General features: G+C 46.6%; 1 protein-coding gene, 1 non-coding gene and 2 pseudogenes across 5 annotated transcripts; 2 read left to right on the plus strand and 2 right to left on the minus strand.

The window, feature by feature from the left end:
* Nucleotides 1–6,419: 6,419 nt before the first annotated feature.
* Nucleotides 6,420–111,912, plus strand: LOC144096695 (mannan-binding lectin serine protease 1-like). 3 transcript variants are annotated; one of them, XM_077629537.1, is made up of 13 exons: nt 6,420–6,569; nt 30,795–30,886; nt 35,062–35,301; nt 39,269–39,442; nt 40,074–40,280; nt 49,109–49,261; nt 77,833–77,983; nt 92,045–92,259; nt 97,383–97,670; nt 100,234–100,325; nt 105,133–105,372; nt 108,289–108,510; nt 110,585–111,912. In XM_077629537.1, the coding sequence occupies exons 1-13, from the start codon at nt 6,475–6,477 to the stop codon at nt 110,807–110,809; spliced, it is 2,394 nt and encodes a 797-aa protein (XP_077485663.1). In that variant the 5' UTR covers nt 6,420–6,474; the 3' UTR covers nt 110,810–111,912. The 3 variants fall into 3 exon arrangements, with proteins under 3 accessions (XP_077485663.1, XP_077485661.1, XP_077485662.1); XM_077629535.1 differs by having other exon boundaries at nt 34,912–35,301; nt 110,585–110,946; XM_077629536.1 differs by having other exon boundaries at nt 34,963–35,301; nt 110,585–110,946.
* Nucleotides 111,913–196,738: 84,826 nt separating this feature from the next.
* On the minus strand, nt 196,739–199,747 carry LOC144097532 (very long chain fatty acid elongase 7 pseudogene; annotated as a pseudogene). The gene has a single exon (XR_013307046.1). The product of XR_013307046.1 is annotated as a very long chain fatty acid elongase 7 pseudogene (transcript).
* A 12,196-nt stretch (nt 199,748–211,943) lies between these two features.
* On the minus strand, nt 211,944–212,017 carry TRNAL-CAA (transfer RNA leucine (anticodon CAA)). The gene has a single exon. It is a non-coding gene; the product is annotated as a tRNA-Leu (tRNA).
* A 32,588-nt stretch (nt 212,018–244,605) lies between these two features.
* On the plus strand, nt 244,606–244,748 carry LOC144099678 (U2 spliceosomal RNA; annotated as a pseudogene).
* The last annotated feature ends 43,610 nt before the right edge of the window (nt 244,749–288,358 follow it).

Consider the following 288,358-nt stretch of genomic DNA (forward strand, 5'->3'; position numbering starts at 1 on the left):
TTTTTTCATGTTGCGTAATATACTAACTTCGAGAGCTCTAGTTCGAACTCGCTCCAGCACCTTCTCAAAACTTTCCTTCCCGCATCCAATATGCGCACAAGGTCGCCAGCTGCACTACCAACTTGTACAACGATGCATTTTTTCCAAGCCAGCGTCAGACTGGAACCAGATCCCCGCATGCATCATCAGCATCTCATATACTATATCGCTGAAACAGCTTAAGGAACATTTTTTAAATATTTTATAATTGCTAGTCTAGGCAAAGGGAGTATTGAAAAATAGACAAGAAAAAAAGAACGGGTACGACTATGTAACGCGAGATTAAGAGATGGCTGTTTAGGCATTTAGTTTCGGGGATATTTTGAGGTAAAAAGATAGTGACCTCATATCGCACTGTTGCAGTGGTCAAGTGATACGCCCCTGCATTGGCCGGCGGCTGTTACAAACAGAGCCACCCGTAGGCTTAAGCGACCCTGGTTGACCGTGATATAAAGTGAGTGCGTTAATGACCGGCGGATGTGTTAATGACATCCGCCCGGTGGGTGAATGCCATTAACACACACCGGTAAACCCAACAGCGACGACGACGGACGACTACGACGCGCAAGCCATGGACGGGCGCCTAGCAGATATCGCTGTAAAGAATACCGGGGGCACTTGACGAACTTACGGGCAGTAATGCGAAAACATTGCAATTATATATGAGTTGTATTCCAGTTACGTACTAAATGTCTTTTGCAATTCTATTTCGATTGCATTCTAATTATATTATATTCCTTTGTACCTGTTGCAGTTGTAAGTATTGGTACTTAGTATTACTGGCTAACATTTCGTATTTTCCCGCCTGTGGCGAGATCACTTCGTTTCGACCAATCGCGAGTTTTGTAACAACTATTTTTGGAGGACGCCATGTTTCCGTGTCATTGAGCGATCTAATGATTTCGCATCTAAAAATGCATGAAGAGCGCATACGTCCTCTTCCCTCTACAGCGGTGGCGTCGAACAGCGGAACCAATGCGCACTATAAGAGCAGCCCGCTGCTGCTGTGGAGAGAGTTGCCACAAATAGGACCACCTCGACGATGCACTAACACCACTCCGCTCAGGATGTCCTGCAAGCACCGCCAGAGAAAAACATACATGGCTCCATGAAAAGGGAGCTCATTCCCTGTGCGACAGATTAAAAGAAGATGTACACCAGCTGCTCCTCAAATCTCAGGAGGGGAAACTGCGAGAGCTAGAACGTCGTATGTATCATGGGAATCGCATAAATTCTTTGGGAACTCTATTGTCCGAATTATTTCACTGACTACACTACTAGCTGCGCATGATCTTGAGTGCAAATGCACTCAAGATCAAGCGCAGTGGATAAATCCGCAGAGATGGCTAAATCCTCAGCAAAGCTCAAGAACGTTATCTAGTGTGCCGGCTGCTCTAAGGTCCGCTCCTTGGCGTTTTACTCTTCACCGTATCACACTGCTCCCGCACCCCTAGAGCTGCCAGCCACCGATAAGTCACCAACGATAAGATGACCCTTCCGATTGCCTGTCTGAGTTACTTAAGGGCCGAAATGTGATACCACGGTCGCTCAGTATCTCAACCCTCGACAATATACGGCTCGCTGCTATGAGAACAGAAATGCTTGTCATCTCGTATTGTATGCAGTTGTCTCTGCAGATACGGTTCCCTAATTCTTCACTGCACGGATATTGTTCTCAGAACTCCCTTTTTTTTTGGATATCACTGATCACCGATGCACTAGTACCAAACAGTTGTGAGGAATTTTAATCTTTGGTTAATAAATGCACATTTATTTCTTTTTTCCTTCCACACAATCTGCGCTCGCAAGAAGTTACATCTCATATGCCAGTGCAAGCGCTTCTTCGTTTTATTGTAAAGCACTTCTCTATCCGCGTCTAACGATTCACAGTCATGTCGCATGCCCAAGTTTCTGATCCCTCCTCACGTCCAATCTCCTCGGTTCTTCTGGGTTACTGGTCACAAGGCCTTCATATCGATGAAGTTGATGGTTATTTAGTGAAGGCTTCTCTGAGTGGTCCAATCGTTTATATTGTACCGACATTTGCGTACATTACGGCGGGCAAATTTCGTACGAACACTTTAATGCGAGAATTTGCCGCATCAGCGCTCGCTTACTTCTTTACATGACTTTCAGCACCTTCTGCCACTTGTAGGAGTAAAGCTTGGCGATCTCGCACACGTGAAGTCCCGGCAAACTTGGTTTGCTTCGCGTGACTGTGCATAGTGTACCGAAGTTAAATTTCGAGCTTAGGCCTGGCTTTCCGACCTCCCATTTGTATCCATATGGTGCCTAGCCAGAAAACAATAGATCCTTATGCTATCTTTTGTCGCCGCTTCATCTCGTTATGGAGGCGGCTGCTAGAAGTTCCGTTGCCGAAACTAAGTATGCGGCTGTCTTACCTGGTTTTATCCCTTAGCGCTTCTATGCTTCGACGGAGCCATAAAAATTTTTGTTCCTTCATTGAAAAATTTCTTCTCGAATCAAAATGCCTTCCATCATAATTTATCATTTTTCTGCTTCTCTGCTTATTCGGTCTTCTTTTTGTCTAAATCCTATATCTGTTTTTCTGTTCTTTTTTTATTAACTCCCCCAGGTTTAAGCTTATTAGGCCCCTTTACCAGCCCGAACCTTCTCTGGCGCTGAATCGGAGTTTATCTTTTTTACTCATCTCATCTCATTTCTGCCGCATCCGAATACAAAAACTGGTAGCCACCGCCTGGTCATGGTCAATCCCCCTTGTGGATATGCGACAGTACATATCGAGGATAATAACCACAAAAAAGGGCTTAATCAGGATAACGCACTCCATTACGGCTCCTTAGTGGGAGCTCTTTGGGGAGTTCTTTGAGTCTCCAGCTCTAACTAAGCCAATTGCCCGTCACGTCACCGACCTTATAATGCCATGTTTGCTTGCGTATGCTTCAGTCATCGCGTGACTTCCATCAACTCTTGGCCGGCTCGACTTAAGTATGGCGCCGGTGAAGACTGGAGGCTGGTTGTCGGGATCTCTGCGCGCCTAAGAGAGTTTGAGTGTCAGATCACTGCCCACACTTCACAAGGACTTCACCTCGCCACTTCTGGGTAGCAAGGGCATATGTGGCAAAATATACCTGGAAAAATCTTACCACCCAGTTTCTGAGATGCCTTTCGACAGTGCGCAAGGCTGCGCCATTAATGGGGTTGTATTATCTGAAAACAACAATGCCCAGGCATTCCAGAATTCTTAACCGTGTAATTTCTGCATGTGCAGTTCTGTCTAGCGTATATTTAAGCTCCACACCGATGGGCCACACAGTCCCCAACTTTCTTAGCCAGTTTTTACCCACCTGTTTTACCCGCAGTTTTTAACCACCTGAGCACATATGGTCCTTTCAACACGTAGAAAAGCGACGTCGGTGTCAAATCACTATTTTATTGCGCATCGCTTAAGTAGTCCCGGCATATCCCGCGTTCCCGATCGAGTCAACGGATTCATACAGTTTCTAAACCCACCGCGGAGGAGTCTGCAGGAAGTTCTAAAATTACGCGAATTGCGCGAATTGGGCCTATAGTTGACAGTTCACGATGGCAGCAACGCGCTAAAATTTTACAGATAAAACGAAACTAAAACACCACAAAAAGCGCGAACTGTCAACTTATTTTAATGCAGGATTCGTTTCATGAAGAGGGACACAAGTGCCACCTGTTGGAAACAAAACCTGAAGAATGACAACACAATCGGCAAAAGCAGATGCACACGCCGATACACACTCATCGCCATAGCCTCAGCAGTTCCTTTTCCTTCTCTTACAACGGCAACGTCAAGTTGCTGATGAACTACTGAGCTCCGCCATAATTGATTTCGAACGCTTGTACAATTTCCCTCTATAGTTTTTTTTTGTTTAATTGACTGGAACAGGATTGCGGCTCTCTTGGGCAATAGCTTGTATTCTTCGAAATCACACACGGGACAAAGGACCACATGCGCACAGGAGCAAATAAGCGTCTCAAGAAGAGTTAGCAAATACAATTTCGAATACCTTCCAACTAGCCATAGTTTCCGCCTTAATTGTATTCTTCGTAGTGTTGGCAAAGTGTGGGCCTGGTTGAATTACAGAACTCCTGTTGTTGCCATGATAACAACTTTATCGCCTTCGATAGAGGGCCTCTAGCGATATTCCTCTCCGTGGAATATTTACGATGCTGACCTGAAGGCCGCGAGGTCCTTAGGCCGGCAGAGCTGGTGCTATTTACAAATACTGCTTCACACATGCCTTGGGAGATCCACCAACGCGATTGCATCACGGAATCTATGCGCGGAATCCGACAAGCCCACCGCGAAGGCAACGCTGACGCCACTTCTTTCAACCACATTTCAACCACATCGTTGTAATCAATTTTGCCTGGTTGCCCATCGCGATCACGTTCAGTGTCAGTGATTAAGGTGTCACCGGCATCTAGACAGCATTCGAAGACGTTCGACACGTTGCAGGATCAACTCATTTGCTACAGTTGAACAACGCGCCATTAGCCGCGTATTCTCCTCAAAAGTAGCCAGCATGTCATTGGTGCTAAGTTTTAACCAAGTTACATTCCTGTGTTTCAACGTGCCATCAGCTCTGATTTTGTCGGGAGCTCGACTGACCCTTGTCTAAAGTGCCGCACAACTAGTGACGCCTTCAACCTAGGGGAAAAAGAGAGAAGCACCAAAAAAGAAAGGAAATTTGGTAGGTTTAACGGCTCGATTCCCGATCGCTACCTTACGCATGGGGATGAGGACACGGGAAGCGAAAGTGGCGCGGAAGAGGAAGACAGTTTACTTCATTCTGCGGTCCATTCAACGAGACGGACCGTCATACTCGCTTCAGGCGTCCCCATATTAGCCGCGGTCGCTTACTAAAGACGACCATCGGTACTTACCCGCATGTATACCGGCCGTTTTGGCGGGGGCCAAAAGTTTTTTTTTTATTTCCTAGCCGCTCTGTTTCCTTTGCGCAGTTTTCTGTGGCGCTTTCCGACTTAAAACTCCTTCCTACGAAACTCTGGATGCTAATCACTCTAACATAGCGCTCGGTGCGTAGACGCTATAAGCTATTCACCGGCCCCTTTTTGCCAAGGCCCCCCATTCGGATGCTAGAGGAGGAATCAGCATGCTCTTTTTCGGCAGCGTTTCTTGTATGCGCACACAATAATTGGGCCGAAGTCTAGACGCTTTGTTGCGCGCTACACCATGCGCTGCACAAGTTGGCGATCGCTCACGCAACTTCTCCAGACTGCAATGCACTTCCCCTCTTATTACCACTTCCCAGGTCTGTTTCGTAGTCCCGGAAGCAGGCCTCTGTATAAACCGGCCACTCAATGGCTGTGGGGGCTGGGCAGAATCTGTCATCGTTTCGGGGCTTTCAAGTGACAGGCGGACAGCTGAACCTCCGTTGCTATTTTAAGATGGAAGTCCTATTGCGAATGAAATGCGCAGTTCACACTTCTCATAGCCGACAATTCTGGACAAAAGCAGTTTCGAGCGGAAAACATTTTATGAACGGAACTTTCTCATAAAACCGAAGATTTCATATAACAATCGATATATCCGCAGACCACCCGACGGCATGGCAGTCTTGCATTTTTGCTGTCGTCAAAAGCGTTCCCCATTGTTTTTCTATGGCAGTCTTAACTGCTCGATGCCATCGATGGAAAAGAGTTAAAATAAAGATCTTATTACTCATCAGAAGAATAAACCATAAGCTTTAATGTTTGCGCAAGAGCGTTTAACAATTTTTTGATATTCAAAATTTTTGCCGGTGAATGTTGGACATGTCTTTGTCACCTTTCTTTTGACCATCGCCTCCTTGTAGATAGAACTAGCGGAATCAAAGTACTTGCTGTTGCCCTGACTCTTACCGGCCTACCAACTTTGCTTGCGCCACTTCCGCACTGCTGCCAAGCGCACACAGGAATGTAATGTTTTTATTTTTGTTCGGTCGACCTCACCCTCGAGAAAAGCAAGTGAGGAGCCGAGTAATAAGTATGAGATCGCATTAGCGCAACTTGAGTGTCCAAGGTTTGCGAGTCTTCTCTGTCGCCGTCCTCTGCTCCGGTGCGCGGCAGACTTACTCACTGCGAAGAGTTCATCCGGTGGGTTCCCAAAACGCGTTCAGCGATTAATGCTGGCTCCTCGCACCTGTCGTCGCCCTTCGGCGGCAGTTCTTTCGCCCATGGCTGGCTTTACCCACGCTATCCGCAGCAGGAGGAAACTGGTTCTTCGTTCCATGTTTGCGTGCTCGACGTCAGAGCTCGCTGGCGTGCGCAGGGGAGGCGGCGAGGAGGAGACGCTTTTCTCGCGTCACGCGTCGAGGATCTCGTGGCGAGGAGGAACCATGACGAGAGCAGCCCATCGCCGCCGGCCTCGATCGACAACCCCTCGCGGCCCGCGCAAACCGGAGTCGCCGCAGAAACATGCCTGCACCGAGTGCGCTTCGCATGGCGGCGCTGGCGCTGCTTCTTTGGGCCGTCGCGTGCTGCGTCTCTGGATCGGAATACCCTGCCCTCAGGTGGGTCTCCCAACGCGGTTCCTGCACAACTTTGTTCGCCTCACGTCATCGAAGGCTGTCCTTGAGGTTCTTTCGACCAATAATTGTCGGTTACCATACCAGGGTCTCAAAGGTGTCGATAATGCAGAAGCATCTTACAACTGTTGTCTTCGAAATGACGCCGACGGCCTGTCAAAGCTGGGACTGCGCGTGCGCGTGTGTAAGCACGATGACACACAACCGGGCGTTGCAGAACCTTCCCATTCCTGACCCTCGAAATGAAGTAGCTCGTGGCGTTCGAGGGGATGGCACCGGGCAATACTGTAGTTTGAGCCAGTTGGTTGTCATGGGACATAACTGCGCAAACGCCAACTGACGCGAAGGCAGGAGTGCGAACGAGAGCGCCAGTCATGCCTCTGTGTGTTCGTGCTGGTGCCTTCACGCCAGGTCGCGTTTGTGTAATTATGGCATCCGGGTCGCGGCCGCCCTTGCGAATATGCCGGCAGGTTGAGCTGCATTGCCCCATTCGAGACACGAGTGTCGTTGCGGAAGGGGCTGCCGCGACCGGGACGACACCCGGCACTGCTCTGGCTTCCGGGGAAGTCTGTCAACATCGCCGGGAAAGCTTTGTGTTCGTGGTCGAAGCGAAAATAGACGAGGCGTTCTTCTCGCCACAGAACCGCCAAGGCCGCCGCTGGGCTTACCATAAATACGTAGGAGAAAGTGCTGTTTTTATACGCGCGTATTTCACCTCGGAACGTCCATGCAAGCGTTGTGTTGTGTACTGCCTGCCGCGCAAATATTCCGCTCTTAGTCCTTAAACTCCGACAGGGCTTGAAAGCGCAGGTGCGTCTCATGGAACTGAATTAATCTTCGGATTGGAGTTGAGCGCCTGTTCCACCTGTTTAACTATATAAATGCTTCTGAGCACTGAAAGCATCAGCTTAAAGGTTTATTTATTTACACATGACTATTTGCAGCAGCTAAAGAACTTTGAATAACCTTTGCTGAAATGCCACACACATTTCGATTGCGCTTGAAACACCCTCATAACACTTCAACTCACTCACCGAGCTACACGCAATCTCTCAGTCATGGCGCTGCATCGTTCAGCAGCTCCGCCGCCTGCGTCCGCGACCGTTTTGCACGAGCCCTGGAGCTTAAGCGCCCGTTCTCAATAAAAGAAGCTTCGGTGCCCTTTGTAAAAGTTAATGCGTGACACGCGCTGTCACCGTTCAAGTCTGCGATTCAAGCAGCGCAATGTGCCCGCGGAGACGAGCGAAACGAAGCCGAGAAAACAGGCCTATCGGCAACTACGCCTGGAAAAGTCCCAAGGTCGATAAGCGTCCCTTGCAGCGCTTCGCCGACCCTGGCCCCGGATGTCTGATTGCTAGAAATGATCCTGCTGCATCATTTCGCTTCATCGTGTGAACTTCTTGGCGGGCACAGTGCACCATTGAGCGGAGACACGTTACGCAAATTCTGGCACAGAAAGAATTGTGGCAAGGCTTAGCGTCTCAGTTGCCCACAGTGTGGACAAATTGACAGGAAAGCAGCGTTTGTATGGACAGAATTAAACAGCGAGGTAAGTGCTTCGGCGAACACATGCTTTATTTGCTAACAACAGCCATCCTTCTGTTTGCGTTAAGGTTATTTTGAGAAGGATTTGGAATGTACTGCATAGTTTAGTTCTGTGAATTTCCTGTACGCTGGTTTTTTCTGCAACCGCTCACCGTGCACGCACATCGCCATAAAGTCGGGCTCAGTGAAAATGCTGCGTAGAGACTAAAGGCTCGGCGCCTTTGTCAGATGTATCTGATGGGCGAAACGGCTTGGCTTGCGTACTCTGATTCTTGGCGGTGCTGGAGGCATCGTGGGAAACATCAGTCAACGGAAATAAGGCAGTAATCACAAATTTCCAGCGCAGCTTCAGAAGCGCTAGAGACTGCACAGAATGAAGGTAACAGAAAGAAAACTGCCCAATGTTTAAAGTACTTTGTTTAACGTAGGCTTACGGAAAATTATATATTTCGGAGGGCGAATTGAATATCATGGATTGGTGAGCTTGAAGGCCGCAATCAAGGAACTTTTGCTTCCGTAGAATAAATGAATAAGTATTTCACTGTGGAACTGAAAGCTTCGTTATTTTCAGGGGACAGCGGCATCTGCGCCCGAAATATTTGTCGGCTCAGTGCCGTGTTTCCTGCTTCTTAATCTGGCCTGCTTCGTTATCGCTTTGTTCAGATTGCCATGCGTGGTTCCCGAATTGTTTTTCACGTTGAACCATCAAGTAGCGCACTGGTCTTCTCTGTCTACCCTTCATTTCAGTACCACCTGTAAGAACCTGTATCTGTGCGGAAATGTTCTGCTGTACTGACCAAATTCTAGATCCATCATAGCCCGCCGTAAGTAACGAGATGAGAAATCGTTAGCCTGGAAAGGGGTGAGGATAGTACACGATAAGACTTTTCTTCCGGAGAATATACGCCCGCGAAGCCTTGTGCAGTTTGTTGGCTCATGCCCTTTGCTCCAAGACGCAGCCTTATCTTTGTCACGCGAGAGGCGACTAGATTGCTTTGGACTAAATCCAGCCACACGCAAATGGCTTTAGAGGTGACATTGCTTGCTGTACGTAGAAAAACAAGGCATTCGCCTTTTATCGCAGAGACGAATTTACGTCGAACTGTGAATGATATTTGACATTACTTGCGAAACTGAACCGACTGCGTTATCTGCCGATGGGAATATCACGTAATGAACCCGCGACCTTTCACCTGAACGGAAACCTTCTTGGAGAGAGCACTCAGCAGCATTAACCACGAGGACCTGCAATAGCTGCCTGGGCGCGATGTGCAGCCGAGTTCAATGGAGCCCCGGCACTCTCTCAGGAGGAGGGTATACTCACGAGATATAGCACCTCTTTCGACCAATAAAGTATTCATTAACGAAAACAACCGCAAATCGCTGTGAGAACCTGTAAGTTCACGCAGTAACCCCGTTGCGGAAATAATGCCTTTCAAGCGATTCATGCCTATTATTACTATTTTACCCCAACTTAATATTCAAGCAGCTGAACACTTAGGCAATAATTTACAGTGAGTAAGGAAACATAAATACGGCGTCAAAATAAAAGAAATATTTTCACTTGCAGCTGCACGTTCAACAGTTTCTACCCGCCGCGGTGGCTCAGCGATTAAAGTGCACGGCTACTGAAGCTGAGGTTGAATGTTTATTTGCGAATCCACACTAGGTTACAAGAATATACACCGCGAGCTCCCATGGTACAAGACCGCAGGTGGCACCTCCCATAAGAAAAAACTTTAATAGGCAAAAATTCAGGAAAATGCGAAACAACCGATAAAAAGAATATCAGTGTACAGAAATTGTATTGCGAAGCAACACAGACACTAAATAACAAGGTACATAGTGGAGAGTGCAAAACCAACAGATTTAAATACAATAAATAAAATGCATAAGAAAGTACAATACACAGTGTAGGATGCCGCGATACATAGGCTACATAACATTAGTGTAATGAGAATCACACATTAAGAAGGAAATGTTTTAATTCGTACCTAAAGAAAATGCTTTAGTTTGCTTCATGTTCATATTTAAAGAATTACAAAATGGTGTGATAGAAAATTGTACTCATTGTTCCCGTGGTTAGTTCCGACCTTAGGTAGTAGAAAGTTATTACGCAGCGCGAGCTGTGTCACGTTATTGTTTGTGATCATGCCGGGAGGAAAGATGGTCATCGGAAGTTGAGGATGGAGGATCTTAAAGATAGAATACTGATATTATAATCATACATGGCGGAAATGGGTAGACGGGTAGGCCAATCGGATTCCAACCCGGCTTCTGCGGTCGCGGTTCTATGAAGGGGAAATGCGAAAAGGCCCCGTGTGATTTACGATGTCAGCAAATGTTCAAGTACCTCAGCTGGTCCAAATTATTCCGGCGCCCTCCAGTACAGCGCCACTCTTAGGCCGTGAGTCGCTTCGCGACGTTAAACACCAAAACATTTGCGTTTTAAAGAGTTTCTCTTTGTTCTCCTAAATCGCACGTTCACCATCTGTTCCTTGACTGCGTAGATACAACATTCAGCTTCTTTGCTCTCTTCGGAAGTGACTGAAATAAGGTATTGGCCCCTATACAATGTCCCCTTTAACGCTGAAATCATTCGGCGCGCCCTTGTCCCCAGCGTGTGATGGATTGCGGGAAGCCTATACGGTGCGTCGTTTTAACAAATAGAAGTGAGAGCAGTCGTCTGTTATTTATGTTATGAAGCTTAAAGACCCTTGTCTTACAACAGACGACAACAGGAAGATCATATTTCCTTTTCTTGAAAGTAAACAACGCTACATACTTAGACGAATACATAGAAAGACATGACAGGACAGCGCCCATCCTGTCATGTCTTTGTATGTATCCGTCTAGTTTTGCAGTGCTGTTTAGTTTCAAGAAAAGAAAATGCATCAACAGCTAACCCCGCAACGTGGTTTATTAAGCAAGATCACAGCTGCCGTTGTGTACGGGAATAAAAGCAACATTTTAATCGTTTCACCCGAAAAACGCTGGGCATTGAAGGGCTGAGAAAATCCTCAGTCAATATAGCATAACCAAAGTCGGAGCGGGGCGCAAGTGTTCCGGAGTTGTTTCGTGCCTCCAGAGCAGCTTGTGAAGAAAGTGCCAATGAGCAGCTCCTGCTAGGGAAACTCATATGAGGAATGCTGGGCGCAAAAAAGGTCCCATTGTCGGTCACTACTTCTGGACGTCCTGTTTCAGTAAGTGCATAAATAAGCTAAATCAGGCCAGTGCTTGAATAATAATAAATGAGAACTATATAGTTAAGTTCATACCAAGGAAGCTGAATGAAAATAATGAATTAAAGTACGAAGTAATTGCTCTCAACAATACCTACAGCAACACTGACTGCAGTGACAGCGGGAATAGGTTGCCTTGTGGAAGGGTTTTCATGAAAACAAAAATCAAAGGTGGTGCTTCGTTACTTGTGATGCTTCTCATTACGTGATAGTGTATTCCGAAAGGCAGTGATGATAGAAAAGCTCTTAAAAGCGTAGTACCATCACCTCCTCACCACTGAGAACGCTATATATGCGGCCTTGTGGCGCGGATGAGCCTTGTTCACGGAGTCCGTGCAGGGAGCGGTCTTGGAGAAGTAGAGGGCATAGCATGCCGAGCATGGTGGCAACTGCTGCCACTCCGTTTCAAACGGGACGCTCATAACTTTCATCCATACATGGAGGGCAGCACTGTCCCTTCTTCTTCTCGTGAAGGAATCTGAAGAATTTCTTCTGCCTTGCCAATGTGTCCTTCGCTGCGTCTCGAGTGGTGTCCTGCCGCCCTCGCGCAGTTCACCTGTTTTCCTCTGACCGAGCTTCGTTGCGTTCACTCGGGCAAGTTGGCAGAACACATGCGGCAGTAACGTCACCTATGCTTAGCACCGTGAATTCTGGGCCTGGCAAAGCCAAATTGCCAATATCGCTAAACATCAGTCGTCTTTACGTCTACGGTGTTTCTATGCATTTGATGGCTGCGTAAACGAGTAAAGCATGCCTAGCGACTGCTTCTGATGTGCTCAGGCCTCCTTAAACTTGGGGAGAAAATGTCTTCATAGGTATAAGGCATGAAACATTTCACGAAGGCTTTGTCGCTTATTGGTAACAGAGGTAAGGTTCTGAGACACGGTCTGTTCTGCTCTATACACGTTTCATGCGAACTGTTCACTCCGACATTGAAAGATTGTTTTCTGAGACGAAAAGCGTTCCCACAGAGCAATAACAGCCCGATCCTCGATGATTTACGCTTCACGCCGGGATGCATCTTTCTCTTTTATTAAATAACAAACAGTCTAGAATAACCTACGGATGCATAGCAAGAAAAAATAATAATAAACACGCCGAAATAAACAAAACGCGTGTGATGGAGCGCATGTAGCTTCTGCAGCTATAACACCGCACAATCGCATGTGCAGGGATGATGGTGACGAAGCGTTATTGGGAAAAGAAGACCCGCACCCTAGCCGCTTGCGAAGACGGGGTCAGAGATCAGAGTGTCCCGCATTGGATATCACGCGAAGAATACCCGACTTCACAACGAAGGCCCCCGCTAGCCAAACACAGACAAAATGCTTAGTATCTGCAGTAAATGCGCAAATATTAAAATTCGCTCTGTTAAACTAAATGAAGCTGCTGTGGGTGAATAGAGGTCGCACTGAGATCGTTAAAGGCCTACATGAAGCCCCAGCACCCCGTATAACTAGGTACACGTGCGGCCTCTTTTTCTTTGCACGGGAAAGATGCGCATTAGGCATGCCATGCACTGTTCGTGTCTTCGTTTCGATATAGCATACACTGCAGCAGTGTGAAATCTTTATGCTTTTAAGAAGTTATTTAAATGAGGGAAAAGCCCAGCCACCAGCCTCCGCAAACATTCTGTTTTCCTGCGCATTGACAGCACACCTGTGGACGCACACACAGTGCGGGCGTGCCCTGACGAAGGCTCGCTGCAACTCCAACCGCTTCGTAGATATCGCGCACCCGAAAACCTGTTTGTCGTTCTAGGCATGTGTGATATAGGCTTCCTTGCTGACTGTTTCGAGGTTGCCAGCGTCACAGCCGCGCGGGCGTCCACTAGCACACCGCATGCCACAGCATAGCGACCGGCTGTCCCGGCTCGAAGATCAGAGTGGCGCGCTGAAGAATCTCCGGAGTTAATTGGGACAGCGACAGTGGGCGCATCAGTATGCGGGGCTGAGCGGTTTCCTCCTGGGCGTCGCAACGATTCCAGCCCGGGGGCGGCGACGCTGGGAGGGCTGCTCCGAAGGCAGATGCGGCATAGGAAGGACCTTCAACCCTCGGCAGCCGGCCGGGGAAACCCCCGGCTCGTTGCCATCGGCATGCGAGGCACGGCCGTCGATCAGGCAGCCCAGCTGACCTCCGATGGCGATCTGCGACTGCTGCGCGGCTACGCGTGACGTCTCCGGCCGATTGGGTAGCGCGGCGCAAACAGGACACTCGTTGTTTTTCTTGCCGCTTTGTGTCGCGGCGGCTCCGAGAATAGAGGCCACACCGCGGTATGTGCTTTTAATGAGAAGTGGAAACGTTTCCTGCCTCGGCTAACGCGTCTTCCCTTGCGATCGACGGCAAGGCTGAGCAATCTGGGATGTGCGGCAGCCCCGTTGCGAGCCCTTCGCTATGGATTCGAAGTCTGTCGCGTTCAGTTCAGTTCAGTTTTATTCCTTAAAGGCCCCCATTTCAGGGGGTGTTACATAAGGGGTGGGATTACATTTGTAGTGAGGAAAACAAACAGCGATGGTAATTTAACATTGAAGGTGATCTGTTACGCTTTCTTGAAAAGCAGATGTTGAAGCGATGGCGACGATGTCATGGGGTAGGCCGTTCCAGTCCGTGGCTGCTCGAAGAAATAACGAAGCTGAAAACGTAGTAGTGCGTGATAGTGGGCGGGCAACTTGAAAGGGATGACTGGTGCGGTGAGATATGCGTGATGCGGCGGCGATATACGGTGCTTGATTGAGAGAAGAATAAAAGAATTTGTGATAAAGGGTGAGGCTAGCAATGCGACGACGAAAAGAGAGGGGTGGCAGTCCGGATGTAGCTTTCAAGGATGAGACACTGACGTCATATGAGTATGAGGAATGAATGAATCGGGCAGCACGATTCTGCGCAGCTTCCAATGCGGTGATTAGATATGCTTGTTGTGGGCTCCAGATGGGGGATGCATATTCCAATTTGGGTCTTATAAGTGATTTATACGCGAGCAATTTAACATTTGGTGGGGCAAGACGAAGGTGACGTTTTAGAAAACCGAGTGCTTTGTTTGATGCTGAAATGATGTTACCAATATGAACCTGCCATGATAGATTAGAAGAGAGGGTGACTCCTAGATATTTATATGATTGTACTTGCTCAATCTGTGTGTTAGAAATTGAATAATGAAAGAGATATGGATTGTGACGACGAGTGAAGGACATGAGTTTACATTTAGTAGGATTGAGGGACATTAGCCAGTTATCACACCAATTTAGTACGTTGTTAAGCTCTGTCTGAAGAGTGTATTGATCGTGACAGTTATTAATGGTGCGGTAAATAACACAATCATCTGCGAAAATTCGAATACTACAGGAAACATGCAGGGGCAAGTCGTTAATATATATTAAGAATAGGAGGGGACCGAGGACAGAACCTTGTGGGACCCCTGAAGTAACCGGGAGAGATGTAGACAGATGGCCGTTAAGATAGACTGACTGAGAACGGTTAGTTAGGAATTCTTCAATCCATTTGAGAGTATTAGGGGGTAGGTTCAGCTTTGAGAGTTTTAGTAATAGCCGGCGGTGGGGAACCTTGTCAAAAGCTTTGGCGAAATCAAGAAAGAGTGTGTCTGTCTGCATATTACGGTCTAGATTAGTGTGCAAGTCGTGAAGGAAAAGCGCTAGTTGGGTTTCGCAAGAGAGGCCCTTACGAAACCCATGTTGTGAGGGGTGAAAGAAATGGTTTCGGTCCAAGAAGTTTACGATTTGTGAGTAGATGACATGTTCCATGATTTTACAAGGCACACTAGTCAATGAAATGGGGCGGTAATTCAAGGGCGAGTCTCTGTTACCTGATTTGTAGACTGGAACGACCTTCCCCGTTTCCCAATCAAGAGGCAAAATTCCTGAGGAGAGTGACTGTGAGAAAATGAGACATAAATATGATGCACAAATTGATTCCACGTTTTTCAATAGTTTTGAATTAATCAGGTCCATACCATCTGATGATGAAAGTTTCATATTACGAATTATGGATGAAATGCCTTCTTCGACGAACGTGACTGCCGGCATGGGGGTTTCTAAGTTAAAGGGTGGTAATTGTGAAAGTGCGTTGGGTTTCGAAGCAAAAAGAAAACATTGCTCGGCCATGTTGTCGTGAATGTATTTTTGCTGTTCTCGCGCGCAGCTGCAGAGCAAATCTAAGATAGAACTACACCCGCTGAAACGGTTACATGTCGCAAGTAGTCTCGTAGGCACGTTTTTCAATCTATGCTGCTGCGTGTTGTACATTCACTTCACCGCTGAGATTGGTAAAGAGCTCGACCGCTTTTGCAAAGAATTTCTTGACAAAACAAACATCGTCCCGTCAATACCAGACGTATAGGATCCCAAATTTAACATACCTTTTCGCTATTACTGTCTTCCTTTCGTGCCTTTATGACGTTGAAATTTTTGAACAACATCTCAACCGAATCGAAACTTGGTGCAAACGTTGCTTAATGTCTCTCAATAGCTCTGAAACTTGTTTCCTTTCATTCCATCGTAGCAGATGCATGCTTGTTCTAAATGTGCTCTTTTTGGTTCACATGTGTCGTCCGTCTCTTCCTGTAAGTACTTGGACATTACTGCAGCGCAAATCCTAACACGGTTATCTCATATCATGGACATCACTAACGAGGGTAATCGTACCTTATACGGCGCAATCTACGATTTGCCTCCCCATCCATTAAATCATTAGCATACCTAATTTGTCTCGGCCCCGAACTTGAATACGCTTCAGCAATATGGGGATCCTCACCAGTCTAACCGTTCTTTAACTTTACAAAAAGTGCAAAGTCGTGCTATCCGCTTTATTTATCCTGATTATTCATGCTACACTAGTGTGCTTTAAAATCTAGAGCCAACATATACAGTCTATAAACGCGACGAAAAAATTCTCGATTGTGCCTCTTTCATATCTTTTATCATTCATCTCTAGGAGAATCAGTCATATCACCTGCTCATCGCCTCTCCAGCCGTATTAGTCACCATAACGCTGTCTACGTCCCGCCACAAGAACTATCGCTCATTCGCGATCTTTTTTCGCCACCGGGACTGGAATGATCTACCACAGGACGCCCTGTATCATATCAACTGCATCCATTTTAAGAAAGGTATCAAGATCATTGCTGTTTAGCCACCACGCCCATATCTTATGTAATGCCCCACACTATGGATTTTTAAGGTGCGAAATAAAAAATAGCATTTTCCAGCGCATTAATGCTGCCGCGAAGCTTTTGTTTCTTTATGTTCAAAGCCACCGGCACGCTGCTTTAAGCATCACCCGGAGTGCCAGTAGCTTTGAGCGTGACCGAACAAACACGAAGCTTGGCAAGAGGTACTGATATTGAATTCACCAAGCATGGCCACCAGATGCCACGTCGTGGTGAAGGCGGTTCCGGACAAGTCCCCGACAGCCAATGAGAGCCGAAGCTGACGACATGCCCCGTCAGCCTCGGCTCCTGCGCTCGTCTTTTATTTTCTCGAAATTTGCTTTTAATGAATATACCAACCCATGAATGTGATGCGCTTGTGTACTACATGCCGTTGGTCTGCGCACTCTCTACCTTTATCCTCTCTGGTTCATGTATTTCAGTTGTCGGCTGAGGCTCCGATGCTCCGGCAGTCAAAACAGTGCAACCTCATGGGGTCATTTATGTGAAGTAAAAGTTATCTTTACACGGTTACAGGTTGCAGTCCTCATTATGCTTTCGTTGAATTTTTTTCCCGTTTCGTTCAGCGCTCCATTCAAAATAAGCATCCCGTAATTCCTTCAGGACTTTAATGAGAAAGATTAAATATGAAATCCAGCACCTCGTACATAGCAGCCCCTTCCAGCCTCCTGTCCAGCGACAACAGGGCTTGACACTCTTTCCCGTGAGCACAATGGTCTTGAGAATTATTGAAGATATCGTGGGAGCAAACGCTGGTTAATGATATCGTGGTCGAAATCGAGAGGAAGAAATGGGCTTGGGCAGGGCATGTAATGCGAAGGCAAGATAAGCGATGGTCCTTAAGGGTAACGGAGTGGATTCCAAGAAGACATGCGTAGCAGGGGGCGGTAGAAAGTTAGGTGGGCTGATAAGACTAAGAAGTTTGCGGGAATACGGTGGCCCCAGCTGGAAGAGGACAGGGTTCATTAAAGACACATGGGAGAGGCCTGTGGCCTGCCGTGTGCGCAGTCATGATGATGATAAAGGTGGGGAACAGCACCGAGAAACGGGACAACAGTCGAGACGACTGAGGACTTTACTAACAACCAAATGTTTTACTTTGGCTGGCTTTGCCGCCTACATTTAGCACACAAAGCATCAAGAAAAATAAAACAAAGTGATACAGCGTCAATTCTTTAACTCACTATTGGTTAAAGAAGGAGAATTCCTGGGGAAGTAAGGCACCGACCAATGTCTGGCACATTTGTCACCGTACTGATCAACGTAGCGGGCTTCTCAAATTAATATAGCAAGGTTGAATAGATTTCTTGGCAATGACTATGGTGTTTTCTTCAAATTCCACACAGTTGTTGCACTCAATAGAATGAGAAGCTAAATGGTTTTGGCGTGACTGGTTTCTTACGTTGTTTGCGTTCTCGCTTATGCAATTCCTCATGCAACATCCCGTTTTTTAATGTAAAACTGGCGCACGACAGCGGAATCTCGTAAACCTTCCCGCACCGACACTTGGCACAGACAGTTCCATGCCGTGCCAAGGCAAAGCTAGCGTAGCAGGGGGTGGCGTGAGATCAGGCTGGCACTGGACAGGGTTTATTGGAGGTCATTCGGATAGGCCTCTATCCTGCAGTGGGCGCGGAGCCGCGTGATGGTGGGGATGATGATAATGACGAGAAGAGGGCTTAGTAAGGCTGGCTAATTCGTGACCAGTGGACAAGGCAAAAAACAGCTAATTAGCGCTCTGGACTGAGAAAAAATTTGCCTCAAGCATCCCGACATAATTTTTATTGTGCAGGGTTTATGCTCACGCCTTTCTGTATCCTACTGCGCCTTTTGCCGTGAAGTCTGAGTATTTCAAAGACAGTTCCAAATTAAATAATGCGATATGTGCTCCTGACACTGAAGAACCCGGACTAAAATGCCGCGTTGGCAAAACTGCCAGACTTCGTGCGCAGAGAAGCATACATTCGCAAGCATAACAAATCTCCCTAGAAAGGGTGCGGCACCTTTCCAACGCACACGAAGAGTCAGTTCGCTTCCCTGGCACTTCGTGCTGTAGTGCGTGACGCCTGGCTAAGGTTGAAATCCTCGTGCATATGCAGCAGCATGCGAAAGCGAGAAGGAAATTTCCTGACCGGGGAAAACTCAGGTGATCTGATGTCTTTTTGCATAAGTGTGTGCTAAGTAGTAGGGCGTCGCGATTTAATTAGGAACCAGTTATATTTCGCCTGGTGACAAATATTTTCACCTATAGTGGCAATGCTGAAGTAATGTAGCCCATGACACGCTGCTCCGGCTACTGACACATGTAATGAGGGGTGGTTTCGAATAGCCCGATGTGAAATTATGAAGTATTTCCTTAGCTACCGTGCAGTCTTGAGTGCCGGAATGTTCAAACTGGCAGTACTATAATTTCGAACGCCCAGAAGCGATGACAACTGAATGAAAAAAGTTGAAAAATTCTAGTTCTCTCCACTATTCGGGCGCCCTTCACGAGAAGAGACATTTTAATTTATAAATAAACTATATTTTCGACGTTTCACTCGAAGAAAAAGGTAAAATAAAACGTGCTGTGTTTCATGGAATACCCGTGTGCGCCTGAGTCTTCTGAACAGCGCAATATAGCATTATACATCGCCCAGAATGCATTCACACATGATCTGGTTTTCTTCAAGCACATCATGGTGTACGTCGTATCGAATTACTCAAGTACGCTGGTGCCTCAGAATAATTATGCACAAGGAAAATATTTGCATATATAGGATTATCCTTCTGAAACGCGAAGTATAAATTGGGTCGCCGATTTTTATCAGACAGTTTGCATACAATAACTGAGTCCCAAAACAGCTTTGAAAACATCTTTTCCTGCTTTTGTAACTTTTGATGCTGTGTTGGAAAATGTACAATATATGCGTTATTAGGAAATTTCTGAGGCATCGAAGAAATGCTAGCGCCATCTTCGCTCATGTTTATTGGTTGCAGGGTGTCAAGAGCCAATACGAGTACGTGCTTAAAAGTCCCTTGCCGCCAGGTCAAGTGATCGTGAATCCGTTTGCCTCTCTTGACAGCCGCCATAAAACTTGGCGCAATGACTCATTTTTCCCGGTGTAACAAAGGAGGAAGGAGACGATGTGACTTTTAACATACTCAGGTGATAGTAGCATTCTGTGGGTCCTAAATGTAGCTGAAATAGAGGTTTCTTCCACACCAAATCTCTTTGCATAGCTGCTGCCGCTGCGATCAAGCTCCCCGAAGATACTGCACAAATTTTTTTATTGCCGAATCCCTGAAGTATCTATTTCGGAACTGATATGATATAAGTGGTAATAATTCTGCTAAAAAACTTAAAAATAATAGTTTTACATTATATCCTTTCAAGAATGCGGCTCTAGTAAGAGCGAAAAAAGACGAAGGTCAATTTACGGGCAAGCTGGCTTATGCAATTGGATATTATTAGACATTATTTCAAGAAAACTGCAGAAAGACACGGGCATGAGGTGACACGCAACACCACTCTGACTTGTGCGCCTTTCTTCTATGTTTTTTTTTAATCTTTGGGACTTTTTCCTTTTAAACCTATAACCTCCAAGTATCCAGAGCCTCATAAAAAAAAAGGAAAGAAAGAAATCAGCAACAAAAAGAAACGGGATCTCAATTCCCTACGTCCTCAAAGTACGCAAGAACTTTATTTGCGTATTTGGTTCGAGCAAACTAAACGTCACACAGTTTCCGAGGCTCAAACTCGTTCATGCAGTAGGGAATATGAAAGGCAAGTAGCCAAGTGAGGACTTCCTGGAAGTTGTGCGTAGGTCTCCTTGCGATTATTGAGAGCATGTGTATTCCGGAGAAACGGACGATTTTTCAAAATGATTTAGGCAGCACTGGAACGACATGAACCACTAGCGCGTGACAAGAAACTTGCTTGCGGAACATGTGGCATGCGCGGACTAGGGCATCAACTGCACGATGACTGCAAACGAAAAAAAACAAGCGGGCAATGCTTTACATCCAGCATAATTAAATTCAGTCGACGCCGCATACGCCTAATCGCAGCGTCTTCACACGAATATAAGCGAAATTTATGCCCATGCTTTCGTCTTGAACAGTATAGCGGGACCGAAACGTCTTTCAACTTCTAACGAGTGGTGGGCTCTAGATGCACTTCCGCCACAACTTTTTGTGACCAAACCGGTTTTAGTCCAAGCCTGCATTCATCACACTTTGTGTAGATGCTTTGCAGTCACTCCCCGTATGTACCTCCTGCACCCTAGTTAAGCAAGGCTTCTATGAAAGTTGATGTTTCGACTGAATCAACTCAAATTTCGTAATGTGTGAAAGCTATACATAGGAGTTGATTGTATTCTGCGCATTTGTCTAGCCCCGAATATTTGATGCTAATGTGGTCTGTTTTCGAAGGCCAGCCTGGCCTTTCGGTTGATTAGAGTTTAAGATTGCTGTAATTCTTACAGCTGTTACCTTAGTAAACACCTTGTGAGCTTAGAACACTAAGCTTATCGGTCTCTAATTTTTAATGTCCTTTAAATCTCCTTTCTTTTATAATCAGGATTAAGAAAATCGTAAGAAAATTATTATTAACAATATGATTTATCAAAATGAATAATAATTATACAAAACACGATAGCAAAAGAATATTAAAAATTAAAAATACAGTATTTATTAAGACAATATAGGAATAATTAAGGCCATAATATAATAATCATACAATATTAACTAAGGCACTCTACAAGAAAACGATGGACAAATCTGCGCCTCAAGCCGCCGCGAATTGCGTATGCATGATGAGGTAAGTTCCAGCACAATGCCCACACTGTGTTCCAACAGACGTGTAGTTAGTTCATCTTAAACTAACACATTTCTCCTTTGGGTTGCTTGTAAGGCTTTGTTTACTTATTGTTTCGCTGCTGGTCCTCGGCACTGCAGCTGTTGACATTAGCCAGAGGTACGTTTCGTGTACTGTACACATCTGAGTAGAATACCTTGGCTACGCCGACTATCTTTTCCATACTGCAATGGCATTGCCGTGCTTGTCTCCTACAGCGTGCATCTGATTTTCGCCATGCCCAGTTTTCGCTGTGCCAGTTTTACGCCATAATTGTTCTTTAGAGAATATCGACCTTCGTATATTATAATTCCTCGTGTCTCTATCTTATGCTCATTGACTACCGTTAACAATACTGCCAGTTCTGTTCCGTCTGTGGAGTTCGAAGCTTTCATGCTATGACGCTTCTTAATCCTATCTGCCGTCTCTTGAGGCACCCGCCACGGTGGCTCAGTGGCTTTGGCGGTCGGCTGCTGGGCTCAACGCCGCAGGCTTCGATTCGATCCCAGCCGTGGTGGCCGTATTTCTACGGAGGCGAAATACAAAACTCCCCGTGTACTATGCCATGTCAGTGGACGTTAAAGAACCCCAGGTGGTCTAATTTAATCTAATTTACGGCATCCCTCATAGATTATACGGCGGTTCGAGGCATTAAACCCCTCAATTTACCACTTACCAATTTTCATTCATACCCAACTCCGAACTTCTACATTATTCTCCAGGACGACATTGGTAATGTCATCATTCATCACTTGCTCACACATGTCGCCATTCTCCGCTAAAGCACAATATCCGTTCTGGGGCGACATCCTACACCCGGCTACTTGGCTTCTTACCTTATCATCGTGCATCTGCTTCTTCCTGACTAGTATGCGCTGTTCTATATTCTAATATAGGCTCATGTGAGACCTCGCCATCCTATGATCCGTAGATCTAATCTTCCTATAGTCCCCCTACGTACTGCACGCTGCCAGAGTGGCGCACAATACGATTTCAGTTTCATTCATTCAATCAATCAATCAAAGAAACAATCAATCAATCAATAAATCAAATCAGCTTTATTCACACGGCTAGTAAAAAATGCATACGAATCACCCGGGCCCTTAGCCTTCTCGGCGTTATGGTCTCGCCGTTGTGCCCTTCTTCAACTCCCCTCCATGCTGCCCCGTTTGTGGAAGAAGGTATTCATTAATCGTGAACTACTTCGTTCTGCGAACTCCAATAACACCTCCGCCTCACCATTCGTAGAACCTACACCATACTTCCTTACCACCTAGTCGCCGGCGTGCTTATTGCTTCTCACCAGTCCATCCATCAACCTATTGTCAAAGGAGACTGCCTATCGAGACAAGTGATCTTGTCTCACTTATTAAGACCTTTATTCTGTTAAATAAAGAGCTAGCCGCGTTCCTTTTTTGCCCCACCGCATGCCCATTATCCATTCTTCCCCTGCATCTTGTTGTTTTCATTTTCTCATGTAACTCTTCTCACAGGCATCATTCCTTGTTAACTTCTGTATCTTCTAAGCATTTATCGCTTTTATCCGGCCCTTTACACCTCCTCTGACGTTCACTCAGCTGACAGCTTGCCTCGAAACTACTTAATGTGTGTGGGCACCTTTCGAATAAACATCAGTTGTAAGTCAGCGCCTTTGTTGTACGTTCCTCTCCTCGTCCTGTGTTAGCGCTGTTCTCTTCCATGCAATTATTGCCTCTTTTGGCAAAGGAGTCCCCGATCAGTAGAGTGTACTGCGTCTTGAGGCATACAGGTCCTATTCTCGGCAAATTAAGACGAAAATCGATCGAAACCCGCGGCGAACCTCACCAAGAGGGCGAACTTGCGGCTGCATGTGAAATCATGTCTAAGCATTCCGAAAGTTTCCGTCTGAATGGCAACCAGCACAGAAAAAGGTGCAGCTCCGAGCGGAATTCGAACCAGCAGCAGCGCAGACAGAGAAGCTCCGTTTCCAGATGCGTTAGACTACTCAGCCATCGCAGCGGTTTCTCGCACTATGAGTTTTGTAGCGAGAGCTACACTACGCTACCCAGTCGAGCATTTTGCCGCGAGCCTGGGAGGCCGATAGTGTGCATGCGCGAAACCAGAGAAGAGCAACACGTGCGCGGCGAATGACTTCATTTTCCTTCGCTTGCAGCGCGGTTCGGGTGTCCACCGAGATATGTGAGACAGGCGAGACATGCGTAATTTCCTTTCCTTAAAACCAATTTTCATTTCATTTTGCCGAGCACGAAAATTACATGAATTTAGAGCAAAATAAATGTTTTTCCTCCTCCTCCTCCTTTCCTTACGGCCGCGGTTCGGGTGTTGGTCTCCACGGGGTATCAATGCTGTGTAGGCAGTATTGAGACAACTGCGCATTTAATTATTTTATTTTTCATATGTACTTTGTGCGCACTTTTACGGCATTGTATTTTTCTTGCGGTGATGTATCGAGACAACTGCGTGTTACATTACCTATCATCGGGCACTGTTTAAAACAATTGAATAAATAATGTGTTTCACCGATCCTTAGCATTTTAGTCACAACAAAAAGCTCGACAACATGCGTAACCTGGTGGGAACTGCAACGCTCGCTACGTATATCCTGGAATAGCTGAACTAAGCCACTGCCAATTTTTTTATTGATAACCTTTCGTGATATACGTGTTGTACAGCGTCTTCTTCAGCACAGTGTCAATTGGAGAGGCCTTTGTCTTTCAGTGGAGGTAATTAAGCTCCTCCTGATGATGATCGTCATCTTCATCATCTTTCATCCAACCATTGTGCGTCACGACTGTATACGAGCGCCGCTGAAGAGATGATGATGATTGGTTTTTGGAGAAATGAAATGGCGCAGTATTTGTCTCATATATCGTTGGACACCTGAACCGCGCCGTAAGGGATTGGATAAAGGAGGGAGTGAGAGAAGAAATGAAATAGGTGCCGCAGTGGAGGGCTCCGGAATAATTTCGACTACCTGGGGATCTTTAACGTGCACTGAAATCGCACAGCACACGAGCGCCTTAGCGTTTTTCCTCCATAAAAAAAATGCTAAGGCGCCCGTGCTTGCCGAAACGCCCTTGTCGTGGTCGGCTTCGCACCCGGGCTGACTGGCTCAGTAGCCGAGTCAAGCCAGCTCTGTGGCGCTTGTAACCGTGAGAGGGGCCTTGTGAATGCAGCGAAATACGCAAACGCATTGCCCAGTACGACAAAGGAAGCGCTTCAACGCGGCGGCACCTGTAGTGACTCGCTTGAACAGCGCTGACACGTGCCGAAGAAGAGGAAATGACGCCAATAGGTGTTAGAAGAGGTGGCGGTCACGGTCCAGTGCATGACCGAATTTGTTGTAGTTACGTAGACGTAGCGGTCGACGGAGTGGCGACGTAAAGTCGAGGCGAGGGCCCCAGCGTTCTGCGTAGCCACCTCCGCTTTGGAGATGACATTTACTGTCACCTCCCTTTCTTTAGCATGTAGCTGGCGCTGTACACACCAGCTAATGACGCAAGCAGGGTGCGCTCTCCAGTTAAGAAGAGTGGCTGATGATGGAAACTCCGGAAGACTTGAGCACGGCTACCACCATCCATGAGGAATCCTAAAATGCGGTACGCGTTCCCTGCAATGCATTTTAAGTTTACATGCTTTCCGCACACCGAGGTGGTATGCCAATTAATTCTGTACTGAATAAGTGTGTCGCCCGAGAATGGGGCCGTTTCACTTCATTCATTACTCATTCAGCCATCTCGCCATCATGGGTGGATGTTGATGCTTTATACTGTTCCATTTTCAACCTGTTAATTTTCAATATAGTAATTGGCAACTCTTCTAATAACCCATTTCAATTAATAAATGAATCCTGTTTTCAGTCCGCTACTGGGGGTCCATTAAAGCATACAGAAGCTTCGCGCACGTGCCTCCTCACAGGCACCGCGCAGGGCCCGGCGGCACGTGCTTTGGTTAGCCGGTCTGGAGCGGCACGCAGAAAACCCAACTGCGCTAAATGACATCGTCGGCGGATGGCAGTGCGCCAAGGAGCTCTAATTTTCCTGTCGTTCCGCCGCTTTGGGGCAACGTGCCGGCTCCGCTCGTGGTTGCAGTCACGCGTCTCCACCCGAGTGAGCACTTCGCAGTGCGCTCTCCTCAAACGGCGGGAAGCGGGGTACTACGCAGAGTAGCCACTTCGTAACTGCCTTTGAACGTAGCCATTGCGTTCCTGGCTGTAACCCGGTGGGCTTGCGGTTGCGACTGGAGTTCTTCCACAAAAGCGAATTTCGTCCAAGATACTTCCGGGGCACCCATGGGTCTCCGCCAGGGAGAATCTGTAGTGCGAAACGAGCTTGGAGGCAGGACAAGCAGCCGCGGAATAAATGATGTCTCTGCTTACCTGGGGCATTGCGATTGTGCTGAACGCTCCGTTTTCGCAGTGCTTCGTTCACCACCTCCAGTCATTCGGTGACTAATACCCATAGGGCGTGAACACGTCGTTTTCATGTTGAACGGCATTACATCATCATCACAAATATGAAGATTTCGCTCGTAGCGGGGTCTGATCCGTGCCTCAAACAGTCCAACGTTCTTATGGATAAAGGAACCGGCGCCATTCGGTGCAACAGGACGAGGACGTTTGGGATATTTCCCCGTGAGAAACACTTTTCAGAGCCCATGAATACCATTAAGTGCGTCTCTGCTCCTTGTGCTATGCACCGGTGTTTGCGTTCCACTTCGAACGTCACCGCTCTCATTCTGAGTAGCAAGCATTTGCAGTGCACAGTGAGATTCTCCCTCCAGGCAGAGTTGAGTTGAGTTTAGGAGTTGAATGCTACAGGTGGGATTAGCCTTGCTTATTCTGCTGGCAATTGCTCTACCGTAGCGTCACATCTATCTTAACGATGTCCTAAATACTGTCAGATCTACCCCACTATGCGCACAGTCACTTATACTAGCACCAACTCCACTCCCGCAGTCAGCATCTATGCACACATTCACTCCACACACTCCACAAGACAGTCCACTCCAGAAGTCACCATCTATGCACACATATTTAGTCACAGTAGAACATAGTTCATTACAGTGCCACAATGCATGCACACATTCACTCGCAGTATAACATAGTCCACTCCAGAATCCACCATCTACGCACACATTCAATCAAGTACACCATAGTCCGTACCTGCTTTCACCATTTGGAAACAAGATCAGTGGCCTGCAGAAATGATAAAAGAAGGCGTGCAGCCTCCCTTCTGCATGTCTGGTTTCCACTCGGGTAGACAATGTCCTGAACTGTACTGTGAAGGGCTCCTGTCTTATTGAAGGAAGCGAACATCACATACCTTTCCGTGTTGTAGTTGAGTTGAGTTGAGGTGTTGAATGCTACAGGTGGCGTTAGCCTTGCTTTATCTGCCGGCAATTGCTCTACCGTAGCGTCCATTCTATATTAACAATGTCCTAAAGCCTGTCGCATCTACCCCGCTATGTGCACAGTCTCTTATAATAGCACACATTCTCTCCCGCAGTCACCGTCTATGCACACAATCACTCCACACAGTCCACATCACAGTCCACTCCAGAAGTCACCACCTATGCACATATTCAGTCACAGTAGAACATAGGCCATTGTAGTGCCACAATCCATACACACATTCACTCACAGTATAACGTAGTCCACTCCGGAAGGCACCAACTACGCACACATTCAATCACAGTAGGCCATAGTCAGTTCCTGCTGTCACCATTTAGAAACAAGATCCGTGTCCTGGGCAGTGCATAATGTAATGTTCGATATCCCGGCACACACCACATAAAGAACATAGCGGAGACGATGCGATGCCCGTCGTATGCATACAGGCAGGAGTGCCACCAGAGGCCGTGCAAATTTGATGTAGCAGTGTGGTCAGGGATCTTCTCAGTCCCTTGGGCACACATGGCTTGTGGGGCGCGCTCCACAGTGTACTGAAAATATCGAGCACCCTCCAGGATACCTCATTGCTCCTCTGCTGCTGTTTGGAACATTTTCTGGGCCTTCTTATGCGCTACGTCACTTCGAGAGAAAACGGGTCTCTCTTAAAACCAAACTACGGAAAGAGGAGACCAGAGTAGAGGAGCACGCTACGCACCGGACCACTGCGCCGGCTGCGACTGACCCCAGTGCGCTTTTGGTGACAAGAAAAAGATACTTTTCTTGCGACAGTGTGTTTGCTGGCGTGAAGTATTATTTACAAGTACATGTACACACCGGGCTCTCGAAGAAAGTCCAGTAACACCCGGTGGTGTTACCCAAAAATCTATTCTTCCACATCTGGTGGACGGCCTCGGAGCGGTCCACACCAGATCAGGTGTTTCTCCCGGATAGCACGCAAAGAGGGGCAAGTCCGAAGCAAGTGCTTAGTGTCCGCCTCGCAGGCAGGGGCGGGACAGAAGAGGCGTGATACTGTACCGGCCACGACCTGGTTACCGCTGGGGTGAGGGCGACACGGAGGCGAAACTTTCGAAACAAGATCTCTTCCCAGCGCGAAAGACCGCCAGGGGGGTCTGTGCCACATTTTGGGACAAGTGCTCACGTGGTGCGCCGGAGGTTTTCTTTTTCTTGAGAGTATCGTCTCCGGAAAGGTCTGGGCCACTTGAAGGGAACCTGGAGGAACTTGCTCCATCCGATAAAGTTTGTGTGGGGTGGGCATCTCGACGAATCCAACGTACACATACCGTAAGGGAGATTTTTTCAATTATGTCCTGATTTAGTGCCAGTGTGCCAATAACTATTTCTTAAGAACACGCCGCAGACTATGGACGGCGCCTAAGGAGTCTGTGAGGATGTCGAAGGTGTCTTCTAGATGGCAACAGTCGACATAAGATGGTTATGCGTCCGGAATGGCCAGAAACTCTGCCTGAGTCGATGGCCAAGCAGGCGAGCAAGCGTAGGAGCATGTTTAAATTCATGGTAATGATGCAGGAGAAGTGATAGCCGTGGTCACGTGACCTTCGCTCACACTAGCGCCAACATACGCCACGTGTCGCCGTGATGAGGTTTCAAACGTAGACACAACGCCATCCGTCCCGACACTAGACTCACTCAGGTGGCCAACAGATCGTGCGTGTATACCACTCATAGGCCAATTGTATGTAGCTTGATGATAAAGCTACAGCGGACGTAACGGGCAGGAAACGATAGGCAACACAGAGCCATCTACCATATACTTCCATATACTTGCACGCTCAGGTATGGACAACAACAAACAAGCGCCGAGGGCAGCTAATAAACACGCATAACTAGAGGACTTTTTGTGCGAATCGCAAAAGCATACTGAGCAGATGATGAACGTGTTTTACATAGTTTCGTGCGGCACTCGTATGCGGCGCGAACCAAACGAGCGGACTTGCACGAGCCCCCAAGGGAGCCGCCTAACCTGATGAGGCAACTACTTGTGGCACAGTAATTAAGGTGGACAGTACTTGTCGTTCGACTCCGGAACAACGAAAAAAAATAAATCCAGGCTTCGCGTTCCGTTCCGCGGAATCATGCCTGTCGCCGTCAGGTAGTTTGATCGGCAGACGCATAATTGTTCAATGCGCGTACACCGGTTCTGCCTATACTTACGCGGAAAACCGGTGGCAGCGAGAGCGGAAAACCGGCGTGTCAGGCGTTCGTTCAATATGAGGCACAGGCCGTTAAGTCAAAACACTGTATGAGGCAGTAATTGCCGCCCAGTAGAACGGCACCGTCGCTAACGAGGCGAACTAGCGAAAGAGAGCGCTTTGCAGGATCCCAGATTACGTTTGTTGGGCTGTAGGTTGACTCTTCCTTTTGATTTTTATTTAAGATGACGAAACCAGTTGCGGGTAATCCTCGTGCAACCTTTCTGACTCATAAGTTTCTACCTACAACGACGAAACCAGTCGTGGATACGACTGGAAAGAAAGCGCAAGGCTTTACCCTATCGAAATCTCTATAAGAGATGATCGATAATTTTTTAGGGTTTTTTTTTCAGGAAAATCACCAATGAAAGTGAATTGCCATTCAGTGACAAAAGTGATAGGAAGCGAGAATGAATCGTAGTATCAGGGACCTGCTTTCGCCGCAAGGACTGCTTCAAAAAGCGAATTCATTTTTCAATTAAATTCCACTAAGCTTGGAGCCTCTTCTCAGTTCGGATGCAGAGCAGACATGCCTACCGAGCGCTATCAGACTGCACTGAACCTTCTTCTGACAGGACTTGAGGCCCTGAAAAAGGTTTTGAGACTGCATGAGGCATTTTGCTGCCCCTTCTAGTACAGAAGAGAATCGAGCCGTCAGGGGGGGCTTTTATTCTTGAACGCTTAAAGGACACTACAAGGAATTGCAAATAAATATCACAAAGCGTTTTTACAGTTTTTAAGTGACAATGTTAAAAACACATCGAGCATAACTATACATGGCAAAAAATGTTTGATGATAATAATAATAATTGTTTTTTGGGGGGAAAAGGCAGTACCTGTCTCATATATCGTTGAACACCTGAACCGCACCTTAAGGGAAGGGATAAAGGAGGGAGTGAAAGAAAAAAGGGAGAAAAAATGTTTGAACTACGAAGGAATGATGTGAGAGTGCGATGTCTCCGTGCGCTGAAGAGCCCTATATTTGAGGATAACTTCCCTTGCCAATAAGGACAGGATACAGGGGCAGAGCTTTCGTAACCGCGTCATTCCGCCAAGCAGTTCGGCTGCACGACGGTGCGCCTGGCCACCTGGCGCATTGCTCTCTCCACGCTGTCGCAGGTTTAGTTACCGCCGTACATGGAAACTTTTTGTTGCAAGACGTGCCTAGCAAATTCATTATAATCAAGAGAAAATTAATAACTGCAACCGGAGATTGCATTCCGTTGTTTAGGAATAGAGTGTGTCTTTCGAGTCTATAGCTTTCGCTTCACTGCCAGATGTCGCGTAGCGTACCACGTTCAACACGTCCACTATAGAATCAAGGATGGCGCGTTTAAAACATCTAATGCAAAGGGCCCTACCGATTCCAGTGGAGCCCTTTACTCCACTCGAGTTGAGTAAACCAATTTACTTTGGGGGCGCCAAGGTGGCTGAGTGGTTACGGTGCTCAGCTGCTGGCCCGAAAGACGCGGGTTCGATTCCGGCCGCGGCGGTCGAATTTCGATGGAGGCGAAATGCTAGAGGCCCATGTACTGTGCGATGTCAGTGCACGTTAAAGGACCCCAGGTGGTCGAAATTTCCGGAGCCCTTCACTACGTCGTCTCTCATAGCCTGAGTCCCTTTGGGACGTTAAACCCTTATAAACCATGCATCATAAATCTATTTACTTTGGAGTCCTTTGCCATCTCGAGGTTTTACACCACTCATGCTCAGGAATTATTCTGGGCGGTTTGGAACGTACAGAATACGGGAGTGACCAGCTTACAACGCTTGTCGTGCAGGAGAAGCAGGCAGTTCGGCGGCACGCAAAACCACGGATCTTCCCGCGGCGCTGCTGGAAGGAAATACGAGATTGAAGATGGACGGCGAAACTGTGAGTACAATCCAAGGGGGCTGGATCCCCTTCCAAGGAATGTCAGTTTTGGCTGCTGGCACGTCTAAGGACTTCTGGGTTGCCGGTATCCTTAGAAAGATCGGAGACTGGACTGCGCACACTTATTGACCCCACCTCCGCTACGTGCGCATCAGAGGTATTCTGGTATGCATGCGCACGTCTCCGATCTGCTAAATCTCTCTATTGTCACCGGATGGTGTCGGCAGGCAATCTAGATGAATGGAACTAAAACCCGCAAGCTGAATATCTTGGGCTAAACTGTGCCCAGCAAAAAAAAATACCTCGGCGGCAGGTGCGCTCAGTGGACTGTTGAAGATGAGAACTACCGCTGCTGTAGGGCGCGCTCAGTTTAAAGGTGACTGAAACTTTCGACATGGAGGCACGGAAGGCATCTACGACAGTCTACGACGAGAATGCCTACGACGAGGATCTACGACGATAATGCCAGTGTGGCTTAGCGGTAGCGTGTCTGACTCCAACCCAACTGTAAGGAGTCCCATTCCCGAATACTTGCCCCAATTTTCATTTCAGCGCAATTTGTGCACTCTATTTACTTATATGTCCTAATCATGACTGCGTCATGTTGCCACCTTCTAATCACTTTTTATAATGCTTTATTCTCTCTCTTCAAATCCGCCACTTCACGTGTGACCTAACTACTTTTTCGACCAATCCAGATTGGGATGGATGGATGGATGGAAGATAGGCGGGTCCCCTTTGAAACGGGGTGATGGCAGTTGCCACCATGCTCAGCTTTTTTTCCTCTTCCTTTTCGTTGAACTGTGTTGTAGGTTATTTAAATTCGCCACTTTCTTTAAATACGTCTTCCTACGCTTTTATCCTTATATCACCTCGCTCCTTTTCAGACACCAATCTTCCCATCGCTTTTTGATAATTTACACCGCAGATTTATTTACATGACCATTGTTGTCTCTAACCCCTGCGGCCTCAGCAACAGTGACTGTGCCTGCATCGACATCGGGATGGATACCATCATATTAGATTATGATGTGTTCTATTGTTTCTACAGATTTACCACGCGCAGCACATGTGTCATCTTCTTCGATAACTTTCTTTTTGTAGTTGCGCGTTCTAAGACATCCTGACCTGCCTTCAAAGAGTAGGGCACTGCTTCTTCAGTTATCATCAAAGGCTTCCTTCCTCATCTGCTTTTTCCAGTTTGCACTCACAACAACGCCGACGCCCGGTTTTTTGCAGAACGAAAGCGTCATACTGTCGCGTAAAAAAGAAACTACTGCGTCTTACTTCTTTGCCACAGCCTCAGCCCCATGGACCGTGGCCTAAATACCAAGCACTTATCGCACACTGATCGCTTCATTTAACAGCGACAGAGAAAACGACGCTACAACTAGTTTACAAGCCAGCACCGCTTTTGGGGGTTCTCAAGGGCACGATAGCCCCACTGTCTCTGTGAAACTGGGTTAATTTGTTAGCACCGCTCGCGAGTGGACCCAGCGGAAGTATGGACCCAAACGTTTAATCAATTCCGTTTTCTCGGCGTTACAGTACCACAACAGCGGGTTCCTGCCCCGGGCTTATGGCACAGCTTTGCAAACGGTGATTTTTGCTGCCAAACACCTCAGAATAGACACGCCAAGAGAATAACGGTAAAAGGATTGGCATGCTGTTAACGGCTTGCGTAAAACAGAATAGGGGGTAAAGCAACTGTTATCTCATGCACTACAAAACGCAGCATCAGAACATTTCGTCACAGACGTGATGGGAATGAGTGTTCTTAATAGTTCGCTTATCCCTTCTGAGAAAATGTCTCCGGTCTGCTGCTGAGTAGCGCTGCTTAGCCTCTAGCTTTGTGAACATGCCTCTGAGAAAACAGAATTCCCCTTTTTCACAATATGTGCTGCCCTCTATGGAGGAGTGAAAATTCGTCTCCGACTGATTGGAAACAACCGCACGTGTGAGCCGCAGGCGGAATTCGGTTCCACGCGGCGCCAGCTGCGCCCGCGTTGTAGCGAGTGTGTACCTATAGGGTGCCTCCATGTAGCTATGCGCGCGTGATAGCGGCCGCCATCTGTCGCATGCGCCAGAGGCTGACATGAACTGCTCACGCGCTGAGGGAGCCAGTTTGTTTGCTTTTTTTTTAACCAAGGAAGCTGGAAGAAGAGAGGCGCGCATTCGCAGAGCGCCCTTGCGAAAACGGCGGATTTTGCTTCCCGGGCAGTATACCATGCTCGTCGGCAGATAAGGCGCTTCTGCCTTGGCTTGCAGCAGACTTCAGCACGGCGTGCCTCATGGACATTAGAAAAAAAGGAAGACTGCACTTGTACACATAAGAGGAACTCCAAACAAAGAGGGCTACTTGTGGCAGCTTGACAAATCCCATAGACTAGCAGCGCGACAAAGCAAAAAAAAAAAGGGAGCATTTGTAGCTGGCTTTATACTGCGTATTCTCCAACATACTTTCTTTCCTCAAAGATACCTGTCCGGTCCCATAAGTGAATATCTATGGTGCGTGCAAAGGAAAAAGAGTTGTTTTCTGGGTACGTTCTTGAACTACACCTAGCGTTCCTATACATGCATATAGCGTACACATAGCACCTGTATCTTAACTGAAGCGTTCATCATTGCAGAGAGAAAAAATGAACTGCGTGTTACATCTGGCGTGGTTTCGACCTTTAATTCGGCAGTGCTCAGATGGAAAAATTAATTTTCTCTTTTTGGTGAACAGGAATAATTTCTGTGTCCTAAATAGACAGATGTTATCAGCAGTGTCTACAGTTTCGATAGCACTCATGTTTACGCAATCTCATAATCTTGCTCCCCTTAACCATGCAACCGAATATTTAAATGCGAGTGTTGTTGGACACGAATTCGCTTTGAAAGCTAACTTGGTGCACAGTTGAGTGAATGCTTCATTTATTCACGCTCAAGTGACGCAGACAAGCAAAATAACGAGGCTTAAAAAGGACCCAACCACGCTTTTATCGAAGGAGGCACGTCGTACGAGGAGCGCAGGGCCTTTATTTAGAACAGGGGTGATTGTGTGAATGCGCCGTCCGTCAATGCAGCCGTGCTCCGTCCATGACAGGCAGGACGTGTTTCAGCTCGCGTGATCCTTAACTGACGTCCAGAAACGCTAGAGGCTGTCGCGCCCTCGCAATCATCAAAGCTCCAGCATGGCAACTGCCTTGCGGATAAAAAGACTCGCTCTTCATTCAGTACTCGTGGCTCAATTCAGCCACTCGTCCAAAACTTGCCCATGCTGACAGTGCCCTCTGTTTCTTAATGTTGCCATACTCTGCCCCTCCACTCGATAGTATCGCTAGACATCCTGATAATACATAATGAAAGAGTGGACTCTTGGGCTAGTTGGTACTCCGATAACACCTAATTTAACCTAAAGTACATGGCAATAATGAAATTCTTCTGCGGACACGTGGCACAGAGAGTACGCCTAGCTCATTTGGTCCAGTAAAACGGAGAAATTTTTGGCCATTCATCGAACGGTGGGAGAGTTTGATTTACGGGTGTAAAATGGCTGCTTCTGTCGTCACATATCTGCTTCATTGCTTCTAATGGCTCGTAAGACGTTCGTTTTTCAGCACCATCCAGCAGTACGTAAATTTCTTGCTCGAAAGCCGCAGCGTCCGGGGTCAGCTAAGTAGTCTTTGGTGACGCTTGACGAGGTTTCGATTGCAATTCCCTGTGCCCTCTTCAATGTTAGTGAAGATTGATAACTAATTGCATCTTTGAGACGCCCTTCCATTTCCATAAAGAACACCTCTAAAATCACGTATTAATCGATGGAAAAACTAAGCGTAGTGTTCCTGTGGATGAAAGCCCAAGACGCGAAATCAACGCTCAAGGTGTCTGAAAAGACCGCTAATAGCGAGGTAAGGGACCCTAAGCCAAGTTTCTGCTTGCGGCGTTTTTTTTTTTTTCACAACAGGTTGGTGGCACCGCGTTAAACACGGCGAAGCGATGCAACAGGGCGCCCGCGCCGTTCTATTGTGTCTCCCTTGCAGGCGTCTCCCGATGTCCTGGCGAGTCAGTGTCGCCCGTTTCTGAACTCGCAGCGCACGAATCTTTCGGCGGTCCACCGCCGGCGCGCCCGCAGCAGCAGCAGCAGAGGCAGCAGCGCGGTCACTCTCGCGGTGGTTCCTTTCTGGGCGCAGTCGGTTCGCCGGCGGTCATCGGCTCGCGCATGCCACCCTGTCCGGGAGACGTGCAGGACAACAACGGCACCGTGGAGAGCCCGAACTTCCCGGACACGTACCCGCCGAACACAGACTGCTTCACGGTGATCAGGGTCAAGCCCGGCGACGTGGTGGCGCTCAAGTTCGAGACCCTGTTCATGGAGCGGAACCCGCGCTGCTCCTCGGACTACGTGGAGATCTTCGACGGACCCTCATTCAGTACGTGCTGCGCTTGGCGGCTTGTTTCAGGCCGGTCGCAGAGGATTACTGCCAGGAAGCGTTGCGAAGACGGCCGCTTTTGCTGTGTTTCTATGCGCTTAACGTACACCTTTGGAGAAAGAAAAAGATAACTTTAGCGAAGCTGACTCCGTATCATATAGCGAGAATCGTACCTTATATATTGGACGCCAGAACTCCTAGTTGGTTAGTGGAAAGAGCAGCGCTAAAGATGAGGACGAACACAGAAGCTCTTCCTCTTTTCGCGCTGTTCCCTCTAGCCATGAAACAAGACCAACAAGTCCAAGCTACAACCACAAAAAAAATATTGAATGAAAATATGTCCAATTGTTTCAAGTATCGAAGCGTAACAAAAATTAAACGAATGATTCGGGAATGCGATATCAATTGAAGAGCGTTAGCCAAGCTGTTTTCACCTATGCTGTCGACAAACTTTGATAGTGTGTTTGGTACCACACGCATTCCTCTGCGACCACTGGTTCGCCCGCCACAGCCCTCCGAATGTCGCCCCCATTGTGGTTTCGAGGAGCAAAAGTCGTCGGTACGAATCCCTCACACATTCTAGGCTTTAGCCCGACTAACAACTTTGTGTGCCGAATTGTGGAAATTGGTTTTCCACCAATCCACACCGTCTGCCCTAAGCGAGTGGGACACAATTTTGTCACCAATGGCGACCCGATTGGCTCCAGTCTCGGAAGCCGCTCAGACGGTGAGGTGAGGTGTGACATTTTGCTGACCCGAGATTTGCGTACCTGGAATGCTGCAGGTATGATCACGTGATTTAGCCGCCATCTTAAAATCTTAGAGCGGACGGAGAAACAGACGCGGAAGGGGCAAATGTAAGTACCAAGATCTAACGCTCTTAAAACGCTTCTAGAATTGTGGCCTGCTCGCCATTAGCGTTACAGTGTGAACTCTTGAAGCAGAGTCCTGACAGGTCTTTGTTACGTTTTATATTTACTATTCCTCCCTTCGTTTGTGATCAGCATTGTTTATTAGCATTGCTTTGATGAAGGGGAACTGCCGTCTCATCAACTCTTTTAAGAAGCGGAAAAGGAACACCCCCCCCCCCCCCCCCAGCCCCGCCCGCTTCCCTTCGCACGCTCGGCCTGTGCTCTCTTGCAGGTTGTGAATAACGGATTGTTGGACGAGCAAGTCCATGATGCAAGAGAACAACGGCGAAAAACACACAGTACGAGCACATGTCTTTCTTGTGCTGTGTTCCAAGAAACATCGTAGCTTCAGATCTCAGAGTGGTTTTAGGAAGAGATACCTCTCCTGCGTGGGCAACTGAAGGTCTGAGACTGCTTCTTTTCAGACAGCACTCACTCCGAACCCGCGTGCGCACCAGCGTTGTTACGCCAGCCAGTCGGAATGAACAAAATCATCACCCCATTATGCTGACAGTTCGAAACTTAAATGAGCAGGCTTTTCGGCTCTTCTTTTCCTTATTTCACGAAACACTTACATCAGTAATGAACCATTCTGCTGTTCCAATAATCTAAATAATCTAAATCTAAATATCTAAATCACGTACGCCACACACACACACACACACACACACACACACACACACACACACACACACACACACACACACACACACACACACACACGCACGCACGCACGCACGCACGCACACGCACACGCGCGCACACACACACACACACACACACACACACACACACACACAGCTTCTATTCGTCATCATAATCAGAACGATTGCAGGATAATGGCCTATTGCATTGCTCTCCAAATAGCCCTGCCCAGCGCCAGCTGCGGCCACAAAGTTTCTCACAGCTCGGAAAACATAGCGCAAAAATATGAAGTCAAAATAGTTTTCCAAGCAGCACGTATGCTATCAATATTTTGCGCAGTGCTCAACGCACAAAAGACCGACTGGCACAACGCCAGATATAGCCAATGTTGCTCAATGTTGGTCGCCTGCATAGGTCTCTAACCCCACAATCATATTTCATAGTTAACATCAAGCGATATAGTCGATTGCGCAAAGTGACATGCAAGACATGATAGACAAAATGTGTTCAAAATGAAGAGAGATTTCCTCGTCGGGCTCTCTAAGGTAGATTGATAGTCACGGAATTTAAACGAAGCATGATCATTATAGTATGGTAAAGAGAAAAGGGAGGAAGAAACACTTGAGGCATTTTTTATTACGCAGGCGGAGGGCAGCTTATCTGTTTCTGTATGATCTGTAGTGTTTCAACAACCATTTCCCTGTGATGAAGAATTTCTTTGCATTTTATTCTTCTTTCTCTTGCAAATTTTTGTCGTCTTTCTTTCGGCCTTTGTTCTCGCACTGCTTACTTTCAAGTAGCTTGAATAACTGTAGTATTGTTATCATTGTCTGTGCTGTATTTTCTCCCCATTTACCTACTTGCTTACTTCACGGTGTACAAGAAGACAAGCTTGGCGTTTTGTTCGATTACTTGTAACGTGCAGTAGCAGTTACTATGGTTTGTAGTTCATATATTTATTGGAAACGTGTACGACGACAAGAACTTCAATCAGCGCTGTTCTTGTTGGTCTCCCACATTTTGTTGCATTTTTTGCCAACGCGCTGTAGTAAGTGTCACAGACCTTTCTACTTCAATCGGGCTTGAAACTTATGGCGGCATTTAATTCTGGAACAGACACGGCCACAGGCTCCGCCGATCCAAGGGCGGTGAGCGGCAGCCTGCGTGACATGATATGGATTTGGTTCTGCTGCAGACAATTGTATGGACGATCTTTCAGCTGCTCTCGTGAGGAGGAAATCTCTCAGCACGAGGAGCGCCGCGCGCACCCTTCAGGCCGCGTAACAGGGAATATTCGTGGCCAGAAAAAGTTGACTCTTCGGGGGTTTAAAATCTTGAATTATTTTTTTGCACGTATTATGCTCAATGGCAGAATGACTTTTTGTTCTTGCTCCTTATGCGTTCCCGGTGGTGCACGATACGTAAATAGACACTTTTACTTGGGCGTACGCAGTAAGCTTGCGTACGCATCCCTTACTGCATTGCGTACGCTGTAAATAGCGCAAGCACGACACTTTTAGTTGGCCTTGCTGTAGCGCCCCTCACGGACGCGCGTAAACAGTAGCGCCTTCTAGTAACAAGATGTCAAAGCATATCAACCCTCGGTTGAAGAAATTCACCCATGATTACTGATAAGTAGGGTGAGTGCACTGCGAGGCTTTTTTGTTCCAAGAACAAAAAAAAATGCAAACCGTAGAAAATGTAAGAACTAGAAAACTGCTTCGCCAGTCATCGTTCCCACGAGCAAAACACACTGCATTAAGTTAGGCCAAAGAGCTTGAGAATTAAGCGCCGAATTATCTGAAAAACAGGGGCTATTTATCTCTTATACCGCTCCATGTGGGCGAGAGTGTGCGAAGTAAAAGCGAACCGCTACCATTTCAGCGAGCCATTGCGTCGGAGAATCCAGCGGCGACATGTATTTATTCCGAAGTAGGCGAGCAGGGCGCCGCCATCTTGTCAACGCATCCCGTAACGTACCCGTAGCGTGCGCACGTTATGGTTTGTAGCGTGCATAGGCCCGTTAGACGCTGCGAGATACGCAACGTTCTGCGCATGCGTAGTCGTTGCTAGCAGAGTCACTGCGTACGCCTAACTAAAAGTGTCTTATAGGAGCGGACATTCGAGGACATTAAGGTATGCACTTAAATTCGGAACCGGTTCACATTTCTGTATGTCTTTATGTCTCTGTTCTTGGTGGGCCGTGCTGCTACGAGAGAGATCGTCTTGCAGAAGCAATACAAACAACGTAAACGGGTCGTGAAACGTGTTCTTTATTTATACGCCATAGCACCTGTAAAAGTATTTAACTCTAATGTAGAAAGTGCTCACGCCCAAGGTATGTTTACGGCCTGTTCCTATCAATCAGCGCTAATAATGCCGGTATCGTTTCGCTTATCCTCTGCGCGCAGACAGCAAGTCGCTGGGACGCTTCTGCCGGGAAAACCAGAAGAGCTCCCTGGAGCTTCGCTCTACCGGTAACGCGATGGCGGTGCACTTCCACTCGGACGATATCGTCAACCTACAGGGCTTCCGCGCTAGGTACCACGGCTACAACGAGCTCGAGGAGCAGCACGTCGAACCGAGTGAGTAACACGCACTTGTGCGTGTGTTTCCGCTCTCGTAACGGTGCTACCGATTACCGTTGTTTCAGCGCTGTAGGCCTCAGCGACCTCCAGAGGTAGCAGCGTTGGAAATCTCTGGTAGTCCTTATAGCTTGGGTGAAGATATCGTGCCAGAAATGGTCATGACTGCGGGCGTCACCGTTGGTCACTTTCTGCTAATATGTTTAACGGCACAACTCAGACAGCATGACATGTGGCCGCAAAGCGGTTCCGGTTAATGCCAAAATGGCGGGGTATGCAGCCGAAATTTGCAGAAGCCGCTTTTTCGGATCCGAAATCAAGTACATCATGTAAAATCCTTAAAGAGCAACTCCGGGGTTTTCGGAATATTTTGGAATAATCATTGCATCAGGTAGCCAAAATGACTGAATGATCGAATGAACGAATTAATGAGACAGTCAGAAAGTCAATAAATAAAGCAAATAAATAAATAAAATCAATCAATCAAATCACTCAAAAATGAAATCAATGAATGAGTAATTCAGTAAACAAATAAATTGTGGAAAAACTCAAGAAAGCAAGCAAAAGAGCCGGGGCTTCCTCTTTGGTTAGTGAGGGTGTGCACTGATGCTGGTTCCCTTCTTTCGCGCAGGCAACTGCCGCGTGTGGACGGAGGACTCGCGGGGCTTCATCAGCAGCCCGAACTATCCGGAAGCCTACCCGGCCAACTCTTCGTGCCGCGTGCCTCTGGACGCCGGCCCGCAGAACATCATAACTCTGTATTTTGTCGACATCCAGCTGGACCCGTACAAGGACTGCCCGTACGACAAGATTGAAGTCCGGGACGGTGCCAATGAAGGTGAGCAGCTTTTGCATGCCGGAGGGCATCGATGTGTTTCTTTGCACGTGTGGGCGGGGGAAGCCGAGCATTCAAGCCTTACAGGACGAACAGAGCAGTGGTTGCTCCAGCCAGCCAAATAAGGAAAAACAATCCATTAACTTTTATCAACGTAGTGGAGGGCGCCAGGTAATTTCGACCGCCTGGGGTTCTTTAACATCGCACAGTACGCGGGCCTCTAGCGTTTCGCTCCGTTCGGAATGCGACCGCTGCGGCCGGAATCAAACCCGCGTCTTTCGGGCCAGTAGGCGAGCACCATAACCTCTCAGCCACGTGCGCCGGCCCGTGCCACTTCAAGAACCTCATCCCCTATGTAAACTGACTTTCTTCAAACACGTTGTCGTATCTCAAGAACGCCAAAGACACGAAAGAACACCAATCAGAGATATGAAAAACTAAAAACTTGTAGCCTAATGCATATCTGGTAAAAGCCTTCCTGAGAAACTGGTAGTTTTTCATTAATCGGGTACGACTAAAGAAAACGTATATTTTATATATTAAATGAAAAATCAAGACAATAAATAGATCACCATATGCCAACCACATGCAGCGATAAAGCGTGTGATGATCGCGGCGGTTACGGAGGATCGCGCTGCGAACACGTGGAAGAACGATACGCAAATTTCCCAGAATATCCCTGAAGCGACTGCCTGAAGATACTAGCACTACACTCCCGCAAGGGCACCTTGAGTCTCAAGGTGATGGTGCTTGGCGCCACCACGGACCCTAGCTTTCATACCGAAGCTGTCATCCGCACCGTGGCGATAGGTTTTAAGGTGAAGGGTAGAAACCATGAACGGTGGCGGTCGGGGCCATGGTCAAGCCCCGGCCGACGGGCTCCCCATCTGTATACCAGGTGGGGGGCTCCGGGACCTTCTTGTGTCTATAAGGGTGAAGCACAAGTGACAGAATAGGAAACCTTAATCCATACATGCCGCATGGATTCTCAATTTTCCCCCCTCAAGAAAAAAACGATCGGAACCGGAAACGGTACCTCACCGAAGGAATCGCAGTTCCAACTGCAAAATCTACTGAAAATTTCCCAGATTTCCTGATAGTCCACGCTGTTGAGCAAAACGCTCCAGTGGCAGCACTATCAGTGTTTGTAATACAAAAGTGGCTAGTGGCTAACATAAGCGAGGAATATGAAGCAAAAGAACTGTCCTCAGGAGATCTTCTTGTACAAGTGAAATCCAAAAAGCAGAGTGATGCATTACTCAAACAAGAGAAACTTGCCGATCTTGACATTACTGTAACACCCCACAGAAGCCTGAACAGCGTTCAGGGAGTAATTTCTGAGCGCTTGCTAATGACAGAGGATGAAAAAGAGCTCCTCGCGAATTTGCGTGACCAAAACGTGACGTCCCTTCGCCGCATCACAATAAGGCGTAAAGGAGAAGAAAAAACAACACCTCACATCGTTCGAACATTCGGCAGCATTCGTCTGCCCTGGTCTATCCGAGTTGCATTCATCAGGTGCCCAGTGCGCCCGTACATTCCTAACCCTAGGAGATGTTTCAAATGCCAAAGGTATGGCCATGGCAGCAAGACATGCAGAGGCAAGGAGACCTGTGGGAAATGTGCCGAAACCGAACGTGAAACAGACAACTGCCAAGAAACTGAAACGAAATGTGCGAATTGCAAAGGTCCACACGCAGCCTACTCGCGAACCTGTGAAGTTTTCAAGAAAGAAAATCAAATCATAAATCTGAAAGTGCGAGAAAATATATCTTACCCTGAGGCAAGGAAAAAGTTTAAGGAAGAGACAGCCAGGTCATATGTTGACGCCGTGCACCGGGGGGCTGAGCGGCGTCTGGTGACAGCGGGCACACAGTACACCATCGTTGGTGTGTGCCTGCCCCGTCCCCCTTTCGAACGGCACTCCGGTGTCGGCACCATTGACATTCCAGAGGTGCACCTGACGGCGGCCTCTGGCACAACCAAAGTTGGCGGGACTGGTGATACACCACCCCAACTTCAGGCCACTGCCCAGGCAGGGCCATCCACATTTTTGACAGGTGCAGCCAAGGCTGCCCTGTCATCACAAAAGAAAGGCTCGCTGGCCCTTGAGCCGGTAGGCCGCACGGCTTCCCCCCGTAGGGAGAAGCCACAAATCCGTACGCCCGCGGGTTCTCCGCGGAAATCGATCGCCTCGCATGAGGCGATGGATATAAGCAGTAGCCCGCCTCCGCAGCAGCGGTGGCGGAACTTCCTTGAACACAAAAAGGAAGCAAAACTCCAATAACAGACCCCACAAAACCGGGAGCATAGGTTTTTTTAAATATATCACCAAAAGTTATTAGATATGGCGTTCCTAATTTACTGGAACTGTCGAGGCATAATAAAAAACTACAGTGGCGTAACAGACATTCTTGCTTTATATTCCCCGGTTGTTTTGTTTCTCCAGGATACAAACTTGGGATCAAAACATAAAAATATTTTACGTAAATATAAAGTCTTTCGCCACGACCGAGAGCAACCAAATAGGCTCTCTTGAGGTACCGCCATAGTCGTTCAAAGTAAGATGGCCACTCGTGAAGTGAAGCTTCAGACTACATTTGAAGCTGTTGCAGTATCTATAGTACATTCTAAAACAATTACAGTATGTTCCGTATACCTCCAACCACACCTGACAGTAACACTCCATTACTTAGAAGACCTTTTAAAACAATTACCAGCGCCATATCTGTTAGTCGGCGATTTTAATGCTCACTCCAAATTGTGGGGAAGCGCACAAACGGACACTAGAGGCCGTATTTTAGAAGATTTTATTCTGTGCAATAATATTAGCCTGCACAACAGGGGCAAACAGACATATTGTTCTCCACGCTCCGGAAAATGAAGCTGCATAGATTTGTCTCTTACATCAACTTCTGTTTTTACTGCTCTTAAATGAGATGTTTTGGACAACCCGTATGGTAGCGATCATCTACCCGTTGTTATAAGCCTAACATCATCTCCGCTAATCATTCCTACAAAACCACGACGTTGGAAACTCCATTTGGTCAACTGGCCACTGTTTCAAGAAAATGCCAGCTTAGAAAAAATAGATCAAAATAACTAAAGTATAGATGAACTTAATGAAATTATCACAAACTGCATTATCTCCGCTGCGCGCCTGGCTATACCTCAATCTTCTGTAGTGGTGAAACAAAACCATAAAACCTCGTATACAAAAGAATGTAGACTAGCAAAAAAGAAACAGAACACAACATGGGGAAACTTTCGGAGGTACCCCACGCATAAAAATCTCATAAACTTTAAAAGGGCAAGGGTAGAAGCCCGACATATCCGCCGTAATGCTGAAAAAACTTCTTGGCAAAGTTACGTGACATCAATAAATAGCTCATCCACATCAAAAGAAATGTGGGAGAAGGTACGAAAGCTAGATGGTAAATACTCCCCATTCACACTTCCTCTTCTAACAGCTCCTGGTACACAAACATCGAAGAACAGGCAGACATTTTAGGTGAATATTTTTCGGTAGTTACCAGCTCACCACACTACACAGAATCATTTCTAAGATACAAAAACACAGCCGAGAAACAAAGACTCCCTACAACTGGATATACAAATGAACCATATAAAAATTTATTTACAGTTCAAGAAATCAGCACAGTTTTGTCCGCTGCCAAACAGACAGCACCGGGCCCGGATGGAATACACTATCAAATGCGTTCCCACCTCTCCGAACCTGCCGTAGATGCACTTTGAAGTTTTTTTAATAAGGTTTGGGTTTCGGGTAAACTACCAGAAACCTGGAAGAAGTCCATCGTTTCATTTTTCAAACGCGAAAAACCACCAACCTCTCCCGGTAGTTATAGGCCCATAGCCCTCACCAGCTGCCTTGCAAAATCATTTGAAAGTATTGTGAATATTAGATTAACCTTCGTGCTAGAAGCCCGTGAGCTTCTCGATGTCCATCAGTGCGGTTTCAAAAAGGCATGCTCCACAACAGACCACCTAGTTCGCCTTGAAAATACTGTCCGTGAGGCCTTCATACACAAACAACAATGTCTTGCTGTTTTTTTTCGATTTAGAGAAAGCATATGACACAACCTGGAGGTACGGAATTCTTCACGACTTGGCTGAACTTGGCATTCGTGGTAGGATGTTGAACTGCCTAAAAGATTTCCTGTCGAACCGTTCATTCAGTGTACGCCTCGGTTCAAACCTCTCGAGAATTTTCATTCAGGAAAATGGAGTGCCCCAAGGAAGTGTCTTAAGCACGACCCTCTTTGTTGTTAAAATGAATTCTATTAGAAAAATAATTCCAAGGTCTGTTATGTATTCGATCTATGTAGATGATCTGCAGATAGCCTGCACGTCCTCAAACATATCAACATGCGAAAGACAAGTGCAGTTAACAATAAACTTTCAACATCGGCTGACCGAAATGGTTTCGGGTTCTCCCCACAGAAAACAGTGGCCATTCTTTTCTCACTCAAACGTGGCCTACAGACAGATCCTAGACTACACCTGAACGAAACCGAATTACCGATAAAAAGTGAACACAAGTTTCTGGGCATACCGTTTGACAAAAAACTGACCTTCTTGACCAACATAAATAACCTGAAGAAGAAAACTTCTCGATCATTAAATATATTAAAGGTGCTTTCACATAAACACTGGGGTCTGATAGAAACTGTCTTTTGCACATCTACCGCAGCATAGTTCGCTCTTGTCTAGATTATGGGTGCATAGTGTACAACTCAGCTCGACCATCCTACCTTAAGCAATTAGACCCAGTACATAATTCAGCTTTGCGCCTTGCAAGTGGGGCATACAGGACATCACCAATAAACAGCCTATATGTCGAATGTAACGAACCAGCCCTCGCAGATAGAAGAGCCATGCTCACATGTGCATACGTCCTAAAAACCCGTTCACTACCAAAACATCTCTGCTACTCCATAGTTACGAAGTGCCCGTCTAGGCAGCTTTTTAGTAACAAACCGAATGCGACGAGACCCCTTATCCTCCGTTTTGAAGACATTTGCCAGGAATTGGGTATTTTAGACACACTACCTGATGTCGCCCAGAGACCCAAACCACTGCCACCTTGATACACCTTTCCCGCTGTAGGGGACTACACATTGACACAATTTCAGAAAAACCAAACTCCACGTGAACACTTACTACAAGAATTTTTGGCACTAGAGGAAAAGTACAAAGAATACACAGCATTTTATACAGACGGTTCTAAAACACCACTTTACGTCTGAAGTGGTGTGGTGCAAGACAAATGGGAAAAGGTAGTTCGGTTACCTCAGTGCGCGTCAATTTTCTCAGCTGAATGTTATGCCATTTCGGTGGCTGTATCAAAAATAGTCGAAAAGAACATTCAGAACAGCATTATATACACAGACTCGTTGACTGCAATCACAGCACTGATAGCCAGAAACTTAAGGAAATCTTTATTAGGAAATATAATACATGACATAATAACTGCTGGAACACAAGGACATGAAATTAAGCTCTGTTGGATACCAAGTCATCTCGGAATTCGTGGCAACGAGAGAGCTGACACGTGCGCTGCTCAAGCTCGCCATAAGAAAGTCCAGACTGTAAATATACCCTATACAGATTGCATGAAGTTAGTAAAAAATAAACTTACAGAAAAATGGCAGTGCACATGGAATAGTGAAGAAAATAACAAACTACATTTAGTAAAACCTATTCTGGGAGAAAGGAGATCATGCAGGCATCAAGAACGTTTTATAGAAATAATTTTATGCCGCCTGCGCATCGGACACACACGCCTAACACACAACTTTCTACTGACAAAACAAGACAGACCCTTATGTGAGAAATGTGGAGATGAGCTGACAGTTAATCACATTTTATTCTCGTGCTTACAACTTGAACGGCTAAGAAAAAATATTTTACTGTGTTTTACGATGAACGTATTCCCTTTCACCCCAATTTACTTTTAGGAAATAATCCACTTGTAAGGACTTCATCTGTTTTTTAATTTTCTGAAAGACGCGGCCATCTTAAACAAAATATGATATCAAATATCGCAGAACTATTAATTCTAAAAATTTTTACCCCGTGCTATCGCGCATTTTATAACGCACCTCATCCATTTTCTCAGTCCTGAGAAGAAGGCTGAGGCCTGCATTCGATTTGATGGGCTCCCCGGAGTCCTTGTCCGGACAAGGACTTTCGCTGAGGACATCCAGTTTTTGAAATAAATTATACCATGTGTTTGGCGCATGATAGCCTAAGTTGCTTATGCGCCTTAAAACCCAATACAATACAACACAAATACTAGCATTACACTGAGGAGCGACAAAATACAACTCAGAAGGCATGCCACACAGGCAGACGCAATCCCTCCGTGATTACTCTAGCTGTGGCTGCAAGAAGTATTTAGTGTGTCTGATTTGGAACACTTGTAAAGGCTGACGGCAGACGATTCGTCCACCTTTGCTGGCTGACAGTATTGTGGTCTCAACACAGATTAAAAACAGCATATGACTACTGGACGCCAAACTGCACTAGTAAGAACACACTGTAAATTAATAAAAGAGTGCACTAAGGGCTGCACATGCTTAGAAGTTGGGAATGTTCAGAAAAAGAAAACACATGTCTGTGGGCAGCTATGCAACTCAATTCGCCGAAATGCCTGATGGTACAAGGAGACGTGCAGCCTCCGTCCGCTGCTCCATCCATCGACTAAAACATCGCGTATTCCAAAAAGTTACAAAATTCGCGATTGGTCGAAGCGGTGTGACGTCAACGATGGCGGGAAAATACGAAATGTTAACCATTAATAGTACTCGCACTTGCTATCCAGTTTGTTCTTTTTTGCTTTTGTAAATTTGAGATAAGGCGCAGGCCTACAAAGTTGCCTTAGGACTCCTACTAAATGCCCCAACCGAATGACTTATGAGGTTAGGAATACAGGACACCTACAATGAACTGAAAGAAGCCCATTAAATGGCTCAAACAGCGAGATTAGCCAATTCCAGGACTGGCAGGAGTATTCTAACCAGGCTTGGAATTAACTTTCAACCTACGAATAAACACACTAAACTAGCCTTGCCCCGCGACTATAGGACGGCCCTACGAATCAAACCACTTCCCAAAAGCATGCACCCCATACACCATGAAGGTAGAAGACAAGGACCAGCCTTACATTATAAATAGGGACCGTGCGCTGGAACAATTTATGTAGATGCGGCAGAATACAAACATACGAATGCCTTTGGAATTGTTGCTGTGAACTAGAATGGTGACCACATCGTCTCGGCAACGATCAAAACGAAGTCCTCTGAAACGGCAAAAGAGGTGGCTACAGCCCTCGCCCTGGCGCATACCCAAGAGAGCATCATTCTGAGCGACTCCAAAATAGCTATCAGTAATTTCACAAAAGGGCGAATTACAAACACCTCCCTTAGAATCCTAAACGCCACCAAATTCTATCCAAATTATTCCGAACTGATATGGGTCCCGGCCCATTCGGGGAATCTGGGGAACGAGGCAGCCCACAATAAAGCCCGAGGTTTCGTCGACCAGGCAGTGGATGAGTCTGGCTCACTGAATTTCATGAAGGACTCCATGATCACATATCATTATCTCGCCAATCATTTTAAACTGAAGAGGAGAACCTTCCCCTCTCCGGACAAAAGCCTGAATAAAGAACAAGAGGTTACGCGGCGTCGTGTACAGACGAGATCGATACGCACGTCATCACTCCCCGCGCATATTTTTCCGGATCAATACAACCCGAACTGTAAACACTGTGGCCAACGAGCCAACTACGACCACCTTCTGTGGTATTGTAATATAGAGCCACCTCCGGGTGATCTATTTACCGCTCCTTCTCTCGAGCGGGGGGAGCCCATGCTGGCTAGCTCTGACCCCAGAACGCAAGTTCTGGCGGTGGAGTGGGCTGACAAAATTGTGGAGGGCTATCTACTCTCGGCCACTTAACGCGACCTCTTACCAAGTTTTTTTCGGCGATTAAAATGTTTTACAATCAGTCAATACTCGTACTTACAAATGCACCAACTGCAAAAGAATAAACAAAACCCGAATAGAGTTTGAAAAAAAAATTGAAAAAGAATTAGAAGGAAATTTGAAAATCATTGGAATAGATTTTTAATTCTCTCGCGTTACTCGCCCGTAAGTTCCTTAAGTTGCCCCCTCAATCTGATTTCTTTCCATCGAAACGCATCCTGTAAGCTTTTGCTTGGGATACTTCTCTGAAGTTGTGCAACGGAACAATAATTGGTTATAAGACACGAGGAACCGTGAGTAGATCAGGAGCAGATCGGTATTAAGGCACGTCATACTAGGAGGTCTGTGGGACAGGCCTTGTCTTGCAGTGTACATCGTAAGGATGGTGATCATGATGACACATGCAATTATCCAATAGACGCTGCACATCCATGTAATGGCAAAGAAATTGGTAGGAGAATAAGAATGTATTGCACTGGACCCGGCTACGCCTCCGAAAATGCGAGCAGCAGATTATCCTCATCGCTGAAACAAAATACGACTGTGCACAACAAGAGCCGACACTTCTGTCACTTAACGAGTGGCTAGAAATAAGGCTGTAAGAATAGAGCTATCAATGCAAAGGAACACGACAGGCACATGATTAAGTGAGCAAGAGAGGTAGAGCCACGTGCATTTGGGTTCACCTTATTATAGCCGAAATTTCTCTCAAAAATCAGCATGGGCGGGAGATTGTATTCGCAGAACTGGCGAATTGTTGTCTGTCACGTCTTCGTAGTAGTATAGGGGGCACAGCACGACGATGTATCTGTCTGTCGCAGACGCATACCTTCTGGGCCGCTTCTGTGGGGCCCAGGGCGAGCCCGAAGCGGTGTCCTCCACGGGCCGCGAGATGTTCCTCTTCTTCACCAGCGACTCCTACCTGAGCGGCCGGGGCTTCAAGGCCGAGTTCCGCGTCCACAAGAAGCCACTCGGTGAGCACACCCGCGGGCTCTTCGCCTCGGCTGCCGCTGCGCATGTGCGGGCCTTCTGAATAAAGCGTTCTTGCTGTCGCCGCTTTGGAGCAGCATAGAGTGGAAAACTGCTTAATTAAACGCTCAGCTCAGCCGCGCCGGCTTCAAGCTGCAGCATCGCGGAGGTCTTGTATACGTTCAGCTTGACCACCTGCAAACTAGACGCTTTGCTGCAAATGATGCACTACTTAAGTTAAAGGGTCGCCTGCAGCCTCTCGACTGCTCGGTGGAGCGACAAAAAAAAGGAGGGGGGAGGGGTGGAACGCCAGAAGCGAATGTTCTGAGTACTGGAGGGGATGGGGTGGATGATCGAGGGGACGCCGCGGCGGACGGCTTTGGGTTTCTTTCCCGTTTGGGTTTCTTTCGCGTGTACGGACCTGACACTGCATTACGGGAGCTCTTGCATTTCTCCTGCACCAACTGCCATTGCTCTCTGCGTTAGATTCGGCTAACTCCTGCTCAGCAGCCGAAACGCCATACCCAGTGAGAAACCGCGGTGTGTTTCAATAGAGGGGTTGAAACCCCAGTGCCAGCTAGTTTAGTTCTGCTAGCGACTGAAGGCAGTTGATCAGATAGCCCCATGCATTCCGTCTGCTGCTGTAACGTTTCCACTATTCTGCAGGGGTTATAAATAACGCGGATATGGTGATTTAGCACTTCCAAATTTTACGTACAATTCCGGCACGATACCGCCGCCAAGTACGTCACTTCATCGTTGCGACTTCGTAAAACTAGTCGCAGATTCAATATGAGTCGCAGTTGCTGGCCGGATCATCTCGAATGCTCCAGAAGCACTCGTAAATTGGATTTGGTGCGGTCGGAGTGAGACTGCGTGTAGCTACTGCGTGCTGGAAATGTTGAGAACATTTTTATTACGGCTCTTGTTGTGATAATTTTTAGGGCCACTTATGTTCGGTAGTTGTCGCCTTTTGCGTCAGAGTTAACAGAGCGAGAAATGCCTGTCGCAGGCTTGGGTACGTGCCATAGGCAAAACTAACGGGTAGCTCATACGCACTAGATGTACCCAGGAAAGCTGACTAACAAAATGCAATCACAGCATTCGTTTGCGGAGACAACAAATCAGTTTCATATAGCCTTAGCTCAGACTAACGCTTCAAAGTTATCCAGCAGTTCATTAAGTTGCTTTTTTTTGGCTTGTCAGCAGCATCCGTAAAAATGTAAAAAAGCCAGATATAATGCACGCGCAGTTAGTATATATACTAAAGCCATTGGGCTTTGCTATGAGGTTCGCAGGCTACAGTATTGTAATAATTGGTCACCTATTTACGGGCTTACATCCTGCCATTGCTGGCTAAACTGGCCAATTAGTGGAGATCCCCGCTTCACGAGTTGACTTTTTTCTACGCGTGAAACTATGTGGCATTTCTACAGCATTTGCTTTAAAAACTGGGCATCTACAAAATCACACTAGAAAAAAATTACAAATGCGATTCGAAAACGCTAAGATAGCCGTTTTTTTTTAACCCGAGGTCTGCGGTTCCTCAGACAATTCACTACTCACTTTATATTTTGATTATTTTAGAACAGTTTAGAACTGTTGAAAAGCCACATTAAGATAGCGATATATGCACGGTTTGAATATTGTGGAAGGGAAGTTTCAAGCTCCCATTAATCTTATTCACGGACTTGAAGTGATAAGGCACATGTGCGACAGCAGCATCGCTCAAATAAAAGTAATTCCATTCAGTAGAAGTCGAAGACAATTATCCTTGGTGGTAAGAAAAGGCCGAAGTTCACAGCTTGCTTAAACATTTGTTTACTTCCAAGCACCTCTACGCAGTTCAGGGACGCAGCTTAAGCTTTTGAAAGAAGGTTGCCATCCTTGGCAAGAAATCTAGGCCGCCTCCTCTCTTGACAAATCCAGAGCCGAGGAGTGCAGTTTTATGCTGAATTCCAATGGCAGATCCGCATCAAGTTTTTCTGCTGTGTTGGGAGCAATCGTATTCCAAAGGCAAAATGGGAGTGCGAGTTTTCTGTTCCAATGGCAGATCGGGATCAGACGTCGATCCCGGATCGCTCCGTGGAGCAGCGATATTTGCTCCGCCGAAATTGGCAGATTTGGCCGGAACCCCGCGCGACGTTTTACTTTCCCGCGTCTGCTTCCGGTCATGACCGGCTGCATCCGTTCTGTCGCATACGCGGGGGACCTCGGCGCGGAGGGACGGGGAGACGAGGCGAGCTACGTCACCGGCCGGCCAAACCCCTCCCCCGCTCCCAAATTTAGTATTCACACGGGCAGCGGGGAGCCGCCGCGGGGGATCTAGACGCGCGAAGCGGCCGGGTGGCGTGGGAGGGGTTAAAGAAAGGGCCGGACGGCCGGTTTTGCTGTTCTTTGAAGACAGCGAAGGCTAAAAAAAATAATAAAGATTGAAGAGAGATAAGAGGGAAAAGAAACCGAAAAAGGGAAACAAACAGACAGTTCCCAGCACCGGAGCTGAATACACGTCGAACTTTCTGGCGCTAGAGGATCCAGAGCAGGAAATGGACGTCGCAAAAAGGCGCAAGTACGTGTTGTTGGCGGCTCTACTTGAAACCGAGGATGACGACGATCTTTTCAAGAAAAAGCGGCGGTGCTGGGTGAAGCCATGGATGCAAGAAAAGTCCCTTGGTGTGCAGCACAGTCTGTATAACACGCTCCGTGAAGATGACCCGGACGAATACCAGAAACTGCTTCGTGTGGCGCATGAAGTTTTCTTGTGGATGCTGGAACGCATCAGACACCGGATTATTATTATTTTTTTTTTTTTTTACAACAAAAGCCGCCATCTGGGTTTACCATGCTCAAGGAGCGGGGCTGTGCTGATCTGAGGAGGGAAAATGCCGACAGTCGAGGGGGAAAAATTAGACGAAAAAAAAAGAGATGCGTGAAAGATAGAAGAGAAGAAACTCTGAGAAGATGCAGACAAACACAAAGACGACGTATGCCACAAAACGCATCTTGCTCTAACCAGTTCATAAATATTGGACTTCAAAAATGTTTTTATTAGTGCACGCATTCCTCTTCGTCCAAAGTGCGCAAAATCCACAGCAAGAAGTAATACAGCTCCGTCGACAGCGGAGCGCCACTCACAGCGACCCCAACGCGCGCCCTGCCAAGTGCCGCCTAATCTCCCGGGGACGCGGGGACTGAACGTAGCGGCCGAGCGAACGGTCCCCTCCCCCGTCGGCGGCGGCCGCCGGACCAAAACCGGAAACTGCGTCGCCGCGAGCACTCTCGAAGGCGTGACGTGTACGCAGCCGCCGTCAGTTCGGGAGGGATTCCATCCCCCGTGTGAATACCCCTTAAGCGGTGATCCGGGCAACGTACAAGCAGTATTTTTGACATTTTGTAAATTGAATTCTCCCAAATGTAATTATTTTTCGTTTTATTCGCGTCCGCACAAGTTAAAACAAATAATTTTCCTAACAGGATGTCAATTCCATTGCGGTCAATTCTTTGTGACCGCTTTTTAGACCAAAATCGTTGACTTGTTTGAACCTCCCGCGCTTTCTGACGTCAGACGACGCGTACTCTCTAAGCCTAGCAGCTCTGTAAATAAGGAAGAAATCTGAAAATTTGGCGCGTGTCATCACTAGAATTTTGCGGTGCGGGCATCATCACACAAAGCGAAAGCTTCGTGCGCCTTTTGTTGGCCGTGAACGCGAGAGACAGAGTGGCGGCAAGGACGAGTCGCTGGTGAAGCGAGAGGCCGCGCTTCGAAGGGCGCCGCCATGTTGCCTGAACTTTGAGCTATTCTTGCGCTGAAGTGCCCCCGCGGGAGCGCATGCATTCCATTGGCAAAATGGGAGGGAGTGATCTCCGCCTGAACTACGGGCTCCGTTTGTGATCCGGCGGAGCGCTCTCGATCTGCCATTGGAATTCAACATTAGATTCTGACTTAACAGGCACGAACTGTGTACGTTTCTGAAGTGCTATGGACAGTTACAAGCTGGCATGTGCTCTATTTGCCCAATGAGAGGAAATGTCGCATTCCTTCTCAGAATATAGGACAGGCGGGTAAGATATTCAATGAAAGAATGGGGGTCACAAATTCCAGGCGTGAAGGACAAGCAACGAGTGCAGCTGAAACTTGTTGAGACGTGCTGGCATCGCCTTTGATTTGGTTTGAGTTTGTCCGGAGAGGAATTCCATCCTGGCTTTTATACGTGGAACTGCATTAGCACATGCCAGCGTTCGATCTCGTCAGTGCGGAATACGTTTGCCTCGTCTGACGCTAGTTATTTCTTTTTCTGACGGGTGTTCTTTTAGCGAAAATTTAAGCCCTTCAATTGACCGCTTCGTCTTCTGGCTGCACGCGAAATGCGCATCACCCGAGTCTCCCTTTCGCAACGAGGTGGAGATCACCTTCGAGTTACGCTGCGGTCACCTACAGACACTGAATTCTTTATTCACGGAAACTCCTGCGACTAAATTCCATAAAAACGGAAGCCCGTGACAGGCAACAGCTAACCATGGCGCTGTTTGCGCCATCATTATTGGCGTGCTTGGCAGGTCCAACGAGGCAAAGAGTGGGGGCTCATCCATCGAGTGATATGACAACACTCGGAGATCCCAACTCATTGCAAAACACGTTGTGGAGGTGCTCGTGCCGTGTGGAGGAAACAGCACCGTTGGGCACACAGCCAAAATTCACAGGCGTTTCCTTCACGGCCGCAACGGTACGCATTTGTATTACTACCACTGCGAACGTGCAAGCTTCCTTTCTCGCTTCGAGGCAGATGTGTCGTTTGCACTCGGCGGCCTGCAAATAAAGGGAAGTTCATTGCCTACACATTCTCTCATGGAAGGTAAACCTTTATACAGGAGAAATACTTTACCATACGCAATGCGTCGAAGGTAATTGCTTGTACGCTTTACATCGGTATAAGCGAGCTTCGCGCACGGTGAATATCTTTCAATATAGGTCAGTCATTTTCTGGAAGCAGTTTTCCATGATCTTTAAAATGATGCTACGATGAGTAGAGTCGTGCTTACCAAAGACACGTAAATGCTCACCCACATTCTCATTTAGTAAAATTTTCTCACCACCCCTACCCTCATTTTACCCTTTTTCTAGCCCACATTCATCCTCACATTCAAGTTTAGCAATTTTAACGTTGATGTTACTTTTGTGTTGTACTGACATGTGTCAACACGGGAGTGAGGCAAAACACAACATTGATCAAGAAATCAAAAATTTCCTTTTAGCGCTTCAAATTATAAATAAACAAATAGTATTTGTTGCGCTCGTCGTATCACGATCAGGAAATATGAAACGGCCAGCTGAAGCTAAAAACAAAAAAAAATGCGATTTTAGAAACCTCTGATTTGGCTGAAGCGCCGCAGCAAAATAAGGCTGGTGAAAAGGCAAAGTAAGACATCCCACAAAACTTAAAAAAGCATTATTGACCAGTTTTGCAATAAACTCACACGAAGTTGGCTCTGCAAGAAACAACACGATCTCTGTGAGGTGGTTGATATGAAAAACACTCTCTCTACAGGACACAACCTTCCACTTCGTTCAGTCTCACTTTATAATATGACATTATATTGCATTGTAATGGGTTTTATGGCGCATAAGCAACTCAGGCTATCATGCGCCAAACACATGGTATAATTTATTTCGAAAATGTTCAAGAAATTAATATGACATGTATGACATCATACAGCCAACAGTTACAGTAGATACGGGGGCCCCAGCGTAACAGACTGAAATGGAAGCCTCTTGAACATGCTCCAAAGGTAGACGAATCAACTAAACTAAGCAGCAATAAACAGAACTCCATACTGCAAGAGTCAGCAAGAAGAAAAGAACTACGTATTCAGTACACATCAAAACCAATACAGCAAATACCGAAAACAACACATTCAAATTATTCTTCTTAAGGATAGCACACAAAAAGTAATGAACAGTAATCACATATCGAAACGTGAATACCGAACAGCAACAAAAAAAACATTAAAAGAGGAATGCAGTAAACACCGAACGCGACATATTGAAAGAAACTGCCTAAAACTGACGCCGGGAAAGTTAGGATATGTCCTATATAAAAACAATCTAAGTGCATGTCATTAATTAAAAACTTTCATCAATGGTTACCAAATTTCACATATTCAAGCCGTAGCGAGAAGCGTTTGAGGTCGCGCCTAAATGTGTGTAAGGATGATGTCAATTAATGCAGAAGGGTAAGTCGCTCGATTTTCTAGCACAAAATACAGACGTCGCTTCTCTATAGTCACTGGCACTTACAAAGTAAGAAGTTCATCTTAGAAGCAATCCTAATGGAGTTGCGATTTATTAATGAAGTTGTGGCGATTAAATAGCAAGGTATCTGTTTAGTATGTGCTCTCTAAAACAATATTGTCAGGTTACACTAGAACAAGTTTGTGACTGCGAGAATGGAATTGACACGGAGTATTTGCCTGATGTTAAACGGAAGAGGACTGCAAGTAATATTTCAGGACGCGTTGTTTTTTATGAGTTTAAGCGACGATATATGACTGATATTACTGCGAACTATTTCTACCATTACCCGCAACAAACTTGGAAGCTTTACATCCAGCCTATGCGTCCAGCTTGGCTAAGCAATCCTAAATTTCTTGTCTTCTTCGCAACTTCTGTTTTAGATGATGATGATGATGCTAAACTTCTGTTTTAGAGCTACAACTCTCGCTTTTGCGCTTAGTTCATGTCGAATGATGTGCGATAATGATCTATTCGCAGTACGTGAACACTACCCTTTGGCCCTGATTTCTTGCTAAACAAAACAAAGCTTGCTCCATCATCACTACGTGTTGTACAAGCAGCCGTTGTTGTCAGTCAGAAGGAATGCGCCGTTCAGATCCCCAAAGAGATTTGAGCAGCTAGTGCCTTTTGAATGCCATGAATTTCTTCTCGTGTAGAGAGCGTCTATACAAACAAACACTTGGCAGCACTGGTGCTCCTTACTGAACTTCAGAGCTCTCCCCAAATCTCCTTCCTGCCCATCGGCTATAAATCTTGTTTGTTCGGGCCACCCTAGAGTGAGAAAAAATATGTCGACCACTCAAGACCGTGGGAAGCACCATGATGTTCAGTTTTGCCTCACGAGTTGCCCACTAATAAAACGAATTTCTCGAGAGAGCGCGAGAAGTAAAGCTTCTTAATTGTTTCGAAAGTTAAGATGAATACCTAAATTAAATAAATAATTTCCTACTTTATTCAGGACGCTGTTCGATTTGCGCGGCAGAGTTCCCGAAACGGTAGCGCACAGAAATCCCTCCTTTTTTTTACCTATTCTCGTGCACGAATGTTCAATTAGCGATTTTTGTTTGCTGCTTCTAATCAATCAAATCTTCAATTTCCGTTGGATAAGGATGAGGCAGTCGCAAAAAGCTACCGTAAGTAGCAGCTGGTGAGGCGGCTTCCTTTACATCGGTGACAACAGCTGCCATCACACAAAACAAAATATCAGTAAATGTGAAGGAAAAACGACAAACGGCACTTATTAAGCAAGAATACAGGCGTCAGAATAATTACATAGGTAACTGCTCTGTTCAGTGCACAACCATACGCAAATATTATCATTTAACAAAAAAGTACACAACAGTGATCAGTAATAACAGGCATACAATTAAAAGGAATCGCACAAAAGAAAACAGTGCAAGAATATGATCTCACGGAAACTTCCGGCGTATTTCGCATAAGGAAATTGCTCAGAGCAGGAATGATTTAGAAGCGCGAATATGGCGGTAACGCAAAACATTATATTACAAATATAACATCTTAGAACATTCTTTAGAAAGGCGGAAAACATTTATTCAAAAGTTATTCAACTTGATGGACAGAATTGTAAGATCGTATTTTATTGATTACACAGCATAATTATTTTTTGGTGTAGGAGTGTACCACATAATTGTGAATCGGATGGTGTACGTAATAGGGTTAATTTTAGTTTCGGTGATTCCAAACAAAATCAATTATTGTTCTTAATTTCAGTAGGACTGGAGTAATCGATATTGGTACAAATTGCTTACTTTAGTTGTTTTTGTATTCATTCAATGGTCCCTGTGTGTGTGAAGCAAAAGGAGGGATTAACAACTATCCTCACCAGTTTCTTTTTTAAGTCTCATTAATTTGTCAGTATTTGTTTTTGTTGTACCAAACTAAACAGCAATTGGTCAGGTTTAGAAGAAATGCGGCGTTATCGAGTAGGATTGTTAGGCGTTGTGGTAATATATAGCGTGTTTTATTTAAAGCATCACTAACTTTGCATCGCTTCTTATGGATTTCGTTAACGCGGCTTTCTGATCTTAGCATGTTCGAAAATTTAACCCTAAGTACTTTAAATTTATCGTGTAGATTTATATTTGCTGTGGCAAATGATATTTGTAGTGGATATGCTGTTTTCGTTTTGAGCTGGTACAGCACAAATTTTGTCTTAGCACTGTTTATGTAAAGAGAAATTTTATTACTTTACTCAAAGAAACCAGGTAAGAACTGTCGATTTATTCTTTCGATGCCTGCTGTTGTCTTTCCTGCTGGCAAGAAAGCTCTGTCATGGGCCCGTAACTTTCGTTCACTGCAGTTCACTGCTTTTAATAATTATTGATCTCTTCTCTATGGCGTCACATGCGGCGTGCCGCAAGGAAGCGTCCTGAGCTCATTACATTAACGACCTGTCAATAATCTCATCATGTATAGGCATAATTTCTGAGGACTGCATTATTTACCGATTAATCAAAGTACTGATGACTAGCTTTCATTTCAGTGACCCTAACCCCATTAACAACTGATGTAAAACGTAGGTAACGGCTCTGAGCATTTTGAAATCTATCATTTTCTTTTACCCGAAAATCATCTTATTGGCACTTTCTCTACCGCATCAATAACAATGCATTGCCTCGAGCTACCAAGCATAAGTACTTAGGCGTCCACCTCAGACCACATCCTCCTTGGGCTGAACATATAACTACCATTTTAGCAAATGCTTCCAGATCATTAGGATTCCTTCGCTGCAGCCGGCAAAGCACTACCTCTTATGTGCGTAAATGAGCGTACATAACATTTGTCAGGCCGCAGCTAGAGTACGCTTCATCTGTCTGGTCACCGAATTAGAAATACTTAATTGACAAGTTGGAAGCTATCCAGGAAATGGCTTGTCAGTTTATTTCGCAAAATTGCAATTGCCATTTCAGTGTAACGCAGCTAAAGCTCGATATTTCACTCCATGTTTTTAAAATTCGTCGAGACATTGTTCTTTTATGTCTCTCATAAATACGGCCACGCCACTCATTACCACTAGCCTAACTACAACGTCTCTTCTACTTATCATATACATTACGTAATGACTACAGTTATGCTCGCATTTATGGCAGTACACATACATTTAACTTCCCGTCACTCCGTCTCGCCGTCTGTCTCTGCAACAATCTTTCGGACTGCATCGCCCGGCAGCGCAATCGCACCTTTCGCGAACGTCCACTCAAGCAGATCGTTGATAACGCTTAGCGTGCCATTTCTGCACTCATGATTCATATAACTTTCTTTTCAGCTGCTTGAGACTACTTCCTCATTAGTCCTATTTATGCGCACGTGTTCTCATGTATGCCTAAATTTTTTTGGTTCTGTATGATACTTTCTGCATTTCCCCTATTTTTGTCTCATGACGCATAGTTGTCTTGTACATCATATAATTTGTGAATAACGATATCTTCTTATCGGAGGTCACATGTTTATGGCCTCTTTTGCTGCATTTTTCATATGGTTTTGATTTGTAGCTTTAATTTTTGCAAACTTTTCTATTTGATACCCCTTGCATAATGCCTCGCTTGAGGCCTGGAACGTATCTGTAAATAAGTTAATAAACCAGAATAACGTGCGATGGAAACATAAGAATGCTCAAATAGTGCAAGCCATTTGCATATATTGTAGATAATAAGGGCCCTAATATACTTCCTCGAGGCATTCCTGCTGTAATATTCCTATGCTCGAATTAGATATTACCTAGTGATTAGTGATTAGTAATGAAAAAAGTATGATTTCGTGGTTCAAAGAATCAAACATCTTAGACAAATCCACATAAGTTCCTAACGTTAGCATGCTGTCTATGAAGTTTTTCAGAATTTTCTTTTTTTAGCAATGCAGTTTCGCTTGAACAGCCATGTTTGAAATTATTTGGTAAATTAAATAAACACTGCGATAGCCTAGAATGCGGAAAATATTTAAGTAACGTTGTAAAAAAAGCTATAAAATTCCTATTGGCCTATACTTTTCAAGAATTTTATTGTCGCCGTCTCTAAGTACCAAGGTAACTTACGCGGCTTGCATTCGCTTCTGCAATAATGCAGTGTCACGAATAAAGTTATATTGCACATGTCAGAGGCCGCCCTGAAACGTCACGAATCTCGAAGTGACCAGTCTCGTAAGCGTTAAGTTCACTGGCAATGCACATATGCCGGGTAATTTCAGTCAAATATCAAGTAGTTATTAATTGATTTGAATAGTTTTAAAAATTTCGCATTTACCTCAGCCCTGCCATTTTCGTATGACACGCTGGGTTAAATCTCCGAAAGCAACGTGTAAAATATGAAGAACGCCACAGCTAGGGGTTCCGGATTAATATATGTTAGCGGAGGATCATTAATGTGCACTGACAACGCAGAAAACATGTCCTTTTGTAATACCACTCCATTGGGCTCCGCAGCCAAATGCCAAAATAAGCGCTGCGGCTCCGCCATCACTTAGCAGTAGAGTTGAATACGTCTACAAGCTCACTGTTTGCGAGAAAAAAAAATTTAAAGAACGCTCAGTGCGTTCATGCATTGATAAGAACGTATAGATGTAGCAGCAGTGCCGAAACAGACCATATCACTTTGGTTCGTGACTGAGAAGGCACAAAGAAACCACTGCAATTATAGGACTTAAGCTCCTCAGTGTGCCTCTTTTGTTCATCGTTGTACTGCTTCTGATATGACAACGGGAAGGAAAAAAATGGTGACCACTGCTACTGGCAGCAGAAAACGCCCCAAGAAATTAAAACGCACCGATTACAACATTGGGGGGTGCTGCTAAGAAATTAAAACGCACCAATTACAACATTGGGGGTGCTTTTCGCTTCTGGTACATGCTGCGCGAGAACAACCCGTCACATCTGCTAGAATTAAGTACATATAATCTCTCCTGGGCTACAAAATGTTGTTCATCTGTTCAACATTGTATGAATACAATAGGTCACCGCAGAAAGCAATTGCGTTCGCATAGCATTGTGTTTGGCAACATACAACTAAATTTAATTGCAACAGCCTTCGCACCAAAGTTCCAAATCCTTCATTTTCTATAATCTGCACGAACGTATGCACTTTCCTCCACAAGCTTCAACAGGTTTTTAATCTTGTAGCTAACCGATGAAAACAGTACTTCAGGAGTTTTTTTTTGCCAACTAACCACATTTTAAAGCTTTCCTAAGGACTACAAGGGCTCCCGACACAGAGGCGTTCTTATTACCACTAACCAACCTAGCCACTAGGCACTAGCAACCACTAGCTTTGTGCAGTTAGCCACAACAAAGCGGAGCTCAAGAAATTTAGTGTTGTCTGCCGTTCCGCACCTCAGAAAACCACCACAGTCCAACCTTTTCTGGTAACATTGGCGATCGTTTAAATAAACTCATTGTTAAACAGCATAACGTGCACATTTTTGTATTTGGTGATTTCTCTTAACCGACTACTGACTGGCAGAAGCCGCCTGAAGCCAACATAGAAATAATGTTCTTGATGTGTGTCTGAATTGGTAAGTGTCGCACGTGACTCTTCAAATTTCCTTGACCTGATAATAACTTATCACCCTGAAATTTCACCTCTTGCTTTTCTCGGTGGAATTAGTGGTCACTAAATTCCGAAAACTAAAATCATCTTCGCTCCGGAATAGCTCCAAACACAGCATAACACGGTTCGCCTTTAGGAAATTATGATAGGAATTACGGCCGATTGCAGGCGTTTTCAAAACATTCAAATAGGGTTCCATAACGGACTAGCTTTGAAATTTAAAATTATAGAACTAACAAGCCAGCTTATTTTCGCCATTACATTTCATGCCACTCTTTTAAGCCGTGGTTATCCAAATCTTTAGAAATGCTTGAAGACATAAAGCGGCGACTCTTCCGCGCGACAGCGCTGAGCCTGAAAGCATGCGCAGGGAACAAAATACTACGTCGCCGAGGATACGTGCTTGCAGTTCATTCGTAACGCCAAGCACGAATTTTGGAAAGTCACCTGCTGAAGATGCTCACCAACTCGAGAATATTCTGGCAAGTAATAATTCATCATCAGACGCCCATGATCATCCTTGCTAGCGCAGTAAGTGAGGAGGCCAGCGACAGTGAACACGCAAATATATTAGCACCGCATTCGCATCCGTCTTCATAAACGAAACTAACGTGCTACTGTCTGTTACAATTGTCTGTCCGATGTCTCCTATGCTTTCAGTCACATTTTCTAGTAGTCTTAAATCATTGCAGTCTTAAAACCATTATAATCATGATCTGCAAGCTCATATCGAACAAACTCCTAGCCCTTCAAAAATAGTCGGTATATTTCCGGAACATAATTAGCATTACTGTTTACGCAGTCATTTTCCACCAGTCGTATAACCAGCCATTATAAAGTGACGAAGATTGTGGCAGTCTTCAGATTATTATTTATTATTATTAGTAATGACAAATGCTGCGGTCTCAACGAGACCAATCAGGTAACATAATATTTTTTATTTATTTACTATATACTGCAACCTCAGTCTTAGGCATTTCGGAGGAATGGGCGGTGCGGCATTGCGCTTAACTCATGAGCGCAATAAACAGCATAAAAAGCGTTACAAGAATTCAATTTAAGAAGTAATTTAATTGGCCGAAAACTGGAACCACATGGGCAAATGCCGGCCCTACAAAGGACAAGGATGGGACCATCCTTTAGCAATATTGGGCCGATTACCTGTGCTGCTTGGGTAACAGGTAACATAAGGTCACATAACATAACATCTTAACTACGGGCCTACCTCTTTTGACTAGCTTACCATTTAAAACAACGAAACATGTCATTTTTCTCACATAATAAATTTTAATGCCTCTGATCATTTTTTTCCCAATTTTTCTCGAGATGGATTCCGTAAGAGCCTATCCTGCGAAACACCACTGCCCAGTTTCGCCCATGAATTATATGACAATCTTGATTCTAACGTTGGAACTTACGTGGTCTTCCTGGACTTCAGGACAACTTTGGCAAATTACCTACCAAATCCTTGGTGCTGAAACTCTCTCTCTTAATGCGACGTCACAAGAATTTCTCGTGGGTAAGCGACTTTCTGACTAACGTTTCCCACTGCTTTTACGTTAATAACGAAGCCGGTAGGTCGCTTCTGTAACATCAGGCGTGCAGCGAGGGTCAGTCCTTGGCCCTTTCTATTTTCGGTGCATATCAATGGCCTACACGCGCGATTCTCCAGCACAATCCACGTGTTCACCCTTAACATGCATTCTCTCACGCACGGTTGCCCCTCCGATCAACAAGCCCTTAAAATAACTTCATTTTGGAAGGGCGTCAGGCGGGGAGGCATGATCTCGCCAATGCTAATCACCGTCTGTTTACAGGCGCTTTTGCGAGGCCTGGGTTGGCAGCAGTTTGGGATAAGAGTTAATGGAGAATACCTTAATAATCTGCGATTCGCCGATGACATTGCCTTGCTAAGTCACCCGGGAGATGATCTGCAAAGCATGATCAAAGACTTAGACAAGCAGAACAGAACGGTGTATCTAAAAATTAACACGCAGAAAACCAAAGTAACGTTCAACGGTCTCGCGAGGCAACAGCAGTTCACAATTGGTAACGAGGTGCTGAACGAGGTAAGGGAATACGTCAACTAATGGTAGGAGTGACCGCTAAACTGGATCACAATAGGGAAATGACTAAACGGATAAGAATGGGGTGGAGCGCATGTGGCAGGTTCTCTCAGGTCATGAATGGCAGTTTACCAGTATCCCTCAAGAGGAAAGTGTACAACAGCTGTATCTTACCGGTGCTCACCTACGGGCCAGAAGCCTGGAGGCTAACAAAAAGGGTTCAGCTTAAGTTAAGGACAACGCACCGAGTCATGAAAAGAAAAATGATAGGTGTAACGTTAAGAGACCGGAAGCGGGCAAGTGAGTGAGGGTACAAACGCGGGTTAATGACATCCTAATCGAAATCAGGAGCAAGAAATGGGCTTGGGCAGGGCATGTAATGCGGAGGCAAGATGATCGCTGGTCCTTAAGGGTAACGGAGTGGATCTCCAGAAAATGCTAGCGTAGCTGTGGGCGGCAGTCAGGTGGGCGGATGAGATTAATAAGCTTACGGGGATACGGTGGTCGGAGCTGGCAAAGGACAGAGTTAATTGGAAAGACATGGGGAGGCATTCCCTGCAGTGGGCGCAGTCAGCCTGATGATGATGATGATGATGATGATGATATACCACGCTTCTCACTTCATGGGTCGCGCTGTACCGATGCCGCCTCAGGCCCCAGAGAACTTAATTTTCCTTGTTCTGCACATAAATGATGTGCGTGCTCCACCTCGCCTTGAATAAATATTGACCCCAAGTTTCTTGTGTTCTTTTACTGTCCTCACTTAATCTGCACAGGTGCTGTACGTATACTTAAGTGTCTCGTTCTTCCCTGTTATAGCTATATGAGCTGTGTTATTTAATTGTTTATTCATTAAGTAGCAATTTATTTATTTTTTTATTTATTTATTTATTTATTTATTTATTTATTTATTACCTCAATGATCTCGGATATGCGGCATTACATGAGGGATGGGCATGACAGACTACAAGATCATGGCCTTATTGGGTTAAAGCTAATTTGCAAATGACTGCATCATTTTACAATTTTTGGAATTAGTGTAAAGGTCCAACTGATCGCTTAAAGATTCAATCCTGTGTGACTCAATTGCCTGCAAATAGGCTTAGTGTGATGTTGATATATTTTGGCAACTCATTAGTGAATATGAAAAATAAAAGAGGGCCCCATATACTGCCCTGTGTTACTCCTGCTAAACCGGCTTGGAAGTTGATTTACTTTTTTTTACGACATGCTTCTCACGCGAGTGGACGTCGGATGTAAACCAGCGAGTAATATTTGCATTTCTAGATATTTAATTGATTTATAGTGAGAATTTAGGATGGTTTATTTTATGAAACGCTTTGGCGAAGTGCACAAAAGTAAGTCAGTCTGTCTTCGCCTATTTGTTGTTTGTGAAAGATCTTGAACGGTTTCAACAACTTGCGTTATTGTAGACAACCACTTACAAAATCATATCGTGCTGGTGACAATAAATTGTAAACTTCAATATAATTTCAAAGATCTTTAGAAACTACTTGATCAAGCATATAGACTCTGTATGCTATGTGCATATAATCTCTATATGCTTGATCATGTAGTCAAACCTAAAACTGCTGGCGTACACTTCATCATTCCGATATAAGCCAAAATATGGGCATTATGTCTGGGTCTTTAACCAGATATATCTAACAAATGTCTTGCAATCAGTATAGAATCGAGCCACTAGATTCATTCAATTTTTCATTCATTAATTTCTCCATCCATTCATGCAAGTTATTCCTACATTTTCAGGATATCATTGCAAAAATTAAAGTCCGGCATTACAAACATGGCTTCTCGGCGTCAAATCGCCAGCATGTGCTTATTTCCTAAGTTATTTTACAGCTGACTTCGTCAGCCGCCCTACATCAGCCCTCTGGAATGCATTTGACTCCAGCTGCTGATGTCCTTTTAAAGTTCCCCGCTCAGGGGCACACCATACAACGTTTGTTGTACCAACCCTCCCCCGCGAAGCCTTCGACTGTAACTGCCTTCCGCATGACGTCACTGCAATTACCGACCCATCAATGTCCTTTACTCTATAACACCCATACTTGACCGTTAAGGTAGGGGTACATATATTTGTTCCACTTGTGTGCTTAATTTCTTTTACTTATATTGTCCGCCCCAATATTGGGGGCCTTTAAGATATTGAGGTGAAGTGAAAGAGAAAAACGAACAGTGAAAGCGAGAAAGGCCTATGTAGAGCGACCTGTCATATAATTGCGCTGCTAAGATCCTCCATACGCTAGGTTTGAGTGGTGTGGGCGGTTTGCAAGGAACGACGAGAATTACGACTAGTCGGTACTCTATACGTACAGCACTGGCGCTGCTCAGCGTGGGGAGGAGAAATTTTCTGCGGGGAATTTCTTGATATCCCCATATTGAGCTCGGCCTGTGATCGACACCATGCTATTAGGACAAAATGGCAGAATGACCAGGTGCCCTCCAGAATACCTGTCTCCGATGGATCCTTAGTCGTGAACACGACATTTATTAATATCTTTTGTGGGCTGGCCGGGCAATCATCACGGAAAATGCCAGCGCAAAGGAAACGGGGACAGGACCGAAGAAACACGGACATATAACATCGGCGCTTGTCCTGTGTAGGTTTATGTTTCTTCGATCTCGTCCGCGTTTCCTTTGCGCTGCCATTTTCCGTGAGGACATGTATTATTTTCGCACTGCTGTACGCAGATTGCATACCACGTTCTGAACTATCTAAAGTCGTGTTGTTACGCTCCATAGATTTCTGCTGCTGTGCAGCGTTTCTTACTGACATTGGGTAGTGTTGTTTTGCGAGTCCGCACCCTTGCGGGAATTTCTCAGCGCTGCAACGTATGCTATCAATAGGAAGAAAGGCTCAACCGTAGTTAATGAGCCCGCAAAGATTTGAAAGGACGACGAGCTCACGAGGCTGCCGATACTGAAGTGAGGATATGGCTCATGTGCTAGGCTAACTAAATGTTCTCGCGAAAGGTCGTTTTGTTTGTAAGCTGCGCTCACATTTTTCACGGCCTTATGGTTTGCGTAGCGAAATCCAAGCAAGCATTATATTGGGTTAAAAACCACAAAGAACATTGTACCAGGCTCACAGAACATGCGCCCGTTTTTCGTTCGTTTGGGACCGCCGTAACAATATAAAAGCGTCCTTCGATTCAGAATTACTGCTGTGCCTAAACCGCTTTTTGAAATGTGAAGGTTTTCGCATTTCTGTCATGTTGTGGTTTTTACGTAAATGCGTACTCTCCCGCCAAATCCTTCGTTTTATTTTCTAACGAGGCTTTACAAAAAGTTCGTGTTATTCGGAGGCAATATTCGCTAGGGCATGCCTGCTACTCCAAATGCGTGTTCGCCGCACAAAAACAGTTCGATATTGCCACGCGCGCAGTACCTTCGCGTGACTCTATGCAGGGAGACCTAGCGAGAAAGAAAATTCCGACAATTATTTGCACGCGAACGTGCTGGCTAAGCTCTCTGGTTTCGATCACAGCCATAGCAACAAAAAAACAATTGAATCTTCGTTGTTGCTGAAAGCGCGTCCTCATGCGACAATGCCAATGTATGTGATGATTGAAACGCGAATAAAGCGGCGGTCATTGCGGCACACAAGTTGCAAAAGTTTTCCACCTGAGCGCATTTTACTTTAATGTGCCTTCCTAATGCCGCAAGGAATGAAGTCGCGTTAAGGGAATGCCAAACGGTGCTCATACTTTTCGTCTTCGATTCCTAGCGCACTAGGCACTGTTGTGGCTGTCGTTGAGTTAGGATTTATGGCACATAAGAATTTTAACCTATCTTGCGCCAAATACAAGCTCTAGGAAGTACCTCACGCTAGTATTTGCAGCCCTCTTGGCGCAATTTCAATAATATGCGATCACGACACATTACAATGTCTCACAATCCGCCTTTTTCACAAGGCCGCTCTAAAACCCCTTGATAATATGAAAGTTCCGCCAACCATTGAACTTTGCCGCCGCCGCGCGACCTCCTCGCCTTCTCCTCGCCCCTTGCCCGCCCCTTCCCTGAGGGTCGGCTCTCCGCCCGATTTCCTGAGCGACGATTGGTCTCCCTGCCGTTGCCCTTGGAAACGCGCGGGAACGGCGTATTGCTTGTGTTTTAATTTTTCTTCCGCTCCATTTTTCTCCTACGCTCGGCGAGCGAATGTTACAGCGCCTAAAGCCCCTTGATGTTTTGAAAGTAGCGACACTCTCCTCCTTCGCGGCGCATTCCTCCTCGTTTCTCCTCGCCCGCCAGCCGCCCGCGCTGCACACGGCACTCTTTTTCACCCAAGCGCCCGCCGGCCAGCCGCGCCTTTGAACGCTGGCGTGAAAGTGAAAGTAGTGAAAGTAATTCTCATAAACGGTTACCCAAGCGATTAGAATGCTGAGAAAAAATTCTGTGGATTTTTTTTCTTTTTTTAAGGCACTTAATTTCTAAATATTTCCCAGAAGAAAACATTCTTCTGCGGGTGTCATTTACGAAAACCGTCTCTGAAAGGAGATGTGATGTTTTGCGGCGTGTAATCAACTAAGTAGTGCCATCGGCCCGTTGTTTTTTCTTCCGCTTTACTTTAATTTCTTTCTCAATCAAATCATTACAAGACTGATTCAGCTCAATGTAAACTACTATAAACATTACAAACAAAACGTCCCCATGCGTCCACCTTGGAATCGTAGACTGCTCCCTCCTTTCGTTGTACCTAATTAAGGTGATTATACAATACCCGAACGTAGTTCACTGGCTACTTCAGCTCATATCTCGTGATTCCAGATTAAGGAACACTCCTTCCGTAAATTTACTAGAAGAATATTTCTGCATGGATTACACCTCGTCTAGTAAACTTGGGAAAAGCGGGAAAGTGAGAGAGGTGCCTTACCTCGCACACAACGCTGCTTCTTGTCGGCACGAAGTTTTTTCTCCCGATATAATGAAGCCATTGCTTCGTCTTCAAGCGATCCCGCTTTCCTTGAGGTACCATGAAAACTGCATAGCCATCCTCAGGCCGGTTTGAACAGTTATATGCGCAACACTGTGGCATTTGGCGAGCGCGCCGCAAAGAAAAACAACGTGCGCAAGGTCTCCTTTGCTTGAGTGGGTGAAAAATGGCGCGCGAAGAACGAAAAGCTTCACAAAGAATGCAAAAAGCGCGCGTGTAACCATGGCGACCCCGGGGACAGCCAGAGTGACCAATTAGCGCGAAGCGGAACGCGCCGCGCGTCTGCGCGCGGCGTCGCGCAGAGGGTGCCCGCGCGGAGATCTGAATCCGAGTAGGTGGCGAGGAGGTGAGGAGAGGAGGTGATGCGGCGGCGGCAAAGTACAAAGCGTGGCGGTACTTTCTCTTTATCGAGGGACTTTAACAGCGCCGTGCTGTTATCGCAACGTGCAAGCGCTATGGCGTGCTGTTGCGCGTACAACAGCAGCAAGCGGCCTGATGATGGTTATGCGGTATAAATGATACCATATATATTCTCGTTGGGAGATTTTCACGTTGTTGAGGTCGGTGCTTTGTGGTGTCTCCCCTCGTGTCCGTGTTCGTCTTTGCGCTGTGAATGTAAGCATGGAGTATCAACTCGCCCGGCAACTCATTTTAAGGATTAACCACGACGTCATAACGAATGGTTGACGCCGTTGGTTCGAAGGCATCCTTCGAGGGTTGTTTGCTGCTTCGTTTTTAGGTTATTTTGCATGCGAGGCCAGAACGGAACGAAACTCCAAAGCATCCGCGCCTTGCATCTTCTCTCCAAATAGCGACAGGGCTCAAAACGTGCTAGTTCTTACACCTGCAGCGTCGTCTTCTTTAACAACAAATCCGCAATTTTTAACAGACAGTCTTTTAGCCTAAGATTCCATTGTCCAACAACTTTCGCTTGCATGAAACTGCTGCATAGATGTGCAAAGTAACGTTGATTTGAGCTATGACATACACCACTGTTGTATTTCCTTTAGCATGCTTTTCTCAACTATCATCAATACTGCATAGCAAATTTCAACACTAGCGTAGATGCTGAATATCATGTGATACTGCCGTCTGTTACGTGTATCTTGCCAACCAACGTTCTTGTGCGTGCGCCAAACTAAATCATCCTTCGGACCATGTTCTCATTTTCTTTAATGATACACTTTCTGTGATGCCTAATCAAAATACCAGCTTTATATCCCCTTCTACATACTGCAACGAAATTTTGGTGTCAAGTATAATAGTGCATTATCGAGAGGCGTTCATCCTGCCTAGAGATATAGAATGCATTCTCTGAAAGGTACACCGAGTATATTCTTAAGCTTCCTTGGCACCAGTGCCTAATAATGTTCGATGAATGGTTCGATGAATGAATGTTCGATGAATGAGCTTCAAGCAGTCTAGAGGAAGGTGGTAGCGCCCACACCGTGTTGGCTCCCTATATAAGGCGCTGGTCTGCTGAGTGCAATTTGGAGTCGTGACCGCGGCAGTCGTATTTCCATTGAGGCAAAATGTAAAAATGTAAAAACGCCTTTCAGCTGCGTGCAGTTAAAGCACGTTAAAAAACTCAGTTGGTGTATAATAACACACCAAGCACGCGGGAGTCCGTAAATAGCGATACTCGCATTCAGGGTTACCTTTTCATAGCAACCAAATGAAGTAGATGACCCTTCTCAGATTACCGTGACCAGCCAGGGAAAAAAAATGTGGTTTTGCATAGCCAAAGAACGGCGTTCCTTGATTCGCGATACCCGCAGTCATGTTATTACCAAACATAGGAACGACTACGCAGAATACACTGCGCTATACCAATGTGCAGTTCTTTGCACCATGGGTCTGTCGAACTGTCAAGGAACTCAAAAAAAAAATTAAGGTCGCCCTTTATGATGACTAACTGCTTTCTAAAAAACACGCTGCTTTAATTGAAAAATGGAGTCTTTCCGAGCAACAGCGGTAAAAAAATGAAATATAGGTTCGCCACCATCGGCCGTTTTGCGAGCAAACTGCGGTGCATCTTATTTTTCTCGCGGATCCCACAGGTCACGCATCACCACCATTCCTTTCTAGACTGTGATCACGGTGTACTTTTCGGTGTCAACGACACGAGTTTTAATCCAGCGGCGGAAAATTTTTCATGTTGAATACTCTCAGCAGTAAACGCGCCTTTCACTGACATGGAAACTTCAGCATAGCAAGGAAGAGCTCATAAAAAGATTTCTAATTGCAGAACAAATTTGATGGATTTGTCTTCAGCGTCCATTTCACGTTTTAAACCAGAAACGTTGCTGCCAATGGCATCCCGCTGCGATTTCTCTTCGGTATATTCATGAGCCTCGTTAAGAGCCTTCAGTCGATGTTTTTCGAGCTTGTCAGCCTTCGTAACGTGACCGCCCCTTATTTTCATTGCTATCCTAGCATCTACCCTAGACTGTTACTGCACATTATTTGTGTATTTTCCACCGGCACTGTGGCGTCATAATTAATGAATTTTTCTCCCACCACAACAGATTTGGTCATGGCGTTACAGTCTACAAGGCACGCTGGTGCGTCCTGAGGTATATAGAAATATCACGGACGTGTAGTTTTATGTCCCATTCACGATTTTCTGTTAGGCTCAATATAACTCTGAGACGTCTAGAAACAGCACTCTAAGCCAAAGCCCTCTCAGTATCATGGCCTGAGTGCTGCTATTCCTTGCAACCTACAAGGCTAAATGTTTATTTCTCGCCGCACTATGATCTTTTTACGTAGTGCAGAAAGATGTTTATGTGCAGTGGCAGGAGCTTTACGTTTCAGCCAATTTCTTTCTTGATAGAGCTGCATGTTTGGTGAAATTAGCATATTTCACTTTAATAAAATGTGGCCTGCCCGTCTAAACTCAAATCAAAGCGGTTAGTAGTTCGCTCACGTTTCCAACGGCCCTGCCACTGCCGACTGGAGTAGAAGTTACTTGCCTGGGCGAACACAGCATGCTTTGATGAAAAGATCTATATGAACCCATGTCACTCTAAGTTATGGTGAGGCCCAAAGGTCTGTTTTGCAGGATTTGTTATTTTTAGTTATTGTTCGAGGCTGTGAGCGCCGAGTGCTAGCATGTGCTGTTATATACAAGAATGTTCAGAATGATTGGGATCTGACCAGCCTACGGAATGATTTAAATTAAGTTCACCTTTGGTGCATAAAGTAGGGCATCTCATTGAACAGTGCTAATTGTCAGCTCGAGTCATTCACCCTCACTGCAATGTCAGCGCACTGTAAAGAACGGCAGGTGGCCGAAATTTCCGGACCCCTTCGCTACGCAGTGCTGATAGCCTGAGTCGCTTTGGTACGTTAAACCCTCATAAACCATAAACCAATCACGTTTTCCTCTGATATTAGTTGCAATTTGAACGGGCTACCTCTTGAAAAGTTTCAGGATTACAAATATCTTGAGCATATCTATTACTAAACCTAACATGGAACAAGCATATAGAGTATTTGAACTTAAAATCATCTAAAATCATCTAGACGTCATTTTTATAAGGCTTGCCGAAGAGGGAGAGAACAGCTTTAGAGATCAAATGTTCAACCAATACTCGAGTATGCTTGCGTGGCATGAGACCCTCAAACCCATTATGGTATAGAAAAATTTGAACGCATCTGATACCGAACTGCCAGGTTTGTTTTGTGGAAACTATAACTTCTACAACACTATGGCATTAACTGAATAAAGCCTCCGCTGGGAAGCACACTACTGATGGCCGCAAGGTTAGAACCTTATTTCGCGAATTCACGCTGGTATCACAGGGGTAAACAAGAATTCGTGCACTTTACCCCCTGCTCCCCCCCCCCCCCCCCCCCAACCTATCATGTCTAAATGGTGTGGTCACGAGCTGATAGTTCTTGAAACGCGCTGTCGCACTGCTATCACTGCTATCTTTGGAAGCTCACTTTTTCCGCATGTTCTCATGCAATAGAACAGACTACCCAAGGGCATTGTGTAATGTAAAATGTGTTCCGAGTTTCAGACCTTCGTATCATCGAATTTGCAGCAGACTTGTTAAAGCGAGAGCTTTACTAAGCTATGTTGACAAGGTCGTGTCCGCAAAAGCGTCTCCGCAGCAGTTGTAGGGAACTCTGAAGAGGTAGCGTCAAACGAGTGGCTGCAATCGAAAGAGAATGATGTCAGGATGCTGCATAAACAAAAATTTTCGAAATCGGATGAATAGTTAATTAAAAAAAGCCAAAAATGTCCAAACAGTGAATGGGACCAGAACAGAAGTGGCGCCAAATTTAAAAATGCCGGAAGTGTGGGACCACTTGCCCGGAAGTGTGGGCAGAGCCAACACGTGGCGCCAAATCTGAACACCCGAAATGAATAATGAGCTGAAATGAGGGAAAATGCGCAGTTAATCGAAATCCAATAAATTAATTAATGATTAATGAAAAGTGCTAAGCGTAAATTAAGGTGAATTAAGGGTGTTAGTGATGAATTAAGGTTTATTATTGGTGAACTAAGGGGAATTAATGGCGTAACGGTGCGGCGCGGAGCGGTGCCTCGCCAAACCTGAAATCAGTATACGGCCCCATCCGCTTCGACGCCTCGCTCCTACGCCATTGGCAGTTTGCTAAAGAGAGGTCACAATCACGTGAGACACACGGAGCGACGGCGTGCCAAAAAAAAAAAAACTTGAAAAGAGTATACGGCCCCTTCCGCTTCGGCGCGCCGCTTGTACGCCAGTCGTACTTTCAAATCCCTGCCACACTAGCAGAGGCTGGAGTGTGGCCACTGTCCCTTCTTCTTCTCCAACGAGGCCTACATGTAATCGATCGCCTACACCATGCACCTGATGGAAGGGTTCTCCTCACAAGACTGAAATCGAACCTGTCCTCACGAGCTGGGAAGTTATGTATCTCAAATAAAGAGGTCATTGGCCGACCCTCCTGCCCAAGACCACTTCTCCCTCCACCACCTGCTCGGCCTACCGTAACCATCTCAACCGTACTTGACGGGGTCAGAAAAAGACACTCTCCCACTGCTCACATCAAGCAGGCAACCTACGCCCTACTCGAGGAAAAACGGAAGGACAACCTCCTTATTTTCACACACGGCTCTGCTCTTCCAGCTACTGGACAAGCCTCTGCGGCCTGTCTCATTCCCTCCCTTGCCCTTTCACGAACCTGTCGCCTGGACTTCCCAGCCAGCTCCACCGCAGCAGAAATGGCAGCACTGCACCTTGCAGCTGACACACTTGTATCTCACCTCCCGACAACTCCTGTTGCTATTCTATGTGACTCGAAGGCTGCACTTTCAAGCCTGAATAGACCCAAGAACACCCCATTTACAGCCGCAGTCCTTGAACGCAGACTTCTGTCTTTAGAGAATCGGGGTCTCCAACTTTCCCTTCACTGAATTCCATCACACATCGGTATTCCGGGGAATGAAGAAGGGGACACCTTGGCAAAAGCAGCCCATAATGAAGATCCTCCCACATCACGCAACGTTTCTCCCTATGACTATTCCCGCCACATCATAAGAAGAGCCTTAACAAAATTTGATCCAGACAGAAGAATTTCCACTGGTAGCCCATTTAAGCCCCTCCCGAAGCATGGTTTCACCAGGCGTGAACGTTCACTTCTTTTGAGGCTAAGGATCGGCTGCTGCTGGACGGCGTCCAGAAGGTACTCTAAAGGTCTCACCCCATCCCCTGACTGCTCATCCTGTGGTGACATAGAAACTATTGGTCACCTCATTATGGCCTGCCCCACTTATGACACACACAGAATCGCGCTATTGATGCATATATACCGCAACCTGAGTCTACCTGCTGACACAGAAACCCAAATGCTGTATCCTGGCAAACAGCGGATTCAGGCCCTGCAAAGCCTTGTAAATTTCCTTCACACCACGGGCCTGTCCACGTTGCTTTAGGCTGTATCATGCCTTCAGTCTTGTCCCAAATTCTCGTTATCGGTGAGAAAACAGTCAAACTAGCTCAAAAGGATGGCCACTGGGACCTACAGAGCTTGTTCGCATGACGTCTAATCGCAGAGTTGAGCCTGTTGAAAGTTGTCTTCAAGGCTCTGTCGTCCTTGTTGGCAGTCTTGCTGGTGGCTCTCGTCCGAGTAATCCTTTCGAGGCGCTTGCATTGCGCACGCAGAAACATCTCGTGTGCTTGGCAGAGGAATTTGCGGATGCATTTGTAAATTACAGACCAGGCATTCATCCCTGCGCTCTGCCTGCTACGTCTCCGTCAGTTATGAACGCCCCGTTCACACTTCGAGAACTACAGACAGCGCTCCGCAGCCTGCGCCGTCTCTGTTCACCAGGTCCTGACGGCATTACCAATCAAATGTTACAGAACCTGCCTCAGGAACACCGGAAGATGCTCCTAACCTATCTCAATCGAGTGTGGGAGTCTGGTGACGTTCCCCCTTCATGGAAGGTGGCTTGCGTAGTCCCACTGCTGAAGGCCAGCAAAGAGATGACAGACGCGGCCTCGTATCGTCCTGTATCGCTGACGTCGTGTGTGGCTAAGCTCATGGAGAAGATGGCAAGTAAGCGTTTGTCTTGGTGGCTTGAGGATAGAAGGGCACTACCAACTTGCATGACTGGATTCCGCACAGGTTTAAGCGCGCAAGATAGCGTCCTGGACTTGATAAGCCACATTGAACATCAGAGTGCTTTTGGACTTTCAACACTAGCTATTTTCCTAGACGTATCAAAGGCTTATAATAGCGTCCTCCAGAGCTCGATACTGAATAGTCTGCAGGTCATAGGCGTACAGGGCTATCTTCTGCGATTCAATTCACTCATTTCTCAGTGATCGTAAATTTCGAGTGCGGTTAGGCAGTACAATGAGCTCCGAAAGGGCGGTATCGCGAGCGGTACCTCAGGGTAGTGTCCTGTCCCCAACGCTCTTTAATGTTGTCATGGCTGGTCTTCCCGCAAAAGTGCAAAAACATTGTAGGCATGTCCATATGTCGATATATGCAGACGACATTTGTCTTTGGTTAACCGGCTATCAACACAAACGCTTAGCTCTATTAGCGCGACAGGCCGTGCTTTCAGTTAAAAGTTACCTTCAAGGTGTTGGGTTGACTCTCTCGGTGGAAAAATCTGGCTTCGTCCTGTTTTCAGGTAGGGGACGACGGTATGCGCGGCTGAGCATAGACCTTGATCAGTCTTGCCTTCGTCAGGTTAACCACATACGTTTTTTGGGCGTCACTATTGACTCACGTCTACAGTGGCGACGAGCTGTGGACTCGATTGTGGCTTCACTATCTTCGCGTCTCAATATGCTTCGTAGAGTTGCTAGTGAGCAATGGGGAAACCATCCTGCTTCAATCATCAGGCTTCACGATGCCCTGGTGACAAGTCGCATAATGTACCAGTTCCCTTTAATTTCCCCCTCGGTATCGCAGCTGGAACGCCTTGAGGTTTTGCACAGAATGGGACTAAGGAGGGCTCTCGGCGTTCCGCAGGCTGCTCCAAACAATGCAGTACTGTATGAGTCTCAATCGAAACCTCTTCGGCTAGCCGCTTCACAACGACTTTTGCTGAAAATTGGCCGCCTCAGAGAGACTGTTGCCGGGAGAGCGCTTCTACAGCGCCTTCGAAAGAGATCTGAGTCCCGGGCGTACTTGGCTTTAAATACTCTTCGTTCTCTGGGTCTCGACCTTCGAGATCGACCTAAGACGTTGAAGCCACCTTGGTCCTTTCCGAGCCTCGATTGTTCCTTGACAATTCCCCACGTTCGCGCTAAGCGGAATTCTCCTTTAGCGGCAATGCGTTCGCTCGTATTGGAACATCTTGAGACCGAATATGCCAGTCATCTTCAAATTTTTACAGACGGCTCTGTGGACAAGGTCAGAGGATCTAGTGCAGCTGCTTTTCATATTCCGTCTTTGAAGTATGATTGGTCTGTTCGTTTTACTAAAGTCGTGTCCTCCACAATGGCCGAAAGCGTTGCCATTGAGGCAGCTCTAAAGAAGCTACGGCGTTGTACGCCTCAACCTACTGTCATAATTACGGATTCAAAATCTGCCCTTCAAAGGTTAGAGTACGGGTTCCCCACTGATGCCTTGAGTCTTAGATCCCTACGTTTGGTGCAGAATCTACATAGCAAGGGTTTCTCTATACGCTTTCAATGGGTGCCCTCGCACATAGGTGTCTTAGGCAGCGAGATAGCAGACAACCTCGCCCATACAGCTCTCTCCGGGATTCCAGTACATGGAGTCCCTCATGAAGTCAAGCAAATGTTCAGATGTGGTGTTGTGCCACTTCAGTTCTTTGTGGAGCTCTCCTCATCAGCCATGTGTGACCAAGGGTCTCAAAAGGTACCAAGCCACTTTGCTGCACCGCGTTCGCACGGATTCTGCTCGTACGCCGGCGTGGATGTATAAGACTGGCCTAGCGTTGTCACCATTGTGTTCAACGTGTGGTGTGTGGGGTGAAATAGAACATTACCTCTTGTGCTGTACTTTGTACAACGCGGAACGGGCTGTGTTATTCGGATCCCTCAAGAAGGCAGGAGTTCCTCACAGTTCTCTTCAGGACATTGTTTTCACGCGCGGGAGCCAGTCGAGTAGAAGGGATACTTCTCGCCTTCTTCTACTTTACCTGCAGGACACGGATTTGGCCTCCACATGGTGACCTCAGGAGTGACTATTTGGGTTTTTGCGGACAGTGTTTCTGTGATTTCTATTTAAGTGTCGCTACGGTGGAGCAATTGCCGGCAGCAACTGCAAGGCTAATCCCACCGGTAGTTTACAACCACTCAACTCAACTCAACTCACTCTTGCCCCGAGTGGTCCTTGCAAACTTTCAACCCCCTCCCCACCCTTATTCCAAATCCCTCCTCCCGGGTGCTGTGCCGTGTTCCCCTAGAGGGCAGCCAAATACCGCACCCGTAACCCCAATCTTCCAACCAATCAAGCCACCAAGCAGTCGTTCTCTCGCCGTTGCCGTGTGCAGATGCTGTCTTCGCGCGCTGATGCCGTGGTGCTTAATTGCGCGATGTGTGGGCGTGTGACATCATGTTTAAGCCGTCAGTGCCATCGCGTAGTGCAGCTTCAACGTCCAGACCGCATGTAAAGAGGGACAAAGAAAGGTGACGAGTGCTGAGGAGGCGTCAATGCTTTCACATTACTCCAATGCGGGTTGCCGCCGTTATCTCGAATTTTTCGTTTTCAATTTTTTGATCAGCATTGCGCTTCGTGCGATATAGAACATTTTACTTTTACTGTATTGTGAATAATTATACCGTGGCTCCTGTAAGCTTGCTGCCGTCGAGCTGACTTTTAGGTATTGCGCATTTTCCGTTAATTTTTCTTCCTTTTCACAGCTCTGGCTTGCTGCATGGTTTGTTTTGTAACCTTAGGCGCATGTATTTTAGGCGTATGTTTTCCTGCAACGTCCCCCCGCAATGATGCCCTTGTGGTGCTGCAGGTACTTGCATAAATAAATAAATAACACCATTTCTGCATTTAAGGCTGATCATTCACCCCCCCCCCCCCCCGCCCCCCCTGCTACCACGCCGCTTGAATTAAAAATGAACGGAAGGAGTGTACAATGCCGGGTACGTGCAAACATTGCTTTTCCCCCATACAGCCACAAATTTGTATACGTCGTGAAGGGAAGAAGGAAAGGTGCGTCCCGACCTGCATGCGAAGCTGAGCAGGGGGCGTTTTCTTCGCGCAGGCCCCAAGGACCAGACAGGCAAGAGCCGCGGCTTCGACGAAGAGGACCTGCTGGACGTTCGTCAGTCGCCGCGGGACGCCTCGCTGCGCTACCGAGAGTCACACATCTTCCGCTGCGTGCCTGCTCACCCGCAGTACACGTCGACCACATGGTGAGTACCTGGCCACGGAATGTTGAGCGAGCTACGATACAGGTCGTGTAGCTACATTCGAGGAAATGTTAAGCTACCTCAGGGTCTTTTTCTATTAACGCGATAGCGTTTCGGCTGTCGCCTGGCAAAAAAAAAAAAAAAAATCTGCTTTTCTGCCACGAAATTCTCTTAGTGGTCGAAAGGATCATAGAGCCATCAGCACCGCCAGATTTGAAAATTGAAAGGTAGAAAACGTAGCGCAATTGAACCAACAAGCCCAAGTGTCTACCCTTTTGAAAATTCACCTCTAAATTTAGAACTCGGCCCACACCTGAAAATCGAATAAGGTGCATTTGTGCGATTAGTTGGAGGAGTAAGGCAGACTAGTAAGGAGTAGTGGCTGGACTAAGGTAGATTAGTATTAATTAGTGGTCAATTAAGGCGGATGAGTACCGTTTACTGTGTGGATTATCGTGATTTCTGAGGTTGGATTAGTATAATCCCGTATTCAATTGAAGGTAGTTGAACATTCTAGAAGGGGATGACTCATGCATACTATATAAGGATAATTGGACCGGTTCGAACTGGAGTTTTGGCCGGAGAGCCAAAAGAACGCTAAACATTCTTGGTAGACACTAGAGCAGGCAACCTCAATGCTAAGAATATGGCTAAGGCCCCAAAGTTTTTTTTTTTTCACAGTGAAGCAGCCATTGTGACGCTCCTCTGTTTGGCGTACCCACTTTTCGGCATTTTCTCAGCGCTTGGCATGAGCGAGCACCAGGCAAGTACATCCACAACATACCATTGGTAACGCAGCGCCTATCTTTCAACAATAGTTTAGTGTCTGTTTTGCAGTGTTCCCGCTAAACTCTCATTTCTGAGCAATCTGTACCCGGCCATACGCACACCAAGTGGCGGCGCACTTCTCTCGCCTCCCCAAACTTTACGTCCCCCCCCCCCCTTCCCCCAGTAGCCTCCGCCGAACGCTTTGGGGACCAACTCGCAAAGCTCAGTGATACCTCAATGACGCATCTGCGGGTCGCGGCATCAATACACACACGCGCCGAAAAGCTTGATGATTATCGTCGTTTCACACATTACGCAGGGCAGATTAATCGTGATTTTTTTCCCAAATGTATCTGTTGACGAAGAAGAAGGAGCGCCGACCAAAGAAAACAAAAAACAAAAAAACATACGTTTCGGCTCCCGTACGGGAGCCTTGTTCACATTGAAATGAAGCAAGCAGCTCAGTGGCATTACATATGCTTGAAAAGAGGGCGCAGGGAGCGTGCGTAGATTGGGTTAAGATTTCCATCGTTGCGGTTGAGGGTGTGACTAGTAGTTTGGATGATTAATGATTCCAAGTGCAGGCGAGGGTATAGCTTCTTTTCCGTTGAAAGCACGTGTGCCCGACCCCAGTCGATGTCATGGCCTGTAGATACTGCGTGCTCGGCGATAGCATTTGAATCCACTTTTTTGTTGCGTACATCGTTACTATCGTTACTATGTACGCAACAAAAAAGTGGATTCAAATGCTATCGCCGAGCACGCAGTATCTACAGGCCATGACATCGACTGGGGTCGGGCACACGTGCTTTCAACGGAAAAGAAGCTATACCCTCGCCTGCACTTGGAATCATTAATCATCCAAACTACTAGTCACACTCTCAACCGCAACGATGGAAATCTTAACCCAATCTACGCACGCTCCCTGCGCCCTCTTTTCAAGCATATGTAATGCCACTGAGCTGCTTGCTTCATTTCAATCTGAACAAGGCTCCCGTACGGGAGCCGAAACGTATGTTTTTTTGTTTTCTTTGGTCGGCGCTCCTTCTTCTTCGTCAACATGTATGTCCCCGACCAGACGAGTTTTCGTCGAACTCTCGACTTCACCAAATGTATCTGTTTCATCATACCTTTACTGCTGTACTGCGCCTTGAACTTAGTAGAGTACAGCCGGAGCAAACGGCCTCGCTAGGAGAAGTTGGTGCATTTGGTTCTCTTCTGTTTTCACGTAGACGTATCCTCATCCGGCATTCATTTAGTTTGGTTAACAGGGTAGAATATCGATACTTAAAGACAGAGGAGTTAGTTTAAAGGACATCCGTTCGTTCCTCCACAATTCTCTATAGAAATTTGTTGTTAACTTCCCCAAGCTTCAAATCCTTCCCGGTCTGCGAATGCATGAATAAAAGATTCATGGTTTCCACTAATACTCCTCTTTACTTTGCGATATATGCCAGGCCACGTAGTAAAAAAGTTTGTTAACCACACGAGGCGATACAAGTGACACAAATATGTACAACTTCACATCAGGAAGGGGTGCCTAAGCGGAATGTTAAGTTGAAATAGACGGACAGATTGGTGTCTGAAGGATGCAAATGTTATTTTTTACGATAGCGGGTTCACTAAGACAGAAATTTTGATAAAAGCTAAAGACCCTGTGACACCCTACGGAAAGTGCGGCCACTGTCAAAGGCCAAGTTTCGTTGGTTGCATTCACGTGCAGCACTATTCCTACGGGTACCGGAAATAAAGTCGAAATAGCATTGAAGCGAGGCAAGTGCTGTTTATGTACGAGAGTTGGAAGCCTCGCTGACTTGGCATACTGCGGTCTGCGTGAAGCAGCTTCAAAAGCTCCTGAGCTTCTGAAGCAACATCAGAAGCTCCACCCAAGCACCAGCTGCCATGGTCGCTTGCGCTTTCTTTTTGCTTGTGAACGATGAGACCGCCACAAGGGGATTCGCGGCCACAAGAGCATATCAGTGACTTGTGCACTTTGCTTTCTAGATACCCGTATCCTGCCGCGTGCTTACCGAGACTGGGCGCCGCGCAAGCTTCTCGCCATCGTCCCATCATCCCGTCGTATCATCGAACGCCTTACCTGTCCACTGGTGTCTCCGTTGCGTGTCACCGCTGAATGGGACCCGTCCTGTGACGTCACAGACGGAGAGAGCGCCACCTAGAGCAGACTCATCACCAGGGACGCCTATAAAGCCATCCTCCGGCTTCGCACTTCTGGGATTCGCGGCCACAAGAGCATATCAGTGACTTGTGCACTTTGCTTTCTAGATACCCGTATCCTGCCGCGTGCTTACCGAGACTGGGCGCCGCGCAAGCTTCTCGCCATCGTCCCATCATCCCGTCGTATCATCGAACGCCTTACCTGTCCACTGGTGTCTCCGTTGCGTGTCACCGCTGAATGGGACCCGTCCTGTGACGTCACAGACGGAGAGAGCGCCACCTAGAGCAGACTCATCACCAGGGACGCCTATAAAGCCATCCTCCGGCTTCGCACTTCTGGGATTCGCGGCCACAAGAGCATATCAGTGACTTGTGCACTTTGCTTTCTAGGTAGGCCTTTTTACTTATTGATCAATTTTTAGCATATTCCTGTGGCCGCTGATCCCAATTTGCAGTGTTTCAATGGGTGTGGATTTGTGCACGTATCGCGCTCGCATCGGCTCATTTGCTTCCTGTCGCGTACATGTATGTGAACAGAACTATCGATTTAAACCAGGGGCTGGACTAGTCCGTGAACTTTGCCCGAGACCAACTTCATTCCTGCTTTCCGCATGCCTGACCCTACTTTTGCTTTGTGCGGGCGATGTGGAAGCAAACCCCGGACCAAAGATTGATGACGTGCTCGCACTGTTAAAAGAATGCCATGCTGAAACGCCAGAAACACTAGAAGAAATCAAACAGGACTTAAACAACATCCAGGACCGTGTTTCTGTAATAGAGAAGAGTATGTCCGCTGTACTTGATATGAAGAAAAACTTCGACACCGTGTCTTCTTCTGTAGAAGACGTCAAGACAAATATACGCAAAACAAACGATGAACTTACAGGTGTAGTCGAAGACATGAACAACAGAATGAGAAGGAACAACTTGATTATTAAAGGGCTCGCTGAAGAAGAACATGAAGGGTATGCAGAAACAGAAAAAATAGTTAAGGACTTCTTTAGCGATCATCTTAATATACAGTGCGGTGACATCGAACGTGCCCATCGCCTTGGCCAGCCACGTTCTGATCAAGCTCGACCAATTATAGTTAAATTTCTGAACTTTAAATCTAAACTCGAAGCATTTCAGAATGCACATAAACTAAAAGATCTTACGGAACCAAAAGTTCGGCTAGACGAAGACTTCTCCCCGAAGGTTCTCCATGCTCAGAAAAAGCTGCGCGACTTCGCTAAAGCAAATATCAGAGAAAACGAGCGCTATTCTGTGAGATTTGACAAGCTTCACATGAAAAATGGTGTTTACCGGTATGATTCGGCAACAGACAGCGTGAAAAAACTTCCTTCCAGGCATACGCCCCCCGACAATTGACAGTGTTCCGCAAAGAAAGCCAACCGTAACAAAATCAAACGAATCTCCTTGGTCTTGGCAAACTTCCGCAGCATACATAACAAAGTAGACGTACTTAAAGCCATTGCACATTCCTGCTCAGCTGATATCATCGTGGGCACGGAAACGTGGCTGACCGAAGACGTTGCATGTCACGACATCGCGCTTCCATCATCGTTTGTGTTATTTAGGAAAGAAAGGGTTGATTCTCGACGAGGAGGAGGAGTGCTAATTGCGATTAACAAAGACTTTAATACATCTATTATTCCTATCGACTCTCCCTTAGAAATAGTCTGGGTTTCTGCTCAACTTGGTCATATGCTTTGCATTATAGGCGCCTGTTATAGACCACCAAGTAGCCATCCTGAGTTTATTGAACTGTTAAACGACGCTATCGAGCAGATCCTTGCCACGCACCCGAATTGCCTCCTATTTCTAGCTGGTGACTTTAACTTTCCTGCGATTAACTGGACGACGCTAACTGTTGAGTCCGATAGTAACCGACAAGAGAACATTAACTTCCTTCATTTACTTCAATATCACCAGCTCACCCAAATTGTTCACGAGCCCACTCGCGGTAACCATATCCTGGACCTTATCCTAACAACCCATCCTGAACTCTCAGACATCCACGTCTTAGAAGAAATAAGTGACCACAAAGTTGTGCATTGTTCTCTTCTAATTCCACGGACCGACAAAACAAAAACCAAGAAGCTTATCTACAACTACGCACGTGCGGATGTTGAAAAAATGAACCTGTTGCTGGAAACTTTCACAAGCAGTTTTCAGGCCAATTTTTATAACCGCACGACTAATGAAAATTGGAAGTTGTTTCGTGAGAAACTCAGAGAAATTGAAGATTCATGCGTGCCAAAACAAATGATAAGCACACGTACTAACGATCCTTGGTTCACCGCAGATGTCAATAGGGCACTAAATAGGAAGAAAAGAGCATTTAGAAAAGCGGTTCGATCAAAGGAAGCTACAGACTGGGAAAGCTACAAAAACATTTCCAAAATAGCTGAGAAACAAATTTCTGAAGCCAAAGACAAATACTTTAATTTTACACTTCCTAGTTTGATCAGAACTGACCCCAAGAAATTTTGGAACACTGTTAACCCTAAAAGCGCTAGTACGGTTCCTGTTCTTTTGGATGTAAACGGCAGCCCCCTACCTATAGAACAATGTGCAGAGCAATTCAATAGCCACTTTTCACAAGTTTTTACGGACGAATTGCCCATTTACAATCCTCTCCTGCTTCCTGAGGCCCATATCCAGATTCCCTTTCCACCCATTCACATATCTGCGCTTGGCGTGGCTCGTGCAATTGAACGCCTACCTCACCACACTAGCCCAGGACCCGATGGTATCAACGCGAAACTGTTAAAGATAACCTGCCAGCACACAGCTTTCCTGCTATCTCTCATTTTCCAGCAGTCACTCGATACGACATGTGTGCCAGAAGATTGGAGGTCCGCTTATGTAATCCCGGTATTTAAATCTGGAGACAGGTCCGTTCCTAATAATTACAGGCCGATTTCACTAACCTCGATATGTTGCAAGGTACTCGAACACATAATATACACTAACATTATGACTCATCTTAACCAGAACAACTTGCTTCATAACAACCAGCATGGCTTCCGCAAACATTTATCGTGTCAGACACAGTTATTTGAGTTAATAACGGACCTTCATCAAGCAATCGACTCTTCCCTCTACATTGACTCCATCTTCATTGACTTCTCTAAAGCCTTTGATCGCGTGCCTCATAACCGCCTGATGATAAAAATACGAAACCTGCAGCTGGACCAACATACCACGCAGTGGATTAACGCATTTCTAACAAATCACTTTCAGTCAGTTAAGTTAGGGAGCTTCTCATCAAGACGTACAGGTGTTGATTCAGGAGTTCCCCAGGGTACGGTGCTGGGTCCACTGCTTTTCTTAATATATATTAATGACATCACGTCGAACATAACATCCACAATACGATTATTTGCAGACGACTGTGTGATTTACCGAGCAATATCGAGCCCTTGCGACATCGTTGCTCTCCAGACTGATCTTGACGAGCTAACTCATTGGTGCGACAGGTGGCAAATGGTAATTAACGCAGATAAAACTAAACATATTAAGTTTACTTCCATTGCTAGCCCGAGTCCTAATGCCTACACAGTTAATAATACTATCATTGAAACTGCAGCGTCGGTAAAATACCTCGGTATAAATTTTAACTCTAATTTATCCTGGAACACTCATATTGAACTGATCACTGCCAAAGCCTTAAAGAAACTTGGTCTTCTTAAACGCCGACTACACCTAGGCAACCAGGACACAAAACTGAATGCATTCAACATGCTAATCAGGCCTGCGATCGAATACGCTTCAGTGATCTGGAACCCTCATCATACCTATCTTATTAACATGTTGGAATCCATACAAAATAAGGCTGCTCGATTCATCCTTTCCCGTTACTCTAGATACCAAAGTGTAACAGCACTGAAAACATCGCTCCATCTCCCGCCTCTGGTCATGCGCAGAAAATTCAGCCGCTTATCTTTTTTCCACACTCTTTACCACAGCAACACACCATTTGCAAGTTCACATCTTCTCCCGGCACCGCACACATCGGCTCGTGTAGACCATATCAAGAAGACTAAACCCATTTTCGCTCGGACAGAACGATACAAGTACTCACCTTTGGTCCTGGCTATTGAAGAGTGGAATTCGCTTCCGTCTAGCATTGCGAATATCACTGGAACATCATCATTTCAAACAGCTCTTTGGTCATACTTAGAAAATTCCAATGTAGAATGATGTGCGTTTCTAGTGTGTGGTTCATTCTTTTTTTTTTTTCGTTTGCTTCAGTGTGTGCGTGTCGGCCCAAACGTTCCTCGAAATGTTAGATGCCATCCTTTGTAACTTCTGAAGGTGTAATTTTTGTTATTTTGATTTGTGGGATTTGTTACATGTGCATTTTTCCAAGCACCTGTTCATAGCCACTTTTTCCTATTAACTTGTACCCTACTTCTTAACTTGTTTATTTCTGTGTTCAGCCGTTTATGTTTTGTGTTGTATATTTAAGTTTTCCTTGATGAATCCCCCCCTATGTAATGCCCGCATTGGGCCTTTAGGGTATTGAAATAAAAAAAAATAAAAATGTATGGTTTCGCGGCTAACTTTACTGTGGCTGCACGTTTTCACCGGTGGCCGCGATATCGGAGCGGTTTTGGCTGTATTCGTCTTCTCTGAATGCCCGAGATATTCTCGCAATTTTGCCTGATTAGTCGAAGGGATATGATGTCTTGAAAACTCCGACTTCTTGTGTGAATGCAGGCAGAAACCGGAGATTTCATTTTTCATTTCCTTAGTCACACACTTACCGTTTTACACAGTAAAGAAAGAAGTAAATGAAAAAACGCCAGTAATGTCCCCGAAACCTAATTTTATTTTTTTTCCAGCTCGAGTTAATATTTATTTGTCGTAGTTACTTTTAGTCGCCACCATTCGTGCAAAAATTTTCCAAGGACAAAAAAAAGGCGATCGGAGGTAGCAGGTTCCAGAACACGCGACGGACAAACGTAGCTGTGTGCAAAGTTATTAGCCCATGGATGGAGACACTTCTGGAGGTAAAACACGGACACGTCCTATAATCTGTAATATCAAAATGAAGTCATCGCTAGAAAACCAGAAATCAGTATGTCTACATTCATTTTTGCGCATCCTGAAGACTTTTCTCCTCTACGGTACCTGGGGAGGACACGCAATACGTCGAGCAGAGAACAACCAGTGTTCTCTCAGAGAGGCTCTCAGAGCTCAGGATCTCAATGTTCTCTCAGAGTAGTCTGCCGTCAGAGAAGCCCCGGTGGAATTCCAACCAGAGGAAGTTTGCTAAAAAAAAGTGGGGCCTGCATGAGATGACAGCCCGGAACAATGATTATAATTCTATGGCACGCGCTTCTTTCGTTTAGTGAGCCTCAACTGGCTGAAGATGAGGACAGTGACGGTTCAAATTTTCGAGGCGCACTCGCTCTTCACCCGCAGAAAATTCCCGATGAAGCAGTCTAAGCAATGCAGCCGCTTAGCATCGGAACACGGAGGACATGCACCGGCGGCGAGTATCGCCGGAAGTAAACCGCTTTTCCTTTATGAAGAAAGCAACGGACTCAGAGCACCGGCATTGCGATGCAATGGAAGATTGTCAGCTCTGAAAAACTGCTCTAGAAGGTTCCACGAACATGCCCGGCGATTTAGTTTATGGCGCCGTTGGTCGAGTTACCAAAGTTGATAAATTTGTAAACTCCGCTGAACTATCCTACTTTCCTGGATTAAAATAGGAGACCGTTAAAAATAGTAATATAATACGATTATTAACAATATATATCATACAATAATAATACTCATATACGTGTTCTGTGAAAAGAACACGTTGTTTTCATACTGTCTCCCTCTGCGATAATGCCGTCGAGGCGACGCAGGTATTCCGTAAATAAATAAAATAAATATACATCAAATCCCAGCAATTTCAAGGTAACGTCGTCTAGCCCCGTCGATTTCATCAATAGCAAATTCTTAAATAGTGAAAGTAGTATGCGGCGCGCATACCTCACCGCCCCTGTCATCCACTTCATGCTGTAGACTGCCGCGGTGGCTCAGTGGTTATGGCGCTCGACTGCTGACCCGAAAGTCGCGGGTTTGATCCCGGCAGCGGCAGTCGAATGTCGATGGAGGCGAAATTCTAGAGGCCCGGGCACTTTACGATGTCAGTGCACGTTAAAGAACCCCTGGTGGCCGATATTTGCGGAGCCCTTCACTACGGCGTCTCTCATAGCCTGAGTCGCAATGGGAAGTTAAACCCCACTAAACCATAAGCTTCAAGTTCGCGCCCGCCATCGCATACTTCTACGCTTTCTGCTTCTTCCTTTTTCCGAGCAGCTGCACACTGGAACGGCCTACCCTATGACATCGTCGCCATCGCCTAATCATCTGCTTTTAAAGATTGTGTGACCGATCATCTTCAATTATACACCCCTTTCGTAACACCTCCTTTAATGGGGGCTTTTAAGAAATAGAACTGACCTTAGCTTACTCAACGCACAACACAATGTTCATGCACACTGCTGTATTAACCCAGATTTGGAAGCTGGCTATGGTGGCATCAATTCATGAAGCCGGGGAAGCACGTAGCTGTGCTAATTGTAGACTTGTATCTCTACTTCACGGTCATATGCATCTGCTAATAGACGCGCAAGTCGTTTCCTTTTTTAAGGCAATGTTTCATCTACTCTACCTCAGCGTGGATTCTGTCAGTCGTTCTTAAGTGTCACCCAGCTTCTTACGTCTGCTGTACGCCGGGATAACTTTCTGGAAAACTGCAGTAGAAGCTACGACCGCAGTCACCATTTGGACCGTACGCTTGCTGCAGCAGCCGCCTCCCCTCCCATCTCCTCTTGCGGCACCACTCGAATTTGTCCCCGCGTGTGACGACTTACATTTCTACTTATACCCGTATTTTTTGTCAAATTGCTTCTATCTTCATTTGTCGAATCATTCGATAAATTTACGTAATATATGCTCCCATGTCATCATAATCATCAGCCTGACTGCACCCACTGTTGGGCAAAAGCCTCTCTCATGTCTCTCCAACTAACCTCCAATCAGTACCTGGCGTTGTGCCACTGCTCCCATCTAAACAAGGCGTTTGCGGTATTGGACGGTTGTTATAAACTGCCTTTTTTTTTCCCACGTTGCATTTATCAGCGCTAATGATGCTGGTTACTCAGTTTGCATGTTCTGGATTCCGCAACGGCCCGTCATTGGAGCTCTACTATTCCTGAAACAGATAATTGACTTACCTGCAAATCTTTTCCACCATAGTTTGTGTATTTTCTGATGACGGCGCAATGAACAGCAATAGCGCGAAAGATTATGAGGTTATTTCCATTTATGTGAATCACAAGAACGTGCTGTATCGTGTTAAATTTGGCATATGGAGTTTCATACAGAAATGCAAGTCAGCGAGGGATTCCAGATCGAATGCAGCCTTTTTCTTCACAGTATGCATACCGTTACATTGGTGTTCACGTAACTAACAACTTTTGATGAGAACTGTCTGTTGGATATAAAGCGTCTAATGTTAACAGAACTCTAGCTGTCTGCGTAGGCACTTATGTCTTGCTTAATTTTCACTACACTCATTCTTATACTCTACCTAACTGCATTCCGGGCTGTAATAGGCGCCTGTTTAGGACTCAGGCCATTGCACACTAACCTATACGTTATAAGTTGTGCAGAATCTTATAATCGTATGGCATACTTCAATTTTGTTAACTATAATAGGAGGGCTAGTGTCGCAGAAATGAACATTTTTCAGACTACTTACTACTCGCCGAAAACACACCCAGTTCCGCAATGCCTTGCACTGTGATTATATCGGCCCTATTCATTTCTCCTCGTCACTGGCATTTACGAAAAGGTCTCAGTGCCCCATTACAGCATTGTGACATGCTCGTACTGGCATTCCTTCAGCACCTGTAATGTACTGCTTTCCCTAATTGCATCATTAGAGGGCATAAGTTATTCTGATCAGTTAATGAACTTGCTAGCAGGTTTGATCTCGCCATTAGAGCTTGCTCTCGTCCCACTGCTGCAATTTTCGTTGGCTGCGGAGGTGTGTCCTGTGGTAGAATAAAGAATTCCATGCTCACGCAAGTGTTTAAACGACTGCATTGCGTTAATTATTAATGTCAAATTATGTCGGATCTGTGCGTTATTGTGACTCGCTGCCCTTCCCTTCTTAAAAAAGAGTAGATTGTAAATTTCGAAATTTTGAAATTTAAACTACTGAAGCGAGGCATGAACTATGAGGGACGCTGTAGATTAGGGTTCCGGACTAATTTAGACCACCTGGGGTTCTTTAACGCGCGATGACGCCGCACAGCTCACGGGCGTTTCCTCTATTTAGCCCCCATTGAAATGCAGCGGCCAAGAAGGGAGTCAAATCCTCCACCTTATAGGTTCAGTCGCCGAACGTCAAAGCCACTTAGTCACCGCGGCGGAAAAATAAGTTCCAACACTCTTTTAAACCGCTTCTAGTCTCTCGTGACATGGCTTCTCGAAAGTGAACAAAAACAGTCAGAGGAGACGCTTGATTCAATGCAAACTAGAGATTTCACATACTTGCCTCCTTGATACTTGGTGCTAGATGTCTCGTAGATAAAAGCTGTCGAAATGTTCCCATAATACGGCGGCAGAAGGGAATCTTTTCCACCCCCTTTCCTCTCGCACTCAAGTAATAATCTAAGCGTATGTTTCGTTTTAGCGTTATACCTGCGAGCATCTTCTAGGAGATAGCGTCCACTGTTCAGCAGTAGTGCAGCGCAGTACTTCTGATTCTGCGCTCCTAGTTTGTCAAGAGATTGGCCATGATGATCGCATGCTATATGTTGTCTTCGTTGCACTTGCCTTTGTGTTAATGCTGATAAAAGTTTCATATTCATTGCCTGAAGAAGGCTCAGACAGGTTGATGACGTTCTGCAAAATTTGAAGTTTACAGATGAGATAACATGCACTGTTCAGTGCAAGCGAAGCATTTCTGAACGTGATTTGGTGCATTTAAAAGGGCGAGGCCAAGTCGGCCCAGGAACAGGAGGAAGTATCTGCGGTAGCTGTTCAGCTTTTCTTTGCAGCCGCATGGCTGCGCTTGCTTGGATGCTGGTGACGAATTACTCCCTTGTTACAAATCTTCTCCAGCCTGGAAGTTTCCACTAAACATCGGGGAAGAACCTCGGCGTGGTCACACTATTCACTTGCAGAGGCGTAAAATGGTGTGAAAACAAAAAAAATCACACCAACGCTCTATTCCACTGCTTGCATAGCGGAGAATCACCATTTAATAAAAAGTGAAGTCCGCGGAATAAACCTTTAAAATCGCAGGTTGAGGTTAGAGACGTTGCCCCTGGAGCTTTGCGAGAGTATTTTTGCTCACTGTAATCCTATGCTAATCGAGAAGTTTGCGGAGATAGGGTGGCCGCAGCTGTGACAGGACAGGATCAATTGAAGAGATATGCGAGATACATATGCCCTGCTGTGAACATCGCCAGGCTGATGATGATGAATCCAATGCTTCCATTGTTCTCTAATTGCTAGGAGCTCTGACAGTATGCGATGAACGGCTACCCCTTTGTAGCGCGAGACAAAGCACAGCTGCTCCTTCCACTGCTTCCACTCACCCAGTTCTTTCCGTGGCAACCACCGGACGGTTCCTTCATTAACCACTCTCCAGTTACGCGCTACTCACCCTCCACGGTAAACATCCTCCTTCCATGGCCACCTTCCCTTCGGGTGCTTCCAGTTGCAAACCCTCTCTGGTTGCACATTATAACGGTCTCGCCATTCCCCCTCCTTTAATGGTTGCCACCAGGTTCCTTTGGCAGCCACCCTCCTCCTCACACTCGCCATGCCCTCCTCCTTTCATAGTAACCAACCTTCAGTTTTGCGTTCTTTCCCTCCCGCTGTACCACCCTTTTCTTCCATGGTAAATGTCCTCCCCGTCGTTCACATGCAACCATTCGCCGGTTACGTCGACTACCACTGCCGACGCAAAACCCAGGAACACGTGCTAACAGCTGTTGCAGCAAAAAAAAAATCAAGATTACAGGCCGTGACGTCTCGAAGCAACTCATGGGCCATGATTGATTCCGTAGTCGTGGACATGTGATTAATTCAGACCACTGGGAGTTCTTTAACGATCACTGCCATCGCACTGCCTTTTGCGTTTCGAGTGACCGTTGTGGCCTGGACAAACCCCGGGTCGTCCGTCTTAGTACAAGATGAAAACAGCGTACGAAGACCGCAGCCCTAACACGGCGGGACTGGCCTGTGGGTCCTATTCGTGCGCTGGTGTAACTTCAGTCAATAGCACACGTGTTTGGGTTGTGGCGATGAGTTCGTAGGCTTCTCCCTCTTATAGGGATGGCCGCAGAGCTGACTTGAATAGTGACAAGAACGTCTATTTTGCTTGCTGCTGGTTCCTCATTTCAGACATCTTGACAACGCCAGAAAGAAGGACAGGAAACTCGGTAGACTTGCAACTCACTGATCAATAATAAACAGAACTACATATACACGTCATCTTACCGTACTCACGCCGCCTTTTAGTGCGGGACCGACACACATTTTTTGTTAAGCTATTAGCAGACATGGTAAAGGAAATGAGGGGCTTGTTTGACAAACATATTAAGGAAGCCAACAGTTTTTTTTGCTTTCTAAACCTTTTACAAAATTTTGTTTCTCATACGCATTCTTTTGGCTTCGTTTATTGAGTTGCCTAGGTATTTCAAGACTCATTTCCTTTCGTATACGTCGCCGTAAAAGTGTATTTTTTAGCGTTCATCCATGCTGAGTTTAAGTTGCAGTTCCATCGTTGATTTTGGTTTTCATTTTTCTCTCCCCCTTGTACATGTTTCGTGTACCATAACGTCTCCTTCTTGGTGGCCTGTTTTCTTTAGTTACCTTGTGATTTAACTTCTGAGGATAGGACGCACCAGCACGGCCGAACCAATGCGCATGTACAGTTCTGTTCTGTACTGACATGTTATTGGAAGTCCAGCTTGTATCCTCTCGTTCTGCTCCTCACTCCATGTGTTTCTGCGGCGGTGCGAATGCCTCACAAAAAGTAGAGCGCCTCTAGAGCTGCGCTTGAACTACCGCCATGCATCCGTGCAGGTTCAAGGAGGATGAGGAGCTGCGCATCTTCACCCAGGACCCGAACCTCGAGGGCCTCATCCTGGTGGGCAACAACACGCTCTGGGTGCGCGAAATGGACGTCTCCCTGCGCGGCAACTACACCTGCCGCCTGTCCAGCGGGTCGGCCATCCGCGACCTGCACTTCAAGATCAGCTACGCCGGTCCAGCCATCGTCAAGCCACCCTGCGAAATAGGTGAGGCACCCGCTTAAGCTGAGAGGGATGCCTGAGGTCTTCCACGCAGTACAGTAGACGCACTGGCTTGAAATCTCGAGCCATTTTGGCGATGATTAGCCAGCTTCTAAAAGCAAGGACTGTGCAATATTGCTTCGCCGTATAAGGCTGAAAACGGGAGACTTCAAATCCTATGCACATCAGGGACCGAATTATTACTCTGAATGTAACCAAAGCTCTAAACGTTGGCTGTAGGAGGCGGACCGATATGTCTAACCTGCCACTCTAGGAAGACGTAAGCAGTGTTCTCAGGCCTTTTCCTTTCGTTTCGACCAGGCGCATCGCTTTCTTTCTCCTCTAGATGTGTACTATCTTCCGAGCTTCTTCAGCAGAATTTATCTCGCTGTTAACGAGTGCGCAGCGCAAACCGGCTCGGAGACGCCGATGGGAGCCCCGGTAGGACTTTTCTTTTCTCTGTAAGAAGATCGAGTCCCTGGAATGGGTTCACCCCGAGATAAGGACGGTGGCTCCGTAGGGCAGTGCAGCTCTCGCGCTGTCCGGCGCGCTGCCGTCGGCACTTGAAAATCCGAGTGAGGGGGTGTGATTTTCGTGCCGGACCGTACCCATATCCGCAGCAGGTCTCCAAGGTGAACAGCCTCTAGTCTCTAGACCAATGTAGGTAAGGGAAGTCGGCAAAACGGATCCGTAACTTTGGGAAAAGGATTGGCTCTCACGGCTGAGCCGGTCGGGCTGGGGTCCAGAAGCAGCAATGGCACTGCACCGGGACTGGGCGAGGCTCGCCGCCGTCAAAAGCGGCGCGGCTGAGCCCGGACCAGCGTCGGGACCTTCCTGTGGAAAGCCACAGCTGTGCTTGCTCTGGGGGCTTCGTGCCCGAGGTTCTTGCTTCGGCCGGCAAAAACAGCCAACTCAGAACTGCTGTTTTCAAACTCAGCCAAGGGTTTTCCCTTGGCTGCAAAGCAATTGATTGTTTTCTAAAGTGCGACCCTACGCTCACTCTTAACGCGAGCAGTAGTATTGCCCAAAACGCAGTATCACTGCTTTCATAACTGCCTTGGCCAAGTGCACCTAAAGAATTCACTGAGCAGTTACTCTTGAGGTAACGCAAATTTCAATGATAGGTGGCTGACGGAATGATGAGCTGAAATGATGAGACGGCTGATAGTGTTAAACACTGTAGTCAGCGAGCACAAGAAAGCAGTATTGCTTCTTCTACGCGGAGGAGCGGCACATGCGCACTGATGATAACGACAGCAACGAGCTGTCCCTCTTCGTAAGCCTCCAGGTGGCACAGCAGGCGGCTCACCAGAGAACGTGCCTCAGCAGCCGCAGCTCGACTGGGCACTGCGCGGCAAGCCTCTTTTCCTCCTCCTTCGCCAGTGCCCCTCCGTTCCCCCCTAAGCTTCGTGCTTTCGCTGAACTGCTGTCAGTGTCCTCACCTGCTCCGCGCGCGGTTGTTTCCCCCTCATTCCACATCTCGGCGCAGATCTCCTTGACTCTCCGTGTGTGTTTGCGGACCGGAATGCATGCCGGGAATCTCGGAATATGGCATTATCGGCTCTCGCTCTACAAACAATGTCATTTGGGGTCATGTGCTCCAGCAGGTTCTAAGGTTCGTAATGGGCACAGCGCTGTCGGCTATTGTAACGGGGTGAGGCAATGCATTTATGAGCCCTGAGGCGGTTTCATGAGGAAGGCCGAGCGTCTGTACGGCCCGGGCCCGATTCTGCAGCTGGCGAATTCTGTCGCGAGCGCATTGACGGCATTACGTCGGGCGCTAAATGTGTGAGGGGGCCGTGTACTGAGGTTTTAGTACACACTGAAGGACTCCTGGTTGTTGACATTAATCTCGAGCCCATGACTACGGCGTATCCCGCAGCTATCAGCGTGGCTTTAGAACGGGGGATCCCATTCGTTACATAGCCCGTATTGTCTTAATCAGTGTTCGGTACAGTGACATCCAGGCTCCACTGTTAGCAAACTAGATCATTGATTTTAAATCTTTTTCCATGCCTAGTGCTGCTCAATAGGCTGCTTCAAAATACTTGTGCACGAAAAGCTCAAGAACCACGTAGATAAGAATGTGTCTTATTCTTGTCACTGTCATTTTATTTTCATGACACAGTTACGCAAGCAGCAAATCATTGCTTTCAAAACTGTTATAGCATCAGAAATTTCATTCCGACTAGTTGCTCACTGTTCACGCTCGCTGCGCTGCTCGAAACACACGAGTACGATAGATATAGAACGATAGTGATGGGTGGCTGTCCCTGTCGTTCTGTCTCCAAACCTCCCGCGTCTCGCGCCCCGCTTTCAACACCAGCATTCACATGGTGAACAGACATCCAAGCGATATACGTTCCGACGTTTAGTTAGTGCTATGGAAATTTTTGAAAGCCGCGAAAATATTCCGTGCCTTTTATTTTCTGGAGTCACTTGCATTAGTAACTTTAACTTTAAGAAATGTGCAGCTTATACAGTGCGTTTTGCAAACAATTTTGCCTACGAGAAGAAAGAAAAACTTGTCCTCAGTTTAGAGATCTCAGCAAATCAATAATTTGCGGTGACACTAAAACATCCTTACTCACTTGAAAATATACTCCACATAGCTTAATGCAGCTTCTTAAGAACTCTGTGTTTTTAGCGAGTAGGCCATTTTTTACCAGGGGAGCCTTTATTCACAGGTATGCCTAAATACTTGGCTTCGACTTTAGTGAGAGTGCGTGTAATATAGTTTATTAATAGGAGGTAATATGTTTCGTAAAGCCAACTGCAAGCAAAGCTCCTATATGCGACTCTTATTTGGCATTTTGATTTTAGTGCACCCTAGACAGAGCTGCCCTGCATCGTTCGAAGCTTGTTCTCCACGTTGACAGTTCAGATGTCACGCCGTTATCATTTTTTGCGTCACGAGTACAATATCGTCCAGCCGGCTTGAAGAGATCTGAAAGCGTGACGAGATGGTTGGCACAATGTTTTAAAGATACGACCAGCTAGTGCAACAATGGACATAACTTAAATATTTGCATCAGCAGCCTCACCTATCACGACAGTCGTAATCTCTCGGGACCTTTCAGTCTTGGCTGGAGTTCACACGCAAGTCTTAAAGTCGCTAGCTGCAGTGCAAAGATTGTGCTGCGTCGCATCTCCAGCGGCACAGACGGCGAGGAAGTGTGCGTCAGAATTAAGTGGCACCAATGTAGAGCCCAAATTCTTGACCGCCGCACACTGTTCTTCCGAAGACAAAGAAAACAAAGAACTAGCCCGTGGTTAACGCTTTTCGAGTTATCTGAAGAAAATGATAATCAGAAAACGAAAATTTAAGGCCAAAAATCACGTCTCAGGCTTGAGTGAAACTCTCATAATATTGCGCGTTTTTATCGTGAAAACTTTCAAAAATTTCCTCGCCTCAACCGCTCGCTCATTTGCGGTGAAACTGCACACAGACCTTGCGTATTATGGTAACTTTTGTATCGTAGCAACTTTGACAACGGTACTTACTTATTTGAGCCGTGCACAATGCGAAAACGTAATCGTCTACGTACAGATCGGAGAGCCAAAACCCGCAAACGACGTTTCTTCGCTTAACAGCAACAGTGGCGCCATCTCTTTTTCACCAGTGGAAAATGTCACGACAAGGCCGCCGAGGCGAGCGTAGCAAGAAACGCGGGCCCTTTGAATATGCCATTTCGGCCGATTCGTCTGCTTCAACTGAAGCGCTTACAACATTTTCGGCTAATTGAGCGAAAAAAATAGAACAACTGTTTTAACGAGGCTATACCTTCAAAGAATATTGTTTGCAACGCTCGCCTTGGCGGCCTTGTCGCGGCGCTTGCCACTTCCGAAGACGGATAGCGCCACTGCCACCCTTCCGCGAAAAAAGACATCGTCTGCGGGTTTGGGTTCGCCGATCTCTACGTAGACGATTACGTTTTCGCATCATGCACTGCTCAACTAAGTAAGTACCGTATTCAAACTTGCTACGATACAAAAGTTCCCATAATACGGAGGCTCTGTGTGCAGTTTCATCGCAAATGAGGCAGCGGTTGAGGCGGGGAAACTTTTGAAAGTCTTCACGATAAAAACGCACAATAATGTATATTCCATTCCTTTAAAGCTCTGATTGGTTACCGGAGTAATATTGGACCGTATGAACCATAGCCCACACGTCCCTTTCGTCAAGTGCTGTTTCCTTAAATTGTATATCATAGAGTGCCGTTTTTCGCTGCTCCAATATAGTTCCTGTGGTGCTCATAGGTGATTAATATTTAGGAATTTCCTGGATCAGCTGGTAAAGAGCAAAGTGGAAGGCTGCCGCAGATTTTTTAGCGTATGGAAGGAAAGAACGATGGCAAATTCTTTACAATTTCTCTTGTGATTGGGGTCATCATTATTCGTAACGCTCTGGCCAAGAGGCTGCGCAGCTAATTCCTGTTGACGAGTGGCATCCGGTTTCTGCTCAGCAGTGTAGAGACACCGAGAGACTCTGGATGGCTTCCGTTTCTTTTCTAAGGAGCGTTGCATCATATACAGCCCCTTCTAGGACTCTTCTCCTGGCTGAACCACTGGCCTTTCCTCCCTCAAATTTTGCCAATAGTTTCCATTTGTAGGCGCGTTTGGTTTCGGATGGGGTATCCTGTTTGATTCGCCCAGAATGAATGGAAAGTCCATATCGTCTGCAGCTGTGCAAGAAGGGCCGTCTCTCACTCGGAAGAACGAGGGAGAATCGCCCTTCTTTTCATCTCGTCTGCTTTCGTCCTGCAGCTGGCGGCTGAGGCCGCTGTAGGGAATATACTCTTGGGTTCTGGCTCGGCAGTCCTTCTGTTGACGTTCCCCAACCGCCATTTTTCTGATCGTAGTCATGTTCAGCATTATGGGACATCGCTTTTATCTCTGAGGCAGCTGCGGAATATTGCAAGATGCTGTAGCGAACACACTGTTCGTAAAACTTGTTCAGAATTTATCGGCATCATAGAAAGGAACTCGGTCCTTACTACGCCGTTTATGCGTAGAATAAGACCGCGAACAAGCAAGTCGTTTAGCCGCGAGAAGTATTCTGGGAGTGCCTCTGAACGTGTAGCTATCTCGCTGACTACTACGTATGTTTTTTTTTCGCCGGCGTGCAGTGCAGCGGAAGGTGCCCCAGGACACGAGCTTCACGCGCGGGGAGACGGTCATCCTGCCGTGCGAGACGAGCGGTGCGCACGTGGCCACCCACTGGACTCGCAACGGAGCACAGCTGCGCACCGGCGTGGACCGGGTCACCATCCTGCCCATTGGGTTCCTCACCATCAACGACTCGCGGCCCGAGGACAGCGGCGTCTACGCGTGCGTCGCCACCGACGTGGCCAAGAACTGCTCGCGCTCCTTCTCCGCAGCTGTGGCCGTCATGCCCAAGTCGCGCCTCCAAGAAGGTCAGCACCTGAGCCTGCCGCCATCCGCGAACGCCAGCGCCGCCGCTATCCGCCACGGGGCGCCAGAAAAATAAAGCGTACACTCCTCCGCTGTGCAGAGCGGCCCTTCTGAGCCTGTTGCTTGTGAGCACCAGTAGTGGTGCTCGCGCGCGGGGTGAAGAGAACTTGTACGGTCTTCAGGCCACTGTCTTGAGGACCGACGGCGTACTTTAAAGCAGTGCATCAGGACGGGTAAATAGCTAGGGGTGCTGGTGAAAACGCCAGGAAGCTGGCATTGTTGCTGTGCTTTAGTCTTTAGCTTTGGGATTTAGACGAGTCAAGATACACATCAGGAGCCTAATATAATCAACAGCTCAAGAAATTTACAAATTGTCCATGGCCGTTGAACTTGCATTTATGCTAAAGCCGTTAAACTCCATCCGGCACTCAGCTGCCTATGCTTATGAGCTTCGCTGTAACCTCCTCACTCCACTGCCAAATATACGCGCTTTTCTAAATGACTTGCGTCGGGTGCTCTAAAACTTTCAGTCAGCGAATTGAAATATTCTAGCCATTTCACAAATATATGCAGGGTGCACTGCAATCTTCACCGCTTATGGCCCCGCCTGGTGCTTTAATTGCAGCTTGTTGAGTAGCATCTTCCCGGCAGTAGACTGCCGAGCAGGCTTTGCCTTGAGGGCTTGGACAGTTTCATTATGCTTTCACGATTTTGCATATTGTACGCGTTAGTTAGTCATCCCGGCTGAGTCCTTGCGGGGGACTCAACATTGGGTGGATACATGTTTACACTTTCTCTATCAGTATTCCTGCCTTTCCTCTTCTTCCTCCTCTATCAGTGTCGCTAGAACACCATTTTTTGCTGTTGTGGGAAAGTTTTTCGCATCTGTTTGCCGTTAAGAAGGTGAATGCATTTTTTTTTCACTTTTTCCTGCTGTTTTCCTACTTTTTCTTTCATAGCAGAGTTTTCCCAGCAAAAAGGGTGGCTTCCAACTCAGCGTGGTCACGTGCTGCGGTCATAAGAACAGGCGCTGGTGCCAAAAAGATCGGGATGCGGAAGTTGAGCGCTAGCTCTTGATCCCTTCCAAGAACTACCACAGCCAGCAAATTGTCCTTCAATGACTTCGGCATAAGGAAAATCAATACATGATGTGAACAAGACATATTTGCTGGCCAAGCCAGCACTTACTGAGTTGGTGCCTGTTGCTTGTTTGAAGGAGAATTCATATTGAGATTAAACTTTAGGAGCAGTTACTTCATAAACTGCACAATAGAGTACAGATTAGCGCTAAGCCACTAGAAAAATGTCGGCTGTTGCATATGCCTATATAACAAACGCAGTCCATGAAAGGAGTTCTGAGGGGTGTTTCACACAGCCTGAAAGTAACCGCACGTACTTTGTCCTTAGCCGAATGACGACTATTATATTCTCATGCAACTGAGTACGCATGGCCCGTTTGCCAAAAACTGCGTTTACGTTTCGCGTATATTATATAGCGAAAATTGTTAACATAAACGTACCCTGCGCCATGTGCTTCAGCCGAGGATGTCTACTTCCATGACTGCATGGAGGTTATATCTAATTGCCGTATTCTTTTTCTAAAATTTACAAGTTTGGTACTGTTCCTAGTGCCTAAAGAACTCCAGTCACATTTTAACTGCAGCTGAACTGTCAGTAAGCCTTTGTCTCTTACTCCGCGTGCGTTTATTGATTTTGATACTACGAATTATTAGACATCTTCTTTATCCTGAGAAAAATAAAAGGGCTCTAGCATAGAAATTACCGAATAGGGCGAGCACATGTAGAGAAAGTCGAGTGAATTACGTGATCCACTTACATCCACCTAATTAAAAAAAAATATCCGTGAAGCAGCGGATGAACTGTGTGTTTCTGATACTGTGTGACGACTGCCTGGTGTGTCTGTCCGTGCCCAAAAAATGTCGTTTGGGATTCGTGTGCAAAACGCTAGTGCATTTTTCCGAAGAATCCTTTGTGCCAGCCGTTCTCTAGGCAGTTGCAGTGTGTTCTTCAGGCGTTGGTCTTCCTAAAAACTGCTGTCTAAATCTTACGCTCACAGTTAACAAAAACGAATAAGGAGACCAGCGCAAGGAAGCCTAGAAGGGGGAGCTGCTTTTCTTAGGTGGTGCAAACGCAAGCAGCGGACAGCCCATAAGAACGGAGCCTTTCATGGGAAGTGCATAATCCGTACCTTTCGCACAGCTGGCAGGGGGGGGGGGGGGGGGGGGGGGTAGTGACATGAGACAAGAAAAGGGGGCTTCCACACAACGTTCATATACAAAGGAACTTGTCTTCGCCGGTAGATTGCGATGTAGACAAGTCCCCTGGTGAAAAGTAGCGACAGCGGAGCAACGCTTCGCCCTCCGTTTCGATGCGCCCTGGAAGAGGGTGGCGCTCGGTCGTCGGCGTTGAGCCCGTTGTCGTCTCCCAGTGAACAAGGTGTGCATCCGATTCGCGTCCCAGCACATGACATTCCCTGCCAGCCTCCTTCGGCCGCCCTCTGGCCGAACGTGCTCGACTTGCTAACTCTGCGCCTCCGTATCGCAGTGTGCGGCCGCGTGGACCTGGACAAGGCGAACGCGCCCGCTGAGCGGATCTCCGGCGGGCACGACGCGCCCAGAGGAGCCCACCCCTGGCAGGTAGGGTCGGTCTTTTTATCGGCTGGCCGCGACCCTCGCAGCGACGCCGCCGGCGCTGTTGGCGTCCCAACAGGCGGCGCATGTCCCCTCGCTCGTCGCGCCGCTAAAGAAAGCGCTATCTGGGCATCGGACGCCGCTGCGCAGGAAAAAACTGGCCGATACATTTCGCAATGCGCGGTTTTCCTAGGAATCGCCGATGCGTGATTGAGCGCGGCTGCCCGGGTGGTAAACACAGCGTCCTTCGGTTGGTTTTTTGCTTTCCTTTTTACGGCGTATGACCCGCCCCCCGCTGGCGTTCCGAAGCTCAGAAGGCTCACATACCAGCCGGAGGAACGCGATGACCCTTCCCTCCCGTACCGAGTCGATTTATATCTCACGGGCGGAGGGGGGGGGGGGGGGGGGGACGAGCTTGTGCGCACTTGAGTGTAGTTTCCGCTGCCACTGTAGGCACCGGCGCTGAAAGTAATTCCACGCGCACGAAGGTTGTTTGTGTTTTGAGACCGCGACGTGCGAAATCCGACTTACACAAGTGATCTGAGCCCAAATGTTCCTAACGACCGGGAAAAAAATACGCCCCGTTTTCCTTCGCTAACGCAGGTCACGGCTGCTCGCGAACCTTTAGATTCGCCTTGTTCGTGTCAGTGCACAGCTCTATATGCTTTTTTTTTCCTAAACATACGAGCGCAGAGAAAAACCGGAAACCCAAGCACGTTATCTTTTTTTCTCACTCGCCAGGCAAGAATGCATTTGCAGCTGAAACATTATTTCCTTCCTTTCGTTGAACTCTGGACAGCCAGAATGCGAAGTGCCCGTTGATTTCAAAGCACCCCAAAAGACCTGCGCTTAAGTGGCGCCCCTTCGAGGCGGACCGGCCGCAAATTTTCGATCAGCCTCTATTTTCCGCTTCTGCCTCTGTACGCACAACATTTACACAGTGACGAAATCCATGCGTTACGCAAACTTATCGAGATTTTGTGCAAGACGCTAAATTACATATAGAAAACAGGAAATCAGGATGAAGACTTTCCTGTCTGCGGTACGTGAGGGAGTTGCGCAGGTCATCAACACTGGACCATATATTGTCGTGTTTTTCGTATGATTGCAACTATGGAAGTTGAAGTTTGTGGCAGATCTTTCCTTTTCTTTCCTTCTTCCTCTCTCTCTTCCTTCCTTCCTTCCCTTCTTTCAGCCGCCGCGGTGGCTGAGTGGTTATGGCGCTCGGCTGCCGGCCCGAAAGACGCGGGTTCGATCCCGGCCGCGGCGGTCGAATTTCGATGGAGGCGAAATTCTAAAGGCCCGTGTGCTGTGCGATGTCAGTGCACGTAAAAGAACCCCAGGTGGTCGAAATTTCCGGAGCCCTTCACTACGGCGTCCCTCATAGCCTGAGTCGCTTTGGGACGTTAAATCCCCCATAAACCATAAAACCTTCCTTCCTTTCTTTCTTTCTTTCTTTCTTTCTTTCTTTCTTTCTTTCTTTCTTTCTTTCTTTCTTTCTTTCTTGCTGTCCTTCTTCCTGTTCTTTCTTCCTGTTCTTTCTTTCTAGCTTTCCGGCTTTCTTTTTTCCGCTCTTTCTTTGCTTCTTTCTTTCTTTCTTTCTTCCGCTCTTTCTTCGCTCCTTTCTTTCTTCGTTCGCTTCTTTCTTTCTCTGCACGATCATCAACTTTGCACAGCGTGCCTTAGACGTGAGCTGGTTCTTCAATCTGGGAATGCGCTTTCCTTTCCAGAAAGCCCTATGAATTGTAAAAAAACCAAAGAGAAACATTAGGGCTGCCCCGTACCTGATGCTTTTATTCGCAGCACAAACGTAGCAGTGCTCGTGCATCTTCTTTTTTGCGCTCAAAGAACGTGCAGTATTCTCAGGTCGTGTGTTCAGTTCTTTCACCATTTTCCCATTGTTTTCTGGGTTACGAGCCGTCAGTTCTATTTCAGAAGCATAACTATATACCTAATAGACGGTGTTTGTCTTTTTTATTTACCACGCTCTCGTTTTAGTTTTATTTGCTCTTCACTGTTTACTCGATTCCTATTTTCGTCGAAGCAGCGGCGGTGCTTGAGTGGTTAGGAGCTCGGCTGCTGACCCGAAAGACGCGGGTTCGATGAAGTCCACGGCGGTTGCATTTAGATGAAGGCGAATGCTAGAGGCCCGTGTACTATGCGATGTCAGTGCAAGTTAAAGAACCCCAGGTGGTCGAAATTTCCGGAGCCCTTCACTACGGCGTCCCATAGACTGAGTCGCTTTGGGCCGTTAAAACCCATAAAGCAGAACTTGACCAAACCAACCGATTTCTGCATGTTAAATAAATAAACAGTAAATAAGAATAGTCTTCACACGTGTATCAATGGAGTGTTTCCACGATACTCTAGGTTTTAAAGCAAATTTATTCAGTCCCAGATGAACTACTGCAGTCTTAGAGCAAGAAGGCAATGTACAGTCTTGGCCAAAAGTCTTAAGACTTTCCGCTTCAGCTGCATAACAGAGTCATTACGCCTGGATTAAAGACATAATGACCTTGAAATGCTAGCGGAAGGTTTCCTCTTGTGGTAGAGAAGCTTCCTGTTTGGCTTGTGCTTTGAATGATCCGCTACAAGGAGAATTCTACGAACATTCATTTCGCTGGAGCTGGATGCTGTGGCCTTAAGACTTATGACCAAGACTGTACATCAGGATCCGCGTCAAAACCGTTTCGCCGCAACGGTATACCTTGCAGTGCGGAAGGCGCGCAACATCTTCACGCCGGTCTTCGCCACTGTGTAGCCTACTACTGAGTTTCCAAGACGCTACAATGCCTCCATACGCTTTTATCATGCACGTATGTGGCACCTCATTTGTGGTAAATGTGCAAGACAAAGAGGAGCTTTTGTTTTGCTCCTTTGTTACCACAACTAGACACCAAAAGCTGCGAATGCTTCTCTCTAATTAGCTTTAGTTTTCCTTTCAGTGCAGCCATGCAGCAACTTTGTGCGAAGCATTCACAGACTTGCAGTCTCAGCACCATTTGCATTCAGCTAGGTTTTCCTTTCTGCAACTGAAATGCAAGCTTTTCTCGTCTATGTCTACATTGTGTTCTAGCAATGTTTTTGTTTAGACAGTGTTTTTCCTTTTTGTGCCTTTGCTTAAAGTGCTTGATTTTCGAGCGTAGCCCAAATTTCTGACGCATTTCATTCCAAACCTTGCAAGCAGCTCTCGTAATGACGCCGACATCATGGTTGTTGTGGACTCCTGCATGCAGTTGAGCTGTACGGGTGGGCAGAAGAAAAAGCTGCAAATATTTTAGTTTGCAAAAACAGAACATAAAGGAGCCAGTTTGAAAGGCTCCTTAAAACAGAATCCCATGACTTCGGTAGGAAGACAGAGAAACGCACGTCAAGGCTAATTATTCTTTGAATGGTAAGTCACTGGTGTTCCTTAAAATAAGAGGGTTCTTGACCCCAACTGCTAAGTTTACCTCGGTACACCGGTTCCGAGTGTATTTCAGGCATGCATACCTTTTATACTTCGGCATTTAGATATGCCGGCTCGATCGTAGCATTGGCACTATATTTCCATTTACTTCCATTTTTTGTTACCTTAAAAGCCGGAAGGCAGCACACAAATTGAGAGCTAGAACAAAATTAGCCTGCAATGAGAAGAAATTTGTAGGTAGGATTATAAATACACAAATTAATATACAATGACTACAAAAACAAAGTACAAAGATACTAGAAAAGATAAGCGCAGCCAAAAATGCATGACATCAGAAAACAAATGACATTCATTAGCTAATGGGCACAAATTAGGTGAAAGGAATTGGCACTTCGAAAACTGGGCATTTAGTTCATCACGGATATAATTTACGTTAAAGCAAGTTTCGAATCTCTTATGTGTTGATGAATTTAAAAATATTTTATAAGACAGCGGCAGCATGTAATGCGACAAGACAGGAACGATGAGAGGGACGGTTTTATTGCTATGGCGCTTGTTTTTACTGAGTAGTAGGAGGTTACGCATCGGGAGGCGCGATCTTTCAACTACACCTTCAGGGTCACTACAACAACTACAGCGTCAAGGTCAGCGACGGGTTATGATTGTGATGGGCGCCAGCTGGACGTCGCGTGTTGCATTTTTGCCCGAATGAATGTTCTGCCAGTGTGTGTGTTCAGATTCGCAGCTTCCAGGTCACGTTTTAGACAGCCAAACGTGCGTGAGGCACTAGCGCAAATTTGCTGAAAGCGAATTTTTCGTACTCATTTCACGCTCTGCGTCCACATTTGTACATGTGACCTGAATGCTGTCCAATTCCTGTATGCAAGGCGCATTATCCACAAATGTGACCGCTAAATAAATGCTCAATTGTCCATACTCTTCCGTGATACCAGAAACATTCCTTGAAGATGCATTCCTCCGTGATTTCCAGAAGGTCTGGTGCGGCTCCGATGAGCGCGGATTTTATTTTCATGGTGCTGGGAGCATTTGCTTTCTTCAAGTAATGTGACAGGGATAACTGAAATGCAACATGAGCGGGATTAGTAATGGATTGATGCAGCTAGACCAATGACGATGATAACTGGTGCTTTGAAAAGGCTAAAATGTGTTGATTTGTTTAAACAGTGACACCTTATGAGAGGCTTAAGTCAAAAGAAGTACAATAGAGACCCTGAAACGGGAGAACCTTTGCAGAACTCTGCTCCGGTCTCGAACTGTGTGGCGCCGGACCCACACACAGTTCATCTGAGGCAGCACCAGCACTCTGCGAGGCCGTGGTTCATTGCTTGCCAATGCTGTTTCTTTTCAAGGTTTACCTCAATATAGGATACATGTTTCCCGCAGGCACTCCTTCGGTACCGCAGCGGTGACGCCTTCTGCAGCGGCAGCTTGGTGAGCGAACGGTACGTGGTGACCGCTGCGCACTGCGTGGAGAACCTCCGCACTCGCACGGCCCAAATCGAAGTGGCACTGGGGAAGCTGTACGTGGACAAAGTGGAGCCAGAGGAGCTGGTCACCGATGTACGTGACATACGCATCCACCCCAACTACCGCCTGGTCACCGTCGACAGCGACATCGCCCTGGTAACTCCTTATAGGCTTTGCTGCTTGGGCGAGCCGTTTCATTCGTACACCAGAGCAGAACAAAGCGTGCAGCCACCATCTGATGAAACACACAGATAAACGCAAAGTTGAGGCTCACGTTTTGATGCACATTTTTTGTGTGACGGAGGGCACGTGCTGTTTCTTTGGCGCCTTTAGCGTAATCGCTTAAGTAAACCGAGGAACCTCCAATGCACTATCGATTCGACCACACGTCGATGTGTGGCATGGCGCAGCATGGTGTTTGACTATAGTAATCAAGATGGTGGTTACTTAGCTGATGCACGGAAGGAAAGGGGAAAGAATGCGAAGAGAAACGCAATAGCATTAGGTCCCTGTCCTTGATATGGATAACGATGCCCTACGGACGTCACGCAGAAAGGCTAGCACGAGCCCAGCGATGCCTTGCGTCGCCTTGGTCTCCCCTGGTAGATATACCCAGCTTCATTTGTCCGCGTTCCCCTTTCATAGCCTTGTGATATCCATGCCTCCACCATGCATTGAGGCAAAAGATGCTTAAGGAAACGGCATGAAGGATTCCCGGACTGTTAAATAATTTGCGGATATGCAGAAACAGATTATTAGCACATAATCACTCCAATAGTGCACCGGGATCAAGTCTGCATCAATGTGCCAAAGTGCGTGTGATAAGCAAAAATCGCGTTCGAGACCTAGCCGTGTATATCGACAGCATTACTCCCGAGCCTGTAGCCTTTCATCTCTCGTACATGTTGCAAACTGTCTTTGTATTTTTCACGTTATTCCGGCTGCGCAATCGATTATTTCACACTTCCTTCCATCAGCTTTTCCTTAATAGTTTAATGCTTTACCTCGGGTGCTTTGAATTTTGATACCCTTGTTATACTGAATGCAAAGTTTGAATTTAACGCACATTTATTTTTCGCTGTCCTCGTTCAAACATTCCGCAAGTCGCTTAATCGCCCGAGTCAGTGCGTCTATATGATTCACAGCTTATTCGATTCATACTTCAGTCCCGTCTGAAATTTAAGAGGAGTCATAACAGAACAGCTCGAAGTCGCATAATTTTGCACACGCCTTTGCAGATCACCACTGAGCTTTCAATTCAATCGAGTATTCCTTGACGCGCTGGATAAATGGCACTATTCGTAGCAATGTGCGAGGTTGTTGAAGCATAATTTACAATATGCTGCTTACCCTAACAGTGCTGTGGTATTAATATGTATTTGTATTTTAACTAAATAATTTTTTACTCACTGACTCCCATACTGCCATGTTAAAGCAGCTCATAGACAGGGTCGGGTTCATTATGACGCTTTCTTTACGGTTCTCCTATTATCCCTAACGCTGGATTGAAGATTACATTTCACGCACTGAAAGAAAGTGCATTTCAGGCAGCTAGCCACAAGATGTGCCACATGTGAGACTTTAATGCATATGCTGCCTAATTATTGCCCAAGAACACTCTGGCCACCTGAAAAGGCTACTGTGGAGAGTCCACTTCTTGCGGTATTCAGTTTGAACGCCTCGGTGAGATTTCCATCATGTTTTTAATTTTTAGTTTGTGAATGACATACTCTTCTTGATTCAGTGAGCGCACAAGTAAAGTTTACGTGTGCAATAAAGTCGTTCAGCAAATAAATATTCTAAATATTAAATGCTCTGGAATATAAAGAAAACCTCTTTCAAGTGGATCTATGCGAACCGTGTGTATCGCCTGGCATGCGAAAAAAATGCAAATGTTTTTCGTCTGAGATGAATTTCCTGCTATCAAGTGGCACTGAGGAAACTCATATAGAGTGTGTAAGAAGTGGGTAAACTCAATGGGAAAGAAGTCTACGATGAATGCGTATAGAATGGCCAAAACCGAAATCAGGATGGATTCACTTTACAGTGATTCAAAGGGCAATGCCCTATTCTTTGAAGCGGGATCAGGTTGGCTTAGAATGTGCGGATGCACGAAAAATATACCTAGTCGAATGATTCATATAAGACTGAAGTAACAAGCATATGCTGATAGAATGTCGCAGTATCAGTTCTGGTGTTGATGCCGCCAAGATCACCATCTCTCAGGTACTAGGGTTCAGTGTTAACGAAGGTAACATGACTGCGTCCACCGTATAAGGCTGTAAAAGACCGTTGAAAAATTGGTCGTTAAAACACAGGTAAGGGAAATATGGCAGTGCCTTTATGAGTGAAAATCGGTATATCCACAAACCATTTATAAGTTGTACTTAAGAATGGGTAAATTCCATAATACCGTAGTTAAAAAGAGAGTTTAAGAATTAAGTAAACAAATTTGAACCTTTTGGCGCTAAGTTACCGGTACTGACCAACGAGGCAGAAACGTTGAGGCTAACGAAAAGAGCTCAGATTAAGGTAAGGACAACGCAGCGCACTATGGAAAGGAAAATGATAGGCGTAACGTAAAGAGACCAGAAGCTGGCGGAGTGGGAGAGTGAACCAACGCGGCTTAATGACATCCTAGTCGAAATCAAGAGGAAGAAATGGGCTTGGGCAGGGAATGTGATCTATTGCAAGATAACCGCTGGTCCTTGAGAGTAACTGACAGAATTCCAAGACAAGGCAAGCGTACCAGGCGGCAGCAAAAAGTTAGGTGGCGGTTGAGATTAAGAAGTATGCGGGGGTGGGGTGGCCGCAGCTGGCAGAGGACAGTATTAACTGGAAAGATATAGGAGAGACCTTTGTGCTGCAATAGGTATCGTCAGGTTGCTGATGTTGATTATAATGATAGGCACATACCAGAGGGAGGCTCATATCGTCCAGAAATACACTACAGAAATTGTATTTAAGAAACTTAATTCCTCCAAACTACTGTTTAAGCTTTAAGGGCAGGATAACGAAATGTAAAGAAAAAATATCGAGTCCATCTGTCCATACTTATGGATGCCGTCGCAGGTGGAGCTTGCCGAGCATGTGCCCTTCAGCACGCTGATATCGCCCGTGTGTCTCGGGGAGTCCGACCAGATCGAGAAGGAGTTCTTCCTGCGCTCCAAGCAGAAGGCGTTCGTGTCCGGCTGGGGCCGCACCATGAACAACAAGCGCGCCTCGAGCCGCCTGCAGGAAGTGGAGGTGCCCATCCATTCGCCCGACACCTGCCGCCGTTCCACAAACTTCACGGTCAGCCCCGCACTGCTCGAGCGAGGCTTTCGAGTGCGGACGTTTCGCTCAGCGTGTTGCCTCTCTTCGTTACCCAAGCAATAATTCCTTGTGTTCCTGCCGTAGAGCTGTGTGCAGAGAGCACCCGTCTTTGCGGCTGTACTTCGAATGCTTGAGTTCCGTAAGTCCAAGCTGAATGGAGTGAAGTACGCGCCACGCGATGCGAACGATTAATTATATTAGTACTGCCGTGCAGCCGATCGCATTCTAGTTCGTGCGACGAACTTAATAAGAGCATTTGCACTAGCTGCGTAGAGGATTTTAGTGCGAAAGCACTACTTCACGAGGTCCAGTCGGCTCATAGCTTTGTGGGATGCTGGAGCTTGAGGATGACCTTGGGCAAACCATAAATGAATGAAATAAATATTGCCACGACTGGAATCCGAACACGTGGCTGCGTGAACAGACCACCTGCGCTGGCCACTGCGCGAGATCACTAGGCTATCTCCGCAGCCGATCACGCTAGAGTTGCCCTCTAGAGTTGCCTTAAATATAATAAGTAAATATTTAATCCCTAGACTGTCATTACCTCTCTGTGCGGAGGCGCGGAATGTGCTATGGAGCTGCACTGTCAGATTTGTTGGGGAAGAAAGACGTAATGCAGGCTGAATTAAGGTTGAGCATGTAAAAAATACACACAATACCTCAAGTCTGTGCAGTGGAACTCCCCGGAAACGAAACGAATTCTGAAACGGCTCCTGAAACAAATAAAACAGGCGCCAGATAACTCCGTTCGTTAAAACAAGTTCGCGTTTTTTGATCTTGCACTACAACCTTGGGTTCGGTCGTCTATTAGCAATAAATCACTGAGAGCATCACCTGAAATGTCACCAGTTATTCCAGACGGTTGCCCTCAACACTGGTTTATTCCCTATTAGGGAGAGAGATTAGGCCCGGTAATTGTCGTTTGTTTTGGCAGTGCAGACAAACGACCACACGAAAACAATGCAGGACACGGATGAACGGCGGACTGTGTATGCTCGACTAAAAGACGTTACATGTGCCATCTCCACCTATTTTTCCAGAATTTTCCTCACTTTGTGCTAAGCCCATCTGCGCAGTTTTGAAAAAAAAAAACTTCAATTTCATTTTCCTAGTGGGCACGTGTTCAAAGATTACTGATGGATTTGTTACACGATCCAATAAAAGAAAAAACAGTAGGTCCCAAGAAGTGCTTGGCTGGTCTCGCACCCCAGGAGAAGTGCCAAACAAGTCATGTAGACAATTCCAGGATCTAGGCATAACCACTAAAGGTCGGTATGTGTGTTAGACGTACAAGACCAGAGGTGAAAAGGAATTACTCAAAATGAGATTCAGCAAGGATGTGAGGCAAGTTCGCACAAGGCCTGAACAGCTGTGTGAAGCGTGCACGCAAACGGTATTCAGTGCGTTAAATTGGGACGAGCGCAGAAAAATGGTTTTCAGCGAGCGGCTTAGTAACGTCAATTTGGTCATGACATTGTCCTGCAGAGTAACTGCGGGAAGAATTGCAGCGCATGAATCATGACGCAGACAGGTAGAGCAAAGCGGTAAGAGTTAAACTTATGCGCGAAAATGGATTGATATGATATATGGTGAAGTGCAGTGAAAACATATATGCTTAAGATACGTATGACAAAAGGAAAGACAAGAGAAAACAGGAATAATGAATAACAGTAATCATAACAATTTTGGCGACCGAAAGCACAGACACATCCTGAAGGAAATAAATAAACTTGACACAAGGTAAGCAGAGGCGGCCTAAGATTTTGAATGGATGATTAGTTCTTCGCGGAATACTTTGCTGTACTAGGCGATGTTATGAGACAGTCTTTTGCAGATTGACTTGTTGAAAGTTGGAATGTGGCTACTTATGCGGGTTATCGTCTTTCAGGGGGGAGGTCGTCCGGAATGGGTGTCTAAACAGTATCTTTTAACGAGAGTCTACCTTGACATAACTTAACGTTAGACCACATTAGGTAAGCAGTGAGCAACAGGCTTTCGCAGCTGCGGTCACTCCGACTTCGGTTGACGCAGTGCGGCCTGAAATGCGCAGGTGACGGAGAACATGGTGTGTGCTGGCGCCACCACGGGCGGCGTGGCGCGGGACGCCTGCGACGGCGACAGTGGGGGACCCTTGGTTGCTGAGCGTGGCAGCCGCTGGTACCTGCTGGGTATCGTCAGCTGGGGCGACAGCGTGCTGTGCGGCTCCAAGGGCAGCTATGGCTTCTATACTAAAGTGAACAGGTTCCACGGGTGGATAAAGAGCATCATCAGCTGAACGAGCCCTCGCTGCGACGGTCACTGCTCGAGTGACACGCACCAGAACAGTCGACAACCCCAGTCAGTCCGGGGAAGTGCCCGGGTCGAACTGCTCTTCTCAGGACAGAGGACACACCTCGAAACCAAGCACAAACTCACACACGCGCAAGCGCACTCATTACTTACACTCAAAGTGCAAATCGTGGGCCCGACTCAACACTGATGCTCACATGAGCACGCTGTGACTGCTAGTTCCGCTCCGTCGGTAAAGGAGCTGCCATTGGGAGAGAAGGGCGTGTGGCGACCGTCCGGCGATACTTAAGCTAGTCTGTAGGGAGGAACAATGGTCAACATGGACTGGATGCATGGAGTTTGCCATAAAATTGCTTGTCTAGACAACAAGGAGTTCACACAAGCGTCATGCGGCACCGGTCCACTTGCCACCCTAACCGCCTGTTTTTCTCAAGCGTGGACTAACTCACACACACGTCGCCGCCAAAGGCAGACTCAAAAAGTCCGTACACACCAAGTGCCGTACGTTGCATGAACGTATCCTCAATGTAGCCGTCGGGCGCTTACTTCGGCACACAATCGTTTTTTTTTGTGCGTGTTTTATTTAAGGGGTGCATTTTGGAAGCCCGGAGTGGATGTGCGAATTCAGTTGTTTCGGAAGGAAACAGAGTGATATCCGAATCTCTCCCACGACGCCATTGGAATAAAAAGTGCGGCGCACAGTTTATTTAACGCAGCGAACCTCCATGGAAGCCATCTCTATGAACCATTAGGTCTAGCGGGTTTTAGCCTCTGTCTGTTCGACAGACGACGGACCTTTTTCCGGAGGACCTATAGTGTTTATCCTAACAAATCACTTCACGTTTGTGCTAAATCACGCGCTTTCTTGACAGTATATATTTTAAGGGAGTGCCGAAAACAATTGCTTCAAGTATTGAAAAATGTGCTGTGCTTTCTAGTCCTACGCGAGACAGTGAAGCTGGGGATGTCATTTAAATGACTGAGCGCTCAACAGCCTATTTTGCACCGACAGCTGCACAGCCGACGCTTTCCGGTTGTACGACCTCAGTGCCGGCGTTGTGCTATGTAGCAATCAAAAACCTGCGAAAATATCATTAGCTCTGCTATGTGGGGATTCTGTTCCTGACCTACACACGCTGAAAATTTCTTTCATCTTTTGCCCCGTTTATCTCCCTGCCTACGTTTAGGATAACCAACCGGGCGTTGCCTGGTTAAACCCCCCTCGCAGTTTTCAGTTCTCTCTTTTTTCCCGATCCATTCTCTTACCAGCGATATTGCAGCTGTCGAGCGACAATGCTTGGCAGTTGCCGACCCTGACGCCACAGGTAGTGGTTGCCAGTGACGAAATCCCGAAGCAATGCACGGCTACAAAATAGAATCCAAGGGCGGTCGAACGGCCTAGTTGGTAGTTCATATTTGGAAAAAATAGCGTCCGTTAAGGCAAGGTCTGAGGAAGATATAACGATACAGCGCTGTCTCCAACTAAAAGCCACAAATCATGTCTTCTTCGAAATGAAGCAACATAAATAATGAGTCCAGTTTTGTATGTTGCTTCATTTCTAAGAATACATGATTAGTCGCTTTTAGTTGCAGACAGCGCTGTGTCGTTATATCTTCCAGAATGCATGTCTTAAGGTGCTCTGTTTTTTTCCCAATAGGATCCAAGCCAGAAAAGGTAGTGGGTAATCACTGTGCAAACTGTGGTCACGTCCTTGTTGCGCGCCTAAGCAATGGGCGAGCAAAGGGGATTGGGGTGGGGAGAGAGGGGGGGGGGGGGGCTAAGTAAGCGTTCGTTTTTATTCTAAAAAGATTTTTTAAGCATTTGGCCTTGCAAAAAACTCAAGCTGAGCTACATGCCTCGTCCCAAGTGGGCAGCTCAGCCTCACCATAAATGTATTGCGAACGTGTACATTAAGGGAACTCCCTAACAAAGCGGCAGCCACCATCCCAGCAGTTGGAGTAAAACACACGGTGTCCATCGCAGCATATGCTGTGACTGCTTTTGTACAATTTTCAAGGGAGTGTCCTTACATGGCGCACGGCACTGCGGCGTCTTCACTGTGTTCTGTGCGCCCTTCAGGGCGCGTGTATGTGCAATGATCTGTTCAATACTTCGTCGTGTTCAAAACGAATAAATTGGCGAAAAAACTTTGCCTTCTGGACCTTTTTACGTAATGCTGACTTCGCGAAAAATAATTTGCTCATGCGTTATAATTTTCTTATCCACGCAGAGTTCACCTTCTCGGATGATGCGTTTATCGCATACTAAAACTAAGTACTCATGATTATTTAATAATGAATTACCCTCAAAACAAGCACCGCGGGCTAAAAGATATCTCACTCCAGTGTCCCCAATAATCTTAACTGGTTTGACTGGTTCGGTAACGTGCAGTAACATAGCTAGGGCACTGGTTTTCTCCAATTTCCATTTCCTCAAAAATATGGCTTCTGCGAATTAAAAAAAAAATCCGTGAACTTGCTTTCAGCCGCCCAGCGCATAGGCCATCCGGCTGCCGCGGTTCCTTAAAATCAAATCGTCTTTATTTCCTTCAACTCCCCAACACATGGAAGCAGACAGGCAGGAAAACTACCTCAACTCAATTTGACACGTCCTCAGCTTCACATAAAAAGCAGTTTTTAGGCAACTGCACTGAAAGTGCTATAAACATCAAAGGACCAAAGCCCTAAATACTTGCACAAATACACATCGGTTACATGCACGCAAACTGTCCAGAGGCACCATAGTTACGAAGACAAGCACCGTGGTAAATACAACACTTTGGGTAATCTACCAGCGCAGAAGACGGGTACGTGAAAGGAAACAAATAAATTGAGCGCTTGTTTTGTCCCCTTTCACGTCGCCGTCTTTCGCACTGGTAGATTTACCATGACACCATACCAACGTGCCCAAACTTCTATTCTTCTGCAATAGTTTCTGTTAGTGTACTTATTTTAAATTTGCTAGCAGAACAAGTCAATAAATGGAATTTTTAAATGACTCCAATGTCTCCGCTGAGGGTCCTTAAAGGTGCGAACACTCAGCGACGGCTCAACCTCAAGGCTCCCCTGTTACCCGAGGAGCAAAGCTGCAACATTCACAGTTTTCCAAGTGCTCTACGAAGACTTCGGGGAGGTTTGATGTGGTCCACATGTCGCCTCACTGCAGTGTACAGGCGCTTACCAAGTCAGGAACGGCAACAGTACACTCTTCTAGCACTGTTCTTTGTATCTATTCGGGACCTCCCGGCGAATTGGGGCTGGAGCAGTTTCCTCAAGTCGAAATATTAGGTGGTCGTGGTGGTAAGATCGCAGGGGTAGTAGTCGTTGTGGTCACCAAGCAAGAAAATTTTCTGGTCAGAGTATCGCTGAAGAAAATGTAAGGATACAGTAGGTTGAAATGTTGCCTTGATGTGCAGGCAGAGTAGCGTTATAATGACGATTCAGTAAAATCCTCCGCCTTTGGGCCCCAAAAAACGCCACACACACCTACATCTACTACAGCAGACCTGCGCTGTCTAAGAATTCCAAACGGAGCCTTATTACCTCGCACTACTTAATTCGTGGACCTACTGTATTCTTGTGTTAACTATGAAGCGGAGGAGCGTCGTACTGCAATCGCGATGGATGGATGGATGGATGGATGGATGGATGGATGGATGGATGGATGGATGGATGGATGGATGGATGGATGGATGGATGGATGGATGGATGGACGGATGGACGGACGGACGGACGGACGGACGGACAGACGGACGTATGTATGTATGTATGTATGTATGTATGTATGTATGTATGTATGTATGTATGTATGTATGTATGTATGTATGTATGTATGTATGTATGTATGTATGTATGTATGTATGGACGGACGGACGGACGGACGGACGGACGGACGGACGGACGGACGGACGGACGGATGGATGGATGGATGAATGGATGGATGGATATTGTATGGATAGGTGGATAGATGGATGAATGAATGAATGGTGGATGGATGGATGGATGGATGGATGGACGGATGGATGGATGGATGGATGGATGGATGGATGGATGGACGAACGGATGGACGGACGGACGGACGGAAGGACGCATGGACGGATGGATGGATGAATGGATGGATACAGCTGAGCCCTTCAAATCGGGCGGTGGCTCAAAACACCTAGCCATGACTTATGAAATTTTACTCTTCTCTTGATTTTAGCCACCAATCAGATAACCTTCGCTTGGTTACTTCTCCCCGCTTAAAATCTACTTTCCCTTCACTGTCCTTAAACCCCAATGCCTTGGATAAATCAGCCCCGCTGCTTTCCAGTGCAGGGTGAAGCCCTATAGAGAAAAGTATCAAGTGTTCAGCCGTTTCCTCCTCCTCTCCGCACGCAACGCACAAAGTGTCTATCTCGTGGTACCTGACTCTCTATGTCTTAGTCCGTAAAACTCCCGTCCTGGCCTGAAACAACAAAGAGCTTCCCCTACAATTATCATATTTTCTTTGGCAATTTCTTGCTTTAAAATTCTGTATGTCCCCAGTGCTGATTTCGCTAGCATCCCTATTTTCCACGGAGCTCTCTCTGTTTCTTTAACCTTTTTCTTAACCCATAATTGCTGATTTGCCCCCTATTGCTGTCCATATCCTATGGCAGCGATGGCGTAGAGGTAGAACATCCGCCTCGCGTGCAAGAGGACCGGGGTTCAAATCCTGGTGCCGCGCAACTCTCCACCGGGTTAAAAAAAAAATCCGCGTGTCGATGGAATTGCATAACCAGGCCTGGAGTGCGGCCTTATCTCGGTGACCAGAACCGACAACGCACTCTCTCACCAGAGCAGGATTTGGCCACCCTGGTGTAGTACTTGGCCACAACCTTCTATGATCAAACCAATTAACCCTCGGCCCTCAGTCCCCAGCGGCTGCAGAGCAACTGACCACGGCGGCGGTCAGACCTGTGACGCAGCGGAGGGTGCTAAGAATCTCTGGCTCCGGACAGGCCGCCATTGGAATCTGAACCTGGCAACGTTTAACGCTAGAACTTTAGCTAGTGAGGCTAGCCTAGCAGTGCTGTTTGAGGAACTAGCGGGAATTAAATGGGATGTCATAGGGCTTAGCGAAGTTAGGAGGACAGGTGAGGCGTATACAGTACTAAAGGACGGACACATACTGTGCTATCGCGGGTTAGAGGATAGACGAGAACTAGGTGTGGGTTTTCTCATTAATAAGGATATAGCTGGCAACGTAGAGGAGCTCTACAGTATTAACGAGAGGGTAGCAGCTATAGTAATTAGGCTGAATAGGAGGCACAAGCTGAAAGTGGTGCAGGCCTACGCACCCACATCCAGCCATGATGACCAGACCGTTGAAAGCTTCTATGAGGACGTAGAATCAGCAATGAATAAAGCAAAATCGCAGTACACTGTACTGATGGGCGACTTCAATGCGAAGGTGGGCAAGAAGCAGGCTGACGACCACGCGGTAGGTGACTATGGGATAGGCTCTAGAAATAGCAGGGGAGAGTTATTAGTCGAATTCGCGGATAGAAATAATTTACGGATCATGAATACCTTCTTCCGCAAACAAGAAAACAGGAAGTGGACCTGGAAGAGCCCCAATGGTGAGATTAAAAATGAAATCGACTTCATACTATGCGCTAAACCTGGCATCATTCAGGATGTGGCCGTCCTCGGAAGGGTGCGTTGCAGCGACCATAGAATGGTAAGGTCTAAAATTAGCTTAGACTTGAAGAGGGAACGGAAGAAGCTACCGAAGAAGAAGACCATTAACGAGTTAGCTGTAAGAGGGAAAGCACAGGAGTTTAGGATAGCGCTGCAAAACAGATATTCGGCTTTAACTGAGGAAGATGATCTTGATGTTCATTCAATGCACGATAACCGGACATCAATAATTACGGAGTGCGCAGTAGAAGTAGGCGGTAGGACAGTTCGAAAAGATACCGGGAAGCTATCTCAGGTGACGAAAGATCTGATTAAGAAGCGCCAAAGCATGAAGGCATCTAACACTACCGATAGAATAGAATTAACGGAGATATCAAAGTTAATAAATAAGCGCAAGGTAGCCGACATAAGGAAGTTTAATATGGAGAGAATCGAGCATGCTATAAAGAACGGAGGTAGCCTAAAAACAGTGAAGAGGAAACTAGGCATAGGTAAAAACCAGATGTATGCATTAAGAGACAAGCAGGGCAATGTCATTAGCAATATGGATAAGATAGTTAACGTAGCCGAAGAGTTCTACACAGACCTGTACAGTAGCCAATGTAATCAGAGCGCTAATGAGAAAGACAGCAGTGCACAGCAATGCATCATCGCGCCAGTAACGAAAGATGAAGTAAAGAAAGCCTTCGAAGCAATGAAAATGGAAAAAGCAGCTGGGGAGGATCAGGTAACAGCAGATCTGTTGAAGGATGGAGGGGACATCGTGCTAGAAAAACTAGCCACCCTGTATACGCAATGCCTTATGACCTCAACTGTACCAGAAGCTTGGAAGAATGCAAACATTATCTTAATTCATAAGAAGGGAGACGCCAAGGACTTGAAAAATTACAGGCCGATCAGCTTACTATCCGTTGCCTACAAAGTATTTACTAAGGTAATCGCTAATAGAGTCAGGGCAACGTTAGACTTTAATCAACCAAATGATCAGGCAGGCTTTCGTAAAGGATATTCCACAATAGATCATATTCACACTATCAATCAGGTGATAGAGAAATGCACAGAATATAACCAACCTCTATATATAGCTTTCATTGATTACGAGAAAGCATTCGACTCAGTGGAAACCTCAGCAGTCATACAGGCATTGCGTAATCAGGGGGTAGAAGAGCCTTATGTCAAAATACTGGAAGATATATATAGCAACTGCACAGCTACTATAGTCCTCCATAAAGTCAGCAATAAAATTCCAATAAGGAAGGGCGTCAGGCAAGGAGACACGATCTCGCCAATGCTGTTCACTGCATGTTTGCAGGAGGTATTTCGAAGCCTGAATTGGGAACAGTTAGGAATAAGAATAAATGGAGAATACCTAAATAATCTGCGATTTGCTGATGACATTGCCTTGCTGAGTCACTCAGGAGGTGAACTGCAAATCATGATCAACGAGTTAGACAGGCAGAGCAGATCGATGGGTCTAAAAATTAACATGCAGAAAACCAAGGTAATGTTCAACAGCCTAGCAAGGGAACAACAGTTCACAATTGGCAGCGAGAGCCTAGAAATTGTGCCGGAATACGTCTACTTAGGGCAGGTAGTGACAGCTGATCCAGATCATGAGAGGGAGATAACTAGAAGGATAAGAATGGGCTGGAGCGCATATGGCAAATTCTCGCAGATCATGACTGGCAGTTTACCAATTTCCCTCAAGAGGAAAGTGTACAACAGCATAATCTTACCGGTACTCACCTACGGGGCAGAAACGTGGAGGCTAACGAAAAGAGTTCAGCTTAGGTTAAGGACAACGCAGCGAGCCATGGAAAGAAAAATGATAGGTGTAACGTTAAGAGATCGGAAGCGGGCAGAGTGGGTGAGGGAACAAACACGGGTTAATGACATCCTAGTCGAAATCAAGAGAAAGAAATGGGCTTGGGCAGGGCATGTGATGCGAAGGCAAGATAACCGCTGGTCCTTAAGGATAACGGAGTGGGTTCCAAGAGAAAGTAAGCGTAGCAGGGGGCGGCAGAAGGTTAGGTGGGCGGATGAGATTAAGAAGTTTGCAGGCAAAGGGTGGATGCAGCTGGCAAAGGATAGGGTTAATTGGAGAGACATGGGAGAGGCCTTTGCCCTGCAGTGGGTGTAGTAAGGCTGATGATGATGATGATGATGATGCTGTCCATATATTTGCTTGTCAATTTTCTAGTTCTATTTCTCAATTTCGTATCAACATTCCTTGTATACAGATATCGGAAATCTTTAGTAGCCCACTGCTTTTGGATGGATGGATAAATGGATGGATGGATGGATGGATGGATGGATGGATGGATGGATGGATGGATGGATGGATGGATGGATGGATGGATGGATGGATGGATGGATGGATGGATGGATGGACGGACGGACGGACGGACGGACGGACGGACGGACGGATCGGTGGGTGGGTGGATGAATGGATGGATGGATGGACAAGTGGATCATTGGGTGGGTGGGTGGATGGATGGATGGATGCATACGGCTGAACCCTTTAAATCGGGTGGTGGCTCGACACCTAGCCATGACTTATGAAATTTTACTCTACATTTGATTTTAGCCACCTATCAGATAACCTTCGCTTGGTTGCATCTATCCGCTTAAAATCTACTTTTCCTTTCCTGTTCTTAAACCCCAATGCCCTGGATAAATCAGCCCCGCTGCTTTCCACTGTAGGGTGAAACCCTTTACAGAAAAGTATAAAATGCTCAGCCGTTCCCTCCTCCTCTCCGCACGCAACGCACAACGTGTCTATCTCGTGTTACCTGACTCTATATGTCTTAGTCCGTAAAACTCCCGTCCTGACCTCAAACAACAAAGAGCTTCCCCTAAAATTATCATATTTTCTTGGGCAATTTCCTGCTTAAAAATCCTGTATGTTCCCAGTGCTGATTTCGTCAGCATCCTTCTTTTCCACGGAGCTCTCTCTGTTTCTTTAACCTTTTTCTTAACCCATAATTGCTGACTTGCCCTCTACTGCTGTCCAGATATTTGCCTGTCAATTTTCTAGCTCGCTTTCTCCATTTCGTATCAAGATTCCTTATATACAGGTATCTGAAAACTTTCCTAGCCCACTGCTTTTCCTCCATTTTTCTCAACCCCTCCTCAAATGGAATCTTAGTGATAGCTTCCATGCTCTCAAACGACGCCCATCCCATATCACCCTGTACCTCCTAATTTGGTGTATTGCCGTGTGTTCTCAAAGCCAGCCTCCCTACCACAACGTTGTTTAATTTCTAACCTTGCTTGAACATCTGGTCTCATGCGCAGGAGCGCATTACCGAAAGTCAGGCTAGGAACCATCACCCCTTTCCAGATCCCTCGTTCCACTTCATACCTATTGTAATTCCACAGTGCCCTATCTTTCATGACAGCTGCATTTCTGCCAGCTTTATTCATTACATATTTTTCATGCTCTGTCAGATACTGAGCACTGTTACTTATCCACACCCCAAGATACTTGTACTCATCCACTACTTCTAGCGTGAACTCCTGTATTCTATGCTCGGCGACCTCATCATTAAATATTATGACTGCAGATTTTTCCTTACAAAACTTGAAACCTAATCAATCTCCCTCCGTACCACATATGTATCTCAACTTCTCTAAATGTTCCTACTTGTCAGCCATTAGCACTATACCATCGGCGTATATTAGTCCCGGTGATGACTGTTTAATGCATTCTCCTTGCTTGAAAAAAGAAAGGTTGAAGCCTAGTCCGCTCCTCTCTAGCTTCGTCTGCAACCCTTGCAGGCACAACATGAACAACACAGGAGAAAGAGGACATCCTTGCCTAAGCCCCCGCTGTATCTCTACAGGCTCTGATACATTTTTTCCCATTCTATAAGCACTCTGGTACATATATATATATATATATATATATATATATATATATATATATATATATATATATATATATATATATATATATATATATATATATATATATATATATATATATATATATATATATATATATATAAGTACAGTATTAAACAAACGCGACTGTTCGTTTTAAAGGTTTATTGTGCCAACAGTTTCGGGAATGGTATTCCCTTCGTCAGGGCAGGCTTACAATGAAACAGTCTTGTCAATATAAGGACACAATATATATATATATATATAAAGATTATTTACTCCATCTTCCACATCCAATGCACCTAGTATGTCCCACAGATACTCTTGAATAACGTTTTCGTAGGCTCCCTTAATATCCAGAAATGCTAGCCATAGAGGCCTGTGTTCCTTTTCAGCAATCTCTATACACTGCGTGAATGAAAAGAGATTCTCCTCCAACCTTCTTTGTTTCCGGAACCCATTTTGTAGCTCCCCTAGCACCCATTCGTTCACCACCCAAGCCTGCAAACTGTCCTTTATAATCTGCATCACCACCTTGTAAACCACAGATGTCACCGTTATGGGACGGTAGTTACGTCAGCTTTGTCACCCTTTCCCTTATATATCATGTTCATTCTACTTAATCCCCATTCATCGGGAAATTTCCCATCCACTATCAATTTATTCGCTACCTGTATTAATGTTTGCTTGAATTTTGGTCCAAGCTTCTTTATTAACATAATCGGAATACCATCTGGTCCTGTTGATGCGCCACTAGGAACCTTCTTCTCTGCCCTTTCCCACTCTCTCTGCTCAAGTGAAGCAATTGCAGTAGCCTGTCTATCCTGCTTCGACAAATTATGTGCAACATTTCTTCCTTTAAATTTTTGTCATCCTTGTTCCTATGTGTTTCATTGCTTCATCGCCTTCTAGTCTAATACCCTGATCTGTAACAATAAACATTTGTTCTAGCCTAATCTTATTGCTCATTGCATATAGATGTTTTCAAATTTTTTGAGCTGCTTTTCTATCCTTTTTATTTACTTGTGACATCCATTGGCCACCCTTTCTTCTAATTTTCTCATTAATCAAATAGGATGCTTTCCTTCTACACTTTATGAAGGTATCCCATTTTCTGTCTACTTTAACTTCTAGTTCCCCCTCTTCTTGGAATATCTGTGTTCCCTGGATGCTTCCAGACGTTTCTCTATCGCCTTCTTGACTTCCTCATCCCACAAACTCTTGGGTTTGCATCTTTTCCCTTTTAGCTTTACTCGCACCTTAGCTAGCTTTAGCTGCAGTAATCGAGTTAATTTGGTATAAGTCCATTCTGTATCACTATCCCCAAAAAGTACTTTCTCAATTTGTTTTCCTGCTGCTTCCAATTGCTTTTCTGTGTAAAAATTCCCCTCTGATTGTTCATCTCGCTTTAGCCCTACATTCGTTTCTCTTTTGAAACTCAACTTGATACGCTTGTGGTCACTACCTAGACTTCTAGAACCATGTTCATCTATGGTCATTACCCCTAATCTATTATAGAACCTCTGTAACATTAGTGCATAATCTATCGTCGAGTGCAGACTCCCTGCCCCCCATGTTATGAGCCGTTCACACTTCTCGGTACTGTTGCATAACTCTAAATCATGCCTGTCACACATGTCCTGCAGCATGCTTACTGTCGAATCTTTGCACCCATCCAGGTCTTCTATATGTGCGTTCATGTCGCCTAATATAATTATCTCGCCCAGTCCTCCTAGCTCATCAATGTCGCTTGCAATACATTCTAACATTTTCCTGTTTTCCTCTTTGGCATTAGCTCCTGTCCACAGGTATACAAAGCCAAGGAGTGTTTGCTCCCCTGCCACTTTTCCTTTTAGCAAGAAATTTTCCTTGCATCCCAGTTTAGCCCTTTGAAAATTCTTACTTTTATGAATGAATGCCCCAATTCCACCCCCCTTTCTGCGGCAATATTCCCATGCGTAGTCTGGGTTACAGGGTGGTTGCTCCATGTCTCTAAAATACGTTTACACTAAACCGTATACCATTAATTCCTCCTGCCTTAACTGTTCTTCTATTTCCTTCCATTTCAGCTATTCCTGCCACCTTGCATGTTAATGAAACATATCTGAATTAACTTGGACCTGGCGCTTGTGTCTATTTCTTCTCCTATGGTTGCATCGTCCCTTTGATCTTGGTTCTTCCTTCTCTACACTGGCTCGCTCAGAGCTCTGGGTCACCAAAAAAACCTGTTGCCTGACGAACTATCCTACAACCCACCCTTTTTCCAGTAGCACCATCGTAGTGGATGCCATCCTGTGCAAAAGGGTGGGGCCTAACGTCGTACACTTCCGTGTTAACTTCCATTACCCCGTATCTTAGTCGTCGACTCATTAACATAATTACACGGTTATCCTCAACGATCCTCCTTTCCGTTTCGCTAACCTGCCTCTGGACCTCTAGGATTGTGCACATGCACACTCTTAGAGGCCTCTCGAAGTCTACGCATCCCCACTTTTAACTGCTTCTCGAGATTCTGGCTCCTCCCCTTGAGCACATCGTTGAGACCAGCATGGATAACTAGGTGTTCGCCATCTATGCTGCCCCCCACCACCTCCTGGGCTTTGGCCATTGCATCTACCATGCACTTCCCTGACTGGCCTCCACCTGCACCCGGAGGTCCGCCTTCACTGTCATCAAAACGTCTCCCTCAACCCTCGCTACATTCGAGTCACCGACTACCAGAACTCTCCTCCGCTCTAACCGTTCGCTTCCTGAATGCGACTGTTGCCCTCCGGATCGCACTACCTGTCTCTCCCGCTGCCGTACGCTACTGTCGCGAGTTTTTACCTCTCTCTCTTCTCCACTCAAAGTTTGCTGCGCTACAGCATTGTAGGATCGACGAGCCTCGTCCCCCACCTGCCACTGCTCCGAACCGGGGTGCCCAGCCGGCCGCGACCTTAGCGCGTCTACCTGCTCTTCTAGCTGGGCCCGCTTTTCCCGCCCCTCCTACAGCTCGCCCACAATTCGCTCCAACAGGTCGGCATTAGCCTCCTCCCTCTTAAGCGACTTAACGACCTGAGTTTCTAACTTAATCCGTTCCCCGCGTTCCACCTTCAGGTCCCCTTTGAGTTCCTTAATCCTAGCAGCCCATTCTCATTCAACGTCTGAACGGCCTCCTCAAAACGCTTACATATTTTGCACGCGAATCTATCCCCATCAGCCTCGGCTAAGCTTCGGAACATGGTGTCGTCTAAATAGCACCAACGGTCCCACTCCTGGCACTGCACTAACTCCCCGTCCCCGTTCACCTTGACTTTCCTAGCTTGCCGACCCATCGTCCGGCTGACTACGCGACGTAAAATCCCGCCAAAATTCCTGCACAAAAGCCTTCGGCACTACGCAACGTAAAAGTCCGCCAAAATTCCTATACAAAAACCTTCGGCACTACGCAACGTAAGAGTCCGCTAAAGTTCCTACACAAAAACCTTCGGCACTACGCAACGTAAAAGCCCGCCAAAATTCCTACACAAAAACCTTCGGCACTACGCGACGTAAAAGCCCGCCAAAATTCCCACAGAAAAAACCTTGGGCACTACGCAACGTAAAAGCCCGCCAAAATTCCTACACCAAAAACATTCAGCACGACGCAACGTAAAAGCCTGCCAAAATTCCTACACAAAAACCTTCGGCACTCCCACTTCCGGTAGCCTTCTTACTTTTAACTCGGTTTAAAACTACCGCCCGACAGCATGTACAAGCGCGAATAACCAAAAAAGCACTTAGCTTCAGACGTAGTCGCTGGATCTCCGAAAAAAAGAGTCCTCCTCCGACGGCGTCACGAGCCAAAACGAATTAACCAGTCCATGCGACACCTGGCGGCGCACGCAAAAAACGCATAGTGGAGGTCCAATAGCAGACGCTCATAATGAGAACATGTTTGCATAACGCTCATAGAGCCCAAAAAATTGAGAAAAGCAAACAGGGAACCAAATTCGCACCGTTTGATTTGAAGCAGCGCAAGGCCGAAAGCCAAAGAAGAGAGCCGAGAAAGAAACGGACGACAAAGCGCTGAACTAACAACTGAGATTTATTTGGCACGCTGCACGTATAAATACATTCAGGCACCAAAAAGGAAAACAAAGCAAAGAGCTCATTCATGCACTGGGATTCTGCAAGCCAACACAAGCTAAAATGTGCGATTCAGGAAGCGAAGTTCTTTTTGAGATAAAGACACTGATGGAGCGCTTACACATGTGTCACCATACATCGTGATGTTCGAAGCCTCGATTATTTCGCGGCACAGCTTATCTCTGTTCCTATCCACCACTCTGCAAAATTCAAACTGTGGGGTGCACTCGCACTCACGACAGTGCATGCTGAGGTTACGGGACTCTTTATTATCTACATTGTTGCGGTGCTGCCTGAGCCTATCATTTAAGCACTGTCCTGTCTGGCCAATATAAAACCTATTACAAGTCAGTGGAATAGAATACACGACATTTTTTTGACACTTCCCGAATTTGCGCTCATGATTTTTCGCGCAAACGGGGATAGTTTTCCCTGGATTGTTGACACGCATGCACAAACTTGATAACTTAATGGGAGCCGAAAAAAAAAACCACTCCGACTCTTTTACCAACACTTTTCAAATTATGTGATATCTTGTGGATGTAGGGAATAGCTGTTACTGGCTTACTTGTTTGACATTCAGGACTCGGGGAGCATTTCAGTTTCTTCAACAAAACATCGGCCACAGAAGAAAGAACATGAAGCGGATAGCCACAAGCAGTAAGCCTCCCTACTTGGTTGCTAAAGCTGCGTGCGGTTTTATGTCGACAGGATTTTGTAAGTGCACTCCTGAAGCTTGACATGACAATTCCTCTTTTAACAAGCTTCGAGTGCGCGGAACTATAAGGTAGCAACGGTTTATTAGCCCTAGGCTCGAAAGACCAGCACACACTGCAAGGTGAAAACTGCAGGCCCAAGTCTAGAAATCTGATTGTGTCCTCTACAGGAACTTCATGAGTTACTTCCAAAGGGGCAAGAACATCAGAAAATACACCTCGAACTTTGGACACTTCCCTACTAAAGGCTTCGCGCCCACAGGTGAGCAAAACTAGATAGTCATCCACAAAGCGAGAAACAGCTGCAACAGCTGTGCCATTTAAGCGGTCATTTAGTTCTCTGTCATGCATAGCTAAAAAGAAATCACTCAAAATTGGGGCAATGCAGGAACCTATACAAATGCCCTTCTTCTGAATAAAAATTCGACCTTCCCACTCTGTATACGTGGATTCAAGGTAGGCTAATAACAATTCTAAAAAGTTCTCCACCGACATGCCGGCTGCGTTCTGAAAGCGAACGGCACCATAATTGTCAATGACGTCCCTAATGCACAAAAGGAGAGTGTCATGCGGAATGGAGTAGTAAAGGTCCTTTACGTCAATAGAAAAAGCGCACAGTTGCTTGTCATGGTAGTAGTCTAGGGTGCTAATCACGTCGAGGGAATTCTTAACCTGGAAGGGATCGTCAACTGGTAGTTTTGTTAGCTTTTCTTTCAGAAACTGTCCTAAACATTTTTGCCAGGAACCTTTCTCGGAAACAATAACGCGGAACGGCACGTCGGTTTTATGAGTCTTAACAGTAAAAAACACGGACAAGCTAGGCTTTTTACAGTTATTTATAGACGTAAACAGCTTGTCTAAGTTATTCTGCTTACACAACTTTTTCACCTTGCATTTAGACTTCGCAAGACTTGTTTTTCTCCCCTCTTTACATACAGACTGGACGGCATCCATTGCTTTTTCATTGAAACTATCCTTAGACAGAACGACAAAACCCTCCTCCTTATCCGCCGTCAGCAGGACCAAAGAATTGTCACGTAGATAGTCCACAGACTTATTGATGGGTAGCTTCTTAGACTGATTCCTAGGGCGGGAGAGAACATCGACACCTTCTGAGATGCATGTGCTGGCCTCAGGAGCTGGAGCATATCCGGATATATGCCTTACCATAGCAAGAAGCTCTGGTGCACTTTTTCGGGGCTCAACAGCGAACTTTGGGCCAAGATCGAGGACTTGACGCACATGGGCCGGAAGCGGGGCGCCGCTCATGTTGTGAACCTGGCCAACGGACCCACGATGTTTCTTCGGAACGAGGTCACGAAGCGTGGGAAGCTGCTGCTGCCATAAGACGTCTGTGGTGGTGTGGACAAGGCGCGTTAGTTCCCGCCACTGAGTCTTCCAACCAGCTGGCTGATTGTAGAGTTGAAGAACAATCCGTAGGTGATCCTGGCACAACCTGGCCTGTCGTAGCCACTCCGCTCTGTGTCGTCCGTTTCTTTCTCGGCTCTCTTCTTTGGCTTTCGGCCTTGCGCTGCTTCAAATCAAACTATGAATAACCAACTCGCCCATCAGCTTGTGCTTTCAAGCTTCATTTCTAGTACAAAGGGCCCTGTTTTTTCGTCTTGGTTTTCTCAACCACTTCGCCTAGTGCAATTCATCGCTGTGGCTATCTGCAAGTCCAGAATGTTAGGATTCTGCATTCGGAAAAAGTTTCTTCCATCCGAAGTGCTGGCTTTGTTTGGGGGCTTCTTGCCCTCAGTCAGCCATGGCACAAGGATGTGCAAATTTTTGAGAGCGGAGTGGCTACGACAGGCCAGGTTGTGCCAGGATCACCTGCGGATTGTTCTTCAACTCTACAATCAGCCAGCTGGTTGGAAGATTCAGTGGCGGGAACTAACGCGCCTTGTCCACACCACCACAGACGTCTTATGGCAGCAGCAGCTTCCCACGCTTCGTGACCTCGTTCCGAAGAAACATCGTGGGTCCGTTGGCCAGGTTCACAACATGAGCGGCGCCCCGCTTCCGGCCCATGTGCGTCAAGTTCTCGATCTTGGCCCAAAGTTCGCTGTTGAGCCCCGAAAAAGTGCACCAGAGCTTCTTGCTATGGTAAGGCATATATCCGGATATGCTCCAGCTCCTGAGGCCAGCAGATGCATCTCAGAAGGTGTCGATGTTCTCTCCCGCCCTAGTAATCAGTCTAAGAAGCTACCCATCAATAAGTCTGTGGACTATCTACGTGACAATTCTTTGGTCCTGCTGACGGCGGATAAGGAAGGGGGTTTTGTCGTTCTGTCTAAGGATAGTTTCAATGAAAAAGCTATGGATGCCGTCCAGTCTGTATGTAAGGAGGGGAGAAAAACAAGTCTTGCGAAGTCTAAATGCAAGGTGAAAAAGTTGTGTAAGCAGAATAACTTAGACAAGCTGTTTACGTCTATAAATAACTGTAAAAAGCCTAGCTTGTCCATGTTTTTTACTGTTAAGACTCATAAAACCGACGTGCCGTTCCGCGTTATTGTTTCCGAGAAAGGTTCCTGGCAAAAATGTTTAGGACAGTTTCTGAAAGAAAAGCTAACAAAACTACCAGTTGACGATCCCTTCCAGGTTAAGAATTCCCTCGACGTGATTAGCACCCTAGACTACTACCATGACAAGCAACTGTGCGCTTTTTCTATTGACGTAAAGGACCTTTACTACTCCATTCCGCATGACACATTCCTTTTGTGCATTAGGGACGTCATTGACAATTATGGTGCCGTTCGCTTTCAGAACGCAGCCGGCATGTCGGTGGAGAACTTTTTAGAATTGTTATTAGCCTACCTTGAATCCACGTATACAGAGTGGGAAGGTCGAATTTTTATTCAGAAGAAGGGCATTTGTATAGGTTCCTGCATTGCCCCAATTTTGAGTGATTTCTTTTTAGCTATGCATGACAGAGAACTAAATGACCGCTTAAATGGCACAGCTGTTGCAGCTGTTTCTCGCTTTGTGGATGACTATCTAGTTTTGCTCACCTGTGGGCGCGAAGCCTTTAGTAGGGAAGTGTCCAAAGTTCGAGGTGTATTTTCTGATGTTCTTGCCCCTTTGGAAGTAACTCATGAAGTTCCTGTAGAGGACACAATCAGATTTCTAGACTTGGGCCTGCAGTTTTCACCTTGCAGTGTGTGCTGGTCTTTCGAGCCTAGGGCTAATAAACCGTTGCTACCTTATAGTTCCGCGCACTCGAAGCTTGTTAAAAGAGGAATTGTCATGTCAAGCTTCAGGAGTGCACTTACAAAATCCTGTCGACATAAAACCGCACGCAGCTTTAGCAACCAAGTAGGGAGGCTTACTGCTTGTGGCTATCCGCTTCATGTTCTTTCTTCTGTGGCCGATGTTTTGTTGAAGAAACTGAAATGCTCCCCGAGTCCTGAATGTCAAACAAGTAAGCCAGTAGCAGCTATTCCCTACATCCACAAGATATCACATAATTTGAAAAGTGTTGGTAAAAGAGTCGGAGTGGATGTTGTTTTTTCGGCTCCCATTAAGTTATCAAGTTTGTGCATGCGTGTCAACAATCCAGGGAAAACTATCCCCGTTTGCACGAAAAATCATGAGCGCAAATTCGGGAAGTGTCAAAAAAATGTCGTGTATTCTATTCCACTGACTTGTAATAGGTTTTATATTGGCCAGACAGGACAGTGCTTAAATGATAGGCTCAGGCAGCACCGCAACAATGTAGATAATAGAGAGTCCCGTAACCTCAGCATGCACTGTCGTGAGTGCGAGTGCACCCCACAGTTTGAATTTTGCACAGTTGTGGATAGGAACAGAGATAAGCTGTGCCGCGAAATAATCGAGGCTTCGAACATCAAGATGTATGGTGACACATGTGTAAGCGCTCCATCAGTGTCTTTATCTCAAAAAGAACTTCGCTTCCTGAATCGCACATTTTAGCTTGTGTTGGCTTGCAGAATCCCAGTGCATGAATGAGCTCTTTGCTTTGTTTTCCTTTTTGGTGCCTGAATGTATTTATACGTGCAGCGTGCCAAATAAATGTCAGTTGTTAGTTCAGCGCTGTGTCGTCCGTTTCTTTCTCGGCTCTCTTCTTTGGCTTTCGGCCTTGCGCTGCTTCAAATCAAACTATGAATAACCAACTCGCCCATCAGCTTGTGCTTTCAAATTCGCACCGTTCTCCAATCCGTGTCAACGCAGTGACACATTGTTTTATGAATCTTCGTGCTGTAACTATCGGCGCCGGAGCATTGGACGTATTGCGATTCTCCGCGGATCTGAAAAAAGTTCACATCGACAGTACTATTTTCGCTAGGTCTGGTGATACGGTTTTATATTTCCTAGTGTATATAGCTCCTCTTAAGGTTACTAAGGCACAAAACTCCTGTGCAGCTGTTTTGTTCGCACTCGCCTTAGTTATCGCAACGTGGGCAAGCATGAACAACAGCAGCAGACAGGATCAGAGCCCACTAAAAGATCGTGCTGTAAATTAGGGCGGTCACTAAGGGAGGTTCTAGGGGAGCAATCTCTGATTGTCGGCTTTTTTCGCCGCATCTTCTCGCAATGCGCCAAAGACAACGGGCTCAATATTGGACCACGCGCGTTGCTGCGACAAGGGTCAGTTGCGCGGTCGGTCGCCGCTCGCCGGACTGTAAATCCACTTGAAGCATGAACGCCGTATTTGTATTGCGAGAACTGCGAGAGGGCGACGACCGGCCCACACGACAGCCGTTACATAAGTTCTTTTATTCCAAATAAGGTCCGCGAAGGGCGCACGTCTAGGAGCCAAGCTCACACACTGCGGCGGGTAAGCAGAGACGGGCGCTGGAAGGTATGCGTTGGTGGCTCGCACGCAAGTGCCACGATGGCATGGAGGAACTCCTTCTAGATTTGATGTGTGTCCATGTGCATCGTCCACATGCAAGGGAGTTTTAACATCCATACCCAGCGGCACTTGCAGTTTAAACCAGCGAAGCACTCAATAATAAGCCACACACGCTCAGCAGCCAGTTAGCTGAGAAGGCTGTCAGGAATTCCTTTCACTATATATTTGAACGCTGTCGTAACAAGGCACACCTGTTTCCGTGCCCCCTGATAGGCACATACGTACAGCCCATAATGATGCGTGTGTGCCCGACATGCTTCTCTTGATATTGCTTCTTGCATTAGTCTCACTTTTTGAAGCAAAAGGCTTCTACGCCAGCTTTTCGAGCCGTCAGCGGTGCCGCAAATTTCGACTTAAATGTAGCTAAAGGTCAAACCATGAGCATAACTGGTGGCAGTCAAGTTCGACACATGACGTCAGCTACAGCAGCGACAACAGCGGCTGTTACAACAACTATCTCGACTTTGACCTTGACTTTCGATCAAGCGGGAAAGCGTACGCCTACCGGCATCGCACGCACAGGTCATGAAAGGGGGTTCTACATATAACGCCGGTGCACTTTGATGCGTTCAGCGGAACACTAGGTGTGATCGATGCGACGCCTGCCGTGGAGAGCGGTAGATGTGCGCTCCGTCACAGCGTTGCGGAGAGGAGGAAAGGAGGCATCCCAGGTGTGCTGCCTACTCCCACTTTGACGTCGCACACCTTGACCGAGCGGAGCGGGAAAGCGTCTGCTGGCATTGCACGCGCAGGTCATGAAAGTGGGGAAGAACAGGGGAAGAGGAAGACGAAGACGTTGTTCGATCTACTGTCGCCTCAGCTCTGTTTCTTCACTTAATTTTGCCTAATTTACCTAGTTCAATTTGAATATTCGAGGACGGCAGCATCTTCAAGGCGGTACTGTCCCGATGGGAAGGGTACGGCTGCTCCGGCAACGGCAAGCCTAAAGGGACCACGCCAATCAAAGGAGGCTGGCTCGGAAGAGGCGGCCATGGCTTCCCAGGCTGTGGAGCGACCACAAAATGGACACAACCACCCGTCCGGCGAGACCTCACCGCTTTGTGGGGATGAGTCAACGATCGTGGACGGTGACGAGTCAGTGGCCGATATGGCTGACGTGGACAAAGAGGGATTCAAGTTGGTGAGTCATTGCAAGTAACGAACAGTAGGGATTCCGGTAGTGGTTGAGCCCAAAGAAAAAGGGGTTGATTTAAGAGAGAAGAATCCCATTTTACTTTTCGCGGTCATTCAATCACTGCTGGAATCAGCTCCCATTCGTAGTCGGTTCACCATGCACGGGACTCTTCAGCTGGACGTCTCGACGGAAGAGCAGGTTGAGAAGCTCCTGCAGAGCTCTCAGATTTTTGGCATCAAAGTTCACGTGCAGTTGCCCCATTCCTACATGAAGAACACCTGTGTTATTAAGGGTGTACCAAAGTAGTATTCAGAACGGACCTACTTGATTATCTAAAACCACAAGCTGTACTGCACGTGAAACGACTTGTGCGTCGTGTGGAGTCCCCAGGAAAAGAATGGGCTTCGAAACGTACCAACTCTATCGTGTTGACATTCGTTCCCAACTCAGAGCGCCCGGAAAAAATTGATCTGGGAATCACAAAACACGCAGTTGCAGATTTCACTGAGGCTCCTCCACGGTGTTTTAGATGCCGTCGGTTTGGGCACGTGGCCAAGTTTGCACAAAGGATCGACGCTGTAAGCGGTGCGGAGGCGACCACAACTTTAAAACCTGCAAGGCCGATTTGGCTTGCGCCAATTTCGATGGTGATCATCCAGCGAGTTTCGGAGGCTGTCCCTTCCGTGTGAGCGCTCTGCACCGTCGGATATCCTTTATTGCTGGTCCCAAAACCCAACCGACTGAGACGCCTGTCCCAAGATTAGACGAGTTCCCAGTGTTTGAGTCTGATATTGATGCTTTACCCAACAATGTGCCTAAGAGACCTGGGTCCAGTAAGACGCCAAGGTCCAGTGCGCGCGAGTCGGTGGTTCGACCTTCAGCAAAAAGTGTCCAAGTCCCTGAGCGGCCGGATCACAGCCAGACTCCACGGCAATGGGGACCCTCATATGCACAAGTGACGAAAAAACCAGCTACTGCGGCCAAGAGTGTGTCTCCATCGGCATCTTTTGTCGGCGTTGTGAGTGCGTTACGCAAAATAAGGAGCTCAAAAATCAAGGTATGTTTGACCTTCTTCATGTTTTGTTTGGGGCCCTGTGCTCACAAAATCCAGCGATGGCGCCTGGTAACCTGAAGAACTTCCTACAGCTGGTGCTTTCCTTTGAGTCCTTAATTACCACCTTCGCAGCGAACTTCCTTGCGATCTAATATCGATGAGGTTAAACCTCCTGGATCTCTTATGCACCGAAAAGTGCCGTTTATATTGCAGTGGAACTGCGCTGGGATTTTAAGTCGGTTAGCTGAACTAAACCTATTCTTGAAAGACACTTGTGTTCCAGTATTGGCCCTGTCAGAAGCTGGCCTGCCAAGCGGTAGATGTTTGACTAGATATGTCGCCCATAAACACTGCAGCATAAAGTCATTTCCTGCAGCAAGTGCTCCGCTTAACATGAGAAGGGAAATTCCACATGTTTCTCTAAGCGTTGCCGATCTTTGCACGAATGACATTCAGGTAGCGGCTGTGAGAATACAGCTCGGCTCTCGAACCCTTTCTATTGCATCCGTGTACGTGTCCCCGTGGAAGAAGGTTGCATCGGATTTGTTTCTACAGCAGCTCTGCGACAGCTGCCCAGCTCCTCGAATCATCTGCAGTGATTTCAACGCCCATCATGCCGTTTGGGGTGACAGGAACACGGATTCCCGTGGACGCAAACTCGTAGACGTTATTGACAGTTTGGACCTGTGTGTTGCCAATGACAGAAGCCCTACTTTCTTCCGGCCTCCAGCCTCAGCGACAGCTATAGATCTGACACTGCATTCACCTGACGTCCGCGTGAGTTTGTCAACAGCGCCTGACCGCATGGGAAGTGATCACTATCCGATTTTTGTGTTTGCTGCCGACTTTCGTATGCATGGTCCTAAAATTAGCAATGTGGTCAACTGGGACAAGTACACAGAGCACCTAGAACGTGTTTCTGGTGATGTTGTTGACAAAATGATTTCTAGTAAGCTAGCAGCAACTACGGCGGTTTAGTTACCTGATCATTTTCCGGCCCCGGATTTAAAACTCAGGAACCTTTGCGCAGCGAGAAGAAGGGTGGAGCGCCAACTCGTGCGGAAGAAGGACGACACGCAACTGAAGACGACCTTCAGTAGGCTGAATTCTGCCATTAGAAGGCATATGAACAAGCTCTACTGGTCGCAGTGGGCCTCATTCTGAGCTAGTTTGACTTTTTTCTCGCCGATGACGAGAATATGGCGAGGTATTGGCAGACTTGCTAGAGAATCTCACCCTTCGAAGCCTTTTGAAGCTCTTGCTATACGCAAAGAAAAACCCATCACGTGCTTGGCAGAGGAATTTGCAGATGCACTCGTACGCGCTAATTCTGGAATAGATATATATACACCACCTGCTTCCTCCAGGTCTATCATGGACGTCCCCTTCACGCTTCGTGCGCTTCAGACTGCGCTTAGTGGCCTGCGGCGCCGGTGTGCACCAGGTCCCGACGGCATCACCAATAAAATGCTGAATAATCTGCCCTTGCAACTCAGTAAGGAGCTCTTCAACTTCATCAATCGAGTTTGGGAGACTGGCGATGTTCCTCCGTCATGGGAGGTGGCACATGTAGTTCCAGTACTGAAGCCTGGCAAAGGCATGACAGACCTTGCCTCGTATAGCCCTGTGTCATTGACCTCCTGTGTGGCTTAGTTGATGGAGAAGCTGGTAAATGAACGCTTATTGTGGTGGCTTGAGGACAAGGCACTGCCAACGTGTATGACAGGATTACGCCGAGGACTTAGTGCCCAAGATAGCGTCTTAGACTTGGTGAGTCACATTGAACACCAGAGAGCTTTCGGCCTTTCCATCTTAGCCATTTTTATTGACGTTGCGAAAGATTACGACAACGTGCTTCAGGGCGGAATTCTTAACAGTTTGCAAGGCATGGGCATACAGGGCTATATGTTAGGATTCATTTACAAGTTTATAAGTGATCGCGCGGTTCGTGTACGGTTTGGGAGTACGTTAAGCACCGAAAGGGTTCTATCGCGAAGTGTTCTTGAAGGATGTGTTCTTTTCCCCGCGCTCTTTAAAATCGTAATGGCTGGCCTTCCCTATTCGCTGAAAAAAAGTTACAGGCAAGTGCATATGTCAATATATGCTGACGACATCTGTATTTGGATTACTGGCTACCAACACAAGCGATTAGCCCATATAGCTCGACAGGCTCTACTTTCGGCACAAGCTTACCGTCAAGGAGTGGGTTTGTCTCTGTCAGTGGGAAAATCCGGCTTTGTTCTGTTTACAGATGTAGAAAGACGTCAAGTGCGGTTAAAGATAGACCTCGGTCACTCTTGCCTCCGTCAATTCAACCACACGCGTTTCCTAGGGGTCATTATTGACTCCCGTATACAGTGGCGAAAAGCTGTAAACGCGATTGTTTCATCTATATCTTCACGTCTCAATGTTATCCGTAGAATTGCACTAGAGCAATGGGGAAACCATCCTTCTTTAATGGTCAAACTTCATGAAGCGCTTTTGGTCAGTCGCATAATGTATCAGTTACCTTTAATTTCCACCTCGGCATCAGAACTTGAACGTCTCGAAGTTGTCCACAGAAAGGGCCTCAGAATAGCTATTGGAGTTCCCCAGGCGGCTGCGAATAAGGCAGTACTTCAGAGTATGCCCGCGCATCTTCAAATTTTGACGGATGGTTCTGGGGACAAGGTCAAACAAGCTAGCGCAGCGGCTTTTTACATTCCTTCTTTGGACTGTAAGTGGTCCGTACGCTTTACTGCTGTCGTATCCTCCACAACGGCTGAAATTGTTGCTATTGAGGCGGGTTTACGGAAGTTAGGGTCTTGTCCGGCTCAACCTGTTGTCATCCTAACTGATTCAAAATCTGCCCTTCAGAGGTTAGAGCGCGGATTCCCTACAACGCCTTGTCGATAAGCTCTCTGCGCTTGGTGCAGAATCTGCACAGCAGAAGCTTTACTCTACATTTCCAATGGGTGCCTTCTCACACAGAAGTCAACACATACTCTGACATAGGAGTTGGCAGACAATCTCGCCCATAAAGCTCTCTCAAGGATTCCATCAAAAAAGTACCTCAAGATTGAAAAAGTCTCTACAGGAAAACGGTGATCGATCATTTCAGTACCCTGTGGACTGCGTACCACAAGCCATGTGTGAACAAGGGACTGAGAAGATCCCAAGCGACTCTACTACATCGAGTTCGCACGGCCTCTGCTCGGACTCCTGCCTGGATGCATGAGTCGGGCATAGCATCGTCTCCGCTCTGCTCTTTATGTGGTGTGTGCGGGGATATCGAACATTATATTATGTACTGCTTAGAGTACAATGTGGAAAGTTATGTCATGTTCCCTTCCTTCAAGAAGACAGGAACCCGTCACAGTACAGTTCAGGACATTGTCTACCCGAGTGGAAACCAGACATGCAGAAGGTAGGCTGCACGCCTTCTTTTAACATTTCTGCAGGACACGGATCTTGTTTCTAAATGGTGACAGCAGGAACGGACTATGGCCTACTGTGATTGAATGTATGCGTAGATGGTGTCTTCCGTAGTGGACCACGTTATACTGTGAGTGAATGTGTGTATGGATTGTGGCCCTAAAATGGCCTATGTTCTACTGTGACTGAATATGTGCATAGATGGTGACTTCTGGAGTGGACTGTGATGTGGACAGTGTGTATTGATTGTGTGCATAGGTGGTGAATGCTGGGGAGAATGTGTGCTATTATAAGAGAGTGCGCATAGCGAGGTAGAGGTAGGTAGGAAAAACTTTATTGAAAATGCCGGCAACCGACGGTTTGACGCATCGTGACGTTGGCCAAGCGTCGACCCGGGGTTATGCCCTCCTCTGCACTACCCCCGTTCGGCCCGTTTGTGGTGGGTCGTGAGGCTTGTGCTTTTCGAGCGCACCCCGGGCCTGCTGGACGGCCCATAGTTGAATGTCCTTGTCTGCAGACTGCACTGCACTTTGAAGTTCGGGCGGGTATATCCTGGAGGTAGCCTCGGTCGGGAACCTGGCACAGTCCCACATGATGTGCCATTGGTCCGCCGGACCAGCTGCACAAACATTGCACACATCGCTCGGATAGAGTTCTGGGTGAAGTACGTGTAGCACTGCCGGGGCGAGGAGTGACCCGGTCTGTATCTGTCTTAGGATGACGGCCTCCTCCCGACTGAGTGCCGGGTGGGGAGGCGGCATTGTCCGTCGAGCTAGGCGGTAACACATGGTAACTTCGCCATAACTGGTTACGCGGTCCTTGGTTTCGAACCACCACACGGAACGGTCACTCTCGGGGGCGCGGAGGGTAAGCGCTCGCGCCGCCGAATGGGCCGTCTCGTTGTGGTTCGGCGAGGATGCACACTCGCCCGCGTGCGCCGGGAACCACTTGATACGGATGGTGCTGCGGTGGTCTTGGGGCTGGAGCTTGCCGATGATGGCGGCCGCCGGCGCGCTCACTCGCCCCTTGGCAAAGTTGCGCACGGCGTTCCTCGAGTCACTGAGCACGGTGTGACACTCGGCCTCGGAGATCGCCAGAGCGATGGCAACCTCCTCGGCGTCTGTGGCGTCCGTGCACCGCACGCTCGCTGCCGTTGTCGTGGTGCCGGTAGCCGCCGCAACGACCACTGCCGCGAAGCCTTCTCGTTTGTATTCCGCTGCGTCCACGTACCGGGCGTGCGGGTCTTGGGCGTGTTTCTCGATGAGGGCCTGGGCCCGTGCCTGCCGCCGTTCTTGGTTGTATTCGGGGTGCACGTTCTTCTGGATGGGGTCCACATGGATGTGAGCCCGCGCCTCCTCGCTGATCTCGCATGGTTGCCGGCTGGGGGTTCGGGGGTTGTAACCCAGGGATGTCAGAATACTGCGCCCCGTCTTGGTGGTAGAGAGGCGCTCCATTTGCGCGGTGAGCTGCGCCTCGGCTATTTCTTCTAGGGTGTTTTGGACGCCGAGCTGCAGGAGCCGAGCCGTACTCGTGGTCTCCGTTAAGCCCAGCGCCGTCTTGTAAGCCCGTCTGATCAGCGTGTTGATCTTGTTCCTGTCAGTGACCTGACAGTTGAGGTAGGCCGCAACATAGGCGATGTGACTGATCACGAACGACTGGACGAGGCGCACGAGACTGTCTTCACGCATGCCCGCCCGTCGTGTCGAGACTCGGTGTATGAGCCGGATGGCATCCATTGCCTGTGTGGTAAGTTTGTTGATGGTCTCGTCGTTGCGGCCGCTCTTGTTTAGCAGCAGGCCCAGGACTCTGATCTTGGGAACTTCGGGGATGCGTTGCCCCGATGCGGTCATGATCTTGATGTGAAAGCACTCCCGAGGGGGAGCGCGTTTCCGTCCCGGTCGTAATGGTGTGAGGACGAACAGCTCGGATTTGGCGGGCGAGCACACTAGGCCGGTGCCGTCAAGGTGCTGCTCGATGGCGGTAACCGCGGCTTGTAGCTGTTGCTCGATGCTGGCGTCGGTGCCGCCGGCCGCCCACAGGGTAATGTCGTCGGCGTAGATCGTATGCCGGACGCCGGTCCCCGCTACTGCCCTCGCTACCCCGATCATAACGAGGTTGAAGAGCAACGGCGAGATGACCGAACCCTGCGGGGTACCCGTGCTACCGAGCTTGCGTTCGGGGAGTCTGAGGTCTCCGGCGTGCAGTTCCACCGTGCGGTTGGTCAAGAAGTCTTGGATGTAATTGTAGCTCGTTACCCCCATGTTGAGTCGTGATACTGGTGCTAATATGGCTGAGTGTTTGACTTTGTCGAATGCGCTTTGTAGATCGAGCCCCAGAATTACTTTGCTGTCTTGTGTCTTGTTGTCGATGATTTCTTGTTTTAGTTGTAGCATGGCGTCTTGTGTGCTGAGTCTGTGTCGGAAGCCGATCATCGTGTCCGGATAGAGGCCTTCCTTCTCCAGGTATTCCTGCCACCGGTTGGCCACCACGTGCTCCAGCACCTTGCCCACGCAGGATGTAAGCGAGATGGGACGCAGGTTGCCGATGTCCGGTGGTTTGCCCGGTTTCGGGATCAGGATTGTTCTTGCCGTTTTCCACTGTCTGGGGAGCTTGCCCGAACGCCAGCATTCGTTGAAGTAACGGGTTAGTGCCTCGATCGATGCATTGTCGAGGTTTCGTAGCATCTTGTTGGTAACGAGATCGGGGCCGGCTGCTGAGCGGGTGTTGAGCTCGTGCAGCGCTACTCGTACCTCTGACACGGTAATGTCTCGGTCGAGCCACGCGTTGGGCAGCCCCTCCGTACGGCGAGTGGATTTCCGTTGGCGTGTCCGGCAGATACTTGGCTTCCAGGCTCTTGATAACGGCGTCTTTTCCTTGTTGTTGTGTGGTGGTGTGCAGGAGGTGGGCGAGGCGGTCGCACTGGTGTGACTTGGTCTTGGTTTCGTTTAGGAGGTGGCGAAATAGATTCCAGGTGCAACCGCGATGCAGTTGCCTGTCAGCTCGGTTGCAGATTTCGTTACATTGCTGACGGCACAGGACCTTACAGTGGTGTTCAATGGCCCTGTTTAAGTCGGCTACCTTCTTTCTCAATTTGCGATTCCACCGTTGCCGCTTCCAGCGCGCCTGTATCGAACGTTTGGCCTCGAACAGATGGGCCAGGCGGCTATCCATGGCGATGACGTCCTCGTCCGTTTCGATGGTTTTGGTGGCCGAGTGCACAGCATCGCAAAGCTCTTCCGTCCAGATTTCGATGTCTGTGATGTCTTGTGCTGTGGTGGGACGTCCCTTACGGAAGCCGTCCCAGTCCGTCCACTTGTGCATAATGGTGTTGCCCCGGAATTGGTTCGGTATCGTAATTTCGAGGATGTAGTGGTTGCTGCCCAGGTCGACGCCGGTGTTGTGCCACGTTACTTTGCCCGTGTGGTCGTTCTTGATGAACGTAAGGTCTGGTGTGGTGTCTTGTGCTACGGAGTTGCCGATGCGGGTGGGATGAGCGGGGTCCGTGATCAGGGCACAGTTGTGGTCCAGGATATCTTGTAATAGGTCCCGTCCCTTGGCCGTATCCTTCACGTAACCCCACGCTCGATGGGCGGCGTTGAAGTCCCCTCCGATCAGCAACGTGTTGTCTTTGGCTTGGGTGCTGGCTGTGTGTAGTAGGGTCTTGAATTTCTGTGTTTGGTGCTTGGGGTTACTGTAGATGTTGGCGATGAACAGGCTGCCTTTCCGTTGTTTGTTTGGGATGATTTCGGTGAAGGTATATTCCACCCTGCTGCGGCCGTGTTTGAGTTGGTGCTCGATGAACGTGAGCCCTTTGCGGACGAACGTGCAGACGCCCCGTCCCTCCGCCGGGCTAACATGAGCGCGATACCCAGGGAGGGTGGGGGTCACCGTCGCCGTTTCTTGCAGCAGGATGATGTCGGGTTTCTTGGTTACTGTGGTGATGTGTTGTTGCAGCACTGCTCTCTTGCTGTTGTAACTGTTGCAGTTCCACTGCCAGACCGTAAGGCCCGGTAGCGATCCTATTGTGGCTTGGGGCTGGGACATGATTGTGTCGGGGTTGGGGCTTGCGTCTCTTCTTGAAGGTATGGGTGGTTGGAGAATTGCGCCACAAAGGTGGGGCTGCGTACTATGGGCTTAAGGGCCTGTTCAATGAAGGCGAAACGCTCTTGTATGGTGCAGAAGGACGTGGTGATCAGCTCCTCCAGCCGCGCCAGGCGTTGGTCGGTGACGGCAGCCGTGCTGGCGTAGGTGTTGGCGAACGCTTCGATTTTTGCTTCGAGCTGAGTTTCCAATTGGGTCAGGTCCTTGTACTGTCGTGATGAGGTGCGTGCTCGTTTCTTGGGGGTTGGGTCAGTGGTCTGCTCCGGCTGGGGCTCGTCTTGGGTTGTATCCATTGATTGTGTGCCTTGGTGTGATGGCGTGTCGGTTTTCTGCTCGGTGATAACGGCGGGTGTACGTGTCTCGGATGACTGAGCTGGGACAGTGGCTGGCTGGGCTCGCTGTGCTTGGAGGTCTTTCTTGGCCTCGGCTAGTTCTTGGGCGAGCCGGCGCGTGGTTTCTACCAGCGTCGCGTTGGTTGCGCGGAGTTGTTCGAGTTCCTTGTAGTAGGGGCTGGTAATCCACGCCTGCCAGCTGCTTGGCGTGGTTCGGCCACTAGTGGCGCTGCTGGAGCTAGCGCTGCTGCTTTTAACTCCGCCCTTTGCGGCGTCGGCCCAGCTGACTCTGTCACGGGAGCGCGATCGCTGAACGCCGAAGCTGTTCCCGTCAGATGAGTCACGGCCGCGGGATGCGCTGCGCGAGGCATGACGGGAAGCGTGTCGTGAGGCATGGCGCGACGCGCTGCGGGATCCACTACGGGACGCACTGCGCGAGCGGGAGCGTCCGAGGCGTGGAAACGAGCTTGATTCGAGTGCTTGCTTTTGCTCTTCTTCGGCGTTACGGCGTTCCCATCGCCGTCGCCGTACGACGTATGGAACCTTGTATTTGGCTCTGCAGAGGCGATCCCCGGTGGGGTGTTCTTCGCCGCAGAGCTTGCACTTGGGGACACACTTGTGGCCCTCTCTTGGATTAGAAACACCGCAGGCAAGGCAAAAGCGAACGTCCGGTGTGGGGTACACGTCGCGCCTGTGGCCGACCTTGCCGCATACCTTGCAAACTTCTATTTGCTTCCTGCAGAGACTGCACGGGTAGAGCGTGGATCCGTAACGCACATACTTGGGAGCCTTGATACCGTTGAACACTACGATTACTGTCGTCGTGTTTCCGATACGCTTCGCCCCCGCGGCGAGGGGGTTGTACTTGGTAACAATCTGCTGCATTATTTCGGCTTCGCTGTCCTCGAGTGCTATGCCCCTGATCACGCCCTTGACTGTGTCGTGGGCGGTCGTTCCGTACGCGCGCACCTCGTATATTTTGCCTCGGACGTTGATAGCTTGAATTCGAGCATACTTCTCCGCTCGTTCCTCGCTCGGAGTGATGAGCACCATAATGTTCTGCTGGGTATTGGGACACGCCATATCCTCAGCTCGGTCTGCCGTCTCAATTCCCGCTGCCGCCACGATGGCATTAGCCACGCATGCAGCTCCTGCCTTGAAAATATCGAGCCCATCGCGGGGCCGCACGACGATCTTAATTTCTTCTACAGGCATGGCGGGCATGCGAGCCGCCCGAATAACTGCGCTCCTAACGTTCTTGTTGAATTTAGGCTTCTGTCGAGAGCTCGGAGTATCGGCACGAGAAGTCGACTCACCCTGCGTTCCTTGCAGGCGTGTTCGGCTCGTGTGCCCGCCGATGTGCAGCCATCCGGGCGAGCGTCGGAATTCCTCGGGCGTAATTTCTTCTCCTTCTACTTACACGCACATTTGGGAAACCTGGGAACCGTGCGTCAAAGCGGCGGCGGAACCCTCCATGTTGTGGCAGAAGAACAGCTGGCTAGGCCTAGCGAGCCCTGGGTTCGCTTCGGCCTAGCGTCTCCTCTTGGCGGTGAACCAGGAAAAGTCCGATGAATCGATGAAAAACGCACCTTGGATGGAAAGTCGGGTATCGGATGATAGCGGATACCTTCACGAACACAGTGGTAATAAAATCTTCGTAATCCAAACTAATCAGCACTGCCAAAGCGGGCATTAACGACGGAGCCGATATGAGCACGTCTGCTCACCACGGCGAACGCAGCGCCCCCCCCCCCCCCCCCCTAGCGAGGTAGATGCGACAGGCTTTAGGACACTGTTAATATAGAAGGGATGCTACGGTGGAGCAATTGCCGGCAGATAACGCAAGGCTAACCCAACCTATAGCATTCTAGACCTCAACTGAACTGAATTCATGAAAGTGGGTTCTGCATAAAACGCCGGTGCACTTTGATGCGTTCAGTGGAACACTAGATGTGATCGATGCGATGCCTGCCGTGGAGAGCGGCAGATGTGCGCTCCCTCACGGCTTTGCGGAGAGAAGAAAGGAGCCATCCCAGGTGTGCTTCCTGCTCCCTCCGGGACGTCACACACCTTGGCCGAGCGGAGCGGGAAAGCGTCTGCTAGATCTCACCGAAAAACAGCGCGCTTACACGGGACAAAGAAAGAAGACACGCGCAAACACTGCTTCTTGCTCAAACAATAAGGTCAAGCAGCAAGCTGTAAAGAAAGAAGCCCAGCAACTCTGTGATGCCTTCAACATGACAAAAGCTGGGTAGAGCAGTGACGAAAAGCAAAGGACTGTACCTAAGTGCGTTATTCGCGGTGAGGACACATAAGGACAATTGGCCTTTCAGAGTGATCGTGTGAGAAAAAGGCACCTGGCAGCACTCCATGGGCAAGTTTCTACAGGACCCACTGTCTTCGTTAGCCGTAGAAGATCCGTTCCAGGTCAAAAAGCCTGAAGAAGTCTGCTATCCTTCATGGCTCATGCCCAAAAGGAGTGAGTGTTTTTTTTTTCATTGATGTAAAGGTTCTTTACTACTCACTACCGAACCCCTTTCTGTTTGCTGTGGTAAGAGAAGGCTTTGAAGCAATGGGTATCGTGCGGTTTCAGGACGCTCGCGGAATCAGCACAGAGAAGTGCCTTGAAGCTATGGCCTTCTACCTAAGGTCAACGCTTATCAGTTTCAGTGATGAACTGTTCGTACAGAGGCAGGGCGTGTGCATAGGCTCTTGTGTCGCACTACTACTTACCGATCTTCTGCTTGCAAAGGCTTATCGTTGGCTAAAAGAAGCGTTGCTCAACACCAACGTAATAAGGGCTTTTCGTTTTGTCGACGACTTCCTCGTCGTCTACAAAACGTCGGATCAGGACCCAGGCAAGGACGTGGAGGCACTTTTCATGGTTTTTTCTGAAAATCTGGGAGAATTTGAACTGACGAAAGAACTGCCTGACGAAGGCCAAGTTCAGTACCTTGACCTACGGTTGTTCTCGAGTGAGGACCATCCGTGTTGGTGCTATGCTCAGGTCAAAAAAATGCCTTTTGCCATACTCTTCCTCGCATACGAAGCTTGTCAAACGAGCAATAGCTTTGGGCGCCTTGAATAATGCCCTCAAAAGGTCGTTCTATCACCGTCAGCATGCTAGCATAGAATCCCAGCTGAAACGCCCGTGCGAAGCGGGCTTCCCGGATGCCCTCATTTAGGGATCGGCTTCAAGCTCCTAAAAGATATCCGCCAATCTAGCCCCTCGAAGAAGCCGCGGAAAGAAAGAGAGGAGATGGTTGTTATGCCGTATCTGCACGGGATCAGCCACTCGTTGAAGAAGATAGTAGGGCGTGCTGGAGTGAATTTAATCCTAGCTGCACCCAGAAAGCTCAATTTGCTTTGCAGAATGGTGAACGAAGTTGCCCCAAAACGAGCGCGGTGCAGTAAGAAACATTAAAAAATGCTCACTACCTCTGGCCGGGAGGTAATCTACGGGATCCCGCTGTCATGCGGCGCATCTTATGTGGGTAAAAGTGGACGCTGCATAAATGACCGTTTACGAGAGCACGCCAACAACATCCGCACGGGATACGGTAGCATGCTGGCAAAACACGTCTCTGCCTGTCATTGCGCACTTAACCTTGGACGAAGCGAGATTTTGAGGCGGTATAATCACCAGCACAAGCACGAGCTGTATGAAGCATTCATCATTGATAAGAAAGGCGCGCCATGCGTTAGCACGCCATCGATGGCACTGACAAGAAAACAGGTTGAATATCTTGAATAACCATGACGGCATGATGCAACAGAGGGAAATCTTCCTCGCCTTCCTTTGTGTTTTGTTTTTTTTCTTTCCGGTATTGATTGCGAGCAATGCAATAAACCTGCAGTTGTAAGTCAGCACCGTGTTTGTGCGTGCCTTCTGTGTCACGTGCAAGCGCGCCGTTTTTCGGTGAAATCATATACCATACTGGCCCGGCAACTATCCTTAAAATGTCTGCAGGAGTCGCATGCGCAGGGCATCAAATTGGGTTCTGCGTAAAACGCCGGTGCACATTGATGCATTCAGCGGAACACTAGGTGCGATCGATGCGACGCCTGCCGTGGAGAGCGGCAGATCTGCGCTCCGGCACAGCGTTGCGGAGAGGAGGAAAGGAGGCATCTCAGGGGTGCTGCCTACTTCCTCCGTGACGTCGCACACCTTGACCGAGTGGAGCTGGAAAGTGTCTGCTGGAATCGCATGCGCAGGGCATCAAAGTGGGTTCTGCGTAAAACGCCGGTGCACTTTGATGCGTTCAGCGGAACACTAGGTGCGATCGATGCGACGCGTGCCGTGGAGAGCGGCAGATCTGCGCTCCGGCACAGCGTTGCGGAGAGGAGGAAAGGAGGCATCTCAGGGGTGCTGCCTACTTCCTCCGTGACGTCGCACACCTTGACCGAGTGGAGCTGGAAAGTGTCTGCTGGAATCGCATGCGCAGGGCATCAAAGTGGGTTCTGCGTAAAACGCCGGTGCACTTTGATGCGTTCAGCGGAACACTAGGTGCGATCGATGCGACGCGTGCCGTGGAGAGCGGCAAATCTGCGCTCCGTCACGGCGTTGCGGAGAGGAGGAAAGGAGGCATCTCAGGGGTGCTGCCTACTTCCTCCGTGACGTCGCACACCTTGACCGAGTGGAGCTGGAAAGTGTCTGCTGGAATCGCATGCGCAGGGCATCAAAGTGGGTTCTGCGTAAAACGCCGGTGCACTTTGATGCGTTCAGCGGAACACTAGGTGCGATCGATGCGACGCGTGCCGTGGAGAGCGGCAGATCTGCGCTCCGGCACAGCGTTGCGGAGAGGAGGAAAGGAGGCATCTCAGGGGTGCTGCCTACTTCCTCCGTGACGTCGCACACCTTGACCGAGTGGAGCTGGAAAGTGTCTGCTGGAATCGCATGCGCAGGGCATCAAAGTGGGTTCTGCGTAAAACGCCGGTGCACTTTGATGCGTTCAGCGGAACACTAGGTGCGATCGATGCGACGCGTGCCGTGGAGAGCGGCAGATCTGCGCTCCGGCACAGCGTTGCGGAGAGGAGGAAAGGAGGCATCTCAGGGGTGCTGCCTACTTCCTCCGTGACGTCGCACACCTTGACCGAGTGGAGCTGGAAAGTGTCTGCTGGAATCGCATGCGCAGGGCATCAAAGTGGGTTCTGCGTAAAACGCCGGTGCACTTTGATGCGTTCAGCGGAACACTAGGTGCGATCGATGCGACGCGTGCCGTGGAGAGCGGCAGATCTGCGCTCCGGCACAGCGTTGCGGAGAGGAGGAAAGGAGGCATCTCAGGGGTGCTGCCTACTTCCTCCGTGACGTCGCACACCTTGACCGAGTGGAGCTGGAAAGTGTCTGCTGGAATCGCATGCGCAGGGCATCAAAGTGGGTTCTGCGTAAAACGCCGGTGCACTTTGATGCGTTCAGCGGAACACTAGGTGCGATCGATGCGACGCGTGCCGTGGAGAGCGGCAGATCTGCGCTCCGGCACAGCGTTGCGGAGAGGAGGAAAGGAGGCATCTCAGGGGTGCTGCCTACTTCCTCCGTGACGTCGCACACCTTGACCGAGTGGAGCTGGAAAGTGTCTGCTGGAATCGCATGCGCAGGGCATCAAAGTGGGTTCTGCGTAAAACGCCGGTGCACTTTGATGCGTTCAGCGGAACACTAGGTGCGATCGATGCGACGCGTGCCGTGGAGAGCGGCAAATCTGCGCTCCGTCACGGCGTTGCGGAGAGGAGGAAAGGAGGCATCTCAGGGGTGCTGCCTACTTCCTCCGTGACGTCGCACACCTTGACCGAGTGGAGCTGGAAAGTGTCTGCTGGAATCGCATGCGCAGGGCATCAAAGTGGGTTCTGCGTAAAACGCCGGTGCACTTTGATGCATTCAGCGGAACACTAGGTGCGATCGATGCGACGCCTGCCGTGGAGAGCGGCAGATCTGCGCTCCGGCACAGCGTTGCGGAGAGGAGGAAAGGAGGCATCTCAGGGGTGCTGCCTACTTCCTCCGTGACGTCGCACACCTTGACCGAGTGGAGCTGGAAAGTGTCTGCTGGAATCGCATGCGCAGGGCATCAAAGTGGGTTCTGCGTAAAACGCCGGTGCACTTTGATGCGTTCAGCGGAACACTAGGTGCGATCGATGCGACGCGTGCCGTGGAGAGCGGCAAATCTGCGCTCCGTCACGGCGTTGCGGAGAGGAGGAAAGGAGGCATCTCAGGGGTGCTGCCTACTTCCTCCGTGACGTCGCACACCTTGACCGAGTGGAGCTGGAAAGTGTCTGCTGGAATCGCATGCGCAGGGCATCAAAGTGGGTTCTGCGTAAAACGCCGGTGCACTTTGATGCGTTCAGCGGAACACTAGGTGCGATCGATGCGACGCGTGCCGTGGAGAGCGGCAGATCTGCGCTCCGGCACAGCGTTGCGGAGAGGAGGAAAGGAGGCATCTCAGGGGTGCTGCCTACTTCCTCCGTGACGTCGCACACCTTGACCGAGTGGAGCTGGAAAGTGTCTGCTGGAATCGCATGCGCAGGGCATCAAAGTGGGTTCTGCGTAAAACGCCGGTGCACTTTGATGCGTTCAGCGGAACACTAGGTGCGATCGATGCGACGCGTGCCGTGGAGAGCGGCAGATCTGCGCTCCGGCACAGCGTTGCGGAGAGGAGGAAAGGAGGCATCTCAGGGGTGCTGCCTACTTCCTCCGTGACGTCGCACACCTTGACCGAGTGGAGCTGGAAAGTGTCTGCTGGAATCGCATGCGCAGGGCATCAAAGTGGGTTCTGCGTAAAACGCCGGTGCACTTTGATGCGTTCAGCGGAACACTAGGTGCGATCGATGCGACGCGTGCCGTGGAGAGCGGCAGATCTGCGCTCCGGCACAGCGTTGCGGAGAGGAGGAAAGGAGGCATCTCAGGGGTGCTGCCTACTTCCTCCGTGACGTCGCACACCTTGACCGAGCGGAGCTGGAAAGTGTCTTGTGGGGTTGTGCGGAAAGCTCCTTCGTAGGTATTTCGGCCCGTACAAAGTCCTGCGCCGCCTAAACAGCGTCCTCTACGAAATCATTCCTTGCAGAACGGACACCATTGGCTTTCGACATGTGGTGCGCTTAAAGGCGTACTTACCACGTGACTGAGCGCTGCGGTTACGCTGTGCTCCGCGCCCATATACCCTTCCCAAAAGTGCGGACTCGACTTTCCCACCCTCCCAACTAGCACGGATTCTACACTTCACCTGACCCATAATGTTTCTTTTCTTCTACCCTTGTACACAACTCATTTCGCATCGAGCCGGTGCTCTTTCGCGGGGAGGAACAATGCCACGTGCCTAGCACCGCGCGGCCTCCGCGCTTAGTCGAAACGACGGCGAAGCGGCGATTGGCTCGAAAGTCGCGTTCGGCTAAACCTGGCTCTGGGATTAAAAGGACCAGCTTCATTCTTGGGTTCTCCACTACGCCTACCTGCACGGCTCTATTTGGATCGTGACGATATGTTTATGAAAGTTGTGCGGCAGAATTTCGTATGATGTCGATGTCAGCGATACAGGCTGCTAATTCTCGGCGTGCGCATTTTTTGCTGCTTTTCTGCAAAGGTTTTATATCTGCCTTTATCCAGTCATCCGGTAAAGAACCCTCACGAATAGATCTGATGATTACAACTTGCAAATACCTCGCACATAAATCCGTATGGTGCTTTAAGAAGTATTTGGTGCATTATCAGGTCCTGGTTAATTTTTGACATCAAGAATCAAGAGAAAATTAAAAACGCCACTTTCCGAAATAACAAAACTAGTTATCTGAGGCAGCGATATGCAAAAGTTAGGAAGGCAAGCAATGTCATTCTTAAATACCGACAGGAATATTTGTTGAAAGCCTAAAAACCAGTGGTTTCATCGCGTACACTTTTACTGCCTATCAGGAATTCATTCGTGGAAGAAGACTTCAGCACGATCCGGCCTAAAATCTTTCGGGAGTCGTTTTGCATGAAAGAAGGCAGAAGCGTTCCGTTCCATGATATTTTTCTGTGGGAGATTATTTTTTGCTTAAGGTTCGCGTGTTCCGAAATTTCTTCCAAAATCAATTTTAATAACGCATTTGTTGTTTATTTCTTTTAACTCTTTAAGCCATCGCTGCAAACGTAACCCCTCCTGAGAAATCGTTACGTTACGGTGCACAGATTTTAGCGCAATTTGGGAACAAAACGAAGAATACATTCAGAAACAATTCCTTACAGGAAAGCCTCCAGTCATTCACACTACCAGGGCTGCTTCTGAGTTATAAAAGTTTAAATTGAGCCTGTACATAATAAATGCACGAGCATATCAACAATTGGAAAAGAAGTGAGCCCTTTTCTGGCGGTTTGAATACACATTGTATACGCCCTACTACACTGCACTGTGTTCGGAAACATCGCTCGGAACTTCACTGGTTGCCATATTTCGGATGGCACCGTTTAGGAAAATAGATCTGGAATTGATCCGGTGGTTCCTTGCAGTCTAGTGAAAGCATTCACTACTTGCAGCAAGTGAATTCTGTACACAATGTTGAGCATCGTGTTATCAGCAGTATGGGCGGAATGGGATGAAAAAGTGCGCTTCACAGTTTGGTAAGTTAATGTCGCCTGCCATTATTATTCTGCAGTTAACTGTCACACCACCACTGTAGATATTCTCTTATATCTTCAAGGACCGCAGAAGAAGAGCACGGAGACCTATAAAGACATCAAGAACAAAGCGGACGCTCTTGATGTATGGTTTGAAGAAAAAAAAAGCGGCTTCAATGCCTCATGCATAGACAGTCTAATCATTCTAAAAAGTTGTTTTGGGGTTTGATTGAACTGTATACTAATCTACCTGTTTTGTAGCAGTCTCGAACAAAAACATTATAGCCCTTAGGAACAATTTCGCTGACAAATATTTTACTGCTCAACCAGGCCTTCCTGAGCATGGCAACGTTACTGTCGTGCGAGAACAGCATGCCCTCAAGGTCTCCAGCTTTATAGACAGCGCTACGACAAGTTATGTTTAAAATTTGGAAAACCAGACTGCTCTCTTTGTGATATCGGTTTCAGTTCTTCGGAATGTTATGCAGTTTTTTTTTTCATTGTTCGATCCAAACGCGTCCGAGTGAATGTTTATTTTGTCAAAGCCTCGCTGAACTTTAGCACCGTTTCTCTTCGCCTAAGATGCTTCTTATAATTTCTTTCTTCAAGTGAAGTCCTCATTGAACTTAAACTCCTTACTTTTCAATTTCGGGCTTGGCTTCATTATTGAAGTTCTGTCGATAATCATGCAAATTTAGGATGCCGGAGCGCTTCTTTTTTATTTCGCACCTTTTTGATGGCTCCTTTATATGATGTTGATCGTAACTCCTAACTTTGCACAAAATATATAATTTGTTAATTAGTCCGCCAACTCTGCTTCTGTTTCTTTCCTTTCTCCTTTTATACGGTACATGAGTAGGTTGTTCGAACGGCTCTTGTTTGCCAAGTCGTTGGTTTTATTTCATAGGTATGATACACTCACTTCAAGCTTTGTAATGGTTGATTTAAGATCCTCTGTTATTTAAGCTCTGTTGTTTATAAGCTGTTATTTAAGTACTCAGAGTTACTACCTTGTCTTCGAAACTAATAATTCTTTCTGACAAGTTATCGATTTTTCTTCAAAAGTAACCTTCTTTGCAAGAATGCCATTGACAGACGAGCTCAAGGTGTTTTAAACCAAATGAAGCTGCTTGAGCATTTCCTTTTCAGACATGTCAGGGCCTCGCTTTGATTCGATATCGCCACATTCTGAAAGATACTCCTGGAAAGAGAAAACGTGTGCTGGCACATTCCTTACACGCAGTGGCATCGGAAACAAAAATTGGTTGCCACTACGGTGCCAGAAAGCAGTCACTAACCTGCAGCGCAATGAAGCCAAATGGGTTGTGGAGCATTGTGCATCAGGTAGCTGCTGAGCTGACTAGGTCCAAGCGGTGATGGAAACCTTCTTATCAGGCGGCGATGCAGATGTGATGTGGCGTCCCCACGGATGGTGCAGTCGCAGAAGCGGTGACAAAAGGCGTGATGAGGTCGTTGATCACGCAAAGATTATGTCGAGCTAGAAGCTCGAAGCCAACATCACTGGCTTGGTATGAAAGCGATCTGGAGGAACCATGCCCGAACTGTACGACAATTGTGCAGGCAGCAAGATCGTTAAAACCTACGCAGAGAAGCAAAATGGGTTGTTGAGAATTGTTCTTGAGGTCCTGTTCGCACCAGTACTTTGGCAACAGTTTTTGATGCAGCTGCACAGGGTACTTATGTAGGTGATTCGTCCGCAGTATCCGACACTTTGATTGCTTTGGAACTCCTGTCTTTGTGTTCACGCTATGAACACCTGCTTGGGGATCTGAGGAGAACCACAAGAAACGTTTGTCTCGACGACCTCACCAAAAACTGCACCTCTGTGCCGTGTCCGTTTAAAGTTGCTCTTCTGTAGTAGGGCCTCGCAGGTCCGCAGAATTGTCACACGACTGGGCCTACAGAGCGCGTTAAATCTCACATTCCATATTCATTTCATAAGGAGCCACCGCGGTGGCTCAGTGATTATGGCACTCGGCTGCTGACCCGAAAGACGCGGATTCGATCCCGGCCACAGCGGTCGATTTCGATGGAGGCGAAATTCTAGAGGCCCGTGTACTGTGTGATCTCAGTGCAGGTTGAAGTACCGAGCCATTCAATACGGCGTCCCTCATAGCCTGAGTCGCATTGGGGCGTTAAACGAAAATAAACTAAACCAAACCATTTCATAAATGCGCAAGATGTCTACCTTCGTCCTGGTAATTTTCTGCTGTTAACCACACAAAGCATTTTTGGGGCATGTGCGGTTCACAAAGAGCGACATCTGATATGAAGGCTTCCCATTGACAGTTAGCGCTTCATCCTAGAATAGTAGTAGCAGAAAACATTTATTTCAAAAAGGTGGGATAGAGAGGCGAAAATACAGATTTTGGGTGGAGTCCTTATTTCAAGACCCCAATGTCCACCGCAGTTGCTCTTGCTTGGGATATAAGCTTTCGCTGCGCCGCCAAGTCAGAGCTGAACAGGGAAGACTTCCACTGTTCCTCGGAGTGATGTTTGTCTAGTTCGGGGGGCTTGGGACCGGAGTAGCCCCATGTTACATGATATGTTGTTGGAATTCCGCCACACCAGGGGAAGATGCTGTCATATCTGTCGGGGAAGATGATGTGGTATTTGTATAGGTTAGGAAAGGTGTTCGTCTGTAGTTGTCGCCATTCCCTCGCCTCTGCCGCCGTTAGCTTACGGTGTGGCGGCGGATAGACTTGTCTTTGTGTTCGGAGAAGGAGGAGGCGCTCGCCGTACGTAGAGGGGTGAGGTCGGGGAGGTTAGTCGCTGGGTTAGTATATCCTCGAGCTAGACTGCCCGCGGCCTCGTTTCCCTCGAGCCCCTCGTGCACAGTAGTCCAAGTGATTTGGTGCTTGCATGTGGAATTTTGAACTTGTGGGGTCGTCAGAATGTGAGCGACGGAGTATGGAAGTCTGCCAGAGAGGAAGAGGCGACACGCCGACTGAGAGTCGGTACTAATTTTTAGCTCATTTCCCGTGGCATCGCCGTGCTGGATGGCGAGGGCAATTGCAGCAGTTTCTGCTACTGTGGGAGGGCAGTTTCGTAGGGAGGCGCTGGCGATTTCCTTGAAATTGGTGTCCAAGGCGACCGCCACCGCGTTTGTAGAATCGGGGTACATGGCTGCGTCGACGTATACAGCATTTCGCGCCTGTCGATGTGTGCGGCGCAAATAGTTCACTCGCGCCTTTCGTCGTTCCTTTTGTGAGTCCGAGTGCATGTTGTTCGGGAGTGGAGCTACATACACGCGAGTTCGCAGAGTTCAGGGTACCCAGGTAGCACATGACAGCGGGCCAATATTAGAAAGCCACTGGAAAAGCGTGGCCCTAAGTAGGCCCATAGTTGCCAATGAGGATCTGATATTGGCTGTGCCATCAAAAAATCATGGCTATGATGGGCCATGTTAGTCAGAGTTCTCCCATTCTTTGCCAGAATTGGCTAAGCCATTTTCAAAGCCTGGCTATCATGGGCCATGTTAGCCAGCGTTCTCCCACTCTTTGCCAGAATTGGTTAAGCCATTTTCAAAAATTGGCTATCATAGGCCATGTTATCCAGAGTTATCCCACTCTTTGCCAGAATTGGCTAAGCCATTTTCGAACCCTGGTTATATTGGCCTTGGCTTGCCAACCCTTATTCAGTGTTAAAAGTATACTGACAGGTGTTGGTGAACATTGCACCATCCATTATACTGGGTAGAAGATGGATTTTATAATTTATTATTTATAATAGTTTATAACTTTCGAACGCTCTCAAACTAGTTTGAGCTCCTGGGCTGCACTTGGGCGAGTACAAGAATTTGATGTTTTATTAATCTTTTTCTTATCAAACACTTTCGCGGTATATGTGTGGAGTTGGATAAACAACGAATACTTTCCGACTGCGCAGTCGGAGATAGATGCATAGGTACGACGAAAAAACTCAATAAAACCGAATTAAGCGGTCAGCAGATCGCGCCGGCCAGAGGAAGCTCTAGCACAGGAGAAACTAAAGGAGGAGCGTGTCGGCGCCGTCGTGATGCGGCGCGGCGACGTCTGCCGCGGGCTCCGCCGCTGATGAATTGTGTTCTAAGATGCTTCCTAACAATTTCCAAACACGTTCCGAAGCATTCCAAACGCATTCGCTCGCTGTGTGCTGCTGCCATCGACTTTTGTTCGATCCGTTCGCTGATTTTGAGTTGTGCAACGACGTGACGGAGACTTTGGTCGTGGTCAGTCGAGTGTGCATGAATATTCCGCCACAGAGGAAGCGCTCTTTCGCATAAGGCCCGTTTCACATGCTGCAACTAGAACGAAAACAATCGGCCTAGCCGGTGACGCCGCAGTGCGATTATCGGCCAGTGCTTCCACATGCAACTCCGCAGCGAATTCGGTCAATGGGACAGTCAAGGTTTCTTGATGTTTGCAAAGCCAATCCATGATTAAACGCGACAGAAACGCTTCACGAAATGTGTTGATGATGTTATGGCGAGTGTATTTTTAGATGTGGGGCATTATTTTAATGTTTTGATTATAATAAACAGTTTTGCTTCCACCGCGGCAACAGCTCCCACGTGACCCCACGTCGCACGCAGTCTCGGCGCTCCCCATTGTTCAGTCGCTGAGCGAACACACCGAAGCTGCGACTGAATACCAACCGAACGGAACTCGGTCGCAAGCCGTCTGCGACTAGACCGACGGCCCTCCCCAGTCGCAGACCGACGGAGTTCGCAGTGTCGCAGGCGAAAATCGCATGCGTGTGAAACGGGCCTAAGGCCGACAACGACACCACCCAGACAGACAACTATGGATTTGTAGAATTCTATCGTTAATACTGGGAACTAGAAGCGGCTGCAACTAACCACTAAAATTCCTTCGAAAGGTCTGGTAAATTTAGTAAATAATGAATATGCGCTGGTGTGACCCAGTTGTAATGATTCGTGTAACTATACATGGCTTAGCCTCGCCACTAATAAAAAAAAAATACTTTTTTGAGAAGTGCATACAGAGCCTACGCTGTTGCTTTTGTCCGATTTCTGGGCATAATAACCCGCCTATTTGCATGAACTTTATGTATTTTAAAGCGTTTTGCACGCTCTGCTTGCGCGAGTATCTGAAAACCAGCTCAAGATGGCTTCCTTCTAAAAAAAAATCAAATACTTTCATTTCATAATTTTTTTTAAGGAGAAAAGCGCTTTTTTGCTTCACTCTAGAGAATTCACTGCTACACGGCGCAGTGGGTGTCTGCTTAATAAAGATACTAAATCAAACGTAATAACTTAGTGCAGTGCATTCCCTAAGCCGACTTTGTGCGCCATTTTAGCAACGTCCAGAAACGAAGCAGTGGCCTCGTAATTTACAATTATAAGTTGCGCACGCGCGAAACATTAGGCCGCCGCTTCAACACGCGGTAAGCGATTCCTACGCTTCCGTACGTCGTTCCCTGTGATCGCGCCTTGCCCTGTGTTTTCCGATTTGGTTTTTCTTCCTTTTCTGAAGATCGTAATGTTTCAAAATGTCGTTTTTTGTGCATGTTATTGTTTTGTCGCGTAATTTGCATTGAGGGCTATAGCTCTTGCAGACGTCTTTACTTATTTGCTCGCAAATTAATTTTTTTTTCGAATATTATCTTTTTTTATGAAAAGCATCGGAAATAGTTGCGAGCCACAGTTCAACACGATTTTGTTACTTTAAGCTTTTTGTGTGAAATTTCCACACCAACAAAACGTTGGAGGATTCTTCGACGACCAACGAATAAACCTATTGACAAATAGTGTCAGATGCATGTTAACCTAGATTGTTTGCCACATGTCCCGTATGTAATACTATGAAAGAGTGCGAATTTGCTTGCATAATATTTAATTTATTGCTTTATGTTTTTGTTATATCATGATATCATTTAAGCCACCCTGAACTAACACACGGCCCCACAGAGTGCGCGAGTGTCTGAAGTCGTTTTGGCGAAGTCCTCTCGAGCTCCGCATTTTTCGCTTCAAAGTTTTCGGTCGCCGGACATGATCCTTCTCCAGCGACTTTGCAAGAATACTTTGACGAATAATTCTACGTTTTCCACGCCCTTACCTTCACAACTGCTTATGACTCATTCTCGGAGAATTGCAAACCTCTTTCACATGTTTCGGCCTCCCTCCCTTCTCTCTTTTGAAGTCTCCTCCAACTCATCTCCCGGACGTGCCCTTTTCAAGGCAGCGCGCTACCCCCCCCCCCCCCCCTAGCGCTTTTTTTTTACCCAGTTTCTCCTTGCTGTTTATCCCATGCGCAGGTGCGCGCTGCGCTACTCGTTGCCCCCCCCCCCCCCCCCCCCCCCACAAGATTTTCTTTCCTCTACCTTTCAGCTAGAAACTTTTTTTGGGACCACAAAAGCTGTGTAAAAGAAAAGAACTCCCCTCCTTGCTGCCCCTCCCTCCCATCACCGTCTTCTCCCCTGCCATTCGTCACAGCGCGATGCATCCCCACTACTCATTCTTGACCGGACGAGTCTTGGTTTGTCTGGCACAGCGGCGCCCAACCGCGCAACCAACGCGAGGAAAGAGCATGCACACTCGAGCTGGCTCCGTTCGTAGCCTGCGCAAGCGGACCTCCTTCACCCCGCGACGTCACGAAGATGCGGTGGCGCTGATGTTAGCAGCGACTTTCGCATGGTAGGCAAAACAGGTTCCGCTTGCCCGTGCCTACCGCAGCTGCCGCAGCTACCGGCGGCTGCTTCAAGCCTGTGCACTGCAGAAGCAGCATGTATTGACCAGCTGCGTCACTGCTGGATCCGCGCAGTGGCATAAAAATAATAAATTAGCCTCGATAGGTTTCTCGCGCATAAATGCCGCATTCGGAAACTGGCTAACAGACATTGGGCCACGGTAGTAAAGCGCGAAGTCTGGGAGTCGATACGCCCTGCCACTCAATGCACTTAATGGCATGTAAGTTACTGCGTTAATTCACCTGAACTTCAGGATAGTAGGCTGATAATTGCTCAAAGAAAAAAAAGACATATGCAGCTGCACACGTACTTATCACCTTGAGCCGGAGTGCACGGGGCGCCGACAGGTTCACTCACCCCCAAGGAATGCGTTTTTTTTTAATTGTACCCTATGTTTTAATGACGCGTTTTATGACATTTATTATCTATTTGAAACTGTTTCTTGATATGACGACGTAATTATTTCATTCGAGTAAAAGAAGTCTGGTAAGTTGTGTCAATCTTGCGTGGTCGCGTTGGTGTGCTTAGAATAGCGTACCTTAAGTGTGCTAAACGCCGTATGCTTTTTCATTGCATCATGCGTGTGTCATGTTTCATGAGGTAGTACATGATCGCGAAGCTTGTTTGGAAAGAAGCAGCCGCAGGCGTGCTACTAACAGACACGTGGCAAGATTGATAGGGGACGTGGCAATGAAAAGTGTTTTCGTTATTCATGCCTGCGATATGTAACTAAACTTGGTGCAAATATGAAATTCCTACGCTAGTTTCAGTAATTCCTTTTATATATAGCTATACCTGGTGCAGTTCTGGGTAATTTTAATTAACACCGTCGTCAAATCCCCCCAAGGTCTCAAATAATTGAGTAGATAGTGCGGCAGTTTTTTTATGCCAGCATGTACATAAAGCCCTGTTCTGTACGATGACGCGATTAGTTCTTTTTCTATGACAGTACTTATGCATGCATAGTTACATGAAAGCGTTTCTTACAAGAAATAACTAACACAGTACTGCACGTGTAGGGAAAAAAATCGAGATTTATTACGCTTCTCAACGTCTCAGGAATAGTTTGCGACAAATGGAATCATTTGATTTTCATGCGAATTAAGAAGGTCAGTGATCCAGTCGCAGAAAATGTGAGAGGTCACAAAACATACCTTAAAGTTTATGGCATCTTCGCTTTCGCTTTGGTCAAAGAAATGCGGCACTGAAATCAAATAAATTACCTCACAATTTTGGACGACCACACTTCTAAAAAGCGTAATTTATAAATTTGTACTCAATATTTTGCTATATTTTCTCGTCACGAAACTAGACTTCAGGGCTAGGAAAGAAATAATTCTAGAAATAAAAAATTTTCACCAAATCGACCAGCTTAACAAGAGGACAAGTCGGCTGGGCTGGTGCGTGGCCATGCGGCTAAAAACAGCGCTAAGCGAGACAGGAGATCAGAGACACGACGCTGTCCCCACTTTTCGCACAGCGCGACACGCATGCCAACAGATGATGAGCGCACGTCTGCTCCGACGAAACAACGCCAGCACTTTCCCTCACTATTGTCCCGAAGTAAAATCATTCCGTCTAGTGCAGAGTGTCAAAACTTGTTTTATTCAATGGCTAGCGCATAAATAAACGGCAGGAACGCTTTCTACATGTTCACTACTAACCATATATACAATACAGTGGCAAACTATTTCTCTTTATAGGCCGCACGTGGCCAACGCGAGCTCGTGTACTTCAACGAATTACCAAGTTGGAAGCATCGACCATTGCTATGATTCGCAGAAACTGGAAACGCGCCTACAAGCCTTGAAAACCCGCGCTCTCCCCGACCTTTTGCCTACCACGAGCTCGCTAGCGACTGCAGCGCCACCTCGTTTGTTTACAAACATGCAGGAGGTCCATATGAGAGCTAAGACGCGGTTCACTCCTCTGGCCTGCAATACCTTACTTGTAAGTACTATAAATATATTATCTTGAGATACATTCGGAAATCGATGTGATTTTGAGAGTAAGTGTTGCTCTGACTACATGCGGCTTTATTTTTTCCGGCAGGAAAAGAGAACGAGATAAAGCACGAGGACGACTTCTATGTATCTACTCTCATTGCCAAATTTCCGGCTTGACGTCGTGCGCACTGCAGATCTGCCCGAATGGTAAGAATTTTATTTTTTGTCTTTGGTGCAATGAATTCACCAAACATTCACTACTTTGTCGAACAGCGGGCTTGAATTCTTCTGACCTTTCATCTAATTCATTCAGGAATACCTTTGTCATGTACAGCTTATGCAGGATAGGAATCGGAACTGCTTTGTGTTCCACTACAGACCAGTCGGTAAGGATACGTGTACTACTTCTGGGCTCTTTCTCTGTGGTTCACACACTTCCAGGCGCAATGGAAAATCCTCAATTTAAGGCAAAAGCTTTTGCCAAGTTATCTCTCGAAGAAAAAAGGACTGTCAGACGGTTGTTTTGTGTGGTTTTCAAGTCAGTTTCGAATCTGTATTACATGCATTGGAAGCGACTAAGATAAACTGTTGGATTTAAAAAAAAACAAAGCTGTTCTGGGTTTTTTTCGTCCAGCGTATTTATTTTTAACCCCATCCAAAAAAAAACAAGCTTTGTTCAAAACTGCTGTTCTGACGTCTATGTGGAGATGCTACAAACTGTGCGTCTTTAACTGAATAAAAAATGCGCTCTCAATTTAGAGCTACGTAGTTATGATAATAAAACAAAATAAAACATTTATTTGCTTTCAATATTACATTACTTTGTTTTTTTTTCACATTGAATATCTTACTGAAGCTGCGAAATGGCGAAATTAACTAAAATCAACAATTTGGGACAAGGCAAATTAAATTTCACTTCGCGCGAAAAATGCGGTGCTAGTTGTTTCAAATTGTCCTGTAAAATGTGTGTCGGGTGTTATGACGTCGGACGTGCCTCAAAAAATTCAGGGTTATTTAATCATTCTTGTTTTTGTCCTGTGAGGGCCACATTTAGGTTCATCATGACATCATGCCTCTCTTTGCAGGCTCGGCGCATTGTGAGGTCATCGTGCAAGAGCTGGACAAGGAATTTGAGTGCAGTGGAAAAGTCCTTTTGCAAGAGGAGTGCAACGATTACTTCAGATATGACTGATCAGTTCACAGGAGGACAGCTTCGTTAAGCACTTTATGGATCTCTTAGCCGTGCTACAGCAGATTGCCGAGCTGTGTTGTCTAACCTGAATCATCGGCACGCAGAAAACATGAAAATAAATATACCCCACCCCAAGTTCTGCCTAGCACTTCACCACAAGTCCTGCCCAGGGACCCACCACAAGCCCGGCACCCCACTCCAGGTCCTGACCCCTGCCCGAGCCCTGCCTATAGGCACACCACCTAAAGCGCTTACAGCTGCTTTGAATAAAGATCTTCTTTTTAATACTTTTGGTTGGCTCTTTTCTTGCTTACCTTCCTGCGGGCTGGTAGGTGGTATAGTACCATATTTGCGAAAAGTAACCAGGGTGCAAGGTTTGCATCTTCATTGTATAGGGCAGCCCTTCCCTAAAGACGAGTGTTGGATTGTGAGGACATCCTAGGGTTCTTACCCTAAACATATTTGTCACTCCAAGCAAGAAGCCAGCCATGCAGCCTGGTTACTTTCGAAGACTAAATTGAAAATGCTGGTCAGTAACCAGCAGCCGGGTTTGCATGTGCTGGTGTTGGAAAGCTGGATACCATTTCTCGAAAACTGGATGCCACGTACGGTTCGAAAGCTGGATACCATTATTCGAAAGCTGGGTACCAAATGTTTGAAAGTTGGATGCCAGTCCGGAGACCTTTACTGGCCCATGTTGCAGAAAGCTAAATGTCATCGTTCAAAAGCCGGATACCAATGTTCGACGGCTGGATACCAAGGTTAGAAGGCGCGATGAAAATGTTCGAAGCCTGGATGCCGATGTTCGAAAGCTGGATGCCAATCTGAGACCTTTACTGGCCCATGTCGCAGAACGAACGCCAGGCCTACGTTGGCCCCTTGATCGGCCGTACGTTGGCCCTAAATTGGCATGAAAGTAGGGCCAATGTGTCAAAATGGTAGCGTTCAGCGTAAATGCCAGTGTAGGTGCGATGTTCGTGCCAATTTTTGCCAATAATAGCCCAACGTTCGAACAATGTTCTTGTGCTGCCTGGGTAGGTTTCGCTTGTCCTGGACGGCGCGTATGTCAGCCGGGAAACCCACTCTTTCCAAGATTGCGCGCCCAGCTTTGGTGGTGAGGAGGCGTTCCTTTTGCGATGCTAGGACGGCTTCTAGAATTTCTTCTATTGTGTTGGTCAGTCCTAGGTCTTCGAGGTGGCAGCTGGCCGTGTACATCGGGAGGCCTAACGCATGTCTGTAGGCTGTACGAATGATGGCGTCTGCTTTGTCTCGCTCATTCCGCAGAAGTGGTAGGAATGGGCGACCGTATGACAGGCGGCTCATAACTAGAGCCTGTATCAGTCGAATTGTATCCTCCTCTCTCATGCCTTTTCGTTAGCGGGTGATGCGCCGAATCATGCGGGAGATCTGCAGGGCAGTTGTCCTGACACGCTGTAACGTGTGGTTGGCTTTCCTGTCGCTCTGAAGCCAAAGACCCAGGATGCCGATAAGAGGGACTTCCCTTATTCTCGTGCCTTCGAGGTAAACCTCGATGTCGCCGGGAGATTTGTAGGCATAGCCCTGAATGCGGATAATTTCGGATTTGTCGGGTGTGCAGCGGAGGCCGCAATTTGCTCCTTGTCTTTCTACGCAATTGGCTGCCTCTTGTAGGGTGTTTTCTTTGTCGGCAAGGGAACCCCAGGTGGACCAGATGGTAACATCATCGGCGTAGATAGTATAGCCGATGCCTTCAATAGCCTCGAGTGCTTTTGTCATGCCGATCATAGCTATATTGAAGAGGAGAGGAGAGATAATAGAGCCTTGGGGAGTTCCTTTGTTGGGTGTCTGCTCTGTGCCAGAGCGGACATCTCCCATGCCAATCGTGGCCGTGCGGTTGCTGAGAAAGTTTTTGATGTAGTTGAAAGTCCTGGGTCCGCAATCGAGGGCATTGAGCTCTTTCAAGATGGCGTCGTGAGAAACGTTGTCAAAAGCGCCTTTCAGATCATGTGCCATAATTAGGTGTTTGCCGTCTCTCGGGATGTTACTGAGTACTTCCTTGAGAAGGAGGAAAGCGTCTTGCGTTGAAAGACCTTTCCTGAAGCCGATCATAGTGGGTGGAGAGAGGTTGTTGTCCTCTATGTAGTTTTGGAGGCGGGTCTGGATAACGCGCTCGTATAGTTTGCCTAGGCAAGAGGTGAGGGAGATGGGTAGTGATGCTTCCAGGCTTGGTGGTTTGCCTTGTTTTGGGATAGTAACGATTTCGGAGTGTTTCCACTCTGCAGGGAGTTCTCCCGCCTCCCATAGGGTGTAATTTATGTAGGTAGTGAGGACCTCGATCTGTGACTTGCCCAGGTCTCGAATCATGCAATTTGTGATCTTGTCCGCGCCAGCTGCCGCGTTGCATGTGGCAGATCGAGCCGCGGCGTAAACCTCGGCAGTGGTGATGGGGGTGTCCAACCTCTCATTTGGGCCTCCCGTGTACGAGATTGTGCTGGGAGGATGGGGGTGCCGATGTATTTGGTTTTGAGGGCGGTGAGGAGGGCCGCGTCTTCTCCGGGGTACAGATGGGCGATTTTCTTGAGTGTACAGTTAGTGGTTAGGTGATATATAATGAAATGGATCACAAGCTTATGTGATTGCTAAAATGAGACCAGAAGGTCAGGTGGCTATTTCATGTATGAAGCATACAAAAAATCTAAGTTTCATACTCTGTTGTCCCTCAGAGATTCTCACAAACAACTCGTGGGATTGGAGGTAAGAAGGTTGGACACTCTGTTTTGAAACAGCAGATAGTAAATGAAGTAAGCAGATATTTCAGCAAAAAAGGCTTTGGCCAGTGCGTATGTGAAATATTATTAAAAAAAACCAAGAACCATCCGACAACCTGAACCTTCTGGAAAGGCAAGCCTGTATCTGGAAAGCCTCGTGCAGGGAGCGATCAAATCCATGAGAATAGACCCTTATAAAAACGTGATTGCCACTCACGTCAAGGAGCGGAGCGCAATAGAAAGTTTTACCGCCGTCATCATACCCGACAATATCAGAATACTCCCATTTATCCTCCAAGGCGGAGGCACTATATGGCTGGCGTAATTTACAACACTGGCATTGCCATCTGTGAAGCAGATTTTTCTATATGTTTATGGGCAAATGGGCGCCAACCATGGATTGCCGACGCCACGTTAATGGGCAAATCGGTAACCGGCAGCATTTCAATAATCTATGTCCAGTGCCTCAGAAGGCCTAAATGCATCAAGCTGACATTCGAAGGTGACTGTATACCATAATATGTGATGGTTGGGCATTTTCGACACCCTGTTCAACCTTTCATCCCGAAGCCGCTACAGTGCACGAGGAGCATGAGCATCGGTCATGTGGGCGGCGTCTGCAACAACTCCATCCTGTGCTCGAGATGCTCCGAGCCACAGAGCGGCGACATTTACCGAGTGACTGCCTTGAAGTGCGCGAGTTAACACGACTCTTAAGACTCCTGCAGTCTTAAGACTGAATTGGCGGTACTCAAAGAAATAGTGCGAGACCGTTCTACGCTCACAGAGGCCGCAGCAAAGGTGCGTCGAAGTCGTTCGCGTCGCCGGAGGTCTTTATAAAAGGCAACTAACTTAGATGGGAAGGCTCCTGGCGCCAATGCAGCGTGTCCGCCTCGTCCAGCAACCGCACTAAATCAAGGAAGCCCGACGTCTAGTGACGCATGCCCTCCTGCCTCTGATATTATTTGCCCACCACTACCGAAGCCTTGTACGCCTACTGTGCCAGCTACCTTGCCGAAACCGCAGTGTCCAACTCTTAAGACGACTCCAGACAAAAACCATGATCCGGGCTCTGGACAAGATCTACAAGTAATTGAAATGCTCACGTCCTTCATGAATGCCATGCGTGCTTTGCGTTCCAGCCTGCCCATGCCAGCAGCACACAACGCAATGCAAGTACTGGACGCGCTACATCCAGTTCTTGTGGCTCAGCTGAATTCAACTGCCGCCCGCAGGCTGCTGAACTACATACAGGCTGCTTATCTCAAAGGCAGCTTCTTGGCTGCTGAATTCAACGGCAGCCCTCAACGTACTCCAGCCCTTCGAGCTGCAGCTGAGTTCAACAGCCAAGCACCTCCAAATGAATGACTGGGGTTGCCGACAGCCTTTTCCGATCGCGAGACTTGCTCTATTGTGCTCTGGACCATCTGGATACTCGCCCATTAACAGAGGATTACATCCTCTGACCGTGGTTGCAGCAATAGACTGCCCTCAAGGCCTACTACATCATTCGTGATAGCGACTGGCTTGAATGACAAACTTTGACTGTGCTCTTCACCCCTTCTCCATTTCTTCATTCCCTCATTCCTCCTCCTCTGTGCAGGGTAGCCAACCGGGGCACCCTTCTGGTTAACATCTCTGCCTTCCTTCTTCCTCTTTACCTCTATTTACCTACAAAAGAATCCTGTGTTATGCTTGGGCTTGTGTGCTTGTAAAATTCTTGCTTGGGCTAGTTGGTTCATGATTGAAGATGTAATGAAGGTGGCGTGGCGAACAAGTACAAAAGCAGAACACACATCTTCCAAATATCTTGCAAATTATTTATTTATACAAAATACCCGCAAAAGACCTCATTCGAAGGTGTCACATGGGGGGGGGGGGGTGTTAAGTTAGAAGCCCACGGCGCCGATTGGTCCCCCCCCCCCCCCCCCCCATCCCGCACCTGTTCCCAGGAGCGGTCATCCCCGTAGGAAATAGAGGAATTTACTAAGAGGCGCGACGCCCGCGCGTAGGGTGCCTCGATGCCGGCTACCTGCGCTAATCCTTTCGGCTCTGGCACCGACTCATCCCCTGCTGACCAAGAGTGCACGAGGAGTAGAACGGACAGTGCATCGCGCATTCCGGACGCTGCCCAAAGCCGTGGGAAAGCGGGAGAAAGACCCCGAACTGTCTTGTCGCAGGGGGCCGACGTCCTTGTCCCGCTGAAGAAATTCCTTTGCTATCAGCGGAGACGGCAAATCCGATGCGTAGTGCCTGGATGGAATGCACATGCAGCGAGCAGCGTACGCGGAACCACGCGCCCTGCACGTTCCAGGAGGTGCGGGGTCTACTGCGCTCGGAACGGTGAACCCTGGGCTCCGCCCACTTGTACATACGGTGCCATTGCACTGCTATTGGTTCAAATTGAGCGAGAGCTGGTTTACTAAAGCTCCGCCCAATTATCGAAGGGGTTAAAACCCGCAGGAAACAATGACTTTGAGGAGCGCGCCGAGTCTTAATCTCGGCAGCTTTTAAACAGGCTTTTTTAAAACTGCCCTTTTTAAACAGCCCTTTGTTCACCTGCCTTTTTATGTCGACCCGTATTTAATAAATCAGTTTGTTTGCTAACAAATTGGAATTGCTGCCCCAACCGGCAATGTCTCGCCAGACGAGCGGACGAAGACGGGAAGGCCCTTGGTACTGCTAACCGCCGTGTATCGATCACCGGCCAGCGTGCCATCATCCTTCACCGCTCGCGACGAGCAACCGACCAGGACAATCCGGCCATCACATCAGGAAAGGGCAAGAAAGTTAACTGGGGGGAGGGGGGGAGCGGGTACAAGGCATTGGTTAAAGGTTATAATAATGCACTAAAATAAAAAAGAGAAATCATAAATATAAATCAAAAATAGGCATCCAGAAAATAAGTCGGAATAATGCACATAGCAGCAAAATTTTAGTCATAAATAACAGCACCACAAGAAAAAGAACGCCGGAAAAAGTGCGCTGAAGTACAAATGAAAAATAAAAATAAGACAAGGCGGAAGAAAGTACGCTAAAAAAACCCTTTTTAGCTGTCGAAGCATGAGTGAAAAGGTGTAACTTATTTAGGTCACATGCTCTGGCAAAGTGTGATGGTAAAGCGTTCGATTCGGTTATTGTGCGTAGTGAAAAAGAATAAATATAATGGGATGGCTGGCAGTTAATGCGTTTAAATTTGTAAAGATGACCACGACGTAGAAAGATAACTAGCGGTGGTTGAAAGAATTCACCAGGAACCGAAGGATGATGGTAAAGCTAATGGAAAAGTTATAGGCCGCAATTTTTACGGCGCAGTGCTAAGTTTTCTAACTTGGCTTTAGACTTCAATGAGTTGACGCTGGTGTAACATCAATAATAATAAAAAATGAATCACGCAGCACGGTTTTGCAGGGCTTCGATGTTACTGATGATTTAAGTCTGATGAGGATTCCAAATGGCAGACGCGTATTCGGCTTTCGAATGGATTAATTAGGTATACGCTAGTTTTTGTAGATGTGTTGCGGCCTCTTTTAAATTATATCTGAAAGTCCGAAAGTGCGATTAGCGGAGGCAAGAGTGAGATTAATATGATAATTCCATGATTATTTGGACTGAAGGTTAATGCCAAGATACAACTTGTGGTGAATTCTACACTATTGCTATCAAGAGATTAGGGGGTAGGAATACGTGGCTTGTTGATAAAAGGCATGACCTTAGTTTTAGAAAGATTTAACGGCATTAACCAATTAGAACACCATGTACTTATTGCTTCTAGATCAGACTGCAGTAATTGGCTATCAGAGTTACAGGTTATACATCGATAAATCAAACAATCGTCAGCAAATTGTTTGATTCTAGACGTCACGAAAGTGGGTAAATCATTAATAAAAATGAGCTCAGTTGTTAACTGATGTGAACTGGATTTTAGATGAGCGGAATTCTGGTATCCATGCAATATTATTAGGGTGAATGTTCAGTAGTGAAAGTTTAAGTACCAACCTTTCGTGAAGAAAGCGCTCACTCGGCATATATTTCAGCTCACTCGGCATATTTATTTATTTACAATACTCTCAGGGCTATACGGAAATATTGAGGGGAGTGATTATACAAACAAAACAGAAATATGAGCATCAAGTTGCCATCAAGTCGCCTGGCCTAACCTTTAAAGCAGAGAAGTGCCACTTTGCCTATAAAGAGCTGCTGTTTCTAGGCCACATCATTAGCAACGAGGGAGTGCGCCCGGATCCGCAGAAAACAGCTGCTATTAAACACTTTCCACCGCCGGCCGATAAGAAAGCAGTGCGCAGATTTCTCGGACTGTGCGCATATTACCGACGATTTCTGAAAAACTTTCCGCGCATCGCCGAGCACCTGACCCAACTGACGAAGGCAGACGTGCTGTTTAAATGGGAAGCGCCGCAAGCAGAAGCCTTCAAGTAACTTCAGCGTCGTTTACAGTCCCTACCGATACTCGCGCATTTTGATGAAAACGCCGATACTGAAGTTCATACCGACGCAAGCAGCGTGGGCCTAGGCGCCGTCCTCGTTCAAAAAAGCGATGGGCTGGAGAAAGTCATCGCATACGCTAGCCGTTCCCTTTCGAAGGCCGAGGCTGACTATTCGACCACTGAGAAGGAGTGCCTTGCCATCATCTGGGCTACGTCAAAAATTCCGCACCTACCTGTACGGACAACCGTTCAAGGTGGTCATCGGTCACCACACGCTGTGCTGGCTGCCAATCTTAAGGACCCCTCTGGCTGGGTCGCTCGATGGGATCTGCGTCTCAACGAGTTTGACGTCACCGTCGTTTACAAGCCCGGACGCAAGCATTCTGACGCCGATTGCCTCTCACGAGCCCCTGTAGATACACCGCCGCCGGACGACGATGAGAACGCTTTCCTGGGACCCATCAGCCTCAGCTCTTTTGCTCAGCAGCAACGCTCGGACCCCGACTTGAAACGCCTCATCGAGTACCTGGAAGGCAAGGTTTCTTCACCCCCCGCTTCATTCAAACGAGGACTGTCTTCCTTCTGTGTGCAGAATGAGGTCCTTGTGAAGAACTTTGCTGCGAGAAAAACAGCCTACCTCCTGGTTGTACCTGCTTGTCTCCGCGAAGAAGTTCTACACACTTCACACGACGAGCTGACAGCTGGACATCTCGGGTTTACCCGCACCCTCCGCCGCATTCAAGACAAGTATTACTGGCCGAGACTGTCTGCCGATGTCGCACATTATGTGAAAACCTGCCGAGATGGTCAGCGACAAAAGACCCCTCCCACTCGACCAGCAGGATTTCTGAACCCCATTGAACCTCCCTCAAGGCCCTTTCAGCAGATTGGCATGGACTTGCTTGGCCCTTTTCCAATGTCAACGTCTGGAAATAAGTGGATCATCATAGCGACCGACTACCTGACCCCCTACGCCGAGGCGAAAGGCCTATAGAACGGAACAGCAGCAGAAATCGCCAAATTTTTCGTGGAGTGCATTATTCTTCGACACGGCGCCCCCGATGTGCTCATCACGGACAGAGGAACAGCATTCACGGCGGAATTAACGCAAGCCATCCTGCTTTACAGCCAAACCAGCCACCGGAGGACAACTGCATACTATCCGCAGACCAACGAATTGTCCGAACACCCGAAAAAAACCATTCCCGATATGGTCGCCATATATGTCGATGCCGAACACAAAACCTGGGATGTCATTCTGCCTTACGTCGTCCTCGCCTACAACACCGCAGTGCAGGAGACCACCCAGATGATGCCTTTTAGGCTCGTCCATGGCAGGGAGGCCACGAGAACGCTAGACGCCATGCTGCCCAACGTTACACAAGAAGAGAACGTCGACGTTGCCGCCTACCTTCAACGCGCATAAGCAGCTCGAAGACTTGCCCGATTACGGATTAAAGATCAGCAGCAGTCCGACGCCAGACGCTACAACCTACGAATACGCAACGCGGAATACAAGCCAGGAGACCAAGTCTGGGTTTGGATGCCAATTCGCCGCCGAGGATTGAGTGAAAAGCTTTTGCTCCGTTATTTCGGCCCGTACAAGGTTCTCCGTCAGCTAGGTGAACTGGACTATGAAGTCATCCCTGACGCAATGACTGCATCCCAGCGACGCCACGTACGAGCAGAAGTTGTCAATGTATTCAGTCTGAAGCCGTATTATGCGCGCTAAAGGACGCATAATTTCCATACTCTATTTTCGCAAGATCCGTTTTATCTCTTACTAGTCACATTTGTTTTAATGCATCGGGTCGTTGCTTCTTTGAGAGCGGAGTAATGCCGCGAACATTTGCAGTGTTTGCTCATTCTTCAAATCTGCCGCCACACAACTGTATGTCTTCGTTTGCGACGCAAGACGCGAATAGATTTATCCCGATTGATCGCAGCCAGGCAGAGCTGATTTTACATTGTTCAGGAATGTTCTAGTAACTTTGCACGCTTTATCTCGAAAGTTCGCTGTAAGCTTTAAATTGAACACGGCCGACAGCGGCGGGCATTCTGTTCGGCGACCGCCGAGCACGCTTGTCGCTTCGCCGCCGCTGAGTGATTCAGTCCATTGTGGGCGCAAGTCAGCCCAATGAACAGTTTTCTTTTAGAAGACCTTTTGTCCGTTTTCATCGCTCATTTGACTGCCGTCACCACTACGTGACAATATTACAGAACGTTGCTAGTTATACAGTGTTAGATAATGCATCTTGAAATCAACGGTGATCATTAATTAGTGCCATTGGTGCGGGAAGGTGATTCCACTCGTCGGATGTCCGGGGTAAAAACGAATGAAAATAGGTTTTCGTTTTGCAGAATGGTATTCCAACCTTGAGAGCGTGATCCATCAGTGGTGACACGTACTGTGGGGGTTGGAATGAAGTAGGTGTCCGTATCGGTACACCATGGTACATTTTCTATTAGTCTAATTGCTCGTTCTTGAGCCAGTAGGATTCGCGTTCTATTCTGCTCGGTCGTTGTCCCCCAGACCATGACGCAGTAAGTTGTGTGGCAGTGTAAATGCATTGTAAATTAGCATTTTCGCTATTGTCGGAAGTGTGCTCCTCTGAAGACATAAGACGCCATTAATTTTGTTCATTTTTGCGCAGATATTCTCAATATGTATCTCCCACTTGAACCTCGATTTCTCGATCTCCTAACCAAAGGTCGAGATTCGGCGGAGTCATTCTATTCTTAGCTCGGAATAATATTGCTTTCGTCTTGGTGGTGTTTACGCTTAATTCTTAATGGACCATTGACGCAGAAGTCTAGAAATGGGTTGCCATGTTCTAGTAGTTGAGTTGATATGTTACCTGCGACAAGCATTGTGAGGTCATCTGCATACGCTATTAAGAACACAGAAAGATAAGCGCAATATATGTTACTAATGTAAGTAACAAATTATTGCGGCACCATAATACTGCCTTGTGGTACTCCAGAAAGAAGAGGTTGCAAGTTTGATATACCGCGAATAATGGAAACAATTTATTTGCGATGTTTTAAATATGGCTCCATTAAACATAGGCTGGTTACTCTAATGACATAGTAATTGGGGTTACGTAGGAATAAGTCGTGATTTAGCAGGGTCAAAGGCCTTTGAAAATTCAATGTATGTGCCGAGTGCCAGGAGCTTGTTTTCAAGTACATCTATTACCACGTTCTGTTTAATCAATCCCATTTCTGTGGTCCTTTGCTTTCTGACACCGAACTGACTGTCTGATAAAACTGTGTGTTTGATTAAACAGCTACTATGCATGTGTAAATAATTTTTCCGGACCATTCAATAATATCGGCAGAATTGAAATCGGCATGCCAATCCGATGACGCTCTTTCTTTGTGAATTACGATCAGTTTTGCTATTTGCATATCTTTCGGAAAGCTGCCAGGTGATATGGCCAGTTTATAAATATGCGTTAGTATTGGGGCTAATATGTCAATTTCAAGCATGAAAGGTTTTATGTAAGCAATCTTTATCCTCAGCATTGCTATTTCTGAGATATGTGAAAGATCTTATGATATCGCTTTCACTCGTAGGACACATAGACAAGGATTCCAGAGTACTTGGTGTGTTATACGCGCAGCCCGTAGGCCCGTCCGATCGTTTTGATTATGTTGACACGGAAATTATTCAGTTCATTACGCAGTTCGTCACCAGTTAGCGCTACATCATCTTTCGTTATGGTCGTGATACTTCCCTTTGACGTGAACGTTGGTGATTTCTTCAATTCGTCCCATTGGTGGTGAACACTTTTATTGGACCCCTCTGAAAATGCAATACTGAAAAACCTAAATTTAGCAGTTCTTAGATCCCGGTTGAGCTGGTTCCTGTATTTCTTATATTTCTCTAGCCTAACAGGCTGCCGCAATTACATGAATTGTGGAAATATTTTCTCTTTGGTCTTTATTTTTCTCAGCAGTTCTTGCGCAACCCACGGTTTCTTAGGATTGCGTTTACGAAGACGCGCATGCGGAAAGCATTTATCGTAGGCTGCTTTTACTTTGAAGAAGAATGCATTTCACTCTTCGTTCACGTCTTTTAAAGAGAGCACGTCGTCCCAAGTTACTTCATATACCATAGAACGAAAACGGTCAATTGTGGTCTCATCAATGCGTCAGTAATGTGGAGAGGGTGCCGCAGGTCCTCGATAAAAGAGTTCAGAAGGGACGAAGGCGAAAGTAAGCAGGTGGTCGCTTTAGTCAGACAGTATTGTACCAGCTTTTTTATTAATGCTAAAGTATTTCCAGGCTACGTCGACGAGGTCGTGTCCGCAAAACGTGTCCGCTGCAGTTGTGAGAAAACTTTGATGTAGCGCCAAACGAATGGTTTTACTCTGAAGAGGATGAAGCGAGGTTGATATTGAAAAAAGAATTATATCGATAATTTGATTAGCTAATTAATTACAGAGCAACGAGTTGCGCCAAATTCGAAAAACCGGAAGTGTGGGCAGAGCCAACTCATGGCGCCAAATTTGAAAACAAAGCGTGGCGCCAAGTATGAAAACTCAGAATGGGCAGTTGATGAAACTTGATGAAGTGAGGCAGTTAATTGTGGTAACTGGGAAATTGGATGAATTTACATCAGTGCTTAATCAAGCAAATGTGAGGAGAAAGGACAAGTGACGCAAAGAGAGGGTAGGAGTGAAGTAAAGAGGGGCAAATAGAGGTAAACGGGGTCAAAGAGGAACGAGGAAGCGACAATGCTTTCGCATTTCTTCAATGCGGGTTACCGCAGTGACCTTAAATGTTTTTGCATTTTTGAGTATTCGGAATTATAATGTCAATGGAAGAAGATACAGAACACTTGATGCGTGTTGTTATGTCAAAAAGGTTGAAAAAACCATAAGCATCTAGTAAGCTTCTGAATTCCTTTTGTGACGTTGAAGGGCATTGCGTATCAATGTCCAAATCGCCCGTTAAATGTAATACCAGCTGGTTAGTTCTTACGAAATCAAGGAGGTTCTTGAGAACGTCTAGACCCCCTTTCAAATTGCGATCAGGGGAAGGGGGGGGGGGGCAGGATGGCACTGTGAAACTATCCTTTCGACCTTCAGTTATCAGGATTTGAATTTATGGAATAGAAACTGTGAATATTTGGTTTAAACTGCATTTTCCATGTTCAAAATTGTATCGACACTCCGCCACCCCTGCGCCCAGGTCTGCTTAGAACAAAATGTGGGTAATTACTTAGTACTAAATAGTTTGCCACTTCTTGGTAGCAGGTTTAGGTAAACATGATTACATCACGAGAAAAATGGAAAGATGAAAAGAGAATTCTATTTCATCGAGTCTGCTTTTGAACGACAGTTCAAGTGAAAGATTATTAAGGTATTTGTGGTGAGTAGCGTATTTAACTTTTAAGGAGCAAGAAGGCGATGGCAGTTCATGATGGAGGGTAACTTCTTAGATCCTCTTTGTCACGTCGCTGCTATCCACTATCTTTAGCAAAGAACTTCCAGTGTGATTCGAGCTTGTTTTTGATTGCCAGTCCAAGTAAGCGCTTGCGATCTGGGTACAAAAGCTCGCTCGCGTAGCTCGCTCACACAATTTGAGTTTGTTTCCTCAAAACCCAGGATCCGTTCATGACAGCCTCGTTTTTCTTGCTTTCTCAGGGAAAGCGTCTCGCTTCTTTCGGTGCACAAATTGCGCGATTATATGCTTTCTATGACGGACACCCTATGATATATGTCAATGTGGGAAGGTGCAACACTTTCGTCAACATTTTCACCAAGTTTTTCTAGGATTTCAAGCAAGTTTTCGTCTGTGCTCACTGATATACCTCTGATTTACAGATCTGCATTTCGTGAATACCGTTCACATTGCACCAGCCGTGGCTGACGCAATTTGACTTTGGCAGCAAGGGAATCACAGTAATCTCTTAAGTAGCGTCTTCTTCTTGCAAGTGCTTATTTTAGTCAAGGAAGGTGAATTAGGTCATTCTTCATCCCATCATATTTCTCACTGATGAATGACCACACTGGTTTTTATTTCTCTGAGCTCATTGCGAACATCACATTCAAGAGATCACTTGAAAGCCTAATATTAAGTCCTGATTTCTTTATTCATTTCATCAAGTTGAAGCGGTAGTTCCTTACTCATTTTGGACATGATTGTGCGGAGAACACTGCGGCGAAATCACAAGGGTAGCAATTTACAAATGGCAGCAGCGGCGTGGCACCTTGCAACCTCTGGACTCAAAAATAACAAATGAAATTGCCAAGCTGCAGCAAAGCGTCGGTCGGGCCCTCACGCCACTGCCGCCACGTGCAGAGGGGTTGAAGCAGTCCCCGAGTACTTGTAGCAGAAGCCTGGCAATGTAAAAGTGCTTGGTCCAACCGCTGGCGTGCAGATATCTACAGATCGGTTTGTTGAGGAAGACTGTGAACGGCTTTCGGCACGTTGTCGGCAGTGCCAGAGTAACTGCACCAAAGCGAGAAATAAGCTAAGCGTCCGTGTCGGTCGAGCTGCTCACGCCACTACCGCCATGTGAAAAACACCGAACCTAAAACCGAAACCACAACCGAACCCGTATATTTGTCTGGAACCGGAACTTAACCGAAGCGATATTTTTTTTCACCATCGCGGAACTGAACCCGAAACTGAACGATTCAAAGGAACCGTTCGAAAGCGGTTCGGGACTCGGTTCAGCCCCACTTTTTTTACACCTTGGAATAGCTCGCTTTTTTTTCACAAAAGAAAGAAATAAGCAATGCCAGCGCGACGATTTACCCACCGAAAGCTGTTTGTAGCAGGCAGTGCGAAAATGGCACACAGTCTATGCGACCCCGAAAGTGAAGGAAGCCTGGTGTCTAGGAAGAAACCTAATTGGCGCTTCTGTAATGTGCTTTTGGTAATTCTAAAGCGTTCTACGCCAGATTGTTGTGAAATCCTGAGTTTATAACTCTCGCTCTTTCAGGTGTTTTCGTACAATTTTAATCGAACTGTTGGCACTGCTCTAACTCATAAAGCAGCGAGATAGAATGATTTCACTTGCTGTTGGCGCGTATTAGTGATGCGCTAATTTCGAAGCCGAACTTGCGCTAAACGTGCGCCAATGAGGACTGCCCGAAAACGTTTATTCTTCTTGTAACAGGAGCGTTGGTGGTATTGATGCGCTGCCCTAAGACTCCGAAAATTCAGGCACTAGCCGCGCGGAGAGGCGTAGTGGAAGCCAGGTGGCAGCGGAACCTTCTTTTCGGCCTTCGCCTTCAGTTGACACCAGTAACACCATTGCTGATGAAATCTGTGTCGACGCGTCGCTCGACAGCCACAGTCATTCAAGCGGAGATGCTGCTTTCTAGCAGTTGCTTTTTTCACAAGGCAATGAAAATGAGCTGATATTTTTTTTCACTCACGGCACCGCAACAGCACAAGCTCACTCCACGGAGCCTGCCGACTGTGCAATACGTGGAATAAGAAGACACCTAAGGAATGGCATTGAAGTGCAAGATATTGCCAACACTATTTTCTGCTTTTTACATTCACAGTCATTTCTCTCTATTCCGCCTTCAGCAGCACATAATGATTGTTTTTTTTAATTATTTGTGTCTATGTATAGCGTTATTCTTCACACATGTCCTTAATGCGCCCGAATTGAACACCGTTTTCTTTGTTTCTATGCTACAATGTACGATATGGGCTGCATAGGTTTCTGTAGTCCGGTTTAATCAGTTCCTAATTTTTCTTTATTGCGCAACCAATGGTCCTTAAGAGTAACAGGCTGGCTTCCAAGAGGAGGCAAGCGTAGCAGGAGGCGGCACATACTGGTGGGCGGGCGAGATTGAAAAATTTGCGAAGATAACGTGGCCACAGCAGGCGCTGGACAGGGTTAATTGTAGACATATAAAAAAAGCCTTTGTTCTGCATTGGCCGTAGTCAGGCTGGTGTGATGATAATGATTTATTGCGGGCTTGGCCTTAACACATTGGGGGCATTGCATGTTTTCTATTTTGCTTCCTGTCCTGGAAAGGCGCTTCGCCAGGCCTGACATTTTTGTCACATAGTGGTGACTGCAGTCCGTGCAGCAAGAAGACAGCGAAAATTGTTTCCAAACGAAACTTCATTTAGGCTGACTTGCGCTCTCAAAGAACTGAATGACTCGTCGGCGGCGTAGCGACAAGCGTGCTCGGCGGTCGTCGAACAAAATTCCCGCCGCTCTGGGCCGTGCTCCATTTCAAGCTGATAGCGAACTTTAGAGATACGGCGTACATTTTCCACAAGAGTCTGGAACATCGCAGAATCGGCTCCGGCTGGATGCTATCAATCGAGATAAATCTAGTCGCGCCTTGCATCACAAAAGAAGCGATAAAGCCATGTGCGGCAGCTTTTAGGAATGAACAAACAAACAGTACAAAGATTCGCGGCATTACTCCCCTCTCAAAGAAGCATCTGTCGGATGCTTTGAAGCAGATAATCACCGCAGAGACTGCATTCGAGAAATGCGAAATCATTAACGTTTGCCGCAACGTTGGTGGAATCCTTTTTACACATCTTTTACCCACTCCGTCAATATCTGAGAACCATTATTCGATCTCCGATGCTACCACTCGACGATCTGTACTATTTGGTGCGGTACTCTGATTGGTTGTAGGCGTGACGTAATCAGAGGTATGGATTACGTCACATGGCATCACTAATTCACCCCATTAAATAAACAAATGAATTACCCTCGTTTTTTAGCATCATTAATTAGTGGAATTGACTACGATCCTTAATATGGGTTAATAATTGCGATCACTGGTTAGGATTTTGAAATAATTACTCATGTTAATGACCTAGGACTCTGGCACGATATTAATTACTGACTTAATATACTTTTCGCCAATCTTCAGATCATGACTGATGACGTCACAACCGCGACACATTTTGCGGACAGAACATAGCCTAGTAATGTTAAAAAGGCGAGTAGCAACGAATAAAACGGACTAAGCAACGGAATAAGCAACGAATAAATACCGTGAGCGGACACACAGCGTCCGTTAGCGCGCATAAAAGGGCTTTAGACGGACGACATGGACAACTTCTGGTTGCACGCGGGGACGCTGGGATGCAGTCACTGCGTCAGGCACGGCTTCAGAGTTCAGTTCACACAGTAAACGAAGAACCGTGTACGGGCCTAAATAGCGGCGAAAAAGTTTTTCACTCAATCCGCTGCGGCGAGTGGGCGTCCAAACACAGACTCGATCTCCTGGCTTGTATTCCGCGTTGCATCTTCGTAGGTTGTAGCGTCTGGCGTAGGTCCGCTGCTGCATGGTATTTTATTCGTAATATTGCAATTTTTCGGGCTTCTTTTGAGTGCTGAAGGTAGGCGGCGACGTCGATGTTTTTACCTTCTTCGGTAACGTTGGGAAGAATGGCGTCTAGCGTGGTCGTGGCCTCCCTGCCATAGACGAGTTAAAAGGCGTCATCTGGGTGGTCTCCTGCACTGCGATGTTGTAGGCGAATACGACGTAAGGCAGGATGACGTCCCAGGTCTTGTGTTTGGCATCGACATAAATGGCGCGCATATCGGGGATGGTGTTGTTCAGGCGCTCGGTCAGTCCGTTGGTTTCCGGATGGTATGTAGTTGTCCTGTGGCTGGTTTGGCAGAAACGCAGGATGGCTTGCATCAGTTCCGCCTTGAATGCTGTTCCTCTGTCCGTGATGAGCACATCAGGGGCTCCGTGTCGCAGAAGCATGCACTCCACGAAAGATTTGGCGATTTCTGATGCTGTTTCGTTTCGAAGGGCTTTTGCCTCAGCGTAGCAGGTCAGGTAGTCGGTCGCTATGACGATCCACTTATTTCCAGAAGTACACTTCAACAAAGGGCCTATAGTTGGATACAACTTAAGTCTGCAGTGAAGCTTCGCCCACATTTAGGACCACAGCATAGAATACCTCCCCGACAAAAAGTAGTCCGTTGTTAAAATTTCCTTTGGACCTGAACAACAAGCTAATCTCGAGAAAAAAATACAAGCTTTAGAATTTTCAAGAGTAGAAACTTGGGAGAGTCAGTAACGGTGATCCATGGTATGTGAGTTTAGCGCAATAGTAGAGTTTTGATACATCGCTTGTGTAATAGAGCCAAACATTAAAAAGTTGATATCGTTTACTTTTTTCATTAGCGATCGGAGTAACACAGTGCGCCTTTGACCGTGGCGCAGTGTTATCAACTGCTTTTTGTTTTAAGTTGTATCCTACTATAGCAGATCCACGCCGATCTGCTGGAAGGGCCTTGAGGGGAGGTTGAATGGGGTTCAGAAATCCTGCTGGTCGGGTGGGCGGGGTCTTTCGTCGCTGACAATCTCACCAGATTTTCACATAATGTTCGAAATCGGCAGACAGTCGGGGCCAATATTACTTGAGCACGGCGAGGGGTGGGAGAAAACCCCAGATGTTCTGGTATCGGGTCGCCGTGTAAAGCCTGCTCAAGTTCTTTGAGAAGATTTGCAGGTGCAGTAAGGAGGCAGGCTATTTTCTTCGCTGCCAAGTTGTTCACGAGAGCATCAGAACGAAGACTTTCCTCGCTTAAACAAGGGCGGGGAAAAGGGAAGGTGAAGAAACCTTACCTTCCAAGTCCTAGATGACCGGGACCAAAAATTTAGCACAAAGATTCACGGCGGCACAAGGAAGGAAGGAAGGAAGGAAGGAAGGAAGGAAGGAAGGAAGGAAGGAAGGAAGGAAGGAAGGAAGGAAGGATCAGCTTTTTCTTGTATACTGTATTATAGGGGACCGCAGCTTCGCAGGGGGGCGCTGCAGGCGCCATTGAAAAGCGGCTCTCCGGCCGACTTCTCAGAATTGACCGGGCAGGCCGGTCACCCCTCCAATTGAGTAGCTGCGCGAGTAGTGCGCTTTCTCTTGAAAAAGGCCAGTTCTCGTGCTTTGCACGCCTTGGCCTGTCTGCAAATGTGTTTGAGTAGTCGCGTGCTTTTTCCTTCGTGCTTGAACGCGGACAAGCTTCAGGGGATTAGGAAAATGTACAGGTGTGATAGAAAGAAATGTGAACAGCACAGCGAAGTTGGAATTTATATTCAATGCACTTAATCTGGGTGGTAACAAAAATATGCTAGAGTGGTATATTATTGTATAATGGATTAGTGTAGCGAGCCAAGTATAAGCGTGAAGGAAATGTATTTTAACAGCGGAGAGCGTATGCGCCGAGCTGTTCGCATTTCTTTATATCGCGGCAGTGCCCTCTCAGATGTGGGTCCAAAGAAATACTGGGCCATGAATTTTTGTTTTCTGCAGCGCCCAGCTTGAAAAAAGAACTACTAGAAGATCAGGTTTATTCCACGAAGCAGATTGTTAACGAAAAGGCTATTACCGTAACGGCGAATTGTGTGTCGCGAGCAAATGACAAGATCATTTAAGACGTGGAATTTGAGGGAAATGCCTTTTTTTGGGGGGGGGGGGGGGGAACGGTCATTTTGCAAGCTACTTAATTTTGTTGGTTGGCTAAGCATTTCGTTGCACGCTACTCTGCTGGCCAAATAGTTGGGATTTTGTTACGTTTTTCGCTGCATAATAGTGACAACAATTTTTATTTGGACATAAAATGAAGTGCCCGTAACGCGATTTACGACGCTGAAGGGAAAACCGAAAACACTCACGAAATGCGCCTACCAGCTGCTTGCTTATAACTAACAGAAAAAATGCTCTAGTTAGCATTGTTAATCACTACCATTGAGATAAGCGGTTGGTATATTTATCTTAATGTCGGTCATAGCGCATGCGCATCCCCAAAACAATTTATTTCCAGAGCCATCGTCGTTCATATGGAAATGCTCATTTAGGTGCCAGCGCACATTTTGACTATTTTTATTTGAGGATTTCTTTACCTTAGTAAAGTAACTCCGAAAATTGAGTCGGGCGTCACACATCTGAACAATGAGCCGATCACTGACCTTGCCTCACACGGGTCTGTATAACGCAGCTGTTCATGTCAGTCTCCGAAGTAACATTTTTCATTACCTGACAAGCGGAGAGCATTACTGGCAAAAAATAAAAATCAGTTTCTTTAGCGCGAGCTCTACTACAAAACATTGAATGCTTCGTGAATTACGGCGAAAACTGCCCAAAAATATTTTTACACGAGCAACATACCAAACATGTTTAGAAAAAAAAAACCCTTACTTCACCCTATGCCCAGCAGTGCTTGCTTTCTCTCGTTATCCACCATTTGATGCCAAACAATTCCGAACAAAAATATTTTGAGACGAGAAAGAGTGTATGAACGCATTTTTTTTTGTATATTGGAAGATTTGACTATAACAATCTCCTATGTACAGGCTTGGATTTTTTGTTTTTGCTATTAACGTTGTTACGATCGTCAACTGCTCGATGCGAGCGACGGAAAAATTTTAAGATTTTGCCACACATTGAAAGGCTGGGCCATTATCTTCAATATTGCGTTAAACTACCTTACAATTTACAATGTTCAAAAATTTTGCCAAGAGTGTAGGATATGTCCAGAAAATCTGTACAGTTCCACAGGCAGGCCCTTGGTGTTCAGAGAACTATTGTGACAGCCCCCCCCCCCCCCCTCTTTTACGCATTTGCGAGCAGGGCTGCGCGTGCACACAATGAAAGAGAGTGTGTCAGCGGTGCGAACAGCACGCGTGCCAGTCGAGCCGTTGCTGACTCAATGCGCTCCGCCGGCGACCTGCCTGGACAGAGGTTCGGAAATGAACGAAGGGGGAGACAGCGCTGGTGCACAAGGGCGCTAACTTTAGGTGCGCTTCCTTTTTCTCAACATTGCTGCTGCGTAGTGCTAACTCGAAGTCCTCCACCTTATGATTGCAGCATTGCGTAAAGATGTATACAGGCGTAGCCGTTGCAAATCACTGATTTTAGCTGTTGCAACGGCTGCAACTGATTTGCAACGGCTGAAAGGTGAAGGCCTCAAGTCGCAATCAAAAAGGGCTTACATTAAAGCAAAATATATTTGACGCGTTTTTAGTGGAGATCGAATCTCCAAGTATAGTTTTGGTGGATTCAGTGGTTAGTTTTGAGGAGGCAGGACAAGGCATTCCTGAATGACACATTCCGATGATATCTAAGACACAGTAGAACGTTCTTCTGGACTAGCTGGTTCAATCCCATAAAAGCGTAGAACGTCAGGAATACGACAGGACAGGAGACGCAAAAACTAAAAGGACACCACGGGCGGAAACTTCCAACTGTTTATTGACGAAGAGAAGCACATTATATACAATGCGTAGCTGAGGCGCGCAACCATCTTTGTTCTTCGCACTAGAGCTGAACAGAGGTAGCACACAGTAAATATTGTTTTTCTTGCTTTCTTGGGTGAATAAAAGCAAATGTTTGCTTTTATTTACCCAACAAAGCAAAATCGCATGATTGTGGGAGGCGAAATTAAAGAACTGGGCAGTCAGATCGCATCTCGGTAGGAGCTTCATAGAAAAAGAAAAATTATCGTAGCTAACAGTTAACTTCAAAACGCAAGGGAGAAAATTAAACGCGGAATTACAATGTAGATGGCAGAATGAATGTCAGGTGGGACTGGCAGCGGCATGGAGAACATTCCTGCGAGCATATATGCTTCTTTTTGCAAGCAGCCCTTAGATATGCTTCAAAATATTGTAGGAGCGATGATGGGTTTTGGTTGCTGCTGCGAGACCCTTAGCATTTTGTGTTTTTTCTGACTATTTGCATTCTTTGGGAATTTCGTTGCAACTATATGGCGGCATACAGACAAATCCAGACCCGGAACCCAGGGTAGAAACTATTCTAACGGAAATGCTAGCCGGACAAACGCGAATCAGTGAAAACCTTTCTGCCCTCGACTCAACAGTGACAGTGACTTTTTTAACCGCGTTTAACGAACACAGAAGTATTGGCTTCTACTCTAAATGACACCCTTCAACGCGTTAATGATCTGGAGAGAACTCGTGCGCACCTCAAAAATGCATTTGTCAGGAAAGGCGGAGAAAAAGCTGTTTGAACAAACCTTGACAGCACTCCATCCCTCCAAAGGCAACAGCAACAACTTGCATATTTCAGTTCACAAGACTAGAGAAAAGCCCATAGATTTAAAAAGTTAAATATTGCATACAAGGGTACAGGTTTCAAAGTTTCGAAGTTAAAGAGATACCAGGCAAACGACCGTAAATTGACTAACTTGATCCCAAAATCGATATCTTATAAAGAAGCAGATCCCTCGAGAACAACCTTATACTTCATGGTTTTGGATGGTCCGGCGATATGTCTGAAGAATTCTTAGCTTCTATATTTCAGTTGCTTTCTTCCAAGCTCGAAATTCGATGTTATGGCGTTGAGGGCCACCATAGACTTGAGAAACGAAAAAAAGTTAAAAGCCAAGGCCTGTCTTTTTCACGTTGCTGGACATTGGAACCAAGCTTGCTATCCTTAGAAAGGCCATTAAACACAAAGTATCTGACACATGCACCAAAGAAGACTTCTCTCCACGTGTAAGGCAAATTCGAACGGTTCTGTGGGAGGACTCCGTTGACATTCGTAAACCAGCAGCCAAATATAGATTGCAGTACGACTCCCTCATAGTCGGCAGCGTTTGTTACATGTGGGATGACGTTGGCAACACAATTCTTGAAGCTCCTCGAGCCACCGCTGCCAGAGACACAGATTGGCTCACGAATTTATTTATTTATTTTTATTTATATATAAATACTGTCAACGCTCATTTGAGCGTCTTTACACGGAGGGGATATGAAGAAAAAGAAAGAACTGCATATATACACAAGAATGAACCAGCCTCTTCGAGCATTCACTACAAGAGAGGATAAAAACGCAACACAGTTCACTGCACCGTGCAGTCAACTGCTAAACAAAAAATATATATATAGACCAGTCAGTTACGCGCACTTCCACAGGAATCCCGTGCCTAGACAGAGACACCAAGTGCAGTCACGAATGACGCCACACCTGCGGACTCAGCAACAGGAGCGGGCGGCTTATTCCAGTGCTCAATGTCATCCGGAAAGAATGAGCAGCGAAAAGACGTTAGCTCGGGCCAAGTATGGCCGAATCGCTTTGTGATGATTAAGGCGGGAACTCAATCTACCTGGAAGCTGCTATTATCTTTCTTTATAATGTTAATTTCACCATGAATGATTTGGTACAGTATTTTTAATCTCTGCTTTTTACGTCTTCTTTCTAATCTGTCTTGACTGCACTAGTTTTAACTTCTCCGTTACCGAACCTGTTTTTCTATATTTTGAACAAATAAATCTGACCGCATGTCTCTGAGCCTTTCTATTTCGATTGGAAGCATCTCCTGGCAAGGAGCCTATACTACAGACGCATATTCCTTTGGAAAGCCGTATGAGAGATTTGTATGCTAAAATTTTGACGTCTTTCGTTGCTCTCCCCAACTTTCCTCTCAGGAAACAGTTTTCTATGTGCCACCGCGCACAGGTTGTCAACATGATTGGGCCAACTTAGATTGTGAGAAATTGACACCCCATGATACTTGAACGTACAAATATCAACTAAATTGTGACCTGCAATATTATACTGAAAATAAATTACATTTCGTTTGTTAGCTTTATGGATAAATGTGGTCCTTTTGAAGTTAATTTTCATTTCCCATTTATCGCACCAAAGTGAGAAAGCCTGCAGGCTTTAGTTAACGTTAATCTGATCTCCTTCACATGTGGTAGGTGCATAAATGAGGCAATCATCCGCAAACAGTTTTAATTTTAAAAAATTTCCGACAGCAGCTACTACGTATTTGATGTGAACTAGAAACATACGTGGCACTAGCACAGAATGCTGTGGCATACAACAATATACATCCAAAAAGCCAGACTCGCAATTGTCAGCACGTACCGCCTGTTTGCGAGCAGGCAAGTACTCCTCAATCCATTTCAGCACGTCTAACTTTATGCCAGCCCTTTGCAGTTTCAGGAGTATATTTCCTTGAGGCACCTTCTAAAAGGCTTTTTGAAAATCTACACAAATAACATCAATCTGCACACGGTCATTTATAACTTCAGAAAGGTCTTTGTATGTCTCAATTAACTGTGTCACTGTTCAGAACCCTCGTCAGAACCCATGCTGACATTCAGAAAGTAGTCCCTTTGTTTCTAAAAAAAATATATCTTTCGCAATAATACGTTCCATAACCTTAGAGCAGATTGAAGTAAGTAACACAGGCCGATAGTTGTCCATGAGTGCGCATTTGACACTTTTAAATATGGCTATAGCAATTGCAGGGTGCCAGTAATGCGGCAAAGAATGAGTTGCGAGTGATTTTCGGAATATAATTACCAAGTACGAATGACGCGGGTTGGAACCCGGCTGCGGTGGTCGAATTTCGGTGGAGACGAAATTCTAGAGGCCCGTGTGCTGCGCAATGTAAGTGCGCGTTAAAGAACCCCAGGTGGTCGAAATTTCTGGAGCCCTTCACTACAGCATCCCTCATAGCCTGAGACGCTTTGGGACGTTAAACGCCCATAAGCCATAATTACCAAGTAGAAGGAGGTCCATGCAGTGTACCTTTTCAATAAGCATGTAGGAAGTCCACCCGTACCGATACCTTTCTTTTCGTCTAATTGTATGAGCTGCTGAAAAACGCCGCTCTGGGTAAAGCTGATAGTATCGGTAGAAGTTTCACCAGGATGTGCTTCGTCGTGAGCGTCGCTTTGGCTTGTGTTTATTGCGAATACCTATTGGAAATATTTATTGAAGCGGTCTGCTATATCCGACTTTTCTGCAATAAGTTCGGCTCCCATTGTCACCTGTTTTGCTGTTTCCTTTCTTTTATCAAGATAGCGCAAAAATTTTTCTGGAGAATTTTTAGAAAACGAAAAACAGTTTGATTGAAAAATTTTTCTTTTGCGGTCGGTAGCAACATTTTTATTTTTTGACCTAATGCGTGTATGTCGTTTGAGTCGGCTTTCCTTCTAAGCGATCTTTTCAACTTGCGTTTCGCGTGAATGATATCTCTGGTGTCCCTTGGGTGGCGCTGCTTTGCTTTCTCAAGTCTATTTGGGCCGTACCGGTCGAAGCAAGTTTTGATGATAACTTTAAGACGTTGTTTTTATGATCATTCAACTGATTCATTTTCGCAGGCAGTTTCAAATTCGTAAAAACAAGTTTCCAGGTAATCCAGAATGGATGTATCAGCGGCCCTCCTGCAATCTTTGATTTCTACTCGAGCAATAGGTTCCACAGGAACGTTTGGAGAAGTAAGCACATCCAGGAAAATAATTTTATGATCAGATATGCCATCTGTGACCTTTGTTTCAAAATTGCCTACTTTATTTCAGAGGAACACCAAGTCTAGTTATGACTGTGATTGTGAGGATATCCGTGAAGATTTTCTAACTATTTGTCTCAAATTGTAAAAAAAGCAAGACCCAATAATATTTCCGCGCTAGAAATTCCTGCATGCATAGGAGTAGTAAGTCTCCATTTAATAGGTGGCAAGTTGAAATCGCCAGTCATTATCAGGATTGGTGCTCCTAATTACATAACTGAAAAGAACTCATTGAACACATCGAGAAAGTGAGGTGAGGTATTTAGTGGCCTGTAAATAGCTCCCATGACGTATGCAGCGCCAGAAAACAATTTTACACCACGCCGACTCAGGGATTTCGCTCGTAATCGTGGAAACCGAGAGCGATGACTTGGCAATAATGGCCACACCGCCCCCACGGGAATTTCGATCCATTCTGAAAATTGTGTGTCTAGGGGAAGAATACAATCGGAAGAAACAGCACTGTTGAACCATGTTTCGGTTATGCAAACGACATGCGGGTGCTCTGACAGCAATAAAAATTTAAGTTCTGTGACCTTGTTAAGAATGCTGCGAGCATTCAGCAGAACTCTGCTGAGTTATGAATTATTTGCACTTTTTGAAGGTGATCCATTATGGCAGTGACCTGCTGTCACTGATTCGTTATGGTTGCTCCGAGCACACTTGCGTTGGGTGTGGCAGAGCAAAGGCTCGTTTCGAGTGTCTGCCCAAGAATACAAAGGTCATCGATCTTCAGCTTAACGCGATACCTTTTGTTAGTTAGATCTTTCGACGGGAGCACTCTCACAATTTCTTCCGAACTTCTGACGATAAAAAATGTGCCTTTAAGTTTCTGGCTGTTTTTAAGAACACTGTCTTTTTCCCCGGAGTCATAGAATTTCATAATTACTGGTCTAGTGGCGCCTGTTCTCTTTTTTCCCAGACGATGAATATTTTCTATTGAAGCAACCTGAACACCGAGAGCATGTGGAAAATATTGTCTATAACAGCTATTCTCAGATCTGACTGACTCGGTCGCTTGTTCAGGCCGCCCAAAGACTACAGGATTCTTGCTCCGGCCGCGGTTCTGAAATTCTAATAACTTTTTAGCTTGCTCGTTGATGATAGGCTCAAGGTTATCAATTCTTCTGCTCATTTTTTTGAATGCCTCTGGAAAGTCCGATAACCCTTCCGTCCTTGCATTCAGCTCACCGATTTGGTCTTGAATAGCTTTCAAATTGCTTTCCGTTTCTGCCTGATTGTTTACGATCATCTTCAAGTATTCCTCGGTTGCAGGCCCCGGATTCTTCTCAATATCGCCCGACGTCAACAGCAGCAACAACTCTGACCAGCAATCGCTCAAAATAGCGCGACATCTGCGAGGGCACGGCACGACTACTACAAATCTATCGTCACTTCTGTTTGGATCAGCATTGTGCCAGGAACTAACACCCCGCAGGGGGGCGTCTGCAGCTTGCAGGCGTCGGTGAGTGGAGACACCGCGGGTTCCCGAGCATCTGCAGGAACATCCCCGCAGGGGGATGATGGTGAACCGTGCATCACCACGGACTCGAGCACCCGCGCTTCGCCGTGCGTGGCATCGCCGTGTCCGGGGAAAAGGGGATCCTGGTGGTTGAGCCGATGCTGAGCGTTTGGACCTTTAAGGCCCCTCGGCGGAGGCAACACACCACTTTGGCCCCAGCTTCCTGTAGACGGCACCTCCGGCCTGACCCGACCGGGGGAAATCGGCAGTCGCCTTTTCCTGTCCTCCCCTCTGTCTTTCACTTTCCTATCATCTTTCTTAGAACTTTCCTGTCTCCTCCTCCCTTCTCGGTTTTTTTCACTTTTCATATGCGGCGAGGGTTAACCTTGTGTGGCCAACCACCCTGAGTTGCGCCATATTTCATTATAGCAGTGGTGTACAGCTGGCGTGGGCAGGGCTTGTTTTCAAGTTCCTGTCCTGTCCCCTTGTTGGGCTCCATGGTGGGTGGCTGGCACCATGGCCGAAGAACACAATTTTTATGGCTACCTCCTTTCTTTCAAATGATCGTCCTCTGAAAAGAGGGTGGACCGATGCTACCTCACAATTTTTCAACAAAAAGGAGACAACTTTCCCAAAGTACCATATTGTGCCCAGTGAACGAAAAGAAAAGCCAGCTAGACTAATATCCCCATTCATAGTTTCAAAAGTTCTCACAGATTCAATAGGTCCGAAGTACAAAGTAACAAAACTGGCTAGTGGAGACCTCCTGCTAGAACTTGTTGACACCATTCAAATCTTGAAACTGGCATACAATGAAACTTTCGGTGACATCCTTGTATCTGTAACACCCCATAGATTGCTAAACACTGTACATAGTGTCATCTCCGATAACGACGTTCTCAACCTGACAGAAGAGGAAATGCTGGAAGGACTGTCCGAACAAAAATGTAACCAATGTATATAGAATAAAAATACGCAAAGAAAACAAAGAAATTCTAACGAAACACCTGGTACTGACTATTGCTTCCTGCACCCTGCCCGAATCAATATCCGTCCGACCATATATCCCTAACCCCAGACGCTGCTTCAAATGCCAAAGGTTTGGCCACGGCTCCCAAAGCTGTCGCGGCCGCGATACATGTGCCAAATGTGCCTCCAATGACCATAAATCCGAAGACTGCGATGCTGCACCACGCTGTGCAAACTGCGAAGGCGATCACGCCGCCTATTCAAGATCGTGTCCTGCATGGAAAAAAGAAAAGGAAATTATTACTATCAAGACCAAAGAGAATGTTACATTTAAAGAGGCAAGACAGCGTTACGCAATGACTCGGAGCACATTTTCTTTCACCGCACATACAAACTTCGCCGGTGTGGTGCGTGGGCGCGGCACACCACAGCGGCCTTCGGCACCTTCCCAGCTCACACTAAGCGAGGTTGAGGCAGGGCCATCCGCGCCCCTGGCAGATGCAGCGAGAGCTGCTATGCCACCCCCACAAACGGGCCCGTCGGCCTCCAAGTCGGCAGCCCGCAAGGCTTTCCGCATTCGGGAGACGTCCACCGCCCCCCTACCCGTGCGTTCCCCACGGATCTCCAGCGCCTCCACTGAGGAGATGGACACAACTCAGAGCTCGCCTCGGCCGCAACAACGGCGGGGCTCCCTTGATCGCAAGAAAGAAAAAAAACCTTAATAACGGGCCCTTAGAAAGGAAGTACGTAAGGTCTCAATACAATCTCCCTCAAAATCATCATGACGTTCCTTATCCACTGGAACTGCCGTGGAATTCTAAATAACTATAGTGACGCAACAGATATCCTGAATTCTCTATCTCCTGTAGCACTGTGTCTACAGGAGACCAACTTGGGACCTTCTCAAAAAATATTTTTAAAAAGTATAAAGTCTTTCGCCGTGACCGTGAGCAAGCAAATAGGCTCTCTGGAGGCGTTGCTGTTGTAGTTCAGAGCGGCGTCGCAACTAATGAATTAAAGCTCCAGACGAACTATGAAGCCGTTGCAGTCACCGTCCTAAGCTCTAAAACAATTACAGTATGCTCTATATACCTTCCACCACATCTCACTGTTACACTACAAGATCTAGAGGAGCTTTTTAGGCAGCTACCAGAGCCATATCTGGTAGTCGGGGATTTTAACGCGCACTCCTCGTTTTGGCGGAGTGAACAGACAGACACTAGAGGTCCGATTTTAGAAGATTTTATTCTGTGCAACAACGTCTGCTTGCTCAATACAGGCAAACCTACATATTTCTCTTCATCCTCAGGTAAAATGAGTTGCACAGACTTGTCTTCTAGCTCTCCATCCGTTTTTACCAATTTTAAGTGGGATATTCTTGATAACCCGTACGGAAGCGATCACTTTCCACTAGTAATTAACTGTGCATCACCACCACCAATAATCCCAACAAAACCACGCCATTGGAAGATGCGCTTAGCGGACTGGCCACTATTCCAAGAAAAGGCCTGTCTGGAGAAAATTTTTTCTGATAATCTTAGCGTTGACTAACTAAATGAAAATTTTACATGTATCATTGCGGCTGCACGTCTAGCCATTCCTCACTCGTGAGGATTTGTACGGCAAAATAATAAGCTCTGTTACACACAAGAGTGCAGAGAAGCAAAAAAGAAACAAAACAAAGTCTGGGGAACTTTCCGAAAGTACCCCACACACGACAACCTCATAAATTTTAAAAAGGCGAGAGCAAAAGCACGGTACATACGTCGCAATGCTGATAAAACTTCATGGAAAAACTGTGTCGTGCATAAATAGTTCACTTACATCGAAACAAATGTGGGAGCAAGTCCGCAAACTTAATGGCAGCTTTACTCCTTTCACAATTCCTTTCCTAACAGCTCCGGATACACAAACAAGCATTAGCGAACAGGCCGACAAACTAGGGGAACACTGCGCCACAGCTTCTAGCTCATCACACTACACCCATTCATTTTTAAAGCACAAGAACACAATTGAAAAACAACGACTGCCGACAAGTGGCAGTGCAACTGAACGTTACAATAAATTAATTACACTGCAAGAAATCCGTACAGTACTTTCGGCTGGCAAACAGACAGCACCAGGCCCCGATGAAATCCATTATGAAATGCTTGCTCACCTCTCTGAAGATGATGTGGAAGCTCTTCTAAAATTCTTCAGTAAAATATGGCTGTCCGGAAAAATGCCAGAGGCGTGGAAAAACGCCGTGGTTGTTTTATTCCTGAAATTTGGAAAACCGCCAACTTCGGCTGATAGTTACAGGCCAATAGCACTTTCGAGTTGTCTAGCCAAAAGTTTTGAAAGTGTGCTAAATATTAGGTAAATGTTCATCCTTGAAACGCGAAAACTTCTTGATATCCACCAATGTGGTTTTAAAAAAGCATGCTGTACAAATGACCATCTCGCCCGTTCTGAAAACACAGTCCGTGAAGCATTCATACAAAAACAGCACTTTCTAGCAGTATTTTTTTACTTGAAAAAAGCTTATGATACCACCTGGAAGTATGGGATTCTTTGTGACCTCGCGGATCTAGGCATCCGTGGCAGGATGCTGAACAGTTTAAAACACTTTCTTTCTGACTGTTCCTTTCGTGTACGTCTAGGCTGCACGCTTTCGAAAAATTCATCCAAGAAAACGGCGTACAGCAGGGGTGTATTCTACACACTCTTTATTGTAAAAATGAACTCAATATCGCGAATAATTCCGAAGACCATCATGTATTCCGTATATGTTGACGACTTTCAAATTTCGTGCACATCTTCCAGCTTATCAGCATGCGAAAGACAGGTACAACTTACAATGAACAAACTAGCGACTTGGGCAGACCAAAACGTATTTAAGTTCTCTCCACAAAAAAAAACAGTTGCTGTCCTTTTCTCACTGAAAAGAGGCATGCAGATGGATCCCGCCCTGCACTTGAATGGAATTGTTCTACAAGTAAAACAAGAGCATAAATTCCTAGGCATAACTTTTGACCGAAAGCTCACATTCTTACCCCACATAAACACCCTCAAGAAGAAAGCTTCTCGATCTCTAAATATACTGAAGGTACTCTCACGGAAACACTGGGGGTCCGACAGGTTATGCCTTTTACAGATCTGCCGCTCCGTAGTACGGTCCACTTTGGACTATGGATGCATTGTTTATGACCATCATACCTCAAAAAACTTGATCCCGTACATAACCTGGGTCTTCGTATATCAACTGGTGCATACAGAACATCCCCCATAAATAGCCTATATGTAGAAACAAATGAACCATCTCTTGCAAACAGAAGAGCAATACTTAACTGTGCATATGTACTAAAAATAAGATCCTTACCAAAACACCTTTGTTACCCTATAGTTACCAAGTGCACATCTAGAAGACTCTTCAATAATAAACCACAATGGATCAAACCTTTGTTACTACGCTTTGAAGATGCATGTCATGAACTGGGAATACTAGATGCTCTACCAAAAATGGCCCCGAGGCACGACCCATTGCCACCATGGTACTTTCTTCCCGCTGCTTGCGACTTCACGCTAACACAGTTTCGTAAAAAAACAAACACCACATGAACATCTACTACAAGAATACTTGGCTTTGAAAGAGCAATATTCAAGCTACATGGAGCTTTACACAGATGGCTCTAAAACAGCGATGCACGTTGGAAGTGCCGTAGTACAAGGGAAATGGGAAAAATTAGTAAGATTGCCAAGTTATGTATCAATCTTTACTGCCGAATGTTACGCAGTGTGTATGGCTGTGGGCAAAATAGTACATGAGAACATCGAAAAGAGTATAATATATACAGATTCCCTCCGCCTACTCACAGCGCTGCAGTCAAGAAATGCAGTTGAACCCTTAGTAGGCCACATCATACACAGCACAGAAAAAGTCAAAACACAAGGACATATGATAAGGTTTTGCTGGGTCCCGAGCCACGTCGGCATAGAGGGTAATGAGAGAGCAGATTCAGCAGCAGTAAAAGCTCAAAATGGTGAAATCAAAAATGTGAACATAACCTTTAAAGACTGCATGAATTTCATACATAACAAATTAAAGAATAAGTGGCAGAAAGAGTGGGATAATGAACTGAACAACAAATTTACTTCATAAAGCCCACCTTGGGGGAATGGAAATCATGCAGACACCAGGAACCTTTCACTGAAGTTATCTTATGTCGCCTTCGCATAAGACACACACACTTGACACACAACTACTTACTTACAAAAGAAGCCAAACCCGTTTGTGAAAGATGCGGCGACGAGCTCACACTAAACCATATCTTATTTACATGTTCATACCTAGAAAAGCTAAGAAAGAAGTATTTTAGTCAATTTTATAATCAATGCATTCCATTTCACCCAGCACTACTCCTGAGTGATGATGCACTTGTTGACATTTCTGATGTTTTTAACTTTTTACGAGAGGTTGGTTGTCTTAATGAACTGTGAATGCCTCACCTTTATGTGATACATCTCAGCCACTTTCTCATTCCTGAGAAGAATGCTGAGGTGTGTATTTCAATGGTTGGGGGCGACGACATCCTTCCTCTACAAAGGATGGCCGCTGAGGTTACCTGACCTTCTTTAAAGCTTTCACCATGGACCATTTCTGAAAATTCTGCCTTTTACCTTCACTATATGTGAAATAACATTTTAGGTCCTTTACACCACCGCTTCATTTCTGTCATATAAAATTCGGCACAAGACAATTTTCTACACCTTGCGTTTGGCGCATGATGGTCTTAGCCGTCTATGTGCCATAAAATCCAACACAACACAACACAACACCAAGGAACTAACCTGCAAAACCAGCAGAAGGCGTTTAGCCATGCCGTCTCACCGGCCAGTGTCTTGCCCTCTGAAGAGGCCCGCGCAGGACTGCCGCTTTTGCAGATCCGCTGCAGATGACGTGTTGTCCGGTGATTCTTGGCGGCAAAACGCAGTTCCAGTTTAGCAGGCGAGAATGTGTGCACGGGTAGCGCGCCGGCAGTCGCATTATGCGACACGATGCTTTCTAGATGATCCGGCAGGTTCAATGGTAGCCCATGCGCAGTGCTCGTCGTCGCATCCAAAAACCACAACATGACCTGCAAGACCAGCAGGCGGCGTTTAGCCATGCTACCCAACAGCCATGTGCCGTGCCCTCTAAGTGGCATGAACAGAAGCTAACAGAAGCAAGCGTTTTGAGCATAAATGCTCGAAGCTTGCTTCATAGATCTGATGATTTAAATTGGCGGGTAGAGAGTTACAGTCCGTCAATTATTTGTATACCCGAAACATATCTAAACAACTCCGTATTAGATATTGAATTCTGGCCTCCAAATTTTTCAGCTGTATTAAACGACCTGCAAATCTGGTAAAGGTGGGGGCGTAGCTTTGTTCATCAGAAAAGGCATTGAATTTCTTGTACTTCCAGATCTTCCGCATACTGACTCTTTGGAGCCAAATGAAGATTTCTCGTCTTGTGACAGCTTTGGATGCCGTTGATCGACTTCCTGGTTCCGAAAATGTGTTTTCGCACATTACAGAATACGTATAGCTAACACGGACTTGTATATTCAATAGTTGACATCACAAAGGTGTTCTTCTTTAATTTAACATTATCTATGAACCACTTAAGCGGGAATTCAATGTCGTTAAAGATTTTACACAGGCTAATGTTGAACTGTTAGAATACTTTTTGGTGATTTTCTTAAATGCAGTGAAAGCTGCGGCACGGATGCTTTGTCAGACAAGTTTTATAATTTAGTGCGTACATACGTGCTGCGGTTTGCTCCCATGAAATGCGTGAAAATTAACCCAAAGCACCCATGGTACACAAGAGACATAGCCCACCTCATAAGACGCATAAAGCACATGCGCAAACTTTACCCATCACGCAGCGAAAGCCATGATTTATTATTTTATTATGTGCTTCTTTGCCTGTTCGCACGATTCGCGGAAGCACCGCGCACGTTGCCGTTCTCTGCCGCATGCCACCCAGCGGCAATACTTGTAGAATCGAAGCTGTCGCCACCACTCCGAAGAAAATATCCGGCAAATCCTGCGACTGTGGCCTTTTGTCGGAAGCACGCCACCGCACATCAGCTGTACTTCACCTGGGCACAGTGAACGTCTGGCAGCAGGTCCAGAGGCTAAAGTCAGCAGGTTCCCCTAATGACGTGATTACACTAGCCTGCAATAAACTCCTGAAAAAGCTTAAGTCACTCGGAAAACCCGATCCACCAGAGCCTCCCAGTAGCGAGAAAAGAAAGCGTGCAGTAATTCCGTATGTTCACACATTATGCCACTGATTAAAACAAGTAGGCACTAGATATGGGGTAAGAGTGCTGTATTCAGCTCCCCGAAATCATGTAAAAATCTGTTTTATGGTCAATAGGAGAGCCAGATTAGGAAACCAAAAGTCAAGAGAAAGTAAAGAACAGTGCAATATAAAACATGAGTTGCTTTTTGCACCTTGTGCCGAGGAAGTGGTATATGATGTACCGTTCACATGCGGCCAAACTGGTAAATGTGTAAACACACGGCTACGCCAACATAATTCGTCGTTAAAGGGGGCTAGTACCTCTAATTTGGCCCTGCATTACAGAGACTGCGAACTTAACAATTCTAGCCCGTTGGACGACAAAAATGCATGTGTACCTCTGTTCAATAGAACAAACATTCTGTATAGGGATTCCAATAAGCTAAGAAGGAATTATCTGAGGCATATTATATTCACAAAAGCTCCGACATGTGCGTCAGCACACCATCTGTTGTAATCCATGATTGTGAAATTCGGTACCTTGGTTCAACACAGTGATTCGTTTTGTCATTTTAGGGGTAGGCGCATGCGCTGATGGCTGCCTTGTGTGAGCTATTTAACCTTGTGTTTTTTCCAATAAACTTCAGTTGACAGTAGCGCTTGTCCTTCGTGTCTTTCTTTTTGGGTCCCCTGTCGCAGCGCTTTCGAATGTTTTCAAAGATGTACCAAATAGCTCAATTATCCGTGTTACTTCTTCGCTTTGTTTTCCTTGTGTGTGTTTTTCACATGTTCCGCATTGTGGTGCGTTATCAGATTACCGTTACTCACCTAGCCTCCAGTACTTATACATGATTTTATTGTGGTTTTGGAACTTTGCTTTATCTGTACCTGAACGAGCGACAAAGGTTGTCACGCTGCAGAGCTCCCGCCATTAGACCGTATGCTTCCAGTTCTATGAAGAAACAGTTGGCAGTCTGCGCCCGTGTTGTTGTTTCGTTCCTTTACCGTTCATCTTCGTCATTATTGCGCAGTTTTTCCTTTATTCGATCCTGTCCTGCCTTTCCTGGCCAGTTGTACCTTTTTACAAGACAACCAATGAAGAAATGTGCAATCTGGGCGAGGATGACATTCACGGAGAACATGTTGCATCCTTTTTTGTGAATGAAAACGTCAAGTCAATTTTTTTATTTATTTATTTATTTATTTATTTATTTATTTATTTATTTATTTATTTATTTATTTATTTATTTATTTATTTATTTATTTATTTATTTATTATATTCTGCAGACCATGGTTAGGTCCAAGCAGGGCAAAAAAAATCACACGACCACTTCCAGTATACAAAACAACATATGCATTCAGTTACAAAGCGTGGCTCGTGTCAAACAGATAAGTGTTGGTCCGTTTGGGACAGAGAGTTCTAGTCCGCTATTGTGTGGAGAAAAAAAGAAAATTTGAACAGATTTGTGCGTGCAAACTATGGGGCTAGCAAGCTGGTGCGATAGTGCCGCGTGCTTCTTGCGGTCTGAGGGAACGAATATGATGACGGTTCAAGTCCCAACTTACGGTTGAGCAACAGGGAAAGAAAATATAAATGGGTACTTTTTCGTTCACACTCAAGGAGGGGGTTACCATGAGCCGGCATTATTTCAAAGGGTGAATCAGATTTGGAAAATTTGGAGAACACAAACCTAACAGCTTTCCTTTGTATTTTTTTCAATATTCTTTATGTTAGACGTCGTATGCAGATCCCAGACTACACACGCGTATTCTAGCTTTGATCTGATCAAATATAGATAAATAAGAAGCTTTACGTTGGGAGGGGAATTCCGACGTCTGTGTCTCAAGAAACATAGATTTCTGAAGAAAGATGAGCAGACGTTGTCAATGTGGGCGTTCCATGACAGATCGTGAGCAGTTGTCACACCTAAGTACTTGACCGCAGGGACTTCCTTAAGCGGGATGACCCAAGAATGAATGCATGTTTTATTAGACTCCTTTTACGAGCGACACAGAGAGAAACAGTCTTGTCCGGATTTCAAGCCATTCCCCAACAACTGCACCAGTTCGCTATGTTAGTATGCATGGTTTTAGTGGGCCTTCACCACTCTTGTCCTTCAAATACTTCTCCGTGCACAATAAATGGCAACAAATATAATGCATGACGTCATTGAAGGGACTGTGGCTCATTTTCTTCACGGTGTTGTCAGTGATGTTGTGAGTCTGTGGTGTCCGTAGCTGACCTAGACATAATTAATATTCCCGTAATCACACAGCTTGCCAGGACAATTGTTATTTTTACATACTTACGGAAGTCAAGACATAAAAAAGAAGGTATTAGGCTGCGTGTACTGCATTCAAACATGCATATGAGCTCTTAAGTTAGCGCATAAATGAAAGGGAATGCCAGAAAACAGAATTTCACCAAAAGACGAGACAGAGAGAACTGTCAGAGGCAGTAATATTGTAAGTACTATAAGTATAAATATTATAATACTATCATAAGCAGTACTTATATAAGTTGACTTGCAGTCATTAACATGTTGCATAAAATAAATTTATGTGCAATGTATTAAGCAGGCTGAGCTTCAAGTAACGAAATGTTGCCATGAGTACTCGTATCAGACGTCATATCTGTGATTTACCTATGAGCAAGCAGCTATTATATCTACATTATGAAGCATAGAGAGCCCACCTCATCAATCACTGCTTCTAAATATGTATTTCTCATAGCTGACAATCTTATAAGCCTCTGATTTTCAGTTAAATCAAACAAACTTTTCGAATAGGAGCACCTACAGCTTTTATTAATCAAGCCGTTTCTTGAGCCAAATGCAACATGATAAGAAAGGATTTGTTTTCAACTATTCTTATTATTTTTTTTGAAATCTGGTCTGCAAAGTTAATGTAAACTGGCAACAGTATTTTGTACTGAAATCAATTCCTTAAGTGAAACATCGAGTGAATAAGTGGCTTGGAACCAGATTAACATGGAGTTTCTACATGTGAGGCCTATTAAATTTGCCGAATTCTTCTCTGTATTCCTTTATATACACTCCTCAGATATGAGTCGAAAACATGAGTAATCTTTTTTATGTGTGTACGTCTGTGAACAAAATATTACTATGCGATATTCGCGAGCTCTTGTAAGTAAACACTTACCTGTTCCCACCAAGATTTGCTATGCTTATTCTTCCTTGGATCCACCTGCATACAGCATTATGTCTTTGTTATGCGAGAAGCGGCTATATTTATGTGAAATCAGTCTAGCTACATGCAACCACTACTTCGATGCTCGATAGCGTTGTATACGTGCTTTCCTCGCCTAACCTTGAATGTTATTCCCTGTCCATTCAAATGAGCGCAGCTGAACATCAAATGTCAATGATTCTGCTCTTAGACGACGCCGAGCCTAGCGGCTGTTATTACTTGTGCCAACTTCTTCAATTCTTTTGAGGCGCAAGTGAGTCCGAAAACGTTGGCTGCAGTGCCATGTCAGCCTGATCACCTGTGGTCCACGCATCGTCACGAACATAAATATATAACATCCATAAAGGTACCTTACAAACTCTTCTCCTTTCTGATAAGTGAAAAGTAAGTCAGTCTCTAGGGTCCGGGACAACAGGAAATAGGGAAGTGGTTTATGGTTTCATGGGCTTTAATGTCCTCGGATACAACGTACACAATCTGCACAGACTAATGGTTTTACGGGGTGTTTAGCCTCCCAAAGAGACTCAGGCTATGAGGGACGCCGTAGTGAAGGACTGTGGAAATTTCGACCACCTGGGGTTCTTTAACGTGCACTGACATCGCACAGTACACGGGTTTCTAGCATTTCGCCTCCATCGAAATGCGACCATTGAAGCCAGGATCGAACCCGCGTCTTTCGGGTCAGCAGCCGAGCACCGTAACCGCTGAGCCACCGCGGCGGCTGCGCAGTAGGGAGATGTTATAAACCATAGATTGCGCGGTTGCAGGCTGGGCATCATGCTCGTAGTAACTGGCGCCCTATTGGCCTCAACCAAAGAAAACTTGTGCACCATACCCATTAATTTCAAGGTCATAAGTGAATGCGTTGCAGGCTAATTATTTTGAATTATTCAGGAAACAACTGCGGCAAAACTTATTGATGTTCCATGCCAAACTGAAAATGGTTGTAAAATACAGCAGTCATACTTGCAATGCTCATTTGGCTGCAGGTAGGCCAGCTTTCCTACACCCATATTATTTACTCGTTCCATCGCTCAATACTGACCCATTGGAGAGCTGGCAGTAGATCCAGTTTTCACGTGTAATCTGAGCTTAATTGTACAGTGGTGATTGGCACTGAACAAAGTTACTTGGTGAATGCGAGATCCGCTAAGTTTATCCAACTGCACGTCATATTCAACTCATGCGAAACGAAACGGTGTTCAATGTTTTCTCACAATAATTTCCGCACTTTTGTGCGCTTCCCTTACAGCACAAAAATAGTGCACTATTCTAAACGAGAGATAGCTTTTGATTAGGATATGAACGATAGAGGCATTTAATCGCCACTCATAATCGCTTTTGTCGGAGTCCAGCTTTAAAAATTGAAACGACGCCCCAGTTTTTCGCCACGAAAGAATCGTGGAGTGCACAACTGACTGTTAAAAGGCGCCAGCCCTGCCCATAATGATAATCCGAGCAATTCTAGAAACTAAGCAGCAAACACGACCCACAACTACGGCTCTCTCCTCTCTTTTTCCAAAGTTTTATTGCAGATGGCTTAAAATCAAAAAGCTGGGCAGTTTTTTTCAAATCCCTTGTTGGCTCAGCTGGAACACATCAGATCACTTCTGTGGGGTGCGCAAGCGAAGCAGCATACATCTTGTTTGCAAGTGGGAGCACGACGGCGTAATACAGAAAGTGCAAGTATAATTTTGATTCATTAAGTGTGTGATGAATAAAAAAAGGCAATCAACATTGCCAATATTTTCGAATGAAGTTTTTCCATATGCATAAAAAACTGTAGCGGGCATTCTTCGGTTTTCTTTATTGAAATTAATAGTGTGTCATTTGATTTTTTTTTAAATTACAGTAACGCACCTAATGCAGAGGTCTCGAGCGCGGCAGTGACCTTCTCATGAAGAGCTTCTTGCGGAATGCGACCGCGCACAGGAACTCAGCACCTTTCCTAGAACACCTCATTAAAAAAAAAAAGCAGTACACTGCCGAAGCTTCAGCTGATATAAATAAGAACACCAAGAAAGCTTACTCTGATCGTATATTGCTGCCAACTCGTTGAGTTGAAATCGCTAATGTCATTCGGGCAACACCTGCACTACTAGAAGAGACGCCTACATTTATTTTCCCTTGGAGCATAAAGAAGTCAAACCAAATATCTGCTTTTTGAGCTATAAGCAAGCGCGCTATTACAAGGAAACGGCAGTGGTCGCTATTCACATAATAACATTGTCACTAAACATTTCACCCAGAGCATAAAGAAGACGGCGCACGTGCTTCTCAACGGTGTACAAAACTGGGCTTGCAGAATTTTTTAAAAAGCAAACGATGAACGATCAGTGCAGAAAAGTCGTGCTTGCACGTAGGTTAGGCAACAAGGTGAACACAAAGTGAGAAGATATATGTCACATTTAGCCTCCGAATTCGTCAACATCATCAGCCTAAGAACGTACACAGGACAGAAGACTCTCTTATATCCGTCCCATTAATTACCCTGCACTGCTCCAGGCGTGGCCTACTTATCCCCACAAAATTCCCTCATCTCATCCGCCTTCTTGACTTTCTGCCGCCTCCTGCTATAGTTTCCACCACTTGGCTTCCAATTAGCGTGTTCTGAAAATAGGGACGGTCTAGAGTATTCTGCTTAGCAGGATTCGCGTTGCATGTTCGTTTACGTGAGATTGGTTTTTAAATTTCCACCTAATTCGCGAAATTATGCCCTCAAAGCAGTTAGGCCGACTGTAATGATCCTCCCCACTGTGTTGAAGCACTTTCTAAGACCACGCTAACGGAAATTGAAACCGAAATAGTTATCTTCACCTTTTACTCCGCTTCTTCGGCGTACGGCACGTCAAAATTAAATATAGGGTCACACCAGGAAAAGTTTTGTGCCCACCGCTACCAGATTGCATGCGCAATTAGGCGCATTAAGCCGAAATTTGAAATGAACAAGCTTTTACGCGGGCATGGCTCTTCTGCCAAGTGGCATAAACAGGGATACCCACTGCCTCTGTTTACAGTACATAAGTTGAGCATTTGGTTTTAGTTCATCAGCCTATTGACAAATACTTTCGCTTGTGTGACTTTCTGGCCGGATAATATTCGAAAATGGCATTATTTTTTACTGCACTCTAATGTTTTGTTGTTGTTTTTTTCAGAAAAATCCCGAAAGCCTTGTCGTGAACACATTTTGAATTTTTATCACCGATTTTATTAGCATAGCCAGATAAGAGTACAAATATCATCTGGAGAATAATAATTTTTTATATAAATAATGGATGCCAGGCGTAATATTCTCGTTTCAAAATTGTTTGAACAAATTTTTGACAACGACAAAAATAAACAGGACATAAATGAAAAATTCTCTCAAAAAATTCTGTCGTGATTACAAATCTGTACATGTTATTGTGTACATAAAAACAAAATATATCTCTACGAAGCAAAAAAAAAAATCAGCGCTGTGACTGAAATTTTAGGCTCTAATACACTTCCTCGATATTGTTTATACCATATTATTGTTAATTATCTTTATGCGTGATTGTTGCAAGTGGCTGCGGCCGCAACTATGTAAAAAGTGTTTGTCAAAACAAGAACATTAACTTGAACAAGTAATCCTAACTCCTGTGCACTGTGTGTGTGTTGTTTTTCTCTTCTTAGTCTTAATTATATCTTAGTTCAGTGTTTGTTTAGAAATTACTTTCCTTTCGGACGTCAAAATGTTTCGCTCGTCCACATCCTATTGGGCTCGAAAGCATGAAACTTTCATCGCAAAGCATTCTCACACTGTTTCACGTAATTACATATCCAAAAAAAACAACTCAAATTAAGTCGCCGTGACGTTGATGAAAACGAGAGACCACGGCAATATGCTGAGCACCTTCCTTCTGCACAACAGCGGACGGCAGCAAAAGAGAGTAATGATATCGTGTGGCACGTCATGTAATACAACACAGCACGAATCTTCTTGAAGCCGTTAGCAGCTTTTCGTTCGCGGCCGGACGTACGCCGTGTAGTAGAAGTCCGTGAACAGGCACGCGAAAAGCAGTCCTTCCAGGGCGCCGACGAACGCCAGGATCCTGGATACGCCGCAGTCCACGAGCACCGGTATGAGCGCGTGCAGCGACAGCGCGGCGAACTGGGAGATCTGGAAGAGGGTGACGTACTTCTTCCACCAGAGGCGCGGCCGCATCGCGGGTCCCAGCGCGGCGAGCGCGTAGTACGCGTACATGACCACGTGCACGGCCGAGTTGAGCAGCGGGAAAGAAAACACGTGGCCCGTTATGCCAAGCGTGAGGACCAGCCACACCGACCAGAGGGCCAGCGAGTGGTGCAGCAGGTGCAGGAAGCTCAGGTGCGTCGTCTTCTTGCGCAGCACGAAGAACAGCGTGTCGAGCATCTCGCCGGCCTTCATGAGCATGTAGTACCAAGCTTTGTCCAGGAAAAACATGTTCATCACCGTGGGTCGAGGATCAGTCGGCCAGCAAAGAAGACTCTGGCCATTTCTCATGCCAGTGTACTTCAGCGTTATGTAGATGAAGTAGAAGCTGAGAGCCACCATAGCCGCGTTGTAGGCAAGCACAATCTTGCGAATGTCGTATGGCTCGCGTCCCCGCATCAGCCAGGGTCCGAGCCTCGTGGCGAAGAGTAGGTAGAAGCCAATGATGCTCATCACAGGTATGGGGCTGCCCATGAAGAACCAGCTGCTTGTTCGCGGGTCCGCCAGCAGTACGTAGCGGGCGTGCAGAGTGCCGAGCGGAGTCGTCACATTCGTCGCGATCATAGTGGCTGGAGTGGGACTGTGAAAGTGGCACGTCTCCAGGCTACCGAAACCCACGTCTTTCCCGCTTTTTTGATTGAAGGAAGTGCGTCACGCAGTCCCCTCGAGATGTTTGTCGTGTCGCCCACACGCTGAGTACAATAGCCCTGCCCTGTTCAGTCGAGGGCACATGGTGACAGAGGGGGAAATTAGCGATGGCGCTTGGCAATAGCAAGGCGCATTGTTAGTGAATGGCCCTGAGTCGGACCGACGTCTTTTGCCTCGACCTTGTTTACGGCTGCGTTGAGGAAAAATTGGTACTCTCTTTGAGTGCAAAGGGCATGACCAAATCCCGGTGTGCCTTATTCCTTCTCGTCAGCTTTTTTTTTACCGGACAGAGAAAAACAAAAGCTATGCAGCGTAGATACAATAGAGTACTGGCCATTAAGCGTGATTCATGGCATGAAGCATTCTTGAGCAAAGCCGTCGTCAAGCCTCAAGGGTTGTTCCTTTCAGTTGGGTCGTAGCTTAGTAATTGAGGCCTACATGTTTTCAACAGGAAATGAATCTCCCAGACTGCATTTCATTCCCTATGGGCGTCCTGAATAGGCTAGGTATTATGCTTATTACAGCCGGTGTTCTGTCTCCGAAGTCGACATGTGCGTCCCTTCATGCTGGTCACGTGAACACCGCATCGCTCAGTCGCCTTCGGGTGCGACGCGCGGCCTTGAGACGCCACCAAGCACTTCGAAGCTACCCACGGAGGCTCTGGGCGCGTGTATGTGGGAATTGTAAATAGTTATGCGCAAAGATGCGGTCGCTGTCTTGCAGTGTGACATCGTCGCACTCTCGCGAAGAAAGGAGTAAGTAAGGGATAAGAAGGCAGGGAATAAAAGCGGGTTAATGACATCCAAGTCGAAATCAAGAAATTGCAATGGCTAGGGCTTGTAAGGCGAAGGCAAGATAACCGATGGCCCTTAAGGGTAACAGACTGGATTCCAAGAGCAGTCAAGTGTAGCAGGGAGCGGCAGAAAGTTATGTGCACTGATGAGATGAAGTTTGCAGATAAGCAGCCCACAGCTAGCTCAGAACAGGCCTAACTGCATATATATGAGAGAGGTCTTTGCATTGCACTGGGGATGATGATGATCATGGCCACGATGATAAAGAGCGACAGAGAGGTTAACAAAACATAGAGTCTTTGCGCTAGCCGACGCTGAAATGAGCGAACTGCGCAACAAGCGTAAACATTTCAGTTTTTTCGATGTTATTTCGTGTCGAGACAGCTAAGGCTGAAGGTGACCTGTAATAGCTTTCCCCTGCCTCGACAGCGCCGACGTAGCTTTCTGCGAGATTTCTGAGCAGCACTTCGTCTCTGCATAGTAAAATAAAACCTAAAACCACCGGCACGTTCATGCTAAAGCCAAGGTTGTCAATTGGCCACTCAAAATGTGGCGAAGAAGCGCATCTTTCGCTGTCTTTTTCGTTCCGCAGAAGAGAGACAGCCGCTACGGAATATCTGCCGGGCTAGCTAGCAGGACATAGCTCACGATGTAGCTTGCAACATAGATAAATTCCGTGCTATTAGCGAGAGCTTGGCGGTTATGGTAATTAAGCTTATTATCGTGTGCAAACTGAAGGTTGTACAGGCCTCCGCACCTACATCAATCATTGAAAACCACATGGTCGAAAGCTTCTATGAAGACGTACAATCGGCAATAAGCAAAGTCAAAACACAGTACCGTGACTGTACCGATGGATGACTTCAGTGCCAAGGTACGCAAGAAGCAGGTTGGAGACGAGGCAGTGCGCGACTATGGCATGGGCTCTATAAATAGCAGGGGTGAGTTATTAGTAGAGTTCGCAGAGAGAAAAAAATTACAGATCATTAATACCTTCTTTCGCAAAAGAGAGAACAAGAATTGGCCGTGGAAGAGCCCCAGTGCTGAGACTAAAAATGAAATAGGCTTCACACTGCGCACTCACCCTCACATCCTGCAGGATCTGGACGTCGTTGGAAAGCTGCGTTGTAGCGATCACAGGATGCTGAGGCATCGATAATAGCCTAGAGTTGAAGAAGAAACGGAAACAAACTAGTGAAGCGGAAGCTCATCGAAGAGTTAGCTGTAAGGGGGAAAGTAGAGGAATTCAGGATCTCGCTGCAGAACAGATATTCGTCTTTAGCTGAGGAAGACGACCCTAATGTTTAAACAATGAACGATAATATGACAGCTTTCACTGCGGAATGCACAATGCATTTAAGAGTGCATGTTCCTGAGCGAGTCCGTCGCACATCCTTAAGCAAGGGAAATGCGCTGAAAAAGACACGGACGGGCGCATACTCGCGACTGACTGTATTCTGCATAAATAGCGATGAAGCATTTTGCATCTATGTTAACGAGGTCATTATTATATAAGCTGAAAAGCAGCGGCCCAAGAACGCTTCCCTGCTGAACGCCGTGTAGTAATGGTATAAAGCTGGAGAGAGTTGTTTACGTGCACCCTTTGCTGGATGTATTGAAGGTAGGACAATGACACAAACAACGACCACTGAAACCATAATGTTCAATTTTTAAATAGTGTGACGTGATTTATTATATCGAATGCCTTTGAGTCTTTGACGAAAATTCCAACTGTATATATCTCATGCTCAAAAGCCTCAAGAATAATTTTTCCTTCCACTAGCAAAGCGTTTTCTGACGAACGTTTTTTTGTAAACTCAAACTGATAGGGTGTCATGACGTAATGCTTAGTTATGCATGAGCTCATTCGTACGTGTGTACCGTCAATGAAAACTGGACCTTATTTAAAGAAAAGTTGCTGTCATTAATGGTTGCTCACGTACCACAAACTTCATTTCGGGTCAACATTTCTAAGCCATGGTATCATAGGTCACTTCGCACAATTAAGAATAAAAAGAAGCGCTTATTTAAAGCAATGAAAAAATCTGGATCTCCCTCTCTGAAACTGCAACAGAAAGACTGCGAAAAACAATACTGCCGTGCCGTTCGTAAAGCGAGACATAAATTTTATTCTCATGATCTTCAATCCCTTATGCGCAACAACCCTAAAAAATTCTGGCGTACAATATCCCCAACTAACACTCATACCCAAATCGCTCTACAGGACAATACCGGAAATTTCATTACTGACGAAGAAAGTGCGACTATCTTTAACAATTATTTTACTTCAGTGTTCACCCATGAAGATCTTTCTAACATTCCTGCCACCGCCGAAGTCGACTACAGATATATGACCCCCATCGAATTAACTGTTGAAGGCATCGCGTCACTTATCAAAAACCTTAAAATGTCCACTAGCTCTGGTGTTGACGGAATCAACGCCAAAATTCTTAAACTCACTATAAACTCGAGCAGCTTAATCTTGTATCACATTTTTCAGCAGTCTTTATCTACAGGTGAACTTCCGTTTGATTGGAAAATAGGCAAAGTCATCCCCGTGTTCAAATCCGGAGACAGAAGTAACATCAGTAACTACCGACCTATATCTTTAACCAGTATTGCATGTAAGCTCCTAGAACATATCATTGCTTCAAATGTTGCGCAGCACCTTGAACAAAACCGCTTTTTTTACCCTCATCAGCACGGTTTTAGAAAAGGACTGTCATGCGATACTCAACTCATGGAATTTACGCACGAAGTTCTGACTAACATGAATGATAACCAACAGACTGATTGCATTTTCATCGACTTTTCTAAGGCTTTTGATCGGGTAGCACATTGTCGTTTAATTGCCAAATTCTCTGCTTTAAATATCGACTCATAACGCTATCATGGATTAGAAATTTCCTCTCATTTCGCAAACAATTTACCAGTATAAATAATTGTTCATCCTCTCTCTCTGAAGTATCGTCTGGTGTTCCCCAGGGCAGTGTCCTGGGCCCGTTACTATTTTTAATATATATTAACAATCTGCCAACCGACATTACCTCTAACATCCGTTTGTTTGCTGACGACTGTATTATTTACCGCAGAATTTCTAATCAAACCGATCATATCGCTTTACAGAAAGATCTAGACCATATAACAAACTGGTGTTCCATGTGGCTAATGCCGGTCAACACTGATAAGTGTAAATTAATGACTTTCAGCCGTAAACTTTCAAACTCTTCTTTCACCTACTCGCTCAGCAGTAATCATGTGACAACAGCGTCCTCATATAAATATCTCGGCATTCACCTAAATCGAAACCTTTCCTGGTCGACACACATTAATAAAATTACAGCTAAGGCTTCACGAACCCTTGGATACTTAAAGCGTAATCTTCATGGTGCACCATCTGACACTCGAAAACTAGCCTACCAGACGTTTGTCCGCCCACAACTAGAATTTGCATCACCCATCTGGTCACCTCACCAAGCGTATCTAACACGTAATCTCGAATCTATACAGAACCGTGCTGCACGCTTCATCGCTCGTGATTATAACCGGCATTCCAGCGTCACTAAGATCAAGTTATCGCTATCACTTGAGTCTTTAGAATCACGTCGTACCGTAGCCCTTCTTTGCTTATTTCATAAAATGAATTTCAGTCTTCACAGTCACACATTACCTTTGTCACGGCCATGTCGCACATCTCATCGCCTCCATAATCATAGCAGCTTTACGCGTATTTTTGGTCATACAAAAGCATTCAACATGTCTGCTCTCCCACGTGCCATAAACTATTGGAACAGCCTTCCTGACGATGCTACTAATACCAGAAATCCTGCTACATTTCGTGATGAAATAACCGCAATCTTCGCCTAGTTGTCTCAGTTCTGTGTATTCTTGCGAAAAATGTTTTATTGCTGCTTAGAGTGAACTAACTTGTGCACTTTTTAGCCTCTCTGTCAAATCGTGTTCCATTTCCATGTTGCCACATTTTGAAACACGTAATTATTGTGTGTTGTATTACTTTATTTGTATTCTTCTGAGTGCCTCTTGCTAACTATTGTATAAAGTTTTTCTTCTGTCCTTATTTTCTGTCCTTATTTTGTGTTTTTTTTTGCGCTGTTCTTTAACTTCTATGTACTGCCCCACTCACACAATGCTCCAATGTAAAGGAGCCTGTGAGTAACTTGAATAAAGAATAAAGAATAAATAAAGTATTGAAATAGGCCTATATTAAGACTTTTTATTTTTCTCATCAGCCACTTTGAGCTGGCGAGGAAATTGGCTTTATGGAAAGATTTCATTAACCATGTGCTCTAAAAGAGGGGCCATGATATTTGCAACGTGTTCAAGGGGCCGAATTTTCAAACAATCATCATTACTAAAAGAAGTATTGTTTAGAGATATGACTGTAGACACGACCTCGTCTGCAGTTGCTGTGAATAAAAAAGCCGTCTCCTGTATTCGTGGGCACATATAGTTCATACAGTCTCGATCATGGTAACTAGTTCCTACTGATGTGAAAAAAGTAATTAAACGCTACAGCTGCATCTTCTCCACTTAGAGTTGTATTATTTGCAGTAATATCAATAGGGTTATTATTTCCACCAGGGTGTCGATTTACGAGTGTGCTTAAATTTTCTGCAAATGACTTCTGGAGCTCTCTTCACATTCTGCATAAAAACGTTTCCAGTGTATTGTTGTTTTTAGTACGAGGCTGTTTCGCCTGTTTCTGTGTTTCTTAAATGCATGTAGACCTTTGTCATTTTGATTTTAAAAATTTTTAAATAGAGCAGTTCAAAGCTTTATAGCTTGAATATATTTAGCTGTAATCCATAGCTTCCGTGCTCTGCGCACCCGCTTGTGGGTTTTGGGGGGAAGAAATCGCTATAGAGGCTAATAGATTTGTCTATGAAGAGGTTGCAAACCTCCACAGCATCAGTGCTTGAAAGAATATTCTCCCAGGATACCTTGGAAAGTAGATTATAAAAAGCCTCCATAGTGCCTTCATTTATCTGCTTAAATGTACTTACAGAAGGTTTCACTCCTTTTAATTTGTACTTTTTATAGATAAGAACTATACCTTTATATAAAAAATGGTCACTGGTATTGTGACAGACTAGAAGACGACGAATTGTCCAGTGGCGCGGGCAGAGTGCTCACGCTAGGCCATGCGCCACTATGCACGTCTTGAGGTAGAATTCATCGGCGTTGCTTTCCTGCGTGCTTTTCTTTTTCCGTTACTGAGTAGAGGTGAACAGCAACCTCTGCCTCCCGATCCTTGGCCGATCGCCCATTGTGGGTATGTGCCATTTTGTGTAAGGCTAACAACAACAAAACGTCCTGTAACCATCTGTCATCTCATCTCATTCATCGGCTTGCCGTCACGTAACATTTGGTATGAGGTGCTTGCGTTCCTTAATCGCCATCCTGGTCCCGGAGCTTCGCCGTCCTGCGCCTACCATGGTCGTCGGCCGTCTGTACCTTGTCCGCACAGGCCGGCTGGGCCTAGCCCGCCAAACCGGTACTGACATCGCAGCTCACCTCTGCCCGTTCCCCGCCCCGACCAGGCAACACGACGAAATGACCACGCTGCCGCTACAAGACCCTACGACCTCACCGACCCGAGAAGCCGGATTCAAGTAAGAACACAGCCCCTCCTGCCCATGCCGTTCGGTGTGTCCGTGGGCCTCGGCCGATGGCTCCAGGCGACCTGTGGGCCAGCGTTCATCACCCCATCGTCTTATCCACCGTGGAGGCTGTAGTGTCGGCTTCTCGCTAGGCCAGTAGGCCTAACGAATCCCGTCCTCAGTCGCCAATGTAGTGTCGGCCTGAACGGCCGCCCATGAAGTGCGTCGAGACTCAGAATGACTTGACTAATGACGTTTTAATTAAACCGGGGTGTGCTTTTATAGAAAACAATCACGTGACAATCTAATCCAATAATGACGTACAGACCTACATAAACAAGCCGAAATCCAATCCAATTAAAGCAACACCGAAACTGAAACTCGGGACACAACAGCGGCAAGCCCTTCACCTCTTTCTATATTAAGAGCGTTAGCTCTTATTCATCACGTTCCTCGATTTCTTGGTGTCTGCTACCACCTCCCTTCGGCGTGAAATTTTTTTAATCCGAGGAAATCAAGATGGCGCCCCCCCTAGTGCATTCGATTAGCAGCCCAATTGGTGATTGATTGGTGAGGTCACTAATTTTGTGATGTCATGATTCAAGTCACGTGACTATGTTTAATCGCTTATAACTCAGTAATTATTGAGGTCATCATAAAACGAATGAGATATTTTGGATCCACTACATGAGTAGAACATGTTATACACCAATAGTAACTAATGAGGTAAATATTTATTTAATGTTAGGATTACAGTTAGTTGCTTATAATTAACAGATGATGTCATGATCTAACTAGTGGCATATTCATGGCGGGCTCGATGAGTAGAACATGTTAGACACCAGTATCGCCTAATTAGGTTAATATTTAGTTATGGTTAGGCTTAACATGGCGGCCGTGACGTCAGCACTTGGCAGCTCACAGTTTGATACCTCATGGCGACTCGGCACCTACCGCCTTGAGGTAAAAAAAAATGGCCCTCCAAAGGGTCGAAAAACTTTTTCGGCCCAAATTGGTCAATAATATCTGACCTCAAGGCGGTAGGCGCCCGCTCGCCGTGAGGTATGAAAAAATAGCCTCATCACTAGCTAATATATCGCATGGACGATAGATTGCGCTACCGAACGGCTACCGCTCGCTACTTCAACGCCTTCCAGACGGTGGCGGCATAATTTTTCAACCATTCTTCAATCCCATCGTCACCAACTGCGTTTCGTCTTCACTGCCGATCTCCTCGTTCGCGATCGAGACGGTTCCCCGGCGGCCCCGGGTAGTGTGACGGACTAGAAGACGACGAACTGTGCAGTGACGCGGGCAGGAGTGCTCGCTCCAGGCCGTTCGCCATGGAATCATCCGTCTGTCATCTCATCTCATTCATCCGCTTGCCGTCACGTAACATTATGTGCTTGAAGAACACCTGAACTGATGGGCAGATTTGTAGCTTTGGTGATAAAAACGTATAATGAGTGCAGATGTATCTTGCTGTATCAGAGCCGGTTGTTCTATCAGATTACTGAATGCATTCCTTTCTAAAGTACTACACAATTGTTCTTTTTGTAGGGAGGAGTGCAGTAGGTCTAAGCTCAGGTCTCCACCAAAAATTAGTTTGCTGTCGTTTTCGTTAATCTACTCTATTCTATCATATATATATATATATATATATATATATATATATATATATATATATATATATATATATATATATATATATATATATATATATATATATATATATATATATATATATATATATATATATATATATATATATTAGAAGGCAAATAAATGAAATGAGGGGCTCGTTTGACAAACATATTAAGGAAACCAACAGTCACCGAAAACCCAGGTGCATAGGGAAATTTTTTCTATTTTTTTATTTCTAGTGCCAATCAATTGCCTTTAAAGAAAATTATTTATAAACCAGCAGAAAAAACAACCATGTCGCCGGTGGGATCCGCACCCACGACCTCCGAATATCGCGTCCGGTGCTCTTACCAACTGAGCTACGGCCACGGCTGTCCAATCTGCTGCTTTCGTGGGTATTTATGTTTTTGCGTGTAAGCGAACCTTGAGAGTGTTCACCAGCGCCACCCTCGTCCATAACGGTGGACGTAGCACGTCCTGTAATACCGCAAGTGTGACGTAAAACGTCATCTAATGGCGAGGACAGCAACTGTGCGAGAGCCCTCTTATGCTTCCTATGGCATCAAGACTGCCAGAACAGAGACCCCCCGTTAAGCTATTAGCAGAGAAACAAATGAAATGAGGGGCTCGTTTGACAAACATATTAACGAAACCAACAGTCCCCGAAAACCCAGGTGCATAGAGAATTTTTTTCTATTTTTTTATTTCTAGTGCCAATCAATTGCCTTTAAAGAAAATAATTTATAAATTATTGGAATCTGAACCTGGCAACGTTTAACGCTAGAACTTTAGCTAGTGAGGCTAGCCTAGCAGTGCTGTTCGAGGAACTAGCGGGAATTAAATGGGATGTGATAGGGCTTAGCGAAGTTAGGAGGACAGGTGAGGCGTATACAGTACTAAAGGACGGACACATACTGTGCTATCGCGGGTTAGAGGGTAGACGAGAACTAGGTGTGGGTTTCCTCATTAATAAGGATATAGCTGGCAACGTAGAGGAGCTCTACAGTATTAACGAGAGGGTAGCAGCTATAGTAATTAGGCTGAATAGGAGGTACAAGCTGAAAGTGGTGCAGGCCTACGCACCCACATCCAGCCATGATGACCAGACCGTTGAAAGCTTCTATGAGGACGTAGAATCAGCAATGAATAGAGTAAAATCGCAGTACACTGTACTGATGGGCGACTTCAATGCGAAGGTGGGCAAGAAGCAGGCTGACGACCACGCGGTAGGTGACTATGGGATAGGCTCTAGAAATAGCAGGGGAGAGTTATTAGTCGAATTCGTGGATAGAAATAATTTACGGATCATCAATACCTTCTTCCGCAAACGAGAAAACAGGAAGTGGACCTGGAAGAGCCCCAATGGTGAGATTAAAAATGAAATAGACTTCATACTATGCGCTAAACCTGGCATCATTCAGGATGTGGCCGTCCTCGGAAGGGTGCGTTGCAGCGACCATAGAATGGTAAGGTCTAGAATTAGCCTAGACTTGAAGAGGGAGCGGAAGAAGCTAGCGAAGAAGAAGACCATTAACGAGTTAGCCGTAAGAGGGAAAGCACAGGAGTTTAGGATAGCGCTGAAAAACAGATACTCGGCTTTAACTGAGGAAGATGATCTTGATGTTCTTTCAATGCACGATAACCTGACATCAATAATTACGGAGTGCGCAGTAGAAGTAGGCGGTAGGACAGTTCGAAAAGATACCGGGAAGCTATCTCAGGTGACGAAAGATCCTATTAAGAAGCGCCAAAACATGAAGGCATCTAACACTACCGATAGAATAGAACTAACGGAGCTATCAAAGTTAATAAATAAGCGCAAGGTAGCCGGCATAAGGAAGTTTAATATGGAGAGAATCGAGCATGCTCTAAAGAACGGAGGTAGCCTAAAAACAGTGAAGAGGAAACTAGGCATAGGTAAAAACCAGATGTATGCATTAAGAGACAAGCAGGGCAATGTCATTAGCAATATGGATAAGATAGTTAACGTAGCCGAAGAGTTCTACACAGACCTGTACAGTAGCCAATGTAATCAGAACCCTAATGAGAAAGACAGCAGTGCACAGCAATGCGTCATCCCGCCAGTAACGAAAGATGAAGTAAAGAAAGCCTTAGAAGCAATGAAAAGGGGAAAAGCAGCTGGGGAGGATCAGGTAACAGCAGATCTGTTGAAGGATGGAGGGGACATCGTGCTAGAAAAACTAGCCACCCTGTATACGCAATGCCTTATGACCTCGACTGTACCAGAAGCTTGGAAGAATGCAAACATTATCTTAATTCATAAGAAGGGAGGCGCCAAGGACTTGAAAAATTACAGGCCGATCAGCTTACTATCCGTTGCCTACAAAGTATTTACTAAGGTAATCGCTAATAGAGTCAGGGCAACGTTAGACTTTAATCAACCAAATGATCAGGCAGGCTTTCGTAAAGGATATTCTACAATAGATCATATTCACACCATCAATCAGGTGATAGAGAAATGCGCAGAATATAACCAACCTCTATATATAGCTTTCATTGATTACGATAAAGCATTCGACTCAGTGGAAACATCAGCAGTCATACAGGCATTGCGTAATCAGGGGGTAGAAGAGCATTATGTCAAAGTACTGGAAGATATATATAGCAACTGCACAGCTACTATAGTCCTCCATAAAGTCAGCAATAAAATTCCAATAAGGAAGGGCGTCAGGCAAGGAGACACGATCTCGCCAATGCTGTTCACCGCATGTTTGCAGGAGGTATTTCGAGGCCTGAATTGGGAACAGTTGGCAATAAGAATAAATGGAGAATACCTAAATAATCTGAGATTTGCTGATGACATTGCCTTGCTGAGTCACTCAGGAGGTGAACTGCAAATCATGATCAACGAGTTAGACAGGCAGAGCAGATCGATGGGTCTAAAAATTAACATGCAGAAAACCAAGGTAATGTTCAACAGCCTAGCAAGGGAACAACAGTTCACAATTGGCAGCGAGAGCCTAGAAATTGTGCCGGAATACGTCTACTTAGGGCAGGTAGTGACAGCTGATCCGGATCATGAGAGGGAGATAACTAGAAGGATAAGAATGGGGTGGAGCGCATATGGCAAATTCTCGCAGATCATGAGTGGCAGTTTACCAATTTCCCTCAAGAGGAAAGTGTACAACAGCATAATCTTACCGGTACTCACCTATGGGGCAGAAACGTGGAGGCTAACGAAAAGAGTTCAGCTTAAGTTAAGGACAACGCAGCGAGCCATGGAAAGAAAAATGATAGGTGTAACGTTAAGAGATCGGAAGCGGGCAGAGTGGGTGAGGGAACAAACACGGGTTAATGACATCCTAGTCGAAATCAAGAGAAAGAAATGGGCTTGGGCAGGGCATGTAATGCGAAGGCAAGATAACCGCTGGTCTTTAAGGGTAACGGAGTGGGTTCCAAGAGAAAGTAAGCGTAGCAGGGGGCGGCAGAAGGTTAGATGGGCGGATGAGATTAAGAAGTTTGCAGGCAAAGGGTGGATGCAGCTGGCAAAGGATAGGGTTAATTGGAGAGACATGGGAGAGGCCTTTGCCCTGCAGTGGGTGTAGTAGGGCTGATGATGATGATGATGATGATGATGAATTTATAAACCAGCAGAAAAAACAACCATGCCGCCGGTGGGATCCGAACCCACGACCTCCGAATATCGCGTCAGGTGCTCTTACCAACTGAGCTACGGCCACGGCTGTCCAATCTGCTGCTTTCGTGGGTATTTATGTTTTTGCGTGTAAGCGAACCTTGAGAGTGTTCACCAGCGCCACCCTCGTCCATAGCGGTGGACGTAGCACGTCCTGTAATACCGCAAGTGTGACGTAGAACGTCATCTAATGGCGAGGGCAGAAACTGTGCGAGAGCCCTCTTATGCTACCTATGGCATCAAGACTGCCAGAACCGAGACCCCCGTTAAGCTATTAGCAGACTAACAAATGAAATGAGGGGCTCGTTTGACAGATTTATTAAGGAAACTTACAGTCACCGAACACCCAGGTGCATAGGGAAATTTTTTGTATTTTTTTATTTCTAGTGCCAATCAATTGCCTTAAAGAAAATTATTTATAAACCAGCAGAAAAAACAACCATGCCGCCGGTGGGATCCGAACCAACGACCTCCGAATATTGCGTCCGGTGCTCTTACCAACTGAGCTACGGCGACGGCTGTCCAATCTGCTGCTTTCGTGGATATTTTTGTTTTTGCGTGTAAGCGAACCTTGAGAGTGTCACCAGCGCCACCCTCGTCCATAGCGGTGAACGTAGCACTTCCTGTAATACCGCAAGTTTGACGTAGAACGTCATCTAATGGCGAGGGCAGAAACTATGCGAGAGCCCTCTTATGCCACCTATGGCATCAAGACTGCCAGAACCGAGGCCCCCGTTAAGCTATTAGCAGAGAAACAAATGAAATCAGGGGCTCGTTTGACAAACATATTAAGGACACCAACAGTCACCGAAAACCCAGGTGCATAGGGAAATTTTTTCTGTTTTTTTCTATAAAGAAATAGAAAAAATTTCCCTATGCACCTGGGTTTTCGGTGACTGTTGGTTTCCTTTATATATATATATATATATATATATATATATATATATATATATATATATATATATACATACATACATACATACATACATACATACTTACATACATACATGCAAGGAACGAAAGAAAAGCTCTTGGCTACCTTTGGCTTGACGGCATGCAACAGAAAAAGCCGCCATATTACATCGAAAGGTTAGTATTTCATAATCGTCTGTTACCACAGAAAACATGAGAACGACGTTGCATTCAAATGCATATTTCACGAATAACATTACGCCGCCACCCATCTTCGCACTTCTATTTATGGGTTAAGTTGGATAGCCCTGGGTACGAAGTGCCTGTGTATCGTCTCGGTACCAAGTTTCAGTGAACATGAATGCATCAAATTTAAAAGTAAAACCCTTAAGTACAGTTGTTATTTCATCTTCTTTGTTTCTGGCCTACTGAGCATTAATATGCAAGACATAAATGAAGAAATGATGTACTTTTCTACAATAAGCTTCAGGGTCGATATCTGAGGTGTCATCTGGTACCCGGCCTATGCAGCAAACTCTCATGACGTCACATGTATCGGTTAAACAGTCATTTCAAGATCACTGCTGCTCGTTATATGAATCACTCATGATGTGTGTTTTTCGAGCAAATATCTTTCCGCCTTTCGTCCACGCAAACAGGCAGCTCATCTCTTTCTGTCATGCCACTTTTATCCCGAGCCCCTTTTTCAACTGTGGACAAACAGTATATAGGAAATGTTACAAAGCGGCCGCCATCTGTAGTGATCCACGCATTTTTCACGTCTTTTCCAACACTGCATCACGTTTAGAACGGTTTTGGAACTGTACAACAATGTGCGAGAATGAGGCATCTTTGGCGGGAATACGATGACAAATATCGACGTCGCTCTGTTTGGTCGGTTCGCCAAAAGCTTCGCCAAGTTTTTCAACGATCTCTGTTAGGTTTGCATCCAGAACAATGGGGACATTTTTAGTTTGATGTTCTTGTTTAGCGAATACTGCTCGAGGGCAGTATAATACTCATCGGTAACTCCCCGACCTGTGCGACCGTGCACTTCGACCCCCCTCGTATACGTACGCCAGCTTTTATAAGCCAGCCCGGAGTTTTCATGAACGATGCACGGTCGCTACTCCATCTTGTGCCCAATTCCAGCGCCACAGAAGTATTCGGTAAGATGCCTCTTAGAAGCAATTTCAGCTGAAAGACCACATGTGTCTACAATTAACGCAACACTCATCCTGCCGTGAAACTACAAGCGCCGTCACGGCAACTACAACGACGCTTTCATTCGAAAGTGCAACCATGAGGCATGTCGCCTCAATAAACGTTTGCGGGACTGCTGCCGGCGGTCCAAAAATGTGTTCTTTTTGAACCATGGCTTCAAATGGTTCCCCTCACCGTATGTACTGGCCTCCAATGGCCAGTACATAGGGTGAGGGGAACTTTGAACGGGTAGCAACCATGGCAAGCCCCATTCAACGGCTATGTTTGAATAAAAGTGGCACTCAAACATCGTGGAACAACTTCGCGTCACTAGAGCAGCCTCAACAGAAAGCCCGGTGTCCACTGATGAGCACTCCCGCCACGCCAAAGACAGAGGGGCTACACAGGAGGACGGCCCCAATCCCACGCGCTCTGTCCAACGAGCAGTTGCCTCCCCTGGAAACAACTTCCCCAGCTCCGCAGCGATCAGTGCCCTCTCCTCGTCGCCACCAAATTCGCAACAAACCGTCAGAAGATGCCACCCAAGGCCGCCAGAACTGACTGTACGGCAAGAACTGCTCCAACTCCGGTAACAGCAATTCTCTTGTTTCTAGAGAGTTTATTCAGGTTAGAAAATTGTCTGACGAACACTCCTCTATGGAATGCATGCATTTGCTTTGCGGCACTTTGCGGCAAGCCATAACTAATGGCTTAACTTTAGGTCTGAAACCCGCCCCGCTGGAGTTGTCACCTGAAAGCCAGGAGTAAATGGGATAGATTATTACATAACGCATGTCTTAAACTCATTCACACCACCTTAAATAATTATCACCGCAGTGCTAAAAGCTTACTTCAGGAGGAAAACAAATTCATCCTCAGACATAGTACAAACGAGTCAAATTTTCTGACGATTATCAATTGGGTAAAATGCTGCGCTAATCAAGCTAAAAACAAAAAAGCTCTTGCGTGATGGGGTAGCAGTCCCCACTCTTTCTGAATTCTCGCCTCACACGCCTCCTTTAAATGCCATAGTGCGCTGTATCAGGCTCGTAATCATTCCACAGCCAACATTTCTAGCGCAGTACGTAGCAGTACAGAAGCCAGCGTCCTCCCAAAAGGCCTCAGTTTATGTTTAGAAACTGGGGGGCACACTGAATTTCAATTCGTTAAAGATTTAGATAACTTTGCCCGCAGCATGAGATATTGATAATATTTTCATGACCGCCCCCTCACGGACGAAAATACAGCTATCATGCCTTGTAATGGACACTAGACACCACCCCTCCGCGTCACAAATACCTCCACATTTACAGTCTTTGTCAAATATATGTAGCGCAAAGAGTTTTCTTCGAAGCCGTGTAGCGGGGCCCTTTAGCACATTTGAGAGTCCTGAACTTCAGAGATTTGAGGGCTTAAGTTGCTTCCGCCTTCGTGAGATTAGGGTTCCTGAGTATGCACGGTGAGCCGCGCTTCAGGGCTCAGAAGCTTAGGCTGTATAGTTTTGACGAAGACTGTACATTGCGTCAGTGCAACGGGACGTGTTAGAGACCTCTAAACACCAAAAAGCATTTCACCGTAAGCTCTCGCTAATCGAAAGAAAATCTCTAGAAGGTTTATCTAGGCCACAGGACATAATAATTAAGTCCGCTGATAAAGGCGAGTCGATTGTCATCATGCATAGGACCGTTTATGGAGCTGAAGCCGATAGGCAGCTGTAGGATAAGGCCTTCTACAAACGAGTGGACGATAACCCGACCAGAAAATTTAAAGAAACTATCAAGGAAACTCTCAACGGGCCTCAGAAAGAGATGGTAGTTGACGAGTGTGCAGCCGTTTCGTTTTTGCCGCTCAATCCGGTCGCAGGGCGGTTTTATTTGCAACCTAAAATCAACAAGCCAGGCAATCACGGACCCCCGATCGTTTCTGGCGTAGGCACCGCCACTGAAAATCTTTTGCAATACTATGACAGCATCATAAAGAAAATTTCACCTATATTTTCATCATATATCAAGGACAGCAACCACTTCCTCTGAGAAATTTCAGACCTCCTTATACCTATTGACTCATTTCTTGTAAGTCTAGACATTGTGTCGCTCTACACCAACATACAACACACTGTCTTTAGGCTTAAAACCGATCACTGCACGACAGATTAACTGACAACAGTTCACTAAAGTCTTTACTCACACTGATTCTAACACTTAACAATTTCGAATTTGCCGACATCCATTATATCAAAATTAGCAGCGCATCTATGGAAACGAGAATAGAGCCTAATTTTGCGGTTTTCATGGCTATTTTAGAGGAAAACTTTCTTGCAGAATTTGATAACAAAGCACTTTACTATAAACGTTTTATGGACGATATTTTCTCAATTTGGCCACACGCTAAAACATCACTTCTAAATTTTATTAGAGCTTTTAACAGGGCTCACCCGTGCATAAAATTGTCGCACCACTACTCGCGTTCAACAGAGAATTTCCTGTACACCACAGTCGCGGTCTCTGAAAACCGGCTCGTTACCATGCTCTACAGGACTTGTCGGGCTAGTTGGTTGATCATAATGCAAAAAAGACGAACTGCGCAACAAGAACACGGACGAAAGGGAGGCAGACACACACTAACGCAATACTCAGGAACACACTAACACACTAACGCAGTCTGCCTCCCTTTCGTCCGTGTTCTTGTTGCGCAGTTCGTCTTTTTTGCACCATGCTCTACCCCGCCGCGGTGGCTCAGTGGTTAGGGCGCTCGACTACTGATCCGGAGTTCCCGGGTTCGAACCCGACTGCCGCGGCTGCGTTTTTATGGAGGAAAAACGCTAAGGCGCCCGTGTGCTGTGCGATGTCAGTGCACGTTAAAGATCCCCAGGTGGTCGAAATTATGCCGGAGACCTCCACTACGGCACCTAATCTTCATTTCTTCTTTCACTCCCTCCTTTATCCTTCCCTTACGGCGCGGTTCAGGTGTCCAAAGGTATATGAGACAGATACTGCGCCATTTCCTTTCCCCAAAAAACCAATTATTATTATTATTATTATTACCATGCTCTACGGGAAACCCACAGATACACAGCAGCATTTCCATTTTCAGAGCAGCCACATGAGGCACTGCAAAACGGTCATTCTTTACAGCCAAGCACACCGCTTTAGGCGCATCTATTCAAGGAAGGATGGCATGAGTTCTGACTGTATACACAACTAAAAGGCGCACTGTTGCGACAAAAATACCCCGAAGAAAATTACATGATTGCACCTTAGTCTGCTTATGAGCGCAGATGCGAAAGCCTTTCCCTGTCCTCTTTCGCTCTTCATATTTCATTTTCTCTATTTTATTTTTTGTTTTATTTTTCGTTTGTTTTTTATTTTTTATTTCGTTACATATATGGTGCTTAAGAACTGTTGCGTAACCAACGTTTACGTTTTTGTTTTATTTACTATGCAAATTATGACATACATTTCGTGCGGGCAACTTCTGTGTACAACTTCCGCCCACGCCACTCATGAGCCAAGAACGGCTTTCGCCTTAAAATAATTGATGATGACATAGACAGAGCGGCCAGACTGAACCCCGAAGAGGTTCTCAGGAGCTCCAATGCTACCGACAAATCTAGCCGCACGGATCTAGTTCTGAAGCACACTGCCACTGTTCCAAATGACTCGCACATCCTAACATGGCACTATAACATAATCACCCTAAGTGAACGCTGCAAATCTACGACCTTTTAACGTCGTCCAAAATTAGCATTACTTTAAGCGCTGGCTGCGCGCCCTCCAATAAGCCTGGTTGTCAGGTCTCTGCCCAGATAGCCCAATCAACCAGCGCCTTCAGCACAGCCCCCATCTTTTCCATCAAAATGAATGAAAACTTAAATTGCGACAAATGGATATGGTATACCTTCTAGAGTGTTGGACGTGTCAGTTTCTATATCGGCCACACAGAGGCGCGATTCCGAGTACGCTTCAATAATCATCGTGCACAAGCTAAATCTCTCCCAATCTCCCATTGTCCAGACATGTTAACACTGCTGGTCACGAATTCAGTAACCTGTAAATAACCATCATTTAGTCAAACTTCCGCACGCATCATGGCAGAGAAGTGCTAGAGACGCATCTCATCTATAAATTCAAAACAGCTGCGTCGGGACTTAATGAGAGCCCTGGGAAACTGAGCTGTTCACGTAAAGAATAAAATTCATAATTTAGTAGGAAAACAAGCCATTCCCTCGTCTTAGTCATTAGCCGCAAGAGTGGAGCAACTGCACAAAAGTTTATATATATATATATATATATATATATATATATATATATATATATATATATATATATAAAATTCAAAGTTGAAAACGTTTCATTTAGCCATAGATTTATTTGGAGTCGACGTTTCGGACAGAGCCTGTCCTTTCTCAAGACTGAGGTTACAGGGGTCTTCTTCCTCTTATTAAGGAGTTGGCACTGGCACACATGTACGACACATGAACAAAAGAAACAAACGGAGGCAAAGAATACTAGAAAAGATACAGATAGAAAGGAAAAAAAGAGGAACAAATAAAAAAGAAAAACGTGTTGTCCCCCGCCGCCCACCCCGAAGCCGCGGGGAGCCGACCCCGGACAAGGGAAACAAAAAAAAAAGGAAAACACGGAGCGGGAGGGGATAATGGCTACCCATCAAGGCAACAGAGCGGCGGCGTGTAAGGTGGACAGGAGCAGTGGTGGCGGGATCGCCCTACACACAAAAGTTAAAGACGCGTGCACTCGCGTGCCCCGACAATAAAGAGTAAACAAATAAACAGAATAAAATGCAGACAGGGCCGGAGCTTCCGTCATCTGGAACCACTTCGGCAGCCAGAGCCAAGGCCGAATCAGCGGCGCCGTGAGCTTAACTAAACACACGTGCACTGTGCATGAAAACACCCAGACACACAGCAGTAAAACATCCGAGCTCATGCCAGTGTCGTGTGGCGGCTAAATGACAATGGCGGGAGCATTTAAGCGAGTAAGGTGTACAGAAACAGACGGTGGCGGAATTGTCCACCATATATAAATTTGAGATGCTTGCACTCGCGTGACCTGGCCAGAGAAAGTAAACAAATAAACAAAATAAAATGCAGACAGGACAGGAGACTTCCGTCATCTGGAACCATTTCCGCAGCCCGAGTCAAGGTAGAATCAGCGGCGCCGTGAGCTTAACTACACACACGTGCACTGTGCCTGAAAACACCCACAAAAGAAAAAAAAAGTGGAAAAACATCCGAGTTCGGCCAAGTGTGGTGTGGGATGTAAATGTGAATGGCGTGAGCACTTAGGCAAGGGTTCTTCAATTGCACCCCGTCGTCAAGGTAATCGAACTGGGAAGATAGGGGCAGGATGGGGTAGGGAATGAAGAAATTTGTGTGAGCTTGAAAAAGATGTCGCTGGCAAGAAACGACCGAGGTATGTCAAGCTGGCTCTCGTAATGTCAGCAACGGCCCTGCAAGGGGCGGATGGAGGACAACACACCTGGACTTTCATTAATGCCGTGAGGAATTGTTTCAAATTTGTAAATGAAGTACGACTCGCGTTGTTCTCTTTCCGGGGTGTTGTGGAACCCACCCTGTAGGACTGTTAACTTAATTGCATCAAATGGGTGGTTTCGCTCATTAATGTGTTTTGACAAGGGAATGTTGGGTAGGGATAAGATATGCGCGCGGTGGTTATTAAAGCGAATTCGTAGAGGGTTGACGGTCTGTCCAATGTACTGCATACTGCACACACTGCATTCAAGGAGGTATATTACGTTGCAGGAATCACAATCAAAGTTGCCATTAATTTCCCATTTGAAGCCTGAAGCTGTGCTTACTGCACAGCTTGATGTTTGTATGTGTTTGCAGACCTGGCATCTACTTTTTCCACAGGGCCGGCACCCCAAAACCGGCTTTTTATTTGTTTTTGAGTGTACAAGAATATTTTTGATGTTTTTTGGTCGTCTGTAGATCACGTGAGGGGGAGCAGTGAAAATTTTGGTGAGGCGCTCGCTTTGTTCGAGGATGTTGAAATGTTTTCTGAGGATTTTGTTTACGTTAGGCGGGTTACTGGTGAAGGTAAGTACGAGATTTGCCCGGTGGTCTGTTTCGTCGTTGTACCGACATCCCTCCAGTATTTGCTATCGGTTGAGTTAGATGCCTTTTCAATGGCATCGTCGACAATGGCGGGGAGGTATCGTTGCTTAATGAGGACTTCTCGCATGCGTTTGGAATTTTTTACGAAGTCCTCGTCTTGGGAACATATTCTTTTATATCGATGTGCCTGAGAGTATGGGATGCTTGTTTTAGAGTGACGAGGATGGCAGCATTGGAAGTGTAGGTATTGTTGGCGGTCCGTCGGTTTTCTATATACACCGGTGGTAAGTGAGCCTTTGTTTACCGAAATCTCAACATCTAGAAAGTTAATTTAGGTGTTGGAGTACGTGTAAGTGAAAGATATGTTGGGGTGGACGAGGTTGAAGTTTTCAATAAAACGTATGAGTTCTTGCTCTGTGTCAGTCCATATTAAAAAGATGTCATCCAAGTAGCGTTTGTATAGGGTGGGCTTAATGGGGCAATCTTTCAGAAATTTGGATTCAATACTATGCATGAAGATATTGGCGTAGGTTGGTGCCATCCTTGTACCCATGGCTGTGCCATTAATTTGCAAATAGTGTTCATTGTTAAATTCGAAGTTGTTATATTCGAGTACGATTTTTGCCAGTATTTCTAAAACACGTGGGGTAGGGGTTTCCTCCTTTCTGTTTTGTTCATACGCTTCGATCAGAGATTTAATGCCATCGGAATGAGGAATGTTTGTGTAGAGAGAGACTACATCTAGTGTTGCCAGGAAGGCCCCTTCCGGGAGTTTGAGACCTGCTATTGCGCGAAGGAAATGGTTTGTGTCGCGTATGTATGATGCGTGTGTTGTTGGAATATGTCTAATTAGTGTGTCAATGTAACTGGAAACTGGTTCTGTAATCGTGCCGATGCCAGATACTATAGGGCGGCCAGGATTATTCTTTTTGTGGATTTTCGGTAACATGTAGAATCGGCCCGGCGACGGGTGTGGTGCGGTGAGGGCTTTAGATAACCGTAGGGATATGTCCCCATTCTTCGCAAGTTGACCCAGGGTCTCCGCTACAAAATGTTGGTATTGCGCAGTTGGGTCTGCTTCAAGACGTTCATAGAAACTAATGTTAGAGAGTTGTCTCAAGCCTTCTTCAATGTATTTTTCGCTGTCCATGACAACTATACCACCTCCCTTATCCGCTGGCTTTATGATTATATCTGTCCTTCTGCTCAGAGCCTTCAATGCATCCCGTTCGTGTTTAGACAAGTTCTGCCTCCCTGGAGTGTGGTTCTTGTAGGCGTAAATAATGTCTTTCTGGACGGCGTTAATGTACATGTCCAAGTGTTTGTCCCTTCCTATACTAGGAGTCCAGTGGTGGTTAGTAACGACGAGTTCTCTGTTATCCGCGGTAACCCGCGCCCGATCGAAGAAGTATTCCCGGAGTCGCAACATTCGTGCAAAGTTGTCCAAATCTTTTAACACCGAGAATTCGCTGTATTTACCGGTGGTAGGGCAGAATGTAAGGCCTCGAGAAAGGATGGATATTTCCTCTGTCGTTAAGGCCCTGGTTGATAGATTAATAATATTGTGCTTGAAAGCAAAGTCGGCGCTTGGAACCGCAGGATTATTATTAGTAGATGCTGTCATTTCAGATCGTTCTACGCGTGTTTCTTGAACTGTTGATGTTTGTGTCGTTCTACTGGATTTGCTGTTGGAGTTTATTATAATAGTGGGGTTAATATTTGTAGCTGCCTTCGTTCTTGATTCTTTTTCGCTTGTTATTGATTTTGACCACACGTGTTCTGGAACCCCGTCTCGAATAAAGTTTTTGTGTTTGGTCTTGCGTACCTCAGTCGCTCTCTTTTCCTCAAAGAACATAAGCTCCGTGGCCTCCAGCGCGGTAAGGGTAATTTGTTGATGAGCACGACTCTCTTCCATTCTCAGAGCCACCAACGCCTTCTCAAAGTGGCCAATGGTAACTACAAGCAAATTTAAAGAAGCAGATTGTAGTATACGATTCCAATTAGCCTTCTCCTCTTCACACAGGTCACCCATTGATGGTGTTAGCGACACTTGTAAACCTTTTGGTACGATTTTTGATTCAAGATAGGCCTTTAGGCTATGAATATGTAGTTCATGCCTAATTCGTTTATCCACAATTTTTCTTAATTTTAAAAATTTAGAGTTATTTGAGGAAGGCTGTCGGTAGGATGAGTGAGAGAGAGTCGGCGTACTCACGCGGCCTGAATGTCACTGTTGACGAACCCGTTGTGCCGAACCGCAGCGCTTTCGAAGATCGTAGCGTGATAGAGGGGTGCTGGGAAGCTCTTCTTTCTGGCTGGATATCGTATCAACCTGGCCCTCCACCCTGGAAGTCAGTTGACGCTGCGCTGCACTAGAATGGCCTGATGCTCCGCCTGGGCTTGCTGGAGTACTGGCGCCGCTCGCTCCGGATTTCGGTGTTGTGCTGGGAGTGGTGGGGGTATGCACATGGTTGGCCTTAGATGGTGGTTGTTGTCGGTGGGTTCCAGCGGATAAGCTTGTTGCTGAGGTGGATCTCTCGGCGGTGCTGTCTCGTGTGGTGTCCCTGGGCGACTTCGGGATAGCAGGAGCAACTTTACTCTCCAATTTGCGAAGATGTGGTGGCCGCGTTGGTGTTGGCAGTAGAGCCCTGCGTTTGGTCACGGTTGATCTTGCACCGGCCATCTCGGAGAAGAGCCCTGCGTTTTCTTGCGGTTTTTTAGGGCGGCACCCTTGTAGGACCCCTGTTTTACCCTCCTCTTCCTGTCGCTGCGTCTCCGCGATGGTCGGGAACCGTTGGTCTCCGGCTTGCATGTATTCTTCCTGGTGGCTCTTGAGAACCTCTGAGTAGGTGCGAGGCACCTGGGTGTGACACTGCACGGGGAACCGGCTGAAATCGTCTCCTGCCGGCAGGTGGTCTTGCCATTCTATCAGGAAATGTCGCTGGTAGTCAAGGAGGAGGTTATAAATATGCCATGACAAGATGGAAACTCCACCAAAACTTGGATGAACTCCATCTGCTGCGAGGACACTGGATGGTGGATAGGTCTACAGCGAATGGTTGAGGAAAAACGCGTTGGTTTCTCGTCGACAAAGTTCAGAAAGCTGGTAGTTGAACCTCTCAGCCCGGCGATTGAATTTATCAACGAATCGCCAGTAACCGGACCGTCGCCGGCGGTTAGGGGCGCGGGGTAGTACCAGCGTTGCATATATTACTTGAATTTTGGGTCGCTCAGTGCGGATGATGTTGAAGGCTTCTGCGTACCTTTCGATCGTGCTCTGGATGTCGTCGCTGCTGAGATCATTTGTTCCCAAATGCAGAATCACACCGATCACACTTGAAGGAACGAAGTCCAGTATATTCTTGAGGTCGCTGATCTTGGCTCCAGGTTGGGTAATGAAGGCCGGGGAGCACCGACTCGCGGCGTCAAAGTGGTTGAAGAGGTGCTTAGTCTGTGAATCTCCAATTACTGCCCATTTTGGCGGATGAAGAGGAAATTTCCAAAAAACTGTTTTAGAAGCGTTGCTAGCAGCCATCGATGAAATGCAGTATAGAAAGATAAACGTATTTGGTTGCTAGAGGCAAAAATTAAAAGTTGAAAACGCTTCATTTAGCCATAGATTTATTTTGAGTCGACGTTTCGGACAGAGCCTGTCCTTTCTCAAGACTGAGGTTACAGGGGTCTTCTTCCTCTTCTTAAGGAGTTGGCACTGGCACACATGTACGACACATGAACAAAAGTAACAAACGGAGGCAAAGAATACTAGAAAAGATACAGATAGAAAGGGAAAAAAGGGGAACAAATAAAAAAGAAAAACGTGTTGTCCCCCGCCGCCCACCCCGAAGCCGCGGGGAGCCGACCCCGGACAAGGGAAACAAAAAAAAAGGAAAACACGGAGCGGGAGGGGATAATGGCTACCCATGAAGGCAACAGAGCGGCGGCGTGTAAGGTGGACAGGAGCAGACGGTGGCGGGATCGCCCTACACACAAAAGTTAAAGACGCGTGCACTCGCGTGCCCCGACCATAAAGAGTAAACAAATAAACAGAATAAAATGCAGACAGGGCCGGAGCTTCCGTCATCTGGAACCACTTCGGCAGCCAGAGCCAAGGCCGAATCAGCGGCGCCGTGAGCTTAACTAAACACACGTCCACAGTGCATGAAAGCACCCAGACACACAGCAGTAAAACATCCGAGCTCATGCCAGTGTCGTGTGGCGGCTAAATGACAATGGCGGGAGCATTTAAGCGAGTAAGGTGTACAGAAACAGACGGTGGCGGAATTGTCCACCATATATAAATTGGAGATGCTTGCACTCGCGTGACCTGGCCAGAAAAAGTAAACAAATAAACAAAATAAAATGCAGACAGGACAGGAGACTTCCGTCATCTGGAACCATTTCCGCAGCCCGAGTCAAGGTAGAATCAGCGGCGCCGTGAGCTTAACTACACGCACGTGCACTGTGCCTGAAAACACCCAGAAAAGAAAAAAAAAGTGGAAAAACATCCGAGTTCGGCCAAGTGTGGTGTGGGAGGTAAATGTGAATGGCGTGAGCACTTAGGCAAGGGTTCTTCAATTGCACCCCGTCGTCAAGGTAATCGAACTGGGAAGATAGGGGCAGGATGGGGTAGGGAATGAAGAAATTTGTGTGAGCTTGAAAAAGATGTCGCTGGCAAGAAACGACCGAGGTATGTCAAGCTGGCTCTTGTAATGTCAGCAACGGCCCTGCAAGGGGCGGATGGAGGACAACACACGTGGACTTTCATTAATGCCGTGAGGAATTGTTTCAAATTTGTAAATGAAGTACGACTCGCGTTGTTCTCTTTCCCGGGTGTTGTGGAACCCACCCTGTAGGACTGTTAACTTAATTGCATCAAATGGGTGGTTTCGCTCATTAATGTGTTTTGACAAGGGAAGGTTGGGTAGGGATAAGATATGCGCGCGGTGGTTATTAAAGCGAATTCGTAGAGGGTTGACGGTCTGTCCAATGTACTGCATACTGCACACACTGCATTCTAGGAGGTATATTACGTTGCAGGAATCACAATCAAAGTTGCCATTAATTTCCCATTTGAAGCCTGAAGCTGTGCTTACTGCACAGCTTGATGTTTGTATGTGTTGGCAGACCTGGCATCTACTTTTTCCACAGGGCCGGCACCCCAAAACCGGCTGGCTATTTGTTTTTGAATGTACAAGAATATTTTTGATGTTTTTTGGTCGTCTGTAGATCACGTGAGGGGGAGCAGTGAAAATTTTGGTGAGGCGCTCGCTTTGTTCGAGGATGTTGAAATGTTTTCTGAGGATTTTGTTTACGTTAGTCGGGTTACTGGTGAAGGTAAGTACGAGATTTGCCCGGTGGTCTGTTTCATCGTTGTAGCGACATCCCTCCAGTATTTGCTCTCGGTTGAGTTTAGATGCCTTTTCAATGGCATCGTCGACAATGGCGGGGGGGTATCGTTGCTTAATGAGGACTTCTCGCATGCGTTTGGAATTTTTTACGAAGTCCTCGTCTTGGGAACATATTCTTTTAAATCGATGTGCCTGAGAGTATGGGATGCTTGTTTTAGAGTGACGAGGGTGGCAGCTTTGGAAGTGTAGGTATTGTTGGCGGTCCATCGGTTTTCTATATACACCGGTGGTAAGTGTGCCTTTGTTTACCGAAATCTCAACATCTAGAAAGTTAATTTTGGTGTTGGAGTACGTGTAAGTGAAAGATATGTTGGGGTGGACGAGGTTGAAGTTTTCAATAAAACGTATGAGTTCTTGCTCTGTGTCAGTCCATATTAAAAAGATGTCATCCAAGTAGCGTTTGTATAGGGTGGGCTTAATGGGGCAACCTTTCAGAAATTTGGATTCAATTCTATGCATAAAGATATTGGCATAGGTTGGTGCCATCCTTGTACCCATGGCTGTGCCGTTAATTTGCAAATAGTGTTCATTGTTAAATTCGAAGTTGTTATATTCGAGTACGATTTTTGCCAGTATTTCGAAAACACGTGGGGTAGGGGTTTCCTCCTTTCTGTTTTGTTCATACGCTTCGATCAGAGATTTAATGCCATCAAAATTTCTCACTCATCCTACCGACAGCCTTCCTCAAATAACTCTAAATTTTTAAAATTAAGAAAAATTATGGATAAACGAATTAGGCATGAACTACATATTCATAGCCTAAAGGCCTATCTTGAATCAAAAATCGTACCAAAAGGTTTACAAGTGTCGCTAACACCATCAATGGGTGACCTGTGTGAAGAGGAGAAGGCTAATTGGAATCGTATACTACAATCTGCTTCTTTAAATTTGCTTGTAGTTACCATTTGCCACTTTGAGAAGGCGTTGGTGGCTCTGAGAATGGAAGAGAGTAGTGCTCATCAACAAATTGCCCTTACCGCGCTGGAGGCCACAGAGCTTATGTTCTTTGAGGAAAAGAGAGCGACTGAGGTACGCAAGACCAAACACAAAAACTTTATTCGAGACGGGGTTCCAGAACACGTGTGGTCAAAATCAATAACAAGCGAAAAAGAATCAAGAACGAAGGCAGCTACAAATATTAACCCCACTATTATAATAAACTCCAACAACAAATCCAGTAGAACGACACAAACATCAACAGTTCAAGAAACACGCGTAGAACGATCTGAAATGACAGCATCTACTAATAATAATAATGCGGTTCCAAGCGCCGACTTTGCTTTCCAGCACAATATTATTAATCTATCAACCAGGGCCTTAACGACAGAGAAAATATCCATCCTTTCTCGAGGCCTTACATTCTGCCCTACCACCGGTAAATACAGCGAATTCTCGGTGTTAAAATATTTGGACAACTTTGCACGAATGTTGCGACTCCGGGAATACTTCTTCGATCGGGCGCGGGTTACCGCGGATAGCAGAGAACTCGTCATTACTAACCACCACTGGACTCCTAGTATAGGAAGGGACAAACACTTGGACATGTACATTCACGCCGTCCAGAAAGACATTATTTACGCCTACAAGAACCACACTCCAGGGAGGCAGAACTTGTCTAAAAACGAACGGGATGCATTGAAGGCTCTGATCAGAAGGACAGATATAATCATAAAGCCAGCGGATAAGGGAGGTGGTATAGTTGTCATGGACAGCGAAAAATACATTGAAGAAGGCTTGAGACAACTCTCTAACATTAGTTTCTATCAACGTCTTGAAGCAGACCCAACTGCGCAATACCAACATTTTGTAGCGGAGACCCTGGGTCAACTTGCGAAGAATGGGGACATATCCCTACGGTTATCTAAAGCCCTCACCGCACCACACCCGTCGCCGGGCCGATTCTACATGTTACCGAAAATCCACAAAAAGAATAATCCTGGCCGCCCTATAGTATCTGGCATCGGCACGATTACAGAACCAGTTTCCAGTTACATTGACACACTAATTAGACATATTCAAACAACACACGCATCATACATACGCGACACAAACCATTTCCTTCGCGCAATAGCAGGTCTCAATCTCCCGGAAGGAGCCTTCCTGGCAACACTAGATGTAGTCTCTCTCTACACAAACATTCCTCATTCCGATGGCATTAAATCTCTGATAGAAGCGTATGAACAAAACAGAAAGGAGGAAACCCCTACCCATCGTGTTTTAGAAATACTGGCAAAAATCGTACTCGAATATAACAACTTCGAATTTAACAATGAACACTATTTGCAAATTATTGGCACAGCCATGGGTACAAGGATGGCACGAACCTACGCCAATATCTTCATGCATAGTATTGAATCCAAATTTCTGAAAGATTGCCCCATTAAGCCCACCCTATACAAACGCTACTTGGATGACATCTTTTTAATATGGACTGACACAGAGCAAGAACTCATACGTTTTATTGAAGACTTCAACCTCGTCCACCCCAACTTATCTTTCACTTACACGTACTCCAACACCAAAATTAACTTTCTAGATGTTGAGATTTCGGTAAACAAAGGCTCACTTACCACCGGTGTATATAGAAAACCGACGGACCGCCAACAATACCTACACTTCCAAAGCTGCCATCCTCGTCACTCTAAAACAAGCATCCCATACTCTCAGGCACATCGATTTAAAAGAATATGTTCCCAAGACGAGGACTTCGTAAAAAATTCCAAACGCATGCGAGAAGTCCTCATTAAGCAACGATACCCCCCCGCCATTGTCGACGATGCCATTGAAAAGGCATCTAAACTCAACCGATAGCAAATACTGGAGGAATGTCGCTACAACGACGAAACAGACCACCGGGCAAATCTCGTACTTACCTTCACCAGTAACCCGCCTAACGTAAACAAAATCCTCAGAAAACATTTCAACATCCTCGAACAAAGCGAGCGCCTCACCAAAATTTTCACTGCTCCTCCTCTTGTGATCTACAGACGACCAAAAAACATCAAAAATATTCTTGTACCCTCAAAAACAAATAACCAGCCGGTTTTGGGGTGCCGGCCCTGTGGAAAAAGTAGATGCCAGGTCTGCCAACACATACAAACATCAAGCTGTGCAGTAAGCACAGCTTCAGGCTTCAAATGGGAAATTAATGGCAACTTTGATTGTGATTCCTGCAACGTAATATACCTCCTTGAATGCAGTGTGTGCAGTATGCAGTACATTGGACAGACCGTCAACCCTCTACGAATTCGCTTTAATAACCACCGCGCGCACATCTTATCCCTACCCAACCTTCCCTTGTCAAAACACATTAATGAGCGAAACCACCCATTTGATGCAATTAAGTTAACAGTCCTACAGGGTGGGTTCCACAACACCCGGGAAAGAGAACAACGCGAGTCGTACTTCATTTACAAATTTGAAACAATTCCTCACAGCATTAATGAAAGTCCAGGTGTGTTGTCCTCCATCCGCCCCTTGCAGGGCCGTTGCTGACATTACGAGAGCCAGCTTGACATACCTCGGTCGTTTCTTGCCAGCGACATCTTTTTAAAGCTCACACATATTTCTTCATTCCCTACCCCATCCTGCCCCTATCTTCCCAGTTCGATTACCTTGACCACGGGGTGCAATTGAAGAACCCTTGCCTAAGTGCTCACGCCATTCACATTTACCTCCCACACCACACTTGGCCGAACTCGGATGTTTTTCCACTTTTTTTTCTTTTGTGGGTGTTTTCAGGCACAGTGCACGTGTGTGTAGTTAAGCTCACGGCGCCGCTGATTCTACCTTGACTCGGGCTGCGGAAATGGTTCCAGATGACGGAAGTCTCCTGTCCTGTCTGCATTTTATTTTGTTTATTTGTTTACTTTTTCTGGCCAGGTCACGCGAGTGCAAGCATCTCCAATTTATATATGGTGGACAATTCCGCCACCGTCTGTTTCTGTACACCTTACTCGCTTAAATGCTCCCGCCATTGTCATTTAGCCGCCACACGACACTGGCATGAGCTCGGATGTTTTACTGCTGTGTGTCTGGGTGTTTTCATGCACAGTGCACGTGTGTTTAGTTAAGCTCACGGCGCCGCTGATTCGGCCTTGGCTCTGGCTGCCGAAGTGGTTCCAGATGACGGAAGCTCCGGCCCTGTCTGCATTTTATTCTGTTTATTTGTTTACTCTTTATGGTCGGGGCACGCGAGTGCACGCGTCTTTAACTTTTGTGTGTAGGGCGATCCCGCCACCGTCTGCTCCTGTCCACCTTACACGCCGCCGCTCTGTTGCCTTGATGGGTAGCCATTATCCCCTCCCGCTCCGTGTTTTCCTTTTTTTTTGTTTCCCTTGTCCGGGGTCGGCTCCCCGCGGCTTCGGGGTGGGCGGCGGGGGACAACACGTTTTTCTTTTTTATTTGTTCCCCTTTTTTCCCTTTCTATCTGTATCTTTTCTAGTATTCTTTGCCTCCGTTTGTTTCTTTTGTTCATGTGTCGTACATGTGTGCCAGTGCCAACTCCTTAAGAAGAGGAAGAAGACCCCTGTAACCTCAGTCTTGAGAAAGGACAGGCTCTGTCCGAAACGTCGACTCAAAATAAATCTATGGCTAAATGAAGCGGTTCCAACTTTGAATTTTTGCCTCTAGCAACCAAATACGTTTATCTTTCTATACTGCATATATATATATATATATATATATATATATATATATATATATATATATATATATATATATATATATATATATATATATATATTAAATTGAATTAAAAGTGGGAGGCTTTTGTTCGAGAATGAAGATGAACCTGCTAAGCTAACATAAAACTCACTGCAAGCCCGCAGTTGCGCTGGGGCAAGCTGAGGTGGAAGAGAAGGGGCTCGTGTACCAGGATGTTTTCACACCCTGGTGCAGTTTAAAAGGAGTGTCGTCTCCCTTGGTGTTGTCTGCACTGTTGTGGCAGCCCACGACGTAGTCACTTCAGTCGTTGCGAAAATGCCCCTTCGCTCAACACGCTTGTCGAGTGAGTTCACCAAAGTAGCGGCGCGGCGTTGGTAAAAACTCAACTTGCGTCCCACCGCTAGTAGCCAGTTGCTGCGTCTCGCCGTGCTAGTAGAGTGTCTCGCCAGGCATCAGGTAGAGGAACACCGCAGCTGGGCCGATTGAGGAAGGAGCGTGGGCCGAAGAGAGGCAGTAGGAGAATCAATGGAAAACTGTATTTCCGTATTTACAACATGGGTAACAAACAAATTAAAAGCTGAGAAGAGGCTCAGGGAATCGCTTTCGGACGAGCGTGTCGAGGCACTTTTAGTAGGCTCTCCCGTCTTCATCCCGCTTTTTTTTTCGTCCACTCAGAGGTACATGGGCGCCGCCTTTGGGTGGAGTCAACGACGCTGATTGGCTGACTTTTCTTGCTTGCCGAAGCCTGGCATTCATTGACGGCGCTCGACCTTACTTGGCTGAGTCGCAGGGATAAATCTCCCGAAAATGTCCTTTCATCTGGTCACCACCTGACCGACAAGTGGGGGCGCAGTTATCCAAAAGCAGCTCTATTTTAGCTAATCAGGGGCAGACGGCTCCATAGGCGCTGCGCGCGAGCAGGCGCGAGCAGGCGCGAGCGGGGAGCAGATAGCTGTGCATATCAGATACCGGCGCCTGCGCACGGACGCTCGCGCGTGCGTGGGAGGCGGGGTCCGGTTTACAACAATCGGAGGACCGCGGGGCTCTCGGGGACTCTTTTGTACATGGCTGGAAACTCTTTCAGGTTCCCTCCACTTTTCTCGGATTCTTTCCCAACCATCTTTCGTTCACCGCTTGACATTCTCGAGAAGAGGAGCGAGCCGGCACCAGGAGCTTGGAGGAGCGTGCCCCTTAACAACGTCCGACGTGGCACGGCGCTGGCGCGCAGTTGCTCCGCACGTACGCCGAGGAATTTTTCATCACGTTGCCGATCAAGCGCGGAAGAATGTCAGCTACTCGTCTCCTTGCGAGGCGGCAGGCGTTGAGATATGCCTCCCTGACGGTTCTACATTGTCGTAGGGTCGTTTCCACCCCACTGGGTGCTACCTAATGGAAACTACTTAGGTGAACACTTCGGTGACATTTAAGCCTCAGCGGAGTCGCATGGAAGAATGGAGTCGGCTATCCGGACGTCTCCCCTCGTTCTGGCACAGACGGCGCTTTTCTTTACCCTGTGTCCGCATGCATGCACTCGGAGACTCCCATTGCAGCAGAACCCCGCACTGCCTTGCAAGTAGTGGGGTAGAGTCATAACAGCGTCCCCTGCTGTGCGGGACTGAAGAGCCCGTGCGCGTGCGCGCCACCACCTCCGCCGTCAAACCGGCAGCGAGCATTCCCAGTGGGCCAAGGCTCGCCGTCAGGGGAGCAGCGGGGCGCTGTTGTCGCGCGTCGAAACTTGAACTTGGGCTCCCTATACAAATTAAATTAAAATTCAAGTGACGCACAGAAGAACCTTCGCGGAGGTCTACGTGCACCCCGGGTTGTGGCGACTGAAACCCGTGGACGGCTCATAACTATATGCAGTAAGGCGTGTATTTTCAACACATTCAAGGCGACCACTACGTGAATAATGTGTACGCTAACCAGACAACAAAATTGTCCCTGCCTCCTAGAGTGAAGTTGCCTTTCAAGCTCGACGTGCAGCAGTAACATGCAGGTGCACTGGCTGCAGCAGGTAATTTATACTGCCGCCAATCTTTGTAGTGTATGTTTGTTCATTCTTAAAAGCTGCCGGCACGCCGCCTCATCGTTTTGTTTGCGCTGCAAGATGCAACTAGATTTATCTCGATTTATCGCACCCAGGTGGAGCCGATTCTACGTTGTTCCAGACTGTTCTAGTAACTTTTAGTAGACTGTTCTAGTAGTTTTTTGCACGCTTTATCTCGAATGCTCGTTATCAGCTTTAAATTGAGCATGGCTGAGATCGGCGGGCATTCTGTTCGACGACCGCTGGGCGCGCTTGCTGATACCCCGCCGCCGAATGATTCATTCCATTGTGGGCGAAAGTCAGCCAAAGTAAAGAGTTTTGTTGAGAAGCCATTTTGGCTATCTTTCTGCTCTCCGTATTGCAGTCCACACTACGTGACATTTGGTGGAGGTGCGGGGTGGCCGTCCATGTACCGGACACCCCCTTCAAGTCGTGACGCCAGCCCTCTGCGCTTCGCATCGGAGGACGAGCCAGCAGTTCAAGGAGGAACGTTTGAAGGTATTCACCAGTGTCGTGAGGAAAAAAAGAGCCGAACCACTCCTCGTGTCCACAATGCAGCTTGCAAATTAGCCCGTACGCGGTTGCGTCGAGGAGTCAAGCGCCTACCCGGAGATGACCGAGGAAAAGAAAGTTCAGCGTTTAATGCACGGCTTAAAAAAACAAACTCTGCCAGCCTCGTCCGCCAGCCGCCGTAAAGAGTCGAGGAATTCATGCAAGAAGCATGCACGTTCGAGAAGACCCTCGACGTCCGGATTCGGTAGTACAACCACCCTGCTTATGTCTGTGCAATTCGTGCGGACAAGATAACTTGCGGAAACAACGCACCCAATTATCAAAAATATCTCTCGCTCTCATTTAGCCTCTCCCTATCAGTGAAATATGCAAACTGGCATGATAAGCCTTGAAATATATATTTATCTTGTATGAACAGACAAATCTAATAATAATTTGAGAGCACTTATGTCCGCTTATGTGGAGGAATGCGAAACCATGTGTTCTGAGTAAAGCAAGAGTTTTTGAGGTTAGGAAAGGGCACAGTAGCTGTCAGATATCGACATATCGGTGTACACCTGAACCGCGCCTTAAACCATGCAACTGAAGGTGCATATGTCATGGTTCCGAACCCGTGTCGCTATCTAGACTCCAACTTGGCTGAACCATGTAAGCTAAAGGCAGAGAAACGCTATGACACCACCCGAAACGCTGTGCGACGAACGGTTGGTCAAAATTTTGGTGCCAACATAGTCGGCGATGCTGCCACCACATTAAGGTTAGCCAGTGGTGCCATCACTGGGATTTCATCTACCCCTTCACGGATTAGGGGTGGGATGGGGAGCTTGGTAAGGACTTGGTGTGAGGTCACATTGCATCGTCGTCATATTATGGGCATGTCGTCACATTACATCGTTGTCACGTGACTTGGTGGCACGTCACACTACATCATTGTCACAGGACTTGGTATGACGTCACACTGATGCTATGTCATCACAATACTAATTTTTTCATGACGTTACCTAATTGCATTATTAGGCTTGATAATTAGCCTGTTTATTAGTGCTCAATAATGATGTGACGTCATCACCTTCATCACGTGACTCGTCGGCTCGTGACATCCCATAGTGCCGTTTCTTGCGCACACATTTTTGTGCACATAACCTTGAGATTGAGCCATCTAATGCTTTCGCATCGAAAGCATCTGTTTTGAGTAATGGAAACGTTTTTGAGGAACGGATATGACGCAGTAGCTCTGAGATCTCGACATCTCGGGGGACATTTCAACTCCGCCTTTTTTGTGACCCACTGTGTGACCCCTAATTCAGCACTTTTTGTGGCCCATTTTGTGGCCATTACTTATAATCGTAATTCATGACTTTGATGACTACGACTCAATTCCTTTCTCAGACAGTTACTCGAGTCATGATCACATTGCTTAAGGTTCCAGTAATGACCCATGACTTCGGGCTCATGACTCAATAAGAATGACTCACATGGCCATGAGAATGTTATGACACTATCTAGATACTAATTGTCATAGACATTCGATCATGACTGCTCTACACTAGCTGATGACGTCATATCGTGCGACACAATTTGCTTGCACATTTTGCGTCCACTTTTTGCGGATGCGTCAGCTGTCGACACAGCCCAGTAATGTTTTATCATTAATAATAATAATAACAATAATAACAATAACAGTAATAAACCTTGATGCCGTAGCTCCAAGGTCCGGGACCTGCAAGAACGACACGGGCAAGTTTGCAACGTACTATTATTTATTCCATACTGCATACCTTGCTCAGGTCGAATCATGGTTGTAAAAACAATAATAATACAAATAAACAATGAATCAATCAATGCAAATAGGCAATCAGTGGAAACGAGTCATTCCAGTCTGTTATAGTTCGGGGAAAAACGAAACCTTGAATGCATCCATGCGTGCGAAATAAGGGGTAAGTGGATTCAGATGATGGATTCGAGTAGGCGTGGACGTTTAACGAGACAGACAGGAGGAAGAGTTAGTTGCTAAATTTCTATCAAAAAGCATTGAAAAAAAAAACCCAATTGTAGATTTTTCCTTCGCTGCTCAAGAAGCTCAATGTCATTACCACGCAGTATTTGTGAGAGAGAGACATGGAGGGAGAAATCTGGATAGATAAATTTATTTATTACAACCTCAAAGGCCCCATTAAAGGGGTATTACATCGCGCAGATTTCCTCGGTACCCCTTTCGGGACATATTATATGTTGTTTAGTAAACGGGCCCCAAACAACGTATGCATATACAAGTTTAGGTCTATTTAATGAATAATGAGCAATGAAATTTACGTTAGGTAGAGAGTTTTTAGCTTATTTCGCAAAAAAATATAATTTACGCAAGGCCGAAGAACAAATATTGTCAGTGTGTAAATTCTATTATAAATTGACAGCAATTGTAAAACCCAAATACTTATATTTGGTTTCTTCCGGCAAAGGCTACGAATCTAACGTGTAAGTAAAGCATAGTGGCGCTCTTTGACGAGAGAAGCGAAGAAAGGCGGTCTTTTCGGTGTGGGGATGTCCTTTATAGCACTGCAATCCACAGTGGCCTTGGTGTAAATGTCCAAACTGAGGAAAGTCACAAAACAGTGACAACGGAAGAAGTGAAACAAGCTGTGTTCCCCAGATTTATCTATTGATGAAAATAACAATGCGCCTTAATTTTCTTAGTGCAATATCAATGAAAGCGCCATAGCACGAAGTTGCGCTGGTGGCTCCTTGCTTTGAGTGCACTCGCCTATTGTCCAAATATCCCTGAAGATCACTAAAACTAAACGAAAACTGCGAATCTCGGAAGATTACGAAAACTAAACGCAGCTTGCCGTGCAACTGAAGCGCCACAAAATGCACTCACCTGCCGGATGGTGCCCTCCACAACAGGAGCACTTCACCTCCCAACACGACGACAGCGCTACCAGGTCTCACTTTTCCTCGAAACGGCCACGCACCTTTTTTTTGAAGTCAAGCGGAGAAAACTGCCAAGCGGCAGCCATCATCACGAAACGTCGTGTAGATATAGGCGTGCCTCACTAATTTCGACGCACGGTAAGCACAGCTTTGAAACAGCCGCCAGCAGCGACAAGCGCGAGATGTGCATTCGCTTCCGTTCGCACTAACTTGAAAGAGCAGTGGGGACCTTGGACAAGGGTTTCCCCTGACGACCTGAACGCCGCAGCCCGTGTGTGAGCTAAGCGGAAGGGAAACAGAGAGGTTCGATGCCCGGAGAGTTGCGGCCCGGACAGTTCCGGCTGCGGGATGAAGCACTCAAAGCCGTACGTGCGGTGTGCCACGGATGTGGTATAAGAAATCCTCCTTAAATGTGGCTTACAGATTTTGTCAAGAAAAACATGAATTATGAAGCGGAAACCTGCCCTGCCACAAGTATGTGACGGCCGTGTTCATGCTGACCAGAACAACATGCAGGTATTTGCGTGAATTAATTCATCAAGAGAAAAACCTTGATGTGGTGAGAATATCTATCTCATCAAGAGGAAGTCGTTTCTCCGTGCAACGCGCGGTTACCGCCAGTCTTCGAAATGAACCAAATGCAATCCTCGTTGCGTACGGTTAACTTAAGTTGCGCTTGTCGAAGTACTTTGCTCATTTAAGATATAAGTGTCTCCGAAACTACTACGAGGAATATGCAGAGTGGTCACAGCAGCAGAATGTTGTGTTCTATATTCACAAAAAAAAATGTTCCATTCATTCTCCTTTAAGTGCACAGGTAGCACAAGCTCACGCTGAGCAAACCAAGCTTGTTGCGCACACTCAGCTGAAGCGGTTCCGATTGTTCCTGGTGTTTCGTCTAAGCCAGACCTTCATCGTTCATATGTTAAAGGTTTCATCCCGTCACTTGCACGTGCCCTTTCTCGCCAGCCAGCTCCAGTTGATCACCAGCAGACAACGCCTCTGCACCGTTCATCACCGCGTCACCACTACGTCACGTCAAGACGACTACAAAAGGCACCCACATCGACAGCAGTTTCCACACACACTCAGCAGCAGCGGTGCCGATTGCTCCTGGTGTTTCGTCTAAGCCAGACTTTCATCATTCATATGTTACAGGTTTCATCCCGTCACTTGCACGTGCCCTGTCTTTCCCGTCAGCCAGCTCCAGTTGATCACCAGCAGACAACGCCTCTGCACCGTTCATCACCGCATCACCACTACGTCACGTCAAGAAGACTACAAAAGGCACCCACATCGACAGCAGTTTCCACACACACTCAGCAGCAGCGGTGCCGATTGTTCCTGGTGTTTCGTCTAAGCCAGACTTTCATTGTCCATATGTTACAGGTTTCATCCCGTCACTTGCACGTGCCCTGTCTTTCCCGCCAGCCAGCTCCAGTTGATCACGAGCAGACAACGCCTCTGCACCGTTTATCACCGCGTCACCACTACGTCACGTCAAGACGACTACAAAAGGCACCCACATCGACAGCAGTTTCCACACACACTCAGCAGCAGCGGTGCCGATTGTTCCTGGTGTTTCGTCTAAGCCAGATTTTCATTGTCCATATGTTACAGATTTCATCCCGTCACTTGCACGTGCCCTGTCTTTCCCGCCAGCCAGCTCCAGTTGATCACGAGCAGACAACGCCTCTGCACCGTTTATCACCGCGTCACCACTACGTCACGTCAAGACGACTACAAAAGGCACCCACATCGACAGCAGTTTCCACACATACTACGCAGCAGCGGTGCCGATTGTTGCTGGTGTTTCGTCTAAGCCGGACCTTCATCGTTCATATGTTACAGGTTTCATCCCGTCACTTGCACGTGCCCTGTCTTTCCCGCCAGCCAGCTCCAGTTGATCACCAGCAGACAACCCCTCTGCACCGTTCATCACTGCGTCACCACAACGTCACGTCAAGACGGCTACAAAAGGTACCCACATCGACAGCAGTTTCCACACACACTCAGCAGCAGCGGTGCCGATTGTTCCTGGTGTTTCGTCTAAGCCAGACTTTCATCGTTCATATGTTACAGGTTTCATCCCGTCACTTGCACGTGCCCTGTCTTTCCCGCCAGCCAGCTCCAGTTGATCACCAGCAGACAACCCCTCTGCACCGTTCATCACTGCGTCACCACAACGTCACGTCAAGACGGCTACAAAAGGTACCCACATCGACAGCAGTTTCCACACACACTCAGCAGCAGCGGTGCCGATTGTTCCTGGTGTTTCGTCTAAGCCAGACCTTCATCGTTCATATGTTACAGGTTGGTTCTTTTTAACTTGTTTTTATCGACTGTGTGGCTACCGCTGCTGCTGAGCGATCTTGTTCCTGTTCTTTAGAATCTTGTCTGACTGCCTTGTCTGCGGCAACTCGTTTACAGACGGCGAAAAACGCTTATCTTGTTCTGAATGCCAATTCAGTTATCATGTGGGTACCTGTTCTGGGGTAACGCTTAGTGCGCACCGAAAAAAATCAGAGACTGCCCTAAAATCCTGAAAATGTGTCCCTTGCAAAACAGCCAAAGCTCGAAGTGGTCAAAATTCCACAACCGATGAAGACATTGCTGAACTTAGCCTGCCGGAAGAAAAATCCGAGATTCACCGTAAACTTGCCTTCCTGCTAGAAATGAAGGTTAAGGTAGATGCACTTGAAGAAATCAAAGAAACAGTGGCAAGCGTCGATCGGTCCATGCAATTAATGTCTTCAAAATATGATGAGGTCATCATTCAGATGAAGCAACAAAATTAAGATATTGCAGGTCTACGCAAAAGTGTGGAAAAACTGGAAGTCAAAGTAAATGAGCATGAAATTGAAGAGCTTCGGCAGCAAGTTAACGACCTTGATCAGTACGGCTGGCGGCTTAATCTAGAAGTGCATGGACTGCCCCTACATGAAAATGAAAACCTGCTAGAAAAACTTAACCGCCTTGCAGACGATCTGCAGATTCCATATTTCTCTGGACAAGACATTGAAGCCGGCCACCGCCTTCCGTTGAAATCACGAGCTGAAACGACAGACGTCGAAAGCGTGAATGCTAGTATAGATAAGAAGGCAAAGTTTCCGCCCGTCCTGGTTCGGTATACGTCCCGTACAACAAGAGATGCATGGCTCGAGAAAAAGGCTGAACTGAGAGAATTAAGGAAAAACATTTATGTGAATGAAAATCTTACAGTGCAGAACAAAAAACTTTTCTGGCACATGAAGTCACGAGCTGATGAAAAAGGGTACCAGTTTGCGTGGCACAACAATGGAAAAATGTTTGTATGCCGTGCTCCCCGCTCTCGGGTTATCAGAATTGTCACGATGCAAGACCTTGATAACATAAGGTAAAGGCATTCAACAGCTTTAGTTCTTTATTTACTCATCCGTGAAAATGATAGCCCCTTTCCACGGATGTAAGTACTACGATAGGCATTAGTTTAAAGAAAGTACAACCTTACGTCAAAACAACCGGTTTTCTTTGATCCATTTGAATGCCCAAAGCCTAAAAAGTAAACACGAGTCCGTCTGCATGCTCCTAGATGAATTAGACCACAAATTTGATATCTTGGCTTTTTCTGAGACATGGTTTCGGGATGATTCTGATGTGGTACACTTCCCAGGATACAGATGTGCCTCACTATGTCAGAAAACTAAAAAGGGGCGAGGTGTAGCCTTCTATGTTAAATGCGACTTCTCCTTCAATGTCATTCGCGATTTCAGTGTTATGCATGACCACTATGAATCTCTCATGATTGAATGTGTTAGCAATATATTTGTAGTTATGTACAGGCCACCCACTGGAATTGTTTCTACGTTGTTAGAGTTCATTGAACGCATGCTTGATTACTGCTCACAGCTGGGTAAATCCCTGATTGTCACGGGTGATTTTAATATTAACCTGCTTTATTTCGGGCCCTTCTCTTGTAGGAAATGTAGGAAACCATGGATCGACAATGAGCTGTTAAGAAGAATAAAAGAAAGAGAGAGACTGTTTGCCACTTTTATAAAGACAAGGCAACCAGAGCACTTAATAAAATTAAAAAAAGTGAGAAATAGACTGAGCCGAGATATAAAGTTAGCACGCGAAAGGTATTATCAGAATAAATTCACTAATATTCTTAATGACCCCCAAAAAGTCTGGAAAGCATTAAATGAACTGCTTCCTAACGTTAAAGAAAGTTCTGTTTCTGAAATAAGCGATAACGGAACAATGTACACAGGAGATTTACTCGCGAATAAGTTTAATTAACATATTCTAAAAAGCGGATCATCAAGTGCTTTGAACACTTGGAACCCTACCTATAGATCTTATATTTCTACTAGTATAAGCAGGTCTTTATTTCTCGCACCTACAAATGACGCGGAGATAAGTAGCCAACTGCTCAAATTAAAGAACTCAGCAGCCTGTGGTGTTGACGGCATTACAGCAGAGCCTATAAAAGCAGTCGCGGTGTACATAAGCAAACCATTGTCATACATTTGCAATCTCATATTGTCTACTGGTATTTTCCGTGATGAATTAAAAGTTGCAAATGTATCGGTAATATTTAAAGAGGGTGACAGGAATGACTTTAAAAACTACAGACCAATTTCGATCCTGACAATTTTTTCTAAATTAGTTGAACAAGTGATTAATGAACGTATCCTGAATTTCTGCGCTGTAAATAATATTATAAAAGAAAGACAATATGGGTTTCGGAAGCAACAGTGTACGGAAACGGCGCTGCTAAACATAAAAGAAAGAATAGTAAGCAACTTTGAAAATAAACTGTATACAATAGGAATATTTCTTGACTCTAAGAAAGCATTTGACTCCAACAAGCATGACATCTTATTACTAAAGTTAAATGAATATGGGATGAGGGGAATTGCTCTTAACCTAGTTCAAAGTTACTTAACTAACAGGCTACAGTACACAGAAATACCTAGTTCGTGATCCGCACGGGGAGAAATCAAATTTGGTGTACCACAAGGGTCTATTCTCGGCCCGCTTCTTTTCCTTTTATACATCAATGATATCATTAACGTGCCTCTTACTACAGACATAATCCTATATGCCGATGACACTAACATTTTTTTTTCTGGTGAAAATTTATGCGCTGTTCAACGAGAAGCTAATATCAGGCTAAATAAAGTGTATGAGTGGCTTAGAATAAACAAATTCGAATTAAACACTAAGAAAACGAAATACATTATTTTCGGCCTCGTGGTAGTCATATCGATGACACCATAGTATTAAAGTAAAAAGAAGTCATCCAGCGCTGCTCATTTCATAGAGTTCTTGGAGTTGTGTTTGAAGAACATTTGAACTGGTCAAATCATATCGACAACATAAAAACCAGTATTGCAAGATCCATCGGTATTATAAATAAACTAAGGAACCTATTACCTCCACAATTAAAAAAAAAACAGCTATATTATAGTCTAGTGCATTCACGCCTTCAATACTGCTTATCCGTTTGGGGAACGACGACAAAAACAAATATAGATAAGTTGTTTTACAGAAACGCGTATTACGCATTATTGAGAACGCACCCTTCACGAGTCAATCCGCTCCGCTGTTCAAGAACAATGTATTAACCATAGAAAATCTCATTAACAGGAGAACAGCAATTACCATATTCCACGCAATAAAGCTTAATGAAAGAGAATTTCTTCGAAAACACCTCCCTAACGAACACGAACATAACACAAGGTAGACCACTTACAACAAGATTAAAATAAGAACTGATTACGGCATGCAACAACAATCATTTGTTATGCCAGATTTTTTAAATCGCCACCCTGCCTTTACGACCTTAGTAAATCAATCATTTTCGTTAGCAGTCTTTAGAAAAGAGTTGAATGCTTATTCGTTGTCACTTTAGGAGAAATTTAACTTCCTAATCATGTCCGGCTGCTTTGAATGCCTGCTGTATATATATATATTTGTTAACCCTCCAGGCCGCTTTTTGTCAATGCCCGTATTATCTTTACCATTGTTCTCTGCTCTTTGGTGCATGTAACAGATTATTTTTCTCTTCACACCCTATGCTGAGGTGTTGTGTGTATTGGGAGGCTGACACTCGTCAGGCATCCGTGCCTTTTTGTCAGCTTCTTAGACAGATGTGTACTTTTTTTCTTGTACCTGTCTGCCTGAAATAAACATTCAAACATTCAAATAACTCCCAGTGAGGCGGCAAACGGACATGAGGCCTAGCAGACACACTTTGCTCAGCGCTCACTTCCGACTCAAGCGCCATCGAACCCTTCGGATCTCAAATGACCAGCGTGCGTAGCTGCATGGATAACTACACCACCACAAACAGCACAAAACATCAGTATAAACTAAATCTGTGGAAGCCTAACTGAATAACCTAAAAAATTTGTTTCGTAGCACGGTCAACAAGCCGCCAGATGTCAATCCGAAGCGCTGCTTCGCTGGCATGCCTCTTGCGTCCGTGATGGTGAAGTGCAGAGCCGCTAGCTCTCCCTCTTGTGAACAGCAGGAAACTCTATGATCGATGGGGCGTTGACGCAAGCGTCTCTTCATGGTGTATCAGGAACGCCTCAAATGTCTGCCTTGTGCGCGCGTCTCTGTACGTTCCTATCGTTTCAGTCTTGTTGAAGAAAGGCTTGCAGTCTTCGGACAATGGATTGCCAGATTGCTTCCGGTTGTTCGTTCTAAGGTGCGAGCGTGCCCACTCAGCCATTCCCTTAAACAGCGGACGGTCTGGCCGATGTACCAACGTCCACACGATAATAGTGTCTTCTATACCCCGTTGCTTGTGCAATCCACATGACGGTTAGCATGGTTTACGGTGCACCTTGGCCTGGCTAGCTTGCAGGCATTCACTTTTTCCATAGGCCCCCTAGTTTTACTTATGCAGTGAACAACACATATGCTCCCGCCTTCGTAAGCATTCTAGTAATTCATTGTCAAATGGAGGTGAAATTCTATAGAGAGGCCCATGTGGAGTGCGACGTAAGTGCACGTTAAACAACCCCAGGTGGTCGAAATTTCCGGAGACCCTCACTACGGATTCACTCATAGCCTGAGTCGCTTTGGGTAGTTAAACTTCCTAAATCAAATCAAATCATTGTCGCAAATGCGTAGACTGCACAAGCCATTCCTCACCCGCCGCGGTGGCCCAGTGGTTATGGCGCTCGGCCACAGAGCCGGAGTACCCGGGTTCAAACCCGACTGTGGCGCCCACGTTTAATAATAATAATAATAATAATAATAATAATAATAATAATAAAAATAATAATAATAATAATAATAATAATAGGTTTTGCGGGAAAGGAAATTGCGCAGTATCTGTCTCCTATATCGTTGGACACCTGAACCGCGCCGTAAGGGAAGGGATAAAGGAGGAAGTGAAAGAAAAAAGGAAGGAAGAGGTGCCGTAGTGGAGGGCTCTGGAATAATTTCGACCACCTGGGGATCTTTAACGTGCACTGACATCCGAGTTTTTATGGAGGAAAAACGCTAAGACGCCTGTGCGCTGTGCGATGTCAGTGCACGTTAATATCACCAGGTGGTCGAAATTATTCCGGAGCCCTCCACTACGGCACCTCGCTCTTCCTTTCTTCTTTCACTTCCTCCTTTATACCTTCCCTTACGGCGCGGTTCAGGTGTCCTACAGTATATGAGACAGATACTGCGCCATTTCCTTTCCCCAAAAGCCAATTATTATTATTATTAATATTATTATTATTATTATGACATCGCACAACGCACAGACGCCATAGCGTTTTGCCTCCATAAAAACGTGGCTGCCGCCGACGGGTTCGAACCCAGGAACTCCGGATCAATAGCCGAGCGCCGTAACCACTGAGCCACCGCGGTGGGTGCGGCCACGTTTCGATGGGGGCGAAACGCAAACGCGCCCGTGTGCTGCGCGATGTCAGTGCACATTAAAGATCCCCAGGTGGTCGAAATTATTCCGGAGCCCTCCACTACGGCACCTCTTCATTTTTTCGCTCCCTCTTTCATTCCTTCCCATACGGCGCGGTTCGATTTTGCACCGAGAAATGTGAGACAACTACTGCGCCATTTCCTTTCCTAAAAAAAAAAAACAATTGCTCAACAGGACTGAACCCCGCCGCGGTGGCTCAGTGGTTAGGGCGCTCGACTACTGATCCGGAGTTCCCGGGTTCGAACCCGACCGCGGCGGCTGCGTTTTTATGGAGGAAAAACGCTAAGGCGTCCGTGTGCTGTGCGATGTCAGTGCACGTTAAAGATCCCCAGGTGGTCGAAATTATTCCGGAGCCCTCCACTACGGCACCTCTTCCTTCCTTTCTGCTTTCACTCCTTCCTTTATCCCTTCCCTTACGGCGCGCTTCAGGTGTCCAACGATATATGAAACAGATACTGCGCCATTTCCTTTCCCCAAAACCAATTATTATTATTAACAGGACTGATCCGATAGAGACGTATAGACTCGCGCATAAGGGAGATATTTCAAGCGTTCCTGGCACATCTTGAAGGAGACGCTTGCGTCAGCACACGTCGATAACGCTAAAAAAAAGAGAAAAAAAGAAGAATCAGGCCCCATGGATGGTAGGAGTGCTTTGTACTGTGTTTCATGCGCATTATTACTTTGACCCATCTCTTGTTGGTGCATCTCTTACCCAATACAAGGCGTTGCGATTGTGGGATATATATTAGTGTCTTTCATGGATATTTCGGTCCACATTTTATTCGTGCAGTGTATTTCAAAGCGCTTCGAATGAAAGCGATCAGTTGCAAGCCAGCGCGTCTCCGTGTCACCTTCACAGCGCAAAAAACTTGGACAGATAACGTTTGTGGTTTGGGGTAGTTAACAACGCAAAGCGACTAAGGCTATTTGGTACGCCGTAGTGAAGGCTTCCCTCATAGCCTAAGTCGCTTTAGGATGTTAAACCTCCATAAACCATAAACCTTATCTGTCCACGTTTTTGCCCAGTTTTCCCGCCTTTTAAAATACGCACCAACTAGCCCAACAACTTTTATTGCGCAAGATATTAAAAAAATTGTCGAGGACATTTAAGCTCCATCTTAAGGGTAATACGCGATAGCGTATAGTGGGTTAGGTTTTCCATTCTGAGCAGTTTGACACCTTTGAAAGCATTTTTCATTTTTTCGATTCTTTCAATTATTTCATTGATTAATTACAGACTAAAAATCTTCTTTAAAACAATCATCAAGCACTGCCTTTTCATTCTGAACATTTTGCACCTTTCAGCGCCCCTTTTTGTACAATTTTCAGTTCTTAATTAATCAGTTGTTTACAATGGCCTCATTCACTCCTTATCGCCTATCACACACCAATATTACTGTCCGGACCCCGTAGAGTATCTGTTACGGCTCCAATTGGATTTAATTTTGTAAATGTGGCGGAAAGTTTGAACCTTGATTCACATCCGCCACCGGTCGGCCCGGTATTACACTGCCTCCGGGATCGGCTTTGTCTTTTGTGCGTCTTTACTATCCCGTCTTTCTATCCCATCTTTCAACTCTCCTACTATCTGCACGTGGTAGCGATTGTGGCTCAGCTTGAGCCAGTGAGCAGGCCTGTGCATTTTCCTTTTCTTTCTTCCTGGCAACAACAGACCAATATTTTATCAATCACTAGAACCAGAAATTACCATGATACAATTTTTTTTACGCAACCCGCTATTATTTCCGACACGCGGTGCCGACTACTACTACGCCGATGGCTTTTCGACGGAAGGTGCTGTATACGCTATCGCGTAATAACGCTTCTTACCATAACAGAGTCAATACACAGATGATTGCTCCTGTCGGAACCAAAAGGACGTTTGCAAAACTAGGGCTGGCAGCTTTGCCAGAGAAGCATAGACGGAAAAATACTAAAGATATATAGAGTGTTCGGTTTGCAAGGTTACACGCCCTGGAAGCTTTCGCACCGCAAACTAATTACACTGTTTTTACCACCGGCTTAAGGTTAGATTTATAGGCCGCTGAAAATACATGATCCGGAAGGTTATAAAAAATTGATGGATCATACAGATCTACTCGTAGCGTATTCCTGAAGGCTTGGTTTAGTCTTGAAGGGTGAAATCTGAAATTGGCGTAGAACAAAGGTGTGTTTATAATAACTACGAAAGAAAAGCAAAGGGAACTAAACAAGTTGACACCTGAAGACGAGAAATGCTGATGGTCCCACATCATATACGTTTTAGAAGAAAGCATGTTCGGTACTGACGAGTATTAGAATAATGCAAGACCAGTGTAACAGCACTCCGCATGGTACTGTATGCAAGCGCATCTACAGGTTTATTTTCTTTAGGAATAGAGGAAGAAAACATTTCGCATTGAACAACAACCAAGCAACGCTGCGCAGTCTGCAACAAATGTACGCCAAGTGGGGGGCACGAAAGAACAGCACACGATAAAACAGCATGCGTCAAAAGAGCGCAGCGACGAAACAACACATGAAAAAAAACGGCACAGTGACAAAACAGCACAGGGAAAAAAGAGCACGGCAACAAAACCGCACTGGGAAAAAACAGCGCGCGTCAAAACAGCACGCCGGACAAAACGGCACAACTACAAAACAGCACGACGACAGAAGAGCGCAGGGAAAAACAGCACGACGACAAAACAGCATAGCAGAGTACGGTGCAGCGCTGCTGGAGGGGTGAACTATCACAGCCATAACCGCAAACGGTAAATCACGACTCCTGCGGCAGGGACATTTAGAGTTAGCGAGTGCTCGTTTCGCGGGTTCATTAAGAAACGGGTCTGACTCATGGATTCACGAACAGCGTTGCTTCAACGGTGCATACGGCAGAACTAGTTGTTATGTACAGTCCTTGCTTGCTTGACATTCCCTGCATTCATTCTACAACTCTGCTTCAGTTTACTCCCACCTGTGTTCTTTAGGTTAGGCTAGGTTAGGTTAGGCTAGGTTAGGTTAGGCTAGCTTAGGTTAGGCTAGCTTAGGTTCGGCTAGGTTAGGTTAGGTTAGAGGTTTCTTGTGGTTCCTGAGGAAAAGGGTCAATTTTGTCGAAAATTGATGTTTTAAAGAAATTGGCTCCTAATCTAAAAACGTCGCTTTGATCAAATGTCGCGAAAATTGATGTTTGGAGATAATTCTCTTTGAAGTGAAAAAAAAAACAGCGTCAATACAAAATTGCATTCAACAAATGCATGCTGGTGCATTAATTTTCAGGTCAGTTGGGTAGACCGTCTCGCAAAGTTCAATAAATGCCGGTCAACCTCAGACAGCCACTGTGCAGCGTAATGGTTAAACATCAAACAACCCGACAATCTCGGCTCGGCTATTTTGCCATCGCTAAAAGTAAACATCACATGCCGGATATATTCAGTGTATGAAGGCCCTGTAGCTCGCTCTAAACAATATTGCTGAGTAGAGCATTCAATTCCCGACTGCGACAGTTTTGAAGAATAGGGGCTTTTTGTACATCCGGAGCCCTAGATCGGGCATATTTGTCCGAATACAGCATCATGATTATCAACCCGCAGGATCGATGCTTCCAGACTAAGTTCTTCGGCGTTATTCATTCTGTTACCCGCCAGAAAAGTGCATATTTGAGATTACGAATATTACCCTACCATGTTCCTTACTTAGTATGTGGAACAAGCGCTCGCTAACTTCAAAGGTCGCTGCCGTATGTGTTGCGGTTTACCTTTCGTTTATGGCTATGATTGTTCGCCCCTTCAGTAGCGCTGCACCGCAATCCGGTGTACCGTTTTGTCGTCGTGCTCTTTTTTCCCTGCGCTCTTCTTTCGTCCTCCTGTGTTTTCGCTGTGCCGTTTAGTCCAGCGTGCTGTTTTGACGCTTGCTGTTTTTTCCCTGTGCTATTATGTCGCCATGGTGTTTCTCCCTGTGCTGTTTTGTCGCTGTGCCGATTTTCCCTGTGCTGTTTTGTCGCTGCGCTGTTGTTTGTGCGCTGTTTTGACGCAGCTGTTTTGTCGTGTGCTGTTATTTCATGGCGCCGGCCAAGTGAATGGGCCGGGTTAAAATAACTGTCGAAGTATAAACCTGAATACTGTATAGAATTTACACAAGCAGCTGAAACACAAGCTGCTTGTGTAGAGAGTTATTATCAATGTCACAGGGCAAATAAGAGGAAATAATATAATAAATATTATCGAGGGTAACAAAAGGAAAGGAAGCAAAAATGAGCGAGAGAGAGATGGCTCCTTTTCTCTTTTATCCCACTTTCCCCAAGTTTTGTGACGGTGCAGTAGAGGCGTCCACTTTCAAGCGGGGAAGTCGCTCCGATTCTGGTTGGTTGGTTTCCTTCATATAAAGATGGCACAAACACTACGGGGGAGTGACCAAGACACAGGCGGGCAATGGTAGAATGAGGAGTGTTAAGAGGGGGAGAAGCACTAGTCATGGACGAGCGTCGCTAAGTCTTCCTAACTGTCCTGTTCCTGTCAGCAACCGCTTGGAGGGGCACGGAACCCGTTTCTCCTAGGGGAACAAGGTAAAGGATACATTAGGAAAGGAAATGACGCGAGAAAAAAAGCTGGTTAAGGAGGGATAAAAAACCCTCTAAATAAAAAAACAGCAGATCAATGAAAAAGAACGACACGTCGATCAGCACGCACTGACTGAATGAAAAACTTTATTTTCAAAATATGTACAGGGAGCAAGTCGAGCGGTCCTTAAGCGGCCGTTGCTTACAAACGCTAGGTGGGATGCTCATCGAAGGTATCCATGGAGTGGAATCTTCCCATGCTCGGTGCTAATGGAGATGTCCTCGATGCTCGTTGTGATTCACCACGGAGGATACAAAGCAATGCTGGAGTGGCATGTCAGCAAACATAAAACACGAAAGCCAACATAGACGACTTGAAAGAAAAAAAGTAGAAAAAATGGCTGTGGCCCAACTCAGCTGAGCCAGGATATACAGAGTGAAAACTCTGTTAAGCATCGTTAGACACGGTTTGGCTTTGGTTCATCTTTATTTTTCGAGACTTAAGCGAGAACAAATCATGCAATGCATCACACGCCACAAGTGCAATAGCAAGCGTACAGAGCGGTGGTCGGAGCAGCGGGGGACGTCACTGCCAAGTGCAAGAGCGAATCACGTGACACATCACATGCCACAACTGGCGAGGAGGAGCGGCTGAACAGCAGCCAGCGCAGCGGCGGACGTGACTGCCAAGCGCGCTGCTGTGGCGTCGATGAAGAAGAAGATCGAGGCACCTGCCACGCGCGGTTTTGCATATGCGGGGATCCTGCCGTTAGAGGTCAAATCTATGAGCCAATTGACCTTCAGGCTCAGCATGGGAGGAGTAGAGTTTTTCGCTCTAAATAAAATCCACGATTCTTTTCCGAAGATGGTCATCACGTGGTAGTCCCTCAGGGAAGCGTCCTTCGCCCGTTTTTATTTCTGACCTATATAAACGATATCGTAAACGTTATCACAGAACCGGTTCAAATGAGGCTGTTCGGGACGACTGCGTTTTGTTCACAGAAATTAAAACACCGGAGGACCAAATAGGGCTTAATTCTAACCTCAAAAGCGAAAAAACAGTTTTCATGAGAATAACTAAAAAAAAACAGTCTATCTTACCAGTACCGCCTATCATCACGGTGCCTATCAGAAGTAACGCAGTACATGTACCTTGGTGTAACAATAACTAATACCTTAACTTGGAATGCTCACATTTCTAACATTTGTGCATCATCCTTCCGTAAACTGTGTTTTCTTAGATGTAAATTTAAACGAGCCCCTTCCGCAACTGAGCTTTTAGCTTATACATCAATCATTAGACCAAAATTGGAATATGCCTGTACAGTGTGGGATCCTTTCACTAAAACTAATATCATTGCGTTAGAAATTATTCAGCGGAAACCGGTTCGTTTTATTTTTTCTAAATTCCGCACTACCGATTCCCCTGCAACATTAATGAATGTTAATGGCATACAAACACTGTAAACTCGAAGAAAGCTTTTGCGACTAAAATTTCTCTTTTTGTTGAAAAATAACAAGTTATCAATGAGCCCGGACCCTTACTTAAAACCACTTGTGGCGCGACTAACAAGACATCGTCACGCCCAGTCAACACGTTATCGTGCCCGAACAATAACTGAGTGGAACCAGCTTCCTTTGAGTGGACTAGTGAGCACTGAGAGCATTGCCAATTTTCTATAAAGACTTTTGAATGTTGTATGTCCAGTTCTTGCGAAGAAAAAATGCGTTCAATTTAAATATTTTTTGTTCGAATCATGCATGTGTTGTCTTTGGTTTGTTTATCTTTTAATTTGTGTGCTAAATGTTACCATGCCTTGTATCTCGTTGTATTGCCCCTCCTGTCTGGGCCTACCAAGGATGGCAGTATTGAATAAATGAAATGAAATGAAATAAATTAAGCCATTGGCATGTGTTTAGAGGTGTGAACATGGTCTTCAAAACGTTTATTACTTCCGCCACTCCAAATACATTTAATATTTCTTGAAGAGACCATTGGGTGCTTTGTTGTCCATGTGTGGTCAAACAATAACTGAACACCCCATTTTTCTCTACTTCAATAAAGCCTTTGCTTTGGTGAACAAAATTATCACATAACGTGAAAACAATTTATTTTCTCTACGCTAGATTTCACATGCTCATTTACTGATGGCTTGTAGCTTCATTTTTAGGACAGGTCGAAAGTTAGGGGCATAATTATACAGTGTTTTATGTTTTTTCTAACAGATTTTCACATGTTCTAACTAAATCCACCACTATAAATACCCCTAGCGCTCAGAGGAAAGCCGGCCGTAGAGCGCGCTCGTTTTCTGGATTACTGGAGCTTCGTTAGAACAGTACGAGGCCAATAATTCTCAATGCATTCCCGGCCGCTGTATTCCGTTTAGATAAAGGCGGAGCACAAAAAAAAACATCCGTACAGTGTGTGTGTACTGTAAAGAACACTAGATTAATTGTCGAAATTAATCTGGGGTCCTCCACTGCGGGGCCTCAAGTATTCCCTGTGCAGCTTTAGCACGTTAAACCGTACATAACGCATGGGTTTTTGATTGCATATACCAGTTTCATGAAAACATTCGGGGCTTTATAAGGTTATAACGCAGCAGAGTTATTGGGTCCCTTCAGCGGCCTGGCGTCCTATGTGCGCACCACTTGATTTTTGATTTTTTTATTTATGTAGTTTTACTTTAGTATTTATTTCATATTTATATATTTTAATTTTATTTTAACACGACAGCGTTAAAGGCCCATTCTCTAGAAGATCCGGTGTAGGTGTTGTGACATAAAAATCACGGGCACCCCTCTGGTAGGTGGACCACACAGAGAAATGTAGAAGGAAGGTGAGCCACCTAGGTTCCGTGACCTTGCGGCGTGATCACAGCCTTCCCATCGGACAGCGAGGTCAACTGGACCGCCATGGCAGTGGACAGTTAATGATTGGTAGCTCGGGGACACCATCCTGGGCTACACAAGGCTCACCGCTGGAAGTACCTGCCATGCCATCGCAGGACGCAGTGGCACAACGATTAACCGTTGCACCACTGCACCAGGAGGGGTATGAGGTCTCCTAGGGCTCTATAAATGTAGAGAATGACCTTCTGCGTAGATATGAATAAATACATTACGCTATCACGCCTTACCCTTAAGGCGGGCATTCTGTGTCCCCTCCAAGTTTTTAAAATTTTTATTTCTTCTGTTTATTATTCTTATTTAATTTTTATGGTATTTCTTTTTGCTTTCCTTTTTTTATTGACGTCATGACAAACACGACCCCTCCTTTCCTTTAGCCAAGTCGAACCAACGTTCCCGAGTGGCCAAGGGCTAGCGGTTGGAGTCCCGGCGCGAACATTTTTCAGCGCAGTTGCCTTTCTTTCTCCGGAGGCACTACGTAATGGTGGCCGAGCGAAGTCACGACGCTGAAGACAAATGAGGAATTGTGAACTCATGTCACCACTGTTGCACTGGGTGATCGTTGTGGAGTGTTTGAATTACCCGCTCGAGGTCATGCGGTTATGACGTCAAGACCTTCCTGACTAATCCGATTTTGTCGACATGATAACACCAATGCCAACGCCTACGTCCACGCTAACAACTACGCTGTCTCTCCGTTGAACGGGACCCTTAACGCTAGCAAGACAGCAATAGGGGCAAGTTGGCTGTGCATTTTGGACGGAATAAACGCGCTACACTATGAATTAGACAAGACAAAACGGGGTGCGGTGTACCCCGTTTTTTTCTTGTCTAATTTCTTATGTAGCGCGTTTATTCGATCGACAAAAATCTTAGCCGTGCAGCGTTACTACCAGAAAGCGTTGCGATGCAGACACATTCCTAATCGTATTTAAGGGGCTGAGATATAGAAGCGGAACTTTAGCTGGGTGGCACGCAGATGCATCGAAGCGCACATTCGAATGGTTGGAAGATAAAGAGGTAATACTGCTTGCTTCTGGCATCATTTACCACATGTGTTCTTTCTCTATAAACACAGGCAGGGCTGGGCTGGGCTGCCTACGTTGGTATTCATTTCGCACTCGTTCTCTGTTGAATAAAAAGAGACGGCACGAATGAAGGGCTTCTTGAAGCATCTTCAGTGGGCTGAGTTAGAAGCTCTCCTGGAACTGGCTCACACGAAGATGGACGAGACCTAGCTACATTTGTTGCATATCACACCATTATCGTCGGCAACGCAGGCCGCCATCAGCCCCTTTTCGTTTGCTAACCTCCCGGAAACAACCGGCTTTTGAGAACTCTATACGCCAGTTTCTCCACCTTTGTCTTTCGCGCCGTGAGTCATAAGTACTGTGTTAAAGTACGATATTCGCCGCAAATGCAAAGAGGGCGTCGAGCAGAGCAACTGTGCCGCAGCAGCGTCTCCATCGCACGCGTTCCAACGCTGGCGCCTGTGAAGGCTGGCGGCGTCAAGGTTGAGCTCAAATGGAGACCGGCAAGCGTCGCTAACTGTTCGCGACCTCCTGCTTTTCTCCGCTCTCCTCACTTTTCCCCGGCAGACAGAGCGGAAACCTTGGCGCACGTGTTCTGGCAGTGATTTCCATTCTCTCGTCTCCTATAGCATATTTTTCATGCCTGTTCCTTGCAAGTTGCTTAAATTTTGCTTATGAGGTCGACGACAATCTGAGGGACGGAGTGGCAAATCAGTTTTGAAGCACAGAAAGGAACATTAAAGAAAAGCGTCCAACGAAGCGTACGTAAAAACTTGCGGGAACGCTTAAGCTCCAGCTTGTGGGCATCACGTGAAAGCGTTAATGGGTTAACAGACGGCCAGCGTGTTTGTGCGCGTGTGCTTTCCGCTCAGCGGCGACGGACGAGAGACATTTCCAGAACAGCAGCTATGGGAGAATCGTGGCTATGTGTGTGCGCGCGGGCCGTTCCTGCGTGCCACGGGACCTGCCGAAGTGGCGGCAGGTTGGCGCAAGAAAGACGGCTGGTAGCCGAAGCGAGGCTCCTGCGAAGCACGCCGCTCCGGAAGGGTGTCGTCCAATACGGCCGCGGTCCGAGCTCGGGAGCGGCGGACACCCGCTTAATGGCCGCCGGTTATCGGCGGCTGAAAGATGGCTGACAAAGGAGAGAGCGGCCTAGAGCCCGCTGGCGATGTGGACCCCGACGGGGCAAGAAAAGGCTCGAGAGGACACAGCCGGCGGCAGAGAGGAGAACCGTTTTCGGACACCGAGCAGAGAGGCCGCAACCCGACGGCAAAGCTATTACATATAGCTGTGAATAAATTCGGCACTGTATAATCTGCAATATTCGTGTGGTCTGGATGACTCGGAAGGAGAAGAAGAGAGGTGGGAAGAAGGAACCTGCCTGACTGAATCGCTCGAGATAATTCCATTCCATCTTTCAATCGCTACTGTCCAACGCGCTCAACTCAGAAACTTTTCATCAGCGAATGCACATTTTTCTCCAAAACGTCCTGAAAATAAAGGAGGAAAGACGGTTGTGAGAATTCAAGGATGGCCCATCTGTTAGAAACACCATTATAAGTGTCTCGAAGAGCATGGTCCTCTGCGCGATTAGCATCTGCCATTTATATCTTTGCATTATGCATTCATGTGAAAAAGTCTTGCGATGCAGCAATCACAAAGCCAGTCTTTTTTCGTTCCTCATCGTATATCTGCTGCTTTGCAGCCGAGTACACGCTGATGTCGCCCATAACAGTTTCCTAAACAAAAAGCCACCGAAATGCTGTGCAACTTTTAATTATTCGAAAAGTGTGCCACATACTATTCGGTGGAAGATGAGGCGCGCATGGACAATGCAGTAAGGTTTCGATTTTGTTTTCGCGAAAACATAAAGGTTTTTGAACGCGAATGGACAATTAGAGCCTATAAACCAACTGCCTTATGTGGTCTTGGATACGAGATCAAGCTACACACGGCAGAGTGCGAACGATAAGAATACGACCGCGAAATAGGTTTCTGTTAAACGTTTTAGCCATTTCGCGTTTCTGGAATCTGGAAGCGCAGTCCTGCCAAATTTTTTTATGTTTTCGCTCGCAACATACATTATCGCAGCATGTAGCGAGGAAAAGTAGGCATCCCTGATTTCAGTGACAGTGCGCTCACAGCTATCGGTAAAAGATCTAGGAGGTATCCTAATACATCTACAGGCCGTCTCATGAAGAATGAAATCTCAGTATTCAGAACAGATACTGCTCTTTGCAGAAACTGTCCGAAAGGCTGTTGCCACATGGACCTCTTCGAAATAATTATCCAGAAAGTCAAGCCTTCGTTATGTGTCTCTGCTGTGACAAAAGGCCTGAAACATGGTCTTTTTGCTTCTCCGTGAGTGCTGAAACGTTTGTGAGATCTTTCGCAGATAGAGAATGGTTCTTCAAAAGCCAAAAAAGAGACTGCAAGGCTCTTTGATGCAGCAGGAATAACGAACGTTTCATAGCTGATCAAGAAGCAGAAAGATCCATGCCTTAGACCTTTTTTCACACCAGTCATAGTGCCGCAAATCTTTGCAGTGTTTGATTGCTCATTCTTCAAAGCTGCCGGCACGCCGCTTTATCGCATTGTTTGCGATGAGAGACAACACCAGATTTATCTCGATTGATCGCATCCAGGGAGAGCTGATTCTACATTGTTCCAGAATTTTCTAGTAACTTTGCACGCTTCACCTCGAAAGATCGCTATACGCTTTAAATTGAGCACGGCCGACAGCAGCGGGCATTCTGTTCGACGACCGCCGAGCACGCTTATTGCTACGCCGCCGCCGAGTGATTCAATTAATTGTGGGCGCAAGTCAGCCCAAATAAAGAGGTTTGTATAGACATCATTTTCGCAGCCTTTCTGCTCTCCGGACTGCAGTCACCACTTCGTGACATCTGGTGGAGGTCCTGGGTAGCCTTCTATGTTCCGGAAGCCCCCTTCAAGTCGTGACACCAGCCCTCTGCGCTTCGCACTGGAGGACGAGCCAGCAGTTAGCCGAGCCAGCAGAAGTCTTCAAAGAGAGAAGCCTGAGTTCAGGACCCTGCCGGACCACACCCGACAACTAAAAAACGTTGAAACGAGCACCACAACCTCGCCAAAGATGTCAACGCCGATCATACTGCAGGCAACAGCCGCGGGTGCAGCCAACTTTCAATGAATCCTTAGTCGAAGACCCCGAAGGATTGTTGGATCAATTTGAGCGCGTGGCATCGTTCAACAAGTGGGATGATGCGGCAAAAATTGGACGTGTATTTTTCTCACAGGAGCGCTCAGCACGTACGTGGTACGAATACCACGATTCGTTCCTAACGACATGGGAGCTATTCAAAAAGAACTTTTGAAGGTATTCGCCAGTGTCGTCAGGAGAGAAAGAGCCGACGACTCCTCGAGTCCAGGATCCAGCTTCCGAACCACCTCATCCTCGGTTACGTCGAAGAGATGAAACGCCTCTTTCAACGCGCCGAGCCCAAGATGACGGAGGAAAAAGTTAAGTTTTAATGCGCGACGTAAAGGAACAACTCTCTGTCAGCCTCGTCCGACAGCCGCCAAAAACCGTGGAACAATTCATGCAAGAAGCCTGCACGATCGAGAAGACCCTCGACGTCCGGGCTCGGCAGTACAACCGCACTTCTTCTGCCTGTGCAATCCGCCGAGACACGACGACCACCACCAGCGATAACTTGTGAGAAGTCATCTGCGAAATTGTCCGCGAGGAGCTACACCGATTACTGCCATCCTCCGCACAGCCCCAAGCAGCGAATCTCATGGATGTGGTGCAGGAAGAAGTGCAACATGCACATGGCACACTGGCAGCCACATAATCCCAGGCTAAGGCCTACGCCGCGGCAGTACGCACTCCGCATCCCCAACGACACCCCCTACGTCTTCTCCGAGATAAGCCACTTGCTCCAGATCGTCGCCTCCCTGCCCCAGCCAGCCCAGCCTACGAACGACGATCAAGCCCCAGAAAAAGCGACGCCTGGAAGACAAGACTTCCGACAACCGACCGTTGTGCTTCCATTGCGGTGAGGCCGGCCGTATTTTTCATCACTGCCCGCACCGAGGTATCGGTCTTCGTGGATTTGCCGTTGACGCACCACGACCACGCTTCGGCCAACGTCCGCAAGATATCGACGAGTACCTGTGTCGAGAGGAGCACACGCCGAACCGCCTTTCGCGCTCACAATCACCGTCAACCTCGTGCTTTGCATCGCCACGCCGCAACTACGCAGCCGCGGTACAAGGAAGGTCTCCCAGCCCACCTCGGGGAAAATAAAAACAGCAGTCTCTGGAGGTGAGGTTGCTCTCGAGCGAAACACCGAAGATCCTCCAAAGACCAAGCCACACGAAAACGCCGACGCCGCATACAATGACAACCTCGACCACGACGTGAACCGCCTTCAAAACGACGCCGCTACCGAAAAAGCTTCGACGACGCGTTCTATCTACGATTCCCATACCCGACGAAGCCGTGACCCGACGCCCAGGACGACGTGCAAAGCAAGAGCCAGGAAGCCCGACTGGGAAGTAGTTATCGACGGCCGGAAAGTTACCGCTCTTGTCGACACAGGAGCCGATTACTCGGCGATGAATGGAACATTCGCTGCGCAGCTGAGGAAAGTAACGACCGCTTGGGACGGTCCACAAATTCGAACCGCAGGATGCCACCTCATTGCGGCATCAGGGCGATGCACAGCGCGAGTGACTATCAAAGGACACACCTATCCTGAGACCTTCGTTGTGCTACGGCAATGTGCAATCAAAGTGATCTTGGGCATGGATTTATTTAATGAGCATAATCGATCATCGACCTGTGATCCAAGCTTATCACGCTTTTGACGGACGAGGTGATCCCTTCGATGACAACACTGCAAAATCACGTTACCCTGAGTGTCCTGCAGGAAGAAGTGAGCGTCCTACCCCGTTCAAGCGTTATCCTGACTGTAGGCGCCACTAAAGCCATTAACGCTGAAGCTATCATCGATGGGAACATGCAGTTGCTTCTATACCAAGGAATCAGCGTCGCAAGAGGCATCGCACATTTATGCAATGGCCAGGCCGAAGTACTGCTGACTATGTTCAGCGAAGAATATCGCCACATTAACAGAGGAACGACTATTGCTTTATTCGACGAAATATCCGACGTACGAGATTCCTTGGCTCTCTCCGACCCATACGCAGAAGATTCGCCAGGCCAATAGAACTCACCCACTTTCGACATCAACCCAGCCCAACCCCGGAACCGACAAGACCAGATCCACAATCTGCTTCGTAGCTAGAGCGAGTGTTCTTCGTCATCGCCCTAGGTCTGACAAACGCCAATTGCCAAGCATCGCATCATAACCGACCAGCAAGCCCGACCTCTCCGTCAAAGCCCCTACCGTGTGACGCCGCGAGAACGACAAGCCGTCCGGGACCAAGTGGAAGAAATGCTTCGCGACGGCGTCATTCCGCCTTCACAGAGCCCCTGGGCGGCACCAGTTGTTCTAGTGAGAAATAAAGATGGCGCACTTCGATTCTGCGTTGATTACCGCCCCTTGAACAACATAACAAAGGAGGACGTCTACCCCTCCGCGCGTCGACGACACATTGGACCGGCTCTGCAACGCCAAGTATTTCTCACCGATGTACCTCATGAGCAGCTACTGGCAAATAGAGGTCGATGAAAGAGATCGCGAGAATACCGCATTCATCACTCCGAATGGCCTCTTCGAGTTCAAAGTAATGCCTTTTGGTTTCTGTTCCGCACAAGCGACGTTTCAGCGAGTAATGGGTACAGTGCTGCCAGGCCTGAAGTGCCAAATCTGTCTGGTATATTTAGATGACGTCGGTGTCTTCGCCTCGAACTTTGAGAGCACCTCAAAAGACTTCGAACAGTACTAGACGCCATCAAGTTCACTGGCCTAACTTTGAAAGCAGAGATGCACCACTTTGCCTATGAAGATCCGCTGTTTCTAGGCCACATAGTTAGCAAGAAGGGAGTACGCCCAGACCAGCAGAAAACAGCTGCAACTGAACAGTTTTCACCGCCGGCCGATAAGAAAGCAGTGCGCAAATTTTTCGGGATGCGCGCATATTACCGACGGTTTGTGCAAAACTTTTCGCGCATCGCCGAGCCCCTGACCCAACTGTCGAAGGCAGATGTGCCATTTAAATGGGAACCGCGGCAGTCTGCAGCCTTCAAATATTTTCAGCGTCGTTTACAGACCCCACCTATCCTCGCGCATTTTGACGAATATGCCGATACTGAACTTCATACCGACGCAAGCAGCGTCGGCCTAGGCGCCGTCCTCGTTCGAAAAACAGACGGGCTGGAGAAAGTCCTCGCATAAGCAGCCGTTTCGTTTCCAAGGCCGAAGCTTACTATTCGACAACCGAGAAGGAGTGCGTTACCATCATCTGGGCTGCGTCGAAATTCCGCCCCTAACTGTACGGACGACCGTTGAAGGTGGTCAGCGATCACCGCGCGCTGTGCTGGCTTGCCAATATGAAAGACCCCTCTGGCCGCCTCGCTCGATGAAGTCTGCGCCTCCAGGAGTTTGAGGTCACCGTCCTTTACAAGTCCGGACGCAAGAACTCTGACGCCGATTGCCTCTCACGAGCACCTGTATAGATGCACCGCCGCCGGACGACGATGAGGACCCCCTTCCAGGGACCCATGAGCCCCAGATTTTTTGCACAGCAGCAACGCTCGGACCCCGAACTAAAACGCCTCATCGAGTACTTGGAAGGCCATGTTTCTTCACCCCCGCCTCATTCAAGCGAGGACTGTCTTTCTTCTGTGTGCAGAATCATGTCCTCGTGAAGAACTTCGCAGCGAACAAAACAACCTATCTCCTTGTTGTACCTGCTTGTGTCCGCGAAGAGGTTCTACACGCTTCGCACGACGAGCCGACAGCTGGACACCTCGAGCTTACTCGAACCCTCCGCCGCATTCAAGACAAGTATTACTGGCCCCGACTGTCAGCCGATATCGCAAAATATGTGAAAACCTGCCGAGATTGTCAGCGACCCGACCAGCAGGATTTCTGAACCTCATTGAACCCCCTCAAGGCTCTTTCAGAGCATCGGCATGGACTTGCTTGGCCTTTTCCCACAGTCAACGTCTGGAAATAAGTGGATCATCGTAGCGACCGACTACCTGACCCGCTACGCCGAGGCAAAAGTCCTACCGAAGGGAACAGCAGCAGAAGTCGCCGAATTTTTCGTGGAGTGCATCCTTCCGCGACACGGCGCCCCCGATGTGCTCATCACGGACAGAGGAACGGCATTGACGGCGGAACTAACGCAAGCCATCCTGCGTTACAGCCAAACCAGCCACCGGAGGACAACTGCATACCATCCGTGGACCAACCGACAGACAGAGCGCCTGAACAAAACCATCGCCGACATGCTCGCAATGTATGTCGATGCAGAACGCAAGACGCGGGGGGTCATCCTGCCTTACGTTGCCTTCGCCTACAACACAACAGTGCAGGAGACCACCCAGATGACGCCTTTTAGAATCGTTCATGGCAGGGTGGCCACGACCACGCTAGACACCATAGTGCCCAACGTTACCGAAGAAAAGGAGGAAGAGGAATACGAAGACGCTCTTCTACTTATTGTCGCCTCAGCTCTGTTTCTTCACCTAATTTTGCCTGGCGGAGCGAACACATCGCTAAGCACCTTTTCCCGTGTATTACAGGAGTAGCGTCCCGAGAAACTTCGCCCGCCGTCCGACGCCTGTCCGCCACTTGTACCCGTTTTTTGCTGAAAGCCTGCCCACAGCAGTGGAGTGCACTTGTACCTGGCTGAAATATCTTCAAAGATAACGGCTATCCGTGACGTCAACAGCGACAAGGTCTATATATTTCCTCAACGGAAGCAAGACATCGCATTGGCAGCAGCAGTGGCGGAGCGAACACATCGCTAAGCACCTTTTCCCGTGTATTACAGGTTAGTTGCTAGATTTTTCTGGCTGTCATATTACTTTAAACGTATCCGCAACATTGCTGCTGCCTCATGCAAATTTTTCCTTGATGTATTATATCGTCTGAGTTGAAATCCTGCTTTCTTTTGCTTGCGTCTGGATCTTGCCACGTAAACTGTAAACCCTTGGAATACCACTTGAGCACAATTGTCCGAAATATCGAAAGAACTTGTGAAACTGTTTGAAGATTTCAAGCATGAACTAAAGCAAGAATTCAAAGAAGGATTCGAGCGGGAACTAAGAAAAGATATCCGGGAAATTAAGAGCAGCTTGACATACATAAACCAAAACTATGAAGAAATGAAAACCTCAGTTCAGACCGTTGAAGAAGAAAATGAAGAGCTCAGATAATGTGTCACTAGTTTGCAGGAGGAACGTGATGCCCTGCGCTCACAGTTAAAAGATCATGAAATTCGTCTTGGCCAAAATGAACACCACTCCCGATGTTTCAACGTTGAAATCTCGGTCGTGCCGCAAACTGCGGATGAAAGCATTCTTGAAATCACCAATGGTGTTCCTCTTGAAAATACTGACATTGAGGCATGCCACCGAGTCCGAACTGCCGGTAACACTAGTGCTCCTAACATTGTCGTCCAGTTTACGCGCAGGGGAAAGCGCGACTCCTTTCCTGAAAAGGCGAAGAAACAAAACCTTACGTCAGAAAACAATCCTCAAACCAAAGGTCCCCATCTTTGTGAATGAGCACCTTTCCCCGGCAACAAAACGGCTGTTTGGCGCAGCAAACAAGAAGCGAAAAGCAGTTGGCTGGAAGTGTTTGTGGACGCGGCATGGGAAAATCTATGCCCGAAAAGCAAATGCCTCGTCAGTCGTCTGTGTCGAGCACATTGATGACCTGACAAAGTTGGTTTAGTCGTAGTGGCAGTCATACTTTAGACTTCTTTCTTTCAAATGGTTCTTCAACCATGTGATTTTAAACTACAGTAAAATCCAAATACCCGGCATTATGTGTTCTCCACCAAAATGTGCGCTCTGTTGCAAATAAGGAAGACGAACTGATGCTTGTACTTGACATGTTCGGCATAGTATTTTCTGTTATCATGCTCACAGAAACATGGTACCCCCAAGAATCACACGTGTTCAATCTGCCTGGTTACCAGTCATTGTTTCGATATCGTTCGGATAAGCGAGGCGGTGGCGTCTCCATTTTAGCCAAAGAAAACATAACCTGCGAAGAGGTATCTGAATTTTGTGCGGTTACTCCAGACTAGAGGTACTTACTTTGCGCTCTGAAATAAGTCTTTTTTGCGTCGTATACCGGCCGCCCTCCGGTGATTTCAACATATTTTTTTAATTTTTTGGGGGATATATTTGGTTATGTGACAGACAATAAGTTAGATCTTTATTTAGGGGGCGATATAAATTTGAATATACTTTTACGGACGAACACACAAAAGATGCTGTGTAATATTATGGATGCAAATGGCTTTTAGAATGCCATTTCAGAACCCACTCGTGTCACTCCAGATAGTTCCTCATTATTAGATATATTTATCACAAATATTAATGCAGATTTCACGACTGCAAATACTGTATGCACTGGCCTCAGTGACCACTTTGGAATAGTAATGTCGGTTCGAAAATCTTATGTCGTAGCTAATAAAACCAGAAAAACAAAATTCTTAGGAGAAATTACCCCTGCTACACTTGATTCGTTTCGTATTTCCGTTAGTAAGCAGGACTGGAACCCTGTCTACGCAACTAAAGATGTGTGACACAGCATACTGCAAATTCATTGACCTCTTCAAAGCACTGTACGATACACATTTTCCATTACGTCCAAGAAGAAAACCGAAAAATGCTCGGAAGCCTAGGGAATTACTAGATTCGATTAACCATAAAAATGGCCTCTATGCAAAGTTTGTAAAAGACAAAGATACGCATGCCTTTTGCGAATTTAAAGCGTACCGAAATAAGCTTACGTCTAGACTACGTGCAGCAAAGAACGCCTATTTTGCAGATATATTTTCTGATGAGAGCATAAAACGTTCTGATGTACTCTGGCGAAAACTGAACTCACTAATGCATTCTGGCACTCAAGGAGTTATACCCGATACACTTATACATGAATGGAAACGGCTAAATGGCAGCCAATTAGCTGACGCCTTAAATAGTTTTTTCGTACAGCAGGCCGATCACAGTGATTACTCCGGTGCAAACAATACATCCCATGCTGAACGCTTCCTCTGTCAGACTGCTACATGCCATTCACTGTTCTTTTCTCCGACGGACTGCACAGAAGTATGCCTTTGTATCAATTCCATCAAAAATAGTAAATCCGAGGATGTATGTGGTATGCAGGTACTTCCTGTGAAGCACGTTCTTGACGTAATTTGTCCAGTCATTACTTTTATATATAACTTGATGTTGTCCACGGGCGTATTTCCCCAAGAAATGCAGACTGCACGTGTGGTTCCTATACTTAAATCTGGAGATCGTAGTCTCTTCGTCAACTATCGGCCAATCTCGATACTACCAGTATTTTCTAAAGGTATGGAAAAAATACTACACACCAAAATTGTATCATTCTTATCGCGTAATAATCTTCTTCTCGGTTATCAACATGGTTTCAGGAAGCATCGATCAACAGAAACAGCACTTTAACGCAAAATAATTTATCATTGAAGCATGCACCAAAAAACGTATGGTACTGGGCATCTATGTCGATTTTTCAAAGGCATTTGATCTTGTCAATCACACTATCCTTCTTTCGAAATTGCACAGATACGGCGTTCGTGGAACACCACATGCGCTTCTTACATCATACCTTAGCAACAGGACACAATCTGTCGAAATAAATAACATTAAATCTTCTTTGCAATCCGTTCATGCCGGCGTGCCACAGGGAAGCATACTCGGACCGCTGCTCTTCCTTATTTATATTAATGATATGGTGCACTGCACTCAGGACGTAAAGTTTAATTCCTATGCGGACGACACCACCATTTTCGTTACCGGAAGTACGCAAGATGTAGAGGAACTAGCAAATATGGCGCTTCTGGACTTGGATTCTTGGGTCAAAGCAAACCACTTAAAAATAAACACAAGCAAAACAAAAGCAGTCCTATACATTCCAAAAGGGAAGGAATTACCAGATAACTTGAGCGTACGATTAGGAACCGAAAAAGTTGAAATTGTGAACTCTGTGAAAGTACTCGGAGTGGTCTTTTCAAGGCACCTTACATGGAACGACCACATAGATCACTTGCATTCAAAAGTTGCATCAGCAGTTGGCGCCATCGCCCGAACAAGATACTTGCTGCCTTCTAAAATAAGCCTCTTGTTATATAACGCGCTAGTGCTAGCGCTCTTACAGTACTGCAGCTTAGTCTGGTGCACCACAGGGGTAACCAACTTATCCAAATTACACTCGTTGCAGAAAAGAGCATTATGGTATGTTGCGGGTGTGTCTTACAGTCATCCAACCAAAGAGCTTTTCTTGAAGTATAATCTCCTCTCTGTGTTCTCCTTTTTTGATTACAAGATAATCGTAGCTTATAAATATTTCATAAAATCTAATGTAAGTATTGTCGTAAACCTCGCAGAATTAAAAGAAAATATCCGAGACCGACAAACCCGACACAAAGAAAAATATCTTGTTTCAGTGCCTCGCACGTATTCCTACACTCAATCATTATGCTACACTGTACTAGAACTACTGAATAGGTTGCATGCAACTGGATTCGATCCAGTATATGAGTCTAATCGCCGAATTTGTCTTTTTTGCCGTGAAAAACTGTTGTGAACCTAGTGTTGCTTTGTATCTAGAATGTTATCTTGATGTATTATAATTTTATGACTGCTTTTAGGATGTTTCTAATTTTCTGTTTTTGCGCTTTACTGTGTGTCTTATTTTCGTACGGACAAAAGTAATAATATGAAACTCTTCCATGTATAAAATAATGCAAACTGATCTTTGTCCTAGCTGTTGCTCTGCCAATTATTGTAGGGGGCCAGGGCCTTGTCAAGCTGTCTTTCACAGCTTTTAGTCCTGGCCCCTTTCTTTTCGACGAAAAGAAAAATAAACTTGACTTGACTTGACTTAATTTACCTAGTTTTATTTGAATATTCGAGGACAGCAGCATCTTCAAGGCGGAACTGTCCCTATGGGAAGAGTACGGCTGCTCCGGCGCCGGCAAGCCTAAAGGGACCACGCCAATCTAAGAAGGCTGGCTCGGAAGAGGCGGCCATGGCTTCCCAGGCAGTAGAGCGACCAGTACATGGAGACGACCAACCGTCCAGTGAGACCTCATCGCTTAGTGGAGATGAGTCAACGATCGTGGACGGTGACGAGTCAGTGGCCGATATGGCTGACGTGGGCAACGAGGGCTTCAAGTTGGTGAGTCATCGAAAGCCACGAACGGTCGGAATCCCGGTAGTGGTTGAGCCCACAGAGAAAGTGGTTGATTTAAGAGAGAGTAATCCCATCTTACTCTTCGCGGCCATTCAATCACTGCTGGGATCAGCTCCGATTCGTAGTCGGTTCACCATGCACGGGGTTTTTCAGCTAGATGTCTCGACGTAAGAGCAGGTTGACAAGCTCCTGCAGTGCTCTCAGATTGGTGTCATCACAGTTAACGTGCGGTTGCCCTATTCCTACATAAAGAACACCCGTGTTAATAAGGGTGTACCAAAGTGGTATTCAGAACGCGACCTACCTGATTATTTGAAACCACAAAGTGTTCTGCACGTGAAATGACTCGTGAGTAGTGTGGAGTCTCCAGAAAAAGAATGGGCTGCGAAACCTACCAACTCTATTGTGCTGAAATTCGCTCCCAACTCAGAGCACCCCGAAAAAATTGATCTGGAATTCACAAAATGCGCAGTTGCCGATTTCATTGAAGCTCCTTCACGGTGTTTTAGATGCCATCGGTTTGGGCACGTCGCCAAAGTTTGCACAGAGGATCGGCGCTGTAAGCGGTGCGGAGGCGACCACGACTTTAAACCTTGCACGGCCGATTTCTCTTGCGTCAATTGCGGTGGTGATCATCCAGCGAGTTTCGGAGGCTGCCCCTTGCGTGTGAGCTCTCTGCACCGTCGAATATCCTTTATTACTGGTCCCAAAGCCCAACTGACTGAGACGCCGGTCCCAGGATTAGACGAGTTGCCGGTGTTGGATTCTGATGTTGTTGCGTTACCCAACAATGTCCCTAAGAGACCAAGGCGCCAAGGTCCATTGCTTGCGAGTCGGTTATTCGACGTCCAGCAAAGGGTGCCCATGTTCCTGAGTGACCGGTTCACAGTCAGACTCGACGGCAAGGGGGACTCTCATATGCACAAGTGCCAAAAAAGCCAGCTACTGCGGCCACGAATGTGTCCCCGTCGGCATCTTTTGTCGATGTTGTGACTGCGTTGCGCAAAATAAGGAGCTCAAAATGCAAGGTATGCCTTAACTTCTTCATGTTTTGTTGGGGCCCTGCGTTCACATGTTCCAGCGATGGCGCCTGGTAACGTGAAGAACTTCCTTCAGCTGGTGCTTTCTTTTGAGTCCCTAATTGCGACCTTCGCAGGGAACTTCGTTGCGATCTAATATGGATGGGGTTAAACCTCGTGGATCTAATATTCACCGAAAAGTGACATTTATATTGCAATATAACTGCGCTGGAATTTTAAGTCGGTTAGCTTAACTGAAACTATCCTTGAAAGATACTTGTGTTGCAGTATTGACCCTGTCAGAAGCTGGCCTGCAAGCGGGAGATGTTTGACTGGATATGTCGTCCATAAAAACTGCACCATAAAGTTATTTCCTGCAGGAAGTGCCTGGCTTTACATAATAAGGGAAATTCCACGTGTTTCTTTAACCATTGCCGATCTTTGCACGAATGACTTTGAGGTAGCGGCTGTGAGAATACAGCTCAGCTTTCGAACCCTTTCTTTTGCATCCGTGCACGTGTCCCCGCGGAACAAGGTAGCATTGCATTCGTTTCTACAGCAGCTCTGCGACCGCTGCCCTGCTCGAATCATCTGTGGTGATTTCAACGCCCATCATGCTGACTGGGGTGACAGGAACACGGATTCCCGTGAATGCAATCTCGTAGACGTTATTGACAGTTTGGACCTGTGTGTTGCCAATGACAGAAGCCCCACTTTCTTCCGGCCTCCAGCCTCAGCGACAGCTACAGACCTGACGCTGCATTCACCTGGCGTCCGCGTGAGGTGGTCAACAGCGCCTGACCGCATGGGAAGTGATCACCATCCGATTTTTGCGTTTGCTGCCGTATGCTGTTGTATGCGTGGTCCTAAAATTACCAATGTTGTCAACTAGGACAGGTACACAGAGCACCTAGGCATACGAACAAGCTCTACAGGTCGCAGTGGGCCTCATTCTGAGCTAGTTTGTTTTCTCGCCGATGATGAGGATATGGCGAGTTATTGGCAGCCTTGCTGGAGAGTCTCGCCCTTCGAAGCCTTTTGAAGCTCTTGCAATACGCAAGGAAAGACCTATTGCGTGCTTGGCAGAGGAATTTGCAGACGCACTCGTACGTGCTAATTCTCGAATGCATATAGATACACCACCTGCTTCCTCCGGGTCTATCATGAACGTCCCGTTCTCGCTTCGTGAGGTTCAGACTGCGCTCAGTGGCCCGCGGCGCCGGTGTGCACCAGGTCCCGAAGGCATCACCAATCAAATGCTGAACAATCTGCCCTTGGAACTCAGGAAGGAGCTCCTCAACTTCAACAATCGAGTATCGGAGATTGGCGATGTTCCTCCGTCATGGAAGGTGGCACCCAGTATTGAAGCCTGGCAAAGACATGACAGATCTTGTCTCGTATCGCCCTGTGTCATTGACCTCCTGTGTAGCTAAGTTGATAGAGAAGCTTATAAATGAAAGCTTATCGTGGCGGCTTGAGGACAGAAAGGCACTGCCAACATGTATGACGGGATTCCGCCGAGGTCTTAGTGCCCAAGATAACGTCTTCGACTTGGTGAGTCACATTGAACACCAGAGAGCTTTCGGCCTTTCCACCTTAGCCATTTTTCTTGACATTGCGAAACCTTACGACAACGCGCTTCAGAGCTCAATTCTAAACAGTTTGTAAGGCATGGGGACACAGGGCCATATGTTAAAATTCATTTACAAGTTTATAAGTGATCGCGTGGTTCGTGTACGGTTAGGGAGTACCTTAATCACCGAAAGGGTTCTATAACGGGGTGTGCCTCAAGGAAGTGTTCTTTCCCCCACGCTCTTTAACGTCGTAATGACTGGCTTTCCCGATTCGTTGCAAAAAAATTGCAGGCAAGTGCGTATGTCAATATACGCTGACGACATCTGTATTTGGATTACTGGCTACCAACACAAGCGATTAGCCTTGATAGCTCGACAGGCTCTACTTTCGGTAGAAGCTTGCCTTCAAGGTGTGGGATTGTCTCTATCAGTGGAAAAATTCGGTTTTATTTTGTTTCCAGGTGAAGAAAGACGTCAAGCGCGGTTGAAGATAGACCTTCACTATTGCATCCGGTCACTCTTCCATCCTTCAATTCAAGCACACGCGTTTCCTGCGCGTCATTATTGACTCCCGTCTACAGTGGCGGAAAGCTGTGGACGCGATTGTTTAATCTATATCTTCGCGTCTCAATGTGATCCGTAGAATTTTACGTGAGCAATGGGGAAATCAGCCTTCTTCAATGGTCAAACATAGAGAAGCGCTGGTGGTCAGTAGCATAATGTATCAATTACATTTAGTTTTCCCCTCGGCATCACAGCTTAAACGTCTCGAAGTTGTCCAGAGAAAGGGCCTAAGAAGAGCCATGGGAGTTCCTCAGGCGGCTGCGAATAAGGTATTACTTCATGAGTCTCTATCGAAACATCTTAGCGTTGTCGCTTCTCAGAGCATAATAATGTATCTTGGCCGTCTAGCAGAGACGGTAGCTGGGCAATCCCTTCTCCAGCGGCTCTGCAAGAGATATTATGGAAGTCTTACTTGGCACTCAATATTCTTAGTTCTTTAGGCCTTAATGTCCGAAGGCAAAGGAAACGGTTGAAACCCCGCTGGTCTTTTCCGACCCTCGACTTCCCATGTGAGCGCAAAGCGCAGCTCTCCTTTTGCAGCAACGCGTTCGCTCGTACTTCAACATTTTGAAACAGAGTATGCCGCCATCTTCAAATTTTCACGGATGGTTCTGTGGACAAGGTCAAACAAGCTAGCGCAGCGGCTTTTTAGATTGCTTCTTTGGACTGTAAGTGGTCGGTACGCTTTACTGCTGTCGTATCCTCCACAACAGCCGAAAGTGCTACTATTGAGGCGGCTTTGCCGGAAGTTAGGGTCTCGTCCTTGTCAACATGTAGTCATCCTAATTGATTCAAAATCTTCCCTTCAGAGGTTAGAGCGCCTATTCCTTACTGATGCCTTGTCTATAAGCTCTCTGCTTATGGTGCAGAATTTGCACAGCAGAGGCTTTACTCTATATTTCCAATGGGTGCCCTTTCACATAGGAGTCAATGGCAATGAGGTGGAAAACAATCTCGCCTATAAAGCTTTGTCAAGGAATCCATCAAAAAAAGTACCTCAAGATGGAAAAAGTCTACAGGAAAACGGTGCTCGATCATTTCAGTACCCTGTAGAGTGCGCCCCACAAGTCATGTGTGACCAAGGGACAGAAGATCCCAGGCGACTCTAATACATCGTATTCGCACGGCCTCTGCTCGCACTCCTGCCTGGATGCATAAGATTGGCATAGCATCGTCTCCGCTATGTTATTTATGTGCTATGTGTGGGGATATCGAACATTATATTATGTACTGTCCAGAGTACAACCCGGAAAGGTATGTGATGTTCGGTTCCTTCAAAAAGACATGAACCCTTCACAGACATGAACCCTTGGCGCTCAATTTCTTTTATCGGGGCTAAAATATGGAATACCGTGCCGTGTAACATGAAATACACGTCCAACATTGTTTCTAAACTAAAACGCCACTACCTTAACAAGCAATCTGATGCACCAAGCTAAACACGTGTTGTTGCTCATAGCAATGCTCCATATAGTGATTGTTTAACTCTGACAATGTTTGTAATGGATCCATCACTAGCCATAGCGGCTAAGGATCCAGATGACTACACAGCATTTTGTGTATCAATTTCTGCGTGAATAAACGTTCTGATTCTGATTCTGATTCAGTACAGTTCCGGGCATTTTCTTCCGGAGCGGAAACCAGACATGCAGAAGGGAGGCTGCAAGCCTTCTTTCAACATTTCTGCAGGACACTGATCTTGTTTCTAAATGGTGACAGGAGCAACAGACTATGGCCTACTTTGATTGAATGTCTGCGTAGATGGTGTCTTCTGGTGTGGACCACGTTATACTGTGAGTGAATTTGTGTATGGATTGTGGCACTACAATGGCCTATGTTCTACTGTGACTGAATATGTGCATAGATGGTGACTTCCGGAGTGGACTGTGATGTGGACTGCGTGGAGGGATTGTGTGCATAGATGGTGACTGCGGGAGTAGAATGTGTGCTATTATAAGAGACTGTGCGCGTAGCGGGGTAGATGCGACAGGTTTTAGGACAATATTAACATAAAAGGGACGCTACGGTGGAGCAGTTTCCGGCAGAATAAGCAAGGATAATCCCACCTGTAGCATTCCACACCTCAACTCAACTCAACTAGAAGAAAAGAACTTCAACGTCGCCGCCTAAATCCCGAAAACTTGCCCACTTAAGGATCAAAGACCACCAGCAGACCGGCGCCAGACTCTACAACCTACAAAGACGCAACGCGGAATGCAAGCCAGGAGAAAAAGTCTGGGTCTGGGCACCCATTGGCCGCCGTGGATTGAGTGAAAAGCTTTTGCGCCGCAATCTCAGCCCGTACAAGGTTCTTCGTCGGCTAGATGAACTGGATTATCAAGTCACCCGTGACGCAATGACTGCATCCCAGCAACACCGCGTACGACCAGAAGTTGTCTGTGTCGTCCGTCTAATGCCATATTATGCGCTCTAAAGGACGCTGTTTCCACACTCTGTGTTTATTTTCGCACGGTGCGTTTTATTTGTTGCTAGTAACCTTATTTGTTTTAGTGCATCGGGTCGATGCTTCTTTGGGAGGCAAGTAATGCCGCGAATTTTTGCTGTGTTTGTTCATTCTTCAAAGCTCCCGGCACGTCGCTTTATCGCTTTGTTTTGGGATGCAAGACGCGACCAGATTTATCTGTATTGATCGCATCCCGGCAGAGCTCATTCTATATTGTTCCAGGATGTCCTAGTAACTTTCCACGCTTTATCTCGAAAGTTCGCTGCCAGCTTTAAATTGAGCACGGCCGACAGCGGCGGACATTCTGTTTGACGACCGCTGAGCACGCTTGTTGCTACGCCGCCTCCGAGTGATTCCGTTAATTGTGGGCGCAAGTCAGCCCAAATAAAGAGTCTTGTTCGGACGCCATTTTCGCGGCCTTTCTGCTCTCCGGACCAAAGTCAGCACTTAATGACAATAGTGTCACGTGTGAATGTGGAAGATCACAGATCACAAGAAACAGCGGCGGTTTTCTACGAACCTCTTGACAGCTCCAGGGGGCTGTAATTTCCACGTCCTCTTTCTGAGGCGGCACGCGCTGCAGATGAGCGCTAGGTGAACATGCGGAATCCACTTTGTCACTGGCTCTCAGGAAAGAAAGAGCATCGTCTCGATGCATAGCCTGTGTGTCTACAAAGTGAACTAAGTGAAGCATGATGTGCTCGCGAAAGGCCAGCTCTACCGCTCGTAGTAGGGCTTGAGGCGGACAACGTGCATCCTCTCAGGATGCAGGGATCGTCGAGACTTCTGAAAGTCGTCAGAAACGACGTAGTCGACGCCTCCAATTGGCTTGATCTGTTTGTAGAGTCCATAGTACCTGCAGAGGAGCTTTTCGCTATGTACGCGTCGGCGAATTGGAAACCAGACTCACACAATGTCTCCCGATGTGTTCCGAGCATCACGGCTTCGGAGGGTGTAGCGTTGGGCACCTCGGCGTTGTTAATCGAGCATCCGCGCTCTGGCCAGCTGATGTGCCTCTCCGGCGATGTGCAGGAAGGTGTGAACATTCGCATTCAAGTCAACGTCGTTCACATGCGGTAGCATGGCGTCCAGCATCGTGGTCACGTTGCGACCGTAGACGAGACGAAACGGTGGCATGTTTGTCGTTTCCTGCACGGCCGTATTGTATGTGAAGGTGACCTACGGGAGCACAGTGCATTCCGCATGGTTGCCTAGCACTGACCTGAAGCACGCGCCTCGCAAATTAGAAGCATTGTGCTTAAAGTGAGTGCGCCCTGGGCCGGTTGGTGAGGATCAGCAACAAAAGAATTGGCATGTGTCGGGACACTCCACTTTTTCTTTATAAGACCCACGTGCAGCAAATACTTTAATTCAGCTCCGTTCTCTTTTCTGGGTGCCCAAGGTACAAGCTCCCACCCCTTGTTCCTTATGGAGCGACGAACTCTGCGCCTTTGCTTAGGTCTGCCTAAATCAGTGGCTAATACTGTCCTGTACCTGGAGGCGCGGACACCTGATCTAAATTTGCGGTTTCAGCTTCTTACCGTGTAGACGTTTTTAAGGTCTCTGTAGCTTGTTACAGGATTGGGTAACCCTATATTTACAGCGAACCCATCTCTATTCTTTGGTACTGCAACCGCAGTTCGGGCCTCTGGAATTCCGTCCGACCGTGAGGGCAGTGACCTCCGATTCATTTCGACCATCAGTGCCCACGCAATCCCCCGTCAGCATACGGAATGCACTGTGTCAATATGAGGACACTTCATCTTTTTGGGTGATTATTTCAAAAAGGTCCACATGGCAATGGCCTTCGGATAAATTTCTGCCAAGAGCCCGTTCTGAAAGCTTGACAATCCGTTCCTTGTAAGGCTTATTACAGATGTTTTGGAATACCTCAGTGATCAGTGACCGGTACCTGTGACTACGTTATCATTTGACATCAGGGATCGGTCGATTTTCTTGCACACGCTCAGATAATCGAAGCTGTGAGCGAAAGCATACGATTGGGGGGAACTGTGCTTCCAGAATGCTTGTGGGCCAGTTTTCAGCCATTGTAAGATGTTGCCATCGTTCATTGCTCGCTGAGATGTGCAGTGAGTACTATGGACAGCAAGAACGTATCTTCACCGAATTGTTCTTGACACCCATCCTGAGCTATCTTCATTTTGGTAGATCAGGGCTTTTATTGTCCTATGTCTTTTACTTTGTTTCCTGCAATGAAAAAAGAATTTCGGGCAATGAATCTTAACGGTTTGGTTGTCAGTAAATTGTTTTTGCAAGCTCCAACAAAAGCTGCTTGTTCAATAGTGGATAGATGGAATGTATTTGTCAAATTTATTTACTAATAAATGAGGTCTTTTTTCATGGTTTTCAGATGAATCTGACTGCAATATGCACGGGTACAATGTATGCAGTTTGTCTTGAAAATAAAACATATGTGCCTGTACTCACCCAAACACTCTTGTTTCATTCTAAGCCACATGCTTTGTATGTATGCAATACACAACGTGCATAAAGGTAGAACTTGTGCGTAATACTTTACTTCTTCACCACCAGGACTGCTACTGTGCATGCTTGAAGGGGAGTCAAGAAGTATTGATCAGTCTCACAAATTTGAATCTCGACGGGGATGAGAGCAATTATATTCAACATAACACTCCACGTCATCATTTTGGCCGCACCATGCATCAGCACTGTCGGTATGACTAAAGTGAGCTTGCCAGTATGGTCATCTAAGACCACGCGATGCTCCTGTAACGTTTTGTCCAAGCCAATTAATGGCGACAAGCCGCATGACTTGAGTACACGGAGAAGGGTCCGAAAGAGGTTAAACGTAACGTTACGTATTTCATTTTTGCGGTTGGCTCAGATACTAAACTGCACGCAATTTCCGTAATTAAAAGCACTGAGTCTGTCTTAATGGTTTGAGTTTTTTTCTCAAAGTGTCCATTTTACGAATTACGGAAAGTGGTAGGCAACGCATTGCCTCCAGGTATATACGTTAACTTGAGCAATTTTTTTTTTCATTGTACCTACCTAACAGTTGACGCACTGAGGGCACATCTTTGACACATCTCCCAGGTTCCCTCTCCCCTAGTCTTCCTATTACCAAGCCGCGCACAACGTTTACAAGCACCATTGATGCACATCACGCCATTCTGCCGCCGCAGTTTACACCCACCTCTAGACTGTCCTCGCCACTTTAGAGCCTGCACAAACCCCGTGTGCTTCTTTCAATACCTGGCATCAGGAAGAAGATCGATTTAGCGACGATAGAACTAAAACAAGTCGCTCTTGAATATTTACATCAGCACCATGCAAACCGGCTGCACGTCTATACCGACGGCTCAGTGAACCCCATTAGTTCTTCGGGCCCACGAGAACGGAAAACTGGGCGAGTTGGTATCCCGCAAGGACTACAAAAGTCAGAGTTAGGGTAGCTCATGATAGTTCTTCGACGCGTTCAGAACTTACCGCTCTGCGTGCCGCCGTTGAACACATCAATCAGCAGAGGCCCCAACAGTGGCCGGTTTTCATCGCCTCCAAAGCAGCCCTAAGAGGCTTACAAGCTGGTCTGCGCCGTGGAGCCCATGAAGAACTGGTCGCGGAAGTTCGACCACTACATCGCACTGCCATCAAAAAAGGGCACGACATTCTCTTCCAATGGCTACCAGGACGCAGCGGCATAGCAGGCAGTCGCCGTGCGGACGAGGTTGCGCGAACTTCTCACCACGACGCCGATTGTGTGTCGGTCCCCATTTCGAGATTAGACGCAGCGGGCAAGCTTCGCGGACTTGCGCGGGAGATCACGGTTGACGCGTGGATTTCCGTCCAATTTTCGAATTCACGTTTAAAAACCCTGACCCCTGATATGAAGCTCCGGCTTCCATCCGGCCTACCCTGACGTGAAGCAACGTTGATGTGGCGCCTGTGGCTTGGTGTAGCTTTCAGCAACCATACTCCTTTTTACTCCGGACAGCAACCATACTCCGGACAGGCCGCCATTGGAATCTGAACCTGGCAACGTTTAACGCTAGAACTTTATCTAGTGAGGCTAGCCTAGCAGCGCTGTTCGAGGAACTAGCGGGAATTAAATGGGATGTGATAGGGCTGAGCGAAGTTAGGAGGACAGGTGAGGCGTATACAGTACTAAAGGACGGGCACATACTGTGCTCTCGCGGATTAGAGGATAGACGAGAACTAGGTGTGGGATTCCTCATTAATAAGGATATAGCTGGCAACGTAGAGGAGCTCTATAGTATTAACGAGAGGGTAGCAGCTATAGTAATTGGGCTGAATAGGAGGTACAAGATGAAAGTGGTGCAGACCTACGTACCCACATCCAGCCATGATTACCAGACCGTTGAAAGTTTCTATGAGGACGTAGAATCGGCAATGAATAAAGTAAAATCGCAGTACCCTCTACTGATGGGCGACTTCAATGCGAAGGTGGGCAAAAAGCTGGCTGACGAACATGCGGTAGGTGACTATAGGATAGGCTCTAGAAAGAGCAGGGGAGAGTTATTAGTCGAATTCGCGGATATAAATAATTTACAGATCATGAATACCTTCTTCCGCAAACGAGAAAACAGGAAGTGGACCTGGAAGAGCCCCAATGGTGAAACTAAAAATGAAATCGACTTCATACTATGCGCCAAACCTGGCACGATTCATGATGTGGTCGTCCTCGGAAAGGTGCGTTGTAGCGACCACAGAATGGTAAGGTCTAGAATTAGCTTAGACTTGAAGAGGGAACGGAAGAAGCTAGTCAAGAAGAAGACCATTAACGAGTTAGCCGTAAGAGGGAAAGCACAGGAGTTTAGGATAGCGCTGCAAAACAGGTATTCGGCTTTAACTGAGGAAGACGATCTTGATGTTCATTCAATGCACGATAATCTGACATCAATAATTTCGGAGTGCGCAGTAGAAGCAGGCGGTAGGACAGTTTGAAAGGATACCGGGAAGCTATCTCAGGTGACGAAAGATCTGATTAAGAAGCGCCAAAGCATGAGGGCGCCTAACCCTACCGATAGAATAGAACTAACGGAGCTATCAAATTTAATAAATAAGCGCAAGGTAGCCGACATAAGGAAGTTTAATATGTACAGAATCGAGCATGCTCTAAAGAACGGAGGTAGCCTAAAAGCATTGAAGAGGAAACTAGGCATAGGTAAAAACCAGATGTATGCATTAAGAGACAAGCAGGGCAATGTCATTAGCAATATGGATAAGATAGTTAACGTAGCCGAAGAGTTCTACACAGACCTGTACAGTAGCCAATTTAATCAGAGCGTTAATGAGAAAGACAGCAGTGCACAGCAATGCGTCATCCCGCCAGTAACGAAAGATGAAGTAAAGAAAGCCTTAGAAGCAATGAAAAGGGGAAAAACAGCTGGGGAGGATCAGGTAACAGCAGATCTGTTAAAGGATGGAGGGGACATCGTGCTAGAAAAACTAGCCACCCTGTATACGAAATGTCTTATGACCTAGACTGTACCAGAAGCTTGGAAGAATGCAAACATTATCTTAATTCATAAGAAGGGAGACGCCAAGGACTTGAAAAATTACAGGCTGATCAGCTTACTATCCGTTGCCTACAAAGTATTTACTAAGGTAATCGCTAATAGAGTCATTGCAACGTTAGACTTTAATCAACCAAATGATCAGGCAGGCTTTCGTAAATGATATTCCACAATAGATCATATTCACACTATCAATCAGGTGATAGAGAAATGCGCAGAATATAACCAACCTCTATATATAGTTTTCATTGATTACGAGAAAGCATTGGACTCAGTGGAAACCTCAGCAGTCATACAGGCATTGCGTAATCAGGGGGTAGAAGAGCCTTGTGTAAAAATACTGGAGGATATATATAGCAACTGCACAGCTACTATAGTCCTCCATAAAGCCAGCAACAAAGTTCCAATAAGGAAGGGCGTCAGGCAAGGAGACACGATCCCGCCTATGCTGTTCCCCGCATGTTTACTGGAGGTACTTCGAGGCCTGAATTGGGAACAGTTGGGAATAAGAATAAATGGAGAGTACCTAAATAATCTGCGATTCGCTGATGACATTGCCTTGCTGAGTCACTCAGGAGGTGAACTGCAAATCATGATCAATGAGTTAGACGGGCAGAGCAGATCGATGGGTCTAAAAATTAACATGCAGAAAACCAAGGTAATGTTCAAAAGCTGAGCAAGGGAACAGCAGTTCACAATTGGCAGCGAGAGCCTAGAAGTTGTGACGGATTACGTCTACTTAGGGCAGGTAGTGACAGCTGATCCGGATCATGAGAGGGAGATAACAAGAAGGATAAGAATGGGGTGGAGCGCATATGGCAAATTCTCGCAGATCATGAGTGGCAGTTTGCCCATTTCCCTCAAGGGGAAAGTGTACAACAGCTTTATCTTACCGGTACTCACCTACGGGGCAGAAACGTGGAGGATAACGAAAAGAGTTCAGCTTAAGTTAAGGACCACGCAGCGAGCCATGGAAAGAGAAATGATAGGTGTAACGTTAAGAGACCGGAAGCGGGCAGAGTGGGTGAGGGAACAAATACTGGTTAATGACATCCTAGTCGAAATCAAGAGAAAGAAACGGGCTTGGGCAGGGCATGTAATGCGAAGGCAAGATAACCGCTTGTCCTTAAGGGTAACGGATTGGATTCCAAGAGAAAGTAAGCGTAGCAGGGGGCGGCAGAAGGTTAGGTGGGCGGATGAGATTAAGAAGTTTGCAGGCAAAAGGTGGATGCAGCTGGCAAAGGACAGGGTTAATTGAAGAGACATGGGAGAGGCCTTTGCCCTGCAGTGGATGTGGTAAGGCTGATGATGATGACGATGACTCCTTTTTAATCGGTATCGCTCATAGCCCTGCGTGTGCCATTTCCGGTCGTAGCGAGACTACAGCCCAAATTCTTTGTGAATGCCCTGCATACACTGCCAAAAGGCAGTCTGTCGTGCACTGGAACGTGTGATCCACGCCCACTGACGGAAATCAAATTTTCGGCCACGGTCTGCGGCAATCTTATCCGGTGAAGGCCTCCCAGGTACCGCTCCGCTTCTTTAGGATTTCTTCCCTGCACGATACTATGCGACTTTACCTAACGCTTGCTGACTTTGCATACTGATTTCATTTTTCTGCTACTCTCTTTCTTCCTTCATCTTTATATCCCCTCATACCTTTCCGCTTGTGCATTGTAGTAAATCGGTTTATTCTTCCGGTTAGCCTTTCGGTCTTTCCCACTACTACTGCTCCTCCTACTCTATGGGTCCAGCTATATCCTGAATGAGGAGGAGTAAAACACCTGGTTCTCGTCTGTCCCCTAATCCACGATAGCACACAACGTGCCCACCTTCTAGTACTGAATACACCTCAGCTGTCTTCCTAACCTCTCTGAGCCCTAAGAGATCCCACTTAATACTTGCATTTTCCTCTAACTGAACTACTAGGTTCGCCTCACTGGATAAGGTTTCAGCTTTAACCATTGCCGGTTTCAGTTCCTAATGGAGGCCCGTCCGGAGACAGAGATTCTTAGCCCACTCCGCTGCGTCAGAGGTCTGAGCGCCCCTTTGGTCAGTTGCCCCGCTGCCGCTGGGAACTAAGAGCCGAAGGTTAATGGGTTTAGAAGGTTGTGGCCGAGTACTACACAAGGGCGGCCAAGTCGTGTTCTGGTGAGGGAGTGCTTTGTCAGTTTTGGTCACCGAGATCAGGCCGCACCCCAGGCTTGGTTATGCAATTCCATCGACACAGGGAGTTCTTTTCAACCCGGTGGAAAATTGCGTGGCACCGAGATTCGAACCCCGGTCCTCTTGCAAGTGAGGTGAATCCTCTACCTCTACAGCATCGATTCCACCTTTTTCGACCTTAAAATATCGTAGATATACCTTCACAGCTGTGGCTGAATATAGCGTTGCAGAGTGGTTTCATTTCATTCTTATTTTCCTAAAGAACCCTTTTTTTAGTGGGGGGGATATTACATAAAGAGTGAGGTTAACATAAGAGAGTATAACTATTTTTCATGATCACAAGTGTGACGTGACTTTATCTGGCAATATTGATGGGCAAGTGATGGCTGCGATTGCATGGGGATGGTCGTTCTATTCGCTTGCTGCTTGGAGGAAAAATGACTTGGAAAAAGTAGTCGCATAGGCGCATTGGCTCGAAACTCAACGAATGACCGAATCGGTGAGATGTGCGTGGTGGTGGTGCGCAGACGTGCGGCTGCTGCCTAAGCTGGGGATAATAAATCTGAAATAGACACAGGCTAGTGGAGGGAAAGACTGGACAAGAGGGGAAGACTGGTTAATAGGGACTGTAGATTGCGAGATGAAAAACTAATTTAGATAAGTATGAGCGATGAATGAAACAGTTGAATCTGTTTTATACGGCTTCTAATGAATCAATAAGGTATGCTTGTTGTGGATTCCAAATGGCGGATGCATACATATGTTTTGACCTGACCAATGTTTTATAAGCAAGTAGCTTTACATTTGGAAGGGCGTCACGAAGATGTCGTTTAAGAAAGTCTAGTTTTTTTTTATTCCCAGGTGAAAATAGGGTGTTATATGCTCGCGCCATCAAAAACATTGCTGATTGCGATGCCTAGGTAAGTACTGGGCGGCACAAGTTCCACAGGAAAATCAGAAATCGCAGAAGCAAATGAATGGGGGTTACGACGGCCATGAAAAGACATGAGCTTGCATATAGTGGGATTAAGTGTCATCAATCAAGCATCGTGCTTGAATGCGGTTAAGATTGTCCTGGAGAAATCTCTGATCAGCTTTGTCAGTAACTGGGGCATAAATATTTCAGATATTTCACGTGAAATACTGGAAGCTTTCCTCACTTACATGGAACAACAATCGTGCGTAAGCAAGCCGTTCTTATCTTTGTCATCGAAAAAATTACAATTTTTGAGCCGGAAGGTGCCTTTGCACATGCGCTTTAGGGTGTGATCTTTTTTACATGTTTTTCTATATATTGAATGTGTCTGTCCGGAATAAGACCAGCTGGTGTCTTGCGTCCGTGGTGTCCGTCTCTCTTCTGTCCTTGTCTTTAGCGCTAGTTACCATGTGTCTTGAATCTAAAGATCACCAACTAGCCTAGATTTATGCTTGAAACACTTATTTTGCGTTTGAAGATTAACCAGTTTTCGTGCACTGTGTGGGGATTGTAGTGTAGTTCAAAAGTGGGGAAGAGGGAATTTAACTCATTATATATTGTTACTTGGTAAGCTTTATCTTATTGCTTAACAGTTTTTTTCGGATTTTCCTTTGATCTAGAGTAATGTTAAATGATGCGTGAATAGCAAGCAGTATGGTCACTGATTTCCTTCATTTAAGTAACAGTAGCTAAGATCTCAGGGGGACTAGTAAGAATGAGATCTATAGAGTATTTTGTGATGTCTTGATGACGCGCATTGACACAGATTTAATTGTGAAAGATTAAAATTTAGGCATACGTCGACAAATATCGAGGCTCTTGGGGAACGGCAATGTGAGGTTGATGCCAGTTTAGAGTTGAAGTTACCAAAAGAAATAATTCGTGCGCTGGGATACTCAGCTGTTAATTCTGGCAAAGCTCAATGGGGAAGTCAAGGCTATTATGTGGCAGTCGATAGCAGGCGCCAATTAGCGTTGTTATTGGCACACTGTGGCACATGAGCCACAAAAGTTCAAGATAAAATGTTATCTTGACAAGAGAGAATGGTAGTTCCTTATTAACGGCGACTAAAACATCCCCCTCCTCCAGAACCCTCATGGTCAGTGCAGAAAAGACGTAAATTTGGCAAATCGGGCAAAACTCTAGAATTGCTGATGTTTTCGTTGAACGATGTTTCTTTTAGCATGAGTATGTTGTTGCTAGATCACAATACAAGGTTAGCTACACGCTCTCGTTTGGGAAGGAAGCTGTGCATATTTGTGAAAATTACAGTAAGGACAAAGTTAATTCAAACTTTGGTTCTAGGATGCTCAGATGAACGATGTTGATGCGGAGACCAGCGACAGAAAGAATGTCACGAAGACGAAGCTTTCAGTGGCGCCAGACTGAGCCCTCGCGCTGGGCCAGCGGCCATTAAATCCTCTCATTGCACCAGTCATCTCATCTAGTTCTTCGGCTTGCCGTGTGGGGTTGAAATAAGGGGATAAATACGTTCTTACCGTATAACCGCGGCTCACACAGTTCAAAACCTTTCTGACCCCACCCCGTGATCGCGTATGCTACGGAGCGTTCGCCGACCACGACGGCCTTGCTCTGAGGGAAACAAACGACACCCTGGCTGATACAAACAGGCATATATTGCTACGACTCTTTCGAATCGAAGGCGTCCGACTCAACAGTACGGATACGAGAAAACGTTAGCCCACTCTAGAGCAAGGTAAAAACTCCACGGCCGGAAGGGACGAGATGCGGGAGAACGTTACCCCCCGGCTTCGCCTCGCTGGCGAAGAGTGAAGCCCGAGAAGTCCGCGCACCGAAATCTCAAGCCGAAGAGAGTCGTCTTCTCTGCGCGCGCAGCAATCACGCCGTCCGTGGCGCTCGTGTCGCTGCGGCGCAGGCGCCCTCTCGTGTTAGTAACGGCAACTAACTAGGGAGAGAAGGTGCATCGCCGGAAAGCAAACCAAAGGGGACGATGCTCGAGCAAAGTCCCCACATCCCCCAACCTTAAATAAACCCACGCGCCTGCAGGCACATGTAACGAAAGTTTCTCCTTGTCGTCATGTCCTTGATGCGTTGTTAAAGCGGAGATCACGCCGACCGTACCCACAGAGACTTCCGCGGTGTTCCAAAGGCGGCATGAAGGTCTCCGCTGGAGCGACTCGCATGGCACGTGGGCTACGTGTCCGCAGGCCCGCGAAGAGAAGGCCGGTTGAAAACTGCAGGCCTGGATTATGCAGTAGTCGCTAGAGTAACAGCAGCCGGAGGTGACTGCTGACTGGTCTCGCCACAGCTGCCCCGGATGGATGCGCCGAACAGGATACAAGCAGCTCCGTCGCAGCAGGCGGCAGCGAGACGATGTGCACAGGACAGCAAGCCTGGTGGCTCCACTGAATCTGCGAGATTGCCGAAACGCTATCGGCGTGCCTTTAACGTAGGTCACGGAAGGGGAAACGGCGTCCGCAGGGGCCTCATGGCGCAAAGTTAAAATCGCTAGCAAAACATCTCAGGCGGCTGGGCAAATGTAAAGTTCTAGTGGAAAAAGGCCTCTCTTGAGTTGAACAAGATTGCTCAGTTCATGCGAGGCTATCGAAGTGGCTGTGGCTTAGCTCTGATTAAACGTGGAGTGACACGATAGCTACTCCTGGCCGAGTAGAGCTCGCTCAGTCGAATTGCAAAGTCACTCTTTCGCCGCTCTGTTTCCCTGGGCGTTCCTTCATCTTCGTTCCTGGACGCGGATTAACTCTCCCCCTCCCCCTCTCCACACCCTCCCCCCACCCGGTTTTGTCGGCGCGCCGCGGCGCCGGCAGGTGCTCCGCACTACAAGACCAACTACGTGACCAGCCATTGCGCCACCACGGTGACCACGGCGCCGCCACGCTGAAGGCTCGAAATGCTAGCGTCATGTAGCTATCACTACAAAAGGAGCGGGCAGCAAAGTGCGCCCCGCGTAGAACCCCAGTATGGTGATCGTGCCTCTTCCGACGTGGTGCAGGTAGCTCCGAGAATACTTAGGCCTAACTACAACTCTGACAACGACCGTCAGCAAAGGAAGACTCGAAAAAGATTAGATGCGGGGACGCGAGGAAGACATCAGCATTGTGGGGTGGTCCTACCCCGCTTACTGCAGGAAGCGGCTTCTGAGCGGTCGCGCCAACGTAACGGACGAAGTCGGAGCACCCGGTGCCGAGCTACAACAACAGCGAGCTCCTAGCGGCACGCTTAACCCCAGGCCACCCGGCTCCCGGATCCGCGACTCCCCGACTCGAGACAAAGACAGCACAGAAAAATATTTACAAAAATCTCGGGCCACCAACGTGGCTTCCATAGTGAATCGTTTCGGGCTCGGCAACTCCACAGGCGATAGGTCCCGATGCGGACCAATTCGTTCTCGTGCTGAGCACAATCCAGGGAAAACTTGTCGAAAAACGTGCTGAGCATGTCGAAAAGTGCCAACATACTGCAGCGCAATACCACTCGCACTCAAGAAACCACGCCGCTAGTCCTAGTGATGAAAATTCACGTCAGGCCTTGCAAGTGCCAGGTCCGGACAAAAAACATTCCTCGAACCGGACAGTTGTCCAATGTTCCAAAGGTAAGCCCCACGTTGGGCGCCATATATGGCGGTATTATTAGGGTGAGATAACAACCCGTTTTCCCCCACTCAACCGCGTCTGACGCAGTTCAAAGCCGCTGCACTCCACCCCATGATCGCGTGCGCTACCACTTAATGAGGTAAATTAATAGAAAAAGCTATTAAGCGGTAATTCCCGGGTTTCGCATCGCAGTAGTATGTCGTCTGTTGTCGTCGGCACATCCGGTGAGTGCGGCGTCATGGGAACCACTCGGAGCGTGGTTACCGTGCAAGGAGGAAGGTATTACTTGAGCATAAAAATGCGTAACCGGTGAGCGGCTTCCACAGGAACCATCTAGAGGGCGGTTACCGTGGACGGAGAAGGGTATTGGCAACAAGAAAGAACCTGAGAATGGTTTTCCTGGAAACAGGAGGGTATCGCGAGAACGTAAGGCGCAACCGGTCCGCGGTTGCCACGGAATCCACCCGGAGGGAAGTTAGCCTGGAAGCGCGGCGAGCGTTACCATGGAAGGAGGCTTTATGGCGAGAGCGTAGGAAGACATACCCGGAAAATGGTTGCCGTGGAAAGAGGAGGGTACGGCGAGAGCGTAAGAAGGCGCAACCGGTCGGCGGTTGCCACGGAAACCACCCAGAGGGTAGTTACCCTGGAGGGACGAGGGGCGTTACCATGGAAGGAGGCTTGATGGCGAGGGCGTAGGAAGGCATACCCAGAGGATGGTTGCCGTGGAAAGAGGCTGGCTACCATGGAAAGAGGAGGGTACGGCGAGAGCGTTAGAAGGCGCAACTGATCGGCGCGGTTGCCAGGAAATCCACCTGGAGGGTAGTTAGCCTTGAAGCTCGAGGAACGTTACCATGGAAGGGGGCTTTATGGCGAGTGCGTAGCAATTAAGGCAAACCCAGAGGATGATTACCGTGGAAAGAGGCGGCTACGAAGAGAGCGTAAGAAGGCGCAACCAGTCGGCGGCTGCCACTGAAACCGCCCGGAGGGCAGTTACACTGGAGGGACGAGGAGCGTTACCATGGAAGGAGGGTTTATGGCGAGAGCGTAGGAAGGCGTACCCAGAGGATGGTTAACGTTGAAAGAGGAGGGTATTGCGAAAGCGTAAGAAGGCGCAACCGGTCGGCGGTTGCCACGGAAACCACTCGGAAGGTAGTTACCCTGAAGGGGCGAGGAGCGTTACCATGGAATGAGGCTTTATGGCGAGGGCGTAACAAGGCATACACAGAGAATGGTTGCCGTTGATAGAGGAGGGTATGGACACCCACACCGGATTTAAAGCGACAACAAGCTGGCTTTCCCTTCAGTGGGCACGGGAACAGCGACATCGGCATGCCTCCAATGCTTCGTTTCTTCACTGTGCAGGCTGTGCTGGCGCTCGGCATATCAACTTCGCCGGCTGCAGGCACTGACTCGACGTCTTTCCCTGGTCCGGTGGTTGCAAGTTCTGGGCTTCGGTTCACCGACAAATTCAGCCTTTAACCCGGCCAAGATTTTCTGCTCATCGAATCCCTCGTCCACACCCGTCCACCGTCATCGACGACGGCATCGACACCCCCACCGGGTTTAAAGCGACAACACGTTGGCTTTCCCTTCAGTGGGCACGGGAACAGTGACATCGGCATGCCTCCAATGCTTCGTTTCTTCACTGTGCAGGCTTGGGCTCACAATTCTTTGCACGCTAGGAAATGCGACGATCGCTGTTTACTTCTGTTCCCGTGCCCACGGGTGTGCTTTGATGTTGCTTGTGAATGTGTTTCAATGATTTTCCTGCTTTTGCGCTCTGGCGACATTGAATCTAACCCGGGTCCTACGACTCGCTCCCTTGACATAGACAACCTGCCAGACAATCCATCTGAACAAATGAAAGTTTTGTTTAAGCTGCTCAAGGATGTACATTCTCGTACATTGCAAAGCTCAAAATATCAGGTTGAATTAGCAGCTGATATAAAAGACATTAGGAGTAGTCAGAAGAACATTGAATCAAACTTAGCTGGCATGTGCAAGAGGCTTGATGAAGTCGAGGAAAAGGCAAAGAAATTCAGCGAATTGGGCCAAGAACTTTCATTTTTTAAAGAAATCTGTAGAAGACCAACGCATTCGAAATGATTTGCTGCAGTCTCGCCTTGATGAAGCAGAAGATAGATCGCGACTTGAGAATTTAATATTTAGGGGTATGCCCGATGCGGAAGAGACTTCGGCAGATACTGAATCTAAAGTCCTGGAAGCCTTGTCTAAGGTTGTCGAAGTATGCTCCTCGAGTCCAATTCAACGTGCACATCGCCTCGGAGTTTTTTCAGAAAAGAAGCGTCGACCAATCATAGCTAAATTTTCGGACACTAAAATGAAAGACAAGATATTAACCCTTCGTAACCAATTTAAAACAGATAACATCACTATCAGTGAAGATTTCTCACTTGCTACGCGCCAGGCTCGAAAAAACTTTTTGAATTTGGATCTAACCACGCTGGCCTTCGCTCTTTTAAGATACGATATAGCAAGCTGCACATAAAAAAAATGCTTCATGTATAACCCTACCACGGACACTGTTGAAGAAATTGTGGCACGTGGCGAATCCTCTGCATTGGAATCGTCTGCAATGGATTCCGTAGCTGGATCTTCCGCTTCACCGTAGGGAATCGCGAGGGGTAGTAGACAGTTGTCATCATCGATATCAGTTCTTTATACTAACGTCAGAAGCCTACTTAACAAGCATACTTCTTTATCTTCTGCCATAGACACATGCTCAGCTGACATAATAGCGCTAACGGAAACCTGGCTCCCAACGCATGTGTCAGATTCCGAAATCTTCCATAACGCTCATTGCTATTCGATATATCGTTGCGATAGAACAGCCAAGCGTGGCGGTGGTGCTTTACTTGCCATTTCCAAAGACATTCCATCTTCATGTATCCAAGTCTTCAGCGAACTAGAACTAATTTTTGCGTCAATAGTGATAGGTCATCTCAAATTGGTTATTGGCGTCTGTTACCGTTCTCCTTCTTATTCGTCTACATTCACTAACGAACTTCACGACGCTATAAATCTTGTTCGCGCACGATTTCCTTCACCACCGCTTTTTCTACTTGGGGACTTTAATTTCCCAACTATTTTATGGACTGCTCAGCCGCCTTCTTAATCTCCCCCTTCGCATCAAGCCAAAGAATTCTTAGAACTATGCGCCACATTTTCGCTAACTCAGTTACAAAAGCCACAAGGACGCTAAATAACGCTTCGAACACTCTCGATCTAGTTCTAACAACTAATCCAGAATTAGCTACTGACATAACATATCTTCCAGGCATAAGCGATCACGTTCTGCTCAATTTTTGCATTAGTATACCACGTCCAAAAGTGAATAAAATAAAAAAAATCATTCTAGATTACAAACGCGCCAACTTTACTGCTATTAACAATGAGCTGGGCACTTTGATTACTTGATTGCAAACTCAGACTACTGCTCTGTCGAGGATAACTGGATATCATTCAAAACAAAGGTTCAAGAACTAACTGATAAGTATATCCCAAAGCGCATCGTCACCTCTAATCCACAAGCACCATGGCACAACTCTCACATCAGATGATTATCTAACAAAAAGAAACGTCTATACAGCCGCGCGAAGCTTTCACCATCTAATGCGCGATGGGCGAAGTACAAGTCTGCTTCCGACGCTTACGTCAACGCGATTAAACTTACAAAGAATAACTTTTTGTCTGCCACATTACCAACAATTTTGAAAACCAGTGTTAAAAAATTTTGGCGCTTCATACATCCTGCGAACGACCCATTAATTAGACTACAAGACGCCTCCGGTAAACTTATCCCCAATGATCTTTGTGCTTCCGTGCTAATTGACACATTCGTTGAAAGCTTTTCCTCCATTTCAAGCGTTAATCTTCCATTCATACCGCACCACAGGTTCCCGACAATGCCACCCATAACTGTCGATCACCTGGTGTAGCCAAATTAATCGAATCTTTAAAAATGATTCTTCACCTGGTTTTGATGCGATTAGCGCTAAATTCCTAAAAAATACTTGTGCTTATAGTTCAGTTATACTAACCAAACTTTTTCAACACAGCAAGCCTTCCTATCGACTGGAAAATTGGGAAGGTGGTTCCACTTCACAAGTCCGGTGGTAAGCACTGCCCTCAAAACTTTCGTCCCATTTCGCTCACCAGCACATGCTGAAAATTACTAGAACATATCATTTTCAAGAATGTCGTTACCTTTCTCGATGAGAATTCATTTTTCACGCCTGCGCAACATGGTTTTCGTCAAACATACTCCTGTGAAACTCAATTACTTGCCTTTACTGATAAGCTGTACCGCATACTTGACAACTCATCTTGCGCTGACTGCATTTTTTTGGACTTTTCCAAATCCTTTGATAAAGTATGCCATAAATTGCTGCTACATAAACTAAGCAATCTTAATCTCGATGCTAACGTCTTTCAATTGATTAAATCTTTCCTTCTAAACCGTTGGCAATTTGTGCATGCTAATAACACTAATTCACCGATTGCTAACATGCTATCTGGTGTTCCACAGTTATCGGTCCTTGGGCCACTCCTATTTTTGATCTATATTAATGACCTTCCTTCTGCCATATCTTCTATCATTCACCTTTTTGCAGACGATTGTGTAATATTTCGGGAAATAAATAACGTCAACGATGCTGACACTCTCCAGTCAGACGTTAATTTGGTGTCAAACTGGTGTACTACATGGAATATGAAATTAAACACTAATAAATGTAAAGCTTTGCGTGTTTCACGGACATCTAACGCTCTTCCTTCATATTATCTTGATGGCACTCCTCTTGATTGGGTAAAAACATATAAGTACTTAGGAATTCATATCACTCAAAACTTAACATGGTCTATTCATATTGACTACGTGATTAATAACGCTAACCGCATGTTAGGATACTTACGTCGCAAATTCTCTACCGCTCCCTCTTTCCTTAAACTTCTACTCTATAAAACACTCATACCTCCTAAACTAGAATACGCAGCATCAATATGGGACCCTACGCATGAAAACCTCACATATTCCTTAGAATTAGTCCAAAATAATTCCGTTCGCTTCATTCTTTCAAATTACAACCGTACGGCAAGCATCACAGCCATGAAATCTAACGTCTCACTCCCACCGTTACAATCTCGCCCTCAAAATTGGTCGCCTAACGCTATTTCACAACCTATATCATCACGTTGCGCTTCACAACTATTTCATGTCACCCCCCGAATACATTTCACGTCGCATCGATCACCGCCACTAGGTTGGCATCCCAACATGCCACACCAAATCTTCTTTTGTCTTATCTTCCCCGCACATCTGTGGAATGGAACCGCCTTCCCCCCGATATTGCAGCCATTCGTGATAATAAAATCTTTCATAACGATGTAGCTAATATTGTTTATTCTGAAGTAAGTTGATTGTGTGTTTTATCTGTTTCACTCTATTGTATACATTGTTTCTATACTATTTACGTTTTCTGTATGTTGTTATTTGTTTTATTTTGGAGGAAATTTCTTTGTAATACCTATTTTCACTGTATTCTATTTCACTGTTGTTTATCCTAAACCCACTCCCCTCTGTAGTGCCTTTGGCCTGAGGGTACAATAAATAAATAAATAAATAAATAAATAAATAAATAAAAGCGTAATAAGGCGCAACCGGTCGGTGGTTGCCATGGAAACCACCCGGAAGGTAGTTACCCTGGAAGGACGAGGAGCGTTACCATGGAAGGAGTCTTTATGGCGAAAGAATAGGAAGGCATTCCCAGATGATGGATGCTGTAAGGCGGGGGTTTATTTAAAAGAGCTGGGAGGAAGGCAGCAGCGGCGAGAACAGTCCGAGGGCAACCAGGTCGGGCCCAGACACGTGGCGATAGCAATACAGCTGACGCGCAGGGCCATCTTCTTCGTTTTCACGAGTCATCTGCTTTGTCTGGGTCATCATTTTCTTCACAATCACCCCCAGGGCGAAAAGTAGTCATCCTGGCGAATTACGGCGACTGCAACATGGAGGGGTTGTATTAAGGCTTGAGACGCTGGATGTGAACTGTCTCGCGGCCGCGGCGGCGGAGATCGGGAGATGGCGTGATGGGTTCGACGACGTAATTAACTGGAGATGTGCGCTCCAGGACACGGTAGGGGCCGTGATACTTGGCGAGAAATTTCGAGGAGAGTCCAGGAGTACTTGATGGTATCCAGTGCCACACAAGCGCACCAGAAGAGAAGTGCGATGTTGTGTGAGCGTTGCCGTGGCGGAATTTCTGGCGATACTGGGCGTCAGTTGTGAGTGGCCGGGCGATTTGGCGACAATCTTGTGCGTGTTGCGCGGCTTCGGAAACGGGTATATTCGGAGGCGTCAGGTTGGTAAGGCAGAATGGTGTCTATTTTAGCAGATGGATGACGGCCGTAAAGAAGA

This window comes from Amblyomma americanum, chromosome 7, assembly GCF_052857255.1.
Source record: "Amblyomma americanum isolate KBUSLIRL-KWMA chromosome 7, ASM5285725v1, whole genome shotgun sequence".
In the NCBI taxonomy this organism is placed as follows: Eukaryota; Metazoa; Arthropoda; class Arachnida; order Ixodida; family Ixodidae; genus Amblyomma; species Amblyomma americanum.

Coding starts and splice junctions, on each gene's coding strand:
- LOC144096695 (XM_077629535.1), top strand. CDS start 6,475: ATGCCTGCACCGAGTGCGCTTCGCATGGCGGCGCTGGCGCTGCTTCTT. Junction 97,671..100,233: donor CAAGTCGCGCCTCCAAGAAG/GTCAGCACCTGA, acceptor TCCGTATCGCAG/TGTGCGGCCGCGTGGACCTG. Junction 100,326..105,132: donor GAGGAGCCCACCCCTGGCAG/GTAGGGTCGGTC, acceptor TGTTTCCCGCAG/GCACTCCTTCGGTACCGCAG.